General features: G+C 41.0%; 8 protein-coding genes across 12 annotated transcripts; 4 read left to right on the top strand and 4 right to left on the bottom strand.

Annotated features, from left to right (window-relative positions):
• The first annotated feature begins 6,698 nt into the window (after positions 1–6,698).
• Positions 6,699–15,044, top strand: RAB39A (RAB39A, member RAS oncogene family). The gene is made up of 2 exons (XM_063127827.1): positions 6,699–7,030; positions 14,578–15,044. Exons 1-2 carry the CDS (start codon positions 6,699–6,701, stop codon positions 15,002–15,004), a joined length of 759 nt encoding a protein of 252 aa, XP_062983897.1. The 3' UTR covers positions 15,005–15,044.
• An 8,025-nt stretch (positions 15,045–23,069) lies between these two features.
• Positions 23,070–60,083, top strand: CUL5 (cullin 5). 2 transcript variants are annotated; one of them, XM_063127085.1, is made up of 20 exons: positions 23,070–23,378; positions 31,041–31,121; positions 31,821–31,930; positions 33,454–33,553; positions 34,345–34,521; positions 35,233–35,374; positions 37,568–37,713; positions 37,796–37,876; positions 39,899–39,992; positions 42,022–42,152; positions 42,927–43,034; positions 43,627–43,691; positions 45,941–46,073; positions 47,908–48,039; positions 49,433–49,556; positions 49,754–49,929; positions 50,053–50,214; positions 53,532–53,650; positions 54,741–54,864; positions 56,990–60,083. In XM_063127085.1, the coding sequence occupies exons 1-20, from the start codon at positions 23,355–23,357 to the stop codon at positions 57,182–57,184; spliced, it is 2,424 nt and encodes an 807-aa protein (XP_062983155.1). In that variant the 5' UTR covers positions 23,070–23,354; the 3' UTR covers positions 57,185–60,083. The 2 variants fall into 2 exon arrangements, with proteins under 2 accessions (XP_062983155.1, XP_062983157.1); XM_063127087.1 differs by lacking the exon at positions 31,041–31,121 and having other exon boundaries at positions 23,071–23,378.
• Positions 60,084–65,435: 5,352 nt separating this feature from the next.
• On the top strand, positions 65,436–77,354 carry ACAT1 (acetyl-CoA acetyltransferase 1). The gene is made up of 12 exons (XM_063127084.1): positions 65,436–65,598; positions 67,743–67,790; positions 68,820–68,937; positions 69,348–69,443; positions 70,954–71,054; positions 71,445–71,588; positions 73,096–73,246; positions 74,709–74,804; positions 75,382–75,495; positions 75,875–75,939; positions 76,308–76,465; positions 77,018–77,354. Exons 1-12 carry the CDS (start codon positions 65,563–65,565, stop codon positions 77,136–77,138), a joined length of 1,248 nt encoding a protein of 415 aa, XP_062983154.1. The 5' UTR covers positions 65,436–65,562; the 3' UTR covers positions 77,139–77,354.
• Positions 77,355–79,530: 2,176 nt separating this feature from the next.
• LOC134399187 (protein NPAT) lies at positions 79,531–105,131 on the bottom strand. Of its 3 annotated transcripts, none has more exons than XM_063127081.1 (18): positions 104,973–105,131; positions 99,211–99,329; positions 98,812–98,872; positions 97,607–97,679; positions 97,010–97,050; positions 95,517–95,747; positions 95,133–95,214; positions 94,596–94,731; positions 93,709–93,800; positions 93,538–93,625; positions 91,002–91,101; positions 89,916–90,044; positions 86,280–87,896; positions 83,993–84,108; positions 83,798–83,900; positions 83,475–83,532; positions 81,472–82,594; positions 79,531–80,313 (listed from the first exon to the last, which is right to left on the bottom strand). In XM_063127081.1, the coding sequence occupies exons 1-18, from the start codon at positions 105,007–105,009 to the stop codon at positions 80,236–80,238; spliced, it is 4,284 nt and encodes a 1,427-aa protein (XP_062983151.1). In that variant the 5' UTR covers positions 105,010–105,131; the 3' UTR covers positions 79,531–80,235. The 3 variants fall into 3 exon arrangements, with proteins under 3 accessions (XP_062983151.1, XP_062983153.1, XP_062983152.1); XM_063127083.1 differs by having other exon boundaries at positions 79,531–80,310; XM_063127082.1 differs by having other exon boundaries at positions 91,002–91,098.
• Positions 105,132–105,400: 269 nt separating this feature from the next.
• Positions 105,401–176,106, top strand: ATM (ATM serine/threonine kinase). Its single transcript, XM_063127080.1, has 63 exons — positions 105,401–105,423; positions 107,312–107,415; positions 107,579–107,691; positions 108,913–109,058; positions 109,331–109,495; positions 110,804–110,969; positions 112,166–112,404; positions 112,744–112,907; positions 114,268–114,437; positions 114,529–114,900; positions 115,999–116,193; positions 117,740–117,835; positions 119,097–119,322; positions 121,637–121,762; positions 122,917–123,042; positions 124,944–125,033; positions 126,277–126,445; positions 126,932–127,131; positions 127,500–127,582; positions 127,673–127,828; positions 130,113–130,188; positions 130,284–130,414; positions 131,054–131,174; positions 133,532–133,708; positions 134,073–134,233; positions 135,069–135,315; positions 136,709–136,827; positions 137,601–137,727; positions 138,942–139,141; positions 140,199–140,373; positions 143,367–143,531; positions 143,854–143,986; positions 146,225–146,314; positions 148,145–148,316; positions 148,408–148,549; positions 150,152–150,328; positions 150,567–150,744; positions 150,904–150,991; positions 151,383–151,538; positions 152,115–152,229; positions 152,745–152,833; positions 152,913–153,015; positions 153,867–154,015; positions 154,185–154,289; positions 155,066–155,182; positions 156,120–156,354; positions 157,823–157,990; positions 158,230–158,349; positions 158,520–158,737; positions 159,119–159,326; positions 160,834–160,938; positions 162,678–162,842; positions 163,102–163,240; positions 163,420–163,502; positions 163,675–163,815; positions 164,702–164,818; positions 166,476–166,625; positions 170,362–170,527; positions 171,864–171,950; positions 172,039–172,153; positions 172,403–172,466; positions 174,424–174,560; positions 174,646–176,106. Exons 2-63 carry the CDS (start codon positions 107,344–107,346, stop codon positions 174,827–174,829), a joined length of 9,189 nt encoding a protein of 3,062 aa, XP_062983150.1. The 5' UTR covers positions 105,401–105,423; positions 107,312–107,343; the 3' UTR covers positions 174,830–176,106.
• Positions 176,107–177,549: 1,443 nt separating this feature from the next.
• C5H11orf65 (chromosome 5 C11orf65 homolog) lies at positions 177,550–192,514 on the bottom strand. The gene is made up of 9 exons (XM_063127731.1): positions 192,480–192,514; positions 189,709–189,826; positions 187,616–187,708; positions 186,190–186,243; positions 181,405–181,605; positions 181,046–181,179; positions 179,407–179,577; positions 179,129–179,184; positions 177,550–177,894 (listed from the first exon to the last, which is right to left on the bottom strand). Exons 1-9 carry the CDS (start codon positions 192,512–192,514, stop codon positions 177,770–177,772), a joined length of 987 nt encoding a protein of 328 aa, XP_062983801.1. The 3' UTR covers positions 177,550–177,769.
• On the bottom strand, positions 192,487–218,163 carry POGLUT3 (protein O-glucosyltransferase 3). Of its 2 annotated transcripts, none has more exons than XM_063127825.1 (8): positions 217,985–218,163; positions 217,075–217,361; positions 214,709–214,925; positions 211,809–212,005; positions 209,757–209,951; positions 206,057–206,161; positions 204,079–204,374; positions 192,487–192,543 (listed from the first exon to the last, which is right to left on the bottom strand). In XM_063127825.1, exons 1-7 carry the CDS (start codon positions 218,079–218,081, stop codon positions 204,249–204,251), a joined length of 1,224 nt encoding a protein of 407 aa, XP_062983895.1. In that variant the 5' UTR covers positions 218,082–218,163; the 3' UTR covers positions 192,487–192,543; positions 204,079–204,248. The 2 variants fall into 2 exon arrangements, with proteins under 2 accessions (XP_062983895.1, XP_062983896.1); XM_063127826.1 differs by lacking the exon at positions 192,487–192,543 and adding an exon at positions 202,454–202,514.
• Positions 218,164–229,132: 10,969 nt separating this feature from the next.
• EXPH5 (exophilin 5) lies at positions 229,133–280,240 on the bottom strand. Its single transcript, XM_063127079.1, has 7 exons — positions 280,117–280,240; positions 260,688–260,845; positions 258,257–258,413; positions 246,626–246,640; positions 245,674–245,731; positions 242,237–242,363; positions 229,133–234,995 (listed from the first exon to the last, which is right to left on the bottom strand). Exons 1-7 carry the CDS (start codon positions 280,233–280,235, stop codon positions 230,188–230,190), a joined length of 5,442 nt encoding a protein of 1,813 aa, XP_062983149.1. The 5' UTR covers positions 280,236–280,240; the 3' UTR covers positions 229,133–230,187.
• Positions 280,241–280,485: the final 245 nt, after the last annotated feature.

Here is a 280,485-nt window from a genome sequence, read left to right as displayed (position 1 = left end):
TACGGGTCGCGGGCTATATTTTTGTGAAAATCGGGTCAACCGCGCGGCTCAAACTGCGTTTTCGGCTTTTCGCCCATAGGATTGCATTGAGGGAAAGAATCGGGGATAACTGGGGGGGGGTTAAGCTATCGTTCTGAAAATTCTTGTGCACAGAGAGTCGTGGATGGGGGTCATTTTGAGACCACTCTCAACTTTCTGCATCGTACGGGTCGCGGGCTAGACGTTTTTAAAAAATCGGCGGGAAAAATACCTTTTTCAAAGGGCTGAGGGGCAGAGTCAGCTCCCGGTCATGATGATCCCAAAGTTGGAGGAGGGCATAGGCAAAACAGGTAACTTGGGATTCTGGGAAACTTCTCTTTCTTCATCTGAACGGGCTTTTCCCCGTGTTTTTTAACACAGTAGCCCCACCAAATGCACAAACACAACCTGAAATCATATACTAAGCCAAGAATAAGAGATAGAAACACAGCACTGCTCCCCACCCTAACCTTGGTGAACAACTGAATCGATGTGGTGCAAGGGGATGAGCTCCCCTAGGGCATCTCATCGTGGACGTGCCCCCACTCTCTCCTGCACTGGAAGGCCATTAGAGCCTTCCAAAGAGAGTAAAACGGTGGAGCAATGCCTATCATGAGTTGAAGTGAATGGTCACTTTTCAGTGGTGGAGCAATGCCTGTTCTGAGTCGAAGTGAGCGTTTTACTTCTTCTCAGAGCTGTGGCTGTCAGTGTCTTGAACTGGCAGCTACTTCCCCCTCCCCCGGGCACGTCCCCCTATTGCTGGTAAAAGACAGATATAGCCTTTTAAAAAAAGTTCTTCTTGTTGTTTATTGAGCAACACTGCTGCTTTTAATTCCACCCCTCCTTTGTTTATTGATTGATTTATTCCATTTTATATGCATTACTGGCTTATCCTTGGCTCACTTCCTTATGCCCCCAGAAATGCCAGCTGCATGCCTGCCTGCCTTCCCTCCCTCCTCCCCTGCCCACCTCGCAGGGATGTTGTGTGTGGGGTGCCCGATTTTCAAAAATTCGCCAAAAATCAGGGGATGATGGGATTGCTTTGAAACTTGGCATGCGTGTGTATATCCCCATGAGGTGTCATGGTGCCAAACATGAGGTTTCTAACTTGAACAGAAAAAAAGTTGTATAATTTTTTAGCTTTCAATGCAAGCCTATGGGGGGGGGGGGAAACGGAGCTCCGGATCCGGATCCGGAGCTCCGGGCGGAGCGGAGCGGAAGTGGGCGGAGTGGGGGCGGGGCGGAGCGGCCCGATCCGGAAAATGGCGGATCTGCAAGTGAAGCGGAGCGGGGGGTCTGTGCACACCCCTAATTGGAAGCCAATGAAGAGATTTCAGAAGCGGAGTAACATGGTCGGAGCAGCGAGCCAAGAAGATGATCTTTGCGGCAGAGTGGTGAACAGAAACCAACGGACTGATGTGCTTAAGGCACATCCTTTTCACATGGCTTTTAAAACTGCTGTTATGGCTGTTATGGGTTTTAAAGGCGGTTTATAATGTTTACTGTATTTTTATTTGATTATGATGTTTATTTTCTGATATTTTTGGAAACTGCCTTAGTTGGCTTTAGAAAGGTGGTATAGAAATTATACACCGGCACTCACTCACCACTGAGCTTGTAATTAAAATTAGAAGAAGTTTGGATTCATGATTAGAATATTCAGACCAATCATCAGTTTATTTAGATCATAAAACACATTTCAAGAGGATATATAAATCTTTGTTCTTCTCTTCTAGGGGGAATAAATGTTTGCCTCTTTAATACAAATGGAGACCGAGCCCATGTTTTTTTAAGAAATTATCACCATGTTGATAGACTGTTTTAAAGGGTTAAGAGGTCTTTTATATCACATGGGGGATTATCAAAGCAGACATGAAGGGAGGGCATTTGGTTCAATATAATGAAGCATTTGAGGTAATGAATGGAAAAATGCAGTTCTGTATTTAAAGAAAAGGGGGGGGTGGAATCTGCAACGCTCAAGAGTAAATATTGTAGAGTAGCCAATGAATGTTTACAACTTCAACATGCTGTAGAGCCTGTTCATTTCGCTTACTAGAAATGCCTGGAGTTCACCAGCATCTGTTTAAGATCTGAATTTAGCATTGCGGTTCTTAGCTGTTGAGCAAAGCATCCCTACAGAGGCACAAACAGTTGTCAGTGAACACACAAGCTTCCCATTGACCATTCCCAGGGCTTTTTATAAAGAGATTTAAAGCTAAGTTGATTAATCAGTGGAGGCCATTTTAATAGCTGAGGGCTGATTTTTTTTAATGCTACTTTGTTTCTGGTGTGTTCCTGTAATAGAAACTAAAACATTCCATCCAAAGTTTTGAGATAGTTCTGTTTTTATGAAATTATAAGTTCTTCCATGCTTTCTTTTGTGTCTTGAGAAGTCACCTATATTGAGATATATTGGTTGTATGGAATTGTAAATTTAATTGATTAGTCAAAAGGCAGGTGGCTAATCAATTAAAATGCTTTATTTGTTGTACCAACCTGGTTTTCCAAAGATGCATTTATTTAGTTCAATACTACTGGGTCTCTTGCACATCTTGCAGAAAAGACAGAGATGAAAGTAGAGTTGATATGGGCAGAGAACACACACACAATATGTGATACTGACACTGAATTTCCCCCATGCCACATTTTGCCTGTGAGTCCATAGATCCAATGGTTTCTCCCATACATCCAATTTGTCACTTAAGTTCCACTGCAGACCTACCTTGCCTCCCAGTCTATTCCAGACAGGAGGCTATATATCTCCTCCAGGTCTTAATGTGAGCCAGAGTTCACCACAGCCTATTTTCACTGTTTGGGCTCAGACATGTGAAATAAGAAGATAGTCCCTTTGAAATGTACTGTGGGATTTTGACTCACCAAGAGTAACTACATGTGTCTGTAGTGTTTTATCCCACTTTTCAGCTAAAAAGTGCTCCCATAGTGGCTTATATCCAGTCAATAAAAATAAGACAGCCCCTCCATGCAGGCTTACAGTCTTAAAAAAAGATACAACACAAAAGGACAAAAGGTGGGGGAGGGAAAAGGAAGAAAACAAACACGTGGTCTGTTTCTCCTCTCCCTCAGTTACAGCCAGCTGGAATGGCAGGTGGTGGTGATGAGGGAGGAACCTGATGGAGCTGGTGGAATGGTCATGGGGTCACAGCAAAGGACTTCCATCTCAGAAATTATGTCATCTAAGGTGGTTTGAGAGCCTAGCACAAGTCATTTTAAAAATGAAGAACAGGATGCTACCTCTTGGGCTGACTGACCATTGTAAGTTCCCCTGTACTGCTCTCCCAGAGACTTTAAACCATACCATTGGCTCTATTCTCTCCTTTTTCCAGGGGAAGGAATAGGGGCCACATAATAAGGACGGAGCCTGATCAACCTGCTGTTTTTGCCTTAGATTCATCTGACAAGTTCAGAATGCTTAAATTGTGGGTTGTTTTCTTGACTTAAGAGATTCTCAGTTTGGCATGCCATGGCCTACTCACTGGGACTACCACTTAGAGATTTGTTTATTTATTTAGATATGGTGAGCACTACATAAGCTGATTGAACAAACATAATAAAATGTAGACATGAGAATCTGAGACAAATTAGCTTGACATTTCTTTCTTCAATGTTAATCAAATAGGCTAAGCCTGTGTTTTTATTTGAGTTTTCCAGGGGTGTTGTAGTTGAGCAAACACACATATCTGATGCTGACTTTAAATAGGCACGCTTTAACGATCCTGTTTGGGTTTGCAAAGATCCGCATTGCACTTTGTTGTCATTCAGGGCTCTCCATGCGGAGCTCCCAAAGAGTGCTGAATGGACAGCTCCCCCTATCGTCAACCTCTCTACTGCAGACAGTGCTGAATTTCCATCCAACTTAAGAACTCGACAACAGCATAAGAATCATAGAATCATAGAAAAGAATCATAGAATAGCAGAGTTGGAAGGGGCCTACAAGGCCATTGAGTCCAACCCCCTGCTCAATGCAGGAATCCACCCTAAAGCATCCCTGACAGATGCTTGTCCAGCTGCCTCTTGAATGCCTCTAGTGTGGGAGAGCCCACAACCTCCCTAAGTAACTGATTCCATTGTCGTACTGCTCTAACAGTCAGGAAGTTTTTCCTGATGTCCAGCTGGAATCTGGCTTCCTGTAACTTGAGCCCGTTATTCTGTGCCCTGCACTGTGGGAGGATTGAGAAGAGATCCTGGCCCTCCTCTGCGTGACAACCTTTTAAGTATTTGAAGAGTGCTATCATGTCTCCCCTCAATCCCCTCAATCTCAGAGGAGCCCTGTCCTATTCCCAATCCTCTAATGGGGGGGGGAGAGAAGTAGGCGGAGGAAAGCAAACAACTCTTCCTGCCATCCATCCTCCAATGCTAGCCCCAACAATCTTCTGCTAAGAAAAGCCCAATGCAAAAGAGACAAGTGAGAGAATGCCCAAGTGCATTGATGGATCCATTGCCAACCCCCAATAGACCAACCAAATTGTGTCCTAAAATCTCTTGCCAGTGCAACTTGGCTAAAAGCAAACAAACAGACTAGGAATGGCTATATATACATTTGGGGATTGCGTACACCAGTGTCAAAATGCCAAACCCTACCTAATTCCTAAGGCAACAAGAGGAACCAGGCAGCCATCCTTTTGGTGACCCTGGGTTCATGCGGGGGTATTTTATTGTGGATGATCAGCCTTTCCTGTACTGTGTGGTATGGCTCACTTGCTTGAGTCATATAGAGCTATTTGCTGTGTAAGCTTCTGTCTACAATGCACTTACAGGGTGACACGACACATGTTTTACATGTAGAAGGTTGCATGTTCAATCCTTGGTATGTTCAATGAATAAAATTTGCGCAGTCGCCCTAGGAAAATCTCTGCCCGAGACCTTAGCAGACATGATAGACCAGGGTAGGATCTACACTACTGCTTTATAATGGTTTATAATGGTATTGACAATTGTTGAGGGGGGCCCATTCCACATTCCACATAATGTTTTCAAACTGCTTTCAAAGTGTTATATCCTGCTTGATGTAGATCTGGCCCGGGAGTAGGCAACTTGGTGCCCTTTGGATGTTTTGTACTACCATTCCCATAATAGTTTTATGGGAATTCTAGTCCAAAATCTCTGGAGGGCTCCAGAAAGTGGAGGCTGGTGGCTCTATGTCAGTGAGAAGGTGAATCTGCTCTGTGTTTCAGGCAGAACCAGGCAGAACTTTAAAGAAGCTATCCAAGGAGCTGAAGATATGGGTCTATCACCTTCGATAACTCCTTTAGACTGGTTCTGGTTGAAATCAGAATGGATTCATCGCCCCACTGATGGCAGAGCCACTAACCTCCACTGATTTCAGAGCCAGCAGCCTACATTGGCTCCAGGTTGCCTAGCACTGGGATGGACAGTATTGAGGTAAAGGGACCAGTGACCTCACTCAGCCTAAGAACTTCTTCCCACATTTACATTTTTTCCAGGTAAAATGCATTAAAAACATACACCTAAAAATGCAAAGTGTGAATGAGACAAGCATGCCTTTACAAACACACACTGCACCTGTTAGCTAGCCAGAATTAGTTCCTGCTCTGTGTTATGTGAATGCTCGGTGGGCAATCCAGGTTTGGTCTGGGGTTCCCATCATGCAAATGTGTGAAATGGCCCTAAACAACGATGCCAGCTCTTGATATCCTCCTCATGGGCAACCCTGCCCCCCTTCATTCAACACAACCAAAAGCAAGATCCAACTCCTCTCATGGAAGAAGGAAGAGCTTTGCTTCGCTAGAGTGAGGCCTGGGCTCTAGAACCTGTTTCTGACACCAACCCTAGAAGGATGAGTGAGGTGCCTCTGAACATGTACAGAGTCTCACCAACATGGAGTGGCAGCGCAACAACCAATCTGGCAGGAGTCAAAAGGGGCTTCCTTGCTTTCAAAAGTCAGCACCGGGGAAGGGGCGCACACACACACAGCCGCCTCGCGCAGAAGTGGAGAAAGGGTGCCAGTGGAAGCTGGTGACTCTGTTGTCAGTGGGGCTGTGAATCCGCTCTGGGTTTCAGCCAGCACTCTTAAGGAGCTATCCAAGGTACCGAACTCTGTCCCCAAAACGGGATCAGCACTTGGACAGCTTCTTTGGAGTTCTGGCTCGTTCTGACTGAAACCCAGAGCGGATTCACAGCCCCACTGACATCGGAGCCACCAGCTCGCACTGTGTACGCCCATCCCCAGTTTAACCCTCAACAGCCTCCCCCCACCCTCACTCTCTTATCCCAGTGCCAGCAAGGCTGTGGACAGACCCCGCCCTTCTCCTCTTCTTCCAGCCCCACCACTACTGAGAGAAAATTGGAAAAAAATAACTCTCCCCCCCCCACCCACAGCACACCCCTCCCTCCCCCAAATCCCACCCCCACTCCCGGATTCGAGGGAACAAACAAAGACCCGCCAAGTACATTTCCAGGCGAGCTCCGTCTTCCGCCTGGGCTGCGGGAGAAAGAGGGCAAGAGGAGGCCGGCAAATCCAGCCCCGTTGCCCCACCTTCGCCCCGCCATTCCCTTGCTGCCACCCGGTGAGCGAAGGGTCGCCCCCGCCTCGCCCCGAGCTATCTCGGGCGCTTCGGGTCCAGTCCCCGCGACAGAGCAGAGGCGCCTCCCTCTCTCCGTCCGCTCCTTCCTTGCTTCCTTCCTTCCTTCCTGCTGCGCCGATGCCTGGGATAGGGGCCATCGGAGCTCGGTGCAGGCACCGCCCGAGGAGGCGCCCCGACAAGGCCGAGGCCAGCGGGGGCCCGCACGCCGACCCCGGGGAGAGCGCCATGGACGCGGCCATCTGGATCTACCAGTTCCGCCTGATCGTGCTGGGCGACTCCACGGTGGGCAAGTCCTGCCTCCTGCACCGCTTCACCGAGGGCCGCTTCCCGGGGCCGATGCACTCCGACCCCACCGTCGGGGTGGATTTCTTCTCCCGCCTGGTGGAGATCGAGCCCGGCAAGAGGATCAAGTTGCAGCTTTGGGACACGGCGGGCCAGGAGAGGTTCAGGTAGGGGCAAGCGCCGCGGGCGCCCTCGAGGTTACCCGTTTCTTGCTAAGGCTCCTCCGATCCAGAATCTGCCCTTCCCTTTACCCCAGACCGGTGCTGAGCAGAAGAGACATTTTATTTAGTTCTAGTCATAAATAGTAATAAAAAGTGCTTCTGAGCATGTGCAGAGTGCCTCTCCCTCGCCACACCCACTTTTTTTACACCACGCGTGTGTGCATGTGTTCCCTTCTTTTGCCTAGACCTGTGGAGGCCGGTGGAGCATGGTGACGCCTATTTCTGTGGGGCAGTGAATCCTGTCTGGGTCTCTGGCAAAACTCTAAAGGAGCTATCCAAAGTGCTGAACCTGTTTTCTGGGGATAAGGCTCAGCACTTTGGATAGCTCCCTTAGAGTTTTGACTGAAACCCAGAGCGGATTCACTGCCCCAGTGAATAGGCGTCGCCATGCTCCACTAACCTACACCCATGGCTAACTTTTTAGGACTGTCTCTTTGAATTTGCTGATTCAGATCTCTCATATCATAGAGTCATAGAATAGTAGAGTTGGAAGGGGCCTATAAGGCCATCGAGTCCAACCCCCTGCTCAATGCAGGAATCCACAGCAGAGAGTCTCAGTGGCACCTTAAGGAATAGGTTGATTCTGGCATCCCCTGCCTTTTGGCGACTAGTTGGGAGTTGGCTTCATTAGGTGCACGAAGTGTGATCCTAAGTTGGCAAGAAGACACAAACAAGCACTCACACGCACGTGCACACACGTATATTGGATGGTGGGAAGGGATGAAAACGTTAGAGCCTCTTGCATTTTGTTTACCATTTTATATATATGTATTTGTGTCTGATGAAGCGTGTGCTTCCAAAGCACAAAGACTTCTGCTACAATAGATCTGTTTGTCTCTAAGGTGCCACGAAATTCTTCTGTGTTTGTTGTTAACAGGCCAATGTGTCCAGAACACCCAATGACCTCACCACCCAAGGCCTTATCCTTATCATTATTATTATTATTATTATTATTATTATTATTATTATTATTTATTGCATGTATCCCACTCACCTCCTACACACACACACATACACACACACACACACACATATGTCCCACTCAGGGCTTCTTTTAAGGGCGGTTTTATTTGCTTGTTTATTCCCTCTCTCATTACACTAGAACCCGGGGTCATCCAATGATGCTGATTGGTGAGAGATTCAGGGCAGACGAAAGGAAGGACTTCTTCACACAGCTCAGAGTCAATTTACGGAACTTGCTAGTGAGCTTAGATTATTTTAAAAGAGGCATAGACAAAATCGTGGATGAAAAGACTATCAGTGGCTATGAATCACAAAAGCTTCTATAGCATGATCAGAGGCAGAATGTCTTACAATACTGGTTGCTAGAGATAACAGGGGGAGAGAACTGTAGCTCAGTGGTACAGCACCTGCTTCGTATGCAGAAGGTCCCAGGTTCGATCTCTAGGTAGGACTAGGAAAAACACCTGCCTGAAACCCTAGAGAGTTGCTGTCTGTCAGTGTCGACAATATTGGGCTAGATGGAGACCGAGGGCCTGATTTGGAATAAAACAGCTTCCTGTGTTCCTAGGGCTATTGCCTCTGGGCATCCCAGAGGTATCTGCTTGGCCACTGCAGGAAAGAGGATGCTCACCTTGATCAGCCTTTGGTCTAATCAGCAGGGCTCTTTTTATGTCCCTGATTGCTCCCAGGATGACTAGCAAAGAACTAAAAGCAATTATAGACAACTAAAATCAAGCAAGTGAATAACAGCAATAAACCAGCAGAACCATAACAAAAGCATAAAAAAATGCAGCGAGAGAATATAAATCACATGGAATCAAAGTTTGGAAAAGGCCTGGGATTTAAATTAAATTAAATTAAATTAAAGGCTGTTGGACGTGTGAAGCGATTGACCAGGCTGACTAAGGTTAATTGGAATTGGACTCCAGCAATATCTAGAGGGGGCCGTACCTAAGGGCGAATCTCTTGCACTTGGCTCCAGTGAGTGGATCTCAGGGTTTTACTAAAATGCGAAATAGATCCTGCAAGCCTGACATCTGCCTTTCCTTAGTGCAGAGCAGGGGTGGAGAACGTCAGGCCCAGGGGCCAAATCAGGCCTACCTGGGGTCCCAGTGCAGCCCACTGGGCTTGCTCAGATAGCTATGCCCCCTTTCACCCAGCTATCTCTCACTGGGTGGTTTCCTAACTTTCCCAGTTCCTTCCCTGTTCTAAAAGGTTCAAATGCCTCTTCTAAAGCTGAGTTATTGGCAGTACAAGCTTTAAGCAAAAACATGCTGGAAGGAGGGATGTTGGTCCCACCTCTTTTGCCTTCAGCCCCTCCCACCATTGGAATGGACACCCTCCTCCATGAGAACTTCTCTAAAAGGGACTTCAGCTCTCAGACTGAAAGAGGTTCAACAACCATGCTGTAGTGGATATTTACCTCACCACTAAGCAATGGTGACCAGTCCACAGACAGGTAGAGTTCTGAGTAGGGTCTGCCCTGCGTGCACTCGCATCCACCCCACTCATGCGGCCTGCTCCAACAAGCGCTCAGGGCCCCCCTGAGCCCACGGCAACCACCCGCCCTTTTCCCCCTCCACACTAATGGCAGCAAATGCCCCTAATGGTGCAGAAGGGAGGGAAACATGTGATTTCTGTGGCATCCAAAAACTACTGCAAAGACTAACACAGCTATCCCTCTGGAAGTGTGAATAACAATTTATCAAGGCCCTTTGTGAGTAAATCAAGATCACACATACACACAGAGTGTCATTTGACGGGAGGAAAATCGTGTTTCCCAAATCATGTTTGCCTCCTGCTGCTGTCCCATAATAGCAATGAACAGCTTCCTCTTTCTTCACATGGGGAAGAAAGAGGAAGCAAGCAATGACCATGTGGCCCCCTTCAGTGGGCGTTTTTATCACACTGCTTCTCCAACACACAGAAGGAAATGGTGGTGTTTCGCGATAGCCCCCAAGATCGGATGGGCCATTGTGGGGGAGGGGGAGATAAAAAATAATGTTGGATATCTAAAGTAGTTTTCTGGCTTGCCTCCAGAAGCTTAAAAATCTATGCCAGAGCCTGAGAAAATATCTGATATCTGAAGAAGCCATCGGTGGGGGAAGGAGCTGAGCTCTTGGTGATCAGGGGTTAAAAATTCAGTCTGTGCATAGGCCCTTGACCATTCCCTAGAATAGCACAATAAAAATATGTGAAGTGCCTATTTTTATTGTGCTATCCTAGGGTAGGGTGTGCATCATTCCCAGAATTCAGATGGTGCATAGCTTTTGGCTTGGGCTGGCCCATTTTTTGGCAAAGAGTCTGCATAATCTAATGCCCAGCCTGACTAAGAAGATAATACCATTTTTGGAAGACATTATTCTGGAAGGCCTTCTATTGACTACAATATTTTTCCTTTGATTGTTCAGTACCTTTCCATAGCGAGTCCTCCCTGAAGAGTCCTGTTTTTGCTTCTTGATATTTACATGGATTGTTATAAAAGAATCACAAGCAGGACAAGGGTGCAGTGAACATTGCATTTTGAATCTAAAATCAAGAGGAGCTCGGTTTCGTGTTCCAGGATGAAAAAAGAAAGACCGACTGCCTAATCCCCCAAATTGGCTAGCACGGGTTTCCTGTATCAGCTTTACACAGGAGTTGTCAGACTGCAGTAGGTGACCACTTATATGCATCGCCCCAAAAGAGGAAAAGCCAGTGGAGGCTGGTGGCTCTGCTGTCAGCAGGCACTAAATCCGCTCCAGGTTTCAGTCAGAAACATTCACAACTCTAAAGGAGCTATCTGCACCTTGCATCACCGAAGCAGAGGACACAGATTTGCGTAAAATTCTCACCTGCTAATTTACATATGTCAAGGCGAATTTAGAAATAGTTGGTTTAATTTCAACAGAAATAAATTTTCATCGTAGGAGGACCCGGGTGAAGGCCTGTAACGATTTGGACTGGATAGCCCTTGAAATAGAGGGCATTTTCAAATACAGGACAGTCCCCTGCCAGCCTTTAAAACAGAGGACTCTCCTCTATAAAGAGAGGACATATGGCCACCTTTAGACTGCAGGAAGGAGAGCAGAATTGTTCATTCTTTATATTATCCTAGAAGGCCACGCCTTCTTCCCTTGGCCCCACCCCTTTAGCCTGGGCACCAATTGTTTGTTGTTTTCCTAGCTTTTGTGTAGTCCCCCCCCCCTCCATTCTAAGAGATTGAAATGCCTCTCCTAAGGCTTAGTTACTGGCAGTAAGAGCTTTAAGCTAAAACTTGCTGGTATTTTTTTGGTATTTATACCCCGTCCCCTTTCCCTTTGGCCCTGCCCACCTTTGGAATTGAACCCCCTCCACCGCAAGAGTTTCTTCAAAATGGAATTCGGCCCTCGGGCGGAAAGAAGTTCAACCACCCCGGTCTAGCCCAGCCTTCCCCAACTTGGTGCCCTCCAGGTATTTTGGATTTCAACTCCTTTCTGCCCCAGCCAACAAGGCCAATTGCCAGGATTGCGATAGGCCGATACCTTCTTGACTCTTGACTAGAAGTTGTTTTTCAACTGGAAATGCCACTGATTGAACCTGCATGTTGCAAAGGATGTGCTCTGTTACCAATTCATGGCTTGCATTCCATGCTGGAACAAGCACATTGATGTTCCCGCTTTCCCCACATACTTCTTGCATTTGTCTTAGAGCATTTCTCCATTAAGGGAAATTACATTGTTTACCTGGGACTTTTGTGCTCCCAGTTTTTTGTCGCTATTGTTATGGGCTCCATTACATGGGAGGAGTAGGGTGATAAGGGGGTTGAATTGAATATTTCCCCTTGGTTCATTTCCATTGAGTTCTAAAGAGACAGCACCATCTAGTGGTGGAAGACCCTACTGTTTCTTGGCTCTTAGCACTTTAAAAGTGGTGCTTTTTATCCTGGGATTTCCAGAGGATTCCATGAAAGATGTCCTGGTTGTTGATGACATCATGAAATTGACCCCAAAACCGTCTGTGAGTGGCCGATCACAAGCATGCAACAAATTGCTCCTTTAGAGGAGCCCTTAGAATAAAAAGCAGCTGAAGCACAATGCCAACTTTATCTCCTCCCTCTCCCTTTTCCTTTTGTCAATAGATAGGGTGATCCGATGGATGTACTTAGCACATCCTGTGGCATGAGGTGGGGTTATGTATGCAGTCATACAGTAAAGAAGCAACTCCTCATTGCACTGACACCCCTTGGCTGTTTTCAGAAGATCAGACTGGGAGTTGGTATCTTCCAAACTTTTATTCATCATCTGTCAAATAGGAATAATGTCAACTTGGATCACAGGGTTATTATGCGAATGATCAAAAACATGACACTGTTTATGCACTGTGCATGCTCTAACTCTGATTTCCCAGTCCAGTGGTTCTGCAACTCTTTGGACACCAGTTACAGAAGTGGCTGTACGCTGGATCACCTTCATCTTTCCTGGATTCTGCGAGGCTGTACATTTCTACAGCTTCTGGCTTTCTTTTTGCACATCCTAAATTAACAGTGCAATCCTAAACCTACTTACCTGGGAATAAGCCCTCTGAACACAGTGGAACTTATTTCCAAGTAAACATGCATTGGGATTATGTGCAGTATTTGTTTTTTTTCTCCCTGGAAACATTGCTGCATGTTCTCAGTTGAGACATGTCTTTGGTAGCCTTCCCCACCCTGGTCCCTTCCAGATGATTTGGATGACAAATCCCAGCATTCCTGACCATTGGCCATACTGCCTAGGGCTGGTAGGACTTGGAAGTCCACAACATCTGGACAGCATCAGGTTGAGGAAAGCAGTTCACAGGGCTCAAATTTGGCCCAGAAAACTCTCATTGGATTGCATGTCGCCTGTTTGCATGTTGTTTTCATTAAAGTGGGCACTTTTGCTGCCAAGCCTCCAAAGAGAAAGTAACATTTGAACAGCCTCTTTGTCAAGTCTTTGCCCTTGTGAAGAGAATGACTGTGCACTGTTGCTTTTGTTGTTGTTATGTTTTATTTTTAGGTGAATCTTGTTGTTTTGTGTCCTCCTTATTGTTTGTGATAGTCTCTTCGCATGTTTTTAATACCCACCTTAGAAGAGCAATAATGAATGGATGAGAAACTTAGAGGGTGACAAAAAGCAGCAGGCAGTGTTTAATCATGAACAGAATGACTTCTAGTTAGCTGCTCACCTACGTTGTTTCAAGCAGCAGCTGGAGTGCCAGCCTGGGTACAGATCTGCTCACAAGTAGGCATCCACAACTGCTGCTTCAAGCATATTCCTAGGAATGCCTCTTCGCACATCACAAGAAACATGGGGCTCATCTACACCAAGCAGATATTCCACTATGAAAGTGGCATGAAAGTGGTATATAAAATGCGGGAACCACACTGCTGCTTTATAGTGGTACTGAAGTGCACTGACAACTGTTGGGGCCCATTGACACATACCATATACTGCTTTCATACTGCTTTCATAGTGCTATATCCTGCTTGGTGTAGATGTGTCAATAATAATAATAATAATAATAATAATAATAATAATAATAATTTCTTGCCCACCTCTCCATTTTGATCAAGTTGGGGAACAACAATAAACGATAAAATACATAATACTCAATTATAATATACATTGTTAACAACTTCCTAAAAAATGGGCCCCAACAGTTGTCAGTGCACTTCATTACCACTATAAAGCAGTAGTGTAGATCCTGCAGTGCACTTCAATATCAATATAAAGCAGTAGTGTGGCTCCTGCCTTTTATATACCACTTTCATACCACTTTCATAGTGGAATATCCTGCTTGGTGTAGATGAGCCCATGGCAGAGGAATTAATATCTTTAAAGAAGGACCAATGTGCTTTCAACAATGTCTAGAAAAGGAAGGGTACAGTGCAATCCTAGACATGTTTATTCAGAAGAAGCATGAGGATAAATTGAGCTGTTCAATATTTGTGTTTCAAAGTCTGCCTGCATGCCCACTTTTACTTTGGGTATAACTTTTGGAATATTTGCCAAAGAAAAATTGGCTGTCACCAATTCTTTCTTTGAAGAAAGAAACACATACACAACAAAGGCAAGAGTTTGCCCAAGACCATCGCAGATTCAAAATGCGGCTGCTCAGTGGAAAATGTTGAAGTGCAGATGCTCATCATGGCAGTCCCCATAGCCACACCTGCAAGGAGAGTCCAAAACTGCAGGAATCTGTGTTAATTCATATCAGCCAACCAGTTCTAATAGTTTTCATCTCCCCAGGAGCAAATCTTTGGCAAAGCTAATGGGTCTTAATTGCCAATTCAAGAGCAAGCCGCCCCAAAAGATTTTGCTTCACAACAAGTAATGATATATTATTGCTGTGAAGATTGCAGCTAAGTTCAGAGAGAACAGGGAATTCTGCCGAGGGTAGCAGGTTATATCAGCATCCCTGCTAATAAAAAAAGTGCTGGAGCTGTGAGTCACGGCTTCTGCTCTTTTTAAGAAGTAAATGTTATAACATTAAATAGAAAATAAGGAATTACATTCCTGTTGAGCTTATTTCTCCCTTTCATTTTGCAGATCAATTACACGCTCCTATTACCGAAATTCGGTAGGAGGCTTGCTGGTGTTCGACATCACGAACCGGTCTTCCTTTGAGCACGTGTACGACTGGCTGGATGAAGCCAAAATGCACGTGCAGCCCTTCCAGATTGTGTTCATCTTGGTGGGACACAAATGCGACTTGGAGGCAGAGCGCCAGGTTACGAGAGAGGAAGCTGCCGAACTGGCGTCCGCCTGCGGCATGAAATACATCGAAACCTCGGCCAAGGAAGCTACCAATGTCGAAGAGTCCTTCACAGTTCTCACGAAAGACATATACGAACTTGTGAAAAAGGGAGAGATTTCGATGCAGAATGGATGGGAAGGGGTGAAAAGCGGGTTCGTTCCTAACATCGTACATTCCTCAGAAGAGGCGACCGAACTCGGAGACCAATGCCCCTGCTAAATGGCTTGCATGCCAATGAGCCATATTGCATATCTGTTGTTTGGGGGAGCAAGGCCAATGTCTGCCAAAGATTTGTTTATGAAGATGCATTACATCACGGATAAGTAATGTATGGCTTGTGAGCTGCTCACAGCCCCTGAGATGCTTATGTGTGGCCCGCAGGCTCCTCTGAGGATCACAGCTCTTGTTTAAAAAGCAAAGTCTGCTTCTAGTACTTAAATCTGGGATGGCAAAGATTGTGAAAACAAAGATGCAGGTGTGTGTGTATTTTTAAAAGAAAAGGAAGTCTTAATTCTTTGGGTTTTCAACTTTTGTGATTTTTTTGAAGTAAATATATCAAGATTTTTTAAAAGCCGACTCAGGTTTATTCAACCTTTGTTGCTAATCATTTTGCAAGATGCTGATAATATGAATATTGTCTTGAGAAGTGGTGCATGTCCACAACCTGCAATTTGAAAACCACCATGTGCATGAAAATTATATGCAAATTGCATGAACTGTGTGCAGCGGTTCTGGGGTGATCCTCTGTTTCCTCATATGTTTTCAATAAGATCCTCAATGCTAACTATGTTACATATGTGTACACAGGGTCATCAGCTCTGTCTGAGATCATAGTGGTGCACCCAAGTCACAAAATGGTAGCTAAATGTTGTGTTTTGCTTACTTGTACCCTCATATAGAAGAAAGCTTTTGATTGGACTGCTAATATATTTTTCTCAATCTGGCTGCGACGTCACCAACCCTTTCACTAGGCCCATCGCATAAACCCTTCTCAGGCCAAGCACCACCACCTGAAAACCTGAGGGAGGGTTAAATAAAACTTTCTCCCTAGCTATGAGGGAAACAGGTTTAATATAGGATCTCTCAACATATACAGTGGGAATACTCTGGTGTTGGTGTTTAATAACTGTAAGGCAGGTAAATAATGCCAAGCTGACACATAGTATTTGGTAGCTAACAAATATATATATATATATATATATATATATATATATATATATATATATTGTTGTTTAAAAGCTTTAAATCAAAATATAATATAATCAATCCTGCCTGATCTAAACTCTCCACACACTAACCACCTCACTCTCTTCACACCAATCCTAAATCCCTAGAATCCAAACTCTTCTTACTCTACAACTAAAGAACTCTCTTCACACGCACTCAAACTCACATACCTCACAAACTCCCAACACTCTCCTTATATACTCCTTCCCCCCCGACCTATTGCATCATAAACCACACCCACTCAGTTCTAACATTCCATGCTTACGAGACATACTTATCTAGACATATACAAGATAATCAATTGTGGGGTAACACCACACTGGCGCCTCCTCAGATGTGTGGAAAAACATGCTGGCTTGGCATGATGGGAGTTGTAGCCCCTACACATCTAGAGGGAGCAAGGTTGAGGAAGGCTTGTACATCATACAAAATGTGGCAGTGTATTCCCGTCCTCTGAGAGGAAGGCTCCCGTTCATGGCTCCAGACAGTCTGGAACTAGAGCTTCGTAGCCAGTGGAGGCTGGTGGCTCCAATGCCAGTGGGCCAGTGAATCTGCTCTGGGTTTCAGTCAGAGCCAGTCAGAACTCTAAACAAGCTAACTAGTAATAATAATAATAATAATAATAATAATAATAATAATAATAATAATAATTTCTTACCCGCCTCTCCAATTAGATCGAGGTGGGGAACAACAAGAAGCATAAAATACATAAAATACTGATTAAAAACATGGTATATACTGTTTAAAAACATCCTAAAAGCATCCTAAAAATATCCTAAAATTCTACTGGATAGGCCTGCTGGAAGAGATCAGTCTTGATAGTTTTCTTGAATGCTAAAAGACTGTCAAGCTAACGAGTCTCCTCCAGCAGCCTATTCCACAATCTGGGAGCAGCAGAAGAGAAGGTTCTCTGGGTAACAGTTGTTAATCCAGTTCTTGCTGTCTGATGTAGATTCTTCCCAGAGGACCTGAGTATGTGGGGCGGATTGTACAAGGTGCTCCATTTAACCCCATGGGGCTGGGATGGCTTCCTTAGAGTTCAGACTAGTACTGACTGAAACCTGGAGTAGATTCACCATAATGCTGACTGGTCCTGACTGAAACCCAGAGCGAATTCACCGTCCAACTATCTGGTTCTGACTGAAACCCAGAGTGGATTCACTGCCCCACTGACATCGGAGCCACCAGCCTCTATTGTTTGTAGTGTAGTTCAAGTTTCAGGGTGGGTGAGTTTCAGTATTGGGGAAGGACAGCTCCCCTGGAGTCCTTTCTAGGCTGTGCTATATAGTATTAGAGCCCCAAACCTAAGCATTTTATAGCTATAAAATCGGGGGTGGGGTGGCAGGAGGCATGTAGGTCTGGTGACTGGAAATGCATCCCCTGATAACCCTAATCGTCCCACTCCAGGATACTTAGTATAAGTTGCCAGGTGCTAGAGCAGGTCAGTTCCCTATCTTCCTTCAGCCATCATTTTCCTTTTCTTTTTGGCTTTGGCCCTTTCTAAACCAGCCATTTTTCCAGGGATCATCCCTGTGTGTTCAAACGACGCACAAGGGATCACGGGATCAGGGATGGATGATCCCTCCATTTCTCCCGGATAACTGAGACCTTGTTATCCCAGTTTTACATGCAGTCCCAGGATGATCCCAAAGGCCGCGGGCGGTGTGGGCGCCCATCCCGGCTTCTTCCCTCTTCCCCGCGAGTAGTGGGGGTCATCAGAAGGAAGGAGCCGGGACGGGATGGGGGAGTCCAGGGCCCTCAGGGCGGGGTGGGGAGCGGGGTTGGGGCTTTTGGGGTTTTTCCCCTTACCTTTTAATTTTCACTGGAGCGCAAGCACGCTCCAGCTCTGACCCTTTAAAAAAAAAAAGGCAGCCACAACGGGCGCGATGCCTGTGACGTCGCACAGTCCATTTAGACTGAGGGCGACGATCCGGGAAGCAGGTAAGTCGAGTATCGCCCCCCTCTCCCTTCCTCTGCACCCGTAGGTGTAGAAAGGGCCTTAGTTTTCAGTGGACACATGGGCCACAGCTAGACCTAAGGTTTATCCTGGGATCATCCAGGGTTCGCCCCTAGCTGAGCACTGGATCCCCTGTGTGTCACCTAGATGAACAGGTTTGACTCCTGGATGATCCAGGGATAAACCTTAGGTCTAGCTATGGCCATGGTGGTGTTTCAAACTGCTCCATAGACTTGATTGGTAGGTTCACACAGTCTGCCTGACTACTGAGGTCTTTCAGGCCTCCCTGAATGTGTTGGGATACAACTCCATTATCTCCAATCAGCCTGGGGATGTGGGAATGTTAGAGACTCCCCCTCCCTGCTCTCTAGTCCATAGGCTAAATTCCCATGTGCATTCTGTAAGCCAGAGGTGTTGAACCCAGTGGGGCATGAATCCACTTCAGGTTTCAGTCCGAACCAGTTTCAGGTTTCAGTCAGAACCTTTGCACCTTGGATAGCTCCTTTAGAGTTCGGACTGGTTCGGACTGAAACCTGGAGTGGATTCACCGCCCCACTGAAATCGGAACCACCAGCTTCTACTGGTTGAACCTCTTTCAGCCTAAGAGTCAGGTGCCAGTGGGCAGGGTTGAAGTCAAAATGCAGCAGGGGCAAAGGCAAAAGAAACGGGCAAAAATACGAAATTAATTTAGCTTAAAGCTCTCACTGATTAAGATTAAGTGATTAAGCCTTAGGCATTTCAACCGCCCAGAGAGGTTTGTCTATGGGGTGGTACAGAAATGTAATAAATAAATAAACCTTTTAGAATAGGGATATACACACACGCACGCGCGCACACACACACACACACACACGCGGAAATCACCAAACAATTGGCAGTTAGGGGAAAGAGGCACAGTCCTCTGAGAACTCCAGATGGCAGTATTGGCATCCCAGGTAGGCCTCATTTGGTCTGCAAGCCTCAGGTTCAACATAGAATCAGAGAATAGTAGCGTTGGAAGGGGCCTATAAGGCCATCGAGTCCAACCCCCTGCTCAAAGTGGGGTAGTTTTGGGGTTTTTTAAATTTTAATTTTCTTTTAATTCACAGAATTATGTACTTCTGCATACTTTTGGCATCCCACGAGTATGAAGAAGCCACTCCCTTACTTTGGGGTGGTCTGTTTCACTTCCAAACAGCTCGAGTTCATTATTAGTGAGGATTATTATCAGCAACAACCCCCCCCCCACACACACACACAAACCCTACAACAAAACAAAAACCTGCTAAGCAGCAAGATATTTTCTACAATGCTCTTATTACCAATTTTATTACTTACATGCTTTTTTAGACTTCACATTTTGAAAAGTGGTTAAAATAAAACTATGGAATATGGACTGTATACTGAAGAATTCCTTCTTTGATACTCTTGGCCTTATTTTGAGAATCAAGAAGCTGTTGAAAAGTGTTTCTCTTCTCTTTCATCTTTTGTGGATTCCATCGCATGCACCGAGTTCTCCTGCCCACAAGGGCCTCTCCATGCACTTCGGTGGCAAGGTCGCTCCAGACAGGCATGGTGAAAGAAGCTTATACAGCCACAGGTCAGCCCTGTGTACATCATAGCACATGTGGGGTGTCTGCATCAGTGCCATGTACTTCCCTATTGCAATTCTTTGCTCATGTTGAAATAAACGTATAGCAAGCAAGCAGAAAGCCGTTGCTCTATCAGTAAATATTTTTGATATTCTGTAACAAAAAGCCTTATTAAAGATGAAAAAAGGTAATAAACTTAATATATTTCTGAATCTGCATGGAATAACCAGTTTAGGAGAAACTTTTTTTCCTCAATTACCTGTATAACTAAAAAGCTTAAAACAGATGGCTTCAATACAAAAGAGAGTTCTCTGTTGCCAATGGTGTAAATAAAGTGCTTAATTTGCATAGTGGTTAAAAAAAATGTAATTGCAAATGTTGCTTTAAGCCAGCTTTGAAAATGAACCTATAAAAGGCGGAAGGCCAACAAACTGATCAGAAAGAAAATACACTCCTCTTGCATGAACCAACAGTATGCTGAATAGGAGAAAGTCTGCCAAGCACAATGAAAATCATATTCAATCTTATTACTAATCAAATAAAAAGGATGAAACAAAACTGGGGACATTTAATCTACACGTATATTAAAATTCCTCTAGTGAAATGATATAATTTGTCCTTTGATCAACCATATCTGGCCAGCTCATTAGCTTGGTGTGCAAACATTTCCAAGGAGATTTGATTTCTAGTGCAAGGCAAAAGCAATATACATGGGTGTCTGTATTATGAAATAGTCTGCAGATGTATGAACAAGAAAGCAGGGTCATTACAAGGAACAAACTAATCACTGTCCATAGTGCCAGCAGGGGGTTGCTGTAGGAAGTGAGAGGAGATCCTTGTGATATAGGGTGGGATATAAATGTTTTAATAAATAAATAATATTTAAAACCTGCCCCTGGAATTTTAGTTAGGTAATTTTAGACTCTGGACATAAGGATCAGAAGGGGGACTTTAGATGGCCATCTATATGACTTCAGTTCTGAAGCACACAACTAATGTTTCTTCCACCACCGCCATTGTCGTAATACTAGAACCCTGAGTCATCTCATGAAGCTACTTAGAGGGAGATTCAGGACAGATAAAAGGAAGTACTTCTTCACACAGCACATAGTTAAACTATGGCCTTCACTACCAAGAGATGAAGTGATGGCCATCAATTTGGATGGCTTTAAAAGGGGGGTGGATAAATTCCTGGAAGAAAAGGCTATATCAATGGCTACTAATCCTGATGGCTATGTATCAGAAGCAGTAAGCCTATTTACACCAGTTGTTGGAGAACATGGTTGGCAGGGTGCTGTTGCACCTGTGTCCTACTTGTTGGTTCCTGATGGACAGCTGTTTGGCCACTGTGTGAACAGAGTACTAGATTAGATAGACCCTTGGTCCGATCCAGCATGGTTCTTCTTATGTTCATGCTGTACAACTCCTTCTACATTCCTGATATGTCACGACAACAACAAAACTGTTTGCCAACCCGGATTTAAAAAGCCCAAATCTGATGCTTGTACAATTTTGTATATTAAACTCACTTAAACCATAGCACTATCATGAATAGAGGTATAAAATACAAATTTCTTCTGCTTCCCTGATTCCCTCATCACCTCCCATTCTCTGGGTAGTCATTTGTGGGGCAAGGGTGGGGTGGGGGACAGGACTGCACCACTGTTGTCTTAACCATAATAGAACACACTTTATGGATATGGAAAGAGGATACAGGTTGAAAGGAAATACTGGTCAAGCCAGCAGGACATGAAGTCAGTCCATAGGATAACTCTGACCATCCACATACAGGCAGAGAGTTTGTTCATAACTCATAGTTCTCTGGAACACACATTAGGATAGCTATGTGTCCTATTTGCCACTATGTGAACAGAATGATGGATTAGATTGATTTTGGTCTGATCCAGCATGGCTCTTCTTACGTTCAAAGCCTGTACTGTGGCTCTAATTTATCTGATCCAAACCATGTGGCCATTGCTGCAGAGTCCCTAAGTCAGCCTTCCCTAACCATATGGCCTTCAACAGAGTTGGTTGGAAAATGATGGGAGTTGCAGTCCAACACATGTGAAGAGTATCAGGTTGGGGAAGCCTGCCCTTAGGGGTAGGGTAGACACTTACAAATCACCCAAAAAGAGAAAATTTGACACAAAAATTAGGACAAAAGAGAGCACCAGTTTGCATAAAATCTGCCTATGCTAATTCATATGTATAGATGCAAATTTAGAAATCAATACTATAATTTCAATAGAAATACAATACATCTCACCGTAGTGGAGAAGTCAAACCGTGTGACTCAGGAGACCTGTATGCCTTGCTCAGTCTGTAGGGCAACTTCAAGGTCTCTGCTCTTCCTCCTTATTGTTCTTTATCATTAAACCAGACTTGGATTGGACAGGCCTTCAAATAGAGGACTGCCCTCGCTAAAATAGGACACATGGCTATCCTAATGTGTGTACCAGGGAACTATGAGTTATGAACAAACTCTCTGCCTGTATGTGGACGGTCAGAGTTATCCTATGGACTGACTTCAGGTCCTTCTGCCTTGACCAATATTTCCTTTCAACCTGTATCCTCTTTCCATATCCGTAAAGTGTGTTCTATTATGGTTAAGACAAGCAGAAGGAAAATATCAGCAGTGGTGCAGTCCTGTCCCCCACCCCACTCCCGCCCCACAAATGACTACCCAGAGAATGGCAGGTGATGAGGGAATCAGGGAAGCAGAAGAAAGTTGTATTTTATACCTCTATTCATGATAGTGCTATGGTTTAAGTGAGTTTAATGTACAAAATTGTACAAGCGTCAGATTTGGGTTTTTTAAATCCGGGTCGGCAAACAGTTTTGTTGTTGTCCTAACATATCAGGAATGTAGAAGGAGTTGTACGGCATGAACATAAGAAGAGCCACGCTGGTTCGGACCAAGGGTCTATCTAGTCCAGTACCCTGTTCACACGGTGGCCAAACAGCTGTCCATCAGGAACCAACAAGTTCCGGCTTTTACACCGTCCAGGAAAACAACAACAAAGATCTCGCAAACCTACCCCCATACATCAGTACACTACAAACTTGAATTGTGTTTGTTTGTTTTACCAGTTTTACTCTTACGGCTCCCCACAAGGAACCCTGGGAAATGTAGTCATGAAAGAGCTGAGACTTCTCTGTTAGAGATCCTTAGAGATTCACAGCACCACAACTCCCAGGGTTCCTGGAGAAAAAAGACTGGGTGCCATCCAATGCTGGATAGCGTAGAACTTTCCCCCCATCTAAACACACACAGGATTGGTAGCTTTCAGCTGCCCAAATCGGTGGGGCAGAGAGCAGACTAAGGGGCCGAGCCTCGGTTATGAGGAACATCGCGGGGGTCGTCTAGGGAAGGTTCCCTCAGCAGGGAAAGAGGAGGAAGGCGCCCTCCGGACGGTAGAGGCCGCTGTGGACTGGCGCCGGGGTCTCCCTTCGGCTGCGGGCATCCGGCTCCTCGGCGCCGCATCATGTGGGCTCGCCCAGCCCCTCGCGCTGAGCCGGGCCGCCGCCACCGCCAGTGCCTGGAGTCTCCTCCCGTTGGGTTGGTGCTGCCATGAGGCGCTGAGAGCGGCGGTAGGAAGGGAAGAAGAAGCCAGATAGCTACCGGCGGAAGAGCCGGAGACGATCGCGCCTCGCCTCACGCTTCCGTCCCGTTCGGAGCGGCCGAGACCATGTAAATCGAGAGCGGCTTGAGCCCGAAGAGCAGCCCCCGGAGAAGGGGGAAGCGCCGTAGCCGGCCTGGGAAGGCCCCGCCGTGCGCGCGCGCGAGCGAGCGCGTGTTTTGGTGGGGGGGAACATGGCGACGTCTAATCTGTTAAAGGTGAGAGAGGCAGCCCCCGGCCGGGCCTGCCTGGCTGGCTGAGGAAACCTCTGGCCTTGAGAGTTGGGTTCTACGTGAGGAGGAGCTGCCTGGTTGATAAGACGGGGAGGGGAGGAAGAGAAGCGGAGTTACTGCAATAGGTGGGAATAGAAGGGCCGGTGTGTGTGTTTATATACATATAAATGGTGTGTGTTTGTATACATATATGTGCTGTATGTGAGTGTGAGAGAGAAAGATACAGACAGGCAGGGACTGCTTGCTTGCTGGGGTAGAGTTTAAATGATAAAATGAGTTGGATACAGAGAGGTACAGCCGTAAATTTATTTATTTATTGTAGTACTTTTATCTCGCCCTTAAGCAACAACAACAAAAAAGGCTCTCAAGGCGGCTTATAAAAGTAATTCTTAAGACAGTCCCTGCCCACAAGCTTACAATCTAAAAAAAAAAATGACATAAAAGAAAATAGGTAATATTGTAATGGGGCCCCAGAAAACGTAAGTGACTAAAAATGTAACAGGCTCAGGGCTGTCTCAAGCTACAGTTTGTAAAACAACAACATCCCATATCTGCAGATACATCTTACCTGGCATGGGAATCATTGTGTCCCCTCCTTTTCTTTGACCCCGGGCCAGATTTACACCTTGTGTCAAAACATTGTGATCCCATCATGGTATACACAGTGACATTTGTTGCATTATTTTGAATAATGTGGAATAAAAAGCAGGAGATAACACTATGAAAGCAGTATGTGGAATGTGCCCCAGCAGTTAACAGTGGACTTCAATACCACTATAAAGCAGTAGTGTAGATCTAGCCAGGGTCTTGGCTTGGACTAAGGAGGGGGTTAGACTAGTCAGTAGTTCCTGTGCTCTGACTAGAAGAAAGAAGGGGAAATGATATGAAAGTGAGATATGCCTGGTTAGTGCCATATCTGCTTTCCAGATGTCTTTATGCAATCATCCTCTCCCTTCTTTACAACATGGCAGTTATTTTGCAAGAACTGCCAGTATTTTGCTTATGTACACTAGTTAGTATTAATGGAGATTAATCCCTGTTTCACCAGAAAGGTTACATTGAAAATATTGGTGAAATCATACATTCTTCAATGTACTTTTACTTCTCATATACTTCATATTTTCAAATCCTACACTGATTCACCAGAAGCATGGAATGGGGTAGCTGTAGTAGGTAGACATCATACAGGGTAAGAATAGCAGAGGTGGAGCTTGTGAATGATTGTTCAGAAGGATCAGCAGTGTGGGGATGTACGTTTGGAAGCATGCGAGGAGGTTTTGTGGCAATGTGAGATGATCAGACAGGTTGAGAAAAATAAAATCTCAAAGGGAATAAAGTCCTTTTTCTAGAGCAGGTGGCCTGTGGGGGTGATCCGTCAGCTGAAGTATCCTGTCTACCACAATTTTTAATCAAGATATGCTGAATTTTTGCTATTGGTTTCACTTGTAAAGAAAAGCAATAGGATTCTGTGTATATTTTATATAGATCTCACTGTATTGCTGTCTTGTTCGTCTTCTGGTAAGGCAAGGGTTGCTGCTTATATGGTCTGTGAGGAGCTCTTTCAGGAAACACATTTGTTTCTCAGTACTTCCAGTGATGATGAAGACATGCCATCTAAGTGCTTGTGCTAGGTGATGCCAACTTTATTAAAACAGAGCCTGACCGTGTGTAGGAGGGTTGGATGCAATGTTTGCAGAACAGAGTGGCCCTTGAGAATACAGGAGTTGGCCATCCCTCCTGAACAGCACTCCTGTTAAGCACATAAGAGCCATGCTGGTTCAGACCAGGAGTCCATCTAGTCCAGTATTCTTTTCACACAGTGGCCAACAGCTGCCTTTGGGAAACCCACAGGTAGAACATAAGTGCAATGGCACCTTCCTGCTCATATTCCTGATTAACTGAACAGATAATCTGGCAAAAAAAAAAAGGCTTCTGAATTGCCATCCATAGCTGCTGCTGCTTCCAGAGTTTGTTAGTACCCCTGTATTGGTCATTTTAATAAAATTACACTGCAGGTAAACCCCAAATGAGCGCATCCAGCAATGAGAGCTGCATGTGAGGACAGAAGCAAGAGCAGAGGAATGGAAGAGGTAGAAGCTTTGCATGTCCGTAGTCAATGTGACTTCCAAACTTCTTGTTGAGCAACAGGGTAGGTGCTCACCAGCACTTGGGATTGAGCAGCTCCCTAACACATTTATTCTATATCATAGGCTTGATACTCTGTCTTTCAAGGTGGTTTATAAACTTACTATTTAGCATGGTTTTAAAAGAGAAATGTGTTGAAGTATTCTATAAGGTGTATCTTGTTATCCGTAAATAATATGTGACTATTTATTTATTACATTTATATACCGCTCCAGAGCCGAAGCTCTCTGGGCGGTTTACAAAAGTTAAAAATGGACCACAGCTAGACCTAAGGTTCATCCTGGGATCATCCAGGGTTCGCCCCTGCCTGAGCACTGTGTGTCACCTAGATGAACAGGTTTGACCCCTGGACGATCCAGGGATAAACCTTAGGTCTAGCTATGGCCACAGTGAACATTAAAAAGTGTACAAAATTTAAAACCATCAAAAACGTAAACAGTATAAAAACAACAGTATCCAGTTAAAAACAACAGTTCTGGGGTCCGTTAAAAAACATACAAACTTAGCATTGTTAAATGCTGTTAAATGCCTGGGAGAAGAAATCAGTTGAGCTACAAAATTACATAAACATTTGTTACCATCCCGTGTTCGAAACACTGGGGTGCTCTTCCACTCTGTGCACTAGGAGCCAGGTTCTTTCAACAAAGAACTGGATTAAAAGGCACTTCTCTCCCTAAAGTCATTTTTCCTCCCGTCTCTGTAATGAACTGACACAGCTTGGTCTGAGTTGCTGGGTAAAAATAGTCAGTTCTTCTGCTCTGACAAGAACAGAAGAAAGAGCTGAAGAACATACTTGCTGACTGCTGGAACTCATTGAGTTCCCTTTCTTGCAGTCTATTTGCAGGAGACTGTAAGCCAACCTCACAGCTACAAATTAGCACCGCCCCAATCTGCACAGATGCCTTGAGGGTGTGGGAGGGAGAATGGTGCCTCAGGCATGATCACAGCCCCTGCCAAGGCATGAGCCTGGCCTTGTTCTCTGATACTTTCTCTCCCTCACTCCATCTTTCCTGCCTTGCTCCTTGCCCTATCAGTGGTCTTCCATTTTTGGAGGGTGGGAGGAATCCATCTCTTTTCCTTCTTCAGAGAATCAGCCACCAAGTGGTAGGTCTATGGGGTTTGCTAAGTTTCCCAAGCCTAAACTGATGCATGATGTGCTTTATATGTCTAACATCTGTAGCCTGCGTTTTCATTTATGCTTATATGGGAAAAATAACAAAAACTGTTCTGGCACCTTAAATACTAAAATAAAATAAAATTCTGACATAAGCTTTGGAGGACTATAGCCCACATCCATAGATGTTTATGCCAGCATAAATTCATTGGTTGTTGGTGTTTGTTTTTTTCTGAAAAAGACTAACATGGCTACACTCTGGAAATTGTTTCTTATGTGTGAGTAAGCCCATTGACATTAGTGGAACATGTCTCTGAGACAAAGATATGAACATGTTTCAGCTTCCCTTTTATTGCTAGGGCATCTCACGCTGCTGCTGCTGCAACAGCTTTTATTGCATGTCCCGATCTCTATATTAACTCTTGCTTTGTCATATCCCCAACTCATTATTTATTTGCTCCATCTCCGAGCCATAGTTGGTCTCCAGATTAGAAAGTTCTCACTCTCCTACCTATCACCACCAACCGCCAAACTCCAGTGTTTGATTAGGAGAAGTAAGTGAGCAAGAGCAGATTTCTATCTTAAGCAGATATGAATTTTATTTTATTTATTTTATTTATTTATTACATTTATATACCGCCCTACAACCAAAGCTCTCTGGGCGGTTCACAAAAGTTAAAACAGTCAACATTAAAAAGTATACAAAATTTAAAAACCATCAGAAACATAAAAGTGGCTTGATAATTGCATCACTCTGCTTATCTCCTATCTATCTGGCAACTGTGTTAAAATTCCAATCATAGAACAGCTGCAAATGTGTTATACTAATGCAGGGGTGAGCAACTTGCAGCCTGCCAGATGTTTTGGCCAGTGGTTCATATTAGCCCTAGCCAATATAACAATTGGTGAGGGATGATGGGGATTTTAGGCTAAAGCTTCTGGTCCCCCATGGTAGTGGGACTATTGAAAGGTGAGCTTGCCGAGCACTGCCTGGCTGGCCCTCTTTTGGCTGAGCCGGCCCATCCGAGCACTCGACATTGTGCGTGTCCAGGGCCACCAGAAAGTGCGCAATTCCCACAGCATGCCATTAGTGTGCCAGGGGGAATTGCACACTTTCCGGAGGCCCTGGATGTCTGCTTTCCCTCCCTCCATCCCCAGTGGATGAGGGAGTGGGGAGGTGCGGGAAAGCACACTTTCTGGGCCTCCAAGACGTGTGCAAATTCCCCCAGCCACGCTAATGGTGTGACCAGGGGAATCTGCACTTTCTGGAGGCACAGAAGGTGCGCTTTCCTGTCTCTCTCTCACACATACACACACCCTTAATTCAAATATTAAGAGGCCCTTTTAGGCCCTTATAGATGCGGAAGGTGGAGGGAGGAGGAGAAGGGAAAAACCTGTGTCTCCCCCCCCCCACTGCCAATGGGGGGGTTGGTTAAAGGCTGTTAATAGGGCCTTTAAGACCCCATCGGCGGGGGTAGGATATTTCCCCCTACTGTAGTAATGGCAGCTGCCATTTCCGCAGTGGGGGGAAAAGGACAAAGGGTGCACTCAGGTCCACACTGACCTGCGCCCCTTTTGTCAGTGTAGAGGTCATAGGGAAAAAATCCACTGGGCGCATTCGCCAGGGCCTGGGCATATTTTCACCCCATCCCTAAGTGGGACCAGGCTTGCAATGTGCATTATAGTTGTATTCAAGCAAACTTTGCATTTGTCTCTCATGTTTGAAATTCATGATGTAGGTTCCTGGAGTGTCACAAAATAGATGAAGCTTAAAAACCAATGCACCAGGGAGATGTAACTCTTAAGAACATCAGTAAATTCTTAGTATTTAGTATACAGGGCTTTCAAGGATAACTTGCAGCATATTATGTTATCACGGGTATATGAGGAAAGCAGCATACCATTTCTAAAACCCTCTATGCCATTATTTTAGATAAATGGTGCTCTCATTACTGGAGTAGTTCCTAGCTGATGCTCAACAACTGAGCAGTATTTCCTCTTAACTTCTCTTTCAGTTTATGTTCATTCCAGCAGTTGATATGTATATAAAGTAATCAACTGTTTGCCGTACTTGTTAGTGTACCTTTTTCTGGAAAAGGCTGTGAATTCACCTGGTGGCTTGTATTCCCAACCAGCTATGCGAAAGACCATAGAGATTAGTGGGGAGGATGAGAAGGACACATGTAAAAAGTATTAATATCTGAAATTCTGAAATACGTCACAGTGGGCTCTCTGTAGCTACAACAGGTAAATAGCTAAAATTTGGCCTAGTGTGCTAGAAAACTGACTAGATTTCTTCCTGTTGTATTTTTGTATTACTATTGTATAAAAGGAGGCAATGGCAGTTTCTTATATAAGCACAGTAGTGCCTGTATAGTTAAGGCAGTTGGATAAGAAAACATTCTACCATTATAAGCCCTGAAAATTCTAGTATCCAGACAATTTGTTCAAAATGTATGAACAGATAAGAGTATCTATGTAATGAGCGCTATAAACTAGCTAAATTTCAGAGAAATCCATTGGGAAATGGACAAGATACATTAGTTTAAATAACTTCCCCTGTTTGTGACCATTATTATTTTTTTGCTTCTCCATAACATATCTTTCCTGACCCATTTAAATGTTATTCCATAAGTTCAGGAAACTGCAAGTGTCTTACTTTTCCAATGTTATAAAAATATTGTTTGTGAAGATATTTATTTTTAAAGGCCCCAGTTTTTAAAGGCCCCAAGTAAGTCAATCAGTTAAGGGCAAGCAACATGTCCCTTAGCTCAGCCTCTGTACCAGAGGACTGGAAGATGGCCAATGTAACACCAATTTTTAAAATGCGATCCAGGGGGGATCCAGGAAGTTACAGTTGGTTAGCTTAATGTCTGTTCCAGGTAAATTGGTTGAAAGCTTTATTAAAGATGAAATTAGTAAGCATATAGAAGGACAAGCCCTCTCAAAAAGGTTCAACTTGGCTTTTGCAAAGGTAAGTCCTGTCTCACAAACCTTTTAGAGTACTTTGAGGGTGTCAATAAACATGTAGACTGAGTTGATCCAGTCGACATTGCTTACTTAGCCTTCCAAAAGGGCTTTGGCAAAGTTCTTCACTAAAGAAACGTGAGCAAACTTAGCAGTCATGAAATAAGAGGAGAGGCCATCTTATGTATCACTAACTGGTTAAGGAACAGAGTAGGAATAAAGGTAAATTCTTCCAATGGAGGGAAGTAAATAGTGGGGTCCCATGGAGGTCGGTATTGGGACCAATGCTTTTCAACTTGTTCATAAATGATCTGGAATTAGGAGTGAGCAATGACGTGCCAGAGTTTATTTAGAATCATAGAATAGTAGTGTTGGAAGGGGCCTATAAGGCCATCGAGTCCAACCCCCTGTTCAATGCAGGAGTCCACCTTAAAGCATACCTGACAGATGGTTTTCCAGGATGATTAAAACAAAAAAGGTTTGCGAGGAGCTCCAAAAGGATCTCTACAAACTGGGCATCCAAATGGCAAATGTGTTTCAGTGTAAGCAACTGATTCATGTTGGGGCAAAACATCCCAACTTCAAGTATAACCTAATGGGATCTGAGCTAGTGGCGACAGATCTTAGGGTTGTGGTGGAGATGAAAATGTCAACCCAGTGTGCAGCTGGTGTAAAAAAGGAAAACTCTATGTTAGGTAGTATTAGAAAAGAAATTGAGAATAATGCTGCCAATATCATACTGCCCTTATACAAATCTGTAGTGCGACCACACTTAGAATATTGTGTACAATTCTGGTCACCGCACCTAAAAAAGGATATTATAGAGCTTGAAAAAGTGCAGAAAAGGACAACTAAAATGATTAAGGGGCCGGAGCATCTCCCCTATGAGGGAAGGTTACAACAGCTGGGATTGTTTAGCTTGGAAAAAAGGAGGCTAACGGGAGACATGATAGAAATGATGCATAGTGTGGAAAATGTGGATTGGGAGACATTTTTCTCCATCTCTCTTAATACTTGATCCCAGGGTCATCCCATGAAGCTGATTGGTGGGAGATTCAGAACAGAGAAAAGGAAATATTTTTTCACACAGAGCATAGTGAAACTATGGAATTCGCTACAACAATAAATACTAATAACCACAAAATCTGGATAGCTTTAAAAGGGGGGGGGCTGAATAAATTCCTGGAGAAGGCTATCAGTGGCTACTAGTTCTGATAGCTAAGTGCTACCTCCAGTATCAAAGGCAATATGCCTACGTACACCAGTTGCTGGGGAACATGGGCAGGAGGGTGCTATTGCAGTTGTCTCCTGCTTGTGGGTTCCCAGTTCACAGCTGGCTGGTCACTGTGTGAACAGAATGCTGGACTAGATGCACCCTTCGTCTGATCCAGCATGACTCTTCTTATGTTCTTATGTTTAAGCCGTGCAATACCTTGGACCCTCGTCTCAAAGCAAAGATGGATGCTGCTGAACTGAGGAAGCGCCTGGATGATTTGAAACGAGTAGGTTTTGTGTGGGCAGCAGAGAAGTGCTTGTGGGGGGCTGCTTATGAGGAGTGCTTGAGAAAGAAGAAATGTGCGATGTGAAGTGGCCCAGATTTCCAGTGCTCTAGATTGTAGTGTCTGGTCATGAAGGTTATCATGGTATTTTTTTAAAAAATCTATAATACTAATGGAGAAAGTAATGAAATCATGTTTATTGGTCTTTTATTGTCCACCCTTTTTGTGACTTGATGACTTAATAGTTTATTCCTTGTTTAATCTAGTTCTGGATCATTATTTCAGTATACTGATTTCCGCCTGCTGGTATATCATGGGCAACACCGTTGGGAAATAGGAACTAATTCTCTTATGCAGACAGCTTTAAAGGATGGCTGGTTCATTTGAAGTTTGAAGCTGGGTATCTCAGTAAGAACTAGATGTCTGCTGTGATTCCTACTATGTATATTCCACTAAGGATTGCAAATAGCACTGTGTGATCATGAGACTTCACAGGATAACCTGCAATAAGTTATTTAAAGACAGTAGCTGACCAAGCTGGTTTATTTGACTAAGGCTGCAATCTTTTGCACACTTAGAAGTAAGTCCCATTGGACAAAGTGAGACTGACTTCTAGGTAATGATAAATACGAATGAGCTGTACAATGCATATTTATTTGACCTATATTTAAATTTATGCTTTCTTTCTTGCTTTTTTGAAAGAATAAAGGTACACTTCAGTTTGAAGACAAATGGGATTTCATGCGCCCCATTGTTCTGAAACTTTTACGTCAGGAATCTGTCACAAAACAACAGTGGTTTGATCTATTTTCGTAAGTAACTTCTATAACTTGAAGTTCTTGAGCAATGGAATGGAAAATAGCTATGGTATTGTTCTGCAATATCTTGTTGGAACAATTGTTCAAAGAAAGACCCTACAATAGATTTCTCATGACAAGTATTTGTTTTCCAAACTGCTGATAATTGGGATTAAAAATAAGAATAGTAATAAAGCTACAGTAATTTATTTGGAATTTCTGGATACTTAAAATAAATTACCATACGTTGATGTTTGATTCTTCCAGTTTCCTCATTCAGATAATTTTACTCCAGTAAAATGCTTGAATAGCAACTATTACTGTATAGCCCAGGCTATTATTGTCAATAGAATTCTAAATTCTAATCAGTGGTAAACTCAAAGATGAAAATATGCTGAAAAGAACAAACGGTAAAGCTATGGTCTTGTCTGCTCATCTAAGATCCAGCTTTTGACAGCATTGCATTTACACAGCATTTAAAAAAAACAGATTTCAGGAAGTATTTGTGGAACACACACATCCAGATTGAGGCCTGGCCTCACTAATGAGGGGAGGATTCTTTCTATTCATCCCTGCAAGTTGTTAGAAATCAGGAACAAGGAGGATGATTGGCAGTTGAGGGTGGAGTGAGGTTGTCACACCGTTTTGAGGGAGCGGAGTTTGCTCACGGACTGCCAATTGCAGGCCCCTCTTCTATGCTGACTGGTGGTGGCTCTTCAAGGTCTGATCTGTCTTATACTTCCTACCAATGCATCTTCTTCTGGAGATGTCAGGTGCTGAATCTGGTACATTATAAACAAAAGTATGTGATCTAGTACTAAACTACAGTTCCCCATTTATGTATATGGGGGTTGGTCTTATGTGCCAGGTAGTTCTGTATCCTAGACTGGTATCATCCATTGTTCTCTGCACACTTGTTAGGAATACTCCAGCAAATTAATGGGTCAGTATCCAATTGGGGCCTTCTGCACGCAGCTAGCCCTGCTGGTTTCGAGCTGTGTGCTGGCCCTGATCTGGCAGTGGACCCTACTGCTTCCATGACAATACAGCGTTTCTGGGGGCAAGCCCTGAAACAAGGGGAAATGCTTGTTTCTGGAAGCAGGGAGGTCACTAGAGCCCTGCCCATCCCAGGAATGAGCATTTCCCCTCATTTCGGTGCTTGTCTCCAGAAGTGCTATATCGCATTGTGAAAGTGCTAGGGGCTACTTGTGGACTGGGACTGGATGCACATGGAAGGCCCAAAGATAAAAATGCAAAGTAGCATTCATTTTTCTTCACCTTTTGTAAATTGATTTACTTCAAACATGAATATCACACTTACAGATTTGTCTACGGTAATACGTCTGTATGAAAAGACCTATAAGGTTAAGTGTGCCCTTGTTTGTCCCAGTCACTCACAAACTCTGTATTGGCATTTCATTTAGTTTCTTTGAGCACCGTATATGTTTTCTTAGGCACATTATTAAGTGACCATTTATTGCCAAACTGTATAGATAGAAGTTGAGAAATTATTTTGACCTGACTTGAATATTTTCTAGGGACGTGCATGGAGTTTGTTTGTGGGATGACAAAGGCCCAGCAAAAATACACCAGGCTTTGAAAGAAGACATCCTTGATTTTATTAAACAAGCACAAGCAGTAAGTTTTCCATTGTCAGCAAGCAGATGCTTTCCCCCCAAGATTGTCTTAAAGTGTAAATAATTTATTTTGTTGTTGATTTGCAAAAATTCAGATGGCACTATATTGCCTAACATGCAACTTTGGACTAAGAACTGGAACAAATGTGATGGATCGCTTCATCTGTATGTTCATGTTTAACTTTTAAGAATACTGGAATACTTGGCAGCTCATTGTACTTTTTGATGTCTATATATTTCTGATGCTGAGATCTCTCATGACTGTTTATTTGCCTATCATAAATTGCCTATTTAGAATAGAACTCTCCAGGCATAATGTTGAAAAATACTTTTATTTGTGAAAGGCTACAGCTGCAATCCTGTGCAAACTTACCTGGGAGTAATAAATAAGTACCATGAATTCATTGGCACATACTTCTAAGTAAGCCTACATAAGATTGTGTCACAAAGTGTCTAACTGGCTGTGTTGAATCATTTGCTCCAATGGCTTGCTGACTTCCGAGGCTTAGACATAATTTCTGTGTGATTTACAGAATGAGCATCAGAATCCTAATTATGTTTCCATGGCAAATGCTGGGCAATTGCCATCTTTGTAGCTCTCTTACAAAACTCTGTTGCTAATAGCAGAGTTCTCTGCATATTCATTATGTAAGGCATAGTTATATGTTTCTTGCAAAATTATACGTTTCCAGAGCAAAATCGCTAAAAGGCAATGAATTAACTTTCCTACTTACATATGAAGTGGATATACTTAATAAATGTGTTTACATTTGGGCCCATCTCTTCTTTCAGAGAGTGCTGAGCCACCAAGACGATACTGCGTTACTGAAAGCCTATATTGTAGAGTGGCGTAAATTCTTCACGCAATGTGATATCTTACCCAAGCCATTTTGTCAGTTAGAGATTACTCTCATGGGGAAACAAGGCAGCAATAAGAAATCCAATGTAGAAGACAGTATTGTACGTAAGGTAAGTGCCGTGCTTCATAAAGAGTCTGTTGTAGCACCAAAACATAGCACAGCAGGGGAATGAAATTGCACTGCACTCATAGTACTGCTGGGCAATAGGTATATATCTTCCAGTGGAATAGGCAATAGGTTTATTTAATTTATTTATTACATTTATATCCCGCCTTTTTTCCTCCAAGAAACCTAAGGCGACATACATAATCCTCCCCCCCCCCCTCCACGTTATCCTCACAACGATAACCCTGTGAGGTAGGTTAAGCTGAGAGTCTCTGTGCCTGGCCCAAAGTCACCCAGTGGGTTTCCATGGCCAAGTGGGGACTAGAACCCGGATCTCCCGATTCCCAGCCCAACACCTTAACCACTACACCACACTGGCTCTCTTGCATTCCCGAATTAAAAGTAAACAAGAGAATGTATGATAAGCTTGAATTCCTTAAAATATGCTTTCGATATCATCTCCCAATATTAATGTAGTTTATTTTATTTTTTTAAAAAGTCAGTTCTTTGAAAAGAGAGTGACAATTGCAACAAAGCATTTGTTACATGAATAGTTCTCATGTGGCTATTCTCTGCTGCCAGAAAGGAAGTGAAGGTTTATTCTAAAACTGTAATTTAGCATTGCCTTTAAATTTAAGAACTATATTTTAATGGTTTGCCATTTGAAAACCTATGCATAGCTCTTCTAATATTTTTTTCTTTATTGTATTTGTAGCTCATGTTAGATACTTGGAATGAGTCCATATTTTCAAATATAAAGACTCGTCTCCAGGACAGTGCAATGAAGCTGGTCCATGCTGAACGGCTAGGGGAAGCATTTGACTCTCAACTTGTCATTGGTGTTAGAGAATCTTACGGTATGTCTTGTTATGTGGGACATACCTGCAGAGTCCCCTATAATATACAAACCACCATAAGGCAAGCTTGCCTTTAACTAGAATTTGTATTGACAAAGGATAGATGACAAATACATTGAAAGACCAGTAATCTTTTTATCATAGCAGCTGGCTCAGTTTTTAAACATCCTTGACCGTAGAACATTTCCGTAGGAAATCATGGTTTTAGCAGTTACAGGGATGAATTGAGTAAGCTGCTTTTCTTACACTGCCATGCAAAGTTGTAAACTTAAATTTTCATCTCTGGTTTAAACTCTTTGTAAACTACAAGCTTTTTTTCATGCTTAAAACTTGCACCTTATCTCAGTTGGTAAATAAAGGATTGCTTCAGACACTTCTATCAGCAGTGATCTTAAGATTCACATCACTGTTGCTTTTGCACAGGCAAATGCCATGAGAATCTGGAAAACTGGAATTCCATGGGATGAGTATGTGAGTGAAACCGAGTTGATAGATATGCATATAACCATGCAAAATAATCCTTAAAAGGTTAAGCCTTCCTGCTGACTTAAAAAAAGGTGTATGGCCTCCCAAACATTTTTATTTTTTCATAAATTACTTGTTAGGCAGAGTTTTAAGGAGTAATAATATTGGGCAGTATCCAGTGCAGTAGTACTGCTAAATGAAATTGAAGAAGTGTAAACTATCTCTAGCTCATTGTTAATAGCTCTTGCTTGTGTGAGAGATTTCCCCAGAAAACTCATTGTGCCAGCAGCGCTATTGGTGTTTCAACTAAAGCAATGATCATCATTATTTTTCAAGCAGAAGCCTGTGGAGGCCTTTGGCTCAGCAATACTACAAACGAGAAGGATCTTGAAGTTGTTGTAAATCACAAGCTGAATATGAGCCAAAAGTGTGATATGGCTGCAAGAAAGGCAAATGCTATTTTGGGCTGTACTAATAGAAGTATAGCTTCCAAATCACGTGAAGTACTGGTTCCTCTCTATTCGGCCCTGGTTAGGCCTCATCTAGAGCATTGCGTCCAGTTCTGGGCTCCACAATTCAAGAAGGACGCAGACAAGCTGGAACGTGTTTAGAGGAGGGCAACCAGGATGATCAGGGGTCTGGAAACAAAGCCCTATAAAGAGAGACTGAAACAACTGGGCATGTTTAGCCTGGAGAAGAGAAAATTGAGGGGAGACATGATAGCACTCTTCAAATACTTAAAAGGTTGTCACACAGAGGAGGACCAGGATCTCTTCTCGATCACCCCAGAGTGCAGGACATGGAATAACGGGCTGAAGTTACAGGAAGCCAGATTCCAGCTGGACATCAGGAAAAAACTTCCTGACTGTTTGAGCAGTACGACAATGGAACCAGTCACCTAGGGAGGTTGTGGGCTCTCCCACACTAGAAGCATTCAAGAGGCAGCTGGACAACTGTCAAGTATACTTTAGAGTGGATTCCTGCATAGAGCAGAGGGTTGGACTCAATGGCCTTATAGGCCCCTTCCAACTCTACTATTCTGTGATTCCTGGGCTTGTGGGGTGGGTGGGTTCCTCTTCCCCACCACAGTCAGGTGGCAACACTGTGCGCACGACTTGGCTGGAGGCCTATTCGAGCCTCTCCTCCCCAAACCCTCTCTATCTAAAATTATTTATAGGCTGTCATTAAGGTAGAACCTCTCAAGGCAGCATACAATACTTGTATTTAATGGTTTTAATTGTGCACTTCCCAGGGAGCCTCGGCTATTGAGTAGTATAAAAATGTAATAAATAAATAAAATAATAAACACTACACCAAGGACTCAATTGACTCCCCACCCCTGAAGCTTCCTCCCTCGGCTAGATCATAGCAACTGGCCCACTGCTAAAGCAAACAAGGCAAGACTGGAGAGCCCCTCCTGAGAGTAAACAGCTACTGCAAAAAGAGAGTGAGTGAGACCGACAGAGAGCCACACAAGAGGTGATTGGGGGGAGCCCAATAGCCCATGGCCTTGCAGTGAAGAAATTGCTCTAGAGATCGTTTACGCCAGCACAGCAACAGCATCATTTACATTAGTGGTAGAGCCATGTTGGATACTGCCCTTTGTACTCAGATATTTTCATAGTTGTACCTTGGATATTCTAATTATCTTAAATGAGAAGATTAAGTGTGTTTCTTCATATTAGAATTCCAAAAAGAAAGTTCTGAATGTGATATTTCTCGTTGCAGTTAATCTGTGTTCCAATCCTGACGATAAACTCCAGATTTATCGGGATAATTTTGAAAAAGCGTACCTTGATTCAACAGAGAGATTTTATAGAACTCAAGCCCCTTCATATTTGCAGCAAAATGGTGTACAGAATTATATGAAATATGTAAGTGAAAATGTGTTCACACGAAGATATTTGTTCTGTAAATGTTAATATTTTAAGTGATGGTTGTTTTGTTTCTGTGCAGGCAGACGCTAAACTAAAGGAAGAAGAAAAGAGAGCACTACGGTATTTAGAAACCAGGCGTGAATGTAACTCTGTGGAAGCGGTAAGAATATGTTTTATCTCTCTATATAAAAGCCCAGACTGCTCCTCCAAGCCAGTTATAGTTTTTGCCCTCTGGCACCATCTGGGGATGTTCCTCGGAACTGTGGCCTTCTATGGAAGTTCCGAGAAATAGTTTTTGCCCTCTGGTGCCATCTAGCGACGTCTCTCGGAACTGCGGCCTTCTATGGAAGTTCCGAGAAAGAAAACTGCCAGGAGCTTCCGGCCTAGCAGAAGGGCCAAAACCCACTAACCTCTTCACCAGACTGCTCCTCTACACCTGTCGTGTGACGGGCATTTTTTCTAGGGGAGAGAGAGAGAGAGAAAATCATTTCTTAATAGTGGCAAGAATTCATATTTTAAAAGTTTTAGCAAATCAAGGAACTCGTCCTACAGTTTTGAAGACAGTATCACTGTAACCTTTTTTTATCTACTTATATTTGGTCTCATTGCACTTAAAGTAGATCTAAAGTCTGAACAATTAAAAGCAGAATTGCCATAAGGTCAAAAATAGTTCTATTCCAGATGTTTGACATGGAAAATGGTTGCGATTTCCATGCAGACAGATCTGTTGCGCGAAGTAAAAGATAACAAATCTACATACTGCCTTCTTGTTGTGACCATAAATCATGAGTTTTGGTGTTTCTTGCTTGTGGTCTGCGTTGAAAGATAAAGGCCTTGTTGCCTGAACAAAATCTGATGCTGTCACCTGATATTGCCCCCCAAAAGTTGAACAATCACCATAATAAGAACTAGAATTCCGATCCTATCGAATGAAAAGATATTTTGGTGTATAGTATTGAGCTCTGCTCCCTTGAATAGAGCTTTACATTTGCTGGAGTAACTTCTTCGATGCTAATGCTTTTAGTCCTAAACTCATTTACCTGGAAATAGATACCAATAAATTCAGTGGATGTACAACTGAATAGGCATGGATTGGATTGTAAAATGAGCCTGTGATTCTGTCCCATTTAAGCCCTGGTTTGTGCTGGTTTGAGGAGGAAAATGATAATTCTACTCTGAAACCCTAGAAATAATCACATTAGCGTGTATTTGAACCTTGTTATTTAAGCCTCTTTTTTTTAAGTGTTCTCACACGGTTGACTAGTATACTATCTATAGATTTAAAAGCTACAGGGTAATGCTATTGTAGAGGGTTTGTCTGTCATTCTAGAGATCTAGGTTCTAGTCCTCACTGTGGATTGTGTATAATTATTTTGAGCTTATTAGAGTAAGTAATATGATTTTGTAGACTTGAGAGTAGAACAAGTGGGACTATTTATGCAGTGCAAACTACTTTGTGCAGTACATACTTGATACAAAACTTGGAAATCTAGGAAACAATTGTATTTGTTATGGATTGCAGAGGTTAACACAACAATTCTAAGCACGTTTGCTCAGAAATAAATGGAATTGAAAATTTAAATACTTGTAGCTTATGTTTGAGTAACCATGAACTGTATGGCTATTGTTTTAACTCTCTCTAGTCAAAATGTGTAGACATAATTACATCTAATATAAGAGACAAATCCTAAATTTGTCTCATATTGGGCAAATGGATTAGTTTCTCATGTGGGAAACTAACTCTATAGATCAGAGCTAGGCAACCTGGTGCTCTCCTGATGTTTTGAACTACAACTCCTATAAGCCCCCAGCCAGCATGGCCAGTAGTCATGGATTATGGGAGTTGTAGTCCAAAAACTAAGCTGCCACTACATAGGTAATAGCCAAATTCAGATGATGGTTTGAGCAAACTCTCCAAACCAGAATTGCAAAGCATTGTATGGTTTGTAGTCCTAGTTTAGTAGATCCATTCAAATTGAAGTTTGGTGGCTTAGGTATAGGAGCAAACTGTGGCTTGATTAAAAGATAAAGTAATTGATTAAATCCTGTTGTGCGCAAGGGAACGAAGGAAGATGCGGGAGAAGGGCTTGTCCCTGATCCTCCAAATCATGGCAAGAGGATCATTGAGTTCAGTTAATAGGTAAAGCAGCACTATCCTAATGGTTACTTTACTACCTTTCAGCTTATGGAATGCTGTGTGAATGCTCTGGTGACATCTTTTAAGGAGACAATTTTAGCGGAATGTCAAGGCATGATCAAACGAAACGAAACAGAAAGTAAGTGAAGGTTAAAAAAATCCCCACTAGATTGGTATGGAAAGAGTAAACATACATTTGATATATATATTTGCTTTGTAAGAAAGGCGCACAAGAAATACGATTTGATGTAGAGCCAGTTAAAAGTTGCTCACTTCCTTATAGATTTTATTACATTTTTTTTGCTATTACTTTTTTCCTGCTCTTCTTCCAAGGAGTTCAGAGTTATTCCTCCCCCGCCCTTATCAAAGTTATTCTTTCACTCCGCCTGCCCTGATCTTCAAAATATAACTGTGAGGTAGGTGATTGGCCCAAAGTCAGCTTAATGGCTGAGTGGATATTGAACCCAATTTCCCCTGCTTCTAGCCCAACACTATGTTACAGTCACTCATTGAAGCTGTTTGAGTACTTGGCTTTGATGTTCGTGAATAAATGTAGCTGGAAGTGAACCCACTTCACCACCATACTCTATTACACACTGCTGCATGTTTTTCTTTGTATTTAATCACCCTTGATCATCTTTGTTGTGCCATTTAGAGAAACGAGTATTTTTTTAAGCCCTGGGAATTCTATTTAGTTATGCATCTTTTTGGTAAAGGTTTATATTGATGACATTTTAGTTTTTAAAAATTATGTTCCATGTGTGGAATTCAGGGGGGAAAAGGACAAACACAACTTTTTTTGTCCAAATCTTTCAATACATAAGGTTACATAATGTATAGAATATAACAGAGAAAATTGAGATCTTTTATGTTTTGAAGAATTTGCTGTTCGTTTAGGATGGATTTCTAGCTTTCAGACTATCAGCATCTGTAGTTAGGCCTAGCAATTCAGAAGGCATCTGACCTTAAAACTATGTTTGGCTCCTTATCCTGACAGCAGCAGTTTGGTACTGGTCCAAAGCTGAATATAGCATGATACGAAACCTTGTACAAGTATAACTTTCACCTCTCAAAGGGAATGAAGCTTTATGGTAACTTGCAACAATAAATTGATTAGTGAACCTAGGCTATTGTGGTGAATTGCACTGCATAGTTCTGTGGAAACTGAGGGAGTTTGGTGCTCTCCCCCCCACCCCCCGGCTCCAGTTTCACCTTTCTCAGATACTCTGTTTGTAAATAAGCCAGTGGATATTTTTATGAAAGTAGTTGGGTATTGTAAGCATTGGTTGTCTTTTGTAGCGTATAATGATATCCCCTGAATAATTTAGTGAATGTTTGCCTTACTGGATTAGCATGTATATATAATAGGGATAAGTGAAGAATTCATTGCATCCCAAATTCTTAGGTCAGCTCTTCTGATCCAGACCTCCTGGACTTTTGTGTGGATCAGAACATAGTTCGCCTGAGGAACTGGAGGTGGGGTGGGGAATTACTCTGTTCTTTACAGTGCAACAATATGTCATAACCTTCCCATGGGCACCTGCAAACTCACTGAGCACATGGCTGCAGTTGTACTTGCTAACTGCTCCAAGCAGCTATAAAAATCTGCAAAAACGGGATGGGATGGACTTGACACTGAAAATTGTAAAAGTGGCACAAACTAGTATTAGATTAATCTGGCCATCCTTAAGATATAATGCCAACTCCCTGCAACCATAGCTTGCAAATCAGAAGCTACCTTTAGATTGCATTCTCCCTCGCCTTCCCTTTTCCCAAAGAATTTCTCCCCTTCTTTTCCTTCCAGAAGTTAACTATGGTCTCATGTTCGTCATCATTTTAATGTCTGGTTTACAAGGATTCTGGTTTGGGTTAATCATGATTTGCACTGGTGTATATGTAATGCAAGGCCATGTTTACTGTTGAAAAAGGAAAGAAGAAATTGGTTCAAGGGGAAGAGAGCATGTATTCCCAAGGTTAGACACCATGATTTGCAAGGAGCCACTACACTGTATAATCTCAAATCAGTGTTCATATTTCCATCAGTAGTTTGTGGAATGGCAGATGGAAGAGCGTGAATGGAACACATTTGCAATTTTATATAAAGCTTCCAAGTTCCTTACAACACACATGAATTGACTGATGGCTTCTTCAACATTTTGTATCTTCAGAGTTGCATTTAATGTTTTCATTGATGGATAAAGTTCCTAATGGAATAGAGCCTATGTTAAAAGATTTGGAAGAACATATTGTTAGTGCTGGATTAGCAGATATGGTAGCGGCTGCTGAAACTATTACTACTGTAAGTTTGTATTTCTTGTCTTTAACTCTTATTTCCTGTTAAAGAGAGCTTTCCAGAAATATCAAGCCTGTTGCAAAACTAAACCTTAAATTTCTGAAATAAATAATGTGAAATTGTTACTAAATATAGTAGGATAATATTACCACCTCCTTAAAATTATCAGTATTTGAAATCTCATGAAATTAAGGATGTAAGCTTTTATTCATTACTGTTATTAAACAGTTAAACCTTTCATTGCTACTTAACATTCGTGTTCAGATTAACTAATGAGATTGACACCAGGCAGGCAGAGTCCCTGGGACTTGGAAATATTAAAAAGCCTGGTGCCATTGGCTCAATAGATGCCCAGCACCAGATGGAATTATAGTTATATTTAACCATACCTTTGCCTTCCAATTTCCATTCAAAGCCAGCACATAGCGTGCCGTTGAGGGCTGTTTGGATTAATGTGAATGAAAGTTAGAAGCCAGGGGCTCATGTGCTACCTCTCTCTGCACGTGCTAATACCTTGCCTGCAATCCTGGCATAATGCCAATTGTAGTTATCAATTTCAAAAGTTTCAATTGGTAATGTGCTTTAAAAAATCTATTGAAGGTATCAGTTTTGAGTTTGGTACCTCTGTTGAAGCTTTACATTAGACTTAAAAGCTTTGGGATAAGTAATTCACAGAAAATCGGTATAGTTTCCCTGTGCTGCTGATTAATGAAGACTTGCTATTTTTCCCTCACAGATTTGGCTTTTTATTTTTTGTTGCTTTGCTTCTTCAATTTTTAGGATTCTGAAAAGTATGTAGAACAATTGCTTACATTATTTAATCGATTTAGCAAGCTGGTTAAAGAAGCTTTTCAAGATGACCCAAGATTTCTTACTGCCAGAGATAAGGTATGTTTCATTTTTTAAAATACTGAGTCTAGAAACTATTGTTGATGCTTATGGAACGTGCATGGTATAAATAAAAAGTATAAAAAAACCACTAGGCATTTGGCTGTCATCTTCAGAGTTTTACATATTGAGATAATTGTAATCATATAATGTTCAGTTAACAATGAGAGTAAAACCGTCACGTATGGAATTCCTCTGATATATTATTACTAGGTCATTGAAGGCAAGCAGCACAATAGTTTTTCTTCTAAATAAACTGAGAATTCTATCCACAATGTAGCTGATTCAGATGGCACGCTGGGCCAATTTGGGGATTGCGAATGTTATATACTATTCCTCTCCTCCCTTCAATCCATGTAGCTTTCCCTCTCCCTTTGCAGTGTTCAGCAATATCTTATTTTATGATGATGTCTGAAGTAGTATAGCTAGCTACCACTACCCTAACATTAAAACAGGGGTGTGAGGAGACCATGAGGGCAATAGGCTTGAACTGGGCCTTTGAAAAGTCAGGGTGAAGATTTGGAACTGCATGTTGTTCTTGAATTTGTTTCAGTGTCAATAGAATTGATCAAATTGTTTCATTTTGTTTTAGGCATATAAAGCAGTTGTTAATGATGCTACCATATTTAAACTTGAATTACCATTGAAACAGAAGGGGTAAGTTATTTGAATACATTCTTGAAATTAATGGCATTCAGTTCAAATTTGATTAGGCGAATTCATTACTTTTTGAATTAATGATTAGCTCTTGTTGAATAAAGTCCTTATTTTCTAAATGCAGGGTGTATTTTTTGTTTTGTAGTCAAAGTTTGGGGGAACTAACAGACTAAAACATATGTATAATAATTGAATCAAATCATATTTCAGACATCTCTATTGAATTAATTTAATGCTGTCTATTAAAAAACCCAAAAACTAAATAAGGACATTTGTCCAGGGTTTTTCTTTTTGCAAGATGTTCATGCTTTGAATATCCATGGAAAAGTTATTCCACAGTTGTTATTAAGCCTAGTTCGCATGTAACACCAACCCATGGTTTGTTGCCTTACGCGGGGTTTGTCTGGCAGACATTTGAACAAACCGTGGTTTATTTTCCTTGAGTTGTTTGTTTCTCTCCTCCTTTGCCTGCTCCCCCATATCCAAACTACCTTTGCAGTACTAGCATGTAAAGAGATTGGGTTTTTGGAATCGCTCTTACCTGCTGCCTCTGTAGCCTGGTGGACCAACCCATGATTCTGGGTTCACGCGTAACAACCCATGGTTTAAACAACCCAACAGCAAACTATGACTGGGTTCGCACAATCACCGCATCCCACGATGATTGTACAAATCTTTGTTAAATAAACCACGGTAGGTTGTGGTGTGTGCCATCCACCTATTTGAATATTTAAGCCATAGCAGCCAGTCACCATGGTTTATCATATGCGATCCCACACCCAGCAAGGGTGGCTTGTGCAAGGATTAAATCAATTTATGCATGAGCCACCCTTGCCATTTGCCCACCACAAAAAGCCACAGCACCCATCATGGCTTGAATATTCAAAATGGTGGCTGACATGTGCTGCAATGCACTGTGGCTTAAATGACAAGCCATGGTAATTAAACCACGGTTTGACGTTATGTGAGAACCAGGTCAGCAAGAGACCTTGTCTACATTCTGTTGTTCTATGAATTTCGAGTCCCATTCTAAAGATCGTAAGAGGCAGACTGATTTATTTTTATATATATTGCTTTTCCCAATTACCTTAGCAAGCACTAGTTACATTGCAAAAGCAATGGTTCATATTAGCACAATGTCAATAGCAGTAGGGCTGGGGCACAGTTGGATGCTATCCACACATTTGAATTCAGGGGTATAGCCTGCCTCATATTAAATTTGAGATTTAAATCATAGTAAAATTAGATGGTGAACTGGCAATATCAGTGCATGAGTGCTTGGGAAGTCACCAATTCAAATCTCGCTAGGTGGCCATAGACAAGCCACTATCAGCCTGAGTACACTTCTACTCCGACCCCATCCCTGCACTATGGAGATAATACCTTATAGGGTGGTTGTAAGAATTACTGTGATTGTGACGTCCTTTGGACACTGATGATGATGAGGGTGATAAATATTATTCCAGTTAAAATTTAATGAAAAGCAATTAAACATAACAGTTTAAACATTCTTGCCCTCTTCTGGCTTCAGTTTTGGGATTCAACTTCAGTCAGGTTACCAGCATTCAGTCCCCTACTATGACCATGGAAGCATCGAACTGATAGAACACTGGTTGAAATTTCTCATCTGGTTTATATACTTGGAAGAGTAAAATTTCTGAATCTTTCATCACAATTTAAATTGCTCTAGATTTGTCCTTTTACCCTAATTTAGATTGTCCTTTTTCAGCTTCTAGATTAAATTAGATCTAGATTAGAAGCTGAAAGAGGACATCTTTAGAGGAGTTCAAGAAGGGTTTCCACTTTGTGTTTATTTATTTTCAGTACAGTCTCTCCAACTTCTCCTTTTTCAGTTAATAGTAGGCTTGCGATTTAAAGCACACACGGATTGTCATGGTTTGGAAGTTGTCCAAATAATTCTTTTAGGCTCTCATGCAAGCATTCATCTCTCATATACGCTGCACTGGTTTTCTGTAGATTTCTGAGTACAGTTTCTTCTGTCAATGTGTTTATACAAATTACTGTGTTCAGTTTTAATTACAGCTGTGAAGTAACATATGAATCCTTAAAATGAAGAAAAAAGCAAATTTAAGTTTTTCAAATAAGCATGAAAAAAATTGCTCTTTTATTGAGGAATCCCCCCCGGAATTTAATTATTAGCAATGACCTGAGTTGTATAATGGTTTGAAACCTAGCATTGGAAGTTGTTCTTTATAATCTTGTGACAACTACTTCTCATGTTCCTTTAGCGTTGGATTGAAAACACAGCCAGAGTCCAAGTGCCCGGAACTACTTGCTAATTATTGTGACATGTTGTTAAGAAAAACACCGCTAAGCAAAAAACTAACCTCTGAAGAAATAGAAGCAAAGCTTAAAGAAGTGGTATGTCCTTATGCTGTGTCTAATTCTTTATTTGGGAGAAATAAATGTTGTGGTTGTGATTTTTCCTTCAATACCTTTCCTCCAATCTGCCTTCAAAAATACCAGGATATACCATATTAATGACAACATTGGATTAATAGGAAAGGGTGGCCAGTCATCATAGAGGTCAGTGCTACACTGGTTCTGTCCTTTAGCTAATTGCCATCTGGAGGCATAGTGTCACAGATTGAGAATACTGTCTACAGACAGTCTAGCTCACTATTATGCACAATTAACAGCACAGTCCTTCACATGTCTAATCAGAAGTAAGTCCTATTGAGTTCAGTGGCCCTTACTCCCAGGACAGTGGATACAGGGTCTTATTTTCTTCATTTGACTTGAAAGGCATGCATGTGTCAGATTCTTTCGTATTGTCAGGATTTAGCTTAACCTTTCCAAATTAGTAGGGTTGCTTTTTGAAATATTTGTTTTAGCAAACCTGACCCACTTCATACTCTATGTACTCTCAACAATTAATGGGTTCTCTCCTCCCTGCACCCACCTTCCAATTGAAAAAAATCCTATTTAACGTAACTATCAGGGGGTCTGACTCATCCCTATTGAAATGAATAGGAAAGTAAAACCATCAAATACCTAAGCTACTTAGGGTCCATTCTGTCCCCAACAACTTCTCAAAATAGGGTAGGGAAAGTAAATTAGTACCTTGCTTCTATCATGTTATACCACTTCAAGAGCACTGGAGTCTTTTTTTTTTTTTTTTTTGTGCTATTGAAGCAGTGTGTATAATGTACAGCATGTACATTCTTATGTATACTCTCCAACTAAGAGATCCATCAGAAAACACTGCAGGGCTCTGCTGGAACCAAGGAATAAATTTTACCTTAAGAGGTTAATTCTGATCCAAGTTAGCTTTATGTTGACACAAGAGTATCTGCTGTCCTCCTGCAAACTTGGAACACTGAGTGGGGGGAAAGCCCCATTAAAGTATTGGAGTACATTGGATCGCTTTGATTTATTGTGAGCCCGATATTCCACCTAGGCACTTTTTGGTTCATTTATCTCCAGGGCTTTTTACAGCCCAGTTAAGATTGCTTTATTGATGGGGTTTGATCATTTTCCCAATCAGATGTCACAAGCCCTGGATCCAACCCATGGTGTGTGTGTGTGTGAGGAGGGGTGGGACGGCTAAATTATACTAACCTGGGCTTCACACCCGTTCCCATCACTAATGAATAATTACAGAGAGACCCTGTTTATCAAGGTTTAGGGCAGCAGACTTAAAATCATGTTTGGCTCCTGTCACCTTTCATGTTAGACAGTTTAAGAGCTAGTGTGGTGTCGTGGTTAGAGTGTTGGACTATAGAAGCTCACTGGGTGATTTTGGGCCAGTCACAAATTTTCAGCTCAACCTACCTCACAGGGTTGTTGTTAGGATAAAATGGAGAGGAGGAGGATTAGGTACACCACCTTGGGTTCCATGGAGGAAAAAAATGTGGGATATAAATGCAATAAATACATACAAAATTTAAGCAGTGCACACTAATATCTGTATATGATTGCATGGTCTTATTGCTAAATTAGATATAGCTGTTGAGAAAAGAGGAAGACGCAGAAGGTTTCAATTAAAAGTGAAATGATGTGTTATTAAAATTATTTGTTCCTCTGTGATGACTAAATAAGGAACATGTTGATATATGTAGTAGTTTCATAGAGCAAGACTGCTCCCAAATGAGATATATTTGGGGGTATGAATTCACCATCTCATGCCTGCTTTGCAGGGACAATATATGCTAACGTTAACCACTGCACTTGTCTAATGCTTTTTTAAAAACAGTTATTGGTACTCAAGTATGTACAGAACAAAGATGTTTTCATGAGATATCACAAAGCTCACTTAACGAGACGTCTTATATTGGATATATCAGCGGACAGTGAAATAGAAGAGAACATGGTGGAATGGCTGAGAGTAAGTATATCAAAACCTGTTGGCTTTTCTCTTGCCCAGAAAGCAGACTCTTGAATTTAAAAAATCACAAATACTGTGGCTTTTTAAATCATGAAGTATTCATGGGCTGCCTCTGCCTCCTAGGATCTTTTCCAGCATTCAGCTAATAGGGCTTGCGTAGTAGAAAGTCTGTCCTAAAAAAAAGCAGGGAGATGTTTAACTTTATATATTGAAAACAAGTAGCCTTGTTTCATAAGACCTATGCATGTGGGTTCACAATAAAACAGGAGCTTGTAGAAGAAGCTGTGGAACTCATATTCACTTAGATTAACATCCTTATGAAGGTGTGACAACCTCCCCCACACACACACACTCACACACATACAGGGCCTGTTCAGACGACAGTTCTGGCTCTGTGGTTAGTGAAACTGGTTCTCTGGGGTTAGCACTAACCACAAGCTGTGGTGTTGTACATAACACTTTAAGCCACAGTTAGAGCCACTAATCCTGCTGCAGACGGTCCGACAGTGTTTAGTGAGTGAGCAGGGTTTAGCAAAACACATCGCACAAGACACCTTAAACCCTCCTGCTTAATCAAAAGCCTTAACCAGTAGGGGTTAAGGTGTCTTTTGAACAGGCCCACACACTTCATCCCTTCCTTCAGGAAATGCGTGGTCACCCTGGAGGTTTCTGTGCTTATGAGGTCTTGGCAGCCAGTCTCCCTGGAGGCTTTCAGGTTTACTCATTTCCTGAAGCAGTGCTTCTTATACTGTATTTTGTAATTGTGCTTTTAACCTGTTGGTTATTTTATTGTGGTTTTAATTTTTGTGAACCGCCCAGAGAGCTTCGGCTATTGGGCGGTATAAAAATGTAATAAATAAATAAAATAAAATAAATAAATAAATAAATAAATAAATAAAGCAATGGCTGGCTACTGATGTCTCAAGGCTGAAGGGCCAAACTCACTTCTGGCCAAACTGTTTGCAAGCAGAAGAAAATAACACCATGGTGGGGGCAGCGGGTGGGGATGAGAAATCCAATCCCAAGTGACATCCAGCTCCCAACAAGAAGTTGACCATCACTGATTTATTTAGTTATGCAGTTCACATAAGTGAAATAATCAGATATGGTGTGTTATATGTGCTGACTTAATCACTGGGTATTGCCAGGTGTAGTAGGTACTAAGGAATACTAACTGGCATTTACTATATTTAAATCTATATGTATACTACGCCAACCACCTTGGGACATTCTGGCTTCCCACATCTGACAAGTCCAATGTAGCTGCTAGGCATGGGTGTGTTGTGCTTTTAACTACAGGTTATAACTTTTGAATTAACTGTTTGAAAAAAACAGGCTATTTACTTCTAGGATCTTGTTGTGCCTAGACCTCACTTGCAATCTCTTTTCACAGGAAGTAGGAATGCCGGCAGATTATGTAAATAAGCTTGCAAGAATGTTCCAGGATATCAAAGTATCTGAAGATTTGAACCAGGCTTTCAAGGAAATGCACAAAAATAATAAACTCGCACTACCAGGTACTCTTCGTTTTTTTTATAAAAAAAAATCTTGTGTTACATGGAGCCAAGCTACTTCCTTAACAGCAGCATGAAATGATGCTGGCATAATTTGTGCTACCTTACCAGAGCCAGTTTTGTTGTTCTGTAGTTATGACTTGAATTCCAATTTATTGTTTCACAATTGTCTGTGGTTTGTTTTTGGGTTTTTTGTACAGCTGATTCTGTGAATATCAAAATTTTAAATGCTGGGGCTTGGTCAAGAAGTTCTGAAAAGGTTTTTGTATCGTTGCCCACGGAATTGGAAGACCTCATTCCTGAGGTTGAAGAGTTCTACAAAAAGAACCACAGTGGCAGGAAGCTTCACTGGCATCACCTTATGTCCAATGGAATTGTATGTTTGCCTGTGTCGGCCTCCTCAGTTTATTTATTTAAATGTATTCTTTGTCTCTGTGTGAACAAGAAATATGTTTGTACTTAAGTACAGTTGGTGAATAATTTTTGTTCCCGTTAACAGATCACGTTTAAGAATGAAGTTGGCCAGTATGACTTGGAGGTAACAACATTTCAGCTGGCTGTGCTTTTCGCATGGAACCAAAGACCCCGAGAGAAGATCAGCTTTGAAAATCTTAAACTGGCAACAGAACTACCCGATGCTGAGCTTAGGAGAACTTTGTGGGTATGTCCCCAGCTCTTTCAACAGCTTTATTATTAGTAATAGTATTGTTGTCATCATCCATCATCATAAATAATAACAGCAACAATTCCATTTCCTATACTGCCAAATAACCGAAGCTCTCTGTGTGGTTTCCGACAATTCATAAAGTAATAAAATACATATAAAAACCCATCATAAAAAATTATATATACTAAATTTAAATGAATTCAGACAGCTAAAACAGTTTCTATAAAATACTAGACCTGTTTAGCTGACTGCCATAAATGCCCCATCATATGCCACTAAATGCCTGGGAGTAGAGGGCAGTCTTAACCTGGCACCGAAAAGATGAGAGTGTTGGTGCTAGGCGGGCCTTAGTGGGGAGCTCATTGCATTGTCTGGAGTCCACCACAGGGTCATGAGAACAAATGTCTAAAAGTTTGGATAGAAACTGAGCACAATTGTAATCCTTTCCTGCTTTTTAAATGGAAACAAAAATCTTTGAAATGTGACACACATAGAGGAGTGGGGAATCTTGACTTTACTGTTTTTGGAAATTGGGATGGTAGTCTTAAAGTGAAGTTACATTTTTTATTATAATGATTCATCACCCATGTTTAAGGGTGCAAATCCTTCCAAGGTGACTTAACAGGTTAAATCAGAATACACTAATAAAATTACAATAACCCAGTCTCAAAACATAGCAAGTAATCAGAATCTTTCCCACAAGTGCATTTGGGATCTGTTGGCCCTGATAGGGGAGGGGACCTTCCGGCTAGAGCAGTCTCTGTGATCGTCATTGCTTGCCTTCCTCACTACCTTGTTCCTAGCCACAAGGTAGTTAATGTGGAATTAAGAAAGAATATCTCTGTTGTGAATGTCACTGAACTTCAAAAATCAACATACTTTAGCCTGATTTTTATATTGCCTTTGTGTAATTAGATTTACTCATGGTATTTCATAAGGTTTTGGTCCAAAGAGCTTATTCTCAGAGCACGGAGGACAATTACAGTGCCCAGAACAGCAAAGAGAAAGTGGTGCAATAATATTTCATCTGTTAGTAGTTAAGCATCATTACAAATTGCAAAATAATGTTGGCTCTGTGTAGCAAGTAGAGTTGGACACCCCTTTCTAGCTCATTTTTTTTCTTTTGGATTGTGGTGGATGAGGGAGTATCTGTTCTGCTCTGGCTCCCATCTATCAGCCAGAGAACTAAGGGCTGCTGGTGTGTGTGTGTGTGTGTGTGTGTGTGTGCGTGCGCGTGCAGGGGGAAGTATTACCTCTTGCTTGAGAATAATTTGATCTTCAAAAATAAATACACCACAATTGCAAATATAAACCGTCTTCAAGAAAACATATACAGACCTCATTTACTTTTCACATTCACTCTGATTCTCTTTTCTATATATTTAATTTCTTCAAGTTGCACATGTAGAAGCTAATTGTTTTTGACATATTCTGAATATTGTGCAGTGTTTTTCATCCCAAATTGGTATTGATTGCACTGGATAATCTGATAGACGAGAGAATGAGAAACACTGACCAAGCCTCATTTCACTAAAATTTCACGCAATTGTTGTCTTAATTTTTTTTATAAATATTAAATTCATAAATTCTTACAAACATGCTATTGAAGTATTTGAAGTGTGTTTGTCCATCTAGCTCAGTATAGTCAACTCTGACTGGCAGCATCTCCCTAGCGTCTCAGGCAGTGGTCTTCTCCATTGCCTTTTACCTAATATTTTTAACTGGACGTGGCAGGGATTGAATCTGGGAAGTTCTGAATGCAAAATAGGTGCTCTACGACTGAGCTGTTGTTGTTTCAAATACATTGTTCTAACTACAAAAGTCATATAATACCAAATAAAAAGTTAAGGATATATATATATATATAATAGAGCAATCATGTTTAATGTACAAAAATAAAATAAAGGTTAACAATAATATTGCATTAAAAGTACAACCTCAAATTGCACAAGAACAAATATCTAGCAGGAACTACGTGAAGTAAAAAGGCCAAACGCGTTTCAACACAAGGTCTTCATCAGTGGCCAGTGCGGGCTGCTGTATGCTCCCTGGAGACTTAATTGGGCTGACTTTATAATTCCCACAGTGTCACTCCCATTTGAAAATAATGCAGGCCCTCAGCCTCCTCAAACTGCCTGAGGCCCTGCATTATTTTCAAATGGGAGTGACATCTTCTACCACATAACTGTGGGAATTATAAAGTCAGCCCAATTAAGTCTCCAGGGAGCATACAGCAGCCCGCATTGGCCACTGATGAAGACCTTGTGTTGAAACATGTTTGGCCTTTTTACTTCACGTTGTTCCTGTTAGATATTTGTTCTTGCGCAATTTGAGGTTGCACTTTTAATGCAATATTATTGTTAACCTTTATTTTATTTTTGTACATTAAACATTGTTCTATTGTATATATGTGTGTGTGTGTGTGTGTATGTCCGTCTGTCTGTCTGTCTATATATCCTTAACTTTTTGTTTAGTATTATATGGTTGTTTGTTAAGGACTTCACCTTTTCTTGCGTTTGCTAACTACAAAAGTCTTCAGTAGTGAGATGCATTATGGCAGTGGTCCCTACATTCAAAGAGGTAAAATTCAGATAAGTCGATCGATTTTCTCAAATTGGACAGTTGTATCTCCCACAAAGCAATTCAGAGAAAGCACTATCCACTTTACTTAAGTGTAGAATCACATCCTATGTTCATCTCAAAAGAAACCATAGTTCAGCATGATAAGGAAGAGCTGCATCAAGCCTTAGGATCACACACTCCTGCCTCCCATCTTCTCCTCTTCACAAAGCCGCAAGGCAGAGTTTAGAAAACTTTGTTTCTGCTTTTGCTTAACTGCAGCTTGTTGTTTTGTCCAAACCAACAAACTGTGGTTAACATTAACTATGGTTTGCTTGTTTAAACAAATCATAGCTAACATTAAACATAAGGGGGGGTTGTGCTGGAAGAAGAGGGGGACGTACATGAGCCTAAAGCTTGCGGTGGCTTCTTCCCCACCTGCTAAATGATTGTTTAGCTAAACCATAGTTTAATGTGATGTTCGAATACAGCCTTCCTCTTCCCATTTTTGAGGTTGTTGTAAAAGAGAATTAAGGACAGATTTATCAACTTTGGAAAACAAAGTTAGCATCTGCTTTATATCTTACAGAAACGTGTGATACGGTTTTAACCTTTACAGCTGGTTAAAACAAAGACACTTGAGTTTATAATATAGGAAATAGTTGGTAAAGCACATTGTTAACAAAATATGTTTGTCTAAATTTTATCTAACTACTTGTTTTCATGGGCTTTTGTCCTTTTCTCTTCTACAGTCTCTTGTAGCATTTCCAAAGTTGAAACGTCAGGTTTTGTTATATGAACCTCAAGTCAATTCACCCAAAGACTTTACAGAAGGAACCCTCTTCTCAGTGAACCAGGAGTTCAGCTTAATGTAAGATGTAGCATTGATTTATTCCCTAAATATTTTATAGCAAACGAGACAAATTTAAACATTTCATAGTCCAACTATTCTTAAAGTTAGCTTCTGAGAGATTCAGAGTAAAATTTACATGCCTGACATGTTTGCGTTAAACTGTTTTCTATTATAATTAAGAGTAAATGTTTTAGTACTTGACTCATCATGTATGAATGTTGTTATTTATTATATTCCACTTATAATTTCAGAAATCCAAATGTTCTTGATGTTTTTCATGATTTTCTTGTCAAAAATATTTTACTAAATCCTTTCTTGAGGTTAGCAGTTAAAATTAAATACCCTTTGGATTCTTCTTTAAAAATGAACTTGCACATACCCTTACATTAGAGCTTCTTTTGTAAATTACAATTGATTTTGCTTATTTGTTCCTTGCTAGTGAATTGCCCTTGCAAGTATTGTGCTTTTGCAAAACGGAGTGCACATAATCTAGAGCAGATCTATAGAACAAGTAGCCCATGTGATGTCTGTGGCCCTCTTCATCAGCACTTTCATCCCTTGAGAACTCATTGGCCGTGTTTAGAAGACACCTTAAACCACGGCTTTAACCACTGTGGTTAAGTGCCATGTGAGTTGGTGTTGGATAGTGGCTAAGAGATTAAACTATGAATCAGGAAGTCCTCTGTTTTGAATTTCAGTTCTGCCATGAACTCACTATAGATAACCATAGGCATGCCACACCCCTTCAGGCCTAGGCCTCACAATCCATTTTTATTTATATTATTTATACGCTGCCTTATGATGAAAAAACTCTGGTCGGCTTATAATATCAACAGTATGAGAATAATATCAGCAATTAACAGACTTAAAAACAATTAAAAGCCTGGCAGAATTAAAATACCTTAGCAGACGGCCTAAAAACCATCGAAGGCTAGGGTTCAAAAGGTGCAGACACAGTTCCGAGTGTCTCTAATTAAAGGTCCTTGGGAATTAAGGCTTGGAATTAACTTTGAGTTCTTGAAGAGCTTCTGCCAACTAGGACTAGGCAGTATACAGTAGGATTACATTTTGTATGTTTTTTGCTTCATCTCATGTTTGATTATTTCAGAAAAAATGCTAAAGTTCAAAAGAGAGGTAAGATAAACCTAATTGGTAGACTGCAGCTAACCACAGAAAGAATGCGAGAAGAGGAAAATGAAGGGATAGTCCAATTAAGAATATTACGAACCCAGGTATGTTAACAAGCCGCTGTAACTTACTGACTTTGTTTGATGCTGTTTCCTAACTGTTGCTTCTATTTTTAAAGCAACTACAACTTAATAGATATGGTCAGTGGGTATTCTCTTGAAAAGCCTAGAGTGCCTCAATGCCTGACAGCTTGATTCCCCCCACCCCCGTTCCTTCACAGTGTATCTAATTAAATGACAAGTAGAACTGACATTGTAAGGATGTGGAGTTTCATATTTAACTGCATGACTTTGTGATCAAAAGGGCTCCACAATGCACGCAGGGGGAAATTAGTTTTGCACTGACTTACAAGGGCACAAATCTCAGAGGGGCAACATCAAAGAGGGTCCAAGCAAATTTCAGTACATACTGCATAGGAAAAGAAGAGTGTTTCAAAGCTGCCCTGGACTAATTATGACCAGGACTGTGTGTGATTCGATTCCAAGGGAACACAAACTGTGATGTTGGGTGCTGAGTTTCGCTTCTTGAGAACCTCTGGTTTGATGCTAATAATATTTGAAAATGAAACATCTTGCTTTTATGGTTGCCAAGATATGCTTGAAAGTGTGCAGTCAATGCTTGTTTCAGAAGCTGGAGGGGAGTGGTTGATAAGACTTTTCAATGGTTTCAGGTGAGGCTCCATTGTCATTCTTCACTCTCCTCCCTCTGCCCTCACCCTCCCATTACGAAGAAAACCAGAATAAAATATATAAAACGAGAGAGTATGCAAACTGGTCCAATGTATATATAACTTGGGCAGGTTGCAGTGTTTGGATTGCTTGGATTCAGAATGATTTTCTTTTAGCATAGAGTATTCACAGCTCTGATCTGTGTAGTGAGTTGCAGACTCTGGCTATGGGAATGTGTACCCACTGCTGCCCAAATGACCAACGAATATGTGCGTTTCTTAATTTCTGTAATCCTGTCTTAAATTTCTGTTGTTTCCTGATACTTGTAAACCTCCGGGCTTCATGTGGTGCTTGAGTCCCTTTCCCCTCAGTTCATAGGAGCTTACAGGATGAACTTCTGAACCAGCTCAACAGCAATAAGCTTATTTCCATCCTTATCAACTGAAAATTCTTATATTGTTATAACATATATACTTAGAGAGGCCATGACCCTGTTCAGATGAAATGCTAAGCCACAGTGGTTAAGCATTTTGAGCTAAACATTATGGCTTGGCGTGTCATGTGAACCATTCCTAACCATGGTGGCTACGTAGCCACGGTTTAAACACATTAACCATATCCTGCAAAAGGGTTAGCGGCTTAACCATGGCTTAGCATGTTGTCTGAACATGCCCTATATATCAAAGAAAAATTGCCCTCTGCTCCCCTCAGTGCTGTTTTGTAAAATTAATAGGCATTCATAATAGAAGAATTTAAACTATTCCCCCACCTCCAATTTGGCATTCATTAGTGATTGCAGCATTTTGTGCAGTTCTTTCCACATGGGCAAAAAAAGACTCCTCCCCTGTGGGTGGCTGTGATTGTGGGCTAGCACATCCTGCAGGCAATGGGCTGTATCTAAGTCGACAGAAGCACCAATTTAAATTACATTGTACTACTGTAAGGGACCTTTACTGCAACGTCAATATTATTATTATTATTATTTATTTATTTATATAGCACCATCAATGTACATAGTGCTGTACAGAGTAAAACAGTAAATAGCAAGGCCCTGCCGCATAGGCTTACAATCTAATAGCATTACTTGGTGTGATGGATTTCCCCAGAAAATCTGTTGTGCCAGCTATTGCTATTGCACTAGAGGTCCCCTGCACTAGTGAAACATAATTTACGTTAGCAGTCATGTTGACTTGTATACTGCCCTATGACTGGCATCCCTGAATCTGATGTCATCTGCACGATTGCTGACTATGTTGCTAAAGCAACCCGCATGGCTGCTTTAACAACGTCATTGGGAAGTATTTATTATTTAAACCTTTTCAGTTATTAAAACAGGTGATTCTAGTTTTCGAAACATTAATGCCCTGGCATTAAAATACAAACTTGAGGCTTGTGAAATTGGCCGTATGACTTCTCTGCCAGCCAGTTAAATGGATTCACTTTACTGGTCTTGTACAATGTATATCCACAGTGCTTTTCCTTTCCTTTTTCTTTGCTTTAGGAGGCTATCATCCAAATAATGAAAATGAGGAAGAAAATTACTAACGCTCAGCTTCAGACTGAACTAGTTGAGATATTAAAAAACATGTTCTTGCCACAGAAGAAAATGATAAAAGAGCAGATAGAATGGCTTATAGAACACAAATATATCAGAAGAGATGAATCAGATATCAACACTTTTATATACATGGCATAGCTTGAAGACTATTCCTGGAAGACACCAAGAAATGTGCATTGAAGGTGGTTTTGGCAGACAGAACTACAAGAAAAGGGACTGAGCTGAAAAAGGACTTGACTTGCATTACATACTCGAATCCCTGCCTTACCTTACCAGAGGACTTTGTTTTGCCAACCTTTTTTTGAGCTAGCATGATGGTATTCCCTTCATCTTGCACATGTTTTTAACAGCATGCTGTTTTTGTGGGGAAACTTTGCATTCATGGAGAGCCCATTGTGAGATTTTTTTTTAAATTTGATTTGCACCCACCTGGGAGAGAACAAATTTGGGGGGTGGTGGTTAGATGAACAGTACTTGCACAAGGAAAAACCTTCAAATACTCATGCACTGAGGAACTGCTGTTAGTTTTCACATTAAAACATAAAGCAAATAGGACTAGATGTAGCACTTCACACTTTGCGTTTTTGGCTAAGTATACTGTCCTCCTTTTGATCTCTTTTCATGTGTAATATTTGAGCAAGACACAAATACATCACAGCTGAAGATATATATTTATCTGTTGGCTCAAGCAAGTGCTTCAGTATAACAACTGGATTTTGGATACTGAGACACAAGCGATGTTAAACAGGATCTATTGAATTTGTCACTTTTCTTTACAAAGCTTGGGTAATCATTTGTTTGTTGGACAGGTGGTTTGTTTCAGTCCCCTCCTTTTTTCAAAGAGGTGGTGGCTTCACCTTTAAGAACTGTGTTTCATGGATGGGTCTGTTTATGGTGAAACAAAATTAAATATTAAGTGTATTTCTTTGTACATTTAATATTTGTATTCACTGTTTTAGTATGCTTGCATAAATCTGAATGCATTAAACATAGCCAGTGGAAAACGTCCCCAAAATAGAAATTAACATTTTGACAATCCCTATATATTCCTTCCTTTGATTATTTATTTGAAAATATCTAATGTTACATTTTTAAATACAATTCTACTCTGGAAAAAAAAAATCAACCCAAATGTGTGGAAGATGACAATTCTTTGTCCTACTAGACCAGCTCCATATGAATATGTTGACAGATGAACACAGATTGTAACAGGTTGTCTGACTATTCCACCAAAAACTGCTGCTGCTGCCAACCTCTGGTGGAACGTGCCCATTTCTTTCCCTTGATAAAAACATGCCTCAGACTTAAAGAAGCAAAGGAACACACAATAAGGCTTTGGGGTAAAGTCTATTTTACTGAGGGCAATGAAACTGCCACATCACAAATTAAAATGAATGCTAATGAAAGTCTCCTTCACCCTTTTCTAAGTAACTGCTGAGTTACTACTGCGTCCAGCTGTTCTGAAATGTCTATCATGAGCTCAATTCCTGTTGCTGACCACAGTACTACCAATGCAAAAAAAGTTACCTAATAGATACAAGGCTATTCAGTTTTTATTGTTCCCTATTGCTGCTTTTACGTATGAGACAGCAACTCTGCAAAACTACCTTTGAAATTGTACCAGCTCACATTAGTAATCTTGTCCTCTGGCAGTTAGTGGTTATGCATAATAGTTCTTTCTATTGCTGCTTATTGGTTTAAAAGTGAGATCGAAGCAGACTTTTATGTGAGCAGAGTGGATTTGGTAAGGATAGTTGTATTTCACATATAATAGGGCTCCAAACGTTTACTGCCTGTGCACACACAGAGGCTGGTAACTGTGCCCTTTAGCAAACTTAATATACCGGTTCCAAAATATAATGCTGTGAGAGTGGGGTGGGGGAACTATGCGTGCTGTGATGTGCCAGAGAACAACAAATGTCCATGGATGTACAAAAGGCAGGTGAATGAAATAGTGCAGTGATTAAAAATCTCACTTTCTGTATTTATGTGCATTTTCTATTTCTTATAGTACAGAGGATAATATTTTTAAATTGTTCACTTCAAAGTTAGCATAGGATTACTGATATTCATCCTCAGAATCTTATGGATAAGAGATTAAAAAAAGTTTTACATAATTATCAAGCACTCAATATATGTTAAAGGAAAGAAAAATAAAATGGATTCCCCAGAGGTCTCTTGTATATGCTGCAAGAATTCCAGAACTCTGTATTTGATTTCTATGTTTAGGTAAAAATGGGTAGGAAAAAAGCAAAAGATTTTTTTTTTTTAAAAAAAAATGTACATATTTCTCAAATACTTTGATATAGTGTTTTTGAACTGTATGCTTCCCATTAATTCTGTCGTGGAGGGAGTAAGGCATGATATTAAATACCAAACCAGCTCTAAACTTCATATTTAATTTCTTGGTATTGTTCAAACACTAGCAGTCTGACTGTCAGAGTGGCTCCTTTTCCGTTCCTAGCACTGCAAATACTTTTGATGATTGGAATTCGCAGTCAGACTCTAAATGGCTGCTCATGGACTTCATTCATACTTTTCAGAACTCCTCTCCCTCTACCCTACTAGTCCCTTGTGCCCCCTGAAAAGAGAGGTGTCCAATGCAGCACAAGGGGCTGCACTTCAAAGGGGAAATTGCCAAAACCCCACGCACATGTGGAAGCACTTTAGGAGCACACATGGGGCTGTTTGGATCTTGCCAATACATCTATGTTGTCCATTTACATACGAGGAAAATACTAAGTGCTCATTGTGTCTCCATCTCTTATGATTATTTCACACATAAATTACCTACATGTGTTTAGGACCAGGGAAATTATAATGGACAACGTGCCTATATCATGGTTCAGGTTCCCCCCCCCTTTTTTGTGTATATTGGAACAGGATGTCATGTAAAACACTGAATCTGAAAATCACACCAGCAATTTCCTTACAGCTGCAGAAACACATTTAGCATCCTTTGTCAGGACACTTTCACCAAGATGCCCTTAAGGCTAAGGTTATCAGGAACAGAGAAATATACTGGACTGAAAACGTATGCGGAAATACGAAAACATCCAGATCTAAAAGTAAATGGAATTATCATTCATTGCAATATGGCAACATAGCACTTTAAAATCTGTTTTTTAGCTTTGGATATTTTTCTCCAAAGATCTAACATAAAGAGGTGCTGCATCTGAAAAAAAAATGTTGCCACAAGCGCTGCCATTGTGGTTTGTATTAAGTAATACTCTATATGTGAAAAATAATGCAGGTTGCATTGATTTTAAGCATAGTTATGAAAATGCTTTGTCACAATGAAGTTCACACTTGATTTTGAAGTCTTCCATATATATTTTTTTTCTTTATCTCACTGGTGTCCCTTGTTTTCTAACTATTCATTTGTTAAAACCTGTTCTTGTTGGAGCATAAGTGTAGTTAAACTTAAGTTTTAATGGTGGCTTTTTCCCTTTTGAAAAACAATATGGTCGAAGTGGTCAAACACTTTTGATTTATTTGCAAAAAAAAAAAACCTGTACGAATTTTAAAAATACAGCTGAGAGAAATATTTGATAGCTTCGTGGAATTATTTGGAATCCTAGGTGCAAAACCATTTTCTATTTTCATGGAACTGGCTGGGATCTACCTTTGTAAATTCACGGTCCTATTTGTGAAATAAAACAGTACTGGAGAGCTTTCCTGTTAATAGACTATATGTAGCCTGGAGTGCAGCACAAACTTGAGTTTCCTAGGTTGTGATATCTATCTACATATGGTTATTTACAGTTTTGAATGTGTGCCACTACATACTGAGATAATGCTGTACAATTTTGACTGGTAGCAGTTTTTTCTTGTATGGCAGTCTGGCTGAACTATTTTGATGTACTGCTTTTTGAATTTTATTTTTTAAGTTGTATAATTTATTTTCTTGCGAAATAAAAATGTAATATAAAAAAATCAAAATATCAAAACATTTTTGGTGTTCTCTCCAGAACGTTTCATAAATGGGAATGAAACACAAGAATCCCAAGACGTAAGGTTTGTTGTAAAGTCCAAGAACTGAAGACAAGAATGTGAATTTTTACCTGCACTGAAAGTCACATCAAGTCCGTTCCATAGGACCCCGAGATCTCAGCTGTATGCATGGTGCATGCATTTATCTTGGATAATGACTGTTATATGCCTCCTGTTTTGACAATTGTAGATGCTATATAAATAAACTGGAGAGATTAGAATATAATGGAGCATCCTACAAAACTTCCCCAGATGCAGCTCTGAAATTTGACAGATCCAGAGGCAATTCAGAATTCTAGATCAAAGCCCTGAATTCTCATTTGGTCCTTCAAATGCTGCTGAGGTTTGGAAGAATCCATGGTGGTGTACTTATCCTCTCTGTCTTGAAGTTGACGGGAGCTACAGCGTAAGAACTTAGGAAGAGCCAAGCTGGATCAGACGAAGGATTCATCTAGCCCAGCGTTCTATTCATACAGTAGCCAAGCAACCATTGACTGGGAACCCACAAGCCAGAGACCAGTGCAACAGCACATCCCACCAATGTTCCCCAGCAAATGGTATACATACTGCCTCTGATATTGAAGGTAACACATAGCCATCAGGACTAGTAGCAATTTAGCTTTCTGATAGCGTTATTGATGATTCTTCCAAAACTTCATGTTGGGAAGATCTCCATGTCCAGACCTCTCAATGTTGGAAGTTCTTTATGTAAGAGATCTTCCAACAATGAAACTAAAGCAGTCTCCAAATCTGGGTCAGACACCCATGTGAAATGAGTCAAGAAATTTCATGCCCCTCTAGTTGTAATACATTTTTACAGCCATCCACTCCACGTTGACAAAAGCAGTATATTAGAGAGTTGCTGAAAATACTTTTAAAAAAAACCCCAACCCTCATGCATCACAAACCTATCTTTTAAAGCTCAGCTAAAAACTTTCCTTTTTCCTAAAGCTTTTAAAACTTGATTTTGTTCTGACTTTTATACTGTTAGTTTTACTCTACCCTGTGCCTGTTTGGTGCATTCTTTCCCCCTCCTTATTGATTTATTATGATTTTATTAGAATTCAAGCCTATGCGGCAGGGTTTTGCTATTTTTTGTTTTACTCTGTACAGTACCATGTACATTGATGGCGCTATATAAATAAATAAATAATAAATAATAATAATGGTTCTTTTCAATTTAAACTTTTGGTATATGAGTTGGATAATTTTGTATTACTGTGTATATGTGAATGAAGTAATTTTTTAAATGGTTTTGCTTCCCTGGACATCATTAAAGTAGCTCCTTAGGTCATGGATATAGTGTACAGTATATGGAAGTGCTTTAATATAGGAATATATCATGCTTGAAGCAGTCTTAATTTAGCTGTTTTTCTTTACTATGTTCTTACAAGTTTGCTAAAACCGCCCAGAGAGCTTTGGCTATGGGGCAGTGTATAAATGTAATAAATAATAGTAATAATAATAACAACAACAGCAATAACATTTACATAGCTCTAACCACACTAAGCTAGGGTCATACAAAGCATTTTGGTTTTAATTACCTAATCCTTAAAAAAAAAAATCCAAAAAATTGGTGCTAGCCAAGACTACTGAAGTGTGTGAGTTCAATATAAATTGTGCAGGATTAGATAATATATTTTTGGATTTCATGTCTCTGTACTTCAATATGTTAAACTTTGATAGAATTTAAACAGTCAGAAACTTGGTCAAAATGGCATTATGATTGAAAAAGAAGCTCTTTTGTTATACCTATTCTCTGTTAAATTACTTCTTCTCTTGCCTTTGAAGAGACTTTTTAAAACTTTTCTCCATGAAGACACATAACTCTGGAACATGTGAACCCAGATAGCCTGTATCTATCTGGCCACATATAAAGAGGGATTCTTCAGTACTGTATAATTGCAATTAGTCCCCTAACATACCTCGGACCAAGACATGATAGAGAAGATGTAGATTGCAATGTTTAAAGTATTTGTTGTGAAGTAGGAGTTGCTGCATCTGGGAAGGGATAGTGAAGGCTGGATAACAATTCCATTAGTAGAATGCAAATTCAAAGACAACTATCTCACTTTCTGAAAATGTTAACCTCTGGAATAGCTTCGACAGGGCTGAATTAGATCCATCCTTTGGGTTTGTTGTTCACTGGGGTGTCATTTCAAATTCTGTCAGATGTTGTGTTATGGCAATATTGTCTCCCCCTCATAAACAGTTCTATTCTCAATGCTTTCTTATGTAATTTCTTGTACACCTCACTGTGGATAAACCATTATAGGCCTGTTCAGAAGACAGCGTTAGTTAAGGCTTTTGGTTAAGCAGCAGGGTTTAAGGTGTCTGAGCCGCTCACTCAGGGTTAGCGGCTGTAACAGTGGCTTAAAGTGTTTTGTGAGACAGCATGGCTTGTGGTTAGTGCTAACTCCAGAGAACCACAGTTTCGCTAACCACGGACCCTGAAGTGTCATCTGAATGGGCCTGATTTCATATATCTGTAAGGTGAAAAAAGCCAAGATGATGCCCAATGCTAAGCAATGAGGCACACTTGTCTCTTGACAAAAATGGCATCTGTTCCCTTGCGCATACAAAAAGGGTGTTTCCCTAAATGCCACCCAGCTCTGTGACTAAAATCTGTGTACAGCAGATAACTCTGCTCCTTAGCATGTTCTGGTCACCAGGCTACGCTTACATTGGAAAGAGGCCCTAGCTCAGCCCAGGGCTCCAAAACCTCTTTCCACTTGAGAGTGAATTCAGGGGCCACATTCCAGGGTCAAAAGCAAATTATACCCAACCCCCCAAATACCAGTAGATTGTAGCTTAAAGCTCTTACTGCCAGTAACTAAGGTTTAGAAGAGGTTCCAACCTTTAAGAATGAGGACAAACTGCTCAAGGGCTGGGAAATCATCAAACAATCTGTGTTTTAGACCAGGTGATTTGGCCCCTGGGCCTGAGGTTTTTTTTTTTATATGCCTCCCTCAGTGGTAGAATCCTAATTTAATCCTAATTTTAAAGAGACGGCTGGGAAAAAATCCCTTCATGAGACCTTAGAGAGTTGCTGCCAGAAAAAGATGATACTGGGCTAGATAGACCCATGGCCTGAGTTGGCATTAGTCCATCTCTCTCATATGACTCTTAATAACATAACTTTGTTTGGAGCAATAGCCATTTCTTCCCTGCTTTCTGAGACAGGAAGTGCTAGGGCATTCTGAACTACCTAAAAGGTATAAAGAAACCCACTGCAGGGAGCAAATTGGACCAGACAAACTCCAGGACAATAAAACCATAAAAGCAGCCCAAAATAAATCTAGTTGTTACACTCAGACAAATTTGTAAATCCATTCCAAATTCGAAGTTGTTTTTAAAGAAAGGCTGCAAAGTTTTATTTATTTATTTATTTATTTATTTATTGCACTTATATACCGCTCCCATAGCCAGGGCTCTCTGGGCGGTTTACAGAAAGTTGTGCATGTTTGTGCAGGAGGAAATTTTATAGAACTCAGTGAGGCATCTGAGTAAGCATCTTTCTCTACACCTATAGAATCTACAGGATAGGGGTGAAAGTCACACAGTGCTGTCTCAGTTCTTGTGCTTGTTTATTTGTATTGTTTTATTTTAACCCATTTTATTATTTTACATAAGTGTGTGTGTTTTATAGATATACATGATATACTTTTATACATCAAGTTTTAACTGATACCATCCAGAGAACTCCGGTTATGAGATGGTCTAAAAGTGAAACGAGGGCGCAATCCTTTGCATGTTCAGACAGAAATAAGTCCTACAACTCCAAGGATCCCCCAGCCATATTGGGAGATATCGGACTATTTCTGCCTAAAGATTCATAGGATTACGCCTTAAATAAACGTATTCAGGCTTTTATTTCCCCGAGACTTCTCCGACCTCCCCTTTTTTTGAAAGCGAAAACCTGCTTTACACATTTGTGGTGGTGGGGAGCAACACTATGTGCTCTTTCTCCAAACCGGTGAGGAATGGGCACTATCCCTATCCCAGTGTTCGATAGCTATCTCTTCATTCACACGTTACTTCTATACACCCGTGTCAACGAAAACGGCAAACATCCCCCGACTAACCACCTCCCTTCTCGCTAAGCTGAGTCTCGCTTGCCCTCCTCCCCCCGCCCGAGCGTCTAGGTTTCTCGTGCACCTCTCCAATAGGATCGCTCACTCATGTCCACGCCCCGCCTCTCCGAGTTGCCATTGGTCGGCTCTTTCATTGCCGCGCCCCCTTCTCGCCCGACTCCAATAGCGCTGCTCTCGGGTCGCCGCGCCCCTTTCTCCTCGGTCCTGTGGGATTGGAGGGCGGGAATTGGAACGACGGCTCGGTCGCCCCTCGGCTTCTATTGGCTGGATTGGGTGGGCGGCAGGGGTGGGTGGGCCTAGGCGTGCGCCCGCTTGTGCTGACTGAAGGTGACGGCGGCGCTTGTCAGGTCTCTGCTCGTCGTGGCAGCTGAGGAGATTTTCAGGGTTGTTGCTGCTGCTGCTGCTGCTGCAGCCGGCTCGAGGGCGAAGATGTTGGGTGGACTGCAGGTGCCGAGGACGCTTCGGGTGAGGAAAAGGCCTAGCGAGGGGTCCTTCCTCTTCCACCCTACCGGAGAGGCGAGCTTAGTTATGGCGGCTTCGGAGCTCCCGCTTGCGCCCCACCGCCACCTTCCCTTGCCCTCTTCCTCAGGGGATTAAAGCGGGGGGCGGCGGGGGGGGGGTGAGACTCCACCTGAGGGGCGGCCGCCGAACAGCGAGCCGAGCCCCGCCCCCTTTCGTCCTCCCTTCTCTAGTCCTGTGCCTTTCAGGCCTGGCCCTGTGGTATCCCGTGGCCCCCGTTCACACATGCAGCAGAATGGGATGGTGGAAGAAGAGCTCTGAAGTGGTGGAATTCTGGGCTGGACCGCTTCACAGAGGGCGTGGGGGGGGGGGAACGCCGTGCTTCGTGGGTGGCAGGGTGCCGTCGCACTCCTGTGGGTTTCCCGTGGGCAGCTGGTTGGCCACTGCCTGGGCGAGATTAGTGGTTTTATTATGTTTAGCAGCATATGCATACCACAAATGAATAAATAATAAACAGAAAGATCCTTGGTCTGATTCCACATTGCTCTCCTTATGTTCTTGTTCCTGAAAAACTGTAGCCTAAACTTCATGTAGATGTGGTGTGCTTGGCTTGCTTTTTAAAATTTATTTATTTATTATTATTATTATTATTATTTATTTATATAGCACCATCAATGTACATGGTGCTGTACAGAGTAAAACAGTAAATAGCAAGACTCTGCCGCATAGGCTTACAATCTAATGAAATCCTAGTAAAACAATAAGGAGGGGAAGAGAATGCAAACAGGTACAGGGTAGGGTAAGCAGGCACAGGGTAGGGTAAAACTAACAGTATAAAGTCTGCACAACATCAAGTTTTAAAAGCTTTAGGAAAAAGAAAAGTTTTTAGTTGAGCTTTAATTTTCAGGGTGCCTTCCTTTTCATCAATGACAGCCCTTCCCATGCTGAATTGATATAATCCAGGATTCTGCAGCCTACCAGCTCATTTTGCTGCGCCTGGAGTGGAGATTTAAGTAGTGCTGCCCTCCTCCCTCTTTTCCTGGGCAGCCTGTCACGATTATTTGTCACTCTGAGGGCAGACACCAGGGATTATGTGTGCTTTGAACTTTGTCTCTTTAAAAATGTGTGTTACCTGCTTTTTAAAATCATGGTTTTTATTGCATAGCTGTTAATAGGGCATCTTGCGTTCTAATGCATGTGAAGACAAGTCTTAATTCTTGTCCCCTTCCTGGTTCAACTCTTTAAAGTACAGGAGGTCTCTGGAGCAGGGATAGTACAAGATACTTTGTTCCCTGAGATGGAAAATCCAAATCTTTTCCCTTTTTGCTGAAGAACATAAGGAGTGATCCACCAAGAAAGTCTCTTGTGCAAGGTGTATACTTATGGGGCTTTTACAAGAGAATGTCATCTTTAATTAGTTCCCAAAGTCAGCTGCTGAGATGGTTGCCTCATGGTGCCTCTGCATCTCAGATGATTTATAAAGTATCTCTTTTATCAAGGAGCAATTTCCTCTTCTAAAACACTACGGAGATGGAAGCAGCTAAAAACGACAACTAACTAGAAAACTCTGGTGTGCTGTGGTGTACTCTCATCTTTGCGTTCAGTGTCTGGCAGAGCTAATATTTGTTCACCTGAACTACGAAATGGGACAGAGGTCTTAGGATCAAAGGGTTAAATAAACAGCTCTGATGCATATAATGAAAAATGTGAAATACAGCAATACAGGCCTTTCCCTGTTTGTTTGTTACTGTGATTTTAGAATGTAAGCCATATGGCAGGGTGTTTTGTATTTTGTTTTATTTTGTTCTGTACAGCACCATGAAAATTGATGGCGCTATATAAATAAATATTATTAATAATAATATTGTTCAACTGGCAAGTATTTTATGATTTTCGTAAAGCAGTATGGACTGGCAATTCTTCACAAAGTTGTGACAAATGTTACTTTTTTATGCCTGTTCATCACTGGATGCATTTAAAAGATAAAGTGGCAAGAATAAATTTTTGGACACTCATAGCATTACAGAAATGTTGAAGTATGTATTAGTAGCTTCTTTAAAATATGTAAAATGAAAATCACTGATATTTTGTAGTCAATAATCAGTACATGTTTGACACATTGTAACATACTGAAAATAATTTGTTTTTAGGCGCTAACATATGCAAGGCGGGGTTATTCATCTCAGCGTGGTTTAAATGTAAGTATGAAGCCTAGTGGGACTTCAAGAATTTGCTATGATAATACTACCATTTTTACTACTATTATCAGAACTTATTCTTTACAACTGTAAGTGAATGTATTGACATATATGAAGTGATTAAGGGCTAAGCAATGATGCTAAATGCATCATTTCCTATTGTGACTTTTGGGGTTTTTAATTGCTAATAATTTATGTTGAAGAATTTTGTTCAGGACTGTGATGTGCAAGGTTTTGTGCGTGTGTTTAAACTTTTCTCTCCTATTGCAATTACAAGTTACCCTTTCCCTGCAACAGGGAGAGTGATTTTAATTTTTTATTAAGACTATGGCGAAGAAAAGTTTAAACCGCACTTCAGTGAGTCATAGTCTATCAAATCTCTTTACTCTCTTTCCCACCCCCACTCCCAGTAGCCTATTATTAGTAAGTAAAAATAAAAGATGTAACAGTAAATGTCACATTTAGTGTCATGTCTAGTTTGGCCATAAGAATGATAGGTGTCTGTCTGTCTGCATACAAATATGATACGGTCTACTGAGTTGTTAGCCTACCATTTGCATCTGATAAAGTATAGTTTGCTTCCCAGGACAAGACAAAGCAAATGGTCTTTATAATGCCACATGACTAACGGGAATTTGTATTCTCATTTGGATTTATCTAAGCAGAATGCCTGTAATTTGGCCTTCATAGGTTGTCAAAAAGGCTCTAGTGTAGTTCTGCCTCCAAATATTTTCAAACCACTGGATAAGATTATTAAAATTATAATGTTTTTGAACTCCTACCAAAAGAGCAAGCAAGGAAGTATCTCATGTATGTGTCTTGTTAGCATATTATCTTTGAATAAAGATACTTGTTCCAGTTCTGTAGTCTGCATAACGCATTAGTAATCTAATGTTCCTAGCATATAAAGCATATAGTGACTTTGAAAAATGTTGAATCTCAGATCTCTCACAAAAATGAAACTTAAATTTGAGAATTTACTCTTTTCTTGGTAAATACTGTAATGGTTGTAACAATTTTGTTTGTCAGGAGGTAGTCATTGTAAGTGCTGTCCGGACACCCATTGGATCTTTCCAAGGATCCCTTTTCTCACAACCAGCCACTAAACTTGGTTCCATTGCAATTAAAGGAGCAATAGAAAGAGCAGGTAAGCGAATCTGACATGCTTCATGAATGATTTCCTGCAAATCTGGCCCAGTGTTTAATCTTGCCCATTCACCTCAAAGATGGCAGTAGGTGAGGGACCAAAGCATGATAACCTAGTTTGCAGAGCAGGGTGCTTTGAGCTGGCAGGAAAAAGATGCCGGCTTTGCTCCACTACTTATACTTTCGGTTTAGTGTAGCATTACTAAATTAAGAACAGAGATAGCTGAGCTTTTAAAGACTGTGCTTTTTTCATTTGTTCCATCCATGAAGAATAGCTAAATGGAAATTCTAGCTCCTGCTTTATTTTTTCTTTCCAGAATATTATTCACCTTCTCTCTCTTTCTGGGATATATTATGTTATGAGCATATTATCATTTTATGATTAGCAATGATTTCTGTGATTGCCATTAGGTATCCCTACACAAGAAGTGAAAGAGGTATACATGGGTAATGTTATCCAGGCTGGGCAAGGACAAGCTCCGGCAAGACAAGCAACCCTTGGTGCAGGTACTAAAGCTGTGTTTGATCATGACTACTAAGGTAGGGCTTCCCTTGATTAAAAAGCCCATAAGTAAATGGTGGCAGCAGGTAAAATAGCCCCTTTAAAGCAAAATTATTATTATTATTATTATTATTATTTATTTATTTATTTATTTATATAGCACCATCAATGTACATGGTGCTGTACAGAGTAAAACAGTAAATAGCAAGACCCTGCCGCATAGGCTTACATTCTAATAAAGTCATAGTAAAGCAATAAGGAGGGGGAGAGAATGCAAACAGGCACTGGGTAGGGTAAACAGGCACAGGGTAGGGAAAAACTAACAGTCTAAAGTCCGAGTAACATCAAGTTTTAAAAGCTTTAGGGAAAAGAAAAGTTTTTAGCTGAGCTTTAAAAGCTGAGATTGAACTTGTAGATCTCAGATGTTCGGGGAGAGCGTTCCAGGCGTAAGGGGCAGCAGAAGAGAATGGACGAAGCCGAGCTAGGGAAGTGGAGACCCTTGGGCAGGTGAGAAACATGGCACCCGAGGAGCAAAGAGCACGAGCGGGGCAATAGTGTGAGATGAGAGAGGAGAGATAGGAAGGAGCTAGACCGTGAAAAGCTTTGAAGGTCAACAAGAGAAGTTTATATTGGGTTCTGAAGTGAATTGGAAGCCAATGGAGAGATTTCAGGAGTGGAGTAACATGGTCAGAGCGGCGAGCCAAGAAGATGATCTTAGCGGCAGCGTGGTGGACAGAAACCAACGGACTGATGTGAGAAGAAGGAAGGCCAGAGAGAAGAAGGTTGCAGTAGTCCAACCGAGAAATAACCAGTGCATGAACAAGCGTCTTGGCAGAAGAGACAGACAGAAATGGTCGAATCCTGGCAATATTATACAGGAAAAAGCGACAGGATTTAGCTACTGCCTCAACATGAGGACTAAAGGAGAGCGAGGAATCAATATGGCAGTTTGCGTCCTATATTTAGCAGTAGTGTGGCAGCAAAAAGTGGCTATTTTAAAACAAAATTGCCCTTTTGCTTTAAAAGAGACTATTTTTCATGTTACCACATCACTGAATTTCAACGGCAAATTCACTAGTGCAGGGGTAAGAGTGCCCCCACCCCATCTCCTGGGAGTTCCCCATCCCCATTGCTGTATGTGAGATAGATTATTCATCAGATTGGGAGACAAGTTGCCAGAATGATTTGCTGCTAACAGTTCTCTTGTGGTGGAGGCAAAAAGAGATGAATCCTTAAGATACAATATTTGTCTATGGAAGGGGCGAACTATCTGAGACTTCAGGAAAGGTCTTTCATCCTTTATGGGTCTGAACAGCAGAAAAACAGCAACACATAGGGTACTGGGTAATCCATTGATATTCTGTGGCATGAGTTCCTTTTTATTTGCTTCGTATGTATCATATGTGGTACATGTTGGCAATATATTAGATGCTTTGTATGTAGCATATTTGCAGTTGGCTGACAAACCCTCTCATCATTGTCTTAGTAGCTTATCTTTATCTTAATTTGGCTCAGGTTTACCAGTTTCTACTCCTTGCACAACTGTCAACAAAGTTTGTGCTTCTGGAATGAAATCTATTATGATGGCAGCACAGAGCCTGATGTGTGGGAGTCAGGTAGGAGAATCTGTATGTTCAGAAGATTTGTGAACATGTGGAAACAAATGAAATATATAAGGCCAATTCATGTATTTTGTGTAATGAGCATTGTTCACAGGGATTCTTGTGCATGCTTCTATGAAGTGATGCTCTTGGAGAGCATTTTTTTTTAACTGCAGATGTTCTTTGTACTGTATCTGCTATCACTGATTTTTGTACTAGTGCTCCATCAAAATCTGACTTGTTTACATTACTTCTAATATATATGTACATTTTGAATTGTAATGTTAAGTGTTTTATAATTTTTTGCCTGAAGGGGAAATAAAAACATCGTAATATCTTAATTTTATTTTCATCCGCCTTATAAGGTGCAAAAATGACCTATAGCTGTAAAATCTGTTTGAGCAGGATGTGATGGTGGCTGGTGGAATGGAGAGCATGTCTAATGTACCCTATACAATGGTCAGAGGAGCAACGCCTTATGGAGGAGTAAAGCTTGAAGACTTAATTGTAAAAGATGGCTTGACAGATGTTTACAACAAAATCCACATGGTAAATGATGGTCTTAATGTCTTACAATTATTTTTATTTTTATTTTAAGGTTGTAGCTAATTCTGGATCACAGAGGTTAGCAAGACTACTTGATAATGACTTTTTTCCAACTCTGCTGAATTTGAGCATAACGGCTTAGGTAGAATGATCTTTGGGGGTGGTGGAAGGTTGCTACAGAAAATGGCAATCCAGGGAGGGTTTCTCTACCCCCCACCACAAACACACACCACCCAGTAAATTTAGTTCTATTGCCCCCATATCCTGATGTCATTATAGTATGTGTTTTCCACTCCTAGCTATTGACACGAAACATGGCAAGGAAACTCATATTGAAAGTGTTGGGGTGGATGATTACTGCCAGGTATGGGAGAACTCAGCACATAAGTTTTTCTGTAGCAAACTTTTGTTTTTTGTAAGAGTTCCCTTGCTAAAGAGGATGTTCACGTACCTTTTCTGATCGCAAACTTGCCTATAATTATGTGCTTTCCCCCACAAGGCTCTCACTTTCAAAGTAGGTAACATCTAATCCAGGAGATAACATAACTCCCTTTGATGCTGGATATCAAATCTATGGATGTGCAAAACATTTACAAGTCTCCACCTTGTCCAGCCTTCCAGATGTTTTGGCCTTCAGCTCAAATCAGTCCCAGGCAGCATAGCCAATAATCAGAATGCTAAGAATTGCAGTCCAAAACATCTGGAGGGCACCAGGTTGGGGAAGACTAACCAAATCCATAAAAGATAAGTTTTCTGCAACTGTCAAGGGAAAAAACTAAAAACGCGGTGTGTGCACAATTCTGCAACTTTAGGTCTTTGTCCACAGCCTTCCCTAGTGGTAATTCTGAGCTAACTCACTTGTATGAGCAAAACATATTCCACCTGGCTTTGGCCAGGTGGAAGCTGCTGCGGACAAGGCTCTGACTGCACACGCAGAACTAGGACTGTGGTCAGAGTTTCCAATCATCTGAAATCTACCTGAAATACCAAGGACTTTGAGCTACAGAGGAATTCTTAAGCCTTCCATCTAAGCCTTTTATTAGTATTTGGTTGTAAACATCCTATGAGTGTGTGTCTATGGTATAAATTAACCACATCAGAAAGCTTGTTTACTCAATTCAGTTACTGAAAATCAGCCTTCAGATGGGAACAGTACTCTAGGCTTAAGCTGCTAAATGTTGAGAAATTAAGTTTGCAATCCTTGAATCCTATTGAGTTCAATGGGAGTAAATCCCACTGAACTCAATAGGACGTACTGGTAAATTGGCATATAGAGTTGTAACAGTGCAGTTTTATACATGTCTACTCAGAAGTAAGCCTCATTGAATTCAGTGGGTCTTACTCTAGGCTAAGTGTGTATAAGTAAAATAAATTAAGTAATTAGGCACATAAAGAACTCTGGTCCATGCAACTTTGAAATCTTATACTTCAGAAATAGTATAGCTGATCTATAAAAATGTTTTTGAAAGGACTCTGTGCTTTTCTTTACTTCTCCACTCCTCTTTCCCAGGGTAATTGTGCTGAAAATACTGCTAAGAAGTTTTCTATATCCCGGGACGATCAAGATGCATTTGCTATAAAATCTTATACAAAAAGCAAAGAAGGTTGGGCCTCTGGAGTTTTTGCAAAGGAAATTGTACCTGTTACTGTTTCTCAGAAAGGTAGTATGATTTAATATATAGTACCTCTTCCATACATGTTTTATGACAAATTATACTAATGACTGAAAAGTTAAAGTTGGTATAAATATGTTCTCTGTATTTTGACAAACATGATTGAAAATTGGTGATCTTGTCTTTGCTTATTTTTGCTGAAATGGGGCATATCACTCATGCTTTAGCCACACAGAATCCTTTAGGTTGAACAGAACATTTGTGTTGTTTTTTCTGGGTTTTTTTACATCTCTGTCAAACTAATTCAAGACAGTAGTTGATAGAACCAATTTGAAATGAAACTGTTTAAAACAAAAACTGCTGCACACTTTTTTAAATGCACCCTCTCTAATAATAGTAATGAATTCCCAGAAGTCAGTTTGCCCCTCCTCCTGACAGCATGGGGTCTGAAATGTCATCCAGGAGGTGGAGCTTTACTTCCACAGACCAGCCCTATCTCAGTGGCAGAAGGCAGAGTTCTTCTGAGGCTCCAGTGAAGAGCTCCCAAGATACTCATTTTTGTGTGCATTTTTATATTTTCCACTCTTGGAACAGGGTAATAATGCAAAGGATAAGGCCAGCAGTTTATCCAATAGCAGTGTATTGGCACAGGGGAGTCTGGTTCCCAGAATTATTCAGGTTATCTTGCCAGGAGGTTTGGAAAGTACCTGAAATGGAGTTTCTATTAGCACTGGAGTTAGTGGTGCATCCATTCTGTTCCATTTTGCTGCTTAGAGGCTGAGGGCTGCCAGTGAGGATTTTTTTTTATTTGAATTTGAGAATGTTTTGATAGTGTTAATGGTATCTAGGAGGAAGTCTGTGAACAAGGTGTATCAAGTTACAGGGAAGGTATTTCATGAATGGTGTGTTGGAACATTCCAGGCTTGGTTCTTTGGAGGTTTTGGAATTTCTATACACTGGTGTGAAGAAGGGTCTTAATATAAATACTCTGAGAAGTTAGCTTGTAGCTATTTTATCCATTATGCTGTTCTGGGGTTTTAGGGCTCCATTAGAAGCTCCTATGTTAATTGAAACTTTTGAAAGAGAGTACTATTCAACCCTCCCAGTGGTTTGGGTTTTCAAACTGGAATCTTAGTACTGCTTAGTACTGAGTAATAACAGAGCAGTCTGGACCATCTTCTTGTTGGTTGTGGCATGTAGGGATCCCATGGGATACCCAACTATGTTCTTGGAATATGTTGCTAGTTGGGTGTTTTTTTTCAAGTTAGCTAATTGTTATAGTGTTTTTTCTGCCTTCCTCTGTGTGTGACATTCCTGGTTTGCAGCCTGTTAAAGCAGTGAAGCAAAGGCCGCAGGGTGCAAGGAGTGAGACATGCATGCCCAGCTCCCCCTTATGAACTTAGGAAATGATTAGTCCCCAGCAGGCCATTAAGAAGTCTAATGGTTTATCTCTGCAGAGCTACGTTCAGCTATGAAGTATGTCTTTTTACTAAATAAATTCTTACTGTAGGGAAACCAGACACAGAGGTCAAAGAAGACGAGGAATACAAGCGTGTTGACTTTGCTAAAGTTCCAAAGCTGAAGGCAGTCTTTCAAAAAGAAAATGGTAAGCTTTGAAAAGGTAGTATCTCATTTTTAATATGTTAGAACTTCTCTCAGTTCAGTTAAACTCTATTGCCTTTAGTCTAGACTGGATGTATCTGTATTTCCAACATTGAAATCATTAATACAGATGTATATAATGGGATAATGCCAGCCATGTTGGATTTGACATACGGTTTGTCAGTGATGGAGAATCTCTTTCAACTTAGTTCCATTTTGGAGATACTATCATACTGCATTCCGGTGGAGGTGGGAGTCAAAAATATTTTAGCTTAAAACTCTTACTGACGGTAAACAGGTCTTAGGAGAGGCATTTCAACCTTTCAGAATGGGCAAAAAAACACACAGAAGTTGAGAAACCACCAAATAAATGGTGGATGGAGGAGAGGGTGGGGTCAGGGAATGGGGGCGTGGCTATATGGGAATTAGGCTGCTGGAACTGAGGCTCTGCACCCTTGCCCTATGTTATACGGCTAGTGTTTCGAATCGAGATAGTGACTGACTGGGACTGATGAGACTACAGAGGAAAGCGCTGAGCTGCATTCATGCCATTTTTCCTAAAGGATAGTTACTTCTTCCAGGAACAGTAACTGCTGCCAATGCCAGTACCCTGAATGATGGAGCAGCTGCTTTGGTTCTGATGACATCAGAAGCAGCCAAGCGACTGAATGCTAAACCATTGGCTAGGGTAGTAGGTAAGATTCTTCTTGCCTTTCTAGTGAAATTATAGGAAATGCTAGTGTAACCTTAACTTAACCATAGATCTGATTCAGTATGGGTTAAGCTAAAAGGGATTCTTTTTGCTCATAAGATGCAGTCGTAGTTGGAAATCTTGCTAATCTCTCAGGTATAAAATTCTGGAGGCTTTTGGCCCTCTCAGCTGTTCCTCTTAACATTGGGTACTTAAAATATCTTTAAAGGAATGATTTCCAAAAGTTTGCCAGAGAAGCTGTAAACACGTCTGGTTCAGGGATCACTGCAAGAATAAAACTTTAAAGCTTTTTACGTGAGTACTATAGATGTAGCAGAAATAACAAGACGTTTCCTTTCTGATTCACATTTATGTTTTTGCAGCTTTTGCGGATGCTGCTGTTGATCCTATTGACTTCCCGATTGCACCAGCACATGCTGTTCCTAAGGTAGGAACAAAAGTGATCACTTCTCTACCTTCAAACTATTTTTTCAAAGCAGGCCTGTAAATATTTAATATCTCTTTTATATCAGTTCATCAAATAATTTATTTCAGATTTTCTAAATTATTATTAAAAGTGTATTGAAATCTGTTTCTTTAAAATATGCTTTGCTTCTTAGTTCCTTTTCTTTACATTTACAATTTAGAGAGAGTATGTTGTAAGCTGACCTGAGAATTTTGTTATGGGTCACATACAAATGTCATATATAAATTATTTTTAAAACTATAACAAACCACAAATCAATCTCTCTTTGTAGTGTTTACCAAATAGAAATTCTCATTCAGCACCCTTTGTGTGTGTTTCCCACCCTCCAGATACTTAATCAGACAGGACTCAAAAAGGAAGATATTAAAATGTGGGAAATCAATGAAGCATTCAGTGTTGTGGTCCTAGCAAATATTAAAATGCTAGATATTGATCCGGAGAAGGTGAACATTCACGGAGGAGCGGTCTCTTTGGGACATCCAATTGGGTAAATGAAGTAATATACGTGTACACAATAAGGGAAATCCTCTACTGTGGACAGTATCTGAAACCCCCTTTCCTCCAAAGCAAAAATGAATATGTACGTTACATTAACCGTATACTTTTGGTGGCAGCAGTTAAAGATGGAAGGAAGTACTGCTAGTTCTCTTGCATTCCGTTTAGTTGAAGGTTAGCAGCTAGGTTGTTGCCCTGAGAGCTTTGGCTGTAGCAGGGGTGTTGAACTTCTTTCAGCCCGAGGGCCAAATTCCATTTCGGATACGCTCTTAGGGGCTGTATTCTAGTGGTTGGTGGAGCCAAAAATACCAAGATGCTTTAGCTTTAAGCTCTTTACTGCCAGTAGCTAAGCCTCAGGAGAGACATTTCAACCTTTTAAAACAGAAAAAAAAAGAACTGTACAAAAGCCAGGAAACCACCAAACAATCTATATGTTGCTCATAAGGCATGGGCTGAAAAGCTGATTTTAAGGTTAAGCAAACACTAAGCTCTTATCAGTGGTCAATGAACCTCAAACTGAATTGTTGTGCTTTTTCTTTTTTAGGATGTCTGGAGCAAGAATTGTTGTTCACATGGCTCATGCATTGAAGCAGGGAGAACACGGCCTTGCTGGAATTTGCAATGGAGGAGGAGGAGCGTCTGCAATACTGATCCAAAAGTTGTAGGCTCTAACATCAAGCCTTAAGACTCAAACGATCAAACAGCTGTTACAATTATTTATGGAATTGCCCTTAGAACTCAGTTTATCAGTGTTTAAAAGAAACTAAATGAGATTTTTTTTAACCGTAGCAGGCTTCAATACATGTGGTTTTTATACCATAGGGACTATAAAACATGTTGGCTAAACTCCCAATCAAAGACAATAAAGAATGTATACGTCACGACTTACTATAAACAACATTACATTTTTTTAAAAGGTTGGGTTGTCACACAAAGCCATTCTCTAATTCGGGAATGGGCAGACTTCAGGCTTGTCAGATTTGATTTTGTACTAGAATCCTGAGATCCCCCAACTAGAGACAGCTGCAAAAGAGTATTACAGAACAGGGTACTTCCAACCATATTCTCAGGCTAGGAATTTGTTTTCAGTACCAAAACTGAACTTACAATCCACTTGGCCTATGTCAAGCTCTCCATTTCATCAGTAAGGTGGAAAAAATGTTTTGTTGCTATTGTTAAATTGGGCCCACCTCTGCTCTAACCAATACCACCCTGACATACTCTACCCAGTTCCCTGCCAGACACATACACCTTGGCAGAGCTCGCAGAGCCACAGCAACCTGCAGTTCTTCAGATCAGGCAAGAATGTCGGAGTGTTGTCAACTCACTGGTCTTGATTCTATCTTTTTGCCAAGAGAAGAGACTGTCTAGGCAGAAGTTAAAATGCTTCTAGTATTTATTTTGCCTTCTCTTGCTGCTAGTGAACTTGGCCTCCTTGTTGCCACTACAAAATCTAGATCACTTATGAACATGTAAAAAAGTACTGGTCCAATACAGATTCTCAGAGGATTCCCCCTGCAAATTACTCAACCAATGACTACTAGGAGTGCTCAGGAGTCTGAGAGAGACTTTGTCCAATGCCTTTTGACAGGCCAAATAAACAATGGACTGGTTTGCCTGGAATGGCAGCAAATCCTGGGTCAATTAAACAAATCACATTTAAACCCATGATTAACACAGTCCAGATTTGGACATCACACAGCAACCCTTACTCGGAGGTTAAATATTCAGAAAGGCGACAGAACATGCCACAGCAAATTCTGCATTAATTAATTAACCCAGGATATACCACTGTTATGTGTGAACAGGGGCAACATCTCCTGAATTGCTCTTATCCATACGTTTGTTGATACTCTAGGGGGTTGGACTCGATGGCCTTATAGGCCCCTTCCAACTCTACTATTCTATGAACTCTAAGGTCAGTGAGAGAAGACTAGTGTGAACTGAAATTCAGAGTTTCGTCTACATATTTGTTCGTTTAAAAGGGCAAGTAACGGATGGACTTATATCCATGACCAAGAAACTTTAAAGGACTGTCTTGTATGGAACACTGAAGTATGTTCTTATTTGTTTACAGTGTGGATTCATCTAGCATAGCTCTAGATTGAATCACTTACAAATCTACACATTGTTCATGAGAAACATACATTGTGCATTTCAGTGTGTCTCCTCCACTTGGGTATTGCCCAAATTACTATCCTCACAGGTGTCTAATTAGTATTAAGGAAGGATAGTAAGAACAGCAAGTAACAACACAGAAGGTTTGCTTGAAGTAACTTTCCATTAACTAGTCTTTAAAGCTACTCTCAGAGCTAAAGTTCATCATTTAGAACTTTACAAAAGATTGTTCAGGAACCTGATAATTTCTCTGGTAAAGGTCTATGTTCGTCCATACAGTGGTGTATCAACAGGGTACTTACCTGAGTCTTGTTGACTGACAACTTTTCCTACTACTTTAAATGTATGGAAGTGACCAAAACTGTAAAGCTTGAACCACTTTCCAACAATTTCCTTATACATCTGTTCTGGAAGAGGAACTGTTGCCCAGGGTGTTTGTACATATATGTGTTAAGTTCTACCTGAGTAGAAGGCAAGACTCCTCAAACATCTGCAATCACATGGGGGTGGGGAGGGGAGAGCAGAAAAGCACTTATTGGCTCCTCCATGTCCCCAAGCCACAGCCCTCTACGTTTGGGGAGGTGAACAGCCGTAGCAGCAAGCCTTTTCTACTCCCATAGCCTCGAAGAAGGCTTTAAATCGCACTGGGAGTAGAAAAGCCCAACCAGTACAAATGCCTATCCTCCAACAGGTGGAAGGCTGTAGGAATGGGAAATGAGGATATTAAAGGAAGAGTAGGGCCAATGGGTTCATGACCCTCATGCAATCTTAACTGTGCTGGAAGGGAAACTTCTGCATAGGCAGGCGAGGATCTGCAGGATAAGCATTCACTTTACTGAACAGGCTAAACCGAAGTTTCCAGAAATGAGTAAAACCTAAATTCCTTACAAAAATAGAACCAATTTCAGTAGAGGCTTTAAAAAAGCACACGTAGGCAAGTGGTATTTACAGGTGTATTAAAAAAGTTAAATAGAACAAAAATAAACTGGCTCTTAAGATTCCTAAGAATAAGAAAGTTGAAAAGCCATCGTTGGCAGACTTGTAACTAGAGGGAAAGATAGCCAAAAGGGAACAGAAAGATATCCCCAATACAAAATGAGCTGAATTGTCTTATTTAAAAGTTAGTTAGCTACCTGTTGAAGACTTGGGCCAACTATTAATTCTTACCTTTTTTTTAAAAAAAAAACTAAAGCAAACTACCTGAAGCTTAGTTAGATTCAGTCTAGGGCTATAATCCCATGTACAATGACTTGAAATTAAATTCCACAATTCAGTGGAACTTCTGAGCATATTTAGGAACATGGGTGTTTCACATTATGAAAAAGTCAATTAATGTGCACATTTTGGCAGGACACAGCCAACACTCGGTGTTAATAAAAGTAGAATTTTTGTTGTTTTACAACTTCAACTTCTGTACAGTATTTACATCATCCCACTAAGTACAACTGTGCAAATTTAATATAGAGCCAATTTAAGTGCTCTCTTAAAAGAAGATGCACCAAATTATTCATAAGCTAGAAACTTTCTGTAGAACCAGCGTGATTTTCTTTTATGAAGAGAAACTTCAATGCGCTAACTGTGCAACTTAACCCACAATTTGTTCTCCTTTTGTTCCAAACGTCGTCTCAATACATAGTTCGCTATTTATTCATCATAATGTAAGGATAACAAGAACTTATCCACATCCATTCCAGCAGGAAAGGCAACTGGTAGCTTCTTCTGCTGGAAAAAAAGGAAAGAAAATGCCCATATTAAGACCAACAAAACTTAGGTTCTTAAAACTTTTTTTAGTTGTGAAGGGCTTCATTATCACAAAAAGACATTCAACTGTAAAAAAGAAAAAGAAAAAAGCACAGAACAATTTAAACCATGGCTGGGATCCTTTGTCCAATGGGATTTCTTTTTTTCCTTTTGAGGGGCAGACTGTCTCATACCATTTTACAAATGCTTTTCTAACTTTCCACAGTTTCAAAACAAGTTTGTCATGCAGCACAAGGGATTGCTATTTGAAAAACACAAACACACAGCTCCCTTTTGTGCACAGAACTAGTTGCACAGTTCTTTGGATGATAGGCCTATACCTCAAGTACAAAAAGTGCTTTGGTCAACTCATCTCAGTGACGTTTACCCTTAATTCCCTAAAACAATTACAAGTGCTAAAAGGCCTCTAGTGAAACTGGCAATCGGTGCATTAAAAGCCAAGAGCACTGTCCTCCACCGAGGCAAAACATAACCTGTGGAATGGTTTGTGGCATTTAAATTATTTACTGTATCAACAGCTATTCAGATCATTCCTTCTCTAATTTTCTTTCTATAATTTTATGCAGTCCAAAGTTGGACACAAGGTTGAAATGGTCAACTGGAAAATGTGCCAAATGTTCGTAGGTAAAAAAAATTACATTGCACAAGGGTTAATTTGCAATCTCATACCTACAACCGACAAAATAAAATACAAAAGCATTGGTAAGCTCTCCTTCTTTCTTCATCTGCAGGCTAGCTTGCAAATTAGAGAACACTTATTTGAGCAAGTCAAGCAGGCCAGGCCAAAGACCCAACAGAAAAACAGAATAGGGAGGTGCCTCCTACTCTAGCTCTGGCCAAATTTTTCTTCTGAAAAGTTGGATGGAAAAGCGAGCACTCAGAGAATAGCAAAAAGGAGAGAGAAGGCTTCTTTCCCCAAAAGTGTATGAGTGCTAACATGGGTTTTGGGGAAGATGTTTGCTGGTCATATTGCAGAATACATTAAGAAAGTGATGTTTCCCTTGATGGGCTGTTAACCTAGGTACTATGATAAAGGGCTGCTACTCTTCCATGGGTAGGCACTACATTGGTACTGAATTAATGCCATTCTATTATATTTAAAACATGGAACCTACTTACCTTTAGTTTCTTCTTTTTTATTGGCATTGTGAAGTTCTGAAGGTCTTTTTTACAGGCAGTCCGGGAATTCCTTTCGCATTCAAGCAAGTCTTCCTGCTTCCTTTTTTTGGCTGCACTTCTTAAAGACCTAAACTGTTGCGTATTGTCTTTCAGAGGAGTAGTGGTACTAGTCCTTGCAATAGCTGCTCGTGAAAGTATCATCAAAGTATGGGCAGCCATGCTAACACTGTTTTCACTGCCTGTTTCACTAGCTGGGCTACAGGCTGGCAAGTCAGGAGTAGCTGGAGGGACCATGATCCTTGGGGTGGTACTGTCTTCACTGTACCGTCTACATGTTGGTGTCCTTATCATATCGAAAGTATCATCCGAATGCCTATCACCAGTTCCCGAAGGGGTACGGGGTACGGGCAGGTCCCCATTTTCAGGGAGTTTACTAGCAGGGCTGTGCCTCTGAATGTCATGTAACATTTCTACAGCTTGTTTAGTTAATGGGCTGGTCAAGCAATGGACTTGATTGGGAGATCTTGTTTGGTCTTTTTTTGACTCCTTTGAAGGCAAAACTGATTTTTTACTATTTGTATTTGACTGGAGCCCTTGTTTTTTAGTTAGTTCTTGAGCCGAGTTACTGTTCTTCTCATTATGAAGACTAATATTTTGTTGGCCATTTGATAGGTTTACCACCTCTGGATTTTTGGGGGCTTTGTCCACACTCCTTTCTAGTTCATTCTCTTTATTTGCTGTCTGCTTTCTTAACACATCTGATGCCAGTCCTGGGCCTGACGCCTTCCTCTCGGATTGGGTTTCCTTCACAGCCGAACTTCTGGAAGTAAGATCAGGCTTACATAAAATCCTAGGCAGAGTTCTCTCACGCTCCCTCTTGCTGGATTGCACCTTAGCAGACGAAAGCACAGAATTGGGATAGTTTCCAGGGACCAAAGGATTTTCATTTCTTTCTTTCTGCAATGCTTGAGTGCTTTCTACAGGAGTAACCAGAGTATTGTCAAAGCAAAGCACTCTTCTGTGGCTTTCATTCTGTTTGAAACTGGAACTTGTGGTGTCAACTGCAACAATCTCCAGCTTTTTTTTCAAGTCTGCACAGGCATTCTTGTCTGAGTTTCCAACTCTGAAATTTTTTAAAAAGTAGGGAAGATTTGGCAGTCGATCAAGAAATTTCCATTTCACTTTCAATTATTCCGGTGTCATTTTTGAAGCTATTGCACAGTACTATAAACTTGTCAGACATGTTAATAACCCGCAGTACTAAATTGGCTTAAGGAGGACATATCTACCAGCTTCCAAACCTGACATTCTTTAAACAATAAACGAAAGGTAACAAAGACTGCTCGGAACAATGAAGAAAACAAACATTAAAAAATCCTTTTAAAAAAAAGTACAGTTAGGGCCAAATAATTCTTGACTTGGTTCACATGTAACAACAACCCATGGGCTGTTATGCATGAGCAGGTAACAGCCAGGGTGCTCCCAATTGTGTGCCTGCTATCAACTACCTATAATCAACTCCATCATAGGCTGTTCAGCACAATGTCCAAATGTACAATGATAGGCTGTTTAGGGGGCTAAACAACCCAGTGGTTAACCTGTGGTTTATTGTTGGATTAACTGCTTTATTAACTCCTAAACAACTCAGTGATCTAGGTATGGTCATCATGCTTCACAATCTATGAAGGAGTTGATTGTGGGTTGTGGAAATGGTAGGCGTGCTGCAAGCAGTGTGCCTGCTCTCTTCTGCTCATCCCCAACAAACTGTACCACTCTCTACACAAAAACAGTCCAAGCTATTTAAAAGAAAAATATATTGTGTAAACACAGTGATCATATTTATGTTTGCCAGGTCTCAACTCCCACAATCACAACACCTAAAAAAAATCAGTGTAAATTGCAGAAATGGCTGTTGGCTTTATCTGTAACCAGGCAGTCTGTTTCTGCCCAGGGATATTGGGAACTGAGAAAAGTTGTTTTGCATAAAATGGGTGTTAACTGACCTTTGTACTCGAGAAGCAGGGCGATTTACAGACTCTGATCCACTGGACACCAGCTTTCCTAGAACAGTATAAACAACAAACATCATTAAAAACCCATATGGGCTCTTTTCAACTGACATCACCCAAAGGTGCACTCTGATTCAAATAACTCCATATGGAAGAAAAAGCAAAGTCAAATATATCATTAGGAGTCTGTTACAACAGTTTTAACTTGCAGAATAAAGAAGGGAAAATCAAGGGGGGAAATCAGATCAGGCTGGATAATCCATTGTTTGTCCAAGGTAGAAAAAGACCGAGCTTTCCTCAGTGCATTACCAGCTTACCTGCATTTGATTTATTTCTTTGGATCCTCTGAGATTTGGGAGGGAGAGGCAGTTTAGGAAGACCTCCATTGCCTAAAGAGGTCTGTATTGGCATGTGCAGAACCTTGGAAAAACGAAAGAAATGGGGTGAAGATTTCTCGCAAGGTTCTTCCGCTGAATAAATGGCACTATGGAGATGCAGTGGTAACATTTTACCTGCCGGGAAGGATCCGAGAATGCATTTCCACTCTGTCCCATTATGGATACAGGAATCATTCCCACCATTCCTTGCAACACAGGCTGTACTGGAGATGCAATTATAATGGTGGAACCTAAACATTAATAGACTCATGTGAGCAATAAAATTTTAATACTTATTCAGAGGTCTCAGAGAACTTCTCTCTCTGCACTGACTCAGAGAATGATCCAAAGGCACATGACACAGTTCTACTAGTGATGCTAAGCAGTTCTGGCCTTGTAACCCAGAAAGGCAAACTGCCTAGGAGTCACGTATAAGCAGCTTTAAGCTTTTCGGAGAAAGAACAGGGTATGAGTAGTAAATAGACACAGCACTAAGCACATTATTGCTACCAGGCTGAGTGATCTGTGAAGAACAACATCATATATAAATAACAAGGAACTGAAATTCTGTCAGGACTGGCTCAGTTATGAGTAAGTTCTTCCAAACAGAATGGCCCAACCTTTCCTAAGTAGGCATGCAGCCACGTGGAGGAAGTAACGATCCAGGTTGACCCTGGATACAGCTGCTGCTTTTCGGCAGTGATTTGTATAGCAGATGAACAATACTGGGAGAAGCCCTGCATGTGAAGCAGAGATGCACATGGAGCTGCCCTGACACTGAAGCCAATGAGGAAGCCCTGGAGGTTCCTGGGAAAACGCAGGCCTCTCTATTTCAATTCAAGGAGCGGCTCCATGGCCTTGCTTTCTCCTCCTCTACCTCACCAAGCACATTTCTTGGTTAGTGTTGTGCAGTCTACAGATTAAAATTCAAGCCCCACTACTAGGGATAGAAAAATTATTCCAGGGGGAGGGTTGCGAGGGAACTGCCAACCTGATGCCTTCTTGCAAGGAGCGTTGAACTTCCTTCAACCCAAGGATCAACTTCCATTCCAAAGCAGCTCTTGGGGGCCACATTACAGTGGTGGGCAAAAGGGGGCAGGCCCTCAAATGCAGCCTATCTTAAAAGCTCCTATTACCGATAACTAAGCGTTAGGAGAGGCACAATGTTTTAGAATGCACAAAAGCCAGGAAATCACTAAAGAACCAGAAGTCAGGTGAAAGGGGATTGGGTCAAGGGAAGGGGGGTGTCCATCTGGGGAACCCCAGGAGGGCTGGATTTGGCCCCTGGGTAGGTTCTGCACTATTGCTTTCAGTATCTAGAAGCCATCGGGGGCATAAGGGCCAGGCAACTATTTGCATACTGTTCTTAATTCTATTCTCAGTACAAACTTCAAGCCAGAATATGGTTTTCAGCCCAGACTGGTTATATGGCTGCAACAGCAGGATTCAGAAATAAAGAAATGCTTCTGTCTTCAACCTACTGGGATGGATTTCTGAATGGCTTTTCTTGGTGTGTGTGCCTGTGCCACCCCCACACGTACACATCCACTCCAGATCTAGAGTGCTTGATGGTAAAGAGCTCAATAAGCTAATTTATTCACCAACCACTGATTTTCACTTGTGAGCTGATCAAATGAGCACTCTTTCAGATAAGAGCTAAATAGGTATTTGTTTATTTATATATTAACAGGTATATACTGTCTTATCTGCTAAAAGGAGCCAATGTTTGATTGAACCACTGTATAATTGACGTTACTAATCCATTTGATTGAACTGCCTTATAAATGTTATTACAAAATCTCACTGTTTTGAAATTCGATATAAATATTGTTTGATTCAATTGTTATGCGGTTGTGTGCCTAGGGGCACTCCTTATTACCTTATCAGCTAAAAAGCCATCAAGGTAGATGTGGAACCGAGGTCCAGAAACCAATGCTAAAACAATTGGCCACAGCCATGGCTACATTAGTACAGCAATGGAATCCATTTACAACTCATCCATGCTATCAAACCTAGTATCTTGTGATTTTTTGCTCATAGAAAATATGTTTAGACTGAGATGGGGGGGGGGTGGAAGCAGACTTTCCTGCCCCCTCTTCCCAATGGCAGCCACTCCCATCACCTAAAATGCTACTAAAAGAGAATAATAATAATAATAATAATTCATTTCTTACCCGCCTCTCTCTCTAGATTGATGGGGGACCCTACTGAATGAGTTGAGCGGTGGTGCAGGGGGAGGGGGAGATCCCACAAAATTGAATGGAGGTACTTTCCAAAAGTGGGCACATTTTATCGTAAGTTACCTTCAAGCGAAGAGCACCGCAGTATCTAAGTCTAAGTGCTAGCTCGTTTAAATAGTAAAGTAACTATCTGTTACTGAGACCCGGACAAACTTCAATTAGGGCTGTTAAGCAATAGTTACCTTGTGAAAAGTTTGGAGAAATGGATGGGTTCATGGCAAATAAATTGTTTGTTCTGGGAGGAGTCCTTAACTGCTGGGTTGTTGGAACCTGAGATGGAAGAGATGCTGAGTTGCTGGGCAACACAACTAAATTAGATGGAGTCACATTTGTACTCAAAGCTGTTGGCTCAGTCACACAAGTGGCAACATAGACGCTGTTGGAGTTGCCAAAAGATGTGTTTGTGGCTGGCATCAGCTGTATAAATCCCCCATCCTTGGCAACACTTGATGCCCCAGCAAGGGAAATGACAGCACACTCCTCGTTCTGTACATTCAGTGTACTCACGACAGAATCTTGAGGTCTGAGGACAAGAAGATTCTGTTCTGCCAAAGTTGAATCTCTATTTCTTTCAAGCTCTTCTGACATTACACATTTAGATGGTGCTGCAATTTTGGCTGGTGTTTTAGCTGGAGAAGATAGTATTATAGTTGGCAAATTTTCTCCAGTAATGCTGGAAACGGCATTGTTCAGCTCAGTATCTGATGAAATAAACGGGTCATCACTAATAATGATTTTTAGAGAAACTATATTGGAGGGATCTACAGCTGTGCCTTGACTGCTAGATGAAGCGCTACCAGTAACATTGTTCCCTGGACTTGATTCTCCAACTGGTTCTGGAAGAGGAGAATGGCATACACTGGATGTGGTGAGGTTGCTTTCAGTAGATGTTTCTACGTGCCTCTCATTGTCAGAAGTCAGAAATATACTATCCACATCTGCTTTTGTAGACGACAACGGCTCTTGCAATTCTACCTGTGTGATCTCCAAATCCCCTGATTTTTGGATTTGCTCTTTTGCACAACACTCTGGCTGCACACATTGATCATCTGAATGAGGACTGTTGGACGTATCTACAACTTCAAGCTGCAACGCTACAGCATCTGGACTGGATGCATTCACCACACAGGCTATGGCAGATTCTGACTCCAATTTATCTTGGCCTTGACAATGAGACAGAGGAGGACTGTTTGGGCTTTGCTGACCTGGTACAGAAAATACAGCTGATTGTTCTATTACTACCTCTAGATTTTTATCCGATTCCGCTGAATGGCTAGAGTTGGTTACATCAGCTCCTTTGAGCATTTCACTGTGACCAGATCTCAGAGGAGCGAGCGATTTTGCATCTGTCTTTTCGGACAGTATATTATTTGGCAATGAACAACACTCAGCTCTAACAGACAGCAAAGTCTGTGGAGTTCTCAACGGATCATACTGTAAGTCATGCATGTTTTGAACATTTTGACATAATAGGACATCAGTTCTACAGTCTTGTGCTGCTGTTCCTTGTTTGTTGTAAGACACTACTACCTTTTGCCCACTGAACTCTGGGCCAGAGACCTGATTTTGTCCAGATTCAAAGGCAGTTTTATGTTTGGTTTTTGGGTCAGGTTGTCCCATTTCAACTGAATCACTTTCACTCCTCGTTTTAGAGTCCTCAGGAAATTCTCCAATTACTATACTTTGCATCTTCAGATGTTCTTCTAAGGTCACGTCACTAGCACTGCAACCAGTCTTCAGGACACATGTCTCTTTTAAATGATCTGTTGTGTACGAAAGAGTGCCTTGGCAATTATCACCTGCAAAAGAACAGAGTTTCAGTAAAACCATATAAATTTCAAACTAGTCCAGGACTAGGTCAGGAGGGCTCCATACCATTTGAATCAAAACCTGTAACTTGTGGGATATTAAGGTTTGCTGTGATTGCATGCAGGAGTGATCCACAAGTCTGCTAGAACAATATTTCAAAAACCACTCCTGGCAGCAATGTTAGCAAAACTACTACAGGCAGACAGTAAATACTTTCACTAGCCTTTTAGGACACCATTGCCTTAGTTTTGCCTTTCCTTGCTTCAGCATCATCCAACACCTGAAATACTATGCTCCCCACCTCCTCAACACACATCCAAGGAGGAAACTACAAGTTTTCTCCACCAGTAAGGCTTCAGCGCTCATGGGAATATGAGCAGAGATGTTGTCTCTTATTCCAAGGTAAATAAATAAGGTCATACTGTTCCCTCAGGTACAAAGACACAAATCAGGTTTTTCCTGCCTCATCCCAAGGAAATCATCATAACAGTGGGATAAAGGCTATCAGATGAACAAAAGGAGGAGCAATTGCTAGGATTTGGTACTTCATTTGAAGACAGAAATTGTTTAGACTGACACTTATAAAAGCTTAGTTGTGGAACAGCTAGGGGCAGAGTACTTCAGATGTTGAATGATTCATCTTGCTGTTATTCATACTCCACACAAGCCATTCTTTCCATAGCCTCATATGTACAGATAAATATTTTATTAGTAACTATTCAGAATCATGATTTTAAAAGGCAACTGTGATCATAGTATCTTGAATGGTAAATCACTAAAGGCACAATCCTATGCCTGTTTAGAAAATATTTCTTCAACTCCCTGCATTTCTTAGCCAGCCATGGAGAATGCTGGGAGTTGTAGGACTTTTTCTATCTAAATATGCATAGGATTGCGCCCTTAAACTTCATAGTGAACCGTAAGTACAAGGAGTCATAGATACATTTGGCTTACATATTACATATTATTTTTGATTCTCAGTGTTTCTCGGGACAGTGTTAACAGTAGATGTCATTTTCTTTGTTATTTTATTGGGGATATAGGACATTCATTAACACAGAAAAATAATTCTGTGTTAATGTATTATTCATCCACAACAAAACATAAGCCCATGATTGGCCAGATGTGCAATCTACCACTTGCCTGGGTTTCCTTTATTTACAAAGGTGTACTTCATAGCTATGAAGCTAATTCTATTTTCCTAACAAAATGTATTCTTCTGGTTTAAAAATTAGGACACAATTTGTAGCCCATTTACACGGTGTAGTGGAAGACAGGTCACTGAGCTTCACTGATCTGATGGAAAACCATGGGGCTACATACACATATCGGGACCCACAACTTATAGCCCATCTTTAGACCAAAAAATGGAGTCTCAGGGTAGCATACAAATAGTTAGAACACACACACACACTTGCTTCTCCTCCCTCCCCCTGTGATTCAGGAGTTAATTAAGCCTATATGCTTAAATATAGTTTTGTGCTACTGAATTGTAATCACCACAGTATTTAAGATCCAAAGCCAGCAGTTGGTAGTGGCAGTCATTCTAAGCTAATTTATAGAAACAAGGGAGAGGGGTCGTTAGATGTCAAACAGACGTTCCCATTAGGCTATACAAAGAGTGACAGTGCAGGTGCTTTCAAAGGAAGATGGAAGTTTCATAGTAATTCAAGTTTCGATTAACCGAACTGTAGCCTGACTCTGTTTTTAAATAGATACTGTTGTTTTTATGTTTCTGATGGTTTTTAAATTTTGTATACTTTTTAATGTTTACCATTTTTAACTGTTGTAAACCACCCAGAGAGCTTCGGATATGGGGCAGTATATAAATAAAATAAATAAATAAATAAATATGTTAAGATGTGAGCATGTGGAATCTCCCTGCCTCCATCTTACAACATTCACAAGGAGGGCAAACACAATTTACATTCTAAGCCCCGAAACCAAAGGAGAGTGTTCTGCAAGTACCAAAGAAAGCAGATACTGGGAAACATTTTAGAAGTGCTTACCAAGTTCTTTTGTGGCAATATAGCTTTCAAGTGCTTCGAGGTTTGCTTCATCCACCAATATTGCATTTTCCACTCCTCCACTCTGCGTAGGGATGGTATGAGAAGCATTTCTACTACCCTTGGTTTTACCTATTTTAAAACAATGAAAAAAATGTAACTTTGGGGGATGTTGGAAGCTTGACACAAGGTATAGATGTTAAACTGAAGGAAGGCACAATGCAAATATGTTCAGTCTCACTCAATTATCAGTGCCTTAATCAGGTACATCCCTGTTTTTAGTAAAATCATCCTTGAAACTATTTTTGACAAGCAAGCAGGGCAAAAATTATCAAAGTTCCCTGCATTTCTTCTACCTGGCATTCCACAAATTCTAAGTCTAATATGAATTGTGTTCCCTACTCTTAGGCAGACCGTTTTTAGGTGGTGCTGGGAGGCTTCTAACATGCATCGATCACAAATACCATATTTCTTCGATTCTAAGATGCACTTCCCCCCCCATATAAACATTTCTATAAACGGGGTGCACCTTAGAATCGCGGGTGCGATTATTATTCTTAGAATCAAAGCTTTTTTTCTGTTGGTGGTACTGAAATTAGTGTGCATCTTACAATCGAAGAAATACAGTAATTGACAGCTACCTTCTATAGCCATTAACAACTTTAGAAGAGGGTTAAGCCTGACATACAACTTCCCTACAAAACTGGTCACTGGTAATGAACGCCAGGGAAATTATGCTCTCTAGATAAAATCAGCAAGAGCATCATATTAGAATTTTTGTTTTCTGAAAAATATTTTCCAGCACAATCCAATTATCAGTAAGCACTTTAAGTCTGTTTTTAAATGGAGGAGAGTTTAGCACACACTTAAGTCTCCTACTGAAACATGTGGGACTTTAAGAGATGGTCTAGCCAATGTGGAAGCATTTTAGTACTTTATAGTGATTTCTATAAAGTACACAAGCCAATTCAGAAGTGTACTCTCACTGAGTTCAATGGGGCTTCCTCCCAAATAAACTAGGCATATGATTGAAGCCTAAAGCTCTTTATTATTAAGCTCACTGTATTCAAAATGAAGAATAATTCATACCAAAATCAAATATATCAAAGAGCCCTTGAAATGCTGGATCTGACTCAGTTTGCTCCAGAATCTCCTGGATGGCTTCCTCAGTCATATGAATTTCACCCTGCTAAGTAGGTGGGTAAAAATAATCAAGAAATCAGCAAAACGGTATCAGTTCTCTCTAAATGTAGCTTTCGCTCAGAAATGCGTTTTGAAATATGCCTTCTCACAAAAATCAGAAGGAAATTGTAAAAGAAACCATACTTCAGTGATAGCTGTTGAAGTGAGGGATTTTACTATATTCAGCTATAGTAAATACCACAAATAAATAAGAAAGTGACACCACCACCATTATAAATATTAGAATCCATCCTGACTCTATTTGCACCTACCACAGCTCTAAATGTTTTCAAGGGAATTATATTCATATTTACTGATCTACTGGACTACTGCATTGCACTCTACATGAAGCTCCCTTGGAGAATGTTTGGAAATTTAAGCTGGCGCAAAATGCAGCAGCTCTACAATTGATAGGCTAGCACTGATTCTTAAAACACACTCATTTTAAAACAGGTGCAGTGGCTACTGATACGTTCTGCACCCAATTTAAGGTGCTGGTTTTAATTCTGAAAGCCCTAAATGGCCTGGGTGTTGCTTATATCGGGAAACACCTCCTTCTATATCAGCCTAGCTCTCAAAATTCTACAACAGTGGTGGGCATCTTTTTTGGGCCCAGAGGGCAGCAGGCTGAGCTGGGGCCAATAAGTACACACACATAGCAATCAGCGAGCCCAGATACATTGGGATCAATTGTGCTGGAGAAGAGGGCATGTGGGGATGACTCTCCCCACGCACCACTTCCCCAGCTCAACTGGGCTCCTGACATCCCACCAAATGATTGTGCTACCTCGGTGTGAGAGGGTGAATTGGGTAAGGCAACTTGGGCACCTGCGGTGGACCAAGCAGGCAACCTCCTGTGTGATCTGAGCTGTCCACCCTCCTCTGCAAGAACCAGGTCCTTTTCTGTTGCAGCCCAAAACTCTGAAAGAGGATTCAAATGGCTCCACCTTTACTTTCCTTCTGAAGGAAGTTAAAACTCCCATTTTCTGTTCAGCTGTCAGTAGTTGATTTGTTGTTGTTGTTATTATTATTATTATTATTATTTATTTATTTATTTATTTATTTATATAGCACCATCAATGTACATGGTGCTGTACAGAGTAAAACAGTAAATAGCAAGGCCCTGCCGCATAGGCTTACAATCTAATAAAATCATAGTAAAACAATAAGGAGGGGAAGAGAATGCCAACAGGCACAGGGTAGGGTAAGCAGGCACAGGGTAGGGTAAAACTAACAGAATAAAGTCCGCACAACATCAAGTTTTAAAAGCTTTAGGAAAAAGAAAAGTTTTTAGCTGAGCTTTAAAAGCTGCGATTGAACTTGTAGTTCTCAAATGTTCTGGAAGAGCGTTCCAGGCGTAAGGGGCAGCAGAAGAAAATGGATGAAGCCGAGCAAGGGAAGTAGAGGCCCTTGGGCAGGCGAGAAACATGGCATCAGAGGAGCGAAGAGCACGAGCGGGGCTCGTTAGCCTGCTGTTCGTCTTTGCTTTTCGCTGATGTTTTAATTTCTGTAAACAGCTTTAGCCATTTTTAATTGAGAGTTGCATAAAATATTTTAAGTTACAAGGGAGAGGGCTTTCTCTGTGGTGGCACCCCGACTGTGGAATGCCCTCCCCTTGGAGGCCCGATCGGCGCCAACGTTGATTGCATTTCGACGCCAAGTAAAAACATGGCTTTTTAACAAAGCCTTTGATGGTTAAAGTCACTGGCACATTGTTTTAACTGCATCTATTGCTTTTAAATTATATATTGTTTTAACTTAGATCATGGTTTAATTTGTTTTTAACTGTGTATATCTATTGCTTTATATTGTATGTTTTTATCTGTACGCCACCCTGATATCTTAGTGACATAGGGCGGGATATAAATATTCTAAATAAATAAATAAATAAATACCATGTGCAAAATTAGATTCAGGCCAAAAATTGTACTATTATACCAAAGTTGAAATATAAATAATGGTCACTTCTATGGAATGTAGAACACAACAATTAAATAACGATCATGGGCACAATCTATCAAGAACCTTTTTAGGATAAATCTCACTGAACTAAATACAAATGCCACAGGATTTTAACTGTGTTCTTGTGCAGCTCCTATTAATTTCAAGGAGGGTCATGCCAGCAAAAACTACTCCATGGTCACTTTTAAGTGGAGCTGTACAACTTGTGGCACTCCAAGCCAAACATAGCCCATTTGCTAGGTCCTTACAACCCTGGTCAAGCAGACAGCAAAACCACGTTCATCAAGCCCACGGTAGCTGTCATACATAGATGGTCTGCAGCTTGACTTGGTGCATCACATGTTTTGCAGGCCTGCTTTAAGGTATGTCATTGACACTGACTCTATGCAACTGTTTGGTGTACCTTTTCTCTTTCATACGTATATGAGGTATCAAGTATACATCTTATGTTATGAGTACTTATTAGAGGTCAGAACCTTACCTGAAGGCCGAGCAATTCATCAATTGAAGACTCTTGTATTGTTGGGCCACTGTCTGCCTGCTTTGTTGTCTGAGAAATACTGCCATCACTGGAAAGCAGAGTTACAAGTATTTAGTACATTTCAGAAATAATCTAAAAATCTGGAATAGGTCTAAAAGTAAAATCTTTTACCTGCCCAAGAATTTGTTAATGTTTTCAGCTAGTTTCTCCTGAAGACATTTGTTGCTCAGAATTTTCTCTCTGGCATTTTCAATTATCATTTGCTAGAAAACAAATTTGAAGTTTTCCAAAGTGGTGTTTTTATTATTTATTTATTTATTACATATTTACACTGCCCAACAGCCTAAGCTCTCTGGGCAGTTTACAACTAAAACCATAAAATCCAGTTTAAAACTTTAAAATCACATAAAACCAGAATAAATTACAGTCCAGGGAAGGCTTGTTTAAAAAGCTATGTTTTTAGGAGGCATTTAAAAGTTATTACATTTTCTGCCTCTCGAACCACATGAGGGAAGGTTTTCCAGAGGGTTGTTTATAATTACTAAAAAGGAAGCATTAATTCTATCAGCACTTGTAATCATTTCCCCCCAATATCATAAATGTTTTCTATTTGTATAGCAGTTTTTAATTGGGATAATGAAAATGAGACTGGAACGTTTCCAACTTCTCCCCACTTGCCAGTAATCTTTCTACAATAAACTGAAAATACTCACACACATCCAAACCAACCTAAAAGCAAAAGGCCTAAGGCCAATTTCATGTCACATGTAATTAACAACTATGTAGCAACATCATAACTGGATGGTAAAATGAACTTTGCAAAATTCTGAACTGTAATATTTGGTTACATTCTAGTCATCAATTTGATGCATGTTTATGCCGTAGAACAGTCTTATATATATAAAGTCGTTTTTAAAAACTGCTTATTTTATAGAATTTTTTCATAGCAATATACAAAACTGGAATGATCACAGCAAGAAGTTAAGAGGGAAAGGGGAGAAGGAGAGGGTAAAAAAGCGAAATTAAAAGTTGATGCAGCTTTAAAAAAAGTATCTTACAGGAAGGTCACTATCTATAAGTTCTAGCTGTTCACTTCCTTCTTCCATGGGAGAGCTTTCTGGTTCCACTGTGGGAGAATCCTGCAAGCCACAATTAGACAATGGTGGTCCAGTACTTTTTTTCTTCTGGGAGTCACTGAAATATTTCAGATATATAAAAGAAATGAGAAAGACATGAAGGCAGAACAAGCACATTGTGGCTCATGCTGTAAGTATTATGCCTTCATAACTATACTGGCAGTGGAACCTAGCGGTCTTAACAGAGATCCACATTCATTAGGTCATTTGTTGTATAATTTCAACAGTTTGTACTCTAGAGAGACGTTTAAATGTCAAAGGCAAAAGTCAGGTAAAGTGACTATGACAAAAATCTACACACAAGCCAGTGGAGCAGGGTCAATCCAGTGTTGTAAGGAGAGAATCACATGACCTGCCAATGCAAATCAGTAGGCGCCCAGGGTGCACAGAAGATTCTTTATTCTGAATATACAAGAGATGCTTAAATTCTCAATGAGTTGGCTGAGAACTAACATTTACCTTTTTCTTTTTCCGGGAGACATCAGACTTGAGTGAAGCTTCCGTTCTTGCAGTGAAGAAACCAAGCTGAGAGAGTCTCCGGCTTTAAAAAGAAAAACTGAATGATACCAATGCTGCAAATAATGGGTTTCAGTGAAGGCAATAATAGGGTGAAACTGCATCATGGAAAAAGAGAATTCTTTTTTTTTCTAAAAAAAAAATATCCACAATGTTGAGGATTTGGATCATCTTCTATTTTCAGATTCACACACACACACCAAGGTCAGTGCCAGAAAGCCAATCTGATAACGTCCAGCTCGACAGCAGTAATGCTGATTTCTCGGCACTCTCATTCTAACCGCCCACAGGCATAAAATAAAGGATCTGTAACAAGTTTAAACTTACCGTTAACATGGTTTTCCTGCACTTGGCATTGATGTACAGATGAAGAACTTGATCTTGCCTGAGTCAGACTTGGAGTTATAATTGGTTTAAGGATAACTTGCGTGGCTCTCATTGGAGTAGAATTCAGTTGCCCTGGCTGCTGAGCTACAGAAGATGAGCCTACATTTGAAGAGGCGGAGTGCTGGAGACATTTCTGCTTTTTCATCTCTGCAATTGCACTTCTCGTGCGGCCTAGGAGAAAATAAAGCTAGCTAGAGGCACTGCAGTTTATTAAGCTGAATCTTTACTGCTTTGAGAGCTAGTTGTAAAGCTGAAATGAAACCAATTGCTCCTTCACCCTTGAAGTAATTTTGAGACAGCAAGCAGTTCAGTTTTCTTGTGAAACCGATTTGGAGGCAACTACAAAAGCCAACAGCCAGTTGCTGTGCTAACATTATTGCAGATGCAGGAGTGTTAACAGGTTACAAAGATGAAAGTCTGAAGGCATTCCAGGATTATGCAACCTGAGAGCTGATTTTTGTGAACCGCCCAGAGAGCTTTGGTTGTTGGGCGGTATAGAAATGCAATAAATAAATAAATAAAACATGCAGAAATAGCACGTGGTACTTTCCTGGAACACTTGCAGATCAGGAAACAGTTACCTAGGGAGGTTGTGGGCTCTCCCACACTAGAGGCATTCAAGAGGCAGCTGGACAGCCATCTGTCGGGGATGCTTTAGGGTGGATTCCTGCACTGAGCAGGGGGTTGGACTCGATGGCCTTATAGGCCCCTTACAACTCTACTATTCTATGATTCTAGGACAATTGTTTCATCCCCTAACTCCCACCTCTTCCAGAACCAGCAGTTTTAACTTGCCAGTTTGCATTTTTCTTGGGGCGGGGGGGGGGGGGGAGGGAGAGGAGAAGAGATGCTAATAGCCAACTATTAGCGTTACCTATAGAGAGATGATCTGAAGGAGGGACGGAGAGTCTGTACCCTTAAATATACTGCTAAAATATCAAGTCTCCAAGGCAGGTGCGCAGAAGCTCTTTCAACTTGAGGAATGAATTCCATTTTGGAGAAGCCCTCAGAGGCCACATTCCAGTTGCGGCAGAGTTAAAAAAACACACCCTCAAATACCGCCATATTTTAGCTTAAAGCTCTTACTGCCCATAACCAACCCTTAGGACAGGCAATTCAAGAATGGGGGGGGGGGGGGACAGCTCAAAAGCCAAGAAACCACCAGTTGGGGGAAAGGGTTTTTTAATTGTATTTTATGATTTTAATTGTTATGAACTGCCCAGAGAGCTTCACCTATTGGGCGGTATGAAAATGTAATAAATAAATGAATAGTAAAGGAGATCGCATATCACTTTAAGGCTGAACTCCTAAGCTTACTTAATTAGAAGTGAATTTCACTAAAATCAATGGAACTGAGTTCCAAATAAATATGCTTCGAGTAAGGCTGCAGTTTGAGGGTGAACTACATTACACAGTTGTTTTCAAATACATACTCCGTTGATGTGCAGAAAATCCTCCAGAATTCTGCATGCTCCTGCAAAAATGAAATTGCCAACTTGAATTAGAATACAACATACTCTAAGTGTATAATGTATATTTAGTTTCACGTGGAGTAGTTAGGTGACAGCCTCATAGTAACATATAAATTCAGATTAGAGATGAAATAAATATAGAAATTAAAAAATCAAACTTGAATAGCAATTTATAGTTTTGTCATCAATTTCATGTTGCCTCTGGTAAGATGCAAGAACAGAGTTTTGTAGTCATTACGGTTTGTTTAATTTTGATGTATTATACACATGCTTTGGGGGCAATTTTACTACTTGGAACCATCATAACCACAAACAAGGGAGGACGTCACTCTAACTCTTCTGTGTTCGGTCATCCTGACTTGGAATAGGTTGAGGATCAATCTTAAAACTTACTGACATGAATGGGATGACATCAATACCAAAGACTGGTAGGTTACCCCCCCCCCCAAAGAAAAAACACTGCAGCAATAGCACAGAGGAGGAACTCCCCATATAATGAACATAGCCAGACTCCCTTTGAAATATGCATATGGATTATTTGCTTTGAAGACAAATTACCTGATTTGAGAAAGTGTGTAGTCCAACTTTTTCCACAGGGATGACATCATCGCTGGAACATCATTTGTTGCTTCTTTTAAAAAATTGGGACAAAACTTGTGTCAAAAATTTAACAGGATTTTGACTAGAAAGTCTGTGAATCAACTGAAAGGACTACACAACTCAAGAACAAACCATTACAAAATGTCAAACTGTTTAAACAGCAAATATTTTCAGCTACGTTTTCCTAAGATCCAACAAATCAGTTCCAAAACAAGAGCATCTATACTATACTGTACTCAGTGGCCTATAAATGCCACAAATGAATAAATAATAAGCCTACCCTGTCGACTCTTGCACTAAAGCAAAGATCAATACCACACGATCCCTCCATTTCCTGTGGGATAGGAGGAGTTTACCCATTGGATGCCTCCTCACACCAAACACAGAATTGACAAATCACCACAGGAGTAGCTAGTCACAAGCCTGCCCTTACTGCATGCTAAATATATGCAAACATTTCTTCTGCTACAATTCTAAAATTACAAGAAGTGAGTCAGAGTACCAACAATAATCAGCACCACTTGTTTTAAGATCAAACTAAAGCATATTATTAATCTGCATTAATGTAGCCAGAAATTGATGCACAATTCAGTTAGGCAGCAGTGTTTCAGTTAAACCAGTCTAACCCCTTGATAGTGATTGTACCAAAGTCAGTTACATCTAAAAACTTAGTTTCATATGACTGTTACCTGCAGGCCAAAATTAGAACAAGAATGTATGCAATACAAGGAACACATTTCCTGTATATCTCTACCCTATTGCAATCAGTTCAACTTCTATAGTCCTGCTCCAGATGTTCTTGCTGAATAAAATTTGCAGGAGCACAGGTCTTTTGGTAGTGGCACCAAGATGGGAGAATGCCCTCCCCTGGGAGGCCAAGTTGAAAACTTAGCTTTTTAAAAAGGCTTTAGGGATTGCCTGAAGCTTTTTGCAAGTATTTTCTTTCTGTTGCTACTTTATTGGTTAATATTATTTTTAGTTTTTAATGAATGTGTGTGCTTCATTTTAAACTTGCCTTTAAACTGTACAGAATTTATTTTTAAAATGAAATAAATTATATCAATTTAATTGTACATGATCAGCATTTTTCAAAATTATTGTCAAAATAGTTAAATGCTAGTAATACACTCTATGAATCTCCCAACCCCATTGCCCACACTTACCTTTCGATTTCATTGCTATATACTCATTCAGTATGGTGATTAGGTTTTTTCCAAACAGAGACTGAAGGAAAGAGAACAGCATTAAACTACAGCTTTTCCAGCAACAACATACTGCAAAACTCTTCCTTATCAAAAGTATACTGCTAAGAGTACATTGTGGAGGGAAAACCAACTGAATGCAGATGTACTAGTTTTGTATATAAATGTACAAAATGGTGGTGGTGGTGGCAAAAGTAATCTGCCAAACTCATTTTCATTGCGACTGCAATAGGTGGGAAAGTATGTACTTCAAACAATCCTAAATTCAAATATTAAATACACTGTTCTCTCTTGGAAAATATGGAAAGATTCTGGGCTTATATAAATGGATAGTCACCGAAGTCCAAAACAAATACTCACCAATAAACAAGCTGGAACAAAGCCTTCTCCTGTACAGTGCTCTGCGTATTCTTTTAAGTCTGAACTTTCCAATATAAATGCTTGACATGTGGCTAAGAGCTTTTCTTGTTGCAAATATCCTGCAATAGACAAAATATTTTCTTACTCTATGTACCAAATGATTTGAGGAATAAATGTAAAGCAATGGTACTGGGATGTACCCTATTCAACACATTTATGGTATGTTTTCAGAAGAAGCATCCCTTGAAATTTTATAAGCAGTTTTAATTACATCATTTAAGAAAGTGTGATTAAAAATTGATTATCCCACCATGGAATACAGACTGCACACTTACCTGAGAGTAAGTTTCATTGAGTACAGTGGAATTTGATTCTCAGTAAATATGCATAGGCTTGCAATGTTAGAGACTATTATTAAAATATCAGTAATGAAGGCTTGAAACAAGTTTTAAAGAAAGCTGAGAATCTGATTTCAAAAATGGGGGAGTTTTAGGTCACAGTTACACATAGAATATTGTGAAGAATGCAACCCAGAGCAGGAATACTAGTCTGAATCGATGCCTTGTGGCTTTTATCTTTATTGCCATATTGCAAACAATAACTGAATCTCTTTCACCCTGCAGGTTGCAAAATGTATTATTTTACAACACTAGAAAAGTAAGCAGAGTTTAACAATCCATCAATGAGCAGATGACCTATCCTCACTCACATTACATGAATTAGCTACATATGGTAGATTACAGAAATTAGATGCATACCAACCAAGCTATATGAAAAGCTTAGTTGAACTCTATGCATAGCTGAAGGACAAAGTATTTTGTTTATGACATCACCATAAACTGAAAACTTGGGAAATGAACAAAACCAACAAACATTGATCCACACCCCTTCTCTTTCCCCCTCTACCAGCTTTTGGTTTTCCTGTAGGTTTATAGAAACTTATACCAAAAGTTTAACTGAAGCACTATGACTGATGTCTCTAACAAAGGGGCAGTTCAAACAATCTTTTCAACATTCTCCTCTCTATGTGGGAGAAAGCAACACTGCATGCCTGGTGCACCGGGCATCCACACATGGGTGTGACATTGGAATGTGTACATGAAAAAGGGTGTATACATATGCATTCCAACACATATAGGCCCGAACACCTAGAATGATATTCAAGATACATGGTGGGCATCCAGCACTTTTCATCCTATTTTTCACCCTAATAAAGTGTTAAGACCATGGTCTCAGTTCAGACAACACATTTCTCTATGCAGTGTGAAAACTCCACTCAGTGGTTGAGTTTTTAGGAGGTACTCACCACATAACAAGTTCTAACTCCACCATTGTGTGACTGTGGGCTCCCGTGGAGTTGAGTAAAAAGCCAACACAATGTTTGATTGACAGTTCCTCAGACCTCTCTCCTCCCCCAGTCCTCCTGAGAGTATCCCATCAGCCACTGCTGCAAAGAACCAATCCCGGCAACTCTCCTAGAGTGGCACTCGCTCCTTTTGCTGCTCTTTCCAGGAGACTCTGTAGCCAGTGGGAAAAGTCAATGTAATGGAAAACTCTACGGAGTCCTCCACACAACGCGCAACACAACAGTTGTGCAGGAACTGTCTTCTGCACAGCATGGATATTCAGTGTGGAGTGTTTTCTAAAAAAACACCCACCTCCACCATGGGTTGAGATTTCCCCCAGACAACAAATTTCTCTACGGTGGTGTAAAAACTCCACTGTGGAGTTCTAAAACCACCATTGAGAAATGTGTTGTCTGAACTGAGCCAGTGTGTGGATGTCCAGTAATCTCAGAGGCAGAACACACATCTGGTGGATGGGGAGGCATGGTTTCACACACAAAAATATACATCACTGTGTGCAGAGATCAGTAGAATGACCCCATTCCCACGAAGGTATGTTTGTGAGGGCAAGTTTTATACACAAGACCAGCATATTAATGTTTTGTGATCTGACGTTTCCAACACTCCTTTTGTAGAAGGGTGTGTGTGTCATTTATACAGAGATTAGGATTTATTTTGGTTGTTCTCATTATGTGGACTCCTGGGGATCATTCTGCATGATGCCAACAAAAAAGAAAACGAAACCAGCTGCCAGAAACAAATGCTGTAAATAATTTTGTTTATTTTTAATGAGAACATAAACATGGAGATTAACTGAAGACTTGGCTTTTAGTAGCATATATACAGCTATTTCTCTCTCATTATTATTGTTATTGCTATTCACTGATCTGCACAAGTTAGATATTTTTATTTGTTTTATTGTTATGAGGACTGAGGTTGGTTTTATGAACTAGTACAAAGAACAAACAAACCAGAAATCCCATCATTTGAATTAAAGGAGTGAACAATGACAATAGGTGATGTTCAATTTCTATTAGCATAATAGTTAGAAAAAAGGAGACTCAAATAGAGAAGTTTTCTCATGTTCAATCAGGTACTGTTTCTAACACAGGTCTAAATATCCAGAAAAATATATAAATAATTCAGGCTACAATCCTAAACACTTACTAGAGAGTACTGAAAACAACAGGACTTATTTCATAGTAAACTTGCATAGAACTGTAGTGAGTCTATACACAAAGGATCAAAAAGTAAGACAAGGCAAAATAAGATCTGTATCACAAGTTTCTGGGCCTCCTTCAGCAAGTCACTGGCTGCATTCAGACAACACAATAGTCAACAATGGGGTAATAATTAACTCAACAGTTGCTTATCTAGCAGCTACTCCCCACACAATATGATAATAGTCAACCATGGTGTGAATTAGGATCAGCCTTGAGTTAACTATTAGTCCATACTGAGTTGACTCACTCATACCCCGCCTTCTCTTCCCCCTCAGTCCTCCCACTAGTATCCCATCAGCCATTGCTGCTGAAAGACTACTCTGGACTAAAGCGGCAGCCACTGCTTTGTCCACTCTTGCCTTGCGACTCTGCGGCTGACGAAATAACCAACGGAGCCCTCCACACAACACGATTCAAATAGCCAACTCTGCACAATGTTGGTTATTTGCGTTGTTTTTCCAGCCAAATAACAAACCGTTGGTTAAAAAACTCCCTCCACACAAAACTATAACCCATGGTGGGTTAAATAACCAACCGGTGACTATTGAAACCACCACTGGTTATATTGTCTGAACCCAGTCATTCTTTCTCAACCTCCCATCTTTAAAATGACCTTCCACCACAAGGAAAACACATTAAAGTTGATTCTATTTCTTAGGACTCAGTCAGGACCAGGTTATTGTTCTCTTACTATGGGTGTTACATTAGCACATAAAGAGAGGTAAACTGTTCAACAATTACTATTCTTTTGAAGTCACTATATACATCTTGTACACATTTCAGCTTTGTTTAGAACTATCAGACCAAACTAATTGGATTTAACAGATTTTTGGCCCCATAGCTTACAATTTTTATTTAAATAATTTATATCCAGCTTTCCCTAAAATGTTCTAAGTGGCTAAGGATGCAATCCTATGCATATTTAGACAGAAAAAGTCCACCTTCCAGCATTCCCCAGCCAACCATGCTGGCTGGGGATGTTGGGAATTGTAGGGCTTTTTCTGTTTAAATATGCATAGCTTATGCCAAAAACATCTGTCAGGTGCCACAGACTTTTTGTATTTTTAGTAAGATGGTTGGTGAATGACAGCAAGTCTCAAAGACAAGAGTCTTGTGGTGGGGTTCTGTAGTGATATTATTTTGTACTTCTGCCCTGGATAATACAAAGGGGTGTGTGGGTGGGAGTGGTCAGTACATAAACATCTATCTACTGGCAAAAGAATATGGATGTTTTCAAGACACACAGAACTCCAGTTAACTAAAGAATTCTGTGTTTGCATCTTCATTTTCATGTGCACTCTAAGGAATTCTATTCAACTTAGACACCTTCACATTTATTCATGTCAGATGAACAATCTCACCATCTCATGTCATACCTCTTATTCTTTAGAACCAACCACTTATGCCAAAGGATAGAGAAAGAATAAGAATTAGAATTAAGAACTAGAACTGTAAAATATTTAACTCTCAGGAGAAGATAATGAGTCCCTACTATTTTCCTTCAAAGAAGAGGGGATAGGAACACAACTGATCCTGGAATCTCCAGATGCTCCTCTGTTTATCCTTCTTTGGGTTTCTGTATGCTCTAGCTATCCCTATTTACCAGGAAAAGTCTATTTTTTTTCATGATCTTATTAAATTTTTGCCACTTCCTTGACAGTCCAAATCTATGTATTTCCATGAAGAGGTAAATCCCTAAGAGGGATTTAACAGGGCTTATGTGTAGGTAAGGTTGCATAAGATTGTACCCCAAGTCGTATATAACTTCTGCCCCTGGTACACAGTAAATACTTTAAGGCACAATGCAATGAACAATACCTAAACAATTCACACACAATAACTGCTAAAGATATATTTTGAAGTGATAGAATAGACAACTATGTTTTTCTAATATGTTTTACCCAGAAGACCCACCAAATGGAAAAAGCCAAAACTGCAGGCATGTCACACAAAGTCACCCTGAGAAGGCGCCAAGTTGGGTAGGTGGCTTAGCATGATGTGTGAATAGGTGAGTGACCTGTCCGTTACTCCTGACAATTTCCCACTGGGAAATGGCTGGGTTCGGACGACATGCTAATCAATGGTTGTTTTCCATTTTGTTCTTATTAGCCCCACCCCCCGTTGGTTAGTGTGTCGTCCGAACCCGACAATTCTCTTTGTCAGCACACTGTCTGCAATTTGTCTTCTGCAGTATCTAGCTGATGAAGGAAACTCTCCCCATCCTCACATCAGATCGCAAAATGGAAATAATTTTCTGAGCTCTTATGAATATAGGACAGCATTTTGCAAGCTTTAAAAAACATTATTGCCATGACATCTGCACAAAATTTCTTTATTCTACTGCCCTACCATTCATTTTATATATATTTTTGTGTTCTTGCTTACTGCTCTATAACCTTCATTTACAACTGACAGTAAAACGGGAATAAGGCTTTCTGCCTTAGTCATCATAGTTAAAGCCATGGTTTAAGGTGTCTTCTGAAAACAGCCCAGCTTTCTGGCTTAACCACTGTAGTTAAAGCCGAGGTTTAAGGTGTCTTCTGGATGGTTTCGAGAGATGTGTGAACTTGATCAATGAGTTGAAACTGTCATCTCTTTTCCTACCACATTTATATGCACCCATTTACTTATAGTGCAACTTGCAATGGATTTTGATGCTAAGCCAGTTTGGGAGCCAATCTTGAGAAGAAAAGCATATAATACATAAAACCATAATAAGTAAATAACTATCAACATCTGGGCATTTAGATCACAGAAGGACAGGCTCTGGTACAGTAAATGAATACAGCAAAGAGAACAGAGCCTTCAGCCATGTTCAATAGTGCAAAGGGGGCAATTATAAGTATTTCTTTAAAGTATTTTTTTTTGCAGCTCCTCAGCAAGCTTACATATAATCAGTTCAACAAGACAGTCCCAGACCGCAGGCATACCATTTTAAAAAGATACACAACACACAAGGAAAAAGGAATGGAAAGGGAAGAGGAAAAAATATAGTTATGAGAGTAGGGATGTCTTGAGCTTGTTCCATTTTTTTTCGTTTGAGAGATGACAGCGACGAATGGTTCGCCCTTTGTGTCATGCCCTTCCTGAAACCCCCTCAGAAATCCACACCGTGAGCCAGACGGGAAGGAGCAAAAGGGCCCCATTTTCCCAGCAGCCCTGTTCGTAAGGGTCTCTCTCTCTCCGCGCTTACCTAGCACCAAGCGGGCCACGTCAGACGGCAGTAACATGGTGAGGGGAACGGGAAAAGGGGGAGTCCCCCCCCAATGGGGTGGAGGAGGCAACAACAACCAGAAAAGCGGTTATTTTCCCCGCGAATTCTCAGACCACTCGACTCCAGAAAGGCGCCCAAACCTCCCCGCATCAGCAATAGCAGCAGCAACCACTCTCTTCCCCGCCCAACGACTTCCGGTATCGGGAGCAACAACAAATGAGCTTCCGCTTCCGGTGTGGGTGGAGCGGTGCGTAGCCCGTCCTCTCTCCCGGCCGTGCCGCTTTCCCTTTCTCTCTCTCTTTCCACGTTGCGCCCATTGAAACTGTGAGGCAGCAGAGCGCGCGCATTTGACGTCGGGCGGAGCGATGGCGTGAATCCTTAGCGGCGCGCGAATCGGCAGCCTCCTGGCGGGTGTCTTTCAGGTCCGCTCGTTCTGCACCCCTCCACCCCCACCCCGGGGAGCCTCACTCCTCAGTTTAACGGTCTCTTCCCGCCCCCGCTTGAACACCTCAGCGCCCCCTCTTTCGCTTCTCTCTTCACGCACGCCTCTCGCCGGGTCCTCTCCATCCCTTAGCCAGGATGCCTGCCCGGCTTCCGAACCTACTCCCTGAGAAGGGTTGGGTGCAGGGGAGGTGGGTTCCCATCCCTTGGGACATGACCGGCTAGAGCAACAGCTGTTCAGTGCTGAAGGCGGGTTCACCAATGTACGAATAATGGGACTTCGGGGGAATTGTATTATTATTATAATTTATTTATATAGTACCATCAATGCACATGGTGCTGTACAGAGTAAAACAGTAAATAGCAAGGCCCTGCCGCATAGGCTTACATTCTAATAAAATCATAGTAAAGCAATAAGGAGGGGAAGAGAATGGAAACAGGCACTGGGTAGGATAAACAGGCACAGGGTAGGGTAAAACTAACAGTATAACTAACAGTCTAAAGTCTGAGCAACATCAAGTTTTAAAAGCTTTAGGAAAAAGAAAAGTTTTTAGCTGAGCTTTAAAAGCTGTGATTGCCACCGCACAATTCGAAGCACGAGCGATTTTTATATATGCATGCTTGAAGACAAAACTTGCCTGATTCGAGACAAGCCCTGCTGAGTTTAGTCGGATTGAGGGCTCATCTACACCAAGCAGGATATTCCACTATGAAAGCAACATATAAAAGGCAGGATCTACACTACTGCTTTATAGTGGTGTTGAAGTGCGCTGCGGGATCTACACTACTGCTTTATAGTGGTACAGAAGTGCACTGACAACTATTTCAATTAGCCTCTGATTATTTAGAATAACTACATATCTGATACCATACTTTTATTTTCTACATAAAATATTATTTTGCAAATAATTGTTTTGGCTTTGACTACTTATATTTTATACCGTATTTCTTCGATTGTAAGATGCACGCTAATTTCAGCACCAACAACAACAAAAAACCTAAGACACACCCACAATTCTAAGACGCACCCCATTTTAAGAGATGTTTATATGGGGAAAAAAGTGTGTCTTAGAATTGAAGAAATAGGATATTTATATTTTTGCTTGTTGGAATTCTAAGCAGTTTAGCTTTTGGTCTTGTTTCCATTACAGGAAAACCTATTTCAAGTAAAAAGACATGCAACTGAAATCTATGTACCTCAAGTGTAATCTACTTTTGCCTTATTTAGAATTTTATTTCATGTTGGTGATATTTTTACCTCCTCAAAGGTACCTTATCTTTTATCTAGAAAAAAAAACTATGAGAAAGCTAAGCTTACATTACACTTATCAGTGTTTTATTTCTCTTTCCCTTCTGAGTGTCTGTGGACGGAAGTATAAAAATATAATATAATAAAATATAATAAATAATTGAGAGATAAGTAAATATCTTATTTAAAGGAGGAAGCCTTCCTGAAGCATGTTTGGTAGCTGAGGAATGGCAGGTTTGGTAGCTGAGGCAGCATTTGCTTCTTCTGACACCTCAGTTATATAGTTGAAATGTGGTTGAGGAACCTGTTGTCAGCATTGTTTTTATATTGCAGTTGTCTTCATCCCTGCTGTTTAAAATTAGGGGCATCATTGGCTGCCAGGGCAAACCTATTTGCTACTTTTACTAATTAGCCATGACCGCTAAATGGAATGCCTGTGCACAGAGGCATTCTGTGCACATAGCCATAGTCATAGACAAACCGCAGTTGTATGTCATCACACTTTTATTGAAGGCATGCAGTAGTAGGTCACTGTTGGAGACAGCAAACTGAACTAGACCGACTTTGGTCTAAACCATCAAGATGATTTATGTATTCTATTATAAAATATTAGTATTTCCATTCTTAGGTCCATACTGTGAACACACTCATAGCTGAACCATGAATCTTGCACTCCATAACCTGTTGGCTTGCTGCCATCAGCTTGAAAGTGACAAAGCCATGGAACGAAAGGTAATCCTAACCCCCTGCTCTTCTATTATATAACAATACATTACAAAAACATAACAAAAGGTTTTGTGCACCATAAAGCCTAACTCATGTATTATGCCATAATCTGTGAAATACAGCCCATTTCATCAGATCCATAGCAATTTTTCTCTGCTAATTTGTTTAGAAGGAAATTGAAAATTTCAAGCGTCTCCTCCGTGATGCTGAAACAATTCAACAGCTGGATCGGAATTCTGATTCCAGACGTGAAAAGCAGCTGAACTGGGATAATGTATTCAGGTAGGATATTTATTGTGTGTTATACTTTGCTAGCTGTCAGGCAGCCAAGATAAACAGTCATTTCCAAAGTGCAATTTCATTGCAGAAAGATGACGCATTCATGTTTTGAGATAAATTTTATTGTAGCTTGATGCTCTGGAGTTTTTAAAGGTGCAATCCAATGCATGTTTCTGTCTGAACATGCATAGGATTATGCCCTAAATGCTTTACATATGTTGGCCCTCTTCAGATGAACATTAAGTGGGGAGGAGTAGGAAAATCATGATATGTGTGCCCTTCACACAACCAGCAAACATGTGGTGCACCAACACCATGGTCTACTTACCTTCCCTGCTCTGTAGGTAAATTCCTGTCCTCCCACCACCACTGTCACTTATTCCAGCAGCCACGGCAGCAGCAATCACATCACCTTGACCACTCCATCCGTCGCTATGTGACAGCAACCATAGAGTCTGGCAGCACTAGAGCATCACCGGAAGTTCTAGATGCTCTAGGTGGCCTTCTTTGTGATTGCTGTGCTTTCCTCAGGAGCGACTTGATTTAATGATGATGCACCTGCTGCAAGAAATGGTAAACCACCCCAAGGCCCATTGCTCCCACTGACCAGGGTGGATACTTTACCAATCTTAGGTAGGGATTCCACCCACGACACGCTAAGCCACTGTGGATCACTCTTAGATGTGACTTGTGGCAGCTTAGCGTTACATCTAAAGCTAGCCATTTTCTTTGAAATCCTTATAAAAATTCTATAAGATCGGTGTTTTTTCCTGTTTTGTAAGTTGTGGACAGGTGTTAGAGTGAGAATGAGTGCCTTGCTCGAGGTCATGTAGTGGGTCTGTTGTTGTTTTTCTGCACCAGGAGAAAAGCTTTTAATTTTTCCAGGCCCTTAATATATATTTAAATTGGATTTCATCTGAATAGGTTGTTGTAGACTGCTATTTTGCTAAAATTGTTATTAAATATGACTTCTTTTTGTATTGGAAACCACTCTTGGAAACTTATGTTGAAAAGCAGGGCATGAAATATCTAAAATAAATAGGGAGTTCATAATGGAGAAGAGATTTTGAACCTAGGACGTCCTAGTTCACAGTTCTGTCTTTTAGCTACTATGCCAGCCCTTGTGGTTCAAATCCCAGACGGAAAGTAACATCTCATTATTTTATCCATGGAAGTGAATGTTCAGAGAATGGCTATGGAGAGTGTTTATTTTTGTCTTTGAAGCTTTCTGAAGAAATACATTAAAAAAGAAACTGAAAGTGCCAGGTTAGCAAAGCCAAATGTATCTGCCTCAACACAAGCAACAAGACAAAAAAAGATGCAAGAGATCAGCAGTGTGGTCAAATATTTCATCAGATGTGCCAATAAAAGTGAGTTATATTTGTGTAAATATAATTAGGAATATTTTAAAGGACTGTAATAATAATATGCAATTAAATTATAAAATATAACAAGAAAATGATTGGATGGTACCAAAGACTTTGGAAGTGATTGCAGGTTCGGCCCCTGCCCTGAAATACATGTGTATATTCATGGAGAATGTGGTTCTTTTGAGGTTATGAGTTAGGGTCATGTTGATTCAAAAACCTATTTCTGTCCTAGAATGATACAGAGCTTACATTTATATTCTGCCTTTGCACAGGAGCACCCCGGTTAAAATGTCATGATCTTCTGATGTATATCACAGATACAGTAAATGATCCATCAAGTTGTGCTATTTATGGAGCTGATTGTAGTAGCATATTGCTAAAGGATATTCTTGCAGTGAGGAAATATTGGTGTGAAATATCTTCACAACAATGGGCAGGTTAGTAGCTGTCACTCCTATTTTATTAAGGCTGCAATCCTCTGAATGTTTGCTTAAGACTATGTTCCACTGAACTAGTGCCTGTCTATGAATATAACTTGGGCTGCACTCATTTACACATTTAATTCAGAGTAAGTCTCACTGAATTGGGCTTATTTCTGAGTAGACATGTAAAGGATTGCAGCATTATTTTCCTTGATGTGTTTTAACTATAGAATACCTGTGTTTTCTCTTCTTGATCTTTTCATCTGTCATTGAATAGCACCATTTTTAGCTCAGTTTTTCAGCTTTTCTGGTATCCTTGGTTGATTTGATATATTATTTAATATTTACATAAGAAATACCTTGTGTTTTATAGGCTTCTGTATAGTATGTAACTACAAATGAACAGCTTTATCATGTGGACAATATTTTCTTGTTGATCAGGGTGATTGAGAGCCCCAACTATACAGATAGAGAGATCCATATGCAGAGTTCCCTCCTTAGCTGAAACAAATAGGCCATGAGTGTTTTAGAGCCTCCCTACTCACAGCCTGTTTTGGAAAGTGAGGGTGTATATGTGAATGCTTTATTGATAATTCAGTGGCTTTATGGGTTTATATAAAATGTAAGCTCACTCAGACTTCATAGTTAGACTGGCATAGTTAGACTTTCTAGATTAACAGTATTTTCTTACTTGCACATGCATACTCTGCCCTGATTTTTTTTTCTGTAATAGAAGTTGAGAATAACTCAACACGTTTAGCCACAAACATCATTGCTTGATGTACAATTATATGTTTGCTGCAGGAAATATTAAAGTGTGGATATCATACACGGATCTCTAAACATCCATGTATACACTACTGGGAATCCTGGCCTAATTGGGGGGTTGCTTCTCTGGGAAAGAAGGCTCATGACTGACCTCCACAGGTTTATGTTTGCTGAGGAAAACACCTGTATACCTGTAGTAGTTGTACTGGCTACTTAAAGGGTGGCACTTTGCTGAAAGGAAATGGAAGAAGCTGGTGAATAGAGGTACAGTCTGATAACACTGAGAAATAGAGGGGACCCATTTCTATTGTGTGATAGTTTTAATGATCCCAATAGGGTTCTTCCAGCTTGTATGGCAAATGATGTTAGGGTTTATTCTTTGTTGGTCCAATCATGGTAATCCTCTATTGCATTGTGTAACATTAGGCCAGCTTTGAGAGCATATAGGGATGAACAACAGAAGGTATGGGAAATATTTAGTTGTGTTTGAGTTAACAAAACATATAATGTTTTTGTGACTTGGTCAAGTAATTTGAATTTGGGTTGTTCCTCTAGATCTCCAAAACCTGTACTTCAAATTATTTCTCAACACTTCCAGAGATATTAACAAAGTTTTGGTGGCTAGAATAATTTACACACTCACCAGAGGACTGTGTTTCCAAACTGATGGGTTGAATTCCAGTATTTGTAACTTCTTCTCAAAAGTTATGCAGTGTGCAAGGTAAATGTCATTTTCTGTTGATGCATTAAATTTGAATTTAAGGATATGACTTAGAATACATACTCGATCTTGTAAGCTTAAACTTCATTTAATCTGATGTATTTTAAGCTCAGTTGTGTTTTTCACACTCATTGAACTAATTTAAATCTTTTCTATATCTTGTTCTGAAATGTTGGAATTGTAAGTATTTAGAAACTATTTCAGAAAAAAAATATCAGAATCAAGTATCTGTATTCTCTTTTGACCTAATAAAATGTTTATAGTTGGCTTTATTGTTCACCTACCAATAACGCATTCCTGAGCATCTGAATCTCATATACATTATAATTTCTTCTATATTACCAATTCCTCTACTAGAGAAGCCATATCATCTTGAAGTCTGATAATCCTGCAAAGCCCCATGAAGGGGTGCCTATACTGCTGCCCTGATGACAGGGTCACATGACATCCTCTGATGTCACATGTTAGGCTCAGAGTTTCGGGCCCTGGGGAAGCCTATATGCACAGAGATCTATACTTGCAGCCTTTCCCCCTGCAACCATTCATGCCTAATGTGTGGCTGTCAGGCAGAGTCAGAGGAAGTCGTGCTATTTTCGGGTCTAGTCCAGCAGCATAGTCCTGCTGCCCCTTGATTGTATGAGCATATCTTCATATAAGTAACATATGAAGAGGGTTTGAAATGTTGAAAAATATACAGCCTTCTTGGTTCAAAAGTGTTTGCCATGTCTCAGATACAAGGCTTATAAAATGTTTTCTCTTAAACCAGCATTCACCACCTCCCTCCATTTCTGTATATCCCTATAAGTCTGAATAGATCAGACTATTACCTTTGTAGTCAGTTCCATAATCATAACTTACTAGCTTTTTCTTTCTCATGACAATAAAAATTAGCTTTATGACTGGCATGTAGTTACTTAAAACATGTCCCATTACTGTCCTTTCTTCCAAAGCTTTATAGGACAGCTTTCTTCTGTCTCAGAAGAAATGCACCCTTGATATGCACCCTTGCCTCTGATGACAATTTCTAAAGTGAGGGTGGGAGAGAACAATGTACACTGCCTTGAACTCCTTGGAGAAATTGCAGAATATAAATGAAATACATAAAATAACTTGAGTCTCCACACCCAGTCTTGGTTAACTGTAGAGCACTAATTATGTAAATGTCAAATAAAAAATGTGCCATAATTGTATTGCAGACAAGAAAGAAACCCTGCAGGTCTCGATCATATTTTTGCAGCCATTAACGAATTTATCAGTGTATTTGCGGTGAACTACCGTATGCGGGTTTGTAAGCTGGGAGAAGAAATTCTACCAAGTGTGCTTTACATATGGACTCATTATCGACCAAAAGATTCCCTGAAGGAGCAGATAATTCAGCTAGTTCAGCTTCAGGTTCGTGTTCATCATCCAAATGGAGCTAAAACAGAAGAAACAGGTAAGCCTAAAGTCTCTCATGCCCATCTATGAAGATGTATTTCAGGGATCGTAGGCTCCTTTGAGGTGTGACATAATTTCTGAATGCTTGTGTTAGAAGTGTTCAGGGGCATCCCAGATCTCTCTCTGCTGAGTATGTTATCACAATTTTACATAGTGTCATTTCTTATGTGTAGTTCAAATATTTATTTCCTTGAGCTGTTTTTTTTAAATTCCTATATTAGACTTATACACATCGCTAAATGTTGATGAACTTTTAAAATCTTTGGAGCAGGCTTTTTTTGGCATAACATGTAATACGTTACGTGAAAACTAAATTGTGTTCTTCTTGTGTAAACAGGAGTGTGTGACTCAGCGAAATGGCAAAGTATTTTGTACAACCTGTATGATCTGTTAGCTAACGAGATCAATCTCATTGGCAGTAGAGGAAAGTATTCTTCAGGCTCACGCAGTACTGCTGTAAAGGAAAATCTGGTTGAGTTAATGGCTGATATTTGTCATCAGGTAAATTATTATGCTTGATATGATGTTTCAGGTGAATGTAAACCAATCCTTTCCCATATGGGTGCAGGGCTTCAGCATGGAGGGATCCCTTAACAGGGTCCTGTTTTTCCTCTTCCCACCCTCCCTGCTTCTGTGTGCCTGTCTCAAGACAGTCAAGGGTTAGGGTGGTGCCTGGCTGTGCAGCTTCTGCACGTTTGCTTTATTTATTTATTTATTTATTTATTTATTACATTTTTATACCGCCCAATAGCCGAAGCTCTCTGGGCAGTTCACAAAAATTAAAACCACAATAAAACACCTAACAGGTTAAAAACACAATTACGAAATACAGTATAAAAAGCGCAACCAGGATAAAACCACACAGCAAAATTGATATAAGATTAAAATACAGAGTTAAAACAGTAAAATTTAAATTTAAGTTAAAATTAAGTGTTAAAATACTGAGTGAATAAAAAGGTCTTCAGCTGGCGACGAAAGCAGTACAGTGTAGGCGCCAGGCGGACCTCTCTGGGGAGCTCGTTCCACAACCGGGGTGCCACAGCAGAGAAAGCCCTCCTCCTAGTAGCCACCTGCCTCACTTCCTTTGGCAGGGGCTCACGGAGAAGGGTCCCTGTAGATGATCTTAAGGTCCGGGCAGGTACATATGGGAGGAGGCGTTCCTTTAAATAACCTGGCCCCAAACCGTTTAGGGCTTTAAATGTCAATACCAGCACTTTGAATTGGGCCTGGACCTTGACTGGCAGCCAATGAAGCTGGAAAAGGACTGGCGTAATGTGATCTCGCCGGCCAATCCCTGTTAGTAAACGGGCTGCCCTATTTTGTACCAGCTGAAGCTTCCGGACCGTTTTCAAAGGCAGCCCCACGTATAATGCATTGCAGTAATCCAAGCGAGAGGTTATCAGAGCATGGATAATTGTAGCTAGGCTATCTCTGTCCAGATAAGGGTGTAGTTGGTATATCAGCCTAAGCTGATAAAAGGTGCTCTTTGCCACTGAGTTCACCTGTGCCTCAAGTGACAGTTCTGGATCCAAGAGCACCCCCAAACTACGGACCCGATCCTTTAGGGAGAGTGCAACACGTCCAGGACAGGGCAAACATCACCTCGCCGGGCAGATGAACCACCCGCTAACAGTACCTCCTTCTTGTCTAGATTGAGTCTCAGTTTGTTAGCCCTCATCCAGTCCATTACCGTGCCCAGGCACTGGTTCAGAACAGCCACTGCCTCACCAAGCTTTATCTGCTTGGTCCTGCAATTGGAGCTTGGAACTACAGTTATCGGTCTTAATCCATTCTTATTGTAAACATTTTATACTATAGTATGCACCTTTAGCTCAATTTGATTGTTTGTTTGTTTGTTAAGGTCTTTACTGAAGATATCAAAGTCCTGGAGATAACTCAGTCATATGCTGTTACACAAAGAGAATGTGGAGATGGAGAAGGACCTTCCAAACGTAGGAGAATTGAACTGGGTTGGGAAGTGATTTGGGACAACTTGCAAAGATCACCGAATAACTTTGATGTCATACCTTGGTAAAAAATAATAATAATGCTAATTTCTCACTGAAAAGAGCTTATTTTCCCCACAGCCTTTTAATAATTCTTTATGTTTTTCCCACTCAAGGCTGCAGATTACAACCAGATTAATATCGAAGTACCCTATGAGCCTTTCTCAGAATGACCTGCACCATTTACTCGGTATACTTTACCAGCTACTACCTCAGCAGCGTCATGGAGAACGGACACCTTATGTGTTAAGATGTCTTAAAGAGGTTGCATTGTGTCAAAGCCAAAAAAAGGATCTGAATCTGACACAGAAATTAGAGCTGCAGCGAACATGGTCAAAAATTTGGTCTCTTGTTGTTCGTAGCCTAAGTCTTCAACAAACTGAAATGGAAAGCTTTGGGTTACTTGGAGTCATGATTCAAGGAAACTTAATAACAATGGAGAGAGATGCTTGGAAAATATTTTCAGGTTCTGCATGCAAGCCTTCAAGGTAATGTGGAACCCTTTTTAATCCATTGTTTCTGCTGCATTAATAGAAGTGTTTTATGTGCTACAACATTTGGGAATACAGCTTGGAAAGTGGCGGCGGGGGAGAGAACATTCTTGGTGGTGGCCCCCTGCCCTCCGACTGAGGCCCGTCTGGTGCTAACACTGGCATCTGTTCGCCGCCAGGTAAAAACCACCCTCTACTCCCAGGCATTTCATGGTATATAATGTGGCATTTTTGTCTGCTGTTATAGAACAGGTCTGTTAGGGAAAACATTGTTTATTTAAATTGTTTTAGCTGTTTACATTGTTTTTTACATGTTAAAATTTTTAAGACTTTTTATTATGTTGTATAGCATAAGAGCACTCTCATCTGTTGGGAATTCGGTTTTGGATGTTCTATAAGTTATGTAGCTAAATTTGGTTGCAATCCTATCTGCACTTACCTGCAAGTAAGTCTCATTGATCTGGGTAGACATGTATAGGTTTGTGTTGTTAATCTACTATGGATTGGATCCAGAGAAACACCAGTGGAAGAAGGGGGATAGAAGTTGGCTTTCCTATCCCACTCTCCTCCCTAGCCCTCTCCTGGGGGTCACAGGACTCTGCTGAATGGTTGAGCTGGGATGAGGGGGGTTGAGGAAAAGGGGGGAATTGTCAAAAATCAGGCAGAGGCACTGAGCTCCGGCTAATAGAAGGTGCCTCCATCTAATTTTTGGTGTTCCCTGTGCCACCGTTCACCCCATTTAGCAGGGTCCCTCAACCCTTGGGAAAAAAATTTGGTAGGTGACTAGAGAAGAGGGAAACTCATGTTTTATCTACCCACTGCTGCCAGCCTATTTTTCTGAAACCAAACCTATGCTTGTGTGACACGGTAGTTAAAATGCTGTAAACATTAGACATTACTTATTGGGCACGTTAGATAGTAATAAATACTTTGAATAGAAGTTGTTTTGGCGGGCATTTGTATCTTAGCAACAAGGACTGTTTACATTTAAAATAGCTTTGGATAAGAACAATCATCTTAAATCTTACTTTTTCAAAAATCACTTTTCTTTTTTGCATATTTAAAGCAAAAACATATACAAATGATATTTTGTAGATCTGCAGCACAGTGCTTGGCATTAGCAATGATGACTTCAGAAGTGCCAGAATCTTTGAAAACTGGGACAGTTCAGAATAACTGGGAAGGAAGTACAGCTTATACATTAAAAGAAACTATTATGAAGTGGCTTCTCTTCTGCCATGTGGAGGAAGATATGAGCGACAGTCTAGAGCTGCCTCCTATTCTGTGCAGGTAATAAAGCAACCTAAACAATTAGTTTTTCACCAGAAAAAAATAAAGCGTTTCTAGTAATGTTAGGTTTTATGTGACCGGCTTGGTTTGTAAGTCAAAACACTTGCCCAAAACTTCAGGATGAATTAGGCTACTTTGTATTGTAGGGTTTGTGTATGTATATAGTTTTAATGTATTTTTGGTGTATAAATTTGTAGTTGATATTACCATGATGGTTGAAACAAACAGTGAATACAAAAGGTACTTGTTTAATGCTTCATGTCTAGATTTCAGCGAAGAGTTTAATCTCTATAACCATCTTTTTTTTTTAGCTTTTTTGTAATTGCATTGCAGCATGTTGTTTTACATAATACTTTATGAAAATAGAGAACAACTTTGGGGAAATTATTCTTCCCACTTATCACCTCCCGGTCGTCAAAACTCTGGGTGCATGCCCTACTGTACAATGACCTAGTTTGCACAGTCACTGCAGCTCACCATGCTTATTTAAGGGGCTAGAGCATCTCCCCTATGAGGGAATGCTACAACAACTATGATGGTTTAGCTTGGAAAAAATGATGCTAAAGAGAAACAAGATACAGGTGTACAAAATTATGCATGACATGGAAAATGGGGAGACATTTTTTCTCCCTCTCTCGTAATACTAGAACCCCTTGGTCATTGGTGGGAGATTCAGGACAAATAAAAGGAATTACTTCTTCACACAGTGCATAGGTAATCTATGGAATTTGCTACCACAAGATGTAGTGATGGCCACTAATTTGGATGGCGTTAAAAGGGGGTTAGATGAACTCTTGGAGAAGAAGGTTAGTCCTGATAGATATGTGTTACCTCTAATATCAGAGGCAGTATGCCTGTGTACACCAGTTGCTGGGGAACATGAGTGGGATGGTGCTCTTGTACTCGTATCCACCTTGTGGGTCCCTGGTCAACAGCAGTTTGGCCACTGTGTGAACAGAATTCTGGACTATATGGACTCTTGGTCTGATCCAGCATGGCTCTTCTTATGTTCTAACGTACCATGTGTAGCAGATGGCTTTTGAATATTCAAGCCATGACTGCGGCTTCTCATGTTGTCTGAACCCGAGGGGAGTGGGTTGTGTGAGGGTTAAACAACTGTCACATAACCCTAAAACAAGCCATGGATTATGCTACAGTCGTTTAACTGTCGTATAACTCACCCCTGCCGTGCTCAGACAACCCAACAAGCCATAGTTGTGGCTTGAATATTCTAAATGGCGTCCTGCGCACGCTGCAGCCCACAGTGGCTTATATAAGCCATTGTGGCTTATTTGATCATGCGAACCAGCCCAGTAACTAGTTGGTTCATGTAAGACAAATTTGGTTGAGGAATGGACTAAAGCATTTCTTACTGAAAGTACTGCATGCATGCATGCTGAAGAAGAATGTACACTCTTTAGTGCGTCTATTAAAAAAATGATCTTAAAAAATGTAAACATATTTCTATTTTAGATCTCATGTTAGATATAACAAGATATTTTAAATTAAGGGAAATCTGCTCTAACTTGTTTTAAATTCTTTACAGTGATTTTCCTAAACTAGAGTTGCAGAAAATCCTTGTAAGTCTGACTATGAAAAATTGTAGCACTGCAATGGATTTTTTCCACACTGCTTCAGAATGGTATGTTTTAAAAATCAACAAAACTATTGTTAGATCTTGGAGGTAATATTTTTATAGTGGGTTGCATTTCAAATTTTAATTCTGCACATCTGAATAGAGTTCCATTTCATGGACTAGGTCTACACACATCATGCTTTGTGCATACAGGCATGAGATATCAGTTCCTGCTTAAAAAATATGTGCATCTATATTCCAGGATCCAAAAATTACTTAGTTAGGTCTGCCCACCAAGGGACTTCGGATTTGCATTATTCTATTAGCTTCTCATGCTCCATAGCAAACAACTTTGAAACTGAGGAAACTTTTTTAGCATTGTTGATCATGGACATTTATTCATCAGAATAACAATCCTTAACCTTTTCTTTGGAGAAATAGTTTAAATATTGATTTTATTCATTTTCTTTTTAGTTTTATGCTTTGATGAAGAAGCTATTTTTGAATTAAACATGTTTGGACTAGCTACCTTTGCTCACACACATGTTAAAGTATAATGTGCATTTATAGTTGTCGATCCTGTTTTTGCTTTGTTAACTTTGTTTAAAAATAAGGTTTATTTATTACATTTATATTCCGTCCCATAGCTGAAGCTCTCTGGGCAGTTTACAAAAGTTAAAAACACTGAACATTAAAAACAAATATAAAAAAATTTAAACCCATCAAAAGCATAAAAACAGCAATATCCATTTAAAACAATTATTCTGGGATCAGTTTAAAAATATTTATTTATTTATTACATTTATAAATGTAAGATACTAACAGAATGCAGTTACAATCAATCTGTGTATGAAAACAGGTTTTTAAACGTGGATTGCTCCCACAACCCATTTAATAGACTGCTGCAGGTGGTGGTGGTAGTACTGTGGTAGGATTTCTGGCACTTGCAAAGTTGTGCAAAAATTGTGCAAGGCAGAGCAGCAGCTGTTGTGGTTATGGAGCTCTACTTTATGCAGCTTCTACTTTCCTATCATATGAATAGTGATGACCTTGTATCCAGTGGGGAAAGTTCATAATTAAGAAGATGTTCAGTAGAGGGGTTCAGATGTTGATTGTTATGGAGGCAGTAGTACAGTTCCTCTCTGTGCACATTGGCCACGTGATAGCAGCTCTTGTATTACGTAGAATCTTTTGGAAATTTGCATATGATTGATTACTGGCTAAGAAACAGAATCAGGATTAAATTGTTGTTCTGTGTTTTGGTTTTAAAAGTTATGAATGCTGTCATGAAATGTCAGGTTGTGATCTATTTCTTTATTTTATTAAGTACGCAGCATGCACAATACAAAGAAGAAGCTAGTCTTTCAGAAATTGAAGCATTCTATGTGCAGACAACTTTTGATGAAATCGATATTTTTATGAATGCAGCAGATGATATATCTGAAAACAAACTGTCTGGTTCCAGACTAATTGTCAGTCAGAAGCTTAGAGAAGCCTTAGAGCGTGATCTATTGGTAATGTCAGAACAACTTCTTCGTAGCTTTTCTCTTGAGGTAAGTTGAAATGGAAAATTTAGTTCTGTGTTCCTCTCTCGTGATTATAAGGTTTCTCAAAGTACATCCGTCCTCATGAGTATTTGTGAACAGCCTTTGAAATTTGCCGCATTGATAATGAAATAGACAAATAGTGGTATAACCTTCCATTGTTGTACAGTCAGTTCTGAAGTATGCTTTCTAAGATCATTCCAGTTCGTAGATAGATCCAGAGAGGGGTGATAATGCTTGGTGACCTTGGTGGAGAGGTGGCATGAATTTCACCATGTTGATGGCATTGTGAACCAGGCTCTCCATGTGAGTACCCCTTTGTGCAGAGACTTCATTCAAGTGGCGATGTTGCACTTTCTTTTGAAGTGGGAGAATCGTGCAATTTCAACCTCTTTGGTTCACATTGCACTGGTTCACATTGCAAGCTATCTGTATGGAAGAGTGGAGGAGCTTACGTTGTGTTACCATGCTATTACAGCACCAGCCTCATGTGAACCAGAGTATAGTTTTTGACAACAAATTTTAAAGCCGCCTTGAGTGCCAATTTTTGGTAGAAAGGCAGGGTACAAATCAAATGCATTAAAAAAAACTAAACTATTAATTGCAAACTATTTGCTTTTTTGAGAAAGCCTTGGCATCATAGGTGTCAACATTTTTTCTGTTGAATTTGTGTGAATTGGCTAATTCCCATAACTGCTATGCACAAGTCTTCATTTCTTGTAGATTTATATAGATTTATTTATGTATTTTAATGGCTCGACCCACTCTTGCAGGCTTTCTTGCTCCACTGACAGTGCACAGGCACTTAGTGCACCTGTACTTTGCTAGGCAATTACATATATAGGAACCCTGCGCTTGCCTCCTGGATCCCTGTCTAGTTATTCCAGCACTTCTCAGTCAAGGAACAGAATCTCCAAGAGCTATTTCTTTCACAAAGCGGACTAGGTGGAAGGGGGAAAGGAAGAAGTACTCAGGTCTCCTGTTCAATTTAACTACTTGGCAAAATTCCGGGGCATGCTCCTGGATGTATGTAAAAAATGGGATTATGCCATATGAAATCCCTCTCCCATCTGGGTTCTGTGCCTGCAGTAGAACTGAATTGAACCCCTTATATTTTTGTCCTGTGCTCTTTGGTTCAAAGCAGCTCACAGCAAAAAGAAAACAAGCAGAATCAGCAGCCAAAACAATAATTTAACATCTGTAATTTAAAAACAATGAAACTGTGTAGCAGTGCAGTTAAGACAACAATCTCAACAAATATAGACACCAAAGGCCTGTGTATATAGACTGGCCTTACATTTCTTTCTAAAGACTGCAAGGATGAATGCAGATGACTACCTTGTAGTAGGCAGTCACAAAACTTCAGGGCGACTGCAGAGAGGGCCTTCCTCGTTTGCACTTTTCATTACTGTGGACAAAGTAGTGGTTTATGGAAAAGTGTCCTACCTTATCTTAAATTATATTAATATTTAAATAGCACTTCTGTAGTGTTCAAAGCACTTCATGGACATTATTCTGTTGCATTCCTTATAACAATCCTGTTAGATCATTATCTTCATATTGCAGAGTTGGGTAGCGAGGGCTGAAGGTGAGAGAATGGCTTGCCTAAGGCCATCTAGTAAATCAATGGTAGGGTTTATATTCAAACAGGGACATCCAATTTATAGGTCAGTCTTATAGCCACAATGTTACATCCAGCTTTCTTAATAAGCAAGGGGACTAATATTGGAAAGGCATTCATAGAGATTGTAGACTTAAGGCATTGTAGAAGTTCTAAATGTTTTGAGTTGTTGTCATTCTAAACTTTTTGAAAGAACTAGAATACTGCTAATGTAGTATAGATCGCTTGAATATTCTTTATAAAAACTCTTTATATTAGGGGAAATCAACGCTTTCATGTGGCCTGTGATTCTTAATATAATTCTTGAGTAGTTCAACATCAGTGCAAATTCTAGCTCTTTTATATAGAAATAACTTTGAAACTTTCTTGCCCAGAATGCAATAAATACACACCAATATTTTGGCAATACTGGATAAGATTGTGTAAACTCAGTCTTTCAGTAAATGTGTTTTTTAAAATTTAATGACTTCTGAGCTCATCAAGATTTGAGGGGTTTTCACTGTTTTTGTGTGTGTGTGTCTTCATTTTGAGCAACGCCAGAATAACACATTCCAGAGTAAGTGTGCCATTTTTACCAGCTGTATTTAAACAGTCTGCAGTTCATGAAAGTATTCTGAAGTTACGTAAATGATATGAATAATTGAGGAAGTATAATTTAATTCAAAACTTATGATGTATTTTTGTATCCGTTCTACTCTTAAGACTACACCTGTAGAATTCCTAGTGTGTTGCATCAGTCTCTTGACTGGTGTTCTTGGTTGCTATTGCTATGCCGGCGTGCTGACGGAAGAGGAAGCATGTAAATCACAGCTTTTTCATAAAGCTAAGGTAGGGCTTTTGTTGTTGTTTTGGTTTAAGAAATATGCTAAGTTAGTGATAGCTAAACATGGGTAATACTAGCCTTGCACTGGAAGAGTGGGCAGATCTCAAGCACGTCTCATGAGAGCTGGGAGAAAAATCTTACAGGTGTATTCACAGATAACCCAAGAATATAGGATCTTCTTGGCTAAAGGTTTTACAGGACGGAACGCATCTGATTTTTTCCCGCTTGGGCTATGAGATTGGTAGTGGTAGGACAGGAACAGGGAAATGGTAATGATTGAACTGTGGAACTATTGGGGTATTTTGAATGCACCTGTCAGATGCCGTATAAGAAGTAAGGAATTTGTAAATGGGATCCGTGTACACTGGCCCAGTTCTCACGACATGCTGGAGTCACCATGGTTTGTTAACTGTGCTTGCCAGACATCGTTTTGAATATATTTTTGTAAGTTATCTTGAATGCCATTTTTTTAATGAAAGGTGGGGTATAAATCAAATTAATTAATTAATTAATTAATAATATGCAACCCCTGTTCAGGAAGATCGGGGGTTGCTGTGTCGTTCAAAACAGGATATCATTTGATATTTTAGGATTAAACAAACCTCTCATAACCCCACTACTGTGGATTTATGCAAGGATTGTTTAAAATAACTCATGATGGCCGGGTTTGCTCAACACGGCAGTCCCCTACTCCCTGATTGCCCCGATCAGGTGATGCATATTAAACATGGCACTTAGCATGTACTGTGACTCATTGGAGATTAAAAAAAAAAACCTCCACTGTGAGTCTGGCATGTTGGCAAACCAGGTCATTATGTCCTTTGGGGAAGGATTTGGAAACTCATCCGATATTTTGTGAAGTGTTATATATACTGTAAAATGTGGGAACCAGTATTTTAAACGAGGAGTTTGCAAAATAATTGAACTTAGTAGTCAAGAGAAAAAGCCTATTGGGCCTCCCAGAGTTAACAAGGACAGTACAAAAATGGAGGGTTAGGCACTAATTTTGAGTAAGTTCTGGCAATAGGTAGAACTGAAAGAGCATAGGATAGTATTGGTCCACACTTGGTTTAATGTTCAAAAGAATATGGATAGAATGCAACAAAGGTATGTGTTTGAGATTGTTCCTTAATACTTTTAATTTTCTTTCTTTATATAGTCTCTTATTCATTATGTAGGAGAAAGCATTTCTCAGTCTAAACAGAAGCTAAATGAAGATTCTAGGATTATTTCATTGAGGACTTTAATAGTACAATGTGCTAGTTGCTTATGTAACTGCACCCAGGTAAGACATTCATTAATCCACAACTAAGCGAAGTTGAAATCCTTGTAGTTAAGCCTTTAGGTCCCATTTGAAACCAGCATACTTCTCCAAGCAGATTTTTTTCTCCTTAATTATGTGTCTGGGCATGCACACATATACTTTGCAAAATAATGTAGTAGTGCTGCTATTTTTATTAGTTCAATTTCTGCAATAAGACTCTTGTAAGTGGTTCCTGCAATGGCTAAGGGAGCAATCTTATGGCCACTAGACACTGCCTAAAGGGCCATAGGATTCTTTGGTCTCTGGGAACCAAGGTCGGAACGAGGGTTCCGACCTGTGAGCACAGAAACCGTTCTCTTTGCCTCTTTCCAGCCCCCTCGTAGCAGGCGTCATTCTCAGAAACAAGAATGCAGGGGGGGGGAACATGGTCCCGGGGGCGGGGAGGGGAGGAGACAATGGAAACTGTTTTAAGTAGTTTTCTGTCAGGCCTCAAGGCCCCTTCCTCTCCCCTCCCTGAAGTCACGCCTAGGCAAAATCACTCATTTGGCAAAAATACAGGGCAACTGGAGCACAGAGGAAAGATCCCCTCCATGCTTCAATCACCCTGCATAAAATAGCAATGTTCTATTTTGGAGGCTGGCGATTATCTGGATAAGATTGCACCCTAAATTTACTTGAGTTAGAAGCGTTTGGGTACATTCCAAAAAGTGTTTGGGTGCTTAGTTAAGATGATTAAATCCTGTTGTTTTCGGTGGTATTTAAGCAGCTCAACTGTGCAAAAGTGCAATTTTTCAAAGTAACAGCTTGATACGAAGTTTAGTTCCAGCTTTTAAAGTAGTAATGCATTCAAAGATATTACATACATATGGTGGAATTTCAAAAATACTTTCTGGTAAACTTTGCAGCGTTTATCCATTTCTATGTTTATTTGATACTTTTGGATTTTACTTGAAAGGAAGTGAACTAACCACTTCTATTTAGGAAAGTGAACTATTTAGTAATTGAAAGGAAATAGAATTACTATAAGCATGGTCGACCTGTTAGCAACATTGACCTGACTCGCTTATGATGATGGCAAATTGTGGCTTAATTAACAATTAGTTGTTAGGTTAACTGTGGTTTGTTTAACCCATAATAACCGATAGACTGGGTTTGCATGATCACTGCCCAGCTGCATCTTGTCCTGTCATCTAAATCCAGGCACCTTAGCTTGTTGGAGAGTTAAACAACCCTCAAATAATTCTTGGGCTGTTGTAGCATTACAAATAATTCTTGGGCTGTTGTTTAACCCCCCAGCATGCCCTGTCCCCCGGGTTTGGATGACACAAGAAGGCATGGCTGGGCGGTGATGATGCAAATTGTAGTCGGCACATGTCAAATCCCACCATGACTTAAAAAAGCCATGATGGGCTGTGGTGATCATGTTAACCGGTCCAAATTGTCCCGTTTCAAATGTCATGGTGCAACTTCCAATCAGGCCAATCAGAGATAACATATTCAAAATGGTGACAGCATGTGCCACACCAAATCATGAATTAATTAACTCATTATTTGCCACTGTTATGTGCAGACAGTAGAGAAAATATGCTTTTTCCATGCTGATCTAGTAGTGCCATTTTGAGAGGAATGGGAAAACCTGTTGTAGCATGACTGCCGATTACACTCAGTTGTTTGGCGTTCGCTCCCTTATTTCACAGTGTAAGATAAATAGATTCTGTAGGATGTGGCTTTGATCATAAGTATTTTATCTTTTTATTGTTGTGTTTCTAATGTACTTGTTTTATTATTACTTTAATCAAGTTTTTATTTCATTTAGTTCCTATGATTGTAAGCCATCTTGAGTGCCATTTTCTTGGTAGAATGCTGGGATACAAATCAAATCAATCAATTAATTAATAGTGTGTTTTGGATTGTTTTGACAGAACAGCCCAAGAAAGAGTGAGTGTGGCATCTTCTTGCATTTGTTAACATCAAAGCTGATGAATAATCTTGCAGATATTTGCAAACATCTGGTAAGTCGTCACAGTGTGGGCTGTTACTTTTCTTTCAAAACAGAGATTTTGCCCTTGAAAGCTAAACAGGACATGCTAAGTTTGGACTTTCCTATCCCTACTGAGAATGAAGTATACAGTATATTGCTGCACTGCTGTCCTCCATTTGGCTAGATACCACATGAGGATGTTTGCCTGGACCTCCAAGTTCCTTCTGCCCTAAAGAAATAGTAGAACTTAGGGCAGAAGAATGAGCGTTGTTTGAGACTTGGGGTGGCAACATGTGCTCATGTCTTTCTTTGAAGCTGTACATGAAGCAGCTATAGGTATGACTAATAGAGTTTGCTGCTGATCTCTCCCAGGGACAATTCTTACTTGTCCCTGGTAAGTAGTGGAGCAGCAAACTGTGAGCATAATTTCAGCTGTGACTATGAAAAGTTCTTTCCTCAATTACAGTACTATAAAAGTATTACAGGTACTCTAATCAAATAGTGATTTTGTTGCAAAGTATACGTTTCGGAATTTATTTCAGTGGGAGTTAACTTCGGTGGGGATTTAAATCCTCATGAAAATCTTACATATCGTAGAATGACTGTCTCATCCAATTAAAGATTGCAAAATTACACTGGTGTCATATTGCCTTCTGTTGTCAATTGGTGGTGCTGGTGTAGACCTTTAAGTCTCTGAATTGAGATTTGTGTAATTTAGGGAGGATTTCCTTTATGAATCTTCCTGCCAGTTGAAGTAAATCAGGAATACTTAAATATGAATTCCATCTTTCTGCTTTGCTTCAATTACAAGGCAAAAGAAGGGGTCTTCTCAATAAGGTCCCAGTTTTATAAAATCCCACCTCTGAAAGGAGCAGCTAGTATCAAACATTAATGATTTTCCACAGGGAAGGGAAGAGACCTTTGCTGAATTAAGGCTTTAGCAACCAACAGGAATGCCTTCCTAAGAATTTTAAACCTAAGAATTTTAAGATGCTGGGATTGTTATGTTATTTTAATATTGTATTGGTTTTATATGCTCTTTTAACTAATGTTATGTATTATATTTTAGTGTTGTTCCCCGCCTCCATCCCGAGGGAGAGGCGGGTAATAAATATTACATTATTATTTATTATTATTCCTAGTTTGCACATTGGTGCTGTTTTTATGTACTGATATGTACATGAAACTGAGTCCTGAGGATTCTATTTTACTGTATGAATGTTTACTGTAAGAAAGTTGGGATGAAAAAGTTCTAAATAAATAACTTCTCTTAGATGGTATTTACTGGGAAGGCAAGTGAAGGTGGAGAAATTGATTTAATGGAAGATGAACCTGATGAGAGTAGAATGGAAGGAGAAAACCAAACAGTCTTAGATCTGTTTGACGATCACTGTGCTGAAACTGGCGATGTCAATGAGGGCGGAGAGTTGCAGACTTTGACAGGTATGTTTATTTTATTTATTTATTTATTTTATTTATATACTGCCCCATAGCCGAAGCTCTCTGGGTGGTTTACAAAAGTTAAAAAACAGTGGACATTAAAAAGTATACAAAATTTAAAACCATCAAAAATATGAAAACAGCAGCATACAGTATCCATTTTAAACAACAACAGTTCTGGGGTCCATTAAAAAACAAACAAACTTAGCATATGTTGTTAAATGCTGTTAAATGCCTGGGAGAAGAGAAAGGTCTTGACCTGGCGCGGAAAAGATAACAATGTTGGCATCAGGTGAGCCTCATCGGGGAGATCAATCTTCTCTAAGTATAATTTTGCGGCAACTGAATGGTTTTAGGAAAGGGTTGTTGTTTTTTTGGTAACATTCAAATGCTAGAAGCCGACTTCCTCTAGAAATATACCAGGCTTAAGTACTGTGATATTATGGTTTAAATCCAAATTTCTGAAATGCAATTCCATCTTATTTACAGGTGCCACAAGCCCATTATCAGAAGAACATCTGACTAAGCAGGACTTGCTTCTCCTTGATATTTTAAAGTTCTTGTGCATAGCTGTCACAGCAACCCCCAGGCCGACAGTCTGCTTCAGAGCTTCTGAAATTCAGAGGAAACTCTTAATGCTAATTGAAGGAAATGGATTTGATTATATTAAACCACTACATCTGCACATGGTATGATTATGAAAAACTGCCCTGCTTAGCTTTCTAGATGTAAAAGTTGTTGTAATGCCACATGTTAAGTGGTCTTTATTTAGGGCTAACTATTGTAGCAACAGCTGACAAATCATGGAAGACCTGGAAAATTCAAAATTATGTTGGCATTTTGTAAAGAATTGCGTAATTTTGTGATTTTAGCCACTAGATAATTCTTTTTGATGCCTAAAATTGTTGGTTAATTTCTGTTATACAGGAAGCTTTACTAACCCATGTTAACATATAATATAATTACAAATCAAACATGTACTGTATATAGAAGTGTGCTGCTATATAAAAGGTATTACAATAATTTCTGTTTTGCTTTTAACTGTGCTTTGTACCAGTATTTAGTCTTGTTGAAGGAGCTCCCAAGTGAAGAAAGTTCCTTGCCAGAAGATCATATTGTCTCCCTTCTCAAGCCTCTTCCGTAAGAAAATAACCCTGTTTAATAATAGAAATATATCATTAATATTATTTTCAGGATACATTTCTTCAAACTCTCTGTTATTTCCAATAGGGATATATGCTCCTTTTATCGTCGAGATCAAGAGGTTTGTTCATCGATTTTACACCATCTCCTTCCTATGGTGAATGCTTTGGGCACTGTCAGAACACATACTGAAGATTTAAGTGAAGCCCAGGGTCAATTTTTAACTGTCGTTGGAGCATTTTGGTATGTTAAGCACATTTTCATCTGTAATTAATTCCATGATCATAAATTTGTCAGTTATAGTCATTGTTAACATTGCAATAATAACCCCTTGGATGGCTGTCTGACGGGGTTTAGGGTAGAGTGGGGTTGTCTCGGTGGGGGAGGGCACATCTATCCCAGCAGCCATCAGAATGACTTCAGAAAGCCCCAGAGGTGTAAATCCACCACTGGCAGTATTCCCATCTACAGTAGGCCCTGAAACTGGAGCATCTTCCATTTCCCCGAAGGCCCAAGGATCAGGGCCCTCAGCTTTGTCAGCCTAGAGCTGGCATAGCTAATCCTTCCTCATAGTTGCACTACTGCTTTATAGCGGTACTGAAGTACACTGACAACTGTTGGGGCCCATGACACATCTACACCAAGCAGGATATAACACTATGAAAGTGTTATGAAAACAGTATATGGTAGATGTCAGTGGGCCCCAACAGTTGTCAGTGCACTTCAATACAGCTATAAAGCAGTAGTGTGGCTCCTGCCTTTTATATTCCGCTTTCATAGTGGAATATCCTGCTTGGTGTAGATGAGCCCTTGGTTTTAGTAGGGTGAGCTTTGGAAATGTCAGAAGATCTGCCGCTTTATCCCTCACCCCGATTAGGATTGCTCTGTCTGCTATGTAAACAGTTGGCTTGTATGGTCTTCTGTAGGGATGTTGGAGAAATTCAAGACGGACTAAAATGAGTTCAGATAGCTAAGAATCTGACCTGCAGAATCCTCTGCAAAACGGCCTCCCCAAGCTGTGTGGAGTCTGCAACTTCCGGATTTTATTTTATTTTTACTTTCCCGAAACTTAAGCAAATTCATTTGCAGGAAAATATGCAAGTTTCTCTGAAACATATGCCATGCTCGATAATATAAGTGAGGAAAAGTCGAATGGAATGGGGGCATTAAATGTTACATACTAACATACATAATTGTAGCGAACTTCCTTATGGAATTATTTGTGAGTTTTTCCACATAAGGAGAAAAAAATCAAATCCTTTTGTGAACGGATGCCAGAAGGAATAACACTGCACAGTCCATGAAACACAGATGGAATGGATTTTACACAATCCGTACATCCCTGGTGTACTGCAAATGTTTTTTGTCCATGTGAATTGTATCTGAGTACATGAGCATGTAGGTATTCCTCCGTCCTCAGCTAATGGTTATATCCGCCATTCCTCATGCCAAGAGAAGGGGGAATGTGCCCTCCTCTCAGTTCTGTCTCTGGCAGAACAAGTGCATTTGGGAGCAATCTCTCTTTTAGCAATTGTTATAACATTTTGAGGCATTTTTAAAAAAAACAATAGGAATGAAATGGGAAGAAGGATACAAATTGTTTTTTCTTATATAATGTTTTTCAATAGTTTTTTTCTTTTTCATTGGCTTGGAGACTGGAGCAGGCAGGCACCATCAGAGCCTGCTTCAGTTGGAACCCCCCCCCCCCCACAGGGCTAACACCTTCACCTTGTGGGGAAGAAGGAGCTGTTGGTTTGCCCCTCCATTGGGAGATGAGAGGACAGAGCAGGGCCTTTCCCCCAGCCTAAGCAGTCTCCTTAATTTCTTTTTATTTTCTCCCTCTTCCCTCCCCGTACACTTTTCCTTGTGTGTCATGTCTTTTTTTTTAGAATGTAAGCCTGAGGGTAGGGACTGTCTTCTTTACTGATGCATTGTAAGCCGCTCCGAGAGCCTTTTGGCTGAGGTGCGGGATAAAAATACTCTAAATAAATAATAAATAAATAAATGGCTCAAAAATTGCAGCAGAAAAATTGCTTAGATACCAGAATAATGTCTTTATACAAATATAACACACACCACTGGACAGAAGCCTACTGATTTTAGTCAAGCTTTGGACCACTGTCTTCAAACCATGATACTATCTGGGTAAAGCTGAAATTAGTTGTGACAAGCCTAAGCATATTGACTCAAAAGTAAGTCCCACTATGTTCAGTGGGACTTGTTCTTGAGTAAGTGTGCTTAGGATTGCAATTTAAGTCCTGTTGAAACTGTCACAATTTAGTTAATGTGACTCAATCCACAATCCCATAGACGCACATACTTGGGAGTAAGCCCCAATGAACATCTGTTGCAATTGGCTACAGCAGTTATTAACATACTGTGCTTGACCCTCTATATAAATTGAAAGCTAAAGTTATTTTGTAGCACGGAAAGACATATCTAAATACTTCTAAAATCTAAGAGTAAACTGCAAAAAAATAGACTTCTTGTTCCATTATAGTTTAATATTGAATTCTGTCTGTTCCAGGCACTTAGCAAATGGAGGGAAATGCACAGCTCCAGTAAGAATAGCTTTAGTGAAATGTATGAAAGCTTTACTTCAGGTAAGTCAAGTGCCGGAAGCATTAACAAAACCCCTTTTTCTTTGGTTTTCCCAAGTTCCATAAAAATCTAATGCTGATACTTTCTTTTTCCCCAGGTTGATGCTCATTCCAAATGGGCAGTGCTTAATGTTAAACAGGAAAATTTACCTGTGAGTGATGCTTTCCCCAACTTCCTTGCAGATAGCAACTTTCAAGTTTGCATGGTTGCAGCTAAGTCAATAACCAGGTTTGTTGTTTTTACCGACTTGACTGCCTTCTAGAGATAACCACTCAAGAGTTAGCCATTCAAAATTGCTTCGCACTTTTTCTTTGCCACCTTATAAAATAACATTCAAGTAAACAACCCAGGTACCCAATCAAGGCCATGCTTCTGGCTTCTAATTTGTAGTCAGGGAGATTCTGTAAGACTTAGGCTAGGATTGGATATCCAGCAGTTCATGATAACATCTCTTCTATTTATGTTGCTGGATGAGCAGGGGAAATAGGTATTACTAGTAAAATGCTAAGTTCCCAAATGTATGAAGGACTTTGAAAAAGCAGAATTGAGATAGATCTTGGAGAAAGCTAGACTCCTTTGCAAGAATCCATGAAATCTGCATCTTTATTGAAGAGAGCAAGTTACGTCCCTTTGCTTTTATCTCTTGCTCTAAAAGCTGATCTCTTTGGGGAAGAAATTCGAAGTGATAATTTTTTCATCCAGAATGGTGTTCATGTCTTCTTAGAGATAGGCAAGTGCTGCTTAAAGATATCTTGGGGTTGGAAAAACACCTCAGAATAAAAACGCAACAGAAGTGTCTTTTATTCATTTATTTTTTAAAGTGTGTAAATTATTCTAAATTTATTTTTATCTCTTTTTAACCATAAGTTTGTTTCAAGATGTGAAAATGAGAGATTCTACTGGCCTGCTGAAAGCTCTTCCTTTGAAGCTCCAGCAAAGGGCTTTTGACAACTTATACCTCAAAGTTCAAGAAGGAGCAAATAAATTGGTAATACGGTTTGTCACTGCACATGCATAAAGGCTTCCACTGTAACAGCTTTTCCTGTTCCGTGGAGGTTGTGGCTTTTGATTATGCCAAGAGACTCAGACCTTGATAAGCTTTTCTTCTTGCTTATTGTTCAAATTACAGTGTGCCTAGAAGCTAATTAGATTTGCCACTTTATTTATTTATTTATTTATTTATTACATTTTTATACCGCCCAATAGCCGAAGCTCTCTGGGCGGTTCACAAAATTTAAAGTCTTCATTCTTATTTTGTCTGCTATTATTTAACTGATGTAAATAATAATCTCACCAAATATTTCATTCACTTTCCAGGTAAACAGGGTGCATAGTGACTTGAATTAGATCATTACATAGGGGCAATAGAGTGCTAGTGCTGTTATTGAGATAAAGCTATGCCACTGCTAGTTTTTTTAGGCTAGTAGGAATGACTGATAAGCCTCGTGTGGTGCAGAGCGGTAAAGCAGCAGTTTCTGCAGCTGAAACTCTCCCCACGGCCTGAATTCGATCCCAGCGGAAGCTGGTTTCAGGCAGCCGGTTTGGGTCGACTCAGCCTTCCATCCTCCCGAGGTCGGTAAAATGAGTACCCAGTTAGCTGGGGGAAAGGTAATAACGGCCGGGGAAGGCAACGGCAAACCACCCCGCTATAAGGCCTGCCAAGAAAACGTCAGCAAAAGCTGGCGTCCCTCCAAGAGTCAGTAATGACTCAGTGCTTGCACGAGAGGTTCCTTTCCTCCTTAGGAATGACTGGTACTACAAGAAGAAGCTGAAACTATTGCTTCCAGAATAGGACATGGCTGCAAAGCTCATGAAAGGGAGCTCCGATGACCTGTCCCATTCTGGAATTGTTAATTGTGCTAGTTTCCTGGGTTGTACTAGCAAGCACTAGTTTCCCATTGTGCTAGTGGTTATTCCCACAAGTGCAAAGTATTTAGAGCTGGTGCGTTGACAGCATTAGATATTGCCCAGACTAATAGCAGTTTTACCAGCCAGGGACTTGTACATAGTTAAATGGAAGCACCTGTGAGATCAGAGGAAATTTCCTTATAAGGCTTCAGTCATGATATGGACTATTGTATTTTCATGCCTGACCAAATAAAATTGTTTATATTCCTCAGAGAAGGTTACAACAATCAATTCATGTCAAATAGTAATAATTTGAGTTCCTGTCTAGCATTTGTGTCTAACTTCTTAAGTGCGACATAACCACCAGCCTCTGCATGAAATGTTGAAGTTGTAGCTTGTTTTTCTACCTATGAAATTAGTATCCATGTCCTGTCGCTTCTATTTTGGACATGGCAACAGAGCTGTAGAATGTCTCTCACTTATTCTTAAAACCTTTAAGCACCTCTTTACATTTTTTCTTGGTTATGATTTTCTTTGGTAAATTTGGTCTCCATGAAGGAGCTTATAATGGAAGAAATTTGTTATGGAATAAATTTCTTTCAGCATTATCAATATTTGGAAGTGTGTTGCTTTTAACCTTTAAAGTTCTATACAGCTTAGGGTCTGAGTATCTGAAGGACTGCTTATCTTGGTATGGACCTGTGCAGTTATTAAGATCAGCAGGAGAGGCCCTTTTGAAGATACCCTTGCTTGCAGAGGCCCACTTGTCAGACATCTGGCAAAGAGTTTTCACCTGTGTCAATTCCAAACTCTGGGACACACTCCCTTTTGAGTTGCAACTGGTCATCACACTCTCTGTGTTCAGGACAGGTGTCAGGATGCATCTTTTTAACTTGGGTTTTTAAGTTGTTGTAGTTATGGCTTTTTAAGATGGTTTTATTTATTTTATTTATTTATTATAGTACTTTTATCCCATCCTTAAGCCAAAAAAGCTCTCAAGGCGGCTTACAAAAATATTTCTTAAGGCAGTCCCTTCCCACAGGCTTACAATCTAAAAAACATGACACAAAAGGAAAGGGGATTGGAAGGGGGGGGAAAGTACAGTGTTTTATTACATTTTTAGTTAGTTACGATTTTTAAGTTCTGATTTTTTTGTAAACTGCCTTGATTGGTTACAGAAACACTGTAGAAATCCAATACATAATTATTTCTGAAACCTAATATGCAGTCCTGTACCCACTTACCTGGGAATATGCCCCACTGAAATCAATGAAATTAACCACTGAGTAGGCATGTATAAGATTGCATTGTCAGCTTCCAGGAAGAAAACCTTTAAAATGATTCTGGTGAAGTAGACCTGTATGGTAATTTCTTACATCTTTGTGTTAGAACACTGTTTTAATGAAATATATAAATTGTTCAGATAATTTCTATTTAAATCTACCATGTATGTATGTAAAGGAGATGACTTTTATTCTGTGTTCTTTGTTAATAAAGGCAAACAGCACTGGGAGTGAACAGAATCTTCCTGATGAAGAATATAATAGAAAATCAGTTCTCCTCATGTTAATAATTATGGTATTACGTTGCAGTCCTGTGTGTGAAAAGCAGGCATTGTTTGCTATTTTTCAGTGTGTAAAAAAGAATGGATTAGAGCCTAAGCTTGTAACAAAGGTATGTACATTGGGAATTTGTATAACTAAAGAAGGCAAATGAAAATGAAGTGCTTTAAAAATTCTTGAACAGTTTTCAAATAATGTCATGGAAAATGTATATATTATATCAAGGCATTTAACTCATTGAAATCTCTGGATATGTGGTGCTACATATAATTGTTAAAATAAATAGCTCTCAGTACATGTTTCTATCTATTACGTTAATTCCTTGTTAATTGAAGGATAAGAGATAAGCCTGTACTTGCATGACCTCCATGAACACCTTTTTGGGTCAGAACCTTAGCTTATAGACTCTGTCGTGCTATAGGTACAATAGTTTTACTAGTAGTAATTATGGAATTGCTCTTTCTTTTAAAATGCAGGTATTAGAAAGAATTTCTGGCACTTGTGGCTATAAAAGGGTAGAGGATTTCATGAATACCCACTTAGATTATCTTATTCTAGAATGGCTGAACTGTGGCTACAGTCTTTCTGTTTTTCCGTATGTTTTATTGAAGTATAAAACTTTGGAGGAGTTCTACAGGTATGCTCTTAAATTATATTTCTGTGTTTTCTGTTCCATCTAGGCTGCAAATGATTAATTTCTGACGTACTGTGTGGCAAATTCCATGTATTATTGTGCAGCCTATTTTGAGAGTGGCTCAAAGATTTGTACTAGATTATTGCTATGAAAAGGTATATTTAATTTTAGAGTTAAAGAGCCAATGTTTTGGTTCCACTTCATATATGGCCTGCCGGAGGAGATTTGTCAACTTAACAGTCTTTTAGAATTTAAAAAAGCACTAAGCTGGCACATTGTTTTAACTGTTTAAATACTGCTTTAAATTAACTGCTTTAAATTATATATTGTTTTAACCTGGTTTATGGTTTAATTTGTTTTTAGCTGTGTATATTTACTGTTTTATATTATATGCTTTTATCCGTACGCCGCCCTGAGATCTTATTGATATAGAGCGGGATATAAATGTTTTAAATAAATAAATACTGATCTATTCCGGCAGGCCTATCCAGTGAAATTTTAGCATGTTTTAAAGATGTTTTAAAGATGTTTTAATCATGTATGGTATGTTTTTAATCCATTTTTAATGTGTTTTATATTCATTGTTGTTCCCTGCCTCGATCCAAGTGGAGAGGCGGGTAAGAATTAAATTATTATTATTATTTCTAAAGTAAGCTCTGGCAACAATTAACTTGCTAGTATCTAATTCGCAGGCCATTACAAAGACCTTTTCAAGAATAATTTGTGTTAGGATGCAGTCATTCCATTCTTTACGTAACCAGTGCCATCTCTGCTGTAACTGAAATTTAATATTTTTTCCAACCATTTTGTCATAATTTAAATGAACCTTTAATTGTAGATCCTGTTACAAAGTTTTGATTCCACAACTGGTAGTTAAAGACCAGTTTGAAGCGGTAAAATTGATTGCTAACAAGATTGAAAGAGAGCAGCAGCAGCTTCTGGCACATTGCTTTCCCAAAATACTAGTTAATATTCTGCCTTACTTTGCCTACCAAAATCATGAAGATGGTGACATTGCACAAAAGAGAGATACGGCTTCTAAGGTTTATGACAAACTGAAAGATGAAAACTACTTAGGAAAACAGGTACTTTTTCACTTGTTTGGTTTTCATATAATTCACACTATTATATTAGATGAGAAGCATTTGAATGCTAGTATTTAAAAACCAAAGCTACGTTAGAAGCAATGAGTGGTTCAATTTTATATGACGGTTAAGCGTTTTGAGCTCAACATTGTGGCTTAGTGTGTCATGTGAACCATTCATAGCCATGGTGGCTATATAACCACGGTTTAAACAAGCTCACTAACCATTTGCTGCTAAAGGGTTAGTGGACTAACCATGACTTAGTGTGTTGTCTGAACAAGCCCATTCTTCTATATCACTATCAGATTGGCCTAGTGTAGATTTCTCTACTTTACTTACAAAGGGCAGTGCTGTACTGTGCTTTGCCCTGAGTGCTATTTCATCCATGACGTTCATCAGTCCTAGTAGCATTAATTGCAGGTCTTGGGCTACAGGAGGTCGATACTTTGAAGTCCTCATGAGGCCTTGAAACTTTGGCAGAGAGGGACTTGGAGCTAACAACAGTCCCATTCCAGGTCTATCGTTTTGTGATCAGCTCGATTTCCATCCCCATGCCCGAACAAACACCAAAGAGGAAAAACATGGTGCTGCCTTTATATTAGGAGATATTATATTATATTTGTCCTATAATTCTTAAATTATAGGACAAAGCCCTTTTGGTGGTCCTCTTCCTTGATTTTCACGTACGGGGTTAAAGGAAGGGTTAGAAAGACATTTAAAGCCTTCCTGGCTAGACAGCTCAAGGTATGTATTGCAGATGCCTATAAGGAATCTCAGGTTACAAAGAGCAGACATTCAGGGTGTCCATCTAGTCATCGCACTACACTTTTTCCAAATGGGAATATTCTAATTCAGTTGATGCTGCCTTTGGTAGAAGGGTACTTCAGACTGCTGGAGACCTATTTGGGCTCCAACAAACATTTGGGCAAGACAGAACATTGGAGAGTGTCAAGCAGAGAATGGTTTCTCTGTTAGTTCTCCTACTTTTATCAGACAGTGATCTATTACCCACTCTGGAGGGTTCTTTTCTTCCTTTTGTACTTTCATTACTGGTTAAGCACCACTTCTTCCAGTTTGTTTTAGGGATATTTATTTCGCTGGGGTAGATTGTTGTTCTAGGGTAGAAGCAGGAGGTGCCTCCTATTCATGCTTCAGGCAAAGTCTTTTTTCAAAGGACCTCCTCTGCCTGGATGGCAAGGAGATCACCCATTGTTCGAACTACAATATGGTGAACAAGTAGAAGAATTTTCAGGTAACCAAATACTCTACCTTCTGAGTTGAGTGCTTTTTAATGTAAGATCAGTATGAAGACTTATAGGTAATGTAGTAACCAGCCTTTATTGTATTTCATACTTAAGATGAACCTTAAGCTGTGTGTCGGGTTTTTTTGCAGCTGATAGAGAATTTATTTCATGGTAATTTGCCAGAGATTGTAGTAGAGGTGTTGATGACCTTACATGAGCCAGTACATATCAAGGCAGGCGAAGATGTTGACCTAATGAGATTTACAGGGTATGGTTTACCTTTTTTTGTTAATGTGCTATAGTTTGTAATGTATGTCCTTATGTGTAGACTTGTTGCCCATATTTAAGAACTGGGAGTGGGATGAAGAGGCTTGAATTGAGAAATGATGTCTATCAAGTCTAAGGCCATTTGGGATGGTTAGACATTATTAGTAGTAGCTTAAGAAACAGGAGAAATCTGTTAATTTTATGATACCTATATAATTTTATGTATTTGTATGCATAGGATTGCACAATAGTTTGTGGTCTCACATATAACGTAAACTTATAAGCCAGACTTATGTGTTCCTATGGGCATTAGCCCAGTACAAGTTGCCATTCCACTCCTTTTCTCTAGATACACTGCATAGAAATAAATGCATGTACACGTTACAGTAAGTAGACACAGGTAGGCAAACAATCACCCTTCCCCAATGTGAAGTTAATAGAAATGTGTGAGTGCACACACATATCTATGACATAAACCTCAGAGTGAGTCTGTACCTTTGAACCAGTGCTGAATTAGCAAATGCCCTTTCAGCTATAAACTGATATCTAGATCAGATCAGAACTGTTGAAAAACTTGTTAATGGATTAAAATATGTACTCACTAAATAATTATTCTAATATGGATTGATCTGTTTCCTCTAACTGTTAAGAGAATCAGCCTTGGTTGCAACCTCATCCTATTTATTGTCACTTAGATTTATCTGTTCCTGTTAGATTTTTCTGTGTGAAGTCTTCAAGGTTTTGAAAGGCTTGCAATCTTTTCAATTCTTTCAGAGATCTGGATCCTACTCCGAATCCCCCTCATTTTCCATCATACATCATCAAAGAAACATTGGATTACATTAGCAGTTGTCATAAAACAAAGTCAAAAGGTCTTGTAGGAATTCTTTCCAAAAACCCTGTAAGTTATTGATGTTGACCTTCTGTGACTGAAATGTTGGGCTGACTCTTCCAGGAGGCAGGGTGAGACCCTAGCCTCAGGTGGCAGATGGCACATGCCACATCCCGTGTGCAGAGGGCCACCCGCTGCGACCGCGACCAGCTGCAGATGGACAGCATAGCTTTTTGCAGCACGTGGCAGGACCAACTTCTCTCTCTGAAGAAGGATCCCACAGAGCAAGACATCGCTCAGCTGCTGTGGAGAGCCCTGTCAGCCATTTTCTTGGTACAGCAAATACTGCAGCAGAAAAGTGGCCGGGGTGGCTCTCTGGCATGCCTGCCAGGTCCAAAGTCTCGCTGTGAGGAAGAGTCCCTCTGAGCAAAGCATTGGATGGCCATTTGAGAGAGCCCCATCGGCTGCTTTCCTGATGGAAACCAACTCTCCAAAACACCCACCAAGCCCAGTGCCTCACTCTGAGGCCTGGAGCCATGGTGGCACAGACATTCTCTTGGGCCATCTCACACACCGCACATCCATCAGTACTTTGCTATGATGCCCCCTTTTAGCAAAGTATTGATGGATGAAATCACCTGCACTGCTGCTGCAATGGGGAGATGGGTGGATGGATGGTAGCGCCAACATTGATTGCATTTCGACGCCAAGTAAAAACATGGCTTTTTAATAAAGCCTTTGATAGTTAAACTCACTGGCACATTGTTTTAACTGTTTTAACTGCATCTATTGCTTTTAAATTATATATTGTTTTAACTTGGATTATGGTTTAATTTGTTTTTAACTGTGTATATTTATTGTTTTATGCTGTATGTTTTTATCTGTACGCCGCCCTGAGATCTTAGTGATATAGGGCGGGATATAAATATTTTAAATAAAATAAGTAATAAATAAATAGCGGATTGTCCTGGGTGCCATTTTTTGTGACAGCCGCATATGTCATCACATCTAATTCCAACCTAATGAAAACAAATCCCCTTTTTTGTTATGTCTTATTTCTTTCTTAAAATATGTTTAAAACTGTTCATTAAAGGATGTGGTGTACAAAATGAGACCACAAATTTTTTCCACGGTCATAAAATACAATTTAAAAAGCACAGAATACAATCATAAAACAATTTAAAAGGACTAGACTTACCTTTTTATTAAAGTAAGTAGCACCGAAACAGTGAATAGATAGATTGCTATTTCATGTTTTGTTCTTTTTTTCTTTTCTTTTTTAGGAGTCATTCCAGAAAATCTTACTTGCCATATGTAAGCAAGCATCTGGATCAAGTAATATTTACAAAAGACATAGAATCCTTATGATATATCATTTTTTTGTAAATTTATTATTGAAAGAGATAAAAGGTGGTTTAGGAGGAGCATGGGCTTTCGTACTTCGGGATGTGATTTATACTATGATTCACCACATCAACAACAGGTACGTATGAGTATTACATGTTACTGTCTATACACAGGATTCAGTTCATTTGGATAAGATATAGCATTTGTAGAGCTCCCTTATACTGGGTCAATCCATCTAGTCCAAATGTACTTAATATATTTTGTACTCTGAATGGCAGCAAAGGGAGTGGTTCTCATGTAATGCTAAACCAGGATGTAGTCTTATGTGGACAAGCCTCTGTGAGCCAGAATGACGCCTTGGGTTGGCATTATTCCCCCTTCCCTCGTTTTCCACATACCCGGGAGGAGGATTTCTGATGAGTTTGTTAACATTTTCCCCAATATCTGGTTTGTTGCTTTACATGAATCAGAAATTTTGTTGTTGTTTTTTTAAAAATCTCTTGTTGGTTAAGCAAGCTAGCAAAACAATCCAGGGGTTGTTGTTACTTTGTCTATCAATGGATTCACTAGATCTTATTTTAAACCATGGTTCCTGGTTTGTACATAACAACAAGCCAGGAATTAGGGAAAGCAAAACTAAACTCAGCAGAAATACATGAGGAGAAGAAGAAGAAGAAAGTGGGAGCATGAACCATGAAGCTTCACTTGGACTTGCAAAGGCTTTTGCATATGAGACTAAATCCTGGTTTACCATTACAGGAGAACACAGCCAAGGTCTCAAGCTGAGGTTTTTTCCCAGGTTTGCTATCCCAAGTGCCTTTACTTGTAAGCTATGAATTTGGTTGGTGAGTTAAGAAACTCAGCCTCTAAGGACTACCGTATTTCTTCGATTGTAAGACGCACACTAATTTCAGTACCACCAACAGGAAAAAAAAACCCCTGAGACACACCCCATTTTTAGAGATGTTTATATGGGGGAAAAGTGTGTCTTAGAATTGAAGGAATAGGGTATGTTATATTGCTTTCATTTGTTTTTAATCATAGGAGACTTTCTCCTGTAAAATTATTACCCTGATACACCCTGTAATTAAAGAGTGCATTCTAACTCCTTCAAGCTTAACGTGAGATCCCTCTCCCCACTCCAGTTTCATATTGGTGCCTTTTCAGTTAATTTTTCTCTGTGCTTGTTTTAGGCCTATACCACTCAAAGGAGTATCCCTCCGAAGCTTCTTGCTGTGTCTTGACCTTCTCAATCGTGTTTGCCAAACAGCAGTCAAATATTGTGGGGATGCCTTAGGGAGTCACCTCCATGTTGTTGTGGGTACATTAATACCTATAGTTGGAGACCAACCTGAGGCCCAAGAAGAGGTAAGCTTGAGACACTTGTTAGGCATTTTGTTAGTGATCTCACATATTTCGCCTAGGATCTAAAAAGCTTCATTGCTTTATTTTACCCACCCCTTTTATCTTAGAGTGACCAAGGTGATCTCTTCCGGCAGGCCTACCCAGTGGAATTTTAGGATGTTTTTAGGATGTTTTAATAAAGTGTACTATGTTTTAAATCAATTTTATGTATTTATACTTATTATTGTTCCCCGCCTCAATCCAAATGACGAGGCGGGTGAGAAATATTTTTATTATTATTATTAACACAGTAGATACAAAACACAATCTCCAACATTAAAATAAAACAAGGCAATTAGTGAGGTATGCCTGGCGGTCTTTTTTCTTTGAAGATAAGCCACCCCCACCCACCCCTGCAATATCAAAAACTTTTTTTAAAAGTTTCCCTCAGTTTCAAAAGGTATGTGCTACGTGGCATAGGGTCTGCTGTTTAAGATATGGATGCTTATGGCCCTATTGTGTACATAGAACAAACTTTAACCTTGTCTTCAAATCTGGTGGGAGGGAGAACAAGTTTTGCTCACCTTGAACTCTGACCAAAAATGGGGGTCACCACTTCTCCCTTCCATCAAGGTGTGAATTCAGACTGGTGCTATGCATCTGAATTTCAGTTTAAGGTCAGAGACAAACCCCTGCTTTCTTCCCAAATTCTGGGGGCCTGGTCAGGTCTCTGTCACAATGCACATCCAAACTAAGAGTGCCTTAAAAGAACAGCACAATTGTGGGAGCAGTACCCCACTCATCACCTGAGCTACAGGGTTATGAGGAAGATTGGGGCTTGTTCCATATGCTGCATCAGTCTGGGACACTCAACATGGTGAGTGTGATGAAGGGTATTATAGACCCTTTTTCAAGTTTAAAGGGAGGTTGTGGAGACAAAACCTATGGGAAGGCTAGAAACCAATAAAATCTTCAGGCTCAAAACTGTTCATTGTCAAATATCATCTTGCTGTCTGCCTTTAAACTCCAATCCTTACAGTAGTGCAGTTTTCCTTTTATAACTAATTCCTTCTGTAATATTGTTCTTTTTACATGTGTCACTTAGATTTTTGTTCACTATTTCCCTTATTTAGTAGAAACATTGAGCCACTTAGCATCTGTCTTCCTTAAAAACCTTTTTAGGCAAGTATGCGTAATTATTTTCAAAACGCATGCCAGTGAAGAATTAAATTAAATGATCACAGCTCTGTGATTGCTCAACTTAATTATGATGGTTCTATTTTGTTTCTGTGTCATCAAATCTGAGAGCTGCAAGCAGTAGTATCTGCATTTAGATTTATTTGAAAGGAAGAACTGATAATTGATTACACCAATCTACTGAATGTAATTACACCAGTAATATTTTAAAACTTTGTTAACTAGATTTGCTATTTATTTCAGCCAAACTAATGCATCTTAATGTAAAGGCTGTTGGCCATGGAATAGATTAGTATGTGAGTGAATTGGTGGTACTAGAATAGTTTGCTGGCAGTCATTCGGAAAATCATTCATTTTATCATTAACATCTACATTTAAAAGATTAGTCTTAAAAGATCTTTCTGAATCTGATTTTTTTAAAAAAAAATACCATGATTTTTTCTTTTGAATTTTGAAAGGTAATTTGAAAGTTATCTTTTTGAAACTGAATTTGTCACCATTTCATTTTAAAACACGGTTTTGTGTTTTTCCAAACTGTTTATATCGCCCTGATCACCCAAAATGAGGATTATGAAAACTTTGAATTGAATTGCCTTTGAGCATACAACCAGTAGGAATCTGGATTTCGATCCCCCTTTAAAAAAAAAACTTTTGTTTTCTCATTTTGTGCTCTTTTATACTTGAAGGCAGCCAGATAGCAGGGGTGTTTTGAATGTTTTTTCTTCTGTTTCAGCTTTATGTGCAGTGAAATCAGTAACAGGCCTTTGGCTCGTGCACATTGTCCCCTTCCCCCGCCCTACTTCCTTCCCCAGCATGTTGAAATGAGTATACTTGAACTGAGTAATTAGCTTTGTGCATGCATGTTTAATCAGAAGTAAGACCCACCATCTTCAGTGGGGCATGTTCTCTAGTCTAGTAAGCATATTTATTATTGCAACCTAAATGTAGGATCTTCCTTGACACTGAATATTGAGGCTGCTCAACAAGTTAAGTATCCAGGGACAAGGAAGATCTTGGATTCAAATAAATGCAGGATCTCCTGGTTCTAGTAAGGATTCTGTCGTGACTCCAAGCCCTGCTACTGCAATGTGAGACAACAAAGTGGTTCACTGTGCAATCCTCAAAACCTTTATTCAGTAAAAACAACAACCACTTCTTCACACCTGAAAGGAGTGTGAATGCTAGGAACTAACCTCTATGCTTAATTAGTCAAGCAAAGCAAGGCAGTTGCCTGTCAACTAAATGAAAAGTTTTCTGCCGTGCCCTCCCTTCGGGGAGGGCTCTCATATTGTAACTTCTGTTGTGCAGCTAGTCTGGGGGAACACCTCCCATTTCTTCTCAATGCCACCTGAGGTGGACACTGGGATCTGTCAGTTCCTATGCTCCCTCTCCCTCCAACAAGGACTGAGTTCCCATTGAGGGTGGGAAGGGGGAGGATGATCTCCAAGTCTGGGCCTCCTGTTCGATAAGCTCCTGGGAAGATTCCACCCTGACTCTTGGAGAGTCTTGGAGAATTTCCTCTCTCGCTCCCTGTCTTGGCTGGCCTTCTGCTTCAGGCTCTGAGTCTGATTCAGAATCTGAGACCAAACTGGGGGAGGGGTGGGTGGGGTGGTGGCAGGCCTCATCCCGAAGATTCCTGTGTGGTGAGAGGAGAAAGTACTCAAGCCTATGGCCTGCTCCTGGTCTCTTGATGCATAGAGGTAGTGTAGAAAAATCAGTGTACAAATCACATTACTCTGTTATTTTTTCATGTAAAACGGTGAAAACCATTTAATAATAGTTTTCATTATTCTGTTCTTCATCCCTTTATTTATTTTTAGGTCTTGGGCTTATTGAAGTACTTAGTGATCGATAATAAGGAAAATGAAAATCTGTACCAAGCAATCAGACATCTAGATCCTTTTCCTGATCATCCCGCTTTTAAAGAACTGCGTGCTACTCAGCAAAAAATAAAATACAGTAGAGGGGAATTTTCTCTCTTGGAGGTAATATAAACAGTTAACTTGTGAACAGGTTAATTTCAAGGATTTTAGAAAAAATAACTACATATGAATTTTAATCTCTCTTCCTTGAAGAGTTTATTTTTATTTTTTGTACATATATATAATTATATAGGTTTTTATGCTGGGATAATAAAGTGATTTCCATAGTTAAGTGTTAGATTTGTCTTGCTCAGTTGTTTAAAGTCTATAAAAGTTTCTGTGTAATAAACAAGCATTTCTCTTTGCAATAACATCTAATTGACGGGCTTTAAAGGTATTAGCTATATATTGTATCCTTACTGTAAAATCAATTTGATGTTTGCAGGAAATTAATCATTTCCTATCCATAAATATCTCGGATTCACTGCCATTGACAAGACGTGAAGGTTTAAATGATTTGCGTAAACAACTTGAAGAACATAAAGAACAAATGAAGGACCTTATGAAAGAATTTCAGGGTATGAATTTGGGACTAATTTTTTTAATTCCTGTGTATGCTGTGTATTATGATCTTTAATAATAATAATAATAATAATAATAATAATAATAATAATAATAATTCTTTCTTACCCACCTCTCCCTTTGTATCAAGGCAGGGAACCACATTAGTACAGGAATCAACACATCATAAAAATTCTTAATTTTACATTAATCTGGGTAGGCCTAAAGGCTAGTCTTCAAAGCTGCCTTAAAATCACAGAGAGAGTTAATATTACGAATCTCCTCCGGTAGGCTGTTCCATAATCCAGGGGTGACAGAAGAAAAGGTCCTCTGGGAAACTGATGTCAGCCTAGTTTTGGCTGACTGAAGTAAGTTCTCCCCAGAGGACCTGAGTGTGCGGGGCGGACTGTATGGGAGAAGGCGGTCCTGCAGGTAACCTGGACCCAAACCATTTAGGGCTTTAAAGGTAATGACCAACACTTTGTACTTTGCCCGGAAACTAATTGGCAGCCAGTAGAGTGATTTTAATGCTGGGGTAATATGCTCACCCCTAGATGTACTGGTGACCAACCTGGCTGCCATATTTCGAACTAGTTGAAGTTTCCGAACTAGGTACAATGGTAGCCTTATCTTAGTATCAAGACAATCCCCATTTTCGCTTTATTTTTTTTAATCAAACATATACCTCTTTACTATTTATTTCTTGCACTTTGGTATACTTTTTCATCCTATCAATTTCTTCACCTTCGACCTTTTCTTTTTTAAAAAGTAATCTTTCCTTCTTCTCTGCCCACGATGGCTCTGTTGGGAAAGCACACTGCAAAAGTCCGCCAAGCTTCTAAAACAGACTACATCAGCGGTCACTCATGTGCATGTGGTCAGAGACAAAAAAAATTGCTTCACGGGCTTCTCCTAATACTAGCCCACTTGCATCGTTTCCAGCCACTGATTCGCAACCAACATGTTCCTGTTGGAATGGACATGTTCATAAAAGCCCACCTAACAGGCAGGTGGGACAAAATGTCGCTTCCTTGGGTTGGGAAATAATGGTCAGTTCGTTCCATATTGTCCCATGGCGTAAAGGGGACCTTCAACATTACAGCAGATTTTCTCAGTTGTCAACAACTTGATCTATGGGAGTGGAGGCTGGATCAGACTGTTTTCCGACAACCACAGTCATGTGGTACCATGACAGTGAACTTGTTTGCCTTGCTGAAGGATCACAAACCCCTTCACTATTTTCCATGTTGCTTGAAAGCATGGTGAAGGTACAAGATGCCCTGACCACAAGGCCTATAGGTTGTGTTTCCTGCAATGCCCCTGTTCCCAAGGTCCTTAGAAAAATCAGATTTAAAGAAGCATTAATTATCCTAGTGGCTCCTTTCTGGCCATGGAGGCCATGGATTTTAGAGACTCTGCAATGGACATGGACAGATCCCTCATTCCTCCCAACTATTCCCCATCTTCTCACCCAGAGCACATCCAGACCCTGGATGGCTCCATATAGCCTCCTGGCTTCTGAAAGGGAGACCTACCTAAGTCTGGGATACTCTGAGGAGGTTATGCTCTCACTGCTGTCTTCCAGGTGCAAGTCAGCCAACCACATCACAACACATGTCAAAGAATTTTTCCTCGAGGCAGATCTGGACTTGAGTCTTAAAACTAATGCCTTTCAGAGACAGGCTTTCACACTCTTCAGTTATGTCAAAGCCCAATCGCAGACCCATGGGTTAGCATCCCTGATCAGTCCTCCAGTGGTACATTGTTTCACATCCTCGAGGGACTTACCAAGGCAGCATTTGAACCCTTAAGGACTGCTCTGCTGACTTTCTCTGGCAATCACACTTGCCAGAAGGATATCAGAACTAAGTATCCTTTCGTTTAGAGACCACATGTACATCTTCCAGAAAGACACTAACTCTATGCACTGATCCATCCTTCATCCTTAAAGTTAATTCTCAGATCCCAGAAACTCAGTCTCCCTTACTTCTGTCCCAAGACCTCTCGTCTGTGCAGGAAGGTATAGTACATACTGAACATCATACAACATAGTTTTATAGTGTTTTATTTATTTGTATACTCTTTTATTTTTTTAAAAAAAATGTTGTATGCCTCCTATTAGAGAGGCAAAGATTGCAATAGAGATCAAAACAGCTTTTGGAATATATAATTATTTTTATCTGATGTTGCAAATGCAATTAATCAACTAATACACTTGATATTGTTTTTAATATTTTTTTTCTTTCAAATGGTAGAAAACCCCAAAGACTGTGTAATAGTGAAGTTGATGACATGCTTTTTACAACTTTCAAAAACAGCTGTAAACTCTACTGATACTGTCTTGGGTGAGTAATTGAGCATTTAAATGGGTATAGCTCTTTTAACAGCAATAGTAAAAATCACATTGCACTATAAATCCACATTTATAGTGGATTTATATATTCATTTATATCAGCAATAACTAAAGAAATTTAACTCAAATGTGAACAATGGCAATTAAAACCCAGTAATGTATCATTCCTGAAATTCATATTGCTCTGTTAACTGTTTAGTAAATAATAGCTAGTCTTCACATCACTTTTTTGTCTTCTGTAAAATTGGCCTGGCTTGCTGAGTCATTAACTAAATTTTGGGAGTTGAATATTGCTAAAATCTGGGATGAATTAGTTTTTCCAGCATGTTTTCGGAAAAGTTTAATTAAACTTGCTCCTGAGCCAACTCAACCTAGCAGTGGGGGGGGGGGGGAAGTCATGCAATACATTCTTCAGAAGGTGCATGTTTTAATTTCAAAATAAAGCATTCAATGTATCGAGGGTCTGCTCCTTGTGGTTCCACATAGATCCATCCTCCAATTGGAGTCCACCAGGGGAAGAGCCTTCAGCGTGGTGGCTCCCCTCCTGTGGAATTCCCTGCCTCTGGAGGTCAGGCAGGCTCCAAACTTGTACTCCTTTCGGCGCCTCCTGAAAACATCTTTATTCCAAGAAGCCTTTCCTCAATATGCAGCCTTGAGTCTCTGTATTTGCTTCTTTTAAAATTTGTTTTAAGTGTTTTATTCTGTTTTTATTTTATTTTTATCTTGTACACCGCTCTGAAATTTTTCAATGGGGAGCAGTATATAAATATTCTAAATAAATAAATAAGGATTTAATAAGAATTAGGCAATTTTTTTGTATCTGTTTACTTACTAGTTAAAGCCCCTGTTACCATAGGTGCTAGTCGTCTGAGGTGGAAACAGACTGTTCCTTGACCCCCATTGTGTCAGTCCTCCAGCGCAATCAAGGACTTTTGACCCTTGCTTCCTCACATTCACTTCTTCCCCTCAGGCCTGAAGCCCACCTCCTTCCCTCTTCCTCCACATTTTAAAACCTGGCTTTTCCTAGGGCCACTTCTTTCTCTCCTCCTCTGCCGCCTCAGAGCATTCTCCACTACTTCCACCCGCATTCCTCTGTGACTATGGCGACTCGTAAAGACCAAGGCCCTCCCTCCATCCCTGGCTTTGTGTTTTTCTTCCTGTGTGCTTGTGTGGCGCGGACCTACATGGGAACTATAGTTCCCCAGCTGCCTTAGGCTCCTGGCCAGAGCATGGAAACGTACTGTTTGGCTATTGAAGCTTGAGCTCTGAACTTTTTCAAAGTTTCAACATTTTCTACACTGCTCACGCATCAGTTTGAAACAAAAATGAGCAAAATCAGTCTGCTACATCTCGAGTCATAAGCCTTACACTACTTTATTCTTATATAAGGTGACTGTCTTTAATATGCATGATTGTCCCTCAAGTATTTATTTTTATTGTGGTGCTTCCACCAATGAGAAGAACTCATACTTCAGGTGATTACTTGATGACATGTTTGATGTTGATGTTTGCCAGTGGTATTCAATTGTATTAGTGAAGCATCTAGAGAAATGGGCTAGCACCATGCTACAGTGCCCAGAATGCAGGGAACATGGTGTTTTCTTTGTGCGAAATATCCTTGCTGTAAATATATGCCATGCCATTTTGATATCAGGATGAATAATGAAAATCACAGGACGTATTACAGTAATAAAATCATTACGATTTTTTTCCTTTGCTGTTGTCATACTGAAGGGGCAGCTGCCTTACTTGTATTTTGTTTTGTTTTTTGTGCATTACATATGCAAAGCTGTGTTTAAAATTTCAATGTTTATATTTGCAGAGGCAGTTGGAAGTTGTTTGGGAGAAATTGGTCCTATCAATTTTTCTACCACAGCTTTGCAGCACAGTAAAAGTGTGTCCTGCTCAAGTGCAGTTGATCTGTTTGAAGACAGAGAATTTCAGTGGGTTTTCATAATGTTAACTTTCATAAATAATGCTTTAATAGATCAATGGTAAGTATGCAGCTGAATATTTGATACAGTATGAGCGCTTTAAAAATGTGTATGATGTCTAAATTCTAAAAAGAATTTGTTGTTCTTTTAGTATTGAAGTTCGATCAGTGGCTACTTCTTGTTTGAAAAATGTTTTAGCCACCAAAACCGGACATGCATTTTGGGAGATTTACAAAAACAAAGAAGATACTATGATGATATACCTGCATCCTTTCAGAGTGTCTACGAAAAGGGTATTGTATTTTCTGGCTTGTAAAACTAGTTGCAGAAAATTAACTCTCCTCTCTTGATTGAGAAGGACATTATGGATCAAGTAGCTCCTCCCAACCATTTCTAAATGTCCAAAAATGTTCATTTCAAGACCTTCTGGTGGGAGGAGCACTTCTGATTCTGGTCCTGCCTCCAACAAGAAAACAGGGTCTGTTTCTTTTGGCTATAGTTCAGACTACCTTTTAATTCTTCTTCCCTTCCACTTCTTGTTACTTCAGTGGAGGGAGAGAAGTCTGTTCTACCTGAGAAGCTTGATAAGGCCGCAGTCTGCTTACTGTCTAACTCTAGGACACACTGTTATTCTTAACCTCATTAAGCAAGAACCACGCCTCCTTGGAGAAACCAGATGGCTGATTGTAGCCTGCTACAGTCCTTTGCAGCATGTTCGATTTCTGAGCCCAGTAATTGCTCATAGGATAAAGGTCAACAAAATAGTGCTCATAGGGTAATGGCATTAAAAAAAATTGCTATTATTGCATTGGCTCAAGGTGCTTTTGGATGGAAGGCTACAATATACTCTCGGGGAAGTAGCGGCACACATGGTTCTCTGCCTGTGCAGAGAAACATCTCAGAAACTTTGTGCTTTAGAAAGTGGAAGCTGAAACTCCCCCCCCCCCTTTGAGTACACCAGCCCTGTTCTTTGTACAAGCCTCAAGGGGTGGACAAGTTCCTTTCCCTCACAACTCCTTTGACTAGAATCTGAGCAGCAACGTCTTCAGAACATCCTCCAGCTTCTGAACATTCTGAAGCTCTTTCTCACTGTTTCTCTCCTGTAGGTTAGGTTCCTTCTTTGTATATCCGCATTGTCCATTTATGTGACCATTTGGCTGTCACCAGCTTTTCTCTTCCTGGAGGAGTTTTCTCCTCACAGAGTAAACTATTCAGTTAGGTTGGCTTTGTGGCACTTCAGTTTTATTAGAAGCTTTTAGGGATGTACAGATTTGGTAAAATCCATTCTGTTTGCATTTTGAGGATTATTACATGCCTTTTGTTTCATTGTCCTCTCATTGACAACATTAGATTTTTTTTCCAATTTCCCGAATTTGGACAAATTCGCATTTGTGCAAAGTCGCAAATGCCCCCCCCCCCCAAATGTGCATTTTCATGCCTTAGCCTATGGGGGAAATAGATAGACAGACAGATAGATATAGGTACACACACACACACACGGCTGATTTTTTTTGTTTTATGTATTTTTCTATCACTGACTTTGTATAAAATTCCAGAAAGTAAAACAAAAACAAAAACCAGTCCACAGAATCCATGCAACTTAGGAAAGCTGGTACGCTGCAAAATCGTGGGTAAAATTCATAGAAATCCAAAGTAATTTGATTCCGTTATGGATTTCTAGATGCCATGGGCAGCTTGAATGAAGCCTGGATTTTTCTTTTAGAGCCTTTAAAATGTTCTTTTACTTGTCTCAGCATTTCAGTATATGGAAGAAACAGAACTGTGAGCTAGCCAAGGAGAGGTTGGAGTTAATGGCTGTGAAAGGAGGGATTTATAATGGTGGGCTTTAACAACAACTTGATTTCTTTCTTTTTATTAATAAAAATCATATTTAGTTCTTGGAGGTGCCTGAAAAAGCAAGAGAAACCCTTTCGGACGATCTGGCTAATGCAAATCTATGGATTCCACAGAGTGAAAGTCATGATGTTTGGATTAAGACCTTAACATGTGCATTATTGGATAGTGGAGGGGTAAAAAGTGAGACCCTTCTGTTACTGAAGCCCTTGTGTGAGGTAAAATAGCAATGTTGGCATGCTCTGATCCTGGGTTTTTATTTAATGTATTTCTTTTTTATTGTCTTAGTATGTTGTTTTTTCATTGCCCAGATAATTTGGCAATATGTGAACTTTTTAAGTGAACAATATATTGACTACTTTTATATGATGATTTTCTATAAGAATAAAAGTGTCTATAAGAGACAAAGTGAAACTAATAATGTGGATTTTCAACATTTTATTTATGTATTTCTAGGTTCAAACAGATTTTTGTCAGACTGTTCTTCCGTACTTGATTCATGATATTCTGCTTCATGATTCAAATGATTCTGGGCAAACTCTTTTGTCCACACACATTCAGATGTTTTTCACCACCTGTTGCAAACATGCATTGACTCCCAGCAGGTCATCTACACCTGCAAATTCAGATCCAGGTAAATCTGGGAAGCTTCTCCTGTGTCAGAATCTGAGATAGATTGTGTAAAATAATTTGCTGCTTTGATGCTTAATAATGGACCGGGGTTGGGGACCCTGTATAAGAGTTCCTGTTGCACATCAGTAATTTAATAACTGGATTTTTTTCTATAACCTAGATTCAGAACCCCTTATTCATGGAAGTTTGGATAAAGTATCTCGAAAAACTATGCTTGCTGTGGTTGACTACTTAAGACGGCAAAAGAAGTGGGTTTAGTTTTTATGTTAGCCTGTATCTTATTTTACTGCACTTTTATCTTGCAACAGTGGGCAATTTAGACACAGGGTCAGTCACTATCATTTATATGACTTATGTTTCAGTTGTGTAGAAAAGAAGTACTCAGTAATGACTAAAATACCTACTGAAAATGACTTTATATTTAGCCTAGAATTGTGTTTGTAGATTAAACTAAAGCGACTGCTAAAATCTTCCTAAAGATACTGAATAATTTAAAATTCTCTTAAAGCAATAATTGTTATACATCTGACAAAATCATCATGGGAAATAGGCTATCCAGGGATCATATGTACCTCTTTCAGTTTAAACCAATTTTATATAAAGTGAGATGAATGCATTTGTGTTTAATATTTCATCCAGGAATCCTTCAAGTACAGTCTTCGAAGACAGCTTCTGGCTGGAGCTTAACTACCTTCAGGTTGCCATGGCAGCCCAGTCTTGTGCAGCTCACTTCACAGCTTTGCTCTATGCAGAAATCTATGCAGATAAGATAAACTTAAGCAAGCAACAGAAAAGGTATTAGTGTTAAATGCAGGCTATTTATGTTTAGGTTAAAACTATAATACATTTTATATGTGTGTATGTGTAATGAACTTGACTCAAAGGATCCTTTCATCTTGGGAAGAATGTTCTGATACTCAATATTGTTTTCCTAATTCACCAATATTTTCCTATTGCTACAAATATCACTTTCAGATAAAATCAGTTAACTTTTAGCAATCAAACAATGGTTTTGGCCCACTGGTTTCAGTAAAGTAATCTACTTGCTACATTAAGATTATATCAGTGAAAGAGGCAATGAACAATTGCTTTATCTGTTAAAATCCTGTCAGTATAATAGTTTACAATAAAATACAGCAGTTCATTTAAGGTCAGATTTTTTTTCTACCTTCAAAACACTGGATATAGGCATGTGTTAAGTAGATAACTGGGTGGGCCTGACCAAAGACGTAGACCCAGTTTGGCCAAGTAATTGAGCATTACTAAGGTCTGCTTGCAGTTTCGGTTGATATAACTAGCAGCCTTTTTGAAAAGCTCAGAAACAATGTATACCCAACTTTGACACCCATTCTTAAAATTTCTTTCTTGCAGGTCTACTTCCAAAGCAGTTAAACATCTAACATTTGAGGAAGGAAGTCAGAATTCTTCTTCATCACTTACTTCTTTGAGCAACAAGAGTAAAGAAGAAATTGGAATAAGTTTGCAGGTATAATAAATATGGCACAAAGTATTTGTTCTATTTTTGAGAGTAGTCTGACTTATTCACAAGGAGATGTATTTTAAGATGGATAACATGTACGTCATAATTACCAAACCATTTAATAATGGTATGACCCCACTGACCTCCATAAACTAACCTGAAAGGTCATGTAGAAATGGTCTCAGATGATGCAAAGATGATGCTTTGAAACACAGTATTCTATGAGCAGAGAGAAGATTTTAGCTTGTAGCCTTTTGCTTTATGTGTGATGCAGATAACATGTAGCTCTATTTTCCCACAATAATTGTTGAATCAATTCCTTCTACAACTATAGTTTGTTGCCATTCATGAAAGATAGGTCCAGTTAGGTGTATGGTTCTTTGCATCCTTTGCATTAAAGAAGATATGTACATTTGCCCTGAGCGTAGCCTGCATGCTGTATTCCACTGATGATTGCAATGTAATTAAATACTTATGTCATATGGAATGGAAGACAGACAAAAACTTTCTGTTTTATTTAGGATCTTCTCATGGATATATACAGAAGTATTGGAGAACCGGATAGTATCTATGGCTGTGGTGGAGGAAGAATGCTAGAGCCATTAGCTAGGTATTAATTTTATTAAATTTTTAGTAATCTCATCTGAAGGCAAAATATTATAAATCTTAATATTCTCTACCTGAAACAGGATAAGAACATATGAACATGAAGCAGTGTGGGGAAAAGCCCTGGTAACTTATGACCTTGAAACGAACCTCCCACCATCAACTCGACAGGCAGGAATAATAGAGGTAATTTTTACCAAAATGGAGTAAAGACATTAAGGGCTTATTATACTGATATCAGGTGTCCTAACACTAAACCACTAAGTGAATTGTTTCCATATTTTTGTTGTCTTGATAATATAGCCTCCTGTACATTTTCACAACTATTCCATGGCAATGGCAATGTATCTTAATTAGAAATTGTTTCAATGGGTTTAAGCAAGTTATTGGATTTAGGCCATTAAGAAAGCAGTCTTATGACCTCTAAACAGTGTCTAGGGCAGGGTGGGTGTGTAGGATTCTTCGGATTCCTTAATCTGAGGTTGGAGACCACAGTCCAACCCCAGAGGGGGGAAACACACTTTCCCCCTCCCCCTTCCAGACATCGCAGAAAATCATTACTACCATACAATACTAAAGTCATCAATAATATACAATATAGCTGGCAGGGAACAACACAAAACCCAAGAGCATAGAACTCAGAAGATCTGGCAGAACAGAACAAAATAAGAATCTTAATTGCCCTTCTAAATAGTTTCTTATTGAATCAGTTAAGGAAAAATTCTTCCATTATTTCCTTCTGACCATTCCCACTAGATAATGTATTAGTTATCTGTGATTTGGAGTACTAGAGAAATTGGCATATTTGTTTAATCCTTTATGGTGTCTGTGCAGAACATGATTTTGACTGCAGCACTGTAAAAGATTTTATGATCAGGTGGACCCTAAATATGTTAACCTGAAATAAATCCCACTAGGATTAGAAGTAAGTTGGTGGGAATTACTTGTAGTAAATGTGCTTCGCTTCTAATGGTTGTATTTTCAGAAATCAAACCTGATCCTTCAGATGTTAACCTTCTATCTTAACTGATTGGTAGGCCTTACAGAACTTTGGGCTATGCGATACACTCTCCGTCTACTTAAAAGGGTTGGAACAGGAGAATGAAGAATGCTCTATGGAATTACAAGAGATTCGTTTTCAAGCAGCTTGGAGGAATATGCAATGGGATCAGACCTCTTCTGCAAAGTAATGCAAAATTAAAGTTTTATTCAGTCTTGAGCATGTTAAATACTTTCAGCTCTTTATCTTTATGTGAAGGAGTTCTAGCAGGAATGAGTAAGCTGATGAATGGCTACTGTTATAAAGACCAGTTTAATATGGGTTTTGAATTCAAATATGATGTTTGTCTTTTCAGAGACGAAACGGGAGGACGAGGCTACCATGAATCACTGTATGATGCTCTGCAGTGTTTAAGGGACAAGGAATTCTCTACTTTTTGTGAAAGACTGAAGTTTGCCAGGTAACCAATAAGCTCTGGAAATTTCTTCTTTTACAATTGGGCCTATTCAGACAACACATTAAACCATGGTTAGGCCGCTAACCCTTTTTGCAGCAAATGGTTAATGAGCGTGTTTAAACCATGGTTATGTTGCCACCATGGTTAGGAATGGTTCACACAACATGCTAAGTCATGGTTCACAAGACATACTAAGCCATCATGTTTCGCTCAAAATGCTTAACTATCGTGGTTTAGTGTGTTGTCGTGTTTCATTTTTGTAAAATATCAGTGTAGCTTCTGATGGGTTCTTTTAGCAGTTTATTTAAGGCATGATGTACCAATGGGAAACTTGAGAAACAAGCATCTGAAACATCAGAGATAAGGCATAAATCTTAATGGATGGAAGAGAATTGACACAGCATCCACAAGAAACACAGTCCGGGAGATTTGCTACTATTAAAAAAAAAAAGCACCTCTTTTTAAAAGACGTTTCCTACCATAAAGGACTCATTTACCCTTTCACATTTAACATGATATGAAGCTTGATATGCAGTTTAGGAAATACTCTATTTTTTTAGTTAAGTCAGGACATCATAAAGGTTTTAGGCATCTGTTACAGCCAGATTTTATTTTCTGATGAGAAGTTTAATGATTGGGTTCATTAGAAAAAAAATCTTGGACTCTATTAAGGGCTGCTTGATACAGTATCTTTTATCACTTCTATTTACTGCGGTGGGGTTTTAAATTAGGTTGGCAGTAAATAGAAGTTTTATGTTCTTTCTTTCTTATATTCATAGAATCAAGGAAGTAGAAGAGCTGTCTAAAGGTCGTCTTGAATCTGTATATTCATTGCTACCTACACTCTGCAGACTACAGACCATTGGAGAGTTGGAATACATAGGACGCTTCTCTGGGTATGTACTGTTTCCTCTCATGCTTTATTTTGTATATAATACTCTGGATGTATTTGCACGGTTTGCCTTAGTACGTTCCTTTGTGTCTGGTTATCAAAATCTTTATTCCTTCGTTATTAATATAAATAAAATTTAAATTATATATTTGTTTAAACTTTTGCTAAAATAAATTGAATAATAATGGCTTACACAATAACTGACACTTTTTTGTAATTCAGATTAGAATAATATTCCTAAACATTTGTGTCAGTCTGTGCTGGTATAACAACACTATGTTTGGTGAAGGTATGCGGGGATGGAGCTTGGTAGGTCCCCATCCAAACTTTTATGTTCTGTGCCTGAAGTCTGAGAACTAACTGAAATACCTTTTGGGGACCTGATTATGTAGAACTAGTAATTAAAGATATGTAACTGGATTTGCATGCAAATTTGAAAATTTCCCAAGCCTAGATCAGAGATTTCCTGGGAAAATGCAATGTCCATATTGAGATTGTAATTCAGTTCCTTCACTTTGCCTTCATGTTGAATCAAGCCTCTGGAAAGTCTCCGATATATTGCTCTCGATATTACTCTCTCTGTGTGTGTATCCCGCCCAGAGATATTTTATGAAGGGCAGGATATAAGTAAAATCAGTAAATATGTGCATATATTAAATTAGGGCCATACAGGGTATTTTTATAGATTGGATGCATTTTATTGAATTGAATGAACACACTCCATCTCAGAATCTCTCCTAAAATAATCATTCGCCGTGCCTGGTGCTCAATACTCTTCTGCATGTGACAAGAAAAGGTTTTGTAAATGATTTTTGCTTTTTTGTGTGAATCTGACATTGTGTCTGAGTCCTATGTTTTAAAATCAGACTTTTGTCTAGCTAATACCTTATTTATTTTTAGTCAGAGTTCCTCACTTCCTTTCTTATGCCCTCTGCTTTCAGATCACTTACTGCCAATGAACTGAATTACATGTATCTGAAGTGGCAGAAACAGTCCCAGCTTCTCCAGGACAGTGACTTTAGTTTCCAGGAGCCTATCATGGCTCTGCGCACAGTGATTCTGAAGATCCTCTTGGAGAAGGAAAGTGAGAATGCCAAAAGGGAATGCATTAAAAACATCCTCATCAAACATCTTGTGGAGCTGTCCAGGCTGTCTCGAGTGGCAAAGAATACACAAGTAATACATTCTAAAAGTTGCATCTAGACCTGCTATCTTAAATATTTGTTCACAAGTATCTTTTAATTAACTTTAAAATATTAGGTATAAATTGACAGTTGTGTTTTTAAATAAGATACACCAATGCTTGTCTAAGATATGTTATAAAATTACCGTTCCACAAATTGCCTTGTGCCTCCTGCTCCGCATTTTAGCTCGACCAGCAATTTCGCCTGTCTAGCGGACACTTCGGGGAGGGGGAGGGAAGGCAGCTGGGGGTGGCTGGGGATATCTTGCAGCCCCACGTCCCCAGTCTTCTCCCCACCCCACCCCCAGAAGCCTGCTTTTCCCCATCTTTATGCTCCTTTATGCGAGCATGGAGACATTGGCAGCATGGTTCTCTCTGCACTGGTTATGAGTCAGTTTACTGATTCCAAGCTGAGAGTCCTGTCTACAAGCACAGAGCTAGGAAACCAAACAAACTTATGTCCCGTCCCGTCCCCATCCCCCCAGACACTGTACCACACTACCTGGGGGAAAAAGAAAAACCATTAGTTTTTATAATGCAGTTTATTGTTGTACGCCACCTTGAGAGTGTTCCTGCCCTGGCAGCCAAGGAATATTTTAAATAAATTCAATGGTGTTTTTTTTTAAAAAAAAAACACCTCTGGATTAATTTACATAAACGCAGACTAGAATCCCCACATAAGCACAGTCTGAAAATGTATGTGGGAACAGAGGTAGAAGAAAGTCATTCTATTTATCTTTAGACCTTCAAAATGTGAGGAATGAAAGGAAGATTAATAGGGCAACCTTATGCATGTTTAGATAGAAAAAAGGTCCTAATTCCCAACATACCATGCTGGCTAGGGCATCCTGAGAGTTGTAAGGTTTTCTGTCTAAACGTGCATAGGATTGTGCCCTAAAATACACATGAATACTAATCTGTGTGTGGCTCTTTTTATGTTCTTATGGAATATGTAAAAGAGTGTGAGTATTAAGTCATCTATGGCAAATTACTATTTTCTTGGTCCTGGCTTTCATGTTCAATATAAGGATGATAATACTAGGTCTAAATCTCTCCTAAACACTAATCCTATAGTTTAAGTTGTAGCCACAGAAATGATTACTTGCCCTATTGGTATGGACAAGCACATTATAAATGCTCTTAGTGCCTTGCTCGGTTCTTAACTTTGGATGTAAAGGAGTGGGTTTTCACTTCATGCCAGACTGTGCTGGATCTTCAGAGCTCTCAAGAGGAGGCATTTTTGGTAAAATCTGCATACCTGAAGATGAAATTCTTTCTGGGATGGGATGTAGCTGATACTGGTTTTCAAAAGTGTGAAGAGCTGGATCACATCTCAAGAGCAGGAGAAAAATGTGAAACTTCCTGCATTGAGCAGGGGGTTGGACTCGATGGCCTTGTAGGCCCCTTCCAACTCTGCTATTCTATGATTCTATGATTCTTGTTTGTTTGTTTGTCTTTCAGCTTCCAGAAAGGGCAATGTTTCAAATTAAACAATTCAGCCCAACAAGACATGGGGTATCTGAGTGGCAACTAGAGGAAGCTCAAGTTTTCTGGGCTAAAAAGGAAGAAAGCTTAGCACTGAGTATTCTAAAGGAGATTATCAAGAAATTGGATGAAGATTCATTCCAGGTAGTGTGGTACAGTTTGTACTGTGTTGACTTGGCAGCAGCCACATTGTTTAAATTCCTGTTTTCATTTTGGGGGAAAAAGAAAACAAATACAGCAGATCATGCCATGACGTTGTTGTGTTGAAAGGACCAAAGCATATGCAGAAAACCTTAAATAAAAGGGGAATTGCACATTACATGTTGAGGATGTGAGCACTTTAGTTAATATGTCTGACCTGTATGATATATTGTTGTTCAAAGGTGGAGAACAACGAAAGCCTAAGATTAATTTACACAGAATGTCTGAGATTATGTGGAAGCTGGTTAGCAGAGACTTGTTTAGAAAATCCTACCGTCATTATGAAGAACTACTTGGAAAAGGTAAAGGACTCTGGATGAATCGTGCAAGTTTTGCAAAGGATTTGAAAATGATATTTTGCTTTTGTAGCTTTAGTTATTTAATCACTAAACAGTTGGTGTTTATTGGCCAAGCTGGCAGGTTATAATTTTTAAAAAAGAATCTTAAATCATTTTTGTAACATTGATTCTAGGCAGTAGAGGTTGCTGGGCACCAAAATGGGGACGGCACTGATGACCTAAAGAGCGGTAAAATGAAGGCTTTTCTGTCTCTGGCTCGTTTTTCGGATACTCAGTACCAAAGAATTGAGAACTATATGAAATCATCAGAGTTTGAAAACAAGCAAGCTTTATTGAAGAAAGCCAAGGAGGAAGTTGGACTTCTAAGGGAACATAAATTACAAACAAACAGGTAGGTCTCTTAACAGAGGTGTGGCCTACATCCACTAATAGATAGCAGTTTAAGGTGGGTCTGGCAGCTGGTTAGCCAGATGCAAATGTAGTTCATCTGGCTATATTTGTTATGTGCTTTCTTAGGGAACAGTAAGCATGACCTAGCTCCCAGCCCTCTGTAGAAAAGAGTTAATTATAAATGTTTGGCTTTTGCCTTCTCCTGCCATTGGAATTGCTTAATGTTATAGTGTAGTCCTGGATACTGAAATCATTGGGCCAAGTACTTTGAGGACATATGTTTTTTCGGAGAGGGAGGCGACCTTATCAAAAAGATATCTGTCAGGATTCAAGTAGCTGAATTTTAGACTGGTGGTGTTATTTCTAAATCTCTGTTGCTAAGATATACTGTCAAAGTTCAACGGGAGCTAGAACTGGATGAATGTGCAATTCGTGCTCTGGGAGAAGATCGTAAACACTTCTTGTGCAAAGCCATTGAGAACTACATCAACTGTTTACTGAGCGGGGAAGAGCACGACATGTGGATCTTTCGGCTTTGTTCCCTCTGGCTTGAGAACTCTGGAATTTCTGAAGTCAATGCGATGATTCAGGTTGGTCCCACCGCAGTGTTGTCACTTCTGTATTTCAGGTTCCTCCTTTGTAGTGAAGTAGAAATTAGGGCCAGCTCTCAGTGTGTAGAGACGTTTTGTGCAGGGTCCCCAATCCTGCTCATGTAAATTCAGCACGTGTGGTCCCAGATGACAACATCAGTTCTCAAATTTGTGTGAGTTATCAATAGTACAATTCAAACATAGCGGGGGGTGGGATAATACGTGCATAGGTCCTATACCATGGGTGGGTGACCTCCAATCCACAGAGATTGCCCAACCAGCTTGAGGAAGCTTGGGTGCCCTCTGTGGGCCCCTTCCCATCCCCACCCCCTGGCCTCTAGGCTTTTGGAGGAAGGGGAGAGAGGAATCCTTTAGTTATCTTTGAACTGCGTAGATACCAAGGGGGGGGTTCCCTTGGGGGAATGGCAGCTGCACATTGATCTAGTGCTTGCAGGAGTTCCTGCATGAGCTGCATGAGGGAAACCAGGTTGAGCAGCAGCATCTCCAGAAAAGGACAGTTCTTTTCCAAATACAATGGACGTTGCCTGCTTAAATGCCTATATCGAAGGGAAGCTGAAAAACCTATGCTGGAGTGAACATCCAAAAACATGTATCTTCCTAGTAGACCTAGTCTACAGCTGAGACTAGGTTCTCAAACTCTGGGTTGCATCTAGACTTATAGCCAGATTGCCTAGAACAGGGGGTGCAGAACTGTTTTTGGATTCAGGGCTGGATTCCCCCACCTCCCACTCCATGGATTGCATGATGTCAGGGGATGGGACCACACCCTCTTTTTTCTTTGTTGGTGGAGGGGGTTGGGATTCACCTGCATGGGAGGGACAAGCAACTCCTCTTCCCCTGTGCAGGTAAGTCCTACCTCCTGCCATCTCTCTTCTCTGCTGCTACCTCCTAAGCTGAACTGGGATTCCCCATGGTCCAGAGGTTCTGCATCTCTGGCCTAGGATGTCAATAGAGGAAGCCCCCAAATTGGTAGGGCCTGCCACTGCTGACCTCAGCTGACAAGAAGAAAAGGAGCAGACGTCCTTTTTTGTCATTGGCACAGTGACAGAAAATCATAGCAACCATGTGCGTTTATTGACCCCAGAGACTTATGTGCAACTATATTGTTTTACCGGAAAAGGGAAGGTCTCAATAAAGATGTAATTTTTTTCCCTTGCAAATGGTGTCATGCTTAAGCACTTCCACCAGTATTTTATTTGTATGGCTTTGTTGGAGTACATTTAACACCAATATCCAATTGGAACAGTTTTTCTAATGACGGAAGGTTAGTAAGACTTCCAAGTAGTCACCTGATCATTGTGTGAAAAATGTATAATGTAGTACTACTATTAAAAAAAAGTCATTTCTGTCTGGCATTCATAACGCTTTGGAAAAAGTTTTGCAACGTAATGACATCTTTCCATACATGTGGTTGTGTTTAACTATTAAATAGTCACTTCTGCTTTTGTTTCCTATCTTTATGACATGGTCTTCTGCTGTATAACAGAAGGAGGCAAAGAAAATACCATCCTACAAGTTCTTGCCTCTGATGTACCAACTGGCTGCTCGAATGGGAACCAAGGCGATGGGATTTCATCAAATTTTGAATAATGTAATTGATCTTGAGTCTTGAAGCGTCTTCTTCATTTAACATGCAAATATGTTTTAAGGTTTTTGTATGTGTAACACCTATATTCGCATGGATATAGTTGTTTGTATGTCAAGGATCTTTAGTGTTTAAGCTATGTTATTTGCTGCTAGTTTTGATTTATTACCTCACAAAAGGAGCTACTGTATAATGAACGTGTTAGGTGTGTCCTTGTTGTGCACATGTTACACAAAACTGTGTATGAGGAGGGGCTGCTGGCTCCGGACTGGGGAGGGGGCAGCTGAGGGCTTCCTCACCAAGGGGGCGTGTGCCTGCATGATGGGCTAATCTCATGGTTTGCTCAGGAGAACTACTGGTGCCCTTGCTTCCCCTTCCCCATCATTCTCCCTGTTCTCTCTGTTGCTTGTTCAGTCTTTTTCTGCTCTTGGCTGCTGTTTCTTCTCCCCTCTCCTTGTAACTTTCTTTTTCATTCCATTTTGAGTGTGTTATTTATTTATTGCATTGATATCTCGCCTTTTTTCCTCCAAGGACCTCTCTCCATGTTAACCTCACAACAACAGTCCTGGGAGGTAGGTTGGGCTGAGAGTCTGTGACTGGCCCAAAGTCACCCAGTGGGCTTCCATGGCCAAGTGGGTGCTAGAACCCTAATCTCCCAACTCCCAGTCCAACACTCTAACCATTACGCCACACTGGTGTTGTCTTGTCTGTTCCTTTCCCCAGCTCCATCCTTCTTTCTTCCAGCCTTTTTCCCCTCCCCCCCATCTTTGCTCTCACTTTCCCTTTTTTCACTCTTCTTTGCCTGCTTTGAGGGGGAAAACCCAGAGATGATATTCATAGAATCATAGAATAGTAGAATTGGAAGGGGCCTATAAGGCCATCAAGTCCAACCCCCTGCTCAGTGCAGGAATCCACCCTAAAGCATACCTGACAGATGGTTGTCCAGCTGCCTCTTTAATGCCTCTAGTGTGGGAGAGCCCTCGGCTTCCTCCTGAGGGACCACAAGTAGTCAAGGAACTTGAGATCAAGCATGCACAAGCCAACTAGCAATTTGGGTTGGGGTTTCCCCTTTGAGTGGTCTGAATTGAAAATGGCATGTGCTTCTGCTTATTGAGTTCCTTCAAGCTTGCTGAATATTTTACTTTGCTTATAGTAAGCTGGCTATTAGAAGGAATTACAGAAAGTTCTAACTGCTATGACCCATATGGCCTGATCCATGTGTAGTTACTTAGGAGTAACCCCCATTTGGTTCAATGGAATTTACTCCCAAATAAGTGATAGAATAATAATTATTATTATTTATTTATTTATTTATTTGTTACCCGCCTCTCCCTCTGGATCGAGGCGGGGTACAACACAATTAAAACAACATAAAATACATAAAACTAATGATAGCTACAGGCTGTGATCCCATGTAAACTTGAGCTTTGTAAAACATTTCTGAGTAAACACACATAGGATTGGGCGATTTAGGTCTTTCTACATAGTACCATTGAAAGTAAAGTTTTTCAATTCCATTTTTGTTGAGACCATTAAAGCGTGGATTTTACTCATAACATTGTGAAGTTACATTTCCACAATAAACTACTCAGTATGAAATTTAAAGCGTGAGGGCCAGTGTAGAACTAAATCGTATTTAGCATTACTATTGAACCATTGACTTGTTATAATGTTTAGATCACAGTGAATATTTTAGTTATACATATGTTTAGAAAATAATTTCCCCAATATCTTTCTTTTAATAGCTTATAGCTAGGATTTCTTTAGATCATCCACATCACACTCTGTTTATAATCCTGGCATTGGCCAATGCCAACAAGGACGAACTCTTGACAAAGCCAGAAGAAGGATTAGCCAGAAGAAGCAGGCTCACGAAAAACACACCAAAGGAAACTTCTGCTCTTGACATGGTACTTTAATTCAACTTCCTTTGGGGTGTGTGAGGCTATGAAAAAGTTGTGTTTGTTTTTTTGCTTGTATAGTAAGTGTTACAGTTGGGGACTCTGTTTTCCATGTTGTCAGGGTTGCAGTGAATTTGCACACACACACTTCTTTGTTCAGGTTCCCAATGCCCTCCTTTGCTTTCAAAGATCTGTTTGATTTTAATCTGAAATATGTGGAAAGTACAATTTGTTCTTTAAGCAGTATTTCCCCTTTTTTATCCTATAGGATCGAATGGATGCTGCTAGCAATATAATTAACTTTATAAAAAGCAAAAGAGCTAATTTGGTGGCAAATGTTGAAACCCTTTGTGATGCTTATATCACTTTAGCAAACCTGGATGTGGCTGACTGGAAATCACAGAGAAGTAAGAATTTGGGAAATGGATGCAAGCTTGAAATTTGCAGTGATCACCTCTAGTTCAAGCTCTGTAATTAATTTTGTGAAAAGTATATGGGCTGCTAATCTTGACAGGTATATAATAGTTCATGTAGCAACCAATGTTTAATGTTGGCATTTGAGGTAATGCGTGCATTATTTATGCAGGAGCCATAAATATCCCTTCTGGTCAACCTATTACTAAGCTAAAGAATCTAGAAGATGTTGTTGTACCTACCATGGAAGTTAAGGTAAATGAAACTGGCTTCTTACCTTGTTAATAATCCTCATGTAGTCATTAATGTGTCTGGAAATTGTAACAGACATTGCTCAGCAGGCTGCATAATTCTGCTAGTAAAAGAGAAATGACTGTCATTGTAATGAATGTGGTAAAGCAGTATCTAAATTTATTTTTTATTTTAGGTGGATCCGAGTGGGAAGTATGAAAATTTGGTTACGATACGGTCATTCAAGCCAGAATTTCGCTTAGCAGGAGGTCTTAATTTACCAAAAATAATAGATTGTATCGGATCAGATGGGAGAGAGAGGAGGCAACTTGTCAAGGTGAGTACTCTCTGTGTTGCAAGTGCTAGAGAGAAGCGTATTCTTCATTTCACACAGTAAGAGAAAGTTGTTAGCTGACTGCAGAATATTGAGTTTTTAACTCTTATGCAGTTTGTTAGACTCAGTTCAGATAACACCATCAGATTGCCAAATCAGAGTTTGGCAACAGGATAGCATGAATTCTGAACAGAGTCTTAGATGTTGTTCAGATGTACAGGAACTCATGTAGTGAAGCCTTTTCACAGGCTGTACCATATCGGAATAGGCATTGTGAATTGTTTGAACACACATGCACAGAGTGGAAACTTTCTCCCCAATGTTAAGCTCTCTCCATGTTGAAGAAAGATTTGGTGTGGGCATGCATGCAAACATGTGATGTTCCCCAGCACCGTTTTGAGATGGTACGATTATGTAAGGACACCGCCACAAGCGCCTATGGATTTGAACCTTTTAGGTGGAGATTGATTGATTGATTGCTCCTGTATTATGCTTCAATACACTTTGGTATTGTGAAATAAAAATTAATAAGTTTGTGGTACAGTGATGAAAGAAAGGGTGTCCTTAAGCATTTTTACTAATCTTTTATTTACAAAATGGAGTGTTTGCAAGCTTCTGAGCAGTTCCCAAAAAATTAGTATAAAGTGACAATAGCATTATCAATCAGACTGTGCATAATGTGGTAGCTTTGTCTTAGATGCAGTGTTGTGTGGAGAACTTTCCTGCTGCTTAAGGTTTCTGTCCTCACCACTCTTGTGTGAGTGTAGGTTCCATTTGCTTCTGAGTAAATGTGCATAGAATCAAGCTATATGAATTACTTTTTTTATTAGTGTTCAACTGATATGCCAGGAAAGTTTCTATGACATTGCTTTTCTTGTATCTCTTAAAGGGCCGTGATGACCTGAGACAGGATGCTGTTATGCAACAGGTTTTCCAAATGTGCAGTACTCTGCTCCAGCAAAATACCGAAACTAGAAAGAGAAAATTGACTATCCGCAGATATAAGGCAAGCTTTCCTTATATTGAATCAGAGTAGCCTCTTGCAGTTACAGTGTGGATTTCTTGAACATATAATGAAGCTGCTGTATAAGAACAAAAGAAAAGCCATGCTGGATCAGACCAAGGGTCCATCTGGTCCAGCATTCTGTTCATATAGAGTTAGACCATTAATCCATCTAGCTCAGCTAGATGTCTGCTACTGAGCAATAGTGGCTCTTTCTCAACACCTGCTATTAAAAGTCCTTTATCTCAAGATAGCAGGAATTGAATCTAACACCTTATGCATGCAAACCATGTGCTCTGCTACTGAGCCAAACTTCCCTTCTAACATTTGAAGTTGCCTTATACCAAGCCAGTAACCCAATACAGGAGGCAGCAGTTGAAAATATCAAACAAAAATGATGCATATGGCACACAAATGCTAGGGTTATAACAAATTAAAGAACTGGGGTGAAAGGATGTTTTTTTTTATCATATATATATATATATATATATATATATACACACACACACACACACACACACACACACACACAATATCACCACTTTAGGCCCGAAGTAACATTAAATGTACACAAGTTGTTTAAAATTGATTGAACAAGCTGCAATAGCTGAATAGAAATGCTTTTACAAACATTCAAACAACAGGCGATATGCAGGCCTCCGGTTCTTTTAACCCGTTTCGCAAAACTCTTCTTCAGAATATTGCAACTATTAGCTGAAAAGACAAAAGTGAAATGAAATAAATTATAATATAATGAATTTTAATGAAACCCCAGGGAGGAGGTTATACATCCAGTACTTTTTTAGGAGCTAAAGTTGTAAAGACATTGTAACTCACCACCATCACAAAGCTACTGTCGTGAATGAATGGAGGGTTGTCAAAATTCATCAATTCCAAAATGACATATTTAGTCCTTCAAACAAAGGTTCATTGTGAAAACGTACATATATGCTAGTAAGAGTTATCTAGCGAAATAATAGCATCAATTAACAAGTGGTAAATATCAAACCTTAAAGTCCCGGCTGAAAAATGCAAAGCTTCAGAAGTGGTGAGTTCATATGCAGCTGTAAACTATTAGAGGTTCAAGGACGCTTTATATCTTTAAAAGCCAATTACTCAGGTGAAAACAGTTGGTGGCTAACCCAAATACGATGAGCATTCTATATTGATGTTTAAACTTTTGGGCTGCAAGGACTTTAATTTAAAAATCCATTCCGTTGCTCTTCTTAAGAGTATGATAAAAACCATCCTTTCATGCCAGTTCTTCAATTTGTTATAATCCTAGCAGTTGTATGCCATGTGCATCATTTTGGTTTTTTATACCAAGCCAGGACACTGATCCATTTAGCTCAATGTGGTCACCTCTGATGGGAGGTGGCTCTCCAGAGTCGAAGTATTTCCCAGAATTCATTCAGGGACCTTCTTCCACTGAGCTGATAATTTTTCCCTTCCAAATCACAGCTTGAAAACTGGGAGCTAGTTTCATGAGCATAGCTCTCTTCCTCCTCACTACTCTGGAGAGAATTTTCTTCTCTTCCCTTTCCCAAGTGAACATCTGATCACAGTTTGTAAAGTGTGCAAGCCGTGGTTACAACGAGACTATAGTTTGAATTAACCATGGTTAGTTATGCCAATTAACATATGTCTGGTTATTTCTTAGGTGGTTCCCCTCTCTCAAAGAAGTGGTGTCTTAGAGTGGTGTGCAGGAACAATTCCTTTGGGCGATTTCCTTGTCAATACTGACAACAGTGCTCACAAACGATACAGGCCAAAGGACTATAGTAGCTTAGACTGCCAAAGGAAAATGATGGTGAGTCAGAAGAAAATAAATCACTTGTTTTCTGTTTAGTGCTGCTTCATTAGTGTAGGATCATGCAGTCGTAGATTAATAGAAATGGAGTTGGCAGCATGAGAGGGATTAAACTCCAAAATCTATGGATCAGGACTCATTAATAGCTCCTGAATTAATAGGTAATGAATGCCACGAAAGTTCATTACTGTGCTGCTAATAATGCAACACAAGGCATGGAAGTGATTCTCTGGTGTAAAAGAGGCATCCAGCAGTGGGTTAACTTCTCCTACCTTCCAGGAGAGGCAGGGCTCATGGGATCTAGATTTTTACTCCTGGCTTTGTGCAGACAGACTCCCCTTCCAGTTCTTCCTTGTCTTTTGCTCAGGACAGATCTCTCAGTATCTGTAAATTTTCTTGTTTTTCTCAAAGCCTCTGTCGTAAGAAAAAGTTCTTACCTTCTCCTCTGTTCTTCTTCATTGCTGCAAAAACAAAAGGTCTTTCTTTTGGATTCTGCTCTCATCCTAGTTCTCCGTCTGCCCCGTCTTTCCTTCCTTTTGTTTTGCTCTATGAAAAGATCAGACAAAAAAGCAACACACCCACATTGTGAGGAACGAACAGAGAATGGAGCAAGTGATTTCAAAGTCTCCTGAGAGCTGCTGCACTACGCTCTCTGCACTTGCTGTACCCGTTGTACTGCCTGCCACCACGGGATTCCTTCCCGAGATATTCCTTGGCATGTCATCTCCCAGGGAAGAAGGGATCCCTCTCCGGGGCCTATTCAGGTCAATGACTGCTGCTATTTGGGCTATCCAGCAGCCGGGCATGTCCTGGAGCCATGTAAGGAATCTCTCTTCTGGAATCAGGCGCAAGAGCAAAGAGTGTATCTGTGTGTGTAAGGGTGCTAATAGGAGACTCTTCCCTGGCCCTGTTCCTTTTCATGCCAAAACAAAGCACCATTTTGGCAGCAATGCTCATTGCTCCATTCTGACTCTGACCACCAGATGGTGCCGTTCCACAGGAAACACCAGCCCTGCTTCTCTCCCTTCCACAGATCTGCCTTGCCTCATCTCAAATGTTAATCATGCTACTTCCAACCCACTAAGAATGCTCAAAGCCATCTTCCTCTCCTGAGGCTGCTAACCCAGCATTTCCTCATCAGATTATGGAGGATCAATTTATCTAGAAGATAATTAGTGACCTTACAGATCAACTGTTACAGCAGAATGGGCAGAGGCATTACCAAAAAAGGAACAGTTAGGACTCTTCTCCCTTCGCCCATATCTGATGACAAACAAAAACCCCAAGCATCCAGGCAGGACCCTAAAACAAAACCCCAGCATAAATTCTAAGGCTTCCACAGCACAACTCATGGCAACTATCCCCCACTCCTCAGAGTCAGCAGCTCAAGACACCCCTGATCCTCACCGGCTCCCACGGTAGGATGGCCTCTAAGACAACCTCTTGTAGTCAATGGATGCTGAATCAGTTTGCTCTTACTGATTCTGGTTCTCTGCTCAAACATCACCCCACCACCCCAATCTGTTTGATAAAGAAGATGGAGAATGGTCAGATCCCAGTTTAAGTGAAATAGTATTAGTACTAGGCTTTTTAGTGAAGAGGATTTCATATCTCAGTTCACAAAGACAATTCTCTCTCTGGGTTGGAAGCAAAAGGAAAGCGTAAGGCTTTCTTCCCAGAGGAATGAGGAAAAGTGGCAACTAAGGCACTATTTGTCTTCCTTTTGAATCAGTGGAAGTTCCTCTCACACCAGAGACTATAGAATATCAAGTCTTCTTGGTCCAGTTCCAGGCTTCATCCAAGAACCACATCTTTCAGGCACACGGATACACTTTTTGTTTCCTTCAATCCCATTTTTCTACGGAACAGGGCATTCAGCTCCATTTTAGCCAGATGCTTAAAAGCCTGCATCACCACAGTACATGAGCCACAACACCATTACAGTTACCTCCCACTCCATAAAACCATTGGCCACTTTTGTAGCATTTCAACCAATAAGATCATGTCAGAAATCTACAGGGCAGCAACCTGGGCTACACCAAATACCTTCACTAGTGATTAAATTTTAGATAAGTTTACATCTTCTGAAGTGGCATTTGGAAGCAAGGTGTTGCAGCATGTTCTTCCCCATCCTATAACTCCTAGTTTTTCCCCACCCTGTGAGTCAGATTGGCTAGGAGGACACGTCTCATGGTTGGTTAGATGCCTCCTTCCATCCAGGCAGACAATGGAACATTACTGTGAAGGTTCCTTCTGGTTTGGTGTGATGAAGGCACCCATAATACACCCCCACTCAATAAGTGCCTGCCTTATTCCCAACTTCTGTGGTCTCTAAAGAGCCCTTACATTTGTACACCCTAGTCACATTCTACTTTGTGCTAGTCCTTTTCTGCTAGAGGGAGAGGGGAACAGAAGCCTCTTGGCTCCTTCTCACTTTTCCTTTTTTTGACTAGTTTCACTCTCTCCAAAGCTCAGCCACAGATGGAGCTGAAGCTGGAGTCTATCCATCCTTAGCCTAAAGATGTCGGTTCCTGCCTTTTCTTAGCAGTAGGGGGAATTAACACACTCTTGGATGCCTGTGTCACACCAAACCAGAACGAACCCTCACAATAAGTGCCTGATACCCCAGTTTATTTCTGGATCAGTATTTAGAACAAATCTTATAGCTCCTAAACCAATTTTTCAAAACAACAAATGGTGAATCACCATATCTAACACATCATGGCCACCATTCCTAAACAATAATACAAATGAGTTGGGCCTCTCCAAGTGTAATAAAGGCCAAAGCATTCTCTAATCCCTGATATAGGACAAGAAGGAAATAGAAAAGATATCTAAAGCAGGGGTGGGCAGACTTCAGGTTTGAAAGATTTGCTTTTTTATTTTTTACTGTAACCCTAAAATCCACCAACTGGAGCCTGGTGCAGAACACGTAAACTTAGAATTAAAGACTAAAGACTGCTGAACCCAGGAATTTATTTTCAGTACCAGAACCGAATGGAGCTCACAGCCCTTCCACACAAAAATCCACTCTGATTACTCCAAGCTCTTGCCATGTTTGCAATGAGGAGTGAAGTCATTTTGTTGCTGCTTTTGTTAAACAATTGGGACTCATAAATCCTTTGGCGATCTACTGCAAATTGCCCAGAGATCTACCATTAGATCCAGATCTACTGTCTGCCCACCCCAGCAAGGCTTATCTCAGTTTAAATGATACTGCAGGAAAGTGATGATGACGATGACAACGAATACCTTTGAGTCTTGTTTTTTACCAGATATCTAGGACAACATAAATGGGATGTTCCCCATTTTATTATGACAACAATCTTATGAGTTAGGTTAGCCTGAGAGTTAGAAACTGAGACAAAGTAACCCAGTGAGCTTCACTTCAGAGTGGGGACATCAACCTTAGTCTCCCCTACTGTTAGGATACTTCCAGACAAGGTTTTTATAGCGTTATCACCCAGCCGCTGTTTGGAAGCACCCTGATATCCAGCACTCTCATTCATTACACCACAGTGCTTCATTACAAGTTTGAGCTGTATCTCTCTTGCCCAGTAATTGCATATCTATTATTTGAGAGGGGAAATATTTCATACATTTTGCATTGTGCTGTAAGCAAAACTGAAAGCATTTTTTTACAACTTTTCCATAGCAAAGTGTACATGGCAAGATTCACACAAAAGTTGGCTGGGGGAAACCAATATCTCTAAATTATTTCTGGTTCATTTCAAAGGGCGCACAAAAGAGAGATTTTGAAGAGAAATATGCCCTCTTCATGGATATATGCCAGAATTTTCAACCTGTATTTCGCTATTTCTGTATGGAAAAATTCCTTGATCCAGCAGTGTGGTTTGAGAAACGGTTGGCATATACTCGCAGTGTTGCCACTTCATCAATAGGTACTGTAAAATATGGGTAACTTTTGTCAAGCTTTTATCACCTTTTATTTTCCAGACCTAATGCTGCAGTAAAATTAAACCTGTTGTACCAATAGGGGTTGTTGTGGATCCCAACAGGAGGGTTTAAAAAAATACTATGAAGGGAAGTTGAAACGTGTTTTTACTCAACAGGTTTCAACCCAGGCTGAAGGTTTTAAACTAACATTTAAAAATGTAAATCTTGGTGTATATTTATCGTGCTCTTCCAAATTTCACTAAGCTTTAGTTCATCATGCATAGACTTTGTGCATGAATGAAGGCAAATTTTAATTGACGGGGTTGACGATTATGGGCTTGACTTAATTTTTTAGGATGTTTTGATTCAGGTATGTTACCATAATAACAAATGAAAAAGAAAATATTAAAACTGACTTCATTGACTGAAGTATAGGTTATCTTGCACTTTCTTCAGAATCTCCAAAATGCACCTATATTGAGTTTATTTAAATTTAACCTATTTATTAATTTTAAAGATAAATGAACAAACAACAAAAAGGAAATGGAAGACAAGTCCTGTTTTTGTTCAATAAAATGGGATCTTTTCTCATTGATTTAAGCAGTGTAAATCCAAACATAGCTCAATTTATTTTATTTTATTTGCATCCTTTTTCACAATGGTATTTAAAATACCTTGATCAACAGGGGCAAGTTATCAAATGCTGTTACAATTCCGCCAAGCATAGAAGGTTTTTGATAAGTCTTGCAGTTCGTTTGATTTTTTAATATGCATTTGTGGATGAATACCTTTTGGATTCAGAATTGACCAGGAAGTCATTTAATAGCAACTTGTGTGTGGCTTAATAGTAAGTTATAACGCTGTCCCAAACTGCACAACACATCTTCTTAAATAGTTTATGTATTGTCAATATCACATAGCATTATATGGGACTAATTGGTATACTGTATTGGAGAAAGTTGCACACAACTCCATATTTTCTATCCTCACTCAGGCTGTATCCAGAGGGTTGCCTGTACATGTACCCTGAGCATTCTGATACCTCTCTTCCCAGTACAATTCTTTGTAACCCTTTTGCTGAAAATCGGGGCCCTCTGAGATGCCGTTTGATGCAATGCATTGGATTGTGGTGGGAAAGGGAAATAAATACCCTATCCATGTACACAAACAGCTCTTCAGAACCCAGAATAGTTTCTAAGTGGCTGAGATAAGTTATTCTGGACATGTTCTATTGTTGATTGTGTGCAGTTTTGTAAAAATGCAAATATAAGGTACAATTGAATTGTACATAGGTTGCAATGCAAGTGCTTCAGCCTTCATTTTGAGACCTTCATCTTTCAGTTGGCTACATACTTGGTCTTGGAGATAGACACGTACAGAATATTCTTTTGGATGAGCAGAGTGCAGAACTCGTGCACATCGATCTAGGTACGTATAATAGCAAGGGATCAAACGTTCAAACTGTACTTACTTTGTGTGTATTGAAACCTGAGGAAACGTTTTCTCTCTTCATTAGGTGTTGCTTTTGAACAGGGCAAAATCCTTCCTACTCCAGAAACTGTACCTTTTAGGCTAACAAGAGATATAGTAGATGGGATGGGCATCACTGGTGTAGAGGGAGTCTTCCGGAGGTAAATTGTCTACCTTTTAAATTGCAGCTCTTTTCTAAGCATTTTAGTGTTAAATGTACAACAGTGCCCACTTTTTTAACAGAGACTGCTCAGTATGCAACCAATGAAAACCATGTTCGTTACAATATAATATGTGGTCCAATGAGCACTGATTGCAAACTCTACTATAAAAATTAAAATACAGTCTTGTGTTGACATTAATAGTGGAAATGGTTTAGAAATTGGTGTTTGCTTGAAAATGTCTTCTAGATGCTGTGAAAAAACTATGCTGGTTATGAGAAATTCCCAAGAAGCTTTGCTAACTATTGTAGAGGTAAGTAAAAAACTGAAAGAAATTCCTTGTATTAAAAGACATTTATGAACTCATGTTAGTTTGCAATAAACCTCCTATTTCAAAATGTTGCATCGAGGAAGGGACAGTTCTTAAATGGTAGGCACGCTAGAAATCTAAACCTTTTATGCAGCACCTCATAAGACCAAGGGTTCATCTAGTTCAGCACTCTGTTCACACAGTGTCCAACCAGGGACCAAAAAGCAGGACATAGTGCAGCACTCTCCCACCTCCTACTGAGTAGTAGTTTTTAACAGGAGTAGTATGTTGTAACAGACATCAATTTGTTTGTTACAGGAAACAATTTAATGTAGTTCTTAGCTGTTTCTATTTCAAGAGAACAGGGTTTTTTAATGAAGGAAATAATGTTAGGTTTACATGTGTGCAACCATTGTAGCATAAAGGAAAATGCAGTAAATTGTTACAAATTTGGGAGTACAATCTAGCCCATCTCCAGGTTGTGGAAATGCATGCAAACAGGTCTGCGCCTTATGGATGGAGACATGAAATGCCCTTATGTGTAGCATGTGAAAGATACAGAGAGACAAAAAGGATACCAGTGCAGCTGGTGGTGTAAAATCTTTCCTGAATAACTTGTCAGTCATCTTTCTAAAGAGACCACTGAGTAAACTAGGTGAACTTCCTTAGGCAGTAAGGAAATAAATGAGTGGAGAAAATTCCCTTGGGTAGTCTAGATTGAAATCATTTATGATCTTACCTGGAAAAGGGAGATATGGCTTTGGTCTATCATGCACTAATTATATCCAGACTGGACTTCTGCAGTGCACTTTATGTGGAGCTGCCTTTAAAGACAGTTTGGAAATTACAACTGGTTCAACATGCTGCCACCAGGATGCTGGTATGAGCAAGACTGATATTACACTGATCCCACACAAATTACATTGGTACCAGTTTGTTTCTGGGCCTCACTGAAAGTGCTGGTATTAACCTTTAAAGTGCTAAATGACCTTGAACCTGATTATCTCATAGAATAGTAGAGTTGGAAGGGGCCTACAAGGCCATCGAGTCAAGGATCAGCTACACCCTAATGAACCTTTCAGAGCCCTGTCAGCATCAAGGCTCTATTCTCTGGCCAATCATTAACAAAGATTTAATGGATGGGTACCAAGAGACAGGTCCTTCTTGGTAGTAGTGCTGTAGTGGTGTATTTCTCTCCAGAGCAGGTCTGCCAAAACCCTCTTCTTCCTGTTTTGAGACAGGCTTTGAAAATGTCTGTTCTGTAAGTCTTTTTATGGTGGATCTCATGTGATTTTACACTGGATTTTTGGGATTTATATGTTAGATTGTCTTTTAATTATTAATTATTTTTGGATTGGTTTTAATTGTTCTTCTCATTTTTCTTCTTTAGAAAAAATGGGAGTTTTAAGTGATTGAAATCATAAATGAAAGGACATTTCAAAGGTAGAATCCAAGCACTCTGAATTTGGAAGTGTATTGGAAGACCATGCAGCTGTTTAACAGTTGTGACATCCTCTTTCTAACCAGTTCTCATTAGCAATTTGGCCGCCATCTGAGGCAACTGGTTTCTGGACAGTCTTCAAAGGCAGTCTCCCGTATAGTACATTGTAGCAATGCAACATAGAGGTTACCTAAAAAATGGCCAAGAACAGCATAGAGGCAGTTCCACAAGCAGCCTGGCATTTCAAATCAATCAATCAATAAATTACATCTGTGTTTTGTTTTGTAAGGAATGCTAGCCAGTATTTAATCACTGAAATATCCAAAATATTTTATTTTATTGTTGATATGGAACAAGATTACAATATTTGAATCCATATGTTGAACAACTTGAGTTTTTTCTCAATCTAGATTGCCGATTTAAGGATTATTGTCAAATAAAGATCTTTCCATTGCCAGCGTTGTAGGACATTGAACTAACTTCATGTAGAAATATATTTGTATCTTGTCTTACATCTAGGTACTTCTATATGACCCTCTTTTTGACTGGACCATGAACCCTCTAAAAGCTTTGTATCTCCAGCAAAGGCCAGAGGATGAGGCTGACGTCAGCGCCAGCCTCAATGCTGCTGATCAGGGGTGCAACAAAAAAGCAAAGTAAGGAATCTCTACCTGTTGTTGTTGTTGTTGTTTAATATGAGTATCGACAGGCTTCCCTAAACTCTTACTTTATTATTTTCAGTGGTGATAACCAGACATTTAATAAAGTGGCAGAGCGAGTCCTGATGCGACTTCAAGAGAAACTTAAAGGAGTGGAAGAGGGAACAGTTCTCAGCGTGGGAGGTCAGGTGAACCTTCTCATACAGCAAGCCATGGACCCGAAAAATCTCAGTCGCCTCTTTCCAGGGTGGAAAGCGTGGGTGTGACGATGTGTGGTCAAAAGTGAGAAAGTTTGATTTTGGAAGAAAAATGTCGAGCATTTCACATTTTAATGTTTCCTGGTGAAAATGAAGTGCACAAATGTTGGTTTGAAAACAATTGAGCTAGGAGATTCTATGTTTGACTATTTAAAAAAAAACATGTTGTAATCCTTTCCTCGTTCCACATAGTTAGTCAAGGGCAAGGTTGGGGAAGGATTTGTCTTTCACTTGGATTGGAATGCGGGGCATATGGCTCAATTGGTCTTGAACTCAAAAAAGGAGGAAAACCATGTAATTTTAGAAAGTTAATGCTGCTGTAATACAGTTTAACAAAACTGACATAAGGAATGGCAATACTTTTTCAATAAACCCCACTAATTTTACAGCCCAGGAATGTTGTTACAGGATAGTACTGTTCTTTGTTGTTACTGTATTTAAAATGATCAGAACTGACTTCAAACTTAGTATTTAGATTTGTACAATGAGCACCTTACCTTTCTGCTATACAATGTACTTCACTACCATCACACTGAAGGGCGTGTACTCAGGCAGCAGATGTGTAGAACTGTTGTTGAGCAGAAATATCCATGCATAGTAATAATGCCATGCACCCTAGCTATAGAAGTACCTGGGAGATCTATTTATGGCATGGGGAAAGTATATGTACTGCCTTGCTTTAAACTCAGGGACAAGAAATTTAAATTTTACCCTTTAAATATCATATATAAAACTGACATACAGTAAGAACATGGCCCAAAATAAATCTGCGTTTTAGTACTAGGAAAGAAAAATATGTGTTTATTTAAAATTTTATGCACAATGATCTTCATATGCTGACAGTGGATTACTTTCACCATTGTTATTTATGCCTGTAATTGACTTTGGTATAATCTACCCAGTATCCATGGCAATACTGTTTGTTTTATAAATGCTGATATACTTTTTTTTTACAAATTAAAGAATTCAAATGAAATTTTTAGCATAAGCTAGCAAAATCTTGCATGTGTAAATGGTACTTTAAGCTTGTGCTCTATCATGGAAATAGTGGCCTTATCCTACATTTCATTTTTTAAAAAAGTTCAATTTAATTTCTAATGGCTTGTTTCAAAGATGCAAGTTAGTCTCTTTCTCCCTGTCCTGACAATTCTGATAATGCATGTTGAAGCCTGCAGGAAAAAACTCAGGGGACATTATAAATTGAAATGAAGTTCCTAGGTAAGCTGAAATATGTAAAACCGTAGCTTTGCTTTTTTATATCATACTACTTTCTGGAATGTATATATGCATTGTTCCCATGGAAAGAATAAATTCGCTCATGTACTTTGTACTGAATTGTGTTACTTGAGTATTGATACACTATAAATACTAATAGCGCCCCTGTCATTTTGATTATACAAGTGGTGGCAGCAGCATGCTCATGGCTTGCTGTGGTGTGTAAACCCGGCGTCATGAGTTGAGGTGGCAAACATTTGTCTCCAAAATATATTTTACTTTTTATTCCCATACAATATAGAAATAAACTATAGAGAGTTGCAGTTATGTTGCCTATTCACCTTCATTTGGAAATAGAAATTGGGGATATTAGAAATCACTTCTGTGTGGCACTATATAGACAAACCCTACAAAATATGTGAGGGTATGTATTCCGATGGCATATTTTGTTGATGCTCTTAGGCTTAGGTACATTGTCCCCTGCCCTTGCTAGAAGGTAATGATTTCATATCATCATCCTGATTATTGCATCGTCTTAGCAGAGGTAACAATATTTCAGTGTGTGTGTGTGTGTGTGTGTGTGTGTGTATATATATATATATTTACAGATATTTCGACATTTGGCTATTGTTTAGAGGGGAAATGCTAGCAGAGTTGTTGATGGGGAACTGATTGCTCACATTTTCAGACAGAAGGCTATGCACTTTTCTGAGGATGCCTCATTTCCCTTTCCACAGAGCAGGGAACAGATGAGAACAAGGATCCCAAGACGACATTAGGCTGCTGGGACTCCACCCAAACGGTCAGAAAATAAAGTAGAGTGCAGCAACTGCTGTAACCACCTGGTTTGGGAAAGCCATAGTCCACTTTTTTCAGCTCCATGGGACCCTGTCGGATCAAAGTAGACTCACCTGATACACTAGGAAAACCCAATACCCGGGGTTGCAGGATCGGGACCGACCCTTTACCCTGGCAGCGCTACACTACTGGCTTGGTCACTTTAATGTGTTCCTAAGCGGTAAGCCAGTGAAAAGCAGAACAGCAGCTGTTTAGACAAAATAATCCACTGTGACTGCCACAAAACATGATAACCCTTGATGGGTTAAGTAACCCACTCTGCAACCGAAAGCATTCTTATTTAAGCTGTAGCCTGCAGGGGGGAAACACGCAACATTTGTGAATGAGAAATTGTTCTCCAGTTCAGGATGGCCTGTCTCTTTCATTCAATGCTCCACCACCCAATGTTCTGATAGACACATACACAGAAGAGGTCACAGCCGAGGTTCCTATTGGGACTGATACTGATCTTAAGTTTACTCTAAACCCTCCCAATTACAGCCTGAAATTTCATTTGGTCTTCATTAATTGGTGCTTCTGCTGTCACGTGTATGCAACACCTGAAGCTTCCCTAAGATAGGTTATCACTTACCTATTAGTAAGGGGGGTTGTATGAATTATATAAAAAGTTACATATTACTGTGGATAACCTGCCTTTCTGAAAACAATTCCTTTATTCAAAGTGGTTCACCATGACGTTATGGCTAGATCTTAACTCCAAAAGTCATTTAGAGTATGTTTTAATGTGACAAGGCAGACAACAATACAAACACTTCTTTCTACATCCAGCTTGTTTTCCTAAATTTGTCTCCTGACACTTTATTTTGATACTACTATAGTTGATTATTCTACAGTTGTTAGGTTTGTGTTTTCCACTCCACTCTGTCTTCAATTGTACTAGGCATGCGTTGGTACTAGCCCTTTTTTAAAATCCTTTTTCATATGAGATTTCACTATTTCGTGGAACGCCTCTGGTATCCGAGACAAGTCAAGTTCAACGAGTTGGTCACTAAACCGGAAACCTAAAGATTAGAAATTAAATGTAAGAAAAACAGTATATTATAATTTATGTATTTTTAAACAATTTCAAACAAAAATTGCACACAAAAGTCCACATTAAGAGCCGGTGCAATGTAGTAAACAATATGATAGCTAGGACTATTCAAACAATAGCTAGGACTATTCAAATTTCAACTGAGCCACCAGCTTGCTGAGAGGCCTTGTGTAGGCCAATCATATTGTGGTTAAAAAAAGTGTATGTGCCAAGATAATGTGAACCTTACAGCCTGTAAAAATTACATACATTGGCATATTTGCTCACATTGGCGTATATTGCTTAATGCATTTTGCATCTGCTACACTTGGAGAGAGCCAAGTTATGCATGGTCCCAAAACCTTGTTTGTCTTCCCCTTTCACTTCAGAGATTATAAGGCATTGCCTAACACTTTCAAACCTATTTTCACAGCCAGAAGGGGTAGACGCTTGCTTTAAAAGAAGAAAATAAAAGAAAGGTGAAGCTTTTAAAACATTGAACTCCATTCCCAATATCAAGTTCTAGGGCTTTTGTTTTAAATTTGCAGAATTGCAGAATACTCATAGCCCTGGCCACTCTTTCTCAGTAGTAGTAGTAGTATGTTAATAATACCAGTGGTTATTACAATAATGCTTAGTTAGATTGAGGGGCACAGATTATTCAACATGTCAAATTTAGATTTTCAAATTATTTCTGAGAATAATAGAAACATTTTATTTGTATATTGTAGCTGGCGCATGCTGGGAAGTGTAGGACCTTTTTTCCTATCTAAATATGCATAGGAGAGCTCTGGCTATTGGGCGGTATAGAAATGCAATAAATAAATAAACAAATAAATAAATAAATAGGAAAAGAGTGATAGGAAGTTATTCACAGACCTTATTAGCCCCAGTCAGCATAGCCAACGGCCAGCAGGGAAGGGAGCAGTGTAGTCCATCAACCTCTGGATGGCCACAAGTTTCCCATCCCAGATTTTAAGAGCTCAGTCAGTTTGGATTATAAATTGAATAGTACCACATTGCCACATACTCATACAATCTGCCATCCGTGCAGCCTGGGATCATGACAGCAGCCATTCCCCCACTAATGTGAGTCAATTGGGCCTCACATGCTGCATATAGAGAATCTCTTTCCAGTTGTGATTTGCCATGTAACCCAACTATATTCTATTTTAAAGAAGAAAATTACATAGAGATTTGCCAACAAGAGTCAAGGTGTTTACCTTGGTAGCTGTCAGAAACCTTGCTTGTTCCAATTTGTTTCCATTGTTTAACATATCTAGGCATAACAATATACAAGCACCATCAGTAAAAATAGAACTATGACAAGCAAAAACGTCCTATTTTTTGTAGAATGGCTTAATTCTTTGAAGTATATATAACCTGATTAAATTGTATTATGTTGCCATTAACTTAATAAGGTAAAGGAGGAAGGCTTAGAAATTGGGAGAGCCTTTTGAACAATAAATAAAACTTAGAAAAATAACTTAGAAAGTATTACTCTTCATAGTTGAGTGCATTTGTCCATTTTAACATTTCATCCACTTCCCATTCCATCACTGCTTCTATTCCTTCATTCTCCAGAGAGGTGATTAACCCTTCTGCTGCTCTTTGAATTAACACTGTTGCAGCTGCATCCATAGTTTTGACTTGAAGGCTTTTCCCAAAGTACCTACAAAACAGGGGATTTTTTTTTCAATCTTTAACCATTATTTGTTCTCACTATAGATGGCAGTATAGTCTTAATTTCCTTGCAACTAAGTTTAAAAACACAGGCACATGCTATGCACGAACATACACATACCTTTCAGAAGTCGTAAAAGAACATCTCCCCCAATATAGATCTGTTAGACCAGTACAATCTTCAGGGGAGACCTTTCTTTCTCTGCCACATGCTACAGAATTTCATCAAGTTACAGGAAGCCAGATTCCATCTGGACATCAGGAAAAGCCTCCCTGACTGTTAGAGCAGTAAGACAATGGAACCAATTACCTAGGGAGGTTGTGTTCCCACACTAGAGGAATTCAAGATGCACCTGGACAGCCATCTTTCAGGTATGCTTCAAGGTGGATTCCTGCACTGAGCAGGGGGTTGGACTCAATGGCCTTATAGGCCCCTTCCAGCTCTACTATTTTATGATTCTATGATCTAGCAGCAACACAGCAACAGGCCTTCTCTGTGGTGGTACCCTCCCTCTGAAATGACCTCCCCTCTGTAGTATATCAGGCACTGATGAGCACTAAACATACTCGTTTACCCCTTGATTTTCCCAACCACTAAGTTATCTAAACACTCATGCTTTTAAGAATGTGCTGTTTTGTAATTTGTTGTGAACAGCATTCAGAATTTTTTAAATGGGAAGCAGTATATAAATTGTCTAAAATAAATAAGTCTATGATGAAATGGTATTTAATGTTTTGTTACATGACCAGTATTGGAGGTCATTAATCCCTTATACAACAATCTCCATGATCTATGTTTTATTTGATGTGTGATTTCCTTATAATTTCATAATGTATTTCTTGTTTATTGTAAGATGTGCTTTTATGTATGCTGCCTTGAATTCATTTTGTGAAAAAGACAAGATATAATACTTAAAATAAACATTTATTTATTTAGTATTTAAATAAGTAAAGTAATTATTGAAACTAAAGTCAAAATACGAGACAGCCTGCATAATCCATCACCCATCACCTTGCTTTACAACCACAGCCAGGCAGCAACAAAAGATTTACCATGCTCTTGGAGGGCCACCTTATTTGATTAGTAGATGGTTTGTACTTGGTGCGTCCCAAGTGGTGCAGGCATGATGCAAGGTATATACAGCCCAGAAAACTCAGAGAGCATTTTAACCCATAATTTCTAGCTGACCAAGGGACATGCCTTCTGAAGAATGTTTAGGAGCCCTTAATAACAAAACAATAGATTACGATTGCTTCCACACAACTGAATAATAGTAATGACAAATAACCAAGGGTGTAATCCTATGCAGGTTTAGATAGAAAGGGGTTCTATAGTTCCCATGCTGGACTTCATAGGACTTTTTCTGTCTAAAGCTGTATAGGATTGTCCCCAAAGAAGATTAAATGAAAACCTGTCTCTTTTATTAAGTACAGAACCTCAAACAGCAGTAACTCACATTTTTTTCAGCCATTCTATTTTTCTCCTTTTTCTTCGTTTTTCCATTTCTTGTTTCTTCAGTATCTTGTGGCAGTGGAATTCCTTAGTTGTGATGTTGTCATTAGCAGTTACAGGGTCCAGGGCCTTCCAGTACTGAAATATATTGCTTAATCAGCTCACAAATGGTTTCAGTTGATTATAACTTTTTGTCTCTTGCCAATGCTCACCTCTTCCCATTTCAGAATATAAATATAATAATCAAATAAAACGTAGTAAAACACTAAAAACAACCTTTTCTATAAGCATAGAACCATAATTCCATGATTTTAATTTTGTAGAGAAGAATAGCAGCAAATTAAAAAGCTTGTGTTTTCTTACCCTGAGGGAAAGAAGTCTCCAGCCATTATTCTCTATGCGTTTGTACCAGTCGCTATGATCCTCGGAGCTGGTATTCTGGAATTTTCCTCTTTGCCCTCTTTTGACTTCAAGCTTTGCGTAGTCTTTGGGACTATGAGCACACATATCCACAATGGGTCTATGAGTAAATATTTTGTAATATATGCTTGGAGGAAACTTTGTCTGCAGTTTTAAAAGTGAAAAAAAATTAAGAAATTTGATGATTGTTGCTAGCTGCTTAAATATGTTTAAGCTGTTTTTAAAATTCTCTAGGTATCTCTATAGATTGGGATAAACTGACATTAATTTTAGTTCATAGTAGAGCAATTCCCCTCTAAAACAGATTGAAACATACTGTATTGTATGGTTTTGGGTTTTTTTTTAAGGTTACATTTATTGTCCCTGAGGGAAGTTGTCATTATTCTCATTTTACAGACTGGAGAAGCAAGACTAACACACCAAGTAGTACTATTCTTCCTGAGTTATACCACTTCAGGTTAGGAATTGCTTGGTTAAGAGTGCAATCCTATGCATGTTTAGACAGAAAAAGACTTACAACTCCCAGCATTTCTCAGTCAGCATGTCTGTAATCTTTGAGAACTCCTGAAGAACAAGTGATTTGCCCATCAGGGACAGATGCCCCTGTCTTTAAGAAGGGGAAAAGGGTAGAACCAGAAAACTCTAGACTACGCTGCCTAACATCAATACAGAGTAAAATTCTCAAATGGATGATTAAGCGATCAGTCTGTGAGCAGTTAGAAAATAATGTACTGATTTCTATGAGTCAACATCGGTTTGTCAGGAATAAGTCTTGGGAGGCAAACCTTATCTCCTTTTCAATAGAGTTACTAGTTTGGTAGATCACAGGAATGCTGTAGACATAGGCCTTAGCTTAGGGTGACCAACTGTCAGGATTTCCCCGGATTTGTCCTGGTTTTTGTTCTTTCCATGGTGTCGGGGGATTTTCTATAATTTTCAATAATGTCCTGGAATGACACACCTTCCCCTTTAAGGCTGCCATTAGCATGGCAGAAGGGAATGACATGCTTTCTTGAGGCACATCATTCCCCCACCCTGAGCTCCAATTGAGGTCTTAAAGGGGAAAGTGGGTCATTCGTGGACATTATAGAAAAGGCCCCAATTGGAGTGGATGGTGGTGGTGCAGAATGAAATCCTTTCCCCTCCTCCACTCCAATCGGGTTCTTTAAGGTGGCGGGGGAATAACGTACTTTCTGCAGGACTCAGAAAGCTGCCTCCCCACACACACACTAGGTGTCCTCTTTTTTGGTTTCCCAAATATGGTCACCCTACCTTAGCTAGACCGAAAGTTTATCCTGGGGTCATCCTGGGGTCATCCTTGTGCATCTAAATGACACACAGGGGATCCTGGGAACAGGCAGGGATAACCCCAGGACGATCCCGGGACAAACCTTAGGTCTAGCTAAGGCCTACAAACCCTAAGGCCATAATATATCTTGAATTCAGCAAAGCATTTCAAAAGGCTTATTGGGACCTTTTCCACCTCTGAAATAAGTTTTTGTCAGAGGTCTGCCAAGCCCTATCATTGCAAGCTTTTAGGAAGGTCCTGAAAACTGACTACTTTACTCTGGACCACTCCTGATTATGTTTTATCCAACTGGGTTGTAGCTGCAATTGAATGTGGTAGCCAGTTTGTTTTTTATGCTGGTGTTCGTTGCTTTTTAGGATGTTGCTGTTGCTGTTTTTACTGTTTTTATTACTGCATCTTTTTTATTATGTGGATTTTATTGTATGCTGTCTTGGGAGGTTTACTGCCCTGAAAGGCGGCCATGAAATCCTTTTCCCTGCCATGTTAACCTTCTTTGAATTGCCAGGGTGGGCAACTTGTAGACCAAAACATCTGGAGGGCTACAACTCCTTTCAGGCTTTGTCAACACAACCAATGGTGAGGGGTGATGAGAGAGCCACAAGTTGTCCAACCCTGGTGTAAAGGGAGGGTTTTCCCCCCAAGGGGGAATATGAAAATATTCATCCCCTACCTGCAAGGTGAAATCCAGGAAGGACTATATCACATACAATTTCTGCATATTTGAATTGGATCAAGGTCAACCAGTGAATCAGACCTCCCAGCTTTGAGTCCAGCATGGGCGCAACTGTTCATGTAGTTGTACTTCATGTTTTCCTACACACACAGTTTTGTCTATAGAATCATTTGACAAAGAAAGGTCTTCATGAAAAGTTACTGACAAATGGAAGCATCCTATTGTTTGTATAATGGGCAAAATAGGCATGGATGCTTGTCATGGGAAAAGCCAATTGAACGGAAGGAAAAGCATAGTTGGTCCTATATAAATCTATCTGATCTATGCAAACCATGGATTAGATCCAGATTTGGACACATGCAGCTGGCAGAAAGCTCTGGCGTGGGCTGGTCCATGAAGTCACAAAGAGTCGGAAGCGACTGAACGAATAAACAACAACAACAAAGCTGGCAGAAGGGACTTCCCTTCCCCTGTTCCCCATAACAGCTTCTAAAGCCCCCTGACAATGCTACATAGAGGGTTGAGGGACCATGCTGAACCAAGTGACCTGGAGTGTGTGGGATGCCTGAATATTGGGCAGAGGCATCTTCCATGGAAGACAGAATCTGAATCCAGCCCAATGAGTTCTTAATGGTGTCCTGTTGGAGTGGGGTAGGGAATCTGCAGTGCAAGGGCCACATGCACACTTTAGCCTAGTTTCAAACCCAGGCTTGGCTCTGGCCCCACATGCTGCTGGACTGTGCACCCCAAGGGGTTTTGGATGAGTTAATGCAAAGACCTACGTATGATAAAAGATAATGTAACATAATAGCTGCGTTTGGACGATCATGGAGGAAAAAAGAAGCCACCATGGCTTCTTTTCCCCTCCCTGTGGGTGCCAGTCACATGGCCACCATTTCCCTAATTACTCACAGAACGTTTTACTCTGTTGTCGAAACTTGGTGAGGTTCGCAACTGGGGTGGCTTCCAAACTACAATAAACTATGGTTATCCCACACACAATCAGACAAATAAGCTACTGTGCATATCTTATTAAGCTACTGTGCTTAATCTGAGTAATCCCCCCCCTGCTGCCCTCTGTCCTGCTGCAACCCTAGCAGTGGCACTGTTTCACCCATTGACAACATTGCAGCAGCCTGTTTAACCTTCCACAATATCCCAATGAGAGGGGAGAGGTTAATTCAAAACTTCCAGTTTCTCCACCAACAAAGGAGTGGTCACTCTAAAACGCTGTAAATATGCAGGATCAGGGCCAGACTTCATACATAGATTCCCCTAGTCAGGAGGAACCTGATGCACCATCAAACCCCTGTGTGACCACATACAAAGGAAAGAAAACCCAGGATGAACAAAAAGGGGGTGGCGCAAATAAACCCTTGGAAGTTTGCAGGATCAGGACAAAACTTTACACGCAGCCTCCCCTAGCAGGGATGCACACCAGACCCACAGAAAACCATGCACACTGACAAAGACATGCAAGCGAAAGCACCTTTTCATCAAAAAGGGGGTGGCGGCCATAACTCCATGGAAGTTTGCAGGAGCAGGACAAAACAGCAACCCCTGGCAAGGATGCACACAAAGCAAAATGTCAAACCTGCGCAGCTGCTGCCACCCAACTGAGATGGTGTTTAACATCGAGGAGGTTGCAGAGTGCACTGCTGGGGAATGGTTAGGGAGGGCTCCGGCTGGGAGCACAATCATTTGCTAGGCAGACCGTGGAAACAGAGATCTGTCAACTGGAGGAAAGCAGCGACAGGAGCTTTGACCGCTCTTGCCAAGTGACTGCAGGCAACCAAAATAATCCACTGTGACTGCCACATAACATAATAACCCATGATGGGTTAAATAACCCACTCTACAGACAATGGGTCTCATTGGGTTATTTTGGCTAAATAAGCCATCATGGGTTATAATAAAAACCTGACAGATGATATGATAACCCAAGATGGGTTAAATAAACCATCATGGATTATTGTGATGTCTGAACCTCATCTAAGAGTGTCATCACATGGGAAAATCATGTTTCCTTACTGTCACTTTTCCACCCACGCGTTTATCCCTCATTACTTCCTCTTTTGAAAGAGGAAGTAAACAACGTGCATGTGGACCATTCAGTGTGCCGTTTTGATCCCACTGCTTCTCCTACACATAGAAGGAGATAGCAGCAACTTCTGTCTTTAATAAAAAGTTGGACATGCTGGGGTGTTTTTTTGTCACGTGAAGAAAGCTAGGAGTGGGAGGCGCACAGGAGGCAGATGACGTTGTGAGAGGAACCCACAAAAATCCGTGAGTGCCCAGTAACAAGCATGCAATAAAACGCTCATCTGATGGAGCTCTAAGAGTGTGAGTTGCAAACCAGAAAGTCCCTGCTTCAACTCTCACTTCACTCATTAACTTGCTAGGAAGCTTTGGCAAACCACTGTCTGTAAGACTCAGCCCCTCTCTCTGTACAGAATATGGAGATGACTAGATTGTTACTTAGCAATATTGTTTTAATGCATGCTTAAGTGTTTTGAATACTAAAAAACACTATATAAAAGCTTCTTCTCCTACAAAGATAAAAGACTAAATACTCTGACTACAGACCTGGCAACAGGCTGCTTTATGTTAGGTGGATTTAGGTTCCAATAAAATCTAAAACCCATAATTTATACTCAAGTCCCCAAAATATGCAGGATAAAATATATAAACAGTGTTTTTCATAAATTATATTTGCACATTTGATCTTCTTTCAAATTATACTTACCCCACCTAGTCTAAATCGGATATGAACCCCTGCTGCAGCATCTAAAAATTCTGCCTGTAACCAAGGAAAAAGAATTAGAATGCTTTTTGTTTGTTTTATTTATTTATTTATTACATTTATATACCGCCCCATAGCCAAAGCTCTCTGGGCGGTTTACAAAAGTTAAAAACAATGAACATTAAAAACAAATATACAAAATTTAAAACCACCAAAAGTATAAAAAACAACAATATCCATTTAAAACAGCTATTCTATTGTTGCTAGGCCCTAGAAAAACAGACCTGCCAGATCTCTCTTTGAGTTGTAGAGTATTGCTTAAAACATACATTTATACCTTTTAAATCTTGATTATTGCTTTGTAATTTATTGTTCTAGTCAACTAACAAAATGCAGAATTTAGCAGTTAGTTTTGCCAAGTGGAGCAGCTTACTATGGGCATGTTATACCTTTGCTCAGAGAACTGCACAGGCTGCTAATATATTACCAGACCAGGTTCAAAGTGATGTTATTGACATATAAGGTCATACACCACTTGGGACCAGGCTACCTGAGGAAATGCCTTCTTCATATCAACCTGCCCATTCCCTGAGATGTACAGATCAGGGTCTTCTGGTTGATCCATTACCCACACAGGTAAATTTGATGGCAACCAGTTGGAGGGCATTTTCTGTTGCGGCAACCTGCCTTTAACATAAGAACATAAGAAGAGCCATGCTGGAGCAGACCGAGGGTCCATCTAGTCCAGCACTCTGTTCACACAGTGGCCAACCAGCCGTCGGCCAGGGACCAACAAGGCAGGACATGGTGCAACAGCACCCTCCCACTCATGTTCCCCAACAACTGCTACACACAGGCTTACTGCCTCTGATACTGGAGGTAGCACACAACCATCATGGCTAGTAGCCACTGATAGCCTTTGCCTCCAGGAATTTATCCAACCCCCTTTTAAAACCATCCAAATTGCTGGCCATCACCTTTGGAATTCTCTCACCACCTAAAGTACAACTGGTGCCATCCATCATCTGTTACCCATGCATTTGCTGATTTTAATATCTACCTTAGAATATATTGTTTGTATTTAATCTTTGTATTTTATGTTAATTGTTTTAATTAATTCTGCAATTTTGTACAATGCCCTGTGATTTGATAATGAAGGGCAGTGTATAAATATTTTAAATAATAATTAAAAATGTGGCTAGCAAGAGATGGATGAAGAAAGGAAGATGGGCAGATAAGCAAGCATATTTTAAATATTTACTTGCAAAACTTACATAAAATGCATTAACTGGCCCACTGGTGTTAAAGCTGGAAGTTTCATATAATAGGCTTAGTTTATACAGGCGTTATCTTGAATAAATGGTGGTGGAACAATTAAGTTAAAATCTTCAGGAGTACCATCAAATATCCGCATCAATTTAACCCTTACCTCTCTAGGATCAATGTACCTCATCAGATGGGAAGGGTCTCCACATTGCTTAAAGCCTATTAGTTCTTTATAGTACTCGAACACACCAACATCCTGGCCGAAAGAGATAATAAAATTCATCCTCTGTTATTACATTCTCTGCCATATGTTGGGCACATAATGCCCAAATACCTACTTATACAAATACTAATACACATTAAGTGACTTCGTGCATCTTAAGGAGGGGAAGCAATGAATGAGCTTTGAAGTGGGTTCAACCAATAAATAATGTAGTATGTGAAACAACAAAGCTTGTGAATAATTATTTATCTTTAAAATAAGCCCGAAGGCTAATACACCTGTCCAAGAAACCGGACTACTCCACCGCACCCCAGTGTGTACAGATGTTTTCCACCTCTTCATATTGATGATGTCCTGTTGTCAAAGCAATTCACTAATCTGGGTAAGTAGAAAACAACTACATGGGTTTAGGGGAAAGCTTAATTTTTCCTCTCCCAACCTTGATTGTTCAGAGAGGCTACCATTCTAGTTGGCAAATGTTTACATTTAAATTTCCTTTCTTCCCAGGACTTCACTTTCATTAAATTTCCTTTCTTCCTAGGACTTCAAAGTGGTATTCCTTCCTTCTGCCCATTTTATCCTCACAACAACCTTATGAGTTAATATTAGATTAAGCTGGCAGTGCCTGACTAGCCTAAGGTCACCCAATGAGCCCTATTCATTACGGTACTAATTAATGTTATAAAACAATTCCTTTTCTAAAAGTGGAACATTTTGCACATAATCATATAGTAGTGGAAAATTTTCTAGCCCATATCTACCCACAGTTAGTGAAAGTCTAAGGAGTAGATGGTCCAACACAGCCATTTCCAAACTTCCTAATTTGGGGGAATCCTTTCCATATTGGCTTGTCTGCTGAGGAACACTTGCTTTTCTGCTATGGAAGGTTTGCATATGACATTGAAAAGAATTCTGGGTCAGGGATGTATAGCGGTTCACACAGCAGTGACTGAACATACTGGGATTCTCAGGCATTGCCTGGGATTGCACATTGCAGATGGAGATATTTCAGGGAAATATCTTTACCACCAGCAGCATGAAACAGTCATGGGTCAATTGCTGGGGTCCTACTTCTGCCTCCATTACCCACACTCCTTCAGACTCCTGCCATTTTAATTCCCTCACAATGCATAACTATTCCAGGAAGGTGGAGAAAAAAAAATGGCAGTGCCAGGAATATGAATGCTGCCACAGCCTACGTTACTCTAACTCCTGAGTTTGCTTTCTTTCCTGGCATATTGGGATAAGGAATGAGGCAGGGACCTATGGGTGGGTAGTTACAACATGGCCTCCTCTTGCCCAGGGTCCTCACAACCTACACTATTCTCGCATTATTTATTTAAGGAATTTTATGCCGCCATTCAGCCAAAAAAGGCTCTCATGGCGGCTTACAAAAGTATTTCTTGACAGTCCCTGCCCACAGGCTTACAATCTAAAAGACATGACACAAAAGGAAAGGGGATTGGGAGGGAGGAGGAGGATTATTACTTATGGTCTCATTGCAGAATCCCCTGTAACGTTTTTAGGATATTTTAACAATGCATATTATGTTCTTAATTCAGTTTTATGTATTTTATATTTACTGTTGTTCCCCTCCTCGATCAAAATGGAGAGGCAGGTAAGAAATAATAATAATAATAATAATAATAATAATAATAATAATAATAATAATACGCTGCTTCCAAGCACCACAAAATTCTCAGGAGCATGGTTTGAAAACTTCTGGTAAAAACGGTTGTAGTTCTAACATTCCAGGCAGTAGTTATCTATGATATAGCATAGTATTGTATACTTTGACTGCAACCATCAGTAGGAATAATAGTAGCCTGGTTTCAACTAAAGGGACCTAGAAGCTGCCAAAGGTTCCTTGTTCTATTCCATCTGGAATTTTGATTTATTATATGCACTATGGCTTACAATCTCTGCCTTCATAATCTTGCAAAAGCACTTTGAATTAAGTAATGATAATTTCTTGAAAATTCCACTGAGGGCTGAACATTCCGGTGTTTTTAGAAGTAGCATTTCGGACTTACCAGCCATCTTCTCCAGGCTCTCTGAATGATATTTGCTGCATACATCTGTTTATCTTGTCTGTCATCACGATACAATTCTATGATAGCATCTACTTTATGTGCACGTTTTCTATATCTCCTGAAAATTATATATTTCAGAGACTCACAGTTATTAGGAAGCAAACTGAACATTTTTAGATTATGAAATATTTTTAGGATGGTGGACAAAATGGGCCAATGGTACCCCGAAATTATTTCTAAAAATACGTAATGTAAGCCTGAACCAGAGAGCACCCCTATACTGCAGTATCGGAACTAAATGGATTAAGTGTATTCTCCAGCCTCGTGTGTTTAATTGGCTATTAACACGCCAGGGAAGCGGGCCTTTAAATCCCTGATTGAGGGACAACAAGCCTAGAGGAAGTAAAATATCTGGAAATGTTGAAGCCATGGGGAAAATTGATTTAAAATCTTCTCTGTAAGATTCCTATTGTTGTTTCTTCTATTCCTTATTAAGACTGTTGATCTAATGTATCTTGTACTGGTAGACACTCAAAGCTGCTCTAAGGCATGCTCAGTTTCCTACATGTGACTAGAATCATCATCAACAACTTTATTATGGTCACCGACCAGACTTTACACATACAAGAGAGTAGGGCAAAATTACATACAGATTTAAAAAGTATGCAGCAGAATAAATTCTGGAGAGACCTTATTCTCATAGCATTCAAAAAGAATTTTGCAAAAGGCTTGATTGTGTCTCTGTCCTGTAGAATCATCATATTGTAATGATGTGCATTCTTGACCATTTGCGTTTTGTTCTATAAGGTCTTATTTATTTATTACATTTCTATACCACCCAGTAGCACAGAAATTAAAATCACAAAATAATGTTTCTGGCTTGTTCTGGTTAGATGCTGTAGAAGTCGATGAATATAGTTCTGAAACCCTCATGTGAAGGAATCACTGTGGTACTTCTGGATGGGGTTGCACTGCCCCTGAAGGAGCAGGTTCGTAGCTTGGGGTTCTCCTAGAACTATCTGTCACTTGAGGCTCAGGTGGCCTTGGTGGCACAGAGCAACTTCTACCAGCTTCGGTTGGTGGCCCAGCTATGTCCCTATCTGGACAGGGATAACCTTGTCTATGCTCTAGTAACCTCAAAGTTAGATTACTGCAATGCGCTCTACATGGGGCTGCCTTTGAAGACGGTTCAGAAGCTACAGCTTGTGCAAAATGCAGCAGCCAGATTGATAACAGGGACCAGAAGGTTAAAACATATAAGACCCACTCTGGCCTGCTTGCATTGGCTGCCTGTACGTTTCTGAACTCAATTCAAGGTGTTGGTTTTAACCTATAAAGCCTTACATGGCTTGGGACCACAATGCCTGATGGAACACCTCTCCTGACATGAACCTACCTGTACACTATGCTCAACATCCAAGGTCCTCCTCCGGGTGCCTACTCTGAGGGAAGCTTGGAGGATGGCAACAAGGGAGAGGCCCTTTTCAGTGGTGAACCCCCCCCCCCCAATTATGGAGCAATCTCTCCAGGTGACGAGGCTCACCTGGAGCCAACATTATTATCTTTTCGGCGCCAGGACAGGACTTTTCTCTTCTCCCAGGCATTTAACAGCATATATTGAGTTTTTAATTGACCCAGGGCAGATAAATATTATATGTAATCTGTTTTTATGCTTTTTATGGTTTTAAATTTTGTATATTTGTTTTTAATGTTCTGTGTTTTAATCTTTGTAAACTGCCCAGAGAGCTTAGGCTATGGGACAGCACATAAATGCAATAAATAATAATAATAACAACAACAACAAATTAAATTACCGGGTTTACTCTTAAATGTTTTGAATTTTTATAATAATTTTATGAGCAAATCAACTTATACATAATACATTTTATGTTCCTAAAGGAACAAAGTGACTTTAAATCTGTAATAAATTATTATACATTTTTTAAACAGACACCCCCAACATAACAAAATCAGCAGGAGGTGGGGAGCAGTTTCATGGCTTCAAAATTTCCAGAAATTTAACTTTTCTAGTGATATTTGGAGTTATACTTTTCAGTTTCATAGCCTAAGTGACAAAAAAACCCAATAATCATACAGGCTAACCTGTACGTAGTTTATGCAGAAAACCAAGTAACTTTAAGAAATAAAAGCCAATATAAAATGCCCCTTACAATGAGGAACACTTATGGAAAGGCATGTTTCTCAATTATGCTTGATGATCACAAATTATTATCCTCATTGAGCTTCAGTGACTAATAAACTCTTGTGGCTTTGCTGAACAAATCAACTTTTTAGAATGTTTTACAAATGATATTAAGAATATTTAAACTTCTTACACTTGTAAGTCAAATAAAAGACCCACACTGATCAGAACATTCACCAAATTTAAGAACTGCTCTCTTCCAACATCTGTATCACATCAGTAGCATTCAGAAGTGATGCACTGGGAGGAAAAAAGGGGGGATCTACACTACTGCTTTTAAAGCTCTTTAAAGCACTGTATATGCAGTGTGTCCTGGGCCCCAACAGTTGTCAAAACTGTTATAAAGCGCTTTAAAGCAGTAGTGTAGATCCCCTCAGACTTGCATGTAGTGTCATCCTCTGCATATTTACTAACAAAGTGCTAGTGAATTCAGTGGCACTTATACACTATGCACATTTACCTGGGAATAAGCCCTGCTAATCATAGTGAAGTTTACCTCTGGGTAAACATGCACAGAATTAGCCTATCTTCTATAAGGTATATATGAATATTTCAGTTACAGGCTTACCCCTTACGTGTGCCTTTCTTGGGTGCAGGTTCCATCGCAGAAAAACACTTGACACTGGATTGTCCTATACAAGGAATCAATAACATAGATTGTTGTGGCTGTTCAAGATATAGACAGGACCGGGCGCTACCAAACTTTTCTTTTTCCTAAAGCTTTTAAAACTTGATTTTGTTCTGACTTTATACTGTTAGTTTTACCCTACCCAGTGCCTGTTTACCCTACCCTGTGCCTGTTTGCATTCTCTTGCCCTCCTTATTGTTTTATTATGATTTTATTAGAATGTAAGCCTATGCGGCAGGGTCTTGCTATTTACTGTTTTACTCTGTACAGCACCATGTACATTGATGGTGCTATATAAATAAATAATAATAATAATAATAATAATAATAATAATAATAATAACTAGGCAGCCGCCTACGGTGCAGACCTCAGAGGGGTGTAGTACTGCCCTTTAAGGATCACAGTTTTATACAAATTAGCTGTTTTAAGAAAAACCATAATAAAAGGAAAATATAATAGTTCAGAAACTCTTCTTGAACAGCTGAATCGAAGTTGGCAATTTATTCGTGGGGGATGCAAGCAGCTCGCCTTGCCTAGGGCACAAAATAGTCTGGCCCTGGCCCTGGCCCTGGCTACAGACAAGGTTTTGTTGTTTATTTCCTTCATTTTGCAGTTGCATTTAAACTAAATTATACGTACTGAATGAATAACGAAGATGGGGAAATAGTGGCTGCTTTCTATACAGTACTGGTTTGCATTTATACAAATATATGTTCATTCCTAGAAATGAAAGGAACCTCTGGTGCAAGCACTTGAGTCATTGCTGACTCTTGAAGGGATGCCTGCTTTCGCTGACGTTTTCTTGGCAGACTTTGTAGCGGGGTGGTTTGCCATTGCCTTCCCCAGTCGCAGTTACCTTTCCCCCAGCTAGCTGGGTACTCGTTTTACCGATCTCGGAAGGATGGAAGGCTGAGTCGACCTGAGCCAGCTGCCTGAAAACTAGCTTCCGCTGGGATCGAACTCAGGCCATGGGAAGAGTTTTGGCTGCAGTAACTGCCGCTTACCACTCTGCGCCATATAATATTTTTTTTTTAAATGAACAAAAGCTGTAAAAAAACTTATTCAATAAGAATCCTTGAAGTTTTTCACAATTTCAGCAAATATTCAATAAGAGTTCTTCAGACTATGCAATTTATAAATCAATTATAAATTTATAAAACACAGCCTTAATTTACAAAGGGAACAAAATTGCACTTGAATACACAGGTTATAAAGAACAAGCCTGCTAGATTGTATTCTAAGTGCTAAATAATTTAGGACACAATCCAGAAAGTAGTATGTAAAATCATGCCTTGTAATGCACTCTGTGTGGGACTGCCTTTGAAGATGTTTTCAGAAATTCAACTGGTAAAATGCAGTTTTCAGATAATTATCTGGGGCCAGCAATTCAGATCATATTAGTCCTATATTGAAGTTATTTCCATTAGCTACCCAATTGCTTCCAGGCTCAATTCGAAGTTCTGCTTTTGAGCTGCAAAGCCCAGGATGGTCTGGGAGCAGGATACTTTTTAGTGCTGTCTTTTCCCATATGTATTTGCCCAAACACCGAAGTCCATTTCAGAGTCCCTGCTCCTTTTCCTGCCTTTGGAAATGTCATAGGTGACCATGACAGGCGAGACCTTTTCTGTTGTGGTGTCAAGACTTTGAAACACCCTCCTGAAGGAGCCATGCCTGGATCCATCTTCACTGGCTTTCGGGCACATAGTGAAGGCTATTGCATTTCAGAGGGGCCTTTGGCATTTTTCTTGAAGTGTTCTATTTATTATGCTATGTTTTTCTCAGCTGTGTTTATTGATGATTTGCATTTTGTTAGCATCTCTCTGATTGTTTTAGATAGAAGAGCGGAGTAAAAATGCTTTTTCTCTTTTAAATCCCCTCTGAAAACAACGCAGCCTTTTCTCAATTATGCAGCGGTGTGTGTGGAGTGTTTCTACTTTCCTTGGGAGTAATGAGTTTATATTTGGTCTGGAGGCGCTTCCTCTGAATTGCCCTTGAGGGGTTGATGCTTGGGTTTGTTTGGGGGTTAGGATGAATATATAAGCCCCTCTGGACTTTGAGGATATTTTACTCACACGCTCACGAGTACGTGTGTGAGTAAAATAACCATCACTAGCGGGATGTTTTAAAGGAGAAAAATGTAGAGGACAAAAAAAATATTTGAGTGACATAAGCAGGAGACGGCAAGAAATTCCTGGAGTTAGCAAGAGCCACTACGTCCACATTTATACCAAATCTGGGTGAGAAGCAATGGTGCGTGTGTGTTCCTTACACTTACACTGTAAAAAAGTACAACTTTCTTCAACCCGTGTTGGATAAGGATATGCCTTCATTCCCCACCCCACGCGTGCCTAGGTCCAGTCCTCCATAGTGCATGGGACGCACGCGCGAGAAAAAAACCCCGAGCCGTTTTTACCTTTAGCTCCAGAAGGAAGCGAATTTTACAGGCGACGGTATGGCCGGTTGTCATAGCAACGCCGAAGGCTTCGGCCTAGTTTCTTCGGGGCGGTGAGCCAGAGCAAAAAAGCTTTGGGACGGGGTGGGTTGAGGGGCAGGGAGACAAGAGAAAAGGAAGTGGGGCATGTAGGGGAGAGAGGGCTACACGGCTGGCCACAGAATACCCTTACAACCTGATTCTGTGCATGGTTAATGAAAACTAAATCCCATTGAATTCAATGAGCCTCCCAGCCACCCCTCCTGCCGTACGTATGAAATGCCGCCTTCTTCAACGCAGGCGCCCTGCCTACGCCCCGCGGGAATGAACGCAGGTGAGTTACATCAATGATTAACGGGAGGAACTGGAAATGGCAAGCGGATTCCGCAAAGGGGGTTAAAAATCGGTTGGCTCAGTGGGAGGTCGTCTAAACACGAAGCAAAAGAAAAGGCAAATGCTACTGGAAAATCAAGTGTTTTATCAAATAATATGTATGAATTGTATGTAAATATTTTTAAACTTGTATGTAAATATAAACATAATATTGTATGTAAAAAATAAAATAAAATGCCAACTCGTTTTGTTTGATGACAACCTTCTTCAGGGCAGGCCCAAGAGTAAGGTTCTCCTGTGTCAAGGTAAACGGCTTCACAAATTACTGCCTTCATTGTGGTTTAAATTAACCAGGTACATTTTAACAAGCCATGTCGCAGCTGGTAAATTACAGTGTAATTCTTTCAATACTCCACAGAATACATTTCTGCCCACAATACATGTTTAGGCAGATTAAATTTTGCATCCTAAGCAGGCATCCATGCATGTATCAGCCCATAGTTACATAGGTGATCAGCCAGCAGGATTCTCAAACAGGATGGGCTGCCATAAGAACATTTATTTTATTTATTACATTTTTATACCGCCCAATAGCCGAAGCTATAAGAAGTGCCATGCTGGATCAGATCAAGGGTCCATCTAGTCCAGCACTCTGTTCACACAGTGGCCAATCTGCCAGGGATGAACAAGCAGGACATGGTGCAACAGCACCCTCCCGCCCATGTTCCCCAGCAACTGGTGCACACAGGCTTATTGCCTTGAATACTGGAGATAGCACACAACCTTCAGGGCTAGTAGCCATTGACAGCCTTTGCCTCCAGGAAATTATCCAACCCCCTTTTGAAGCCATCCAGATTGGTGGCCATCACTACATCTTGTTGTAGTGAGTTCCATAATTTATGCACTGTGTGAAGAAATACTTCCTTTTATTTGTCCTGGATCTCCCACCAATCAGTTTCATGGGATGACCCCGGGTTCTAGTATTTTGAGTGAGGGAGAAAAATGTCTCCGTCCACATTCTCCATACCATGCATAATTTTGTACACCTCTATCATGTCTCCCCTTAGTCTCCTCGTTTCCAAGCTAAACAATCCCAGTTGATGTAACCTTTCCTCATAAGGGAGATGCTCCAGCCCCTTAATCATTTTAGCTGCCCTTTTCTGCACTTTTTTCAGCTCTATAATATCCTTTTTTAGGTATGGTGACCAGAACTGTACACAGTATTCTAAGTGTGGTCTCACCATCAATTTGTATAAGGGTAGTATGATACTGGCTGTTTTATTCTCAATTCCTTTTCTTATAATGCCTAACATGGAGTTTGCCTTCTTTACAGCGGCCGCACACTGGGTGGACATTTTCATTGAGCTGTCCACCACAATCCCAAGATCTCTTTCTTATTCGGTCACCACCAGCTCAGATCCCATTAGATTATACTTGAAGTTGGGTTTTTTTGCCCCAACGTGCATCACCTTACACTTGCTGCATCACCTTACACCACCATAGCTCCCAACTGTTACAGTTGCCAACTGGCTAGTAAAGAAAAAGCCTGCCGTGCCCTGTTCCTAATACTTCAGCATATTTGATATTCAGAAAACAGCAGATGAAGCTTTCTAAACATTGACACCTGTGAACTGCAACAGACTGTACTTCTGCAGAGGACAGTTTGGCAATACGTATGGAAGAGCCTGGAGAAGGAAATAGGCAAAAATGCCATCACATGCCCCTTGCCTAGATGATCAGCTCCCTTTCACCACTGCACTTCCTGAACTAATTGCTCTCCATGGGAAAACAGTTCAGTATTTTTTACATTTTCTTCAAGCCTCCTATTTCTCACAGCTAAGTCTCCACTTCCTAGGTTCATTGATATGGCCTCTCTTTTTAAAGTTTCTAAAGAACTAGGATCCATTTATAAAATTGCATTGTTTTAGCCACTCTTGAGACCTCAGGATAGTTTGGGATATACAGCCAATCATAAATAATGTAACACCATCCCATGAGAAAAGCCAGCATTTCTGCCCCAGCTCAGTTAATTTCAGCAAGTGCCATTAGGGGAGAGTGAAGTGACATTTTAGTGGTTTGGTTAAAGGGTTATCAGTCCTTCGTGAGTATAACAAGAGCTGTGAATACTCTGGTAAATCTTGATAAAGATAACACATTAATTCTGCACCCCTCGCCCACTGCATTCTGAATAAATTATACAACTTTTTGCAGTTTACTCTGATTCTCCTGGTCATGAAAAGGAACAATATACTATGGAAAAAATAATCTCTTCAGTCTACCCAGCATGGTTACAAGTCTTGCTGAAGTCTCCTGTATCACCTGGGATCTCACTAAGCATTTCTCCCACATTTTCAAACTGGATATTCACAGCCATTAGTACTAGCAAAAAAAACCCTCCCCTTTAATGAGAGAGAGAGAGAGAGAGAAATTTGATACTTTATTCTCTACTGATGTCATTCAATGACAAAATTTAAAAATATATGTGATTTGAGGTACTCAAAAGCCCCATTACATGCAACTTGTATTTTAGAATATACACATACATACACACACACACACACACACACACACACACACACACCCCAATCTAATATAGATTATATGTTAAGATCTACTGACAAAAACAGGTTACAGGGAATCATCTAAAATCTGAATCACTGCATCAACAATCCCTAAATAGAAAATAAGTCCTGTTGGACTCAATGGGACTTACATTTAACAAAAACTAATTAGGATCTGGCAGGGAATCATATCAAAGGTTAACATAGTTACTTCTGCTATTCAGGCAGATCCAATGAATGTTTACTCAGAAGTACAACCCACTGAGCTCAATAGTGATTACACCCAAGAAAGTGAGCACAGCAATGCTATGCACATATTTGGGAGTAAGTTCCAATGGTGCCAGTGGGGCTTGTTTCTCTGTGAATATGATCAGGAACACATTGCATATCTGCTTACAAGCACATTTTTTAATACCCTGAGCCACCGTACAGCAGAGGAACAATCAATAGTATCCCAGGCAGCCTGATTTGGGTAGTAGTTTTGAACTATGGAATTGATGTAATTAATTGTAGGAGAAAAGAGATGCTAGTTTTCTCAAGCAGAGAATAAATCACAGGCAGCAAGAGCTACAAGTAGACCCTTCTTGAATATGGAGCAGTTACTACTGAGATATGAGCCAAACTAATTCTTTGAAGAGCCATTTGATCTTAGGTAGAGCCCTTAGCAATGAAATATCCTTTCATCCCAGCACAGTCTTGGTAGGGGCAGAGGTGGCATGTCCCCAAAGTAACATGAAAATAGTCAAACTGTTATCAGCAGTTGAAAAACAAAATCAGACAAACCACAGGACAGCACTGAAGATCAGAGTTCAGGTCTTGATCACAGTCTTGTTCATGACAGCTGAAGCACATAAAATAGGTAACAGATCACGTTCAAAGTTGGCACTACTACATTCAACCAAAGGTTGAGTATAAACTCAGCAGCCCCAACCTGGGAAATTTTCTCATTTGGTTGGAGCAATAATTCCAGATAACCGACTTGTGTTGTGGCAGAGTCACTAGGAAACCTGTTTCCATAAGAAATAGGGGAAGTGTTTACATTAACTTCATTTCATTTCATATGAATACAACCATGAATCATACACAAACAAATGTTAAGATAAACGTGTATGATATATTTCATTATCTTCCCTTTCTTCTGTGTCTAGTTATCTAAATTAGACAATCCGCCAAGCCTAATGCACCACCCCAACTATGAATGGTAGTTCACCAGGGCTATGAAGTGTCTCAAGATGTGACAATAGCCATTATCTGTGAATCCTGTGACTGGGATTCTCTTATTTTTCATTTAAAATAATGGAAGAAAGTCCCCACCTACCCAATCTGGATTGGGACTATGGGATGGAGCGGATTAACCATTTCTCTAGTATTTTCTAAAAATCACTTTAAATCACCCAATCTAATACATGACTGGGATGCTCTGTTTGGTTTGGTGAGTCATAAGCCGTGTAGGCCTCTTCAAGAATGTAAGTCTGCAGGCAGGGCTCCATTACTACCTATTCTATGTTTCATACTGCAGGGTAGGTTGCAAAACACTCTCCCAAATAATTTATTTCTGACAATCTGAAACTTTTAAGGCAGGAAAATGAGAAGCCATAAACATAAATCAAGTAAACAGCAAAGGTGAGCATTGCAGCTGAAGTTCTTATTTTGCTATGAAGATCTAAAGGACCTTTGAGCCAGTCATAAATAGACTGAGCATGAGAAACGTGCGAAGAATGTAAACAATCAGTGTCAATAATTCTGTTTGGTTACAAGCCAAAGAAACTAAGACAAACAACCCAATTGTTTGAAATGAGACCAACTTGCTTTAAAAAATCTCTCGTATTGAAACTAGATTATTGTGGATTCTGTAGGTTTCTCTAATGTTGAATTATATCAGCAAAAAACAAACATGGTACATGATTCAGACAAACTTAGAACATCTAATCCCCACTGATTTCAGATTGCAACCCGATGCACATTTACCTGAAAGTAAACTCCACTGAATAGTTTCCACTGAATCTAAATCCAGAAAAGACAGGGATACTTAGGTAACCTGAATAGAAGAATTCAACTGTTATTTGACGGTGCTGCACTCCCGTTTAAGAACCAAATTCACAGATTAGGGGTCCTTCTGGACTATTCTTTGACTGTGGAAGCATGGGTGGCAGTAGTTGATAGGAGTGCCTTTTACCAAGGTCAATTGCAACCCTATCTAGGGACTATGCTCTAGCCTTCGGTTACATCCAGACTAGACTACTGTAATCATGCTATGTAGGTCTCTCTTCGAAGATGACTCAGAAATGTAAGCTGCTGGAGTCCTCAATGGGGCTAGATGGTCAGCTCCTATTACATCAATCTTAAACCACCTGCAAGGGTTGCCAGTGTGTTTCTGGGTACATTTCAAAGGGCTCGTTTTGACCCCTAAATGGTTGGGGTCCAGCTTATTTGAAGGACTGTTGACACATTTATGTACCTAACCATTTTTTAAGATCATCTTCAGAGGCTCTGCTTGGTGGCTCACAACTGAGATCAGTAAGGCTGGTGGGTACTAGAGATAGGGCCTTCTCAGTGGAGGCCCTACCCTATGAAATTCCTCTCTCAGAGAGTTATGACTGGCTCCATCTGTGGCTGCTTTTAAGAGAGTTTTAAAAACTCATTGGTCCTCTCTAGCTTTTAATAGAAAACTTTTATTCATGCTTGCTGATGGACATTTTGAAATCAAATTTTTATTGAAACTGGTTTTATTTAAAATTTGTATTTAATATGATTGTATTAATATGTTTGTATTATTTTTATGCAGTAAACTGCCTTGGGGAGACTATGGATTTGAAAAGCTACTAAGAAATAGATGAAATAAATAAAAATAAATAAATACAGTGTGACTTACATCTGACTAAACATGCTTAGAATTTCATTGTTGAACGTCATTCTCTCATCTGAATCAATGGAACATGAAGCCCAATCCTTTGTGTGTACTTCAGTGGAGGTTCTGCCCAAGGTTATGTTATGTTATGTTGCAATGTTAAACCCAATTAATTTGGGCTGGATTGTGGTTGTGATTCATTTTCTACTGAAACCCTAGTCAAGTGCTCCACAGGATATTTGCTACTTTAAAATACCAGCACCTTTTAAAAATAAGGCAGACCTCTAATTTAATTTAAAATCTAAATTATCCAAATGGTACTGTATGGATCACCAATCTGGCACTGGATCAGGGTCACTCTGTATTGATAAAAAGGGGCTTCTGTTCATTAAAATGAACTTGAGAGCCAGTGTGGTATAGTGGCTACAGTGTCGGACTGGGAGTTGGGAGATCTGGGTTCTAGTCCCCACTCAGCCATGGAAACCCACTGGGTGATTTTGGGCCAGTCACAGACTCTCAGCCTAACCCACCTCACAGGGTTGTTGTTGTGAGGATAAAGTGGAGAGGAGGAGGAGGAGGATTATGTACACCGCCTTGGGTTGCTTGCAGGAAAAAAGGCGGGATATAAATGCAATAATAAAATAAATAAAAATAAAATAAATAAACTTGATGTGCAGCGTGCAAAGTTGTCCTTGTATGAATCATCTTGTATATCATCCTGGACTATGATCAATCTCATACCAGATGCATTTGCCATGTATGTGGCAATTTAGGTTTTGTTTTACTTTTGGTCAGTAAATATGGATGAAGGATTATTATTATTATTATTATATTTATTTGTATCCCGCCTTTTGCCCAATGCTGGGCCTCAAGGTGGCCTTACAAAGTTTAAAATATACATGGGGGGGGGGGGGAGGGAAACAAAACCATAAACAATTAAATAATACACAACAAAATTATAAGACATTAACATAGATGGAGGGCTGGATTATTCTCCAAAGGCCTGCTTGAACAAAAAAGTTTAGCCTGCTTCCGAAAGCCCATCAAGGAGGGAGCCAGCCTAGCTTCCCAGGGAAGAGAGTTCCAGAGCACCGGAGCAGCCACCAAGAAGGCCCTCTCCCATGTTCCCACCAAGCGTGCCTGTGAAGAAGGTGGGACTGAAAGAAGGGCTTCTCCAGAAGATCTCAAAGCACGGGCAGGCTCATAAGGGAGAATACGTTCTTTCAAATAACCTGGACCCGAACCATATAGAGCTTTATAGGTCATAACCAGCACTTTGAATTGTGCCCGGAAACAGACTGGAAGCCAGTGGAGCTGTTTTAACAGGGGAGTTGTATGCTCCCTGTAACCAGCCCCGGTCAACAATCTGGCTGCAGCTCTTTGAACCAGCTGGAGTTTCCAAACACTCTTCAAAGGCAGCCCCACTACACTACACTAGAAAAAGCTGGGAAACACATGTGTTTACTCAGAAGTAAGCTCTACTGAGTTCTATGGAAATTACTTCCAGGTAAATGTGCAAAGGATTGCACTCTTACCTGATTTTCGCCTTATATGGTTTCTGTGCAACTGGAAAAGACACACAACATTTGCCATCAATCATCAGTCCCTGTATGGGTCAATTTCAGGCTTTTTTATTTGTTTCTGAAAATGATCAAATTTTGGGGTTGCATGATATCTCTATAAAGCTTCTGGTGGTAAAAAAATATATGTGTCCCCATGAACAAAGAGTTAATTTTATTGATATTCAATTCCATGACTGAACTCTATTCAAGTTTTGGCAGATTTATGCAAGCTTTCATTTCCTGTTAATGGAAAAAAGAAGTCTGGTTTCACAACTTCAAAAGTTATTCCACTGCTTTGCATAGTGACCTAATTCAAAGATCCTGTTAGGCAGCTTTTTAGTAGATGCATGTTTTGAAATCAAGATGCAACTTGTATTCATAATAATAACACTGAACCCATAAACAGATTTAGACGTGTACAGTACTTGCTTAGTAAGACTATGATTTCACCTGTCTACCAGACCATTTATGGAGTGCACAAATTTCATCATTCAGTATGGCCTAAAAATATATCAAATATTTGGATAATCAGCAATTCCAGGGAGGGATGGAGGGGGTGTTCTATTCATATTTTTCTTCTGGGGAGCTAGCTGCCTTATATCATCAGATCAATAACCCATCAAGCTCATTACTGATAACACTAAAAAGCAGCCAGCTGCTCTCTGGATCCAAGTCGCAGTCACAGTCTTTCTCAAACTCTGCTAGGTGAGACTGAATCCAAGACGTTCTCCATGCAAGGCAGCTGCTCTGTCACTAAGCAACAAGCCCTTCTCAAGAACTTTAGAACAACAGTCGTTATACAGACAGCAGCCTTATAGTCAGAAATCCTTTTACTCTCCTATAAGCAACACAATCAGCCGACAAACATGTTTCAGTCTGTTGATGGACTATACCATTTGAGAGTGTGGGGTGAGGGCTAGAATTCCCCCTCCCCATACAAAATTCCTTGCATATCCAAACTCATTGTTAGGGGGAAAGTTTTAGCCTCCCTTTCTTCATTGACATGCTAAATTTGCAAAGAGGTTTCTTATATAAGAGAGCATTCATATAAGATGGCATGCATTACTTTTAGGGTGCTTAAAGACTTCACGGACATTCTCAGTAATTGGAGCTAAGTACATGATATGGAGATAACACCAAAGTAGCCCTCCTTGGGGGATTCCTCTGAGCCCCACTTCCTGGATGAACCCCAGGTGGCTCTGTGGGCCAGATTGGGAAGCTGGCTGGAGGGCAGTTGTGCACCCCTGCTGTAGTGGCTGAGTCTGAGCTGAGGAGCTCCTGAATGAAACCTCAATTCAGCCATAAACTCACTAGAATAATCTTGGCAGTCCACTGTGCTCATAGCTCCAGCTGCAACTTGTATGAGGTAGATCAGTGGTTCCCCATCTTGGGTCCTGAGATGTGGTTGAGCTACTACTCCCGTCATCCCTAACCATTGACCACACTGATGGGGATGATGAACATTATAGCCCAACATTGGGGGACTTAAGGTTTGGAATCGCTGATGTAGATAATAATACTGACCTACCACAGAGGGTTGTTGTGAGGATCATAAAGTTAAATTATATGAAGTGCCTGGAACACTTGAAAATAATAACGGCTAAGTATTATTACAATGTACCATGACCACATAAACACTGCATATAACTGATATGCAGAAAAACTTAGGAGGGCAGAGCCTGATCAAGAGCTTTTCATGCTGTTATAAATTCTCCATTCAGGTTTTTAAAAGGCACATGAAGCCACTTATGGAGGAAACAGAGTGAAGAAAGGTGTCTAAGGCTGCAATCCTGTACACACTTACCTGGGTTTAAATCCTATTAAACTCAGTAAGGATTACTTGTTCTGAATAGACATGTATAGGTTTGCACTGTAAATATTTCCCCATGCCAGATTTCACAGCTTTAAATGTTATTAAAAGTCTTGCATCACTCTTGCAACAAGCTAAGCTTGATACCATTTGGCACAGTTTACTTATAGCTCTTCCCTTGAAGGCTTTTTCCTATGGCAGTCGCAGATTGAAGCCCTGTCATCAGGCTGAGGTACAAATTCCATTCCATCCCGTATTTCAGGTTTACCGGCTTGGCGTTCAGCATATTTCTGAAATATGTAAATTGTAAGGAACAGCAGGCTATTCAAAACAAAAACAATTCTCTCCTTCTGTCGGCCCTCTCTTTAGCCATTATTCATTACTTTGTAAAAACTTTACTTACTAGGTTTTCTTAGGCACACTGGCTGTACACTTAGGCTGCATTCTTAAGTAGTTAAGCAGTACTAAGCCTAAAGGAACTTCCTTCTGAGTAAATTTGCTTAAAATTTGTTCCTATTGCATTAAAGAGCTCCCAGAGCTTTCTGATCATATTTTTAATTTAAAGTTTTTAGCAATAACTGCAACAAAGTGGCATCAGACAGACAGACACACACACACGCACTTTATACAAGGAGTGTTCTGCTGGTGTTCTCACACAAATAAACCCAAGTTTAATAGGCTGGGTCTGTTCTCAGTATTCTAATATCCAATAATTTTCATGTCAAGCCTGAGTTCAAAGCTGTTGCCCAGTATATTCAGTTAAGGTGACAGGTTGTATGCAGAGCTATAAATATCCTGCAGTTAATTTTTTAACCAAGACAAATTGCTGTGCCGTGGTAACCTGGGATGAGGCTGCAGGTTTGATTTTTTTTACTGCCCAGACATAGAATACAGCAGATCAGGGGAAGTGTTCTCTCTGAGGCACTAAGGCTGGTATTCTATCAGGATGCCCATCAGCCTCCAAACTTGGTTGACAGGCATCCTATGCAGAGCAGGAGGAGGGCAGAGGCAATCCTTGCCTCTGTGCTCATCCTGCTCTGAATTTTCGCTAGATGGGCTTTTTTCCCCATCTAGCTGAAACTCTGCGTGGGGGGAGAGAAGGAGGTTGGGGAGGCCAGAACTTAATAAGCCAACCCTCCCAGTCCCCTCCTCGTCCACTGGCACGCCCTCTCCAAGGTTGTTTTTGTGACCTCAGAGAAGCAGCTGTCATGGTTCTCACTGGGCTGGCTATGAGGGAGGGGGTGGGGAGCTGGAACTCCTGGGTCTGAGATCAGACTGTTCCATGACTTTGGATCCAGGAATCTGAGCTATCCTATGCCGCTCACCGCCCAGATACTGTCTAGGAGCCATAGAATTGCTTTTTAATACACACACACACACACACACACACACACACACACACACACACACACATATGAGGGAACATTCAAACATGCAGCTTCCCCACCTGCAGACTAAAGTGGTAACAGGCTTTGATTCTGCTGAATGAATAAGCTGTCCTTCTACTGACTGGGAGTTTGGCACAAGCCTTCATACCAAATGTCAAAAAACTAAGTCAAACCATCCATCCTTGTAGCTCACTATTGTCTACAATGACTGGCAGCAGGGTTTCAGTCTGGTGTCTTTTCCAGGGCTATCTAAACTAATAAGACCATGCCAGGATCAAACTGTGGTTTCAGGTCTTGGTTTGTTTTGAATTTATGCTTTAAACAAACCACAGTATCCCATGTTTGAATGTCACTGGGAATTAAGGTTAGTTTAAAATTGTAAGCAGATGCTTCCAACTACTTTCTCTTGTGAGCTCATGAGCCCAAGGCTTGCTGCAGCTTGTTCATGTAGCTGAAAACCAGGGTTTTGTGTTACATCTGGAGCATATTATATAATTAGAGCAGTCAAAGTTCATAGAGAAGAGTGTGGTAAAGTAAAATATATAGTTAGAAACAGTAAGAGCTAGACTGGAACCTGGACTGACCTGGAATACTTTGAAATAGTAGCAGTAAAACCTGTGAGGCTGCAATAATTCTCTTGCGGCTACTTGCCCTTCCTTAGCAATTTTTCTGACTTCTTCATCATTTTCCTGCGAATGAGGAAAGAAACAGTGTATAGTAGAATAATCAAGAAGTCTAGTCATTCTGCTCCCTTCCGATGGTGCTCAGTGAGAGGGGTTACTCAGATTTTCAGAAAGGGCAGAAATGATACACTACAGGCAGCTACTGTACTTTGAAACTACATTGTATAGTATTGTGCACTGCTAGATTTTGCAATATTAATTCCAGATTTTTTGGGGGGGAGGGGTTGCATTTATTCATGTACTTTCAAAGCTTCTATGGTATTAGCCAGAGCAGTCAGTTGCAATTTTGCACAATTAAGGAGGAGAATTTCTTAATTTCAGGAAAGTGTAGCCTACTGTCCAAGCCATACTTAAGTGCACAGACAGGTTTGACATCTCTCACGCAGATTTGGCCAGGGAGCTGTAATTGTCTTCTTCCACCCATATAATCATTACTATTTATGTGCTATGAAGCTTATGAAAATATCCATCCTTGTTAATACAAGGAAATATGTTTTAGAAGATAAAGGATCGCACAATTATGGATTTATTTGTACTTCGTCATTCCAAGGCTATGTTTCAAAGTTCCCAGTGGCTGTGACATGCCGTGGCTTGTCATGGGCCATGGTGCTTGCAGGGAGAGGACTACATACGGAAGCCCCGCTTGGGTTGTTGTATCATGCAAACCTGGAAGCGTACGTTACATGAGGGTTAAATCACCCTCTCATAATACTAAAACAGACCATGCTTGCCATGTTTACATATGATAACCCCCAAGCAAGAGTTGCATATTCAAAATGGCAGCCACATGCACCCCATATGCACGAACAGCCCCAGTGACTTTTATTTGGATTAGAACTGTGAGAACTGCAGTATTTTAAAATGCATCTCTTTTGATCTACTACTTGGTTTAGGAACTGGGACATCAAAATTGTACTGTTAAGGGTTTAACTTCCAACCTCACTTATATGACATTACAGAGCAGTGCTCCATCGAAATGGGATCTTCATAGTTTGTTTAATGTAACTGCATCATTTGCCATTTAAATAAACAGGTCTGGAGGGAAATTTGGGGAGCACAATAAATGATGCAAAATGAGACTTATACACAAATAGTTAGCATGCAAAGTTGCATACTGTTCCACATATATAAGACCCTTTAAAGCCACCAGGCCAAAAGAGTGCACCACTATCTCCAAGGCAGCAGTATCCATTCACACATCTTTTGAGATAGAATTGTATTGAGGTTTTCTGTGTGGAATAAGAACATAAGAAGAGCCATGCAGGGTCAGACCAAGGGTCCATCTAGTCCAGCATTCTGTTCATTCAGAAACCCACAAGCAGAACACGAGTGCAACAGCACCCTCCCACCCATGTTCCCCAGAGGCATACTGCCTCTGATACCATGGCCCTGTTTTCCTGAGTAAAGATATTTACTGAATCAATGTTCAACAAAACTATACTGACTGTAATCAAGTGTATATGCATGTAAACCGTATCGCTGCTCTCCTTAAGTACAGTTCACCACGTACTTTTCCCCCACCGTGTTCTATTTCCCCCCCAATAGGGGATGGTTAAACAAATTGAATAGTCAAATAAATGAGTGCTCTACTCATTCGCTACAGCTAACAGCAATTCCTGAAACTAGTGAACTATGAAGAAGTAATCAAATGGGCTGGTAAAACATTCAGCAAGCTAGGAAAGACTACAGAGGGGAATGAGAACTGGCTGGTAAATACTTAAGAGGAGTGAAAATGGAAAGAAAAAATCAGGCAATTGGGGGATAGGACCAGAAAAAGAACTTCCACGCAGTAACAATATTTTGAGGTTGTGAGAACTCTTTTAAAAGGTAGTATATAAGTTATAAATAAGTAAATGAACCCATTTCCAATCCTGTTTTTGTACAACTTGGAGATCTCTATTTTGGGTGCCTCCTTCCCCTCACACTATTCATATTAGCATACAAGTTCATTTACAGAGAGCTTTGTGACCTATGAAATTATTGCTATGCAAAAATGCTCTTGCAGCCTCAGAAGGGAAGGGAAAATATTGATTACTTAAAGCAAGACCTCTGTCAGGGGGAAACTAGGCATGGCATAAAATGTATCTTTGCATTTCACTTGCATTTTTTTAAAAAATGCAGACAGCATCAGCTGGGTGAGGGGCTAAAAATTATTGGGATCAGAGGAAGTGTCAAGGAGGGGTTTTAACCCTTTCCTTCTCTGCTTTGGTCTGGAGAAAAATCCATCCTCTAAAGCTGCTATTTGCACTGGGAGGAAAGCTATCACTGGTGCCAATCTGGGATTTTCTCCCAATGTTATCAGTACCTTCAGAGAGCAATCGTATACATGCCTACTCAGAAGTAACTTCCATTGAGTACAGGGGGAATTATTCCCAGATAAGTAACTATAGAATTGTATTCTCAGAAGAGGATTTTTTCCTCAGAAATGTAGCAGGGCAGGGAAAGGTTAAATTCTTCCTTTACGCTTGCTAATAATTATCATCCCCAGCTGATATAATTTGCATTTTTTAAAAAAAAAAATCAGCAGGTTGAAAGCCAAAGCACATTTTTAACTTCGAGTCTAGATTGAAGATGAGGATCTAGGAGCAACTCAGCAGTGTGCGATGAAGTCACAAGTATTAACCTTTCCCATTAGATTTTTTTTTTTTTAGAGATGGGAGAGTGATACTAGTCCTGATGGCTATGTGCTACCTCCAGTATCAGAGGCAGTAAGCCTATGTACACCAGTTGCTGGGGCACATGGGCAGGAGGGTGCTGTTGCATCCATGTCCTGCTTGGAAGTTCCTAGTTGACACCTGGTGGGCCACTGTGTGAATAGAATGCTGGACTAGATGGACCCTTGGTCTGATCCAGCATGGCTCTCCTTATGTTCTTATGATACATAGAGGATTCCCCATGTCACAAAAATATAATGGAACTTAAGTGTGAACTAGCACTGCTCCCCCATCAGCCTTCACTGTGGACAACGTGTTGGATATAAACATGAGGAGTCTGAGCTCGAATCTTCATTCAGCCTTGGTCAAGTCTCTCTCCTCTCTCTCTGATTAAATATTGTGAGGATAAAGAGGTAAGGGTTGTAAAGCACTTTCGATCATCACATTCATGTGGAATGAAAGCTAAAAAGATGGTGTTCACCAAGAGTGCAAACATGCACTGCATCATGGCTTCCGGTTACAACTTTTCTGCTGTGGTCTGTTGTGCTCAAAACACAGGGACAAGATTTTCAAACTTAAGAGAACCAACTGGGCACCTATCCTGCAACATCCCAGGAAGCTGAGGGGTCCTGAATTCTGACCCTGCTGCAAAGCTGGTATCCTCCCTTTCAAGACTTAACCTGTTCTTGCAAAGGGAGCTGAGTTCTGATCCTGCTTGTGAACTGAAAAGATGGATCCTTCAGTTCCCATCATCTCTCATTGCTGAGGTGGGATGAGATATACCGCCCAGGGAGCTTCGGCTATTGGGCGGTATAAAAATGCAATAAATAAATAAATAAAATATTAGTACTCGTTTTCTTCTCAACAGTCTACCACCATTAAGAAGATGGGGGGAAATGGTCCTATGTTTTATATTTCCACCTTTCATTTATGGCAAGGATGATTACCTTGGCCCATCTTATTTTTTCTAGCAAGTCTTGTAAGTTCCTTTTAACCGGAACGTAATGCTTCCATGGTGCCAGCTCCATATAGAAGTGCTCGTAGTATTGTGAGGCCTGCTTGATCACAAGACTGTCACCCAGTAAGAGGTATGGGAACCTGTAGGCTGCAACGGTGCCATCAACGCTCACTTGATATTTGTACTGTGGAAAGAGAAAGGAGAAGGACAGCAGCACAAACAAAATGAGTTTTGGCTCAGAAGTGCACTCTGGTCAAAATAAAGAGCGACTCTACATGAAAGCAAATCACATCACTTACTCAGGGCTGTTGTGCTACCTGGTAGTACACATGGTCTCCTAACCCTACGGCTAGAGCTCAAAGTGTTGCATGCACAATAGGACTTTGCAAGTTACCCTTCAAACTGCAGCGATCTGCCCGATCTGATAAGGTGTACCTTAAACTCTGGGGACCTGTGGGAGCAGCTGCTGATGGAACATGAGGAAGCTAGATCAAAACAGGGACTCAGGGGAATCCCAACGTATGCAAGAAAAGCTCTTGGGCTGAGCAGGTTGGACCCTTGGGGAAAGTGGTAAAGCACATGCTGGCATCTCATTAAAAAGAACAGGTGGAAGCCGATGGGACAGATTTCAAAGCCCCTGGAGAGCTGCTGCCAGCCAGAGTTGGCAATGCTACGTGCTACTGAGAAGCTTGTACTTTGTAAGGATAACCCTACATAGCGCCTTGTGTAATATTTCTTTTCTTCTGGGAAATACTGAATGGGCAGGAGGCTCATGGCTGCCGGAAGCAAGACGATCCTGCTGTTAGGAAATTAGGCTACACACCTTTACTGTAAATGAAGTTCATTGACCTCTGTATCCTCAACAAGAATGTAATTAAAGGAGGTGCCCTGCTGCAGCATGCAAAGCTTGGGAACTCAGGATGCAGGCGAACGCTTTCCTCACTGCCAAGTCACCATCCCAGCCGGAAAACCCACAAGGGCATCTTTAAATTGGCCAATCTAGAGCCTTTGAGGGAAACATGCTTCAATCCTGAAGCATCCTCATCCCAAGATTGATCAGCAGGTTAAAGTGCTACCTAGGCAACCCGCATGGTACCCTTTGTCTTGGCCCGTGTCTTGCCCACTTGCTCTGAAACAAGTTAAAGATACTGGCTTTGACTCTATTTCTTCACCTCCTGAAAGCGCTCCAAAGCTATCCATTTTGCTCCTCGCATGACCCAACCTATGCCATTAAAACTCGAGGAAACCCATTGCACAGAGCCTCCCAAGCCCTGCCCCACATTTTCCCTTGTGCCTTCCTGTTCCTTATTTGGTGAGCTCTGATTGGGCAAGTGGAAATAGTCTGCCAAGCCAGTGGTCGGGATTGGCAGAATAACATTTTTTTCCTTGTAAACTTTTACGATAAAATAAAGCTGTGTTTTTTCTTAGAATCTTTGTCAGTGGGCTAATTTCCCCATTTTGTTGGAGTACAATGCAGAATCTACTGTGTGCCTCTGCAAAAGTTCCCTATATTTCCAGGATAGTCAGTTACACTTGTACACATGTGAGTTCACATGCACATGTGAATGAAGACATTCAGTAACATGGGTTAGAGACGTAATACTCTAACTGGTATAAAGCAGCTCATGTCCCTATTTCTTCTCTATATTGAAACTGAGGCCACCCCAAGCATAACACAAATTCCTACAGAGAAAGCTCTTCTCTCTAGGAATTAGAATTCATCCCGTGTGTACAATCTGTGATGAGGATGTGATGAGGATCCAGGCATGTATTTTGATGTATTTAAACAGGACAAAAACTATAGACCGGGGATTCCCAAGGCATCTGCACACAGCAAAACAGGCAAGGGTATGTGAGATACATGTAAACATACAGCAAATGTGTAAGAACGCAGCTTGCACATTAAGCCATAAATTACATGTGCTTTCCAGGCAGGATTTTTTGTGATGCTGAAGTGTCCCTTAAGCAGAGCTTAAAGGAAAAACAAGAGCAAGGAAATCTACCTGATTCTAATAGGCCCTAACTCAGATAGGTGGTATACCTTAAAGAAGTCAAAGAACCCCATCAAGGGAGCTTTTCCCAGCTCCTTCTCCTTTTCTCTGAAGAAGAAGTAACTTGTTATTCCAGCATCCAGGAGTTCTGGGTTTTCCTTGGAGAGTTGCACCAGCTGAAGGCGTTCTTCCCGGCTATCTCGACCTCTGAAAAATCCTTGTTCGGTTTTGTTGTTCCACACAGGTCCTGGAAATAACAGATTTTAGAATAAAGGGGAGGGAAGAGAGAGAGAGAGAAGTCTTGAAGTCTTAGTACTTCAGGTTTAAAAACTTCATACATTTAGAAATTAATTGACAGTGACACATTTATTAGGAACTAGAGAGGCTTTCACAGTAAAATTCAAATGTGAAAGAATTACATGGCTAAAGCTATCAGAAAGGACTGCAAGTCAGGTGTGCACAGACATGTGAAACAGCAGCTACTCCGCTCTGCAAAACACACATGACATGTTGTTGTCACACATTCAATCTTTTGATGACTGAGCTCAGGGAAACTAAGCTTTGACAAGTCTGAACTAGAAAGGGTTGTGCAGAATGTCTATTAAATGGACGCCTGTGATATCACTAAGTACCTTCCTGGAGCAGCTTTCAGCTTCAAAACAATCTGGCCCTTTTTGGGGATGGGGAAAAAAATCAGAAACCGCATGATGGTTTTAAATACATGATTCTATAATCAGCGCTTTAAACAACCAAAGCAAGACAGTCGACATGTGGGAAGAGGCAAAACTGAGAAGGGAATCTGTGTTCATTGCAGAGGCAGAAATGTGTATCCTTTGAAAAACACAGGTAGAGGGAAAATGGGCTGGTTTGTTGATCCTGTTTTCATAAACATCTGTATGCACACACACCCTAGATTTCTGTTCAGATGTATAAGTCTGTCTTCCAAACTTGTTGACCTCCAGATGTTTTGTACTTCATAAGAACATAAGAAGAGCCATGCTGGATCAGACCAAGGGTCCATCTACTCCAGCACTCTGTCTGCACAGTGGCCAACCAGCCATTGGCCAGGGATGAACAAGCGGGACATGGTGCAACAGCACCCTCCCGCCCATGTTCCCCAGCAACTGGTGCACTCAGGCTTATTGCCTTGAATACTGGAGACAGCACACAACCATCAGGGCTAGTAGCCATTGATAGCCTTTGCTTCCAGGAACTTATCGAACCCCCTTTTAAAGCCATCCAGATTGGTGGCCATCACTATATCTTGTGGTAGTGAGTTCCATAATTTAACTATGTGCTGTGTGAAGAAGTACTTCCTTTTATTTGTCCTGGATCTCCCACCAATCAGTTTCATGGGATGACCCCGGGTTCTAGTATTTTGAGAGAGGGAGAAAAATGTCTCCCTGTCCACTTTCTCCATACCATGCATAATTTTGTACACCTCTATCATGTCTCCACTTAGCCTCCTCTTTTCCAAGCTAAACAATCCCAGTTGATGTAACCTTTCCTCGTAGGGGAGATGCTTCAGCCCCTTAAACATTTTAGTTGCCCTTTTCTGCACTTTCTCCAGCTATATAATATCCTTTTTTATGTGTGGTGACCAGAACTGTACACAGTATTCTAAGTGTGGTCACACCATCGATTTGTATAAGGGTAGTATGATACTGGCCGTTTTATTCTCAATTCCTTTTCTTATAATGCCCAACATGGAGTCTGCCTTCTTTACAGTGGCCACACACTGGGTGGACATTTTCATCGAGCTGCCCACCATAATCCCAAGAACTCTCTCTTGGTGGGTCACCGCCAGCTCACATCCCATTAAGTTATACCTGAAGTTGTTGTTTTCCCCCCAACATGCAAACACTTGCTTACATTGAACCGCATCTGCCTTTTGGATGCCCACTCTCTCAGCTTGGAAAGATCCCTTTGGAGCTCTTCACAATCCCTTTGTGTTTTAAGAATCCCTTCAATTTCCATCAGCCTCAGCCAATATGAGCAATACTCAGAAATGCTGGGAGTTGTAGTCCAAAACATCTAGAGAACACCTAGTTAGAAAAGACTACCATGGGGGTTGGGAGGTGTACCAAGGTTCCCCATAAATCCAGGTGAAAGATTTGGCAGGCAGGTAATACCAGACATGAAGAAGACAGTAACCCTGCCCAAACAATGCATGTTGTGTTGTCCTAAAAGTATATTCAGTTAAACTGAAGGACGGCCAGGTGTGAATGGAGGATCCAGTCTTCATTTCATAGAGGAAGGAATGGAAATACTGCCAAGGCATGTAAGCCTGACAACCCTGCCTTAAATTGCCAAAGAGAAGCACAAGCTATTAACTGAAGAGCACCACAGCTCACACATGCCCATTAAATTTGTGCTCTTAATTCCAGCTGGGAGCAATGAAAATTCCTGAACCCATCATTAAGTCCTTGTGTTCTTCAAAGCCTTCCCGGCAGGGAGAGAACATCTCTGCAGTCCCAGCAACAGCATTGCCACAAGACTGCCATTAGTGGGCTGCTGTGCAATATTTTGTGAACCGCCCAGGGAACTTTGGCTATTGCGCAGAATAAAAATGCAATCAATCAATCAATCAATCAATCAAATGTGCAAAGACGGAGGAACCCCAGGACTGTGACACTGAAAGAGGGTGTGGGTATTCTCGGCTGTGCATGCTCACATTCTGCACATACACTCATTGTGCTGGCCTAACTTGCAGTCTTCCCTGACCTGGTGCCCTTCAGATGTTTTAGACTCCCAACTGTCAGCAGTCTCAGCCAGCAATGGGCAATGGACAGGAATCCTGGGAGTTGTAGTTCAAACACCTAAAAGGCACTAGGTTGGGAAACGCTGTTATAGAGGATTGATGTATGTTAGGTTGAAGATCTAACCATTTCATATTTAGAGCTAGTGCTATTCCCCCTCCACTGAAAGAAAAGGAAAGATCTCCTTTTACCGGTGTTTCCTTGAATTGACAGGAGGTCGTTTGTGACGCCACGCAGAGCTTCAAGGGTTGAGTGGGTGACATCATAGGTCGGAAGCACTATGTCTGCTGAATCCATGGACCCACACCATGAAAGGACAGGCAGAGGCCCAGGGGTTTCATTTGCTTTTCGATGCTCAACGGGCCAGTCCGCAACATTAAGATAAAACTCTACATCAGGGAGATGAACCTAAAACAAAACAACAAACCTTTATAGGCCATGTTGTGCAATTATCAATAGTCTTGCTTCAGCGTTCATATGACTTGGCTACTAACAATCAATGTAAATGTTATGTGTCATCAAACTCCTCTGTATGTAAAAATAAAATACTTCATTTCATATTTTATGCTGTACCTTGTGGTTTTAATTTTTGTGAACCAACCAGAGAGCTTCGACTATTGGGCGGTATATAAATGAAATGAATAAATAAATAAAGTCTATCTAGGAACTATTATTATTATTGTTTGTTTGTTACATTTATATCCTGCCTTTTCCTCCAATGAGCCCAAGATGGTGTACAGAGGCCCCCTCCTCTCTATTTCATCCTCACAACAACCCTGCGAGGTAGGTTAGGCTGAGAGTCAGTAACTGTCACAAAGTCACCCACTGAGCTTCATGGCTGAGCGGGAATTGGAAACCGGTTCTCCTCAGTCCCAGTTCAACACTCTGACCATTGCACCACGCCAGCTATTATTACTACTAGAAGTGCAGACCCACAAAAAGTTTTATAGTAGTCATGTCTACACAACTCGTTATCCCGGGGATCGCCCCGGAATCATCCCTGTGCATCCACATGACGCACTGGGGATCCCAGGGGCAGGGAGGGATGATCCCTCCCTTTCCCCGGGATAATCGGGATGGCTTTAATCCCGACTTTTCCTGTGGTCTCGGGATTGTCCCAAGACTGCTGGATGTGTGGGCAGCCATCCCGGTATAGTCCTGGCTCCTTGCGAGTAAATGCAAGGAGCCAGGAACCGGGCATGGGGCATGGAGCTCTTCAGGAGCTCTGTGCCCATTGGGGGTGGGAGGGGGGTCTTTAAAAAACAACAACTCACCTTTTCGATAGAGCACTAGTGCGCCCATCTTCAAGAGAAAAAAAACCAAAATGGTGGGCGCAACTTCCTCTCCCTCCTGGGACGTTGCGCACAGTGTGTGGACTGAGGGGGAGGATACCATATCGTGAGATCCTCCCCCTCCCCTCCCTACGTCTAGACATGCCCCGTTTGCTCTTGTTGTTATATCCCAGCCCCAAAAGAATGTTTTCCCCTTTCAAAATAAAAATTTGCCTTAATTTTGTTTTATAACACATTTACAAAAAGAGGAAAAAAAGAAAAATGTTTTGAAAAGAGAAAATTAAAAATGGAGATTTTTAAAAATGGAGAAAGCCACTAGATGCTTGCATATATAAATATACGGTATAGTTGGGTTCTATCTATCTTTCTTGCCCTGACCCAGATAAGAAGACACATGTGTGGAAGCAGACTTCCTTGCTCCTATCACTTGTTGGCTCAAGAACCAGAGGCTAAACTGCACGGGCATTCAAGTGAGCACTGCTTTGCTTTCCATGGAATACGCACTGGGATGTGCATTCCCATGCACGTTCCAATTTAGGTGGAGATGCACACTTGATTTTCCTTCTCTGCCGATGGTGGCTCCCTGCATATGGCAAAGAGTATGCCTGAAGGCGCCATTTTGCATGCCATCATTCACTAGAGAGAAACGTGCAAATGTGGCCCCTTGCAAATGTGACTTAGTTTAAAAGAATATTTTGCTCAATATCAAAAATATTCACTTCTGATCAAAGTATGTTGCGCGTGCAAATAGACCCCTTCAATGGATCTCTGTTGTGTGGGGTTTTTTGTTTACATTTTTAAATAGATATACCATGGGGATGTCTTTACAATGCTGCTTTGGCTCCTCAAAACCCCGCAGCTGCATTGCAGCTGCAGATGGCAATGGTGAATCCCAACGGCTGGAGGCAACGTGGGCTATCCAGCTGAAAAAGCCGCCCTTTGGCTCATCAAGCCTGCCCCTTGCTCTCTGCCCTGCCTTCCTGCAACCTACCCTGGGCCTTGATCCACCCCCAGGAACGCCCCCATCTTGAACCCGAAGCGAGGTCACCACTGACAGATGGAGGAAAGAAGGTGGTGACCTCGCAGCAAAGGCAAAAGTCGAGGTATGTCAGCAATTTTTAAAGAGCGCAGTTTTGCGAAAAAGCCCATGGTGGCCGCGAGTTGGCGGCTACGTCATATGCACAGCCAAAATGGGGTAAACAGGGCATACAGACAAGCCCTAACATACAGTAGTTGTGTATTAGTGTGTATATGAAGGAATATACCTTCCTTGCCAACGATAGCAACATCTCATCTGAAAACATTTTGAAGTCAGTGTACTTCCCCAAGGACCGACGATAAATGCGATTACTGAGGACAGTGTAATGAACAATGGCTCCCATCTTTTGGCCAAACCTTGGTGGGACCTCATCAAGCATCCGCTGAAGGTCGATGGTAGGAAATGCAGTGAAGTCTTCAGTAACCTGAGATTCCTCTGATGGGCATGAAAGACTTTTCTCCCAAACTTGAGCGTCTTCTTCTGGACATTCACAATATTCATGATAAATTGGACCTGAAAAGGACAAAGCACTACCAATGTGTGGTGTTTGGGATACAGTCCCAACCCTATCATCTGTGTAAATGGAGGACCTTTTCCATAAGCTGCTATAGCCTTTGATTTCCAAGCAGTAATTAACCATATGAGAATTTAAATCACATAGCTAAGAGCCCTAGCAGTGTTGCTTCTAAGTGTTCAAAATTATTTGTCCACAACTTAAAATCATGAAATAAGTTTAGCAGGTTTGGGACACTAGCCAATTGACCTATTATTTGATAACGTCAACTATTATAAAATATTCCATGAAGTCAATCATGTCCTTCAATAAGATATAATATTACATCCACTATTATAATAAACATAGTCTACTCTTTAAATTGTACAGATCAGCCTTACCCAACCTATCTTGCTGATCGAAATCTGTGCGATCCAAAAAAAAGGGAGTTCTTTTCAGGAAAACTATCTTTCTTTTGGAAGATGAAAGCTGCTGGCATAAGATTTATTAATTTCTTTAGGACCACGCACAATGTTCTAACATATACATGCCCAATGCATTTACAGGAGATTTCTTTTGCAACAATCAACTAAGCAATGCCCAGTAGGGCAGGAGCCCTAGAAAATTAAGGAAACCACCTTACCCTTTAAGATATAGGGAGACTGAGCTACATGGGCATCTCCATAAAGAATCTCCACCTTTAACCCTCCCATGACACTTCCATACATCCGATATCGCATGAGGAAGGATCCATCGTTCCTGTCCAGAAGCTGAGGGACATGAATCTGGATGACTTCTTTAGGGGAGAGGGGTTTGACTGTCACTTTAAATTGTACACTTCCTAAAAAAAGAAGAAAACAAATTATTTTAGACAGTAACCATTATTTGGCTTAACTGATATTCAGTAGAATATTGCCTTTCAGAATGGAAGCTCCCTACAGCCATCATGACTAACAGCCATTGATAGAACTAGCCTCCATGGGATAATAATAATAATAATAATAATAATAATAATAATAATAATAATAGCAGCACTAGCTCTAAATATGAAAATAATAATAATAATAATAATAATAATAATAATAATAATGATGATAATGTATTTATTTGTTACCTGCCTCTCCCTCTGGATCAAGGCGGGGTACAACACAAATACAAGCACAATAAAATACATATAACTAATTAAAACATTTAAAACTAATACATTATTAGCTTTAAATAATGTATTATTGCGACAATGGACTGGATGAGGGCTAATAAACTGAGACTCAATACAGACAAGACTGAGATGCTGTTAGTAGGTGATTCCGCTGACAGGATGGGGGGTGTTCTACCAGTTCTGGATGGGATTGCACTCACCCTGAAGGAGCACGTTCGTAGCTTGGGGGTTCTTTTAGATCCATCATTGTCACTTGAGGCTCAGGTGACCTCAGTGGCATGGAGTGCCTTCTACAAACTCCGGTTGGTAGCCCAGCTACGCCCCTATCTAGACAGGGATAACCTAGCTTCAGTTGTCCATGCTCTGGTAACCTCCAAGTTAGATTACTGCAATGCGCTCTACGTAGGGCTGCCTTTGAAGATGGTTCGGAAGCTGCAGCTCGTGCAAAATGCAGCGGCCAGATTGATTTTGGGAACCAGAAGTTTCGACCATATAACACCTGCTCTGGTCCGCTTGCACTGGCTGCCTGTATGTTTCCGAGCCCAATTCAAGGCGCTGGTTTTGACCTATAAAGCCTTACACGGCTTGGGAACACAATACCTGACGGAACACCTCTCCCAACGTGAATATACCCGGTGACTACGTTCAACATCTAAGGTCCTCCTCTGGGTGCCTACTCCGAGAGAGGCTCGGAGTGTGGCAACGAGGGATAGGGCCTTTTCGGTGGTGGCCCCCAGACTATGGAATGATCTCCCTGACGAGGCTCGCCTGGCACCAACGCTGCTATCTTTCCAGCGCCAGGTTAAGACTTTCTTCTTTGCCCAGGCATATGGCGGCACATCTTAATCACTCACGTTTAGTTTTTTTAACGGTTTTTAATGTTTTATGTGTGTATGTTCTGTGTTTTAGAGTTTTAAATTTTGTATACTTGTTTTTATCTCAATTTTAGAATTTCTGTAAACCGCCCAGAGCTATGGGGGTGGTATATAAGTGTAATAAATAAATAAATAAATAAATAAATAAAAGCAGCCAATTATTAAAAAAGGCCCCTTTTAAAGCTGCCTAAAGCAGTGGCCAGCACCACATCCTGTGACATTAATTATGCATACTTCATTTTGTCTGTCCTGACTCTTCTGTGAATCCATTTCATTGGCTGACCCCCCAAAGGCTAGGATTGAGAGCGAAAGAAAACGTCTCCTGAGAATATGACAATGCAAAATAGGTCGTTATTGTATCTGTTAGAGTACGTTCTAAAGGCCATTAGAACAATCTACAATTCTTTGCTGGTTGATTCATTGTGCAGAAATGTTTCAAACAGGGCAGAGCCAAAATTGCTTTTGCTGTTTCTTTCAATCAGGCCATCTTATTTGTAATAGCTTTTAGAAATCTTTCAAAGCTCTTTCAAAAATGTGTTTCTTCAGCAGACGCAGTGTGCGTTCACATAGGTCTGAAATTAATACTCCTGCCTTCAGCCTTATAAAAAGTGTTGTGCGCCTTTTGTTAAAGAATCTCTACAGACTGGCAGAGCTAGGAGCACCCTCACTATGCTGCCAAGCCCTGCTGTTGTGTTAGGAAAAGAGAGATGGTTCAAAAATGTTGATGGGTCAAGGTAAGCAACGTCTTTCAAAGTGCTGTAGTTCAAATTGGAAAAAGTCAAACTTCCAGCATTTTGACTCTGCTCTAGTTTGAAATACTACAATCTTTGCGACTCAGACACACTCCCATTAAGGACACAAGAAGAGCCATGGTGGATCAGGCCAGTGGTCCATCTAGCCCAGCATTCTGTTCGCACAATGGCCAACCAATAGCACCCCCCTATTTGTGTTCCTTAGCAACTGGTGTACAAAAGCATCCTGCCCTAGAAACGGGAGACAGCATGTAGCCATTGGGACAAGTAGCCATTGATAGCCATGATAATGCCCTTTTAAAGCTATCCAATTGGAGGCCATCATTACGTCTTGTGATTCAAGTGCCATTTTCAATATATGCAATAGCAAATATACTAATTTTGTGCCTCTGAGCATTGGGCACCTTCCCCTCTTCCTAATAAAGATGGCAGTTTAATCAGGGCTATATGTGCTCGTCAATTCCCCATTCAAGAGAAAAGCCACAGAATGACCCCGTTCAAATGACATGCTAAGCCACAGCTGTAAGCATTTTGAGCTAAACATTATGACTTAGGCCACAGCTAGACCTAAGGTTTATCCTGGGATCATCCAGGGTTCGCCCCTGCCTGAGCACTGGATCCCCTGTGTGTCACCTAGATGAACAGGTTTGACCCCTGGATGATCCAGGGATAAACCTTAGGTCTAGCAATGGCCTTAGTGTGTTATGTGAACCATTCCTAACCATGGTGGCTACATAACCATAGTTTAAACATTCCCACTATCCATTTGCTGCAAAAGGGTTAGCGGTCTAACCATGGTTTAATGTGTTGTCTGAATAGGTCCAATGAGATATTGGCTGCAGATTATAGCAAACTTGTAGCCGAAGAATCAGTCTTAATGTAAACAAGGAATCGAAGAGATGAAGACAAAAAAGAGGCACCTCGGGCTATGCTATCAGCTCAACATAAACAAAGTAAAGAACCCAAGCAGAAATCTGAAGAGGAGATATGAATAGTTGCGGGTTGATAGATGAACACACAGAAGCTGATATAACATTGCTGCCTCCAGCTGAAGTGTCGTAAATGTAGTTGCAAATCAAGTTTTGCATTACCAATGCAAATAAGAACTAGGAAGACATTTAGAATTAATGGGGTGCGCTTATGGATTGAAATACAGTAATGAGTTGGTTTAACAGCACAAACCATGCAGGCGAAAAATAGTCAAATACTCAACCGTCAAAAAAAGAAAAACAGAAATGACACATCTCACTACAGACCTGTTTAGACGTAGAAGAAAACAGAAAATAAGGTGGAACACAGCTTCACCAAAGGCAGGTCACCACATACTCTGCCAATATCCTTTCTGAGAACTACTCCTTGGAACAGCTGCAGGAACTATGAAGATTACTAATTTTAAAATGTGCTGTATCTATTTTATTCTTAATCTGAATAAATATCCTTATAACTGTGATGTTACTGGCAATGACACAGGTGTAGATGCTGTTACCGAAGTCCAAGGATTGACCTGTGCAAAGATGTCTGGGATGCAATTCTATCATTCACCCTCTGCATGGACTCCCTGAACAGGAGTGACACTCATAATATACATTTTGCCCTGTGTTGCTTATGTAGTGACCTCATCCCTGGAGCTTGGGGGCTCAAGTCCCTCTGCTGCAGGGGAGGGTACCTGTGTGTTGCATAGATGTGGTATCTTCTTGTGGATAAAAGTTCCATAGTTATTACTTGTGGCAATGTTGAAACTTGGTGAACTGGCTGTGGAGCTATTTGGGCCCATGCACCAGCAACATACAGCGTTGTGTTTTGAGTTAAAACTTGTTTTCTATGCACAGCATGGCAAGTCAGCACAGGAAGCATCCTGGCACTGTGGAAAGATGAAAACTAGTGTCACCACTGCTCTTACATCCTTCTCATGCCACATCCCTTCTCATTCCATTTCTTTGGGCGAGCGTGAAATTCCAGTCCTGTGCAGCTGCAGTGGTGTATGGGGAGGACAAAGTTGTGCCAAATTAGGTGCGCATAGGTACAGTCCTGTCTAATTCGCACATTTCTTGGAGCAGATAAAATACAGCCCACAAATTATCACCATAGTCTTCTGCAGCTTACTGCTTGGGTGGACTGGCAATAAAGACTCAAGCTCCGCTTGCAGGCGAGTCTGGCCCATTTTGTACCTCTCCCTTTGATGATGCATCATACACAGCCTCAGGATGTGGGAGGCTATTAGCTTGCTTGTCATCTTTAGTTTTCATCTTGAACTTCAATTTGAAAGGATGTGAAAGATATTGGTCCTATTTTGCTCTTGGCTAAACACTTCTTTCTTTTCATTCATTTTTCCTTTAATTTCCGTCCTGCTGTCCTTACTTGCAACTGCTTATTTGTCAGTCATCAACTCCCGCCTTGAAAATAGCTTTGCCAGCCCTGAACATCATGACCTGGTTCACATGATCACCGCAGCCCACCGTGGCTGATTAAGCCACTATGAGCCCCGGCACCCCCAGACACCAAGTTACCTATTCAAGCCCCAACCACAGCTTGTCATATTATCCAAACCCAGGTGGCAGGGGTTGTTTGAAGGTTAATCAACCCTCAAATAACCCATGATCTGTTGTAGTTATTTGAGGGTTCTTTAACCTTCAAACAATCCCTGCTGCTGTCCAGGTTCAGATGACACAACCAACTATGGCAACACCCTGCCAAGGGTTAAATATTCAAAATGGCCACCCACATACACCCAAATAAGCCATGGTGGGCTGCAGTGACTGTGCAAACCAGGTTATCTAACCAACAGGTATGTAGTTAGATGTGTCACTTCTCAACCATTAATTTTCATCCCATTTCTTTCAGTGAGGGGGGGGAGGGGGGCTAAAATAGAAAAGATCCATCAAGCTTAGAAAAACACACACACACACACACACACACACACACACACACACACACCACCTACCCTGGCTGGAGCATGCATCCCCCCCCCCTGCAACTTTGGCCTGGTCTATATATATAGCAGAATAATGTGGAAGAAAGAACTGTACCACCTCAGACCACAAATGATGCCCCCTCCACCAAAAAAAACCCCACTCCCTGCCCTGCAAATAAAACTCTAGAAAAGCAAGCACAAGGAAGAGTCTTGTTGCATTTTAAAGACTAAAACATTTATTCTGGCATAAGCTTTCGTGGACACTGTCCACTAAGCTAGAAGGGTTCTAGCTTAGCACAGTTCCTCTTGTGCTAGTTTTCTATTTGCAAGGACTTTCTTTGTGTCTTTTTTTTTAAAAAAAAGTATTGCTCATTTTTTTTTTAAGGGAAGTGTTTAACATGTGATAGGCCTATACCACTTGAGGCAGCAGTAACCATCCATTCCGCCGCCTCCGTCGGCGGTACGACTGAACAACCAGGGCTGGGCGAATCCTCCCTGGCGTCCTGTGGCCAGCCAGCCAGCTGACTCCAGAGGAGCTCGGCTAAAACGGCAGCCGCGGCGCCGGGCGCCGTCTGGCCACCCCAGGCGACTCCAAAGGGCTCGAAGCGCCCCTTGCAGCGAGCTTCCCGGGAGGGGGAGAAGAGCAGCGGCGGCGGCAGCGCCCAGTACCTGGCGGCGGGGAGCGCGTGAAGTGGCGTCCGTCGCTGCTGCACGCCTGGATGTAGAAATACCGGACGGGCAGCGTAGGCTCGCCTCGCAGGCCGGGGCCCCAAGCCAGGCTCCGCTCCGCGCTGACGGTGGCCGCCGACGGAGGATCCGCCAAGGCGGCGGCGGCGGCAGCAGCAGCTCCGAATAGCAGCAGCTGCAGTGTTTGCATTATTTTGGCTGCAGTTACAAGCCTCCCGCCTCGGTGTGCAACATTAAAACAAAGGGTTAAAGGGGGGGGAGTCACTCCGGCGTTACTCCGCGTTCACCTCCGAAGAAGTTAACATATCCCTGCAAACTTTCCTCATTTTTGGGGGATGGGGGGGAGAGAGAGAGAGAGAGAGAGAGAGAGAGAGAGAGAGACCGAGTGGCTGAATTTGATTGGGAGATGCGCTGGCCAATCATGAAGGGCTGCAACATCCTCTTTCCTCTCCAAGTCGCCTTCTGAGCCCTGTCCTGAGTGGCGGGAAGGCAGCGCCGTACTGACGGCAACTTATGGGACGCAATGATTGTTCTCCGGCTCCAGGCTTTGAGAGCCTTTGGGGAGGACCCCCGCAATGCCCCCCTCCCCACGTGAGTCCATCTTTTCACAGTCAACAGCTGCTCAGTTCTACTATTGTACATAAAGAGTCATTGACCAAATAAAAGCCACGCTGGATCAGACCAAGGGTCCATCTAGTCCTGCAAGCTCTGTTCACCCAGTGGCCAACCAGCTGTCGACCAGGGACCCCCCCCCCCAAGCAGGACATGGTGCAACAGCACCCTCCCACCCATGTTCCCCAGCAATACCACTGCCTGTGGTATTGGAGGTAGCAGAGACATCAGGACTAGTAGCCATTGATAGCCTTCTCCAGGAATTTATCCCAACCCCCTTTCAAAGCCATCCAAATCGATGGCCGTCACCACATCTTGTGGTAGCAAATTCCAACGTTTAACTAAGCACTAGGTGAAGAAATGCTCCCTTTTGTCTGTCCTGAATCTCCCAGCTTTATGGCTTGACCCCATTAGGTTCTAGTATAAGAGTGTGAAATTTCTCCTTATCCGCTTTCTCTGCACCATGTACACCTCTTTTGTACCCCTCAATCCCAGCTGCTTCTCCCCACCACCCCTGTTGTCTGGACCATAGTGAGAGGCAGGTGAACAAGGTGGTGAAGAGGGGTTCTTGTGGGCAGCTGTTTGGACAGTGTGTATGTGTGCACAGCACATTTCACTAGGGTGTGCACTTAGGGAATTTCATCTGCGGCAACCAGATTGATAGCTGGAACAGGGAGGTTTGAGCATATAACACCGATTCTGGCCCGCTTGCATTGGCTGCCTATATGTTTCCGAGCCCAATTCAAGGTGCTGGTTTTAACCTATAAAGCCCTACATGGCTTGGGACCGCAATACCTGATGGAACTCCTCTCCCGACATGAACCTTCTCGTACACTGTGCTCAACATCTAAGGTCCTCCTCCGAGGGACGCTCGGAGGATGGCAACAAGGGAGAGGGCCTTCTCAGTGGTGGCCCCCGACTGTGGAATGATCTCATCGATGAGGCTTGCCTGGCGCCAACATTGTTACCTTTTCAGCGCCAGGTCAAGACTTTTCTCCCAGGCATTTTAACAGCATTTAACGACGTTAAATTTGTTTTTAATGGACCCCAGAATTGTTGTTTTTAAATGGATACTGTCATTTTTATACTGTTGTTTTTATGTTTCTGATGGTTTTTTAAAATTTTGTATACTTTTTAATGTTTACCATTTTTAACTGTTGTAAACCGCCCAGAGAGCTTTGGCTGTGGGGTTGTATATAAATGTAATAAATAAATAATATTTTTCATTTTTTAAAAAGGCGAATATTTATTGAATAATCATAAAAGACATTTTTATTTGTTTCTTTATTAAACACTATAGACACACTGATGCCCTACTCTGCATTCAGAGTAGGGCATCAGTGATGAGACGCTCCTCAGGTTCTAGCATTTGTGGTGACTCTGGCCAGAGGGGCATACAAGGCAATATTAACCTTTTGGGGCCCTCCTCCTGGCCTCTGAAGTTTGGCTTTTGGCAGAGAGGGTCCCAGAAGAGTGATTCCGTTCTGTTCCTGCTGCTGGAGGAATGGCACACTGATGGGGACAACGGCAGTGAAGCAGTTGGAGGGGAGGTGGAGGACCATTCCTGCTGTCTGGGCCCCCCTCTGGAACCCTACTCAATGGTCCCCTCAATTTGGCACTTATTGCTCGAGACATTACGGTGCCTGGGCACACCCAGCACTCCCCTTGTGCACGTCTATTCCAGTGTGTGAACATAAGGCTGGACTAGAATAGACCCTTGGCCTGGTCCAGCATTTTTAAGAGAAGTGGGGGCTCTCTGCAGCTGCCAGATCATGCCTACCTTTGACACATCCTGCGTCTCATCACACCTTCCAATGTGATTGGGGTGTGGAGGAAAAGGGCTAAACTCTGATTTGTTTTCAAGTGTGTGCATTTTGGCCAGAACTGGCTGTACAATTAGATTCCATCAAGCCATGCCCTGCTCCAGGACACTCTGTTCCATCACCCACCCACCATCCAACAGTCTCCACTCCTTGGCCATTAAGCATTATGCTCTTGGTGATTTCCCCCTCCCTCAGCTTTCCTTTCCCCAAACTGATGTTTTATAAATTTGCAAGGAAAAGGAAGAAACATCTCAGGATGCTGTAGACAAATTTATTATAAAAAGCCCGTGTATAGACCCAAGATCTGTTGTAAATCATTTCTGCAGACGTTGTTACAACCGTGTGAAGGCCTAACAGAAAGCAAGAGGCTGAAATGCATAGGGCTTTTATACAATAAATTTGTCTACAGCATCCTTAGACTTTTCTGCCCTTTTCTTATTCATCTTGGATGCTTATCCGCCTTGCACCCTTATAAGTTTGCAAACCACGGGAGTTTCCTGAGCCTGCTGATATCTCCCTCCTGTACATGGATGGTGCCATTTTAGCTACTTAAGGACCCACGTTCAGAAAATCAGTCACTCTTAGTAGAGCTCCATCCATTCACACAAGACCTAGATCTGCATAGCATTAACAAAATTGCTGTAACATGTGCCTCCTTCAGTTCATAGCCCTAGCTACTTGCTTGGGTTACATGAAACATCCTGCTATGGCTGAATAATAAGGATCTGTGTACATTCAATTTGTATGAATTGAATATGTATATAAAACATTCAGATGTGTCTGCAATCTCCATCTTAAGACTGAATCTATGCTGCAGACCTCATGACCACATTTGGCCTAACTTTTGTATTTCTTTGTTTCCTCCCAGACCCTGGTTTTGGTATCATCTAAGAGCCATCCTTCCCTAACCAGGTCCCCTCCAGATGTACTGTACTGCAATTCCCAGCATGGCTGACCGGGGGATGCAGGAATTGTAGTCTAATACATCTGGAGGGCACCCGGTTAGAGAGGCCTGCTCTAGTCTGATGAAGCTTTCTAGGAAATGTGATAGTTTCCCACTCTAACAAAGGTATTGCCGAATTGCATTGAGATGTGCGTAGCTTCGAAAATAAAGCATTTGTGGGTAGTTCGGAATGAATACAGAATACGTAAAAATAAAACAAGTGCACCACAATTTAGTCACAAATATGCTCCATTTATTCAAAATAGTTTATGTTAAGTATATATATTTTTGCATAGAATATGGGTGACCAACCTGCATCACAGGAACCACAAGGCAGAAGACGGTGGCACTCCTGGAAAGAAATCGAATGGCCTGTGGGGCTATCTATTGCAACCTTCCCCAATCCAGCACCCTTCAGGTATGTTGCTTGCCTAGCCAGCAGTGCTGGCAGGAGTTGGAGTTACAGTCCAAACATATCTGGAGGGTGTTAGGCTGGGAAAGGCAGATCTGTAGCTTAAAGGAGTATCTGTAGCTTAAAGGCAGCCTTATGCTCCTGTCCGTCTCTCCAGCATTGCACTACTGCCTGCTCCCACATCCTGTAAGCTAGAGGCAAAATGACACCAAGATATACAAAGGGCTGCAGATATGCTGTAAGCACATCAGTGGGACACTCTCTCATCCTCGGGACATACCTTGTGGCTCACTTACCCTGAGGTAGCCCCATTTGATCGCTTATGTACGAAGAACTGATTCGTGGGTTGCAGCCAAGCCAATGTTCCATGTCTGCTTCAAAGCGCCTCTAAAATTCACAGGCATTGCAGGCTGCCCTGCGCATTTCAATTGGAGACAGCCAATTTGTGCAATCCAAGGAATATGTGCACACTGTGAAGCTAACAAGGCAAGCCTAGCAAGTAGGCAAACTGTTGTGTATACTTTGGAGCTTCAACACCCATAAGAAATCTTGGGATTGAGGTCACATTGTCTATATCAGTAAAACTACTCATGTGGGTTCTTAAGCATTCAAGAGATCCAAAAAAGTTAATATATGAACCGGCTGCAATCGTTTTGCCCCCCTGGGAGATTGTCCATGGGGCCATTGGGTAGAGGGGCATCTCCTTTTCTGCCCACGGAGATGGAGGTCTACTCTTACAAGCCTCCCCACTGTGGACACAGAAACTGCCTGCCCTACTCTTGCACCAACAATGGTAATGGCATCTGCCTACACCAGCATTTATTACACTGATGTCATCATGGAGCAACTTGGTAAGACGTGACATTTTGCTCTTGATTTTAATTAGTATTATGATTTTCTTTGTATAAATAGCATACTATGAAAAGGTTGGTGAAACTCTCTTCTATGTACCCAGAGGCAGAATTTGCTTCAAAATTAATCTCAGTAGGAAGGAAATATTTACAACATACAAAAACAACAGACAATTACGGAGTACAAAGTACAAGGCATGTAAACATTTATTTTGTGCATGTCTTACTTTACATGCTAAATGTCACGTGGGCATGTTTTCAATAAGCATGTTCAATAAGATGTTTAGTCTTAATCCAAATTCTACTTATTGTACAAAAGGCAATATGTGTAATTAGAGAATATTTTGGGTCAGACTAACTCATATTCAAAAACATATATATAATTATATAATATATAATTTTTTTTACATTAATTACACATTACACTAATGTACTTTAAAATCCTATTGGAACAGTTACAGTTGCATGAACCAGAATATAAATATGTAGTTTATTAGTCATTTCAAGTACAACTAACAGCAAAACCGAACCATAAAATAATATTTAAACACCCACACTCAACTCATATGTATACTTCTTTAACGAAGTACTCAGTATTTTAAAAATATACAGTTTACGTACCATTTTATAATGCTGATACTGGCGGATTTTTTAAAAAACAACACGAAGGGCGCAAATCAGTCAATGTGGGGCACTTTTAAGTTCCGCTGATTTCAGCAGGGATGTATCTTGCATCAGTGGGACATTATGTGTTCATAAAAAGCAATCCGCCACACATCTTTCCAGTGGAGGCCCATTCATTGAAATGGGATTCACAGCGTAGGAGACCTGAATGGATTGACTCCTCTAGGTAACAAATTAAACATTTACCTTCCCAATTAAACATACTTTCACATAGCATATTAAATAAATAATCTATTAAATCTGTTTACTTCTTCTTTTACAACTTGCTACAGAAACTGCAAAATTTCAAGTCCTGATCAATGGAAAACTGACACAGACTCCTGTATATTCAGCGTAAAATAAGTTCTTTTCTTGCAGGGCTCTCTCCTGCCATTAACAGGCATACCTTCAGCAGATTATCCCCCCCGCCAAATCACTGAATTGCCATGCTAGGAAGTGCTTCTGCCTATTATGCAGCTATTAATAGCACAGGAGCTGGGATTGGGGGTGGGGAGAAGCTGGTAAACCTATTTGAAACCCTTTAGCAAATGTTATTTTCTCCGTTGCCATGAGGTAACTTGTTCTTTTAAAGATGCTGTGGAGGTGACCTAGGGCCTGTCTTTACATCTTCTTTGCCCCATGGTGGCACTGCAGCAGTTATACGACACAGCCACCGTGGGGCTTTTCTCCGAAGCTGCACCTTAAAAAAAGTCGGGGACTTACCCGACTTCTGCCATGTGACCTCACTTCAGCGTAGTGAGGGCATTCTGGAGCGGATGGCGACCGCTGATTGGTCACTGGAAGCTGGGAAGAGGGCAGGGGGTGGGCTTGAATACTCAGGTGACCACCAGAAAACCTGCACTCCCTCCTGTTATGGGGATTTCCTGCCCCCACCCCACAGCAGTGATACAGCAGGGTTTCAGGGGAAGGAGCTGTGAAGCAGCACCGTGAAGACAGCCTGCTAATTCTGCAATGTAGAAACAAGCTCAATGATTTGTGGAGTGATCATGGCAATGTGGAGATTTAGGGATGGAAGTCAAATCAGGACATTTACAGAAATCTATTCAGGATCCCAAATATTTTATGAACTACCTAAGAATTTACAAGCCACCATTTAAAGGTTTTTCCCCCCTGCTCTACATCTTGTCTTATAGCCCCTCAAAGTTCTGACTCTTTATCATTGTCAGTCAGGTAATATTCATCATCTGTTGTGGTGTCTGAGTCTGAATCTGAAAAATGGGCAGGGCTTTCTTCACGGACACCAACCGGCTCACTTGGGGATGAACCTTCTGCTGACGTGTTTCCCTCAGCAAAATTTGAACCCAACAGTTCCAAGGTGTTTAAGGAGCAACCCCCTTGCTTCCTGAGAAAACTAGAGTCCTTTAGAAGACATGGCCTCCACAACCTTCCTTCTGTGAGGGACTTCTTTATGTTATCCAAGAAAGTCTGTTGTTGTTCTTTCCCAAAAATGCCAAACTCAATCGAGGGGTACATCACACGCCTCGAAGCAGAGGTCCTGTTACTGTCATCATATGGATCCCAGTTCTCATTTTCATCACACGTCAACAGTTCAGAATAGGATTTAAACTTCCGACAGTACCTACTACCGCGTTGTAACAAGTTGCTCCCAGAGGCCAGCTGATCGTGGGGTTCTTGTGTATAAGAAGTTTCAGAGAAGTGTCGTTCACGTTGTGTTTTTTTGGGATTTAGGACTGGCTCAACACAAGGTAGGTTGAGATTACTTAACCTCTTTAAATGTTTGATATTTTGATAGTGGTCATGTTCTGTTGGGGAAATCAACTTTTGCAGTGAGCAGATATTTGCCTTGGAATAGTTTTTAATAACGTTTGAATTTTCTTCAGATGAATATGGGGAAAACAAAGGCAGGCCAACATTACTGCCGCCCTTTTTCTTCTGATTAGAATCTGCAACTTCAGTACTGGAGAAGATGGAGTGACTGTTATTTTCTAAGCTTTCATCATGTGCCTGGGAATCACTGCAAAGCTTGGACACAGTTTCTTTTGGAAACAAAACAGTAGAATTTTGCATGGCCCCAATTTTTTTATCGCTTTGTCTGGGACTGGGACTTTCCTTTTTCTGGTTGCACAAGTTTGTGAAAGGCCTTCTAATCTCATTCGGAAGCAACAGAGCACCCTTGTTAGTTTGCGATTTCCTATTCTCAGGTTTGTCAAGCATTGTGCCATCAACTTCATCAGATAGAGAGTTCTGATTCTGGTTCTCATTTCCTGTTTGCAGAAATGACTGGGGAACATCAGGTTTAATCAACATGCTGTGAAGGTTGCTGATCTCTAGAGAAGGAGTATCGTTCTGTGAAAATATGTTACTTATGTGTGGCTTGGGACTCAAAATTTTCTTACTAGAAAACTTTCGACTTGTTTTGTACATGGCTGCCAGTTTGTTTTTAATTGAGGATCTGTTTTTTCTTTTCTCTATGTCACTAGCCTTATCTTTAGTACAATCCAAGCTAACCTTATTTTCAGTTGCTGAATGGTCAGGAGAATCCTGACTGTTAGTTGTGACGTCATTTTTAGAGTTAAGGTTCTGGTTATCTATAGAGGTTCTATGTGAATTTGGGCAAATTTTGTGTTGCAGAGAATTCTGGGGCATCTCCTCTGGTTCAGTTTTTGCATACTCCAAAGCACTCCTATTTGGCTGAAGTACTGGATGAACTGTGGAAGCTCCATCCACTTGCAATGTTTGTTTCTGGAAATCTGAACACACCTTGGTCTCCGAAACGAGTGCTTCACCTGTGCCATTTCTGACACTTTCATTTCTTGGTTGCAACCCATTTCCCTTTATGGAAATAATATGGCACTGACGATGTACTGTTTCTTTGACTTCTGCACTTTGTCTAATTTGGTCTTTAGCAGACTTTACTGTCGTATTGATTTCTGGATTTGTAGTGTACTTTCCCTCTTGGCTATTACCAATCAAACAGGAAGGTGGGGTGTGTGGATTGTTTCTGGCTATGGGTTCTGTAGATGGGCGGTAGCCTAGAGGGCTCTCTTCTTTAGCAGTCATAACAGAAGAAGCTGCAGCAAGATTCCCTAAAGAGATTTTGGCATTTGTAGAGTTCAATGAGTTGACCAATGGCGTGTCAATTTTGGACCCTTCCTTCAGTGAAGAACGGCTCCTGCCAATACACACATTGACCACTGCAGTGCTAGATTCATCTTCTGTTACACTGGGCTTTGGGTCACCCTGAAGACAATCTGAAGTTACCTTGTCAGACTCTCCATTATGTACCAGACTTTGTGACTGAGAAGCACCTGAGCTCTCCACAGTGGGATTTAGAATATGAAGATCTTCTTTATTACCATCATCTGAAGCGTTTGAGTTCTGTTGTATACTAGGAGTGGCAGCCGTTTTGCCAGAAGAATCTGCCTTTTCTAAGCTGGAAGAAAAAGCTACAGCTGCTAACCCAATACGAACTTCGTATTTCTTTTGAGGGGACTGAGGTCTCCCTGTGAGTGAGGAAGGATCTGTGTCCTTCTTGGTATCATCTCGGAAGAGGTTGCGCCACAGCCCTGGATGTTTCCGTGGTAAGGTATAATAAACCGAAATCAATTCATGGTATTTTACATTATCTTCCTCTATGCTAACTGTAAGTGTGCTGGTAGTTTTGTACTGCTTTAAAGGATTTCCCACATCTGTTTCTTCACACCCAGAAAGCATAGGAATTTCAGCTTTGTCTGGACTGCATGTAACGACGCCTTTTTCTGATTGGCCGGCAATTGTATTTGTAGCATGTAAGGAGCGCTTAGGATCTTGGGTTAACTGCGAACAGTAGTCTTTAGTTTGTGGATTTTGAGGGCAAGTGACATCTTTGGGTGATGAGCTTAAGGACGAACTGGCTGGACTTAGCGAGGAGATTTTATCTCCCTTGTTTGAATAAATGTTTTCAATTCTATCTGATACAAGTGTTTCTGAATCATGCCCCATACTTATCCTGTTGAATGGGATTCGCCTCGTATGGTGAGATATAGGTTTTTCTGATATAACACTGCCACCAATGCTTGCTGATTTTCTAGGTAAAGTGTAATAAGCTACAGGAGATTTGGGAGGGCTGTTACTGGGAGAGCCAGTGATGCTGTTGCTAGTTGCATGTCTAACAAAACTATTATGCCTGTGGGTTTCTTTAGTGCAAGAATCTGATAATTCAGTGTTTGCAAGTATTTTGGGGCCTCGGCTGAAAATAGGTGAACAAGTATTATCAGGTGTCCTTCTGTCCATAAAAGCTTTCAAGGCCTCTGACTGATGCCCCCGTTGATGCAAGCTTTGAAGAATGGATGCCCTTGTGCTATTAGCAGATAATCGAGGGGGAGGTGTTTGGTCAAGGTCACTGTTTCTGGCACAATCAAATCCATTTCTTCGTCCATTTCTGTTCTGAATGTTTGGAAAACAAGTGTTTTCAATACCTCGTATGGAAGTGGATTTGGTCTGCCTTTGTGAATCTAATGGCTTAAGAGGCATACGGACCTGTGGGTCAGCTGCAAAAGAGTTCGTAGGAGGAGACATCTGAGATTCCGTTGGACTATTTGGGTCCACTTGTCCAGAAACGAATCTTAATCTCTCTTCTGTAACGTCTCCATTGTCCACTTTACCTGATTGGTCAGCACCCCCCACCTCTTCTGAAGCAAAGGATTTAAAGTTTTTCTTGGCTTGCAAATGTTTTAAAAAAGTCTTTGAAGGGCTTTGGCTCACTCCCATTAATAGGTTTTGTCTTTGTATGGAATATTCTGTTTGGCGTGTTGGAACGGATAAGCCATACGCTGGGCACCGCTGTATGCCCTGTGCATGCTTTAAAAACAATTTGTTTGTTTCTCCTTCCGGATGTTCCCTGATCTTCATGTATTCCGATACATGGCTTTGAACATCATTCTCACACTGCGACAATTCAATTTTTTCTGCATAGACACTTTGCCACTCACTCAGATTAGTTGGAATCCTTTCAGAGTCTGCATCAGAGGGAAGAAAGACTTCATCATTGTAATAGTGGTGGCTGTGGGGCCTGAAAAGTTGCTCCTCTGTTCTTTCAGAAGGAAAACTCTTCCTACCATGAAATGATGGGCATCTGTAGCGAGTTTTTGAACTGTTCCTTTCCATCTGATGCCATAAATAATTCTCCTGATCATCAAAACATGGAGGGCTTGTATGTTTGTCAATATATAGGGAATGAGGCGTATTTGGCACAGGTCTTCTGTAATTCATGTTCGATCTGTAAAATCCATATCTTGTATTCTCCTGTGGAGAACAAGGATACGGATCTTCAAATGTTGAGCCAAGCTCCATTAATGACTGTGTCCTAAGAATCTTGTCTGGATACAATGGACGTTCGGGAGATTGCGCTGTATTCCATACAATAGATGACAGAGGAGTCCGTCTGGGATGATAGTGCCTTGCCGTGTAGCCTCTGTTGTTTTCCAAAGGTTGCTGCAAGCTAGCTGTAGAAAGCTGGTCCACGGATGTCAAAGACTCGTGCCTTGCAAGAGAAGATAAAGAATAGCTTCTGCTAACTGTAGGCTTGGACATGAAGCCCTTGTGCCCAAATCCACTACTACATTGTCCTGAAGGAAGCTGCAAGCTACCTTCAGAGGAACGTCCGAGAGAATGCGTAGAATGCCCTCTCTTCAGGGAAGGACACCTTCTGTCATAAGCATCTCCATAGGTGTAGCCTTCTGTACGGTGCCTTTTTAGGTACGTTTCATAATGCACTCTCGGCCTGAAGAACGCTTTGTGTTCATCGTTTGCTCTCAGTGGCCTTCTTTCATCAGTCAGAAACATGCTCCTGTCATTTCTCTGCACGCCTCCAAGGAAACTTGCTCGAGGAACACTGGGATAATGTTTGATTTCTGATGCTTTGGAGCCATAGTCAATTGAAGTCTTCCTGTTCGCAGCATCTCGGCGTTGTTCCTGCGCCAGCTGATCATCCAGATTGCCCAAAACTGGCAAAAACAGAGAAGAAGAGTGATTTACTGACATAATGGCAGAGACAAATCAACCTGTTATTTGTACTGTCAAATCCTGGTGTAACCCACCCCAAATATCAGATTAAATTGACCACTCCAAATATTTAAAGAAAACTGCAGCTGAGAAAAACAAAATTAATCACAGTCAACAGCTGTTTTGGACAAATGCAAATCTGATCTGGCCTTTTAGAACTGAGTCCCTCCCACAAATTTACTTTTGTACTACAGCAATAAAAGGCCTTCCATACTTCCTGTATCAAGTTGAAGTGTTTTGGGTAAAGCTAAATTCTAGTTAAGTTTATGCTCTCCAGAATAAAGAGGAGGAATAGGTGATATCTGATCCTCCATCACTATCACATCTTTATTCACACACACTAGCAGGGCTACCCAGTTGAATTTTAAGATGTCTGGCTGATATTTTAATAATGTATTATTTTTATATGTTTTTAATCAGTTTCATGTATAGTATTTTTGTATTTGATGTTGTTCCCCACCTTGATCCAGAGGGAGAGGTGGTTAAGAAATATATTATTTATCATTATTGCTATTATTCATCACACCTATCCCAGCAGACGCCAACGAACCGTTCCCTCTACAGACAGTTCGTGTTTCCTTAGCGACCCATTTCTCCCCTTAGCATTCTGTTGACTCACTTCCCAGTTCACATTCCTTCACTCATTCCAGCCAGACTCTTCTAACCATCTCCCTCTTTCACAATCCGTGTTTTGTGTCTCTACATTTCCTGGGGACGATGGCTGTATGCCACTGGGACTGACCGCTAACACTACAGGTAGACAATAGTTTCTGAAACACCCAGAAAGAGCAGAAACGCTTGTTTCCGGAACAGGGCAGGTCAAAGGGGAGCTCAGGGATGGAAGCTCCACTGACCTGTCCCGTTCTGGAAAACATTTCTGGTATTGCTTTTGGAAGCGCTAGTTCCTGTTGCACTAGTGGCCAGTCAGGTGGGCGCAACGGAACTAGTGGAGGCAGTAATGGCTCCAGGTTGTTCAGGGCCCTGGCCAAGATACTCTCAAAGGGCCCCCACCCTCAGTGAGTCCACTTCCTCACTGCCTTGGTCACCAGCTGCAAATGCTCCTCATCCTCTTTCTCATCGATGCTGTCACTTGCTTGCTTGACAAGCGGAGAGCCAGTAAGCAAGCAGGCAGTGGCATCTCCTGCTCCTCCTTGTGGGGCAGAGCACCACACAGGCGAACAAGCAGGCTGCCACGGTGAAGAGCAGGAGCAACTTCAGAGGGTCCTTGTCAGTGGACCCCTGCTGGGATGTGGGCTCTCAGCAGGTGCCCAACCATACCTACTCTTGACGGTGGCCACAGTGGAGGCGCACTGGCAGCATTGGATACCGCCCACTGCAGCCATGTTCTCTAGCTCCATTGCCTCAGTCCAAGCCATATGGGAGGGGAGGCATGAATTAGGTCATGCATAGGTGGGGGAGGCTTTTTCAGTCTCTTTCAAGCCACCTTTGTTCTTGGTGCTTCCACATGGACCTGTAGTCCAATTGGAGTCCACCAGCAGAAGTCTTCAGTGCGGTGACCCCCTTCCTATGGAATTCCCTACCTTTGGAGGCCAGGCAGGCACCTCCTGAAAACGTTGTTGTTTCAGGAAGCTTTCCTTGAAAGACCAGCCAGTTTTACCAGAACCTGATTTTATCCAAACTTCGTTCTTTTAAAAATAGTACGTTTTAATATGTTTTTATTCTTTTATTCTATTTGTTGTTCACTGCTCCAATTTTTTTTTGATGGGGGCAGTATATAAATATTGCAAATAAATAAATAAAAATGCTCTGGAAATGTTGTAGCAGCTGGTCTGTCCTGCCCATTGCAGTAGCAGCTGGCATGGAGGGCTTTTAAAATTTGTTTGTTTTAATATCCAAGCTTAATGAACCACTCCTCTAAAGAAACTGCCTGTTAGGGATGCGGTGAATGGCATGGACACCTAATGAGCTAATGTGGCATAGTGGCAAAGACTGAAATGTGATCCAGGACTTTCCAAGTGCAAATCTTGCCTCTGCTGTAGACTCATAGGTGGCCTTAGGCAAGCTATTATCTGAAAACCTCAGTTCCTTCATCTGCAATATGGGTATAATCATACTGACCTACCTGAGTAAATGTATGTGAAGCTCATCAGCACTCTAAAACACGATATAAATGTTAATTACTGCTACTGGATTTTGTTTGCGATGCAGTTAGTCATAAGCGACACAACCCCATTTTTGCTACCACGCCTGAGTCGTTTTGCAAACCTTTTGTTGTTAGGGTTTTTTGTTTGTTGGATAATTGTGTGAAGCTGTGGGCTGCTGTGTAGCATCTGTGCGTGAATGCACAATTACCCACATTTTATTTAATGGTCAACAGCTGTTCTCCTACAGCAATGCCTCTACCATTTTGAGAACCTTTGGTTCTATTATATATGCATGCATTTAGTACTCTTGGTATTTTAGCTTTAAAACTAGGACAGACAGACAGATAACAACACTAACCACTTTTTTTTTTTGCAGTAATAAAAATTTGTAGACTGCTGCCCCAAACATCTCAGTATTAGATCGTTTAGTGGTGATTTTGGTGTGTGTGTGTGTGTGTGTGTGTGTGTGTGTGTGTGTGTGTGTGAGAGAGAGAGAGAGAGAGAGAGAGAGAGAGAGAGAGAGAGAGAGATGCAATACATATTATTTAATCAGGCTTTGAGTGTGTGAGGGAATCTTTCTGGTGCCCCTGCTATCTGAAGTGAAGTGAGTGCCAACCTTCATAGCAGTGGCAGCTCATTTATAGACTTTCCTCCCTAAGGGAGACAAACCTGGCATTACATGGTAATCTTTTTGACCCCAGACACAGACTTCTAAAAAAATTCCCAGGCCTTTTAGCTTTACTATCTTTAGCTATTGCTTATGATTCCCACCATGATTTATGTTGCATATTTTGCATTCCTTCCTGCTTTCATTACTCTGTAAACTGCCCTGGAAACATTGCTGAAAGGCGGTATATAAATTCTAAAACAAATAAGCCAATCATCCACGTTATCTGGCTCTACAAAATAGTGGATGGGCTGATGAGTTACAGCAATGGCCCTTCTAAATTTGTTAAGAACCGGAGAGGCTCAATTTCCTATCAAGAAGAGGTTGTACATTAGCCTACTTAACAGAGGTTAAACATTAAATTTGTTCAATAATGCTTTCCAACTGCCAAGAACGTAGTGAGGGCAATTTACAGAGAGTACTTTCACCCTCAGGGATACCAAAGATAATGAGGTTTTTTTTGAGCTGCTTAAATCCACCTTTGGAAATTATTTGGGGCCATTCAAAAATATATTTGTTGTATTCTCCTCCATCACCTCCTTTTAAAAAATAAAATAAAATAAAGACTGTTTCACACATGTATCTTCACCATTTGATGGTTGAGAGTTGACGGTTTCAATGTTTTTAACCATTTGATTTGGAGAATTAACACAGTGCCATGGACGGAGCTTTGACAGTCTCCAAGGGGAGGGAGCTCTTTAAACTATGGGGTAGCCACTGACAAAATGTCTGGAAGGGCTTGTAGCTGAGGGGTGGCAAAGCACACCGTTTGCCTAAAAAGGATTTTAGGTTCAATTCCCAGCATCACCAGGTAAGGCTGGAGAAGTGCTCTGCCTAAAATCCTACAGATTATTATTATTATTATTATTATTATTATTATTATTATTTATTTATATAGCACCATCAATGTACATGGTGCTGTACAGAGTAAAACAGTAAATAGCAAGACCCTGCCGCATAGGCTTACAATCTAATAAAATCATAGTAAAACAATAAGGAGGGGAAGAGAATGCAAACAGGCACAGGGTAGGGTAAGCAGGCACAGGGTAGGGTAAAACTAACAGTAGAAAGTAACAGTAGAAGTCTGCACAACATCAAGTTTTAAAAGCTTTAGGAAAAAGAAAAGTTTTTAGTTGAGCTTTAAAAGCTGCGGTTGAACTTGTATCCCCTGCCAGGCAACATAGGCAATACTGAGCTAGCTGGATCAAACATAGCTTCCTATGTTCCTATACACGTGTCTGATGTCCATACTCACGGCATGCTTGGTATTGTTAATAGGACAATTTCAACAGATCTTGGGGTTTCTAATGCAGGGATGTGGAAGGTGAGGCCCTCCATATGTGGTTGTACTGCAACTCCCATCATCCCTCACTAGGGCTGATGGGAATTGCAGTGCAGCAACATCCGGAGGGCTACACATTTCCCTCACCTGTTCTCCTTGCTATGTTTCCGGAGGCAGACAAGAACTTTTTTGTGCTATATATGTTATATTTTGTTCTATATATGCCTATATGTTTTGTTCATATATTTTGTTCTATATATGCCTATATGTTTCCGAGCCCAATTCAAGGTGCTGGTTTTAACCTATAAAGCCCTACATGGCTTGGGACCACAATGCCTGATGGAACGCCTCTCCCGACATGAACCCACCTGTACACTGCGCTCAACATCGAAGGTCCTCCTCCGAGTGCCTACTCCGAGGGAAGCTTGGAGGATGGCAACAAGGGAGAGGGCCTTCTCAGTGGTGGCCCCCCGACTGTGGAATGATCTTCCCGATGAGGCTCGCCTGGCACCAACATTGTTATCTTTTCAGTGCCAGGTCAAGACTTTTCTCATCTTCCAGACATTTTAACATTTTAACAGCATTTAACAACGTTAAGTTTGTTTTTAATGGACCCCAGAATTGTCGTTTTTAAATGGATACTGTTGTTTTTACACTGTTTTTTATGTTTTTGATGGTTATTAAATTTTGTATACTTTTAATGTTTACTATTTTTAATTGTTGTAAACCGCCCAGAGAGCTTCGGCTGTGGAGCGGTATATAAATGTAATAAAATAAATAAATAAAATAAATTTGTTCCAACAGGCCTTTTGGAAATAGTCTAGGCCTTTTGGAAATAGTCTGGACCTTTCTGAATGCACTGGATTTTGTATTTTAATGTCAATTTCTTATAAAAAACACGTTTTAATATTTTAGCTGGTTTAATTATATTTTTATCTTTTGTATATTTCTATTTATGTGTTTTAATTGCATAAGTTTCAATTTTGTTAAGCCACCTTGAGTCCCAGCATTGGGGAAAAAGTGGGATACAAATAAATAATAATAATAATAATAATAATAATAATAATAATAATAGCAGCAGCAGCAGCAACAACAACATGAAAGAAGAGGTGGTGGCAAGTTATGTTGAGCCCATGCTCTAAACAAACATATGAATTCAGCGTCTGTGCACTGCCACCTCCGTATCCTTATTCATACAAAGTTCCACGTGGGGAAGCGGAATCTCCTTCTACCCCTGAGCATACCTGTCTGGCCCACTCACACTGTCACATGGGATGCAAAGTTGGAAGAAAGCCTACTATAGTGTACAATGCACATAGGCCCTTAGTAATCCATGTACGCTCTGTGCCTATATTCTATACAGTTGGGAGTTTTATGTGAACAGGACTTGTAAGCATTTTGTTCTTCTGAGGCTCTCTGGTTTTTAACAGGTTGGCATGAGGAGGGCTTTCAGTTATGTGATATACCTTTGTGGCAAGAGGTGGAGGTGTGGGCTTCTTTGTCAAAGTAGACATGCAGCCCGCAACTATTTAGGGCATTGAAGGTCACTTACCATATATGGATAATTGCAATCACATAATGAATCATCTACATAATGCTCTCCTGTGGGTTTCGGGTGGAGCTCTAGTCTCCTTAATTGTTTGCAGTCACAGAACAATTTAAGTGTCAGAATAAGGCTCACAAGCAAAAATTTTGGACACCACATATTGCAGGATGTATCTGCACATTTTTAAAAATGAACCCTAAAATTGAACCAGACCATGGCAAAATGGGATGAACTGAAGTAAAAATTCCTTAGATCACTATGTAAAATGTCGAGACTTGGGGTGATTTGTTTATGGTAGATCAGCTTCCCCTCCCCCCCGCAATATAGCCAATATTAACTGCATCACTAATGCTGGGCTGGTTTAAATGTGACACCAGACCATGAATTGACATCATGTGAATCAGCCTTGTGCTCCCAAATTCCCTTCTCCCCCTCCCCTTAAGTGCATTGATTCCCCACCTCTTTGTTTCCAATGCAGCAGCAAACCATAGTTTGTTGTAACATCTGAAATAGATGAACTATGATTGTGCAGACTATAGTTTGCCTGAAAATCCAGCTCAAATTTTGTTCAGATCTAACAATAATTGCTAGTTCACAACTAAGTCAGAAGTGAGATGGGAAGTCAGTGTGTGCAAGGGGACAAGGGAATACACAAGCGATGCGCTCATTCAGACACAGTCAAGCAATGGTTTGGCATTACACCTGAACCAACCCATGGAATTAAAAATATCTTTCATAATATGCATCATATGTATCATCAGATCACTGCTGATAGGTTGTTAATAAGCTCTGCTTTACAGTGGTCTATTTTTGATTTCTCTAGTACCAAAACAGCCCTAAATTAGTCTACTAGTCTGATGATAGTCAAACGATCTTTCATAAAGGAGTCAGTATCTCCTGTTCATGTGTAGACAGAGTGTGCCAATGTCTGAAGGTAAATATTGCACGAAAATTTACAATGTTTACTCCCAGATCAATAACAGGAGATTCAGGACAAACAAAAGGAAGTTCTTAAGAACATAAGAAGTCCCATGCTGGATCAGACCGAGGGTCCACTCTGTTCACACAGTGGCCAGCCAGCTGTCGACCAGGGACCAACAAAGCAGGACATGGTACCACAGCTCCTTCCCACAGTACATAATTAAACTATGGAATTCACTTGCAACCAGAAGATGTAGTGATGGCCACCAACGTGAATAGACATTAAGGGAGGATAAGGTATCAATGGCTACTAGTCATGATGGCTATATGCTGCCTCTAGTATCAGAGGCTGAATGCTATGTACACCAGTTGCCGGGAGGGTGCTATTGCATTCAAGTCCTACTTGTGAGTTTCCCACAGGCAGCTGGTCAGCCACTGTGTGAACAGAACGCTGGACTAGACAGGCCTTTGGTCTCCTTATGTTCTTATTGTAAAAAAGAAAAAAGGAAGACGCTGACCTCCTTACAACGTGATCATTCAGTTATTATTAAGCCAGAGAACCAAGATGGAACTATCTGGTACTAGACCCCATGATATTGCAGGAATCAGATTTTGTGTATCACTGACACCAAGAGCAATGTGGGGTGAGCAAATGGGCTTACCTCGTAAGAGCTCATTTTCCAGCTGCTCGTTCCATGTACATGTGCTGTCCTCCACTGTCAAAGGTTGCTTTCCATCAAAACCCTTATCCGTTGGTTCAGAGGACAGAAGGGACTCACCCGTTTCACTCTGTATTGGGGGGGAAAAACACAAATTGGTTTTATTTTCTCATCAAAGAAAAGCCATCTCACTACTGCTCAATTATTATTATTATTTAAAAAAATGCCTGTTTATTTGATGGAATATTATACAGAATAATATTAATAGCAGCCTAGCAGTAGTATTGATATTACTTTGCATTTCCCTAATTCTTTCAAAACACGTCTGTTTTCATGTCCTCCAAATACATTGCTTGGGTATATTATAATTTAGAACTAGTTTTAAAATCTGCACATTTTAAAACCCTTGCATATGACCCAAGGTTTAGCTACATCTCAGAATGAAAATTAATAGCCACTCTGAGGACTAATGTTCTTGGAAGAAGAAAAAAAAAGTCATAGAAACCCATAGTTAATCAAAGGATCAGTATTAAAGCTGAAAAGCAATTTTCTGAACTGCTGAGCAAATGTGCATTGTCCAAAAGGGAATACAGATGCCTTTCTTATGTATTCTTCTATACTTCCCTTTGAAAGAAAGAAAAAAGCAAAATGCCCTACTTCATTTCCAACACGTAATTCAAAGAAAAGCTCTTTTCATATAAAGGTAGATAATGCTAACTTTGGATTCAAGTGCCAACAGCATTTTATCAGCAGACTGTGCTTGAAGTCCTTCTGTGGATCTTAGAGTAGAGGAGATGAAACCCTCCTTCCACCCACCCCCTGCTCCAAAATGTCAGTGTTTCCTTGCCTTGCCGCTGAGTATGGTCAGGCCTCATTTGGTTGTTCTGGGCGGGGATTTTAGGATTATTTTAAATATATATTTTTATGTACTTCTGCAACCCTTGGGGTTTGCCCAAGCCTGCTGAGACGGCCCTCTTGTACATGCATGATACCATTCTGGCCACACTAGGAGAATGGGTTTGCTACTAGTACATAGATTAGATGAATGCATCCTAAAACCTTTGAGGCCTGGAGCATAGACTTTCTGTGGATTAAAATTGCAAGGGCGCTTCATACTTACACACACACACACACAAAAGACAGATCTATATCTTTTTGATCTGCCCCCAGAGCAATGGACAAGTGTCCTCCATGCAAATGCAGGGTAACTCCGTTAACTGATGTTATGTTCCAATATCCGGCACCTTCTCCTTTGCTTAGTCAGCCAGAGCTCAGGGATGAGACTGCCTGGTTTGGGAAATGGGAATGCTTGCAGGATTCTCCAGTGCCTGTCAACTGGTCTGCATCAGGGACCCCCTGTGAGTTCTTAGTATGAGTCAGTGGCCATATGCTGGCCAAGAGACGAGGTGAAAAATCAATGCTGCACGGTGCATGCCCACTCCAACGGACGTGGAGCAGCGGACGCATCCAAAATGGTAGCTTACTTTTCCAAGGCACAGTTCAGTCCCTGGCACATAATTTGGGGGCTCACTGTGTTTGATTAAATGGTAGAACCAACTGTGTTGGTGATTTCCTAGGACTGTCCTGCAGGTCCTTTGAGGGTGAAGGGGATATCAAGGAAAGAAGGTGGCATGACGAACTCTCCGCGAGAAGAATAGAAGTAGGTCTCCCTCCTGTTCCAAAAGCCTTAGCTAAAAGAATGTATCAGCATAGTCAAGGCCATTGCCTTGCATGTCCTCCATTTATGACATAGACACTGTATTCACCAGCAGAGCCAGGAACTATTATGACTCTGGGAATGACAACAGTCAACCAAGACAACATCACACCCGGTAATGTACGATGTAACGACAGCAGTCACCCACATAGTTGGGTTTGCAGCATAGGCAATCACTAGACCAAAACCCAGGCACAATGCCACATGTATGGGAGGGAGGGAGGGAGGGCAAGCCAACTCCTCAGGGGTATCTCCTCCAAAGCTCACACCCTGGTGAAGACCAATAATAATAATAATATTTACCACCTGCCTCAACCTCTGGATCGAGGTGGGAAACAACACTAAATACAAAAATACTATAAAATGCATAAAACTAATTAAAAATATATAAAACTAAAACATTGTTAAAAGGCATCTTAAAATTTAACTGGGTAGGCTGGCCAGAAGAGATCAGTCTTTATGGCTTTCTTAAATTCAGAAAGACTGCTAAGTTGGAGAATCCCTCCTGGCAAGCCATTCCACAGTCTGGGAGCGGCAGAAGAGAAGGTCCTCTGGGTAATGGTTGTCAGCCTAGTTTTGGCTGACTGGAGTAAATTCTTCCCAGAGGACCTGCGTGTGCAAGGCGCATTGTATGAGGGAAGGCAATCCCGCAGGTAACCTGGACCAAAACCATGTAGAGCTTTAAAGGTAATAACCAACACTTTATACTTTGCACAGAAAGTAATTGGCAGCCAGTGGAGTGATTTTAGAGTTGGAGTAATATGGTGACCCCTAGGCGTGCTGGTGACCAACCTGGCTGCCATATTTTGAACTAGTTGAAGTTTCAGACTAGGCATAAAGTAGCGCTGTGTACAGAGCATTGCAGAAGCCTCACAAGGAGTGCAGGAGCTTCAGCCTGGGCTCCCAATTTGGTCCTCCAGGGATCTCCAGAAGGCCACGCCCCCTTTCCCTGGCCTTGCCCCCTTTCCCCCCAACCATCAATTGGTTTCCTGGCTTTTGTGCAGTTGCGCAGATACATGAAATGTATCTCTTAAGGTTTATTTAAATTACAATATGCTTGTGGGTTGCTGTTTTTTATATTGGCCCTGCCCCTTTTGCCTTTGGAACCACCCACCATTGGATCATGGCCCTCGAGAGCTTATTCGATATGGAATTCCACCCACGAGCTGAAAGGTTGTGCACCCCAGCCCTGTCCTGACATCATTACACTAAGGCTTTGTTACTGGGAGCTCTCACTCCCAGTAACACAGTCTTTGGAGAGGCATGGCAAACTTTTAGAATGGGGAAAAACTGCACCAAAGCCAGGAAATAATCAAACTATCAGTGGTCCATGGGGGAGGGCTGTCTGGTGAAGCCAGGGGGGGTTAGAATTTGGCCCCTGGGGCTGAGATTTTGCACGCCAATCTACACTCTCCCCTTCCCTCGACTCTGGTACTCTTAGGAGATTTGAACTCCATGAATCTTTCCCCATTGGGAAAGGATTCATGGAGTCATATGCCAAAGAAATTTCAGCAATTTCAGTGAGGTCTGCCATGTGCCTTGATGAGGAATGAAAGTATCAGGTGCCCAGATGACTGCAACTCTCTTTAAAAACAAGTAGCTTCTTGGATATTAAATCGATTCCACTAGACAAAGGAGCGAGTGATAATTGACAAGCACTGTGTGTTCTAAATGCCCCCTGGTCTTTGCATTCGTGGGTTAACAAAATCATTAAGTGACTCACCTTTGCCATTTCCTCCACTTTGGAAGACGGATGAGCACCCGGAGCAAAGTGGTCATATCTGTAAAGGAGGAATTAAATGGTTGCTTTGAAGATGTGTACTGTAAAACATTGCAAAGAATCAGCACTGGGCTATTTTGTCTTAGTACCCAGTAGCCGATGAAGCTTCTTTGATGAGGAAACGAAAAGAATCAGGTTGATATCCTGTGCATATTTCTCAGGAGTCAGCTCTGCTGTACAGAATGGGACATCCTTTGGGGCAAGCGTGCATAGTATTGGACCCCACGTCTTGTAAGAGCATAGTTAGGAATTCACTACCAAAAGATGTAATGTTGGCCACCAATTTGGATGGCTTTAAAAGGGGGTTGGATAAATTCCTGGAGAAGGCTCTCAATGGCTACTAATATGATAGCTATGTGCTACCTCCAGTATCAGAGACAGGAAGCCTGTATCCATTAATTGATGGGAAACATGGGTGGGAGGGTGCCGTTGCACAGTGGATCCCTGGTTGACAGCTGGTTGGCCACGGTGCAAACAGAATGTGAGTAATGTACGATGTACGATGAACCACTTGGAAGCAAGCCCCACCAAGTTCAGTGACACTTATTTTAGAGTAGGCATGCTAACATTGCAGTGTTAGCCTCAGAATGGAGCCTCAGAGAGAGAGAGAGAGAGAGAAGGTAAAATAAGAGCCTGGCTGTAAACACAACTAGGATAACCATGTGAAAAGGGGGACAGGGCTCTCATATCTTTGACAGTTGTATTGAAAAGGGAATTTCAGCAGGTCTTATTTGTATGCATGTAGCACCTGGTGATATTCCCTCTTCATCACAACAGTTAAAGCTGCAGTAGCCCTGCCCTCTTTTATGTCTGGTCACTCTAGCATAGCTCCTACAGCTTTAACTGTTGTGATGAAGAGGGAATTTCACCAGGTGCTGCATGCATATAAATAGACACCTGCGGAAATTCCCTTCTCTATACAACTGTTGAAGATACGGGAGCCCTGTCCTCCTTTTCATTTGGTCACCCTACACAACACCCTACACATATGAAGGAATATATAATATAATAAACACAGATCAGATCATCTATAATCAACAAGTGGGCATTAAAAACAAACGTTTTGTAGTGTGAAATGCTGCCTGTTCAGGGTGCCAGTCAATCCATTCCATGTCTCTCTACAACCCCTGCCCTGCCCCACAAGCCCCAAACAGAATTCTGTGGCTACTGAGCAAGCTCAGGCCTCATTGGGGTGTTTGGGGGAGTTCCGCCCCCTCCCCAATTTTTAGTTCTAGAGTTTTTGCCCCAGAGGTTGGGTTTATTTATTTATTATTTATTTATTTATTAGATTTTTATACCGCCCAATAGCCGAAGCTCTCTGGGCAGTTCACAAAAATTAAAACCACAATAAAAAACCCAACAGGTTAAAAACACAATTACGAAATACAGTATAAAAAGCGCAATCAGGATAAAACCACACAGCAACATTGATATAAGATTAAAATGCAGAGTTAAAACAGTAAAATTTAAATTTAAGTTAAAATTAAGTGTTAAAATACTGAGAGAATAAAAAGGTCTTCAGCTGGCGACGAAAGCAGTACAGTGTAGGCGCCAGGCGGACCTCTCTGGGGAGCTCGTTCCATAACCGGGGTGCCACAGTGGAGAAAGCCCTCCTCTTAGTAGCCACCTGCCTCACTTCCTTGGGTTCCCCAAGCCTGCTGACACCACTCTCTTGCGTATGGGTGGTGCCGTCTTGGCTACATAAGCAGCATTACTCACAGCCTGAACACTGGAAATAGAAGGAATTATATACAGACCCCCTCAAGGCTTGCTTTAAGTCAGACAACTCCCTTTCTTTGCTTTTGTTCCACTTCTAAAAAAGGAAAAGTCATAAACAAATACCTAGGATATCATGAGCAATGTGACTCCCCCACAACACCCTCCATGAAAGGAGTTTGACCATCTAATGTTTCTTGCTCTATACTCTGATTTAAAAATAAATTCATATTTATATTCATTTTATTATCGATTTTTCAATGAGAGACAAATGTTGTTCTAGGTTGTAACAAAATTACGCCTTTTTTTGCATTTTATAAAATAGCATGATGCCGAGTTTTATGTAGCTCCCCCTAATACACGGCCATCCGAAGCTCTTGTTGAATGGTTCAGTTTTAAACTCTGGATAAATGCTGCTCCTGCATTTACTTACAGCTTTCTTTTGTGCCACAGTCACAATACGTAGCTTGGCGTAAGTTGCAAGACCTGAGCTCTGTTTATAGCCCCTAGTTACAGTTGCTTGTCAGAGGGTTTGAGCCAGGCTTAGTCTTAAAGTAGACCCATTAAAATGAATGGGAAGTAAGTCAATCATGACACACTCCATTGATTTTACGGGTCTACTCCAGTAGTAGTGAACATGCGACCCTCCAGATGTGTTGAAATAACACTTCCATCACCCCTAGCTAACATATCCAGTGGTGAAGGACAATGGGAGTTGCAGTCCAACAACTTCTAGAATACCACATGTTCCCCATCCCTGGTCTACTCTAAGTATGGCTAAGTCTGGATCCAACCCAGAAATTGCACAGGTTTTCTCAGCGTGAACACAAGGAGCCCTGCTAGATCAAGCCAGGTTTCCTACAGTGGCCAACCAGATGTCTCCGGAAAGAGCCCATATCACAGGGCTTGAAGGCAATTGCTCTCTCCAGCTGTGGCTTCCCAGATGGAGAAAGTTTCACCTGCTAGATTTCTGATCATCATGCAGCTGTTAAAAGAACACAAGACCCTAAGACCTCCTGAACTAGACCTTTATTATAGGTCTAATAAGTGCAAGCCATTTATTAAGCTACAGATTTTGATCAAAAGGCTTACAGATTCACCTAATCACAGGCTTCAACTATTTATATCCCACATGGTACGACAGCAATTTCAATCCAAGGGATGCATATCAAACAACTGAAGGTCAGACTGATCTTGTCCGAATATTGCTAACAATCAATTTGAGGGACAATAATGTCCACATAGATAAGAATCCGTTTGCCTCAAATATTGTTTCAGGTTGAGGTTGTTAACCTATTCAGGGAGGGTGAAATGAGGGAAACTCGTTAACAGGGTCAGTTAATTTCTCCCAGCTTTAGAACTCAATCCTTACACACCACAAAGTGGATTGTTCATTTACAGCATTTTTCAGAACAACTATCAGTCATTTACTAAAGGACTAAGGCAAGCGTTTTTTAGTATGACATTACCAATGTACACTAACCAACGATAAAAAAAAATATATATATTCCCCCATGACTATTTTTTTCAAAGTGCGCCAAGGAACATGCCTAGGGTTGCACGGCTTTATCACTTCCCCAACCAGCAGAAAAATCAACGCCAGATTTTCTCTGACACAGACTCGCAATAATGTGGAGGGGAGGACATCGCCTGTTGAATTTATGCCTGTCATATATCTGCTAAAGGCACAAGAGCTGTAGGAGGTGGGTGGGAAGAATAGCCACTTTAAAAAGCCCAGGGCATAGGATCGGCGCTCCTTTTTCACAGAACGGTTTGATAAGTAATCTAATCCGATAACAAACGAAGCAAAACAAAAAAGTGTTCGCTGAACAGGTAAGTAGAACAAGCTGGACTACTCAGAGATTTTAAAAAAAAGACCCATAATCAGCCAGACTACAACCCTGCCCCATCCGCAGCCTTTCCGGTTGTTTTCCTCTTGCTCCACTCCCCAAAGTTGAAAGGAATTTTGCTCACCATACGGTCACTCTTTGCTGGTAACAGTTTGGCCTGCCACCAACCAGGCTCTGTTTTCCTTACTCTGCTTCGTGTTCACCGTCGTTTGCAGCACCCATTTTCAGAGCCTTCTTCGGTGTGCACACACACACCCCTTCCCCGCCGCCCTTTCGTCCTCGGGACTCGCTTGTGTATTCAAGCGAATTCACTTTATTATGCTCCAGCAGCAAGTATAAACTGGCTGGCTGGCATGCTTCAGGTGCCTGAATGAGCCTTCCCTCCCAGAATGCCTTGTCATTTATTTGTAATGTGCTCGCAGGCAGGGAAGAACAAGTTGAAAGGTACAAGTGCCTGCACTTTTTTTTGTTTGGCTGCAACTGAGAGGCGGCTTGAAAGATCTGGGCAGGATCTGTTTTCCTGCTCTGTGACTTCATCTGAAGGGGAAAAGGAGCTCCGATCGGGTCACAACGATGACGCCTCTATTATTCTTATGCTTTTCAGGGCTCTGCGACGGGCAGAACGTCGAAAGGCAAAGCTTTTCTTGTCCCTACCTCTCTCTTCCATGGCACGAAATGATGCACCTGATCACTTCTTGCCTGTCACGTAGCAATTAAAGGCACAGGAGCTTTGCAACAACAGCAAAAAAAGAAGTGTTGGCAATCTTACTTGGATATTATAGGCATAGAACCAGACCCCTCAGAGCCAGAAACAGTTTCATAGACTGCATTTGCATGTAACACTAAGACATGGTTTAAGTTAACCATGGTTTGTTGCTTTAGCCATGATTGTGTTACGGACAAGCAAACAAACTGTGGATTGTTTTCCCTATTTCTGGTTTGTTTATCTCCGGCCTATTTTGCCATCCCACTGCAAGCTTCACTCTCCCACATACCTTGTTTTAGGCATGTGACCCAAATGTGTTCCAGGGAAAGTAACTGCCCCTCCTGAAGAAGGCTGTATGCCAAGGAAGTCAAGGTTCCTGAAACTTTTTATAGTTCTACTGAATGGAGAATTTCAGCACATGCTCCCACCTGCATAAAAAGTAGCATCTGTCAAAAATTCCTTCTTCTACTGTGAAATGCACCTTGAACCCTATCTTCCTTTATATCAGGCCTGAGAATGCTTCCTGCATTTCTAGGGATGTTTTACAGGACCAAATGAGAGCTGTCAGGCACTAAGTGTCTAGTGGTGGAATACAAGGAGCAGGTGCCAGTTTTCCTACTCCCCAAGCAACCGTGACAGCTGGTTAAAAAGAAGAAACTGCAATTACTTCCATCGAGCCAATAGCTGGAAGGCTGTTCAGCAGATCAAGAAAGCCAGGCGACTTTCAGGCTCCAATATCATGCCACCCATCGCTCCCTCTAATAGCAAACTCGGGTGGAAAGTGCTGATAGAAATGGACACAAAATGGAACCACAGAGCAACAAGAAGGAAGTAATCAGCACGTTCAGTTGAGCTCTGAGGTTTACACAAGTCCAAAAACTCCTTTTAAAATCTTAAGGGGATCAAAATGAAACAACAGCGCCCCCCACCCCCACCCCATATAGACCAATGAAGACTGACAAATGTCAAATCAGAGAATGTTGGGCATCAGCTGCAAACGGGGGGGGGGATTGGATGTGGGTGTGAAATGACTTGTTTGGAGGAACAGCAAGCTAAAACCATCAACAGGAGCACTCCTATTTGGAGGAAGAATCTTCAGTCCGAAAAACATGTCGTAAGTTTTCCCAGAGCCTCTCCTCAGCACTGGAACCCTTTTGGTGCTTTCATCCCACTTCCCAAGAACCTGGTTCTGCATATACTATTTGAGTCCTACAAATCCTGGACCTCTGTTTATTAAATTTGTTATCTATTAGAAATATTTACATTCCACCTTCCCATTTTTTAAAAAACAAACAAACGCTACAGGCACCTTACAACGTATTAAAAACAACATCTAACTGTCAACAAAATAGTAATAAATTACAGACAGGATCACAGCAAATAAACTACGGGGCCTGACAATACAGAAAGCTCCCCATTGGATAAGCCATTAGTTGCAAAACCAATGCAAAACGTGCTGAAGCACAAGAGAGAATCACTGAGACACTAACTTGCATAGATGTTGTTTGTGAAGTTGGTTGTTATCTGTACACACAGAGGTTATGATGCCCTGGTACTTTTGTCCTCCTAAGCAGAATGAGTAAGTGCATAAATATTACACATGAACTACTTGCTTTTAAATGAGATCACATGCTCAGTCGGGTGCTCCCAGAAAAACTATCTCCATAAACCAAATTACATCACTGAAACTATCATGGGCCAGAATCAGAGTACAGAAGGAAGCAAAGTATACCGTGACGGAGGGGACTGCAATTTGGCGGGAAGGCAACAGCTACGGCAGGTCTGGGAATATGAAAGGCATTACCTGTTGAATTTCTGCCTCATGCAACTGTTTTTAGAGCACTGGACTAGGAGTCAGGAGATCCAGGTTCTAGTCGCTGCTCAGCCATGAAGCTCACTGGGTGACTTTGGGTTGGTCACTGACTTGCAGCCTAACCTACCTTACAGGATTGTTGTGAGGATAAAATGTAAAGGAGGAGGATTATATATGCTGCCTTGGGTTCCTTGGAGGAAAAAGGCAGGATATAAATAATGAATAAAAAAGAAAATTTATTAGGTCTCACTCAGACCCTGTTCAGATGACATGCTAAGTCATGGTTAGGCCGCTAACCCCAAAAGGTTAGTGAGTGAGTTTAAACTGTGGTTATGTAGCCACCATGGTTAGGAATGGTTCACCTGACACACTAAGCCATAATGTTTAGCTCAAAACACTTAACCATCATGGTTTAGCATGTTGTCTGAACAGGTTCATTATGACTCAGTGTGTTGTGTGAACCATTCCTAACCATGGTGGCTACATAAGCATGGTTTAAACACGCTCTATAACCATTCGTTGCTTAGCAGCCTAACCATGGCTTAGCATGTCGTCTGATCAGGCTCTCTCAGTTTGATGGCAGTTATTCTCAGGTAAGTACGTATAAAATTTCAACCTCGGAAAGCAAAACCAGCCTCTGCCCATCTTAAATTTTTTGGAAAGTTTAGAGGATGCGACTTTGAGGCAGGTAAATTAGGCCCACGGTACAGAATATTTTAAAGCCTACAGTCAGGCATTTTCTTCTTCCAAGCTTTCACTCTCTCATACCACAAGACTGCTCTTCTGCCAGTTTCCAAATTCTTTCTAAAAGGTGTCCTCCTAATACATTCTTTTGAACCATCAGAGTACTCCCCTCTCCTCCTTTGTAAGAATCGGTAAATAATGAAAAGATCCACTTTAGCTCTCTTCAGACAGAAGAGCAAAATTATCCTGCAAGTGTTAATTGCTCCACCTCCCTATTATGCTATTCTTCCCCACCCAACCCTCTGATAATCCAATTTAATAGTATTTTTTAAATTAAAATCCTGTTTACCAGGGAGCAAATACTTAATTACCATAGAATCCAGGAATATCCTAGCTACTATTCTATTTCAGGGCACTGCATGTCATTACTGGGAGTTTGTTTACCTCACTTCATGAAGTTCGGTAGCTTGATGTGGTTAAGGTTGCCAGCTGGCCAAAAAACAGAACTCAACCAGGCCTGTTCTTGTCCCTTTAACAGAGATTTGATACGCGGAAGTTAGCAAGTGAAACCTTTTCATGGCAAGGAGCTAAACGAGATCATCTGTTAATTGCAGCAGGTCAAACTACTGCTAAAATGTACAGCACTAGGAGCCAGTTCAAGAGTTGGCAAACTTCTAGCTACAGAATGTGAGACTGGAGGCACCACTGCATTTAATAAGGATATATTGATAACTTCACAGAATAAGTACCAGCTTAGCTTGATAGTTTTGCTTAGCCCCTTCCTACTCTGAGGACCAAACTAGGCACGTCGCATGACAATTAGTTGTCAGGATTTCTTGTGTTTGTATGTTTATGTGTGTCAGTTTGATATGGATTGAAGCCACACAGCATGGGGGAGAGGAAACTGAAGCCTTTCCCCAGGCACCATTTCTCTGATCCAAATTCCCCCCCTGAGCTGCTCTTTGCTCCAAAGGGGCAAATTTAATTCCTCTTCCTCCTCAACCCCCACGGTTCAAGAGCAGGAACCTAAAACTGGAGAAAGAGGATTCAATAAATAACACCTGAAGATGAGACTTTATTCTTTGAGGATACATTCCTTCCAACCAGTAGAAGCAGAATTGGTAATTCTAAGCAATTCAGCTTCTACTGGCTTTTTAAAACTTATTCTCCAGCTCTGCTAAAATAAGAATTGCCATGTTTCTCTTTACTGCTGTTTTCTTCCACAAGAAACCTGTGTGTTTCATTTAAGGCTAAAGTCTGATCTGGGTATTTTCAAAAATGGGGAATTTGCCATTGCGTGTAGGTGTAACCTGAAACCTGCCTAATGCCTAGGAGAGCCCAATCTAATAAAGGTCTCATTCTTCTTAAAGATGTTGCTTCACATGAAGAATTCTGGAGAACTCAAAAGCTTTCTCACTATTTTGTGATATTCTGGTTAGTCCTAATAAAACTATCACCCTACTGTGAATTTTGGATATTTTTCTTATGGGCCAACACACTATCTTTGCTTCCTCCTACACCATACTTTTGTACTTATTGGGCAGAAATTTCAAAAACAAGAGCAAGTTTTTTTACTGTGCAATCTTTTGTAAGTCTACTCAGAAGTAAGTTCAATGAGTTCAATGGGGCTTAGAATCATAGAATAGTAGAGTTGGAAGGGACCTATAAGGCCATCGTGTCCAACCCCCTGCTCAATGCAGGAATCCACCCTAAAGCATACCTGACAGATGGTTGTCCAGTTGCCTCTTGAATACCTCTAGTGTGGGAGAGCCCACAACCTCCCTAGGTAACTGGTTTCATTGTCGTACTGCTCTAATAGTCAGAAAGTTTTTCCTGGTGTCCAGCCAGAATCTGGCTTCCTGTAACTTGATCCCGTTATTCCATGTCCTGCTTCCTCCCAGATAAGTATGTATAAGTTTGCAGTGTGCAATATGGCAGAACACAGCCTCTCACCCACTCACTCATATTCTCACTACTAGCACAGACAGTTCTTGGCCATGAGATGGTGCCTGTCTCTTTAAAATCTCCAGCAGAGGATGAAGCTGCAACATGTCTTCGTCCACTACTCTCTTACCTACGTGGGGGAGCAATGCAGAACCTGTGGCTCTCCAGATGCTGTGGGAATTCAAATCCCATCACTGACAACTGGCTATGGTAGCGACTGGCAACATCTGGCGGCCCACAGCCCTGCTCTAGGGGAAAACTAATTTCCACTTCCTAAAGCAGGGGGGGAGTGAGGTTGCCAACTGACCAGATAAAAACTGCCCTGGTCTGCTCTTCTGCTTTAACTGCAGCTTGACCAGCAGAAGCCTTCCCCAAACTGATTCTCTCCAGAGGAGTCGGACTACAACTTCCCACCATGGCCCATCAATTGCCATGATGACTGGGGATGATGGGAGTTGTAGACACATGCGGAGGGCACCCAATTGGGGGAGGATGATCTACTGAAATCAGCAAGTGACGCTTTTTACAGCATAGGGATACCTGCTAATGTCGGCACATCAAGAGGCACAGAAACAGTGGACTGCTGAAAAGTTGGCAACCCTGAACAGAAGAGGAGGTATACCAAGCAGCCAGAAAGACAGCAGGGTAAGAGACACACTGGCTCCAGTTTGTACTTGTGCTTTTAAAGGGGCAGGCACAATTTCATTGTTTGCTTTTAAACCTTTTCTTTCACACAGCTGATGAGGCTGTCTTTCTGCCCGATATATATATATTGTATATTCTCCAGAATCTTTCAGGCATCCCCCAATTTTGGTTGCCAGCTCTTTTTTCCTGGCAGGCTCCATTGCATGCCTTTAATTGCTACATGACAAGCACTAATTCGGCAAGCGAAGCACTTCTAGATATGCAGTTGCTTCTGCAGAATTCTTCATCTGTCTGTTCCTCATCTGTGCAAAGAACAAGAACTCTGAGATGGAGGGTGGGGGAAGGGAGTTGGAAGCCTGACACCTGCCCACGTTTACCTACAGGACCGGCTCCGGAGCTGACTACAGAATTTCACCTGCTTCCTAAACAACTTCTGGCTAACAGGCGGCAGAGAGCTTTGAACACATCCTGTCTTCCTCTGAAACAAACTCTATGGAAAAGAAATCTTTTATGGTAGGTGGGGCCTTTTTCAGCCACAAGACACAGGGTGTTTAGCAATCGATGATTTACGCTTCACACGGCACTCTGCACGCCTCTGCGGGATTCATCCCAAGCACCCTCCTTGTTCTGAAAAGCATAACATCATCTGAGGCTCTGGAAAGGTGACAGGTAAGCAAATCCAGCCCACGCAGAAAGAGTGGAAGCCCCGTTGGCTAACATAACTCAGTGCCTTCAGGCACAATGAGGGAGAAAACAGACGCTGCATGGCGGAGAGTAGGCGGAATAAAGCAGAAGATGCACTCAGAGCAAATCCACACACACACACACACACACACACACACACAAAACCTATGCAAAAATCTAACCAGAAACATTTTGAACCTAAGAAGAGCCCTGCTGGATCAGACCAACGGCCTGTGTAATCCAGCCTCTGGTTTCTCACAGTGGCCACCAAGATGCATCTAAGAAGCCTACATGCAGGACTTATTGCAGCCTTCTCCAACCTGGTCCCTTCCAGGTGTGCTGGACTACAACTCCCACAATCCCGAGCACTGTGGGAGTTGTAGTTCAGCAGGGCTTCAATAAGCCCTGTCCTGTAGTTTGTCCTTTAGCAACTAGCATTCAGAGTTGCGCTGCTGCTGAGCCCTGGGATTTTCATTTAGCCGTCATTGCTAATAGCCACCTTCCATGAATTTCTCTAATCCCCCTTCAAAGCCATAGTCCTCGCATTATGAGAGTCATCACTACGGTAATGAAGACGACAACTTCTGTTCCGCTGCTCTGTTACAAAACATTAAAATACACAATAATGCTACAAAACAACGTCATAAAACAAATGGGACCTGCAATAAAACGTTGCAGAGTGGAGTGCTCCTGTTCAGGCGTTCTGCCTGCCCGCCAGTCAGCCAGCACCTCCTCCATTATACTCTATTCTATTCCATTCACTCATATCCCGTTTTCTGTACCTCCCATAACAGCCACTCAGTATTCTACATCCACTGAGCACACTCAGTCCTTATCAGGGTTTTTTTGGGGGTGTGTGTGTGTCCCTCCTATAAAATAAAACAACATTGCGCTTCTGTAAATCTTGGGGTTCCCCCAAGACTATCAATACCTCCCTCTTGTGAAGATGTTGCCATTTTGTCTACATAGGTAACCGCACTCAAGAGCTTGGACATTGGAAATAAAGAGATGATAGCAGCAATTAGAATTCCTATCATTTAAAAGTAAAGCAAACATTAAAAACAGCAGATCGTTGGCCTGTAACATCATATTGAAATGAGGAAGTCTTCAGTACAATGCATAAAAGCAAACACAAAGGGACCCGAACAGACTTCTACAGAGAGAGCATTCCAAAGTTTTGTCACCACCACTAAAGTGCATCTGCTTCTTGTACCCATCCATCTAACTTCCTGAGAGAAGTGGACAGAGGATCCAAGACCTCCAGTCCAGCAACTAGAACATAACAAGAGCCATGCTGGATCAGACAATGGGTCTATCTAGTCCAAACATTGCTGTTCACTCAGTGGCCAGCCAGCTCCATTGAATGGATGGAGCTGTGTGCACAGGGCAATTTCCCCATTCTGTTTTTGAGCAGGGGAACACTCAGCATGCACAGTAGGAAATTCCTGTGTGAGCATTGAACATTTAATACATGAAACACAAAGCTCAGCTTAGGGCTTTGGAATGCATCATGGATGCTGTATGAATTTAATATTAATAAAAGCAATTAAAACAGAAGGACCCAAAGGCTCGCTTTCCTCACACCCTGCAATTAGCAAGTGGGAACACATTCACTTGTCGAATCTTAATGTAGTCTTCCAGGACTCTGTGGCAGGCAAATTTGACAAGACTGAATAGCTATGTCAAAATGGCTGGGGATTTTTTGGAAGGGGCTGTAGCTTGGTGACAGAGCTCTTGGTCCAATTTCAGTCCTGGGCACCTCCAGGTATGGCTGGGAAAAATGTCTCTTTGAAATCTTGGGGAGTCACTGCCAATCTCTGTAGATCAGGAACCTCCAGATGTTTTTGAACTACAACAGCTACAATCGCTGACCATTGGCCATGGTGGCTGGGACTGATAGGGGTTATAGTCCAACATCTGGAGGGGCCCTGGTCCCTGCCCCCCGCCCCGGCATCAGCAATCCTGAGCTCAATGGACCAATGTTTTGACTCAGTGCTGGTCAGCTTCATCTGTTCCTCTGTTAGGCAGTATTGTCACAGCAACTTTTATTTCTGCTATTTCCAGTGGAATAACTCAAGCAGAAGAGCAAAAAACACACAGAGTAAACCAGGAAGCTATAAGCTTCAGCCAGTTGCTCTTCTTGAGGTACATCTTTACTGCATGTTCTCTCAGAGCTGTAAATGCTCCTTCAAACGGAAGAGATTCAGTCGAGCAGCAGTTAAGACATTTTCTACATTGTGGTTATTACTACCGAAGGAACCCAAAGCAGCTTACATGGTTCTCCTGCTCTCCTTTATCCTTACAACAATCTTAGGAGGTAGATCAGGCTGCATAATGTGGCCTGGTGAGAAATCCTTGGAAGCAGATGCAGGGAATAGAGAAACTGATTTCAGGCCAAACTTGTGAAAAAGTGTCCCGAACAATTGAATGTACACAGAGAGGATGCTACTAGCTCACCGTGGAGAGTCCTGCTGCCGCTGCTGCTGCTGCTGCTGCTGCGACTTTGAATGCTGCCTTCTGGATCTTCTGAAGGAGGAGAAGAGAGAAGCCAAAGGGGTTCGGAGCCCTCCCAGGATGGAAGACGCCGCATGCTTCTGAGCTTGTGGAATCTGGGGCGTCGAGGGTTTTGCATTTGTAGAATCTGAAAAGGAAAAGAACAGGAAAACAACAACGATGCTGGAAGACTTGTCTCCAGTTCCTTAGAAATGCAAATGCCTCAAGCCTGAAATCGAAATGTCTCTGTGCACTCCCTGGACTCATAGTTCCTGCAAAAAAGTGGTGGATACAAATGCCCAGCAGCCTGTATTATTCAGTCTGGGGCAGGGTGGGGTGGAAGGGATGTGTGCAGTTATTTGTACTGGTTTGGACCTATGCACTCCTTGCCTAACAAATGGTGCATTCAACTTTGACAGCAGCAATTATGTATTCAATGCTTCCTGTCCCCTCAACAATATCCAACAAAGTGCTTACACCCCTGCTGATAGTTTTGTGCCCCACCAATTCCATTACACAAGCAGCCAATGCAGTGTGCAATGGCGCTTCTGGGGGTGGGGCAACACAAAATGAGCAGAAATGCGCATTTTTGGAACAGGGGAGGTCAACAGAGCTCACATAAGGGAGCTCACTTTTTCTAATCCAGAAATGTGAGTTTCCACTTGTTTCAGGGCTTCCTTTAGGAAGGGCTAAATCTCCGTAGCATAGAATTCCCGTGCCTTGAATGGCTTTCCTGACCATTTCAAGGGAATGATGCAATCCACATCTGCATTCAACTAGGTTCACTGAAATAAGCAGGGAGCCCGTGTGGTGTAGTGGTTAGAATGTTGGACTGGGACTTGGGAGACCTGGGTTCAAGTCTCCACTCAGCCACAAAGCTCACTGGGTGACTTTGGGCCAATCGCTGACACTCAGGCTAGCCCACTTTACAGGGCTGTTGTGAGGATAAAGCAGAGAAAAGGAGAACCATGTAAACCCCCTTGGTTTCCTTGCAAAGGATGGGATGTAAATGTAATCACGGCTGCTGCCACCACAGGGGTTCTGGGCGCACATCAGAACACTCGCACAAAGCCCTAAATTGGGACGTGTTTCAACTTATCTCTACATTTTTGTTTTGTTTTCAAATCTGTCTCAGGATTGCTGGGAGGGAAAATTCTCCAATCCCTCTCCCAGAAATCCTCACATAGATCACTCTTTGCTCCTTGCTGCTAGCAGCAAGGAAAGAGTGATCTGAATCCGGATCTGTGGTGTGGGCATGTATGTAGGCGCTCATGTGTGTGTGTGTGTGTGTGTGTGTGTGTGCAGCCCCCAACCCAGCATCATGTGTGGCCCTTAGAGCCAAAATAGTTCTGTACCACTGTTGTAGGCAAACGTGTTCAGGGTTGTGCTGTACGTCCCACTGAGATTGAATGAAGTTAGTCCTGACCAACTCTCTTCCATTGGTTTTCCATGTGACTGAGGCTGCAATCCTATGCATGCCCCTTACCTGGGAGTAGGTGCCATTGAACTCAACGGTACATACTTCCAAGTAAACACATGAAATATCAGCCTGGACATCCCGAAGCTAGATCAGGGTCATTGTTGCTATCTATCTAGTGCCTTTTGAAGAAAACAGAGACAATGAGATGGTGGGAGTTGAATAAATCCGATGGAAGTTTCCCCACAGACTTCAGCTGCATAGGTGTAAAACCATGTGCCCATGGAATGGGAGAATGTGTGTAGCACAGCAAAGGCATGTTAGGAAATTGATCGAAGCAACGGTGTGTTGAGAGATGTTCTTCCTACATCTGTATCAGTGTCAAGCAAGTCAGTAGATGGGCTCAATCTTCCTGTCCCGATATTCTGATTACATTGTCACTTGCACACTTTCTCAGCCCGTCTAATCTGTCAAGGTTCCATTCATCCATTTCATTTATCTAAATTGAGTTCCTGTCCCCTGACAAGCAGACGGAAGAGGCACACTGTTTTATCTGCAATCTGTTTTATCTAAACTGCTTCTGGGTCTCTCATCTCCTGCAAAAAGACTACAGAGCTTGAGTGCAATATGTCAGTCACTACATTACAGTTTTCCTTGTGATATGTTTATCTTTTTTTCTTCCCGACAAAGCGCTTAAATGCTCTTCAGATTATAAAGCCAAACACTGCAGCGATCTCATCGGATAATTCCCGCTGTCAAAATTTGATTACTGTCTCCAAAGCATGAAGGGAAACCAATGCTAAGTAGTAAAACTGCCTTTTAATATACTTTCCTTTGTTGGAACATTATTTCCCAACTGAAAATTTGATGACTTTTTTCTTCTTTAACACTATAATCTTAAAAAGAAAAGAAAAGGAAGAGCCTACGATTTTTTTTCCTTTCCCCATTTTTGAAGCTGGGAGTGGCATTGTTTTGATGACTGAGGATAAACTAGTAGCGACTCACCATTTCCTTTGGCTTTTCTCAGACTGTGAGCTAGTGGTTGTTTCAACATTCTGCCAACATCGGCATCATTCTGAAATTTCCTCTTCTGTATTTCTTCAAACCATTCTCCGGTCACTCCTGGAAGCCCTGTAGCATCTTCTTTTTTCTTGTGAAGTTTGCTAAAAAGAGAATACAAAGGACTTTAACAGTGCAATCCTATACCTTCTTACTTACTTCAATGGGGCTGCAATCCTATATCCAGATAAGCCGATGCAGCTAAGTGTTTCTACAGTTTTTTTTTTCTTTAATGCTCTCAGGAATGCCCACAGAGTGGTGGTCCTCCTCAAAAATGGAACTCCTACAAATTTCTTCATCTAAACAACTATGAAAAAACTATGCTATACGAAATACATACAGGCCTCGTTTAGTGCAACACAGATGAGCCTGTTCAAACCTTGGTCTCAAGTATTCCTCCTTCCTCCTCTAGGATGCACCAGAGGAGGAGAATGGAAGCATCTGGTTCTAGATTTAAATGAACCATGATTTATCATGATATCCAACAAGGATAAACTATGTTTAGTTTAAATTATGGTTAATTGAAACAAGCCAAGATCAAACCATGATTTCTGATCCTGGCTTGTTCTAACAAATCATAAATTAAATTAACCAGAGTTCCTGGTCCAGTCATATCAACAACCTGTGGTTAGTATAAATCAGGAAGCAGATGCTTCCAGTCACCTCCTCTGGCAAGTGCTGAAGGTAAGGGGGGTGGGGGGAGAGCACTCAAGGCATAGGCTCGAGTAGGCTGATTTTATAGAATCCTAGAATAGTAGAGTTGGAAGGGGCCTATAAGACCATCGAGTCCAACCCCCTGCTCAATGCAGGAATCCACCCGAAAGCATACTTAAGCTGTACTGAGGTTGTTGCTGGTTGAGTCACTGGAGTGATTGAGTGGAGGGCATTGTTGCATTTGCATAACAATAAACTATGGTTTAGTATTCTGGTCATATAATTGTATGGGTTAAGTTGCAAGTGAAAAGTAGCTGGCAGCCAGTGCCAGTCCTGGGTTGTTGCTGGTGGTTGTGACTGGGAAAGATGATCGCAGTGGGCCCTCTTCCCTGAGTGTGCCCGCCTCCCTCTCACCACTGTTGTCACCACTCATTCACTTTCCTCTCCCTCTGAGATCAATCCTTTCCGCCTCCCAGAAGGAGAACACAAGCCCTGTGGAGGTTACTTCTCCTCATTCCTCTCATTGCTTGCTTGTTCAGGGAAGGCAGGTGAATAGGGAGGAACAGCAGGGCCAAGAGACTCCAGGGACAGAAATAGACCACAGAGAGAGCAAGAGTGCTCACACAGAATTTATTAATAAAAACTCCATCAACTGTACAGACGCCTGCTGCTTTTCAAACAACTGGTCCTCTTCAGAGAGAATATACACTACTGCTCAATGCTAGTAGGTTTTCTTACTTTGAAGACTAGTAAATATTATTGCCGCTGAAGAACAATTGTATGAAATGCATCAGGCAGCTATACAATTGTTGGAGTTTCTTTTAATACATAAACTTTTTTCTCTCTCTCTTTGGCTATATTGGTGCTCTTCTTCCTTTTTATAGGCAGTGGATCCCCTACTGGGACAGAGGCCTTGGCAGATGCTCAATGATGCTGACTCCTGACAGTTGCCCTGTCGTCAGAGAAGGGTTCAGGAGGAGTGGAAGTTGGTCAGTGGGGCGGTGAATCTGCTCCGGTTTTCAGCCAGAACTCTAAAGGAGCTATCCGAGGCACAGCTATCCAAGGTACCGAAACCCATAACGTAATCACCACACCACTGACATTGGAGTCACCAGCCCCCACTGTTCAGGCGCCTCCCCCTCCACCACCAGCTTCTCCATTTTAAATCACTCCCTCATCCACCCCCCACTTCATACAGATTTAGGAAGCCATTTTCTAACACTGCTACCATCCCACATAGTTGTCCCCCATGCTTTATGGGACAAGTAAGGAGAAACAACCCTTAAATTCCAAATAGTCCTTTGAATCGGAGAATGAACTGCTAAAGTAGAAGAAAGAAAGCTAGAGGACTTTATCCGGAAGCTGTTTCGTTGGGAGTCCTGAATCTAAGAAGCTGTTGACAAAGGAAACGAGGTCCAGTTCACATGATGAGAATGTGTTTGCTGGATCCGCAACAGTGGAGAACAGGACTGTGGCAGCAGCCCTGGCCACAGTACCTAGGTTCATTCAGTAGTCCATCAGAATAGACCCTAGATGTGCACAAATCTTTATAAGCAATTGTGAGGGTGCACAATTGAAAACCCAGCAGAAAGCAGGTTCTTCGACTGCAAAGACAAGCCTAAGGTTGATGCTTTGACATGCAGAGAAGGTCTGACAGTCTACTGAGTTCATGTAGGCAGGCAGGGGCCAGGCCTTGCTGCTACAATCCTCTTACCGTCCCCTGACCCCACCCCATGCCGTTCAGTAAACACATATTTATATAGCTCACATGAAGGGGAATTTGGAGCCCATTTTATCGCACCCCAATTTGGATACAACCTCTCTTCTCATTTGTTGTACAGGATGGTACAGGTGACCAAGCTACCTTGGGAGGGTTTGGCCACCTACATTGGCTCACTTGGATCTCCCAGCTTAATTAGAACAGTTTATTAGTTTCATCTGTAATCCTTTGCTGAAATGTTACTTTGGCTAACAAACCTATTAGAAGATCCTCATTCCTTATCTGAGTACACCTTCGAGAACACATGCGTAAAATATAATCAATGTATTGCACACCCTCTAGAGGCCAAAAAAAGAAAGGGAACCATTTCAGACAAATTACATCACCTTTTCAACATTTCTGAGATCATATGGCTCTTAACCCTGACCCAGTGGATTGCAGTAAGATCTGGTGTACTGAATGACAACGAAGAATGGAAGAGATGGGTCAGATCTCAGGTCAAGAAAACTGATTTTGGGGAAATCGGGACACTGGATAAAGAATAGATACTTAATTCTGTGCGACACAGAAGATGTATAGTAAAAATCACGGAAAAAGCCAACACAAACCCCATTAAAGCTATAAATGCTATTGCTGGGGGAATAAACCAGATATATCATTGTAAGTTTAGCAGTCAACTGAGCAACACTGTCTGTCATCCCGCTCGTGGAGGTGCTGTCCTGCCTGTTTGGTGCATAGGAAATTGTTATTAAAGTTCGAGCTTTGAACTTTTTTGAACTTTCAAAATTTTCTGCACATCTACACAGCTCAAGCTTCAGTTTAAAACAAAAATGAGAAAAATTGGTCTGGCAGATCTCAAGTAATAAGCTTTACACTACTGTATTCTTATATAAGTTTTTGCCAGAGCTTGAATTCTAACTCAAGAAAATACACCCTCACAGATTGAGGTGATACTACAGGCTCTCTAGCCATTTTTGGTCAGTGGGCATATTTGGGATTAGGAGTTTCTTCTGGGCACTATCACAAAATGGCTGCTATGGGGTGGCTTGCCCAGTCACAAAAAGTTTTCTAAGGTGGGCACAGCCAATCACAAAACACTCATTTCCCAGAAGGTACACTAGTGCGATATAAAAAAGCCAGCAACTTGCCCAAAAATTGAAGTACAAGGCAGAGGTGGGACGAAGCACGAAGCCACCACTGGATGGGACAAACAGGAACAGGGACTTCATATTTTATTAAGGCTAACTAATCACAAAGTGAGCTAACTTTTGACTTATGGGAAGTAGATCATTGCTTTGTCATTTTAGTTGGGCCTAATAAAGCTTGTAGTAACTCCTCGCCGGATTCTCCCCCCCAGTGAACCCACTTGGCTGCCTCCCCCCCCCCCAAATCCCTAAAACTTCATAATTTTTTGCTAATGATAGAAAAACAGGCAAGCAGGATTAATTAACTTCATGAAACCGAAGACGGGAAGGACTATCATGCCTATCTCCCTAGCACTCCTCTGCCTTGTTGCGTTCCTTCTTAAACAGCTGTGCCAAAATATCAATGCGCCAACACATAATTCTGTATAAAATGCTCCAATCCACACCCTGAGGGCGAGGGTGTACAGAGACAGAAGCACAACTAAAGGTATTTCAAACAGAAATCTGTTAGGTGTGGCTGTTTTTGAGCATAGCACTTCTGAGAAATCTGAACTTGTAGTCCAGGCACTGAAAATACCATAATTTTTTTAAAATTATGTAAATTTAGAGCCCCCCCCCCACTCAGTCTGCAGGCTTTGGAGAGATAATAATGATTCTGACTCTTCTCTCATCCACAGCAAAACCAGCATTAACTAAAAACACTGAACTGAAAAAGAATGTCTGTATAAATAATAATAATAATAATAATAATAATAATAATAATAATAATAATTTATATCCCACCTTTTCCCCAGTACTGGGCCTCAAGGCAGCTTTACAAAATTAAAACATAGAGAATTAAAACATATAAATAGAAATATACAAAAGTCAAAACTGTAATTAAACATAGTTCCATATTAAAACTTTTAAAATACAAATAACATTTTTTTAAAAGTCCAGTGCCTAAACAGAAGACCAGACTGTTCATCAGAGGCCTCTGAAAGCACAGCAAGGAGGGAGCCAGTCTAGCTTCCCTGGGAACTGAGTTCCAGAACCCTGGAGCAGCCACCAAGAAGGCCCTCTTCCTTATTCCCACCAGGTGTGCCTGTGATGGTGGAAGGACCCTCCCCTGAAGATCCCAAAGTGCTAACAGGCTCGTAAGAGAGAATATGGTCTTTCAAATAACCTGGAACCAAGCTGTATAGGGCTTTATAGGTCATAACCAGCGCTTTGAATCGTGCCCGGAAACAGACCGGAAGCCAGTGGAGCTGTTTTAATAGAGAAGTTGTGTGACACTGAACTCCCTTGCTCCCCATAGCCAGCCATATACAGAAGTCGTTCAATGCAAGCAAAAATTCCTCAGGCTTGTGCAAATATATCAGGGAAGGAGCTCTTTAAGCTAGTTGTGCAAGGCCACTGGTGGTCCTGAGCAGGGAGGTGTATTCCCATTCAAGTCAAAAGATAAAACCAGGTAATACATCCAGCTACGTCAATGGGGAACCACAAATGCAATGCATTGCCGCACACCTGCATTGCGTCTATAGACGGAAAAACGTGCCTGCGCGTGGATCCATCTCCCTTGCTGGGTATTACGACAAAAACAGCATTACCTGAAATCACAGAATCATAGAAGAGCAGAGTTGGAAGGGGCCTACAAGGCCATCGAGTCCAACCCCCTGCTCAATGCAGGAATCCACCCTAAAGCATCCGTGAAAAATCCGTGATTTTTCAAATCACTCTGAATTGAAAAAAGAATGACCATATAAATTGACACTGAACTTCCAACTTATTCCTTGCTCCCGACAGCCAGACCTTATAGAGACATTGTTCAATGCAAGCAAAAAATGCTCAGGCATGTACAAATATGTCAGGGAAGGAATTCTATAACTAGGACCAGGAAGCGTGACTATCCATGAACATGACTTGGCTGCTCTTATTTGACCAAGGGATGATATCATTAAGAGTACGGGGGGCTCACTGTCCATTTAGGTGAACTAGGTGGTCACCTAGGGCACCAAGTTAAGTGGGACACCAAATTCAAGGATAAAAATACAAATTAGAAAATACTACATTATTTTCCATAGGACGTTATAATAGAGTAACACAGTTGCTCTACGTTGTGCAGCTCAAAGTGTTTTCATCAGAAGGCGTTGCAAATGGCATACAGCCCGCAAATTACATGCAAACGCGAAGGTCAAACACTTCAGCAGAACAGTTGATTTAAAAAAAAAATGGAATTCTGCAAATCTGCCCTTTTATTTTCTAGTAAGCTTCTTTGTAGTTGCAGAGCAAAAGGTTGTTACACGCAATGTGTAAAAATGAAAAATCTGCACAACACATACAGACGTGCACACACAGAAAAAGAAGGAACAAACTCTCCACCTGGCAATTCCTTGGGAATATGGAACTTCCAAGCTATGCACATGGAGCATAAATGAATGGCTCCACCCATTCATTTAAATGTCAGTCTATTTGAAGGGCGGCTCCTCAATTTTACTAACATTTAGATTTTTAAGCAATTCCCTAGCACACACTCGCAAGTTAGATAACAATGGAAATCAATACAGCAAAAGAACAATTGTATTGACAGTCCATAAAACCAGCAAGAAATCCCAAGGCAAGAAAACAAGCTCATTCTAACTCAGAACTGGCCTACACATGCAGCAGAATGAGATGGCAGAGTTCCAAGATAAAGTGGACTAAACCACGTCAGACAGCATGTAGCGGATGTACAAAACTCCTGGTAAATACTGTATGCATGGAGTAAGTGCCCTTCAACCAGTCCAGAGTTGGGACTAGTGTTGGACTTTGACCAGGCCACAAGGTGGCCCTATGTCCTACTGTACGGAGAAGTCTTCTATTTGAAAAGCTATCATAGCATAGTACCCTACTAGAAGTGTTGTCTCTCTATTGGAAGGGTTGTCTAGTCCAAGGCTTCTCAAACTTTGTACTCCCAGGACTCGCTTGAGAGAGCTGAAAATGACTAAGGCCACAAAATGGAGCCAGTCATTACTGATATCGTTTTAGATTGATCCCTCTTTGGAAGTTGCTAAATGCTTTGTTACTTGTTGCAGGGAGCTCCATAGTTCAGCTTCCCTCAAGTGAAATGCAGATATTGGCTCTGGGGGTATCATGAATAGCCTCCCCATTTTACTGAAGGTAGCATAGAATGCCATTTCTTATACCAGCCTTCCTCCAAGACCAGCATCAAAGCTGGACCACTGCCAACAGCCCACTGGCAAGACCGTCCCTCCTCTTAATCGTTGCAAGCTGCTTGTTGACCTGCCTCTCACTCTGGCCCAGATAATGGTGGTGGTGAAAAGGTGGAGCAGTTGATGCCATTGCATGTTTGCTCACTGGCTCTCTGCTTGTCAAGAAAGCAGGTGGGAGCAATGATGAGAAAGAGGATGGCTCAGTTCAGACAACGGTGGTTTTAGAACTCCACAATGGAGGTTTTACACCACCGTTGAGAAATGTGTTGTCTGGAGGGGAAACTCCATGCAATGCTGAAGGTTTTTTAGGGGGGGAAACACTCTATGCAGAATATCCGTGAAGAGGAGAGTTTCTGCACAACCATTGTGTGGCATGTTGTGTGGAGGGTTCTGTGGAATTTTCTGTTGTGTTGAGTTGATTTTTCTCACTGGCTACAGAGTTCCCTGGCAAGAGTGGCAAAAGGAGCAAGTGCCGCTCTAGGAGAGTTGCCAGGATTGTGGTTTTTTTTTTTTGCAGCAATGGGATACCATCGGGAGGACCAGGGAAGGAGAGAGGAAGAACTGTCAATCAAACATCGCAATGGATTTTACTCAACTCCACGGTAGCCCACAGTCACACAACGGTGAGTAAGAACTTGTTGTGTGTTCTAACACCCTAAAAACTCAACCGTTGAGTGGAGTTTTCACACTGCGTTGACTAACTTGTTGTCTGAACTGAGCCGATGAGTTGCAATAACAACTAGTTACAATGAAGATGAGAAGGTAGACTCACTGGTGCTGGAAATGGCACCCCAACCTGGCACCTTCCAGATGTTTTGGTCTAGAACAACTATTATCACCATGAGAGTTGTAGTCCAACACATCTGGAGGATGCTATGTTGGGTAAGGCTGTCTTAAACAGCAATAAAAAAAAACTGTGTGAGACAGAAGCCTTGGGCCTGTTCAGATACAGAATTTTACCCAGGAAGAATTAGGGAGCAAGAATACATCTGGGAAGCCAGCTCTATCTTACATATCTTCAGACATGCGATTGCCCTGGTTCAGTCGTTATTATTATTTACATTTCTGTACCGCCCCATAGCCGAGGCTCACTGGGCAGTTTACAAAGATTAAAAATATGAACATTAAATTACAATAGAAAACATTAAAATACAGTGTAAAAGTTCTAAAATTATTTACATAAAGCAGAGAAACAAACTGTATACACAAGGACAATATGTATTTAAAACAACATTGAGTAATCAGCCATAAGAGACAAATCCAGGGCTGATTAAGAACTCATCATGTGTTGCCAAATACCTGAGAAAAGAGATAGGTCTTATCTTGGTGCCAAAAAGGTAACAATGTTGGTGCTATGCAGGCCTTATTAGGGAGATAATTCCACAGTTGGGGGGGGCACCACTAAGAAGGCCCTCTGTCCTGTTGCCGCCTTTCAAGCCTCCCTTGGAGGAGGCACCTGGCGGAGGACCTTAGAAGTTGAGCTTAGTATATGGGTAGGTCCATTTCAGGAGAAGCACGCCATTAGGTATTGTAGTTCTGAGCCATTTAGGGTTTTATAGGTCAAACCCACCACTTCTCTAGGTTGTTTCTTTAATTAACAGCCACTCTGGCTTCCAGGTTTCAACAGTTTTTGTCAATGTTGATGTTATTGTACTGAAATGATATTTTATTATGTATCTACATTTTTATTGCAACTTGCTGTGGTCATTTCTTAAAAGTTGGATATAAATATTATATAAATACAAGAAATCATCATCATATTCTCAAACCACATGCAGGTTATAACAGGTGGGAAACCAGAATCCATGAATTAGATTAGATTTTCCTTCCTAGCTCCCTCTCCACCTGAAAGTTAATAACAAGGCCATTTTCCTACCCTATAAGTTGTCTTTGGTACTTACTGGCACCTCTTGATCTGGGTCCCTTCAGTAGCTGTTTATTGTGTTTATTTTCCCCAAAGCTATTGTCAGATTAGCTAACTTTCCACTTTTGGGCTGCTATTACCTTCTAACCTGCCATTTGGGCTGCATTAAACTTCGGATAGGGCATTAAACTCGAATGTTTCATCTCCCTTGTTAACTTTTGTGGATCTACCTTGGGGCAGGAGTGTAGTTTGATCAGATTTCTTTGCCAAGCAGAACCCCATGAAACTTTATTATAAGCTGCCAGAAGGCAGCTGTCAGATCTGAGCAGGCAGAATTACCCCCCCCCCAACACGTTTGCACGTACAAATTTCCCCCTGTTGTTGGACATCAAGTGTTCACAGACGAAAGGGGATAAGAATTTCTAGCTTAACCTCTAGCTATTCATTGTATGCATACTCAACATCCAACTCCCACCAAACTCCATTAATGTAACTCACATGACAACATATATAGTGTTCCTTTGTTTTTCTGAACAGTTATAATGAAAAGTCTGGACCTAACCAACCCTTGAATTAATCTTAATCACAGACTGTGCAACATTTACACCAGCTGGTGCATGCTCCAATCACAAGAGGAATCTTGTTGACCTCAATGGGTCTGAATAAGTGAATGTTTGCTCAACATAGTTAATTACTTTTAGATTGACATCCCTTTTGCCCTTTTGTTCCATCACAGTATCTCATGTATTAGGTAAGTTTCCCGAAAGCAAGTGTCTATTTTCCTGAACCACCATCAATGACTCAATATAAATAAATCTTATTTTTACCATAATTAGGATGCAACAGGAATAGTAAGGTGCTAAGTATTCAGAGGTAGTATTTTCAAATTGACTTTCCTTCCTTTATTAAGTAAAGGATGAAAACTCAAGTAAATATAATTACTGCAAGTTATACCAGTATCCTGTGCGTTTACCATACAATTATTCACTCATTATACTTCTGGATAGAGAATTAATTTTATGGCAAGAGGCACTGGCTCTGTCTCCTACAAAAGCCTCAATTACAGAAGCAGTCACAAAGGATTATAGGTCACTTTGCACATATGAATTACAATTAAGTTATGTGGCACAACCAACTCTCAGAACCCATGGGGCAAGGACAGGGGCAGCGGCATCAGGGATCAGCAGCATCAAGGGCCATTATTTATTTATTCCGGATTATTTTTAGGGCGCCTTTCAGGATGAAAACTTTTTGAGGTGGCATGCAGGATAAAAACCCCAATACAAAATAATAAAATTCCATAACAGCAGCGATAAGACCAGCAGCCGAAAAGCTAAAAAAAGGCCAGGGGGAAAAGCAAACCTTCACAGCTTTCATGGGGGGGGGGGAGGGAAGGGTGTTGTTACAAAGACGCTTTACATAGAAACATAGAATAGCAGAGTTGGAAGGGGCCTACAAGGCCATCGAGTCCAACCCCCTGCTCAATGCAGGAATCCACCCTAAAGCATCCCTAACAGATGGTTGTCCAGCTGCCTCTTTAAGGCCTCTAGTAAGGCCACTGGAGTTAATACCTACTGTAATGGAGTTAATACCTATTGTCACAGCTGTGGGGTGGGAATGATCAATCCTGATAGTGGGAGGGAGCACAGGCTATCCAGCCAGAAAAGCCACAGCACCTGCCCCCTGCCCTGCCTTCTTGCGCTTACCTGGACTTACTCTGGGTTTCCATCTGCTCCCAGGAACACCCAGTGGTTCAACCACCAGTAGATGGAGGAAAGAATGTGGTGACCTCAGAGCAACTTAAAAAACTGTGGAAAATTGACATCATGGAAACGCACAGTTTTGAGGAGAGAAGCTTGATGTGGCTGTGAGTTTGCGGCTGCGTCATATAAAGAACACAGCGCCACTGCACAGCCAGAATGAGTTAAACAGGGCAAATAGACAAGCCCCTGAAGACTTGCAAAAAGAAGCTAATGAACTCCCAATAGAGGCACATTCCAGAGGTATGGTCCGGGACCCGGATCCCCAATCTGCCTCCAGATTCCTACACACAGACAGCTCATCTGTGATTTTGGGCTTATGGGGAGGGCTCTTACATCATTTTTTGAAGAGAATCCTCCAAAGGGGGCATGACATGCCTGCACAGGAGATACAGAACAATGAGCTCTAGAAACATGCTTCAATGAATCAAACTTTATAAAGGTAAGGTGTTGATGTAGTCTTAGAACTATAACACCTTGGGGTTTCTTCACTGATAGCTTCTACCAAATCTCATCCCCAACTTTTGCAAAGTTTGTGATAAAATAGCCTTGTTAGCAAAGTCGCTTGACTGTGTCTCTACAAAGGCAGTGCTATCAGGAAAACCATGAACCAATTCAAGCACAAAGGGATGGCTCTGAAACAACCATCATGGCTAGAAATGCCCCCTCTGATTATTAGCCCAGGAAAACAAGCCTTTATATAGCCTCTACAACAGAACTCTGGGGAACAAATACTGGCTAGAAAGCCATTGATAAACAACAGAAACCAGTTGCACTAATTGAGGGATTCATATAATGCCCTAGAAACCCTGCTATATGTATTCCTTTGGCAGATAATTGCTCCCTGGTGTTTGCTTACAGAGGCTGTGTACAAAAAAAAAGTTGGTGCAGTGGGAATACATCTTCATCCCTCTCCCCACACCCCTGCCTCCTATGTTTAGTGCAAGGCGAATTGTATTAGGTAGGGCGGGGTGTGTGTGTGGCGGCGGAAGACAACTGCTGGAAACTTTTTTCCTTGGCGTCAACAAGTCAAAACTTAACTCTTGTCCACTATCTCCTCCAGATGCTCATTCCTGCTCATACTGATATCAAATTGCCAAATAACATTTAAACACAACAAACTTGAGTAATCAGGAGAAAGAAATAATTGCATCCAGTAACTTTAATTCTCTCCCTGCAGGTCTTTCTTAAATAAACTCCTGGTTAGATAAATTCCTTGAGGAGAAGGCTTTTAAGAGCTACTAGTCTTGATAGCTACGTACTACCTCCAGTAACAGAGGAAGTAAACCTATGTACACCAGTTGCTGGGGAACATGAGTGGAAGGGTGCTGTTCCACTCGTGTCCTGCTTGTGGGTTCCTGGTCAAGAGCCGGTTGGCCATTGTGTGAACAGAATGTTGGACTAAATAGACCCTTGGTCTGATCCAGCAGGGCTCTGCTTGCATTCTTTTCTTGCTATGGTTTTAAATCTGGTGTTGGCAGATAAACACACCTTCAATCACTTGTGTGTATATATATACATACACACACCCATTTCTGGTTCCCAAGGAAAACCATTCACCCCAACAAAATGAATCAATTCCACCAATGCCTCTTACGTTGGGGGTGGGGGAGCTTTCTCCCATCACCATGTTCAAGGGCCATCATTTGATTAACTTAAGGCAGGGGTGTAGAACCTCTTTCAATCTGCATGCCAAATTCCATTTCGAATAAGCTCTGGGGGGGCATGTTCTATTGGTGAGTGGGGCCGATGGCAGAAGGGACAGGGCCCCAAATACCAGCAAATTTTAGCTTAACGCTCTTGTTGCCAGTAACTAAGCCTTAAGAGAGGCATTTCCACCTTTCAGAATGTGTGTGTGGGGAAACTACACAAATGCCCAGAAACCATGAAACAATTGGTGGTTGGGAGAAAGGGGAAGGGGCATGCCTAGGGTCACCATATGGAAATAAGGACAGGGCTCCTGTATCTTTAACGGTTGTATTGAAAAGGGAATGTCTAGTGAGCTGATACAAAAGAGGGCAGGGCTCCTGCAGCTTTAACTGTTGTGATGAAGAGGGAATTTCTCCAGGTGCTGCATGCATACAAATGACACCTGCTGAACTTCCCTTTGCTATACAAACTGTTAAAGATACAGGGACCCTGTTCTCCTTTTCACCACGGTCACCCTAAGCCGCGGAAACAAATGTTCTTTACATCTGAAAGTCATCCACCTTCAGCCCTGCTCCTTCTTCAGCAGGAAGCCTTTCAAGCGCTAGAAGGCAGAAGCCACACCACCTTTCCCTCCTACTCCAGGATTATCTTTGCAGTGATCCTATACTGATCAGCCTCAAATATCCCAGCCAATCCTTTTCATCTCTGCCTCCTCTTAATCTGTGCTAATTAAAAAGAAGCAGGTAAAAAAAAAAAAAAAAAGACAGTGGCCAAACTTTGGGAGGTACATTTACTTAATGTCTGTGTTTCTGCAACTGTAAAAGCATAGGAATCCTCACAGAAGAAAACTTGGCAATCATATGTATCCTTCACACAAAGAGCCTTTTATTCGAGCGGTTAAAAGTATTTTTCCCCACTGTGCATGCGTGTGTGCACACGCACTCTTGGATATACGTGACTTTTTAGCCCCTTTTCTCTAATCGTTAGTTAACGCAACGTTCAGACATAATGCTAAACCAGCTTGGCGCTATGTGTCTTCAAGCGCTCTCAGCTCCCTCCTTCCCAAGCACTCCACAATCCCCTCCCTTTTTGGTTTGCAGCAAACCATCGTTTGCAATTCTATCCATCCAGAAAAATTATGACTGCTATGAAAAATTTCAAGCATAATTGCCAGTGTGGATGAAACTATGAACTGTGGTTTGCCACACAATGCAAACCGCGGTGTGCTACAAAAGAGAGGGAATCATGGTGTGGGAGAGGACAAGTGAGCTTTTTCGGACAGGCTGAGTTCGGATGACATATTAGGCAACGGAGTGGGGAATAGCATATTCACCGTGCATTATTTTGCTGGTCCTCTCCACACAGCATGTTGCCACTCCCCCGTCGCACGGCTGAAAGTCCTGGCGTCCTTCTGGGCTGCTGGTGCTCCTCCCTCCCTCCTCCCGGCCGTATCCCATCAGCCATTGCGAGTTCTGCCAGCTGAACAGGAGCAGCTGGGGTGTTTTTGGCTGCTCCTGCCAAAGAACTCTATGGCCAATGGAACAGTGCACTCGATGGAGAGAGATTATACAACGGAGCCCTCCACATGACATTTTAATCAATTGATTATTTGATAAGCAATGGAGGAGCCCGTTGTTTGTCCATGTTGTTTAATTAAAAAAATAACGTACTGTGCGTTGTGTGTCCGTTGTGTTCCCCACATGACACAATAAACTGAATGGACGGTTGATTCCCCCCCGCCACACCGGTTGATTATCATGACGTCTGACCCAGACCACAGAGATCCATCAGATGAGTGTTTCATTGCACAGTCGTTACTGGACACTCACGGATTTTCGCGGATCCCTCTCACGATGTATTCTGCCTCTCACATGCCTCCTGTCCCTTCTAGTCTTCTTTGCGCAACAAAAAAACACCCCAGTAAGTCCAACTTATTTTTTGAGATGGAACTTGCTGCTATCCCCTGCTGTGTGCAGGAGAAGCAGCGCAATCAAAATGGCCCACTAAGTGGACCACATGCACGTTGTTTACTTCATCTTTCTAAAGAGGAAGTAATGAGGGACAAACGTGCGGGCAGAGAAGCAACGGTAGGCAAACACAATTTCCCTGCCCACAATGGTTCCAACCCATGGTGAAAAATCTTTTAAGATCATCAAACTCATGCATTCACTCTTCTCCTCCCACACCATGGTTTGCTTAGTTTATAGCAAACCATGGTTTGCATTTTTATGTCTGAACCAGTCTGTGCTCCAAGATTCTGGTCCTCTGTTTTAAAGAGTATAGATTTGAAGCCAAATTATAAATTAGCAGACTCATGAGATTGAGCTGTTGCTGGGTTGCATTAAACTTTTATTTAATTATTGTGCATAGTACAATGAGCTTACAGCCAACAAATATAATTTGAACAGAAATAAACAGAAACTGCTCCCATTATTGTTCCAGTTACATTGACAATAAAATATTCTTAGAATACCCCTCATTTAATTAGATCCCTCCAAAATGATATTTGAAGTATCGGGGTTTTATAGGCCACCATCCCTTTGTTGACAAACACAATGAAGGGAAACCAAATTTCCATGAAGTGGTCATGTTTGGCCACCCTTCTCACACCACTACTGATTTAAGGTGAATAATTGTGTCACTCATATAAATGAATGATCCCTCATATAAAAATTCTATGCGCATATAAAATGAATACGTTAGGGATTGTAGCCTAGAATTGTTGTTTTAACATGGGAACATTCACATATTTTTATATTGTATTTTATATTGTATTTTGTATTTGGGTTTTTAGATTGTTGGATGTTTTATTATGTTTTTAATGGTTTTAATTTTGTGAACCGCTCAGAGAGCTTCGGCTATTGGGCGGTATAAAAATGTAATAAATAAATAAATAAATATTTAACCCCACCTGCAATTTAGAGTGATACGCTCCACCAGCAGTTACACTGTGCTAAGCTGCCAGTTTCAGACCTCAGCCAGGTTATCATCAGTCTAAATAAGTAATATTTGGAGGAGGAATTGCACCTCAACACCTAAACTTGATGAAAAACATGCAGTCCGAAAACTCCCGTCTAGACTGGTTGGTACAATAGAAGAGGCACGGCAGCATCTGCTGAAATGCACATTGTAACTGCGATAATTAACTGAATGCAATTATTAATCAAATAAGCACCTTCTCATTAAGCGTACAACTACTTTAAACAGGTGGCACACGATCAATATTTACATGTCTGTGGTTACAGATAAAAGAACATCTTATGATGTTCTGGCATGCACCAGAGCATCACCCTGCTTCTGTTCCACACAGAATCAAGTAGGGATGTCTCAATAGGCCTATAGGATTTAACACTGGAGTTAATACCTATTGTAATGCAGTGGTTAAGAGCATAAGCTAGGAGAGGCTCAAATCTCAGTTTAGGCACGAACACAATAGATTTCCTCAGGCCAGTTTCTCATCCTCAGCCCCACCCCACCCCAATGTGGGGCAAATAGTACTTGCATACCTTAAGGCAGAGGTGGGGAATGGAAGCTTTTAAAGAGGCTAAGCATTGCACAGGAAGGCAACTGAGGTTTGGGCACCACGTTGGAGACCCATGATTTCAAGCCAGGGCACTGCCCCTTTCTGCACTCAGCAGGCCACAAGTTAGTATCTCAGTTGGGCTCTGGCCACTGTTCAAGCAACATCTCTGTTCTTCGAGACCTCTCTTGGGTCATGCAAAGCTTCACCCCTTTCGTATGTGTGACTCCTGCTTATGGTCAGTCCCCTCCAGGCTCTGCTCAGGACCCCATGAGATTACAGTTTAGCTGAAGAATGGAGAGGGCCTGTACACTGAGGCAGTGTTTAGGGTACTTTGACCGACATGAGCATGACAAAGCAGCACAGGAAATTCCACAGTTATCCACAGAAGGTGGCTGACCTTAGTAGATGTGGGCAGTTGCTAGGGAAGGCAAAAATGACTTCCTAGCCCTTGCTATCCCCAGTATTTACTAGTTTGACCAGACTCAAATGTTGCAGAAGCTAAGCAGGTGTAGATCCAACCAGAAATCTGGAGAGAGGTCACTGGGAGCCTCATTTATGTATAGTAAAGAAATAAATGAATTCTTCTTTTAAAAAATCTGTAGTGGGTCCTGCATGTCACAATTTTATATTTATTTATTTATTACATTTCTATACCGCCCAATAACCGAAGCTCCCTGGGTGGTTCACAACAATTTTAGGCAGTGATAGCCCAAAATATTTTGCTGCCTGAGGCAAAGAACAAGATGGAGCCCTGCCCATGTTCCAGATACAGAAGCCAACTGCACTAGCAGCTGAATCCTACTTTAGCACTGCCAACGGGACAGGATTTCTCAAACATACCTAAGGGCAGCAGGCTTAGTATTGAGGCCCAGTATTGGGCAAAAGGCGGGGAAAAATAAAATAATAATAATAATAACAACAACAACAACAACAGCTTAGGGAGTGAAGGACAGACCATATTGCATACAAACATCTGTCCTCCAAAACCTTGCTATCCTTCCCTCGCAGCTCAGGCTGGCATCTGCTTGTTGCCCACTTACACAAATGGCACACTACAGCAGCAACATGTATCATGTGAGCAAAACAATGCATGCACATGCACAATGCCTGCTGGAGTGTGTTGCCTGGGTTAGCTACTTCTCTGCTGGCTTGCTCGGCCGGGGAACTTTCCCAATAAAGCTGTCTGTGATGTGTTGGGAGAAGACAATGATCAGACAGATAAGCTAAGCCAGCATTGTCATTGCTGGGGCACCAACTCAGGAGAACAGCAAAGGGCATGGGACTCAGGCGGAACAGCAGAGAGCAGTGCTGCCACGCCAGTCCCCTACAACTGCTGTCTGAGGTAGCTTCCTCACTCTGGATAATAGTAGGGCCAGCCCTGAAGGGATAAACACCAAATTCAGCGATACACCACATTCGAAACAATAATAGTCTAACTGAATAGATATTGCACCTTATGTGTCATGCAAGTTCCAGGGCAAAGTCCTCCACAGAGAAAAAAGGCAGGTTAGAAGCAATCTTAAAATAGCAACTAAGGCCAGGAAATACCTAGGCTGCCCTCTAATAGTCCCTTCTTTCCTTGTTAGGTGCTGACATTAGCCTAGCACTGCACAAATCTCATGGAGAAGAAACCTCTCTCTCTCAGACCCACCCACCCACCCACACACACACAAAGAGGGCAGGGAGACAGAGAGGAGCAGAAGGATTCTTACATTCACTCTAGAGGGATGTTCAGTTCAAATCTTTCAATCTACCTTATATATCTGATTTCTCTTCAGTAGTCTACCCCTTGTTAACAATGTTCAGAAGTGCCAAATGTAGATATTCAGGTAGGAAAGGTCAAATGCATGCATTCACCTCTCACGGGTAATATGTGTTAACAGCTTGGTCTTATGCATATTACTTTGAAATAAACCCAACCAAGCACAATGGAACTTATTATCAAGCATGTGTGTACAGGACAGCTGTGATCTTGATCACACACCTAAGCTGCAGTTCTATACCCACTTACCCATCCATAAGCAGGGTAGTCATGGTCGGGCACCTCCCGAGCGCCCCCACCCCATCAGAGACTCAATGACAAGAGCCTCCTGGACTTGCTCCTCTTCTCCACCATTGCATTCTGGTTATTCACCTGCCTCTTGCTCTGGCCTGGACTATAGTTAGGGTGAGTAGGAGCAGCAGTAGATGACACTGCTTACTTGCTAACTGGATCTCGGCCTGGTAAGCAAGGCAATGATGAGAAAACTTATAAGGAGCAGTAGCAGCTGTTAACAATGACGATGCGAAGGTAGAAAACTGAGGGAGGACGCCCATTGAGATGCCTTCCTCAAGGGCCCTCAAAAACTGCCCATGAGCATCTAACTGAACTCAATGGGCCTTTCTTTCAACGAGACATATATAAGAGTGTGCCAGCAGGGCTGTGCTGTGAATGGCCTTGTAAATAAGACTGTACTTTCTGTATTTCAGTTCCCTCTGACCTCACTGTTTACCATATCCCCCAATGTCATAAAGATTTGTTAGTCTTTAAGGTACCACAAGACTCTTTTGTTGTCAAACTAGAGTCCCGTGATCAATTCAATACAAAAAAAAAAAAAAAGAAGCTTTGCTTTTGTTGACTTCCATCTGTCCTGGCCCACATTAAGGCAGTTTTAATGCATCCACCTACCTACACAGGATCTGGCTTTTGACATTGACATAGAGGATGATTTGTGTTGGTGTGCCAAAGCCAAATGCTGTGTGTGCCAGGATATGCTCACAGTTGTCTCATAACAGACTGAAATTCCTGGGAGTCAGCACAGCCTACAATTCTCCAGTGAAGCAAAGCAGGCCCTCTCGCTTAGGTGCAAAGCTTAAGGCTTTTTCACAAAGAATGGTAGGAATTCATTTCAGTGTTTGAATGCTGTTAATGCCGTATATGACAACAGAAAAGGATAATTTAATAGCACAATCCTATGCATCTTTCCTCGGAGGTAAGTACCCCCGTATTCAATGTGACTTACTCCCAATAATTAAAGACTGCAGAAGAAAATATCCAAGGAACCTGTAGTCAACCAGCTTTTATCCAGTTTACAGAAGTAAGTATCACCATCATCATCATAAAAAAAAATTAAGTGTCACATCAAAACAAAACACAACACCACACACCAGACTTCTTATGAGTCAGCCAGGGTTCCACAGGACTTAATAGTGGAACATCTTTTAATTCCAGGGTTCAGCCTGGCTGCCTGGAATACAAATTAGTGAAGTAATAACTGAAAATAAGCATGCCTCAGAGCATGTGCAAATTGTTCCTCTCATTTCCCCAGCCTTCAACAACTATTGCCTGCCCACCAGGTATCTAAGAAATCCAACCCAGCACTTCAAGGTCAATGGGTTTGCTTTCTAGCTTGGCAGCTTTGCATGGGAGCACCTCCCTTGTAAAAGAAATGAATGCGGGTTGGGAAGTCACGGTCCATTAAAATCCCCAATAAACTTATGTAGGATCAGATCACAGAGCAAGCAAGCCAAAGCTCCAGCAGCAGAGAAAAGGACCTTTAGCCCCAGGCTCAGGAATAAAAGTGAGATCAACTTACTCCTTGATGCTTAGGATCAAGGTAAGATTAAAATAATTATTACTCCTGTTATATTAATGCATGGAGATCTAGTAGACAGCATTTGTTCTCCGCGTGTCATCCTAAAGCAGGGGGTGAGGAACCTGTGGCACTCCGACTCCCATCTCCCTTGAACTATGCTGACAGGGGCTGATGGGAGTTGGAGTTCAAGATCTCAGGGGCCACGTGTTCCCCCCACCTCACAAGGTTTGCCTGCACCCCAACTCTAAAAAGGAAGACCCACTCAAGAGCGGGATTAAAGGCGAGCCTTGTACCTGAGCCGTTCCTTCTCTGCCCTTTTCAGCTGGGAGTCTCGGCGCAGCACTTGGAAGATCTGCTTGGCCTCCTCCTCATTTAAGAAACTGAGGTCGACCCCGCGAGGGGCTCGAGTCATTCTGGCTCAGGCGCTTCGGAGGTCAGCCGGGGCCGTCGACCCGTGGACTCCTCGGCGGGCGTCAGCAGCATCGCCCAACCCAGCCTGCCCAGAAAAAGCCCTTCGCGACGGCCATATCCCCACGAAGCCAAGAGGATCAACTGGCCGGCGGCAGCTCTTCTTCTTGGGACGGGACAGGAGGACGAAGTGCAACAGGTAGTATGAGGGCAACTCCGAGGCACCGCCCACACCTGCCGGAGAGGCACCTGAC

This window comes from Elgaria multicarinata, chromosome 5 (genome assembly GCF_023053635.1).
Source record: "Elgaria multicarinata webbii isolate HBS135686 ecotype San Diego chromosome 5, rElgMul1.1.pri, whole genome shotgun sequence".
In the NCBI taxonomy this organism is placed as follows: Eukaryota; Metazoa; Chordata; class Lepidosauria; order Squamata; family Anguidae; genus Elgaria; species Elgaria multicarinata.
The sequence above is the reverse complement of the archived record's forward strand: the minus strand, read 5'-3'. Positions and strand labels throughout refer to the sequence as shown.

Bases quoted from the DNA above. Each gene is read 5' to 3' on its own strand.
- C5H11orf65 (XM_063127731.1), bottom strand. From the start codon at position 192,514: ATGGAACCTGCACCCAAGAAAGGCACACGTAAGGG. The intron at 179,185-179,406 runs GTAATACTTTCT...TGTTATGCCTAG, and splicing joins AATGCACTCAACTATGAAGA to ATATGTTAAACAATGGAAAC. The intron at 177,895-179,128 runs GTAAACACCTTG...TCTAATCTTTAG, and splicing joins GGTTTCTGACAGCTACCAAG to GTTTCCGGTTTAGTGACCAA.
- CUL5 (XM_063127085.1), top strand. From the start codon at position 23,355: ATGGCGACGTCTAATCTGTTAAAG. The intron at 37,877-39,898 runs GTAAGAATATGT...ACTACCTTTCAG, and splicing joins AATGTAACTCTGTGGAAGCG to CTTATGGAATGCTGTGTGAA. The intron at 43,035-43,626 runs GTATGTTTCATT...ATTTTGTTTTAG, and splicing joins TTCTTACTGCCAGAGATAAG to GCATATAAAGCAGTTGTTAA.
- LOC134399187 (XM_063127081.1), bottom strand. From the start codon at position 105,009: ATGTTACTGCCGTCTGACGTGGCCCGCTTGGTGCTAG. The intron at 99,330-104,972 runs GTAAGCGCGGAG...TGTCTATTGCAG, and splicing joins CGTGGCCCGCTTGGTGCTAG to GATATTTGCAACAAGAAAAG. The intron at 97,051-97,606 runs GTAATTTGTCTT...TCATTTTTGCAG, and splicing joins TACACACTTTCTCAAATCAG to GAGCATGCAGAATTCTGGAG.
- POGLUT3 (XM_063127825.1), bottom strand. From the start codon at position 218,081: ATGCGATATCGGATGTATGGAAGTGTCATGGGAGGGTTAAAGGTGGAG. The intron at 214,926-217,074 runs GTATATTCCTTC...GTTTTGTTTTAG, and splicing joins TGCTATCGTTGGCAAGGAAG to GTTCATCTCCCTGATGTAGA. The intron at 204,375-206,056 runs GTCAGTCCAGGT...TACATATTTCAG, and splicing joins ACTATTTCAAAGTATTCCAG to AAATATGCTGAACGCCAAGC.
- ATM (XM_063127080.1), top strand. From the start codon at position 107,344: ATGAATCTTGCACTCCATAACCTGTTGGCTTGCTGCCATCAGCTTGAA. The intron at 150,329-150,566 runs GTAAAATAGCAA...ATGTATTTCTAG, and splicing joins TACTGAAGCCCTTGTGTGAG to GTTCAAACAGATTTTTGTCA. The intron at 152,230-152,744 runs GTATAATAAATA...TGTTTTATTTAG, and splicing joins AAATTGGAATAAGTTTGCAG to GATCTTCTCATGGATATATA.
- EXPH5 (XM_063127079.1), bottom strand. From the start codon at position 280,235: ATGACTCGAGCCCCTCGCGGGGTCGACCTCAGTTTCTTAAATGAGGAG. The intron at 260,846-280,116 runs GTACAAGGCTCG...TTCTCTTTTTAG, and splicing joins GCAGAGAAGGAACGGCTCAG to CAAACTTCACAAGAAAAAAG. The intron at 258,414-260,687 runs GTGAGTCGCTAC...TTTCCTTTTCAG, and splicing joins GAGAAAAGCCAAAGGAAATG to ATTCTACAAATGCAAAACCC.
- ACAT1 (XM_063127084.1), top strand. From the start codon at position 65,563: ATGTTGGGTGGACTGCAGGTGCCGAGGACGCTTCGG. The intron at 65,599-67,742 runs GTGAGGAAAAGG...ATTTGTTTTTAG, and splicing joins AGGTGCCGAGGACGCTTCGG to GCGCTAACATATGCAAGGCG. The intron at 67,791-68,819 runs GTAAGTATGAAG...TTTGTTTGTCAG, and splicing joins CATCTCAGCGTGGTTTAAAT to GAGGTAGTCATTGTAAGTGC.
- RAB39A (XM_063127827.1), top strand. From the start codon at position 6,699: ATGCCTGGGATAGGGGCCATCGGAGCTCGGTGCAGGCACCGCCCGAGG. The intron at 7,031-14,577 runs GTAGGGGCAAGC...TTCATTTTGCAG, and splicing joins GCGGGCCAGGAGAGGTTCAG to ATCAATTACACGCTCCTATT.